The sequence below is a fragment of a genome, unplaced genomic scaffold, assembly GCF_019419815.1.
Source record: "Pyrus x bretschneideri cultivar Hongxiangsu unplaced genomic scaffold, Pyrus_bretschneideri_v1 Contig22, whole genome shotgun sequence".
Taxonomy (NCBI): Eukaryota; Viridiplantae; Streptophyta; class Magnoliopsida; order Rosales; family Rosaceae; genus Pyrus; species Pyrus x bretschneideri.
This window is the reverse complement of record NW_025999524.1, coordinates 5814847-6087640: the sequence shown is the minus strand read 5'-3', so window position 1 is coordinate 6087640 and position 272794 is coordinate 5814847. Positions and strand designations below refer to the sequence as shown.

Below are 272794 nucleotides of genomic sequence, written 5' to 3'. Positions count from 1 at the left end.
ATCCCTCCTAATCCCCGGTCCTGAACGATCCCTACTTATACTTATACTACAATTGATAAAAAGAGGGTTTAATTTGTGTGCGTATAATTCTCGCATCAGAGACCGAGAGTACGAGAAAGTGATTAAAGACCTCAATTGGGTTTGATTCTGGCGGGATTGCAGTCTCCGGCACTGTATCTGACCTGACTCGACCTCTGGTTCTGGTCGACTCACAAGAAACCGACGTCTAACTCGTCCACACACTCATGGCTTGTGTTAAGGCTGCAAAGATTATTTTTGTGATTTCTGGCTTTGGTTCGTACAGGGTTGTTCTGATCGGAGCTGAGCAGCACTTCTTACCCTTCAAACACAAATACGGCAAGTTGTGCGTGACCAAGGAAGAGAACGATTACAGGTTTGATGTGTTCAAAGCCGACATCGTGGAACATCGTCTGTACAAGCATTTTGTGTCAGTATACGTGTCGTGCTTAAGGATCACAACGTTGGTCTATCAGCTGCCGAAGATCAACGAGCAACTTGTGTAGTCATAGAGCGTGGTCGACAAGTACTCGGGAGTCGATGAGGATGTTGGAGTCATGGATGAAAAAGACCTTGATTTGCTTCATTCCTTTTAAAAAAAAAAAAAAAAAAACAATTGCGGCAACATGTTCGAGTTGACGCAATGGAAGCAGTGATGGCATGTTGAGAGCTTGATCAGTCTCTGCAAAGCTTAACAGGTGTATCCACAGTTGAAGAGAATAAGTCCGCTTCGTCCACGACGGCAGGTAGTGCAATGAGAGTCTTTTGGCTGTGCTCAGTGGCTGTGATCTGCCCTCTGCTCATCACCTAGCGCCGCTGTAATTCCTCCACTTCAGGCTTGACGCCTTGCACTACCTCGAGCTCGTCATTCTGGCCACCATGATCAAAATCAACGAAGAGCTTCATTGACCGCTGTCAAACGACTAGCCGGTCTTCAAACTCGACGCCTTACACTCTGCCTCAAGCTCTGGCTGTTTCTGCACCTCCACCATGGCTGCTGCCTTTGAATGTGATCAACAAAATCAAAGTTTGTCAACTCACACTCAAAGATCTCATCCGTCTGCTTGCCTATGCTGCTGCCTTTGAATGTGATTGACAAAATCAAAGTTTGTCAACTCACACCCAAAGATCTCTTCCGTCTTCTCTCGGACTCGCCTGGGTTTTCACCCACGAACTCAGCCTTGCAGATGGCCATATAAAGAAAAAAAAATATGATGATAAGCATCTTTCAAAAGAATAAAAAAAAAATAAAAAAAAAAGTAACAATGATGGTGCTTCTGAAACCATGTGCAAAAAGAAAAAAAAAATATATATATATATATAAAAGAAAGAAAAAAAACAATGATGGTGCTTCTGGCACCATCTGAAATATATATATAAATGAATGGTGGATCAATGCCACCGAAAGCGAAGAAAAGTAAGAAAAAAAAATAAAATAAATAAAATAAAATAAAAAGGAATGATGATGGACGGTGATGTATATGTTTTATCTGTATTTAGCACAATACACTGAATAAAATAAAGCATGTCCATTAATCTCCGAGAAATTACAAGTGCGTACAAAAAAAAAAAAAAAAAAAAAGATGGAGCTTTCACAAAGGTTGTTCACGTGAAGCCCCACTACTTGGCCAAACTCCAGGAGCGGGTGGCCAAACTCCAGGAGCGGGAGACACCGAAGATAGATCATTCGAGGCCCCAATACTTGGTGGAACGCTAGATGATGCAGGAAAAATGTGTCTCTGGAAGAAAGACGCAAGCCTTTGACGGTCACTTTGAATTCGACCTTGAGATTCTTGCAGCTCATCAAGCTTCCTCTTCATGCCCGACGAATAGTTATTTGCAAGCACATGCAAACTTCTATTCTCGTACTTAAGCTGTTTAATCTCCTGCTTAAGATCTTCCACCTCTGCCATCAATGATTCCACTTGACGAGACCGAGCAAGCAGGCGTTGGCCCATGTTGGACACAGAGCTCGCACACTGAACACTGAGAGCGAGGGACTCTTGAACGGCCAACTCATCGGACCGTCCTGAAAGCAGCCTACTATCTTTTGGTGTGAAGAGGTTCCTAGCTACTATTGTAGCTGTTGTTGTATCCTGCATCACTGAGTCTTCACCTGTAAGAGGACCGTTAGAAGATAAGAAAGAAGGGCGCCATACGTTACCTTGACCCGGCGCGCCCGTATCACTGCTGAGACTCAATTCTAAGCTAAGGTTCGATGGGTTAGCCATTTTTCAAAGGTGTTAAAAGAGATGGGTGGATGGAATTAAAACTCAAAAGGCCGGAGATGATTTTCAGGAATGAGCAACCTTCAAAGTGTGCATGTTAGAGGTGATCAATACCTCTATAAAAAGGAAGGACGCGCTTGCTAAGAAATCAAAGAGGCGTTGGTTCAGAAATCGAAGGGCCACTTATTCAAAAGTGAAGAGACATCGCTCTGCAAATCTCAAAAGCTGGATTTTCCAGCGTAAGTTAGGCGACGCTTTCTCGGCTTTTCAGAGCACGGGTGCCACTTTGTCAAAAGATCACGTGGAGGTCATCATCGCAGCTACACATCTTTAGCCGACAAGCGCAAAGTTCGGTGACGCTTTCTCTGCTTTTCAGAAAACGCGTGCAGCTTTGTCAAAATAGGCGCTCGTTCAGAAATCGAAGAGGCGTCGTTCAGAAATCAAAGAGGCGTATTCAAAGATCGAAGAGTCGTCACTATTTCAAAAAGTCGGATTTGCGGGATCAAAACGTTTGTCGACAAGGGTAAAAGAACAGTACCACCACTTGCTATTGGGAAATCCCTATATATGTCGACCTTAATCTTTTATGGCAAGGCAGACATGAAGATAATGCCCAACTCTTTCTCACCTCTGAGGGCGCACTCCCAGCAAAGCCTTTCGAAATACTCAATTTTTTTTCTTCTTCCCCAAAGATGATACCAGATGCCTGGAGTACAGATGACCCAGGAGGAAACGGTAGATGGAAGCATGTGCTGATTCATTCACCGCTTCTTCAAAAGTAAAAGTATCTCATATCATCAAGGGCGAAAGCAAAGGTATCTCATATCATGTTTTTCCCCTATCTTTTCCTTTGCCCTTGTTCTCACCGGCCAAGACAAGGACAGCGAAAGCAATATGTCGGAACCTCCACTCAAACTTGCGCTGCCACCAAGAAGTGATGGTCCATTCAAATGCAAGGTTTGCATTCAACTCCTGCATCAGGAACAAATACTACAAGAGAAGATGCTAAACCTGCATAAGGAAATACCACTTCTGCAAAGGGGAGCAAGTAAGGCAAGTGAAAATGATACATCGAAGCATGTGGAGACAAGCACAACAAATATATGTGATGATTCATTCGCTGCTTCTTCAAAAGCAAAGGTATCTCATATCATGCTTTTTTCCCTGTCCTTTCCTTTGTCCTTGTTATTACTCGCATGGCAAAGTGAAGTGAGCAATCAGCCGGCACATGGAGTCAGTCTTCCGATCTGGAACCGACTACCTGGAATCTATTCCCTGGTTGCTTACCTAGCGTTGCTCTCGAGTAGTCATCTTCAAAGGTTGATACACTTCCAGAGAAGGGACCACATCTGCTCGAAGAAAGACGAGTGACAATGAAAAATCAATCTTTCTATTTCGTACTCTTTAGTACGAATTAGAAAGATTGAACAAAGAAACAGAAAAAAAGGAGTAAGCTCAGACCTTCGGGGGAGACCAAAAGAATCCTGCTGCCCAGTTCAAGAGTAGCACAAAGGAAAATCAACGAGTGGAGGAGACCAAAAGAACCCTGCACCCAGTTCAAGATTAAGCCTGCGGAAAATCAACGATTGGGGAAAACCAGAAAATCTTCCAGTCGAACTCAAGATCAAGCCTCGATGGCCCTTGAAGAAATCACAAGTCCGATTCAAAATCAAGTGTTCACCACCCTTGAATCAAATTCAACTCCAGATAAAAGGAGTAAGTTCAGACCTTCGGAGGAGACCAAAAGAATCCTCCAGCCTAGTTCAAGATTAAGCCTGCGGAAAATCAACGATTGGAGGAAACCAGAAAATCTTCCAGTCGAACTCAAGATCAAGCCTCAACGGCCCTTGAAGAAATTTCCAGCCCAATTCAAGATCAAGCCTCGACGGCCCTTGGGTTGACATCTACATTAAGGGACTTCAAAACGCATCTTCTACACATGACAAGCACATGTCTACGACGCGCCTTGAAGTGGGGGCATTTGTAGACATCAAAATTTCGGTGAAATGAATGTTGACCAATAATTAAAATTTCAACGCTCACGTGTCACATAAATTTTACATGTAGCGTGTGACTCAACGAAAAATCGAAATAAATTGGAAAAGTCATCAAATATGACACGTGTCAATACCTGGCAGAAATGATTTATTTCATCTGATTATTTAAATCCAAAAATCAAGTTTTGGAATTCTATAAATAGGAAGCCAAGGCATTCATTTTGGGGGAGGAGAAAAGAGAAGGAAGAAAGAAAAGAGAAGGAAGAAAGAAAGAAAGGAAGAAAGGAAGAAGCCTTGAAACTCTAAAGCTCTCAAGCAAATCCCGAATGATCAAGAAAGCACTCTTCGTTCTTCGTCAAATCCTCCTTCAAGATCAAGCCCCAACGGCCCTTGAAGAACTTCCACCAACTCAAGATCAAGCCCCGACGGCCCTTAAGGAAAGTGTTCATCGTTCATCATCTGTTCATCCTAAGATCAAGCCCCAACGACCCTTTGGATCAACAACCTCAACAAATCCACACATCCAATCGTTCTTCAAGATTAAGCCCAAAAGCCCTTGAAGATCCGCTCATCCATCAACCTTCAAGATCAAGCCCCAACGGCCCTTGAAGAACTTCCACCAACTCAAGATCAAGCCCCGACGGCCCTTGAGGAAAGTGTTCATCATTCATCATCCGTTCATCCTAAGATCAAGCCCCAACGGCCCTTTGGATCAACAACCTCAACAAACTCATACACTCATTCTTCAAGATCAAGCCCAACGCCCCTTGAAGATTCATTCATCATCCGTTCATCCTTAGATCAAGCCCGGACAGCCCTTTGGATCAACAACTCATCCACAAACCTACACCCTACGAAGATAGAATCAGATGATCAAATTACAAAGAGATTGTAACCCCAAAATCATTAATACAAAAATATATTTTGTACACGTATTCTTGTCTCTTGTTTCAGGAATTTTTCATGTTTACAAGTACTATTCACTTCACCTTTTATTTTATCTTTATCGTTAAAACTCAAAGTTTTCAAGTTATTTTCATTAGTTTTCCAAATAATCTATGCAATCAATTTACTAAGGATATATTTAGAATTGTTGGAAGAAGAAAAAAGAGAGGATATATGCAGAATTATTCTGGAAATAACTTTTTTTTTTTACAATTACAAACGATTCTAAAGCGTAAATATTTGAAAGTTTTTATGAGTCCTACAAATGTTCGCAAGAGAAAACGTATGTTAAGTAGAAGCACTTGTATGTTTAATACAAATTTCAACATTTTTCATGATAAAAAGCACTCCACGCATAAGCGTTTCAGCTATATCCAACTTCCATTCACAGTTTCGTTACTTCTGATTGTGTGACTTGCATACTCTAATTTTTTAGAGTGTATTTAATTGGGGTTTTGAAATATTTTAATTTTAATTTTTATAGCTTCAGGCATTCAAACATAATTTTAAGGGATTTATATAAATTCAATATAATTTTAAAGGAGATTATAAAGTGTTATGCGTATTCAATCGAGAATTCATTTTAAATGATTTCATAGTGTATTTTAAACATTTCAAATATTACGTCTTCATTGAGATTTTAAGAAATTTCAATCAAAATTTTTCATAAAATCTTAGAAATTAATAAATGGGTGATTTTGTATAAAATTAATAAAAAGTTACAATATCAACAATATTTATGTTAATTATAAATATATAAACCATGTATTGTGATACTTAAATGCATTATTTATAAACTGGTATTAGACAGCTATGCTCTCAAAATATTATTATGCATGTATATGGGGTAGGGGACCCATTAAGTGTGGCCATTTGGGGATTTGTTGAAATAAATGTGATACATGCAGGGGTTTTGATTTGGATTTATCCCCGAATTTTGGTAGATTATATTACTGGACATTTAGGATTAGGGTGTCTCATCGCACTTTGTGAGACTTTTGATTTTTTACATTTGAATTCAACACACAATGTCTGTTTCCTCGTTCTGAATTGCAAGCAGTTGAACTCTATACTCTCTCATATTATCGTGTCTCTCTCCTGGCAAGCTCATCTACCAGCTAATTAGTATGGACCGATTAAGCTAGGCTTCAGACTTGTCTTTCTTGTCTTAAGCCAAGCCAACCCAGCCCAAAATGATTCATTGATCAGCTAGGTTGTCGACCCGCCATAACCAAATACCCGACTCGCAAGTCCATTTTCATTCGGCTGAATTCTGAGGCCATCTTCAACCGAAATAGAGTCAAATGTCTCCCTTTAGCCTATAGCTCTGCAATAAATTATATTTTAATGAACAGTGTTAAACCAAATTTTATACCATCTCCAACTGAGGAGGCCAAAGGGTCATAGGCCAAACATAATTTATTATTTTAATTGAATTAATGTGATTACTTAAATTAAACTACCATATTAAAATAAGATTTTCGGACATATTTTGAGTGTCACTTGTCGCCAAATGAATAAGCCACTGGATTTCTTATCTTTATATAATCTCAATAATTTTTTGGATATGATTTCAAGTGATACGTGTCGCTAAAGTGAGTAACTCTCCATATTTCTTATCTTTATGTAATCTTAATAATTTTTCGGATGGGATTTCGAGTGTTATGTGCCGAGATGTAATTGGCTGTGCAAATTTTAGATTGGATTCTTATCTACATGGCATTTCTTATATTCAGCTTCCAAGTTAATAAATTAGCTGGATATTGGGGTAGAATTCACACACCTCCAAACACCTTCACTTGTTTGAGAACTACCATTGACACTATCTTCCGAGATCTCATCTATAAGCCTTGCAAAGAGCTTCATCTTCTTTTCGGATCCAAGCCCTTACTTTCATTGCAGATGTGGCCAATTGAAAATTATTGACAAAATTAAAGGAAAGATTTTTAGAAAATGTAAGAGAATAGAATGTGAATAATTGAAATAAAATGAGGTAAGATAGTATGGAATGGTGAAAAGTATGCGAGAAATGGTGTAGGAATGGCTTAGGTACTTATAGATTTTTTTTTTTTTCAAATTCGTCAAAAAAAAAAAAATCAAATTCCAATAGTAACTTGACGGTAGCATGATGTCATTTAGTCGTTGTCATTCAAATGAGTTGAGCTGAAGGGCTAGTAAAATATCAAGCTTGACATTTTGGCGTTGAAGGGCTGATAAAATGTCAAGCTTGACATTTTGGCGGTGGAGGGCTGGGCTATAGGGCTGGTGGGCTACTCTTGGCCAGCCCTTTGGCCGAATCTCCCATCTTTGACCAGGTGGGGACCCCGAACCCTTTGATCTAGCTCTCGGTTGAAAATGGTTTTTGTGTCAAAACGGCTGTTTTTAGCCAATGGCGCTTTGGCGGGTGAACAAAATATCAAATGGGATGTTCTTCTTGAATTGGAGAAAGGGCTTGAGATGCTATCTGAGGCCCAGCTGGCTTTTGAAGGACCACTTATAAAGGGTAGAATGCCTTTTGTCGCATTAACTAGAAGATTTGTTAAGAATGAGTATCTGGAAGTCCTGATGGGTGTTTACTTTCTTGATCAATTAGCAACACTTGATAAAATCGAAGAGCTCAAGTTAGGAAACCAATATGTCAGCGACTACTGGTTCTTCTATGGGTATTCGAGTTGGGGATGAGATCCAACTCTTTGATGAGATTGCTCAAGGAGCTTGGGACTTGAGTGATGATGGTACGAGGCATTTCAATTGGCCATCGGCTTGACAGTTTTTCGTATCAGACTGGATAGAGTTTTCGGAGTATCGCATAAAGGAGCAAGCGCTGAAGGAGATTTTAGAGAGAGTTAGGTCAGCACACAAAACAATTTGATGTGTTTATAACATGTTATGTGCAAAAGACTGTAAATATTAGAATTTTTAGTTCATATTGTCACTAATTGAACTAGAGGCTTGACTTACTTGGATGTAACATTCATGAGAATTTATTTAGATAGAAAACCATGAGAATTTAATTGGTCGTTCTGAAATTTTGGTTTATTTCGGATCAATACAAAGATTTTTTGGTTGGGATGCCACCTCGATATTAATGGTTGCACTGAGAAAATCGCCCGATCATGTCATCTATAATCTCTCTCGCTAGAGCCGAGACTCCATGCATTTTGATTCGCTTAGAACTTAATCTTATCCGGTTTCTACTTGGAGTGAGAGTTACTTTAGTCAAGCAGTCATACCGAAATTTTCTTCATATTTGTGAGAGGGCTGCGAGTAAAATAGGTTTTATACCTTTCAATTTTTATTGACTCGTTTGATTATTTATTTTTCGTTTACCCTTCTCCCCGCATTTGCGTTTTACATGACGTCGTTTGGCAAAGAAATTATAGATGGAGTTGTCGGTGTTGAATCTCATTTGTCAAAGAAAGTGGGCCACACACTAAAAAGTGAAGAAAACTGCTCCAAAAAAAGAAATGGAATCACTTTTCTGTCCGAATAGTAGTCAACTAGATGTGAATCATGTGATCCTCTGTGTGTGCTCTATATATAAATTGCAGATCTCTTGCACTGATAACCAGTACAATTGTTGAGAGAGAGAGAAAGAGAGACGAAAATGAGCAGCAAAAGAACCACAGTGCCGAAAGCATATCCGAGGAACCGTGGAGATGGCGCATACAGCTACACCAAGAACTCTTGTTTCCAGGTTCTTTCAGTTCTACCAACTCTTATAGTTATTCATGTTTACTTTTTATTTTATTTATAAACAATACGGTAATTTACGTTAAATTTGTATACATTACGGGATAGGGAATTTAAATTTGGGTATAGATAGAAACACACTGCTCTAACCAGTTAGTTTATCTGCATTGACGTTTTGAATTTCAATTCTCATGACATAGAATACATTTTGTTGACATAGTTAAACTACGTAATATGTTGTGCAGAGAGAGGCTGCAAATGTTGCAAAGTCTCTACTTGATGATGCAATAGCAGAGAAGCTTGATGTAGAAGACTTTTCTTGCAATCCAAGCAACGCGTTTCGGATAGCATATTTGGGATGTTCAGTTGGACCAAACACTTTCTTTAGTGTCCAAAACATTCTGGAAGCAGTGAAACACAAGTACCAATCCTAGTGCATCTCCTCCCAAATGCCTGAAACGATTTCAACACCCTTTTCGCGTCTTTGCCTCCAGAAAGGCAGTACTTTGCAGCTCGTGTGCCGAGGTCTTTCCACGGCCAGTTATTCCCCGAGTCTTCACTCCATTTCGTGCATTCTTTGAATGCGGCTCACTGGCTCTCTAAGGTACCAGAGCAAGTGGTAGACAATAACTCTCCGGCTTGGAACAAGGGGAGATATACTATACGACTGCGCCTGATCAAGTAGTTGATGGTTATGCAGCACAATTTGGTAAGGACATGGCTGCATTCTTGGAAGCTAGGGCCAAAGAGCTTATGGTAGGTGGAATGATGGTGATAATCATGCAAGCCATCCCAAATGGGACCCTTCCGTCTCGGATTCCAAATGGCATCATGTTTGGTTTTATGGGCTCTACTCTCATGGAGATTGCCAAGGAAGTAAGTCAATTAGCAACTCTTATGTGTTCATTTAGAAAGATTTAACAGACGAGAATTAGGTCAATTGGTTATGGCAATGTGTCTGTCTCCTGTAACACATCTAATTCCTCTATGTTTGTTTTGTAACACTCCACCTTGTCAGGACTGATTAGCAAAGAAGAGGTGGACTCATTCAACATTCCAATATACAACACAACTCCAAAGGAGATGATGGAGCTGATCGAAAGAAATGGATGCTTCAGCATAGTGAGAACGGAGTCGACAAGCCCATGGTTAAAAATCGGTCATCTAAACAACGGACAAAGACTCGCAATGCAGCTCAGAGCTGGGTTGGGGGGAAATTTTAAAACGCATTTTGGAAGTGAGATAACGGATCAGGTGTTTGATAGGGTTTATGAAAAAAAATGAAGAACTTGTTCACCAAATAGAATCTTGTTGCAAGGAAGGAACTCAGTTGTTTCTTGCTCTCAAACGCAAATGAAGCAACACAAATATTGTGCTAACACTTTTTGTGTGGTTAGTTATACTTTTGCTTCTGTTTCTCTCTAAATGTGGAATTTGTATTTTACTTTGTGCTTTGTGCTTTATGAGTTTATGTTTTGTATATCTCTCTAAGAGCATTTCCAGTGTAGCAGTAAGGCCTTCCGGGGCAATATACAATTCAATCTCCTTAAATGAACAATAACTGCCTAAGTGCATTTTCACCCTTAAATTGAATAGCTCCGTCAATTCGTATTAAAATATTAGTATTTTTAAATGTATAAAATAAAAAATATAACTTTATTTTAAATATCGGATAATAATAAAATATTGGTTGAAAGTATTTGAAAATATTGAAATGTAGTGTAAAGTGGAGGAACATAGTTAGTTATTTATAGAAAAAAATTATAATATTTTATTATTTTTAATTTGTTTAATTTTTTTTAATAAATTTTTAATAATTTGAATTGTGGCTAACGTCTTGCATCACATAGGCAAGGCGCTAGGCCACACGATTATTCCCTGACTTCTTCATCGAGCTCGCCTTGAGTTTAATTGCCCGAGTAGGGTGAATTGTTTTGGGAGGGGCAAAAGTGGATGGGGTTGACTATCCCCAATGTAATAAGCAACAGTGAAATTGCTTTAATATGGAATTTGTATTTTACTTTATGCTTTAATTTTTTTAATAATTTGTTTTTGGTAACTTTTTAATAAATTTAAATTGTGGCTGACGTTTGCCTTGCGTCACATGGACAGGACGTTGGGTTAGGCGATTATTGCCTGACGTCTCCATCTGGCTGGCATTGAGCTTGCCCGAATGGGCTATAGTGTTTTGGGAGGGGCGAGAGTGGATTAGGTTGCCTATTCCCAAGGCAATAAGTAACGGTGAAGTTGCTTTAATGTGAAATTTGTATTTTATTTTATGCTTTATGTTTATGTTTTGTTCCTTTTGAGGACCCAACACAACTTTAAAAATATAAATGTGTTATCCACACACTCTTTTTTACTTCTCACACAACCCTCGTTAATTTTTGTCCTTTAATCTTTTTCAATTTATCCGATCCAAGGGTCAAAAACTGGAAGAGTGTGTGGATACTACACTCCTAAAAATAAAATGCTGAAACATACAAAAGTCACACAAACAATTAAGAAAAATTAACAATTTGATTGACATTCTTGTACAATAAATGTAAAATTAAACGGACAAAAGTCGTACAAACAACATTTAAAAAATGACAATTTGATTGGCCTCAAGTAACTCATTCATTAGCGGGTGGAACTCAGCTTGACCTTAGAAACTAGCTTCTAAGGAAGTGGTGCCCAATAGCTCTAAAACAATTCTTCGTATCGTTTCAATTTTATTTGGATGCTCTCAGAGGGACATTCTTAGCCACTCTAGAATATGTTGATTTTCAGGGTAAGACAATTTGACAAAGAGAGAATCACCTTTTATAAATAACCCAAATGAGTTGGGTGGACATGATTTGGGCCCAACGATTGTCGCTGCCCAAGTTTCAAAATTAAAGCCCAAATTTCAAAATCTGACCCAAAAAGGAAAATTGGGAGTCCAAAGCGGGTGATTGGGGGGTGGGTACGGCTGTCCGGTCCGGAAATTGGATCCGGTCAAACGCGACAAGAAAATGATGACGAAATTTCCAGTAAGTGTCCAGTTTCCTTCGATTTGGTACTGAACATTCTCCAACCAATCAATAAAATCTTGGTCGGTCTATGAAATGTGAAATGGTGGGGGAGCCCTTGAAATTGCAGAACTTGGATTCGATTCCGGTTCAGCTGCAATCACTTGACATTTTCATTCCCTGAATCCTCTGAAGCTGCTGCTCCAACGGCAATTCCAATCATGGCCGACTTGCCCAAGGTCAAACTCTTCTCTCGTCTCCTGTCGCTTTCTGTTCTTTTCTTTTTTAATCTTGTAAATTTTCTTCTTCTATCGGGGACGGACGGTACTTTGTGCAAAACTTTAATCAGATTTTTTGGTAGGTAAATTCATCCATTTTTTTCTTTGTAGTTTAATCAGATAGTAATTGACCAAAACCCAATTGATTGCTCTGTTTCTGTTGCATTTTTCTGTGCCTGTTCTTCATATTTATTATTTTCCTCTTTTTCCAAAAGCTAAATGATAATCGGATGCTGGAACCTGGAAGCGCTTAAGCTTAATCTATCAGTTTATTTATGTTAACTTGCTTTCTAGCCAAAAGGGTCATGAGATTGTCATACCTCCTCAATTTGGTTATTGGCGGTAAATCATTTTGGTCATTCCATGAAAAATCCTTATTAAGTGGAGGGATTGGTTTGACAAAAAGGTGGTTCACAATTCACATGACAATTTAATAAGGATATTGACATATTTTTTTACGGAATGACCAAAATGATTTACAGTGGACAAACTCATGGACCACTTCTATCGATTTTCATGTTAGGACAATTTTGGTTAAAAAGTCTAATAGCCTTTTAAATTTTGTTTTAGTTGTCTTTAGACTGAGTACAATAACAATTCCTTGCCCGATGATTTGGTAAATGTGCTTTTCTTATCCATTTGTTAAGTGTGCTTTTGCGTTTGAATGATTGACATTCATGTTACAAGAAATACGTTGTGCTAGATTATTCCGTTTTCCATAAAACGGAGAACCTAATAATGGATTGGTTGTCCGGCTGCGAATGTGTTGATGAAGAACTGGAACATGTATTACCTGATTTTAACATAACACCTGTGATGGATCTTACTGGTTGTGCAAGTTTTTCTTGTTGTCTTGGTTGCTTACTTGTGGGTTGCATCATGTAGGAGCATTTCATAGCCTCCATCAAGGAGGACTATGACGTCACGTGTTGGGGTTGTGGATTACACCTTCTTCTTCCATCAAATGCTCCAATTTTCAAGTGTGGTTGGTGTGGAGCTTTAACAAATCAAAATGCGGGGAAACGTGAATGCAAGTACTTTTGGTTGAGACGCTTGCGGGATCGCTGCTTTGTCGGTATCCTGTTCATGTTTATGCTATTTGTGATATGTACGTACTCGTTGCTTGTATAATTCTTTTTGGAATCTCTCTCCATTTTGCTTGCACATTTGTTGACATTCACCCCTCCCAAATAATTAGGTATCCTTAATTTCACTTTTCTATATTTTCTTCTGTATGAAAATTTAATTGATCCATCGGAAATGGTCAAAAGATTTCCATGAAAGAAGATTAAGAAAATTTACCTTAATTGCAGAATGTAAAACTGCAATGAGGGAGTTAATAGCTTCTTTTTGGGGATTCAGGAGCGTGTTACCAAATTTGCATTGTCTAGTATGTTCTACAGGTCGAGAAGATCGATTTTGCATATGCAAGAGCTCTTAAATCCCAAATTCTATGTATTTTGCTGTGTAGTATTTAAATTTGAAATAGGGCCAAACTACTTTGATGAGGTTTTTCTTTTGTTTTTCATGTTGACATGTTTCCTTAAGTTGCAGGTGGTGGAGTGTGGGCGGTATTCCCTGTTCTTTTCGGTATCAGCTATTTCCATGGAATTTTTCACTCCATCATTACCTTCATGTTATCTGTAGCCACTGTTTATACATTCAGTTCTGCTTCATTTGCGTGTGCTGGAACACCTCCGTGCAGAGTGTGGGGAAGCTATCCAGCTGTGGGGAAAGGTGACCTCGATAATTATACCTTCTGTCACCAATGCTTAAAACCAAAGTCGCCTAGCACTCATCATTGCCGGTCCTGTGGAAAGTGTATATTGGACATGGATCATCACTGCCCATTTGTGAGTTTTGTCATCTTCTTCCCAATTCGAAAATATGTTGGTCGTTTGTTTGACGGAATATCTTTCTGTCTATTGAATGCATTGTCTTAATCACTTGACTCTAGGTATTAGTAAGAATTGGTAGATTTGGATTTGAGATCATAACACGCATACTAATAGCAATGTCACTGCATGATTTTGATGCAGATTGGGAATTGTGTTGGTGCAGCTAACCACCGACACTTCATTGCCTTACTCATATCAGTTGTCACCAGTACGTTCTATATTTCTATCATGGCTATATATGTGTGTTATCATATCTGGCCATCCATAACCTACGAAGCTGAGGACCACTTGCATGCCCTTGACAGTTATTCAGCTATATCAGCTATCCGTGAGATTATATATGGTTTGCTAAGATCTGCTGTCCTTTTATCCCCTAGAGGGCTTCTTCTGTTATATCTGTTTGTTTCAAGTGTTTCGTTGGAGATAGGGTTGAGCATACTTCTGTGGCAGCAGCTGAGTTTTATTTACGAGGGAAAGACCTATTTGAGTCATTTAAGTTCACAGGGAACTGATGAAGTTGGAGAGAAGGATTGCCAAAACCTCGTGCGTTTCTTTGCATTCCCGTATCCCTTGTCAAGATATCTTCCCCTCTGCTCCCGCTCAAGATTTTTGCCAAGTTTGCAAAAGAAGACGCATAGACACAAGAAGTAAAAGAAGTAGTCTACATTCCTTTTCCTTTTCTTTTAGTCAAATTTTTAGGAGGGGGGCTTGATTTTACTTTCATGGTAAGCAAGAGTTTGAAGGTTCGCGGGGTGTATACACTTGTGGTTTTATCGAGTCGTGGATAATCTGTATTATAAATTTAAATTAATTGGAGAAGGTGAAACAATTTTGTTTAATTTTATTCACTGTCAGATGTAGCTTACAGCAATGAGTTAGATAATGTTTTGGAAATGTAATCAGTGAGAAACCTACAATAGACGTTGCCGGTCACATGTTTAAAAGTGGACTTCCCCACCTTTCGTTTAAAGGATAACATTTCAGTTGCTCGTCCTCTCTCTCTCTCTCTCTCTCTCTCTCTCTGTTATTCTCTCCGATGGCTACCTGTTCTTATCTCCTCAACCATGTCCAGATTAAAGGTACCAATTAAAACTGGTTTTCGTTTTTCTGATTTCGGAGTAGCTTTCTGTAAGATTTCATTTTGTGTTCTTGATTTCCAATTCGTTGTAGGATGGCCCTCCAGGATAAGGATATCCAAGCTTGGAAATCTCAGTCCTACCGTGAGTACCCCCGTTCTGTTTTTCCTTTGCAAATTTGAACTTTGCGAAATTTCTTGTAGCGAATAACTTCCGCGCACACCCATTTTCTCTTTATGCACGCTCATCGGCTCATGTTTTGTTGCAAATTTAATCCAAAGGCAAGAAGAGTGCTAAGGAGAAGAAGAGAAGTGTGCGGAAATCGCTTCCCCTCTAAAATTGGCTCTGTTCAAACTCTGTGCATATGATTTCAACAAACTCTTCAATCTTGTTAGGAAAGCTTCAAGACAAGAAGTGAAAGGCAGCCAAAGCAAGGGCTCATAATTGCACAATGTTACTTCGGTTTGGTCCAGGTCGGAGCTCCTTCTCCTACCACTCTATTGTCATTGAAGCCACCTGATGATATAGATGCGGTTTCAAACATTTTCCGCACCGGCGGCTCACCGACCACACCGCATAACGTCTCAAATCTAATGCACAAGTTGGTGGTGGCAGATTTGGACCCTGCAACCGCAAAGTTAGCAATCGGGTTTCTGGGTCCTTTTTTTTCGCTAGTTTTCGTTTCTGTTCATAATAAGGATAGTCATGTCCTGGTACCCAAAACTTCCGGTTGGGAAGTTCCCGTATGTGGTGGCTTATGCTCCCACAGAACCGATTCTCATGGCAACCAGAAAGGTGATCCCGCCGTTAGGCGGTGTGGACGTAACGCCGGTGGTGTGGTTCGGATTGATTAGCTTCCTAAATGAAATATTAGTAGGTCCTCAAGGCCTCCTTGTTCTCCTCTCTCAACAGCTTAGCAGCTAATAGTACATGCGAGATTAGTCTTGTGCGATATCTGGGAATTGTAATTTTTTGTGGAAGAGTAATAATAAACTTCATCGTTGCCCGCGTATATGGTTTCTTATAGCTTCGCTATTATCTTCATTTCAGTACTTGAAAGTAAAGTTGTGGAAAATGTTAAGGATTGAGATCCTCTTCAAATCTCACACTTTAAAGTACGTGGACCAAACAATTTAGACCGTTCAATTTAAACCCCGTGTTCCCAATTAACCCATCCTATTGACCTTCACATGTAATCTCTCTCTGACGCCAAGATTTCTCATGAACGCCGAGGGGACTCCGGAGAGGATCTCCATCCGAAAATGTCTACTCATGGACTCTCAGAAAATGTCGGAAATTCAGTATGTGAAAGAGAAGAAAAGTAGTCGTGAAGAGTGAGCTAATGCATTGCAGGCTTGCTGCAGAAGGTACACAATAAGTTACTGATTATTATCTGGAATAAGCACTGTTGCTTTGAACAGTCGAAGACAAACATAAACCTAAGAAACAAGTTTACCCGACAGTAACAAAATGGACCAAACTAATTAAGGACACAAACTGTCAAATTCTGAACCAGAATTTATGTTTTGATCCAGAGAGATGCGACCCAAAAGTTCATATATCCGAAGCGCGGTAACTTGAGCAAAGAAAACCATCAACACATAGCACCATTCAGATGCATCTGAGGAAGGCGGTTCTAGTCTAGATGTCTGCTGTAAGGAAGTTCGCTGACAATGATACCTGGAAAAGAGATGTTGAACGTTAGCCCGAGTGCCAGAGAGAGCAAGAGAGGAAGCAAGGGATTGATTTTGAATCCAAGAAAATACCTTCTCGCCGGGTTTGAATGGAGGAAGACCTTTAAAAGGACATGTAGCGCATCGAAAAGCATCCCCTAGTCCACACTGCAGATTGTAATTTTCAAAGCAAAGTAAACAAAACTGAACAGAGAAATAAAAATACATTAAAAAGCAGATGGATGAGAAACTAGAGGACATACACTGCCACATTGCGACTTGAAATTGCTCAAATCTACAGTGGAGCCCAACTTCTCTACTTTCTGCTCTTCTTCAGCTCTCCCACAAGTGCAGTTTTTACAAGCTTTCCTTGTGCTTCCAACTTCGCAATCACTCGCTGCACAAGCACATTGTTTGGTACATGGTTAAAAGAACACAAAAATTGCCCCAAAAAGATTCACGAGGCCAACAAACAATGAAAACAATTCAAAAAAGCATCATTTTGGGCCATGATGTCTTACATAGCAGCTGGGGTTTCTTTAAGTCCTCTTCTGTTAGTAAACTATCCTCGTCAATGAGATCTGAATCATCATTGATCTGAATTTTTGGTAAAGCTTTTGTGGTCTTTTTTAAGGCAAAGGATGAACCAATCTTCCAAGAAGGCTTTTTAGCCTTGACCTACAAAAAAGAACAAAACTAAGGCTCGAATGACTAATTTTTAGCCATCACAAAGCATATCCCATGATAAATGAACATTATCCAAATTACAGATTTTATTAAAAGCATCCATCCACAAATAAAATTTATTGATACAGTTATTGTGAACCAAGATATTCTTTTCATTCTTGTGAAATTATGAAATGCTAGAGTAATCGGAAAAATCAGAGATAACAATGGACACGTTCATCGAATGCAATACTCATGTGCTACCCAAAAAAAAAACACAGAAGTACTCCAGTGCAAAAGCCTTGGGCAATTCAGACAATAGGGAGATTGGTGAGGTGGGTAGAAGAGATTCAATTAAACGCCTACAAGAAATTAAATGGAGAATATAGTGCTCGACTGGATTAAATGGCAGGAGAAACTTCACAAGTAGGATCCTACCTAGATCCTGATAATGGTCCATGTAGCAACTCCAAACAGTTGGTAGTAAGGCCGAAGTGAGTTGAATCGAGATTTGTGTTATTGAATTAACATGCAAGGGGGAGAATTTAGAAATCTATGCCAATGGATACTAGTAACACTGAAACTTACCCCAAAAGATAACTCAGATGGTAAACTTGATTTCACTTGAAGAGCTTTTGCTTCTAAAAAACCAGACAATAGTAAATTGCGCTCAAGAATGGAGGTGGTCTGCAAGAGAACCCAAGTAAGAGTTCTCATTCATGCCAAAACAAAATCTACAATGTCTCAATGTCAACATTAATGACCTTATCTGTTTCCCCTGTCGAAGCATCAGATATCTTGTAAATTAGGACTGTTCCACCAGGCTTCAAGACTCTTGAGATTTCCCCTAACAACTGCTCATTGGGAAATTCAATCGATCTACAAAGAGTAAACACAATGTCCACGGCGGAAGACCCCACCGGCAGCTGATCTGTCATGTCATATATCAAAACAAAATGAGATGAACACTATATTTTTGGCTACTACGTAAACTGCGCACATGACAAACTAGTGAGAAATAAAAATAAATAGCTAATCCCAGACCGGTAGATCCAACGTAAAAACTAAGCAATTGATCTTGGGATGCTATACAATACTGCCCATGGACAATAAACTAAGCAGAACTGATACAAAACGAAATATCAGACTCCCGGACATGAATCTTGTTCATTAGCAGCGATTTAATCAAGCAACAGTTGATAAAAAAGTTTTGTAACCCATGGACACATATTGAATGGCATTGCGGGAGAATAGAGACACAACTACATTAAATCACAAAACAGAATAAGAAACTTACTTGAAGAAGACAGAGTGACAATTTGAGGTTCACACTTTTCGGTCCCGAGCTCCCTTAATGCATCAAAAACTAGACTAACAGGTAGAACCCCATCATCTGTAAATGCCAGCACAGATCCCTGCAGAAATGAAGGTCAATAAATTTTAGTGGGTTACATCCTCTTTCCCACATGAAATTTGTCAGGCAATAAGAAAAAAGCTTAGTTCTTGAAATTTTTGAGGCTGAAGAACAAATAACAACAGCTGACACAAACACAAAATAAAATTGATAAAAGGACAATTAATTGACAAATAATAACGTCAGGTTCTTCATTATTAAATTAAAAAAATAATATTATGCAATCAGATTCAAAAAGGTCGATTAAAATCTGCTTAAAAATACTCAATTTTTCACCACATGAGTTAAAAGTATTCAACTTTCGTCTTCCATTTTTCCCTTTCAGTTTTCTGAGCAGCCAAACGGTTCGCAGGAAAAAATTCGCAGTAATTGAAAAATCGCTAACGAACGCATTGCAGTAAGATCTAAGCAAGCAATTGCAGAACAAGGAAACAAATTGAGAACTGAAAAAAAAAGAAAAGACCAGAGAAACTGACCATGGCGTCGAAGGAGGAACAGATCTTCAAGCCCTAAAAGCAAAAACGCAGCGAACCGGTTCTTCTACAGTCAGCCAACAATGTCCCGTGCTTGTACTGTATTTGTGCGCTGCCGACTTCCTTTTTCTCTCTTTTGCGTTCGGCAATGTGGTGGGCTGCGTGGGAAGAATAAGGGCAGTATTTAAAAGGAATACGTGGGTGATGGAGTATGACGGTCGCACACGACGTATGCCGTGTACACCGAAGCGTGGGGATCGTGAGCTGGCCACACTTGACCGCGCGTGGAGCTGTTGTCTCGACACGTGTTAGGGTCTATAGGGGAAATTTGAGCTTTTTTCTTGTTTATTTAATTTATTGATCACACCTATTTTTATCTCTCAACTCTCTTTTAATTTCTGATCGTCAAATTAAATAAATACAATAAGATCAATGGATGAAAAATAAATTTTTGATTGTCAAATCAAATAAATTAAATAAGATCAACAGCCAAAAATAAATAAAGTTGTGGAAAATGAAAGGGGCCTATTTAATTTTGTTTTGATCTGGGGTTTCTTTCTTATTTTATGCGTAGCAGGTGATGTACTTGTTACATGTAAATTTGATTTTGGCGTTGTATAGTGCAAAGGAAACAAAAACTACATAGAAATGGGTGAACTACCAAAATTTGTCTCTGGCATTTTATCTAAAAAAAATTAGATTATAACAAAATGTCATTATAATTGTATTTCAAATAAACCCCACACCATTGATAAGTCAATAATGCGTAGATAAGTTAATAAGCCAATAATGTGGAGGGAAGTTTATTTTCTTCTCATGCACAAGTTTTATTTTCACATATTAAATTGAATAAAACAAAAGAGAGCTAAAAAAACAGAAATAAGAAAGATGCGACAAAAAAGAAAAAGAGTACGGAAATAATTTCCCTATAAAAGAGGCTATGGCCTCGATTTGTTTATAGATCGTTCACGTAAGTCCAAAGCCAGGTTTGTTCAAATTAAAATCTACAAAACCAGTCGAGTTTCTTTGTGCTTGAAAGTTGATCAGTATTACGATCGGATGATATTTCTCTTTATTTAAAAATGAGGTCTTAGGTTCAACTCTAATGAATGACAAATTCAATACCAAATGAGATTATTCATTATGTAATTTAGATGAATTCCCCCACTTCTTAATGTAAAAATATCGATATACTTAAAAAAAAAAATAATAATAATAATAATAAAAAGTTGGTCAGCACTTTATACCACAGAACTTAGAACGAAAAGAAGACGCAACATCATTAAAGTTAACGTGAGTCTCAGGTCAATAGAATCATCCCGCGAGTCTCCAGTCAATAAAAACACCCAAAGTCCCGTAATCCATACGAAAAACACTCGAACAACATCAGCGCTAAAACAGCGGTCACACGAAAGAAACTACTCAGATCAGACTGACTAGAAATCAATGGAGAAAGGAAAAGCAACAAGTCCTAACAGAATCCGCAGCTAAAAAATCAAAATCAGTAGTCCACCGGCTCATCAACCTCGGCGATAGGAGTCTCAAGGATGGCTTGCTCAGCTTCCTGCACCTCCTTCTCGGTCTTCCTTCCCTTCTTGGACTTGTAGTACACACTCATGAATGTTCCCACAGCACCATACTTCCTCCTGCAGTTCTCGTAATGCCCTGCATCAAACATCCTCCAGAAGTTCTTCTCGTTCAGCTCGGACACAGCATACTGAGGCTGGAACCCATGATTCTCAATCAGCCAATTCTCCATCCGTCGAACTGCTTCTGCACCATCAAAAACCTCACCCCTCAGGACGGGGCCCGGTGCATAGTAGACACCAACATCCGTGTACATCTGAGAGTAATGCGTGTCTCCCTGCCTGCGGTGTTGCTCAAAGCCTGGTTCGGTGTATATCATTGTCTTGATGGGATTCTTGTACATTCTGTGAGGGCAGAGCCAGATGGGGTACACCTATAGAATCAACAAAACAGGATTAACAAAATGGATTAGGGAACATGATTAAAATCAAAATGGATTTTCAAGTTTAAGTAAAACAAGACATGTTTACCTCCATCTCATGGTGAACCCATTCTAAAGCATCCCCGACCTTGTAAAGAGGAACGAGCATGTCTTGAATGACGTGATTGTCGTGGTAGTAGTTTCTAATGGCTTCACCTTGAGTAGCCTTGAGCAGAGAAATCTTGGGTGGCATCATCCAGCCCAACAAAAATCTGAACCACCACTGATCAGCAAATGGAAGGATAAGCTTTCCCTCCCAATAAATACTCCGAGTGTGCCTGTGGTAGTAGTCCCTTGTCGGGATGTATTCTACAAACTCCCCTTTCTTCAGTGCTTTCTCGGCATGCTGATAGAACCAGGGTTTAAACCACCACCCAACTTCGTTAATCACATTCCCCTTCTTCTTTGCTTCTTCTTTTGAAGCATATCTCCCCGTCATGCACACAGCTTCTGTTGGAGTATAAATCATGGTTTCAACAAAGTCTGGAACCTTTTCGGGGTTGTCCTGATCTCCATCTCTCGGAGCAAAAGAATCACTGTATGCCTGTGCAATCTCTTTCAGATTTCCCACCACGGGTTTGTATGTCAGCCTCATGTATTCCTTGATGGGTATCAGCTTGATCTCAGCAGAGACAAGAAGCCCCAATGTTCCCTGAGACCACGGAATAGCATAGAAAAGATCAGAGTACTCATTATCCCTGGTGGCTCTGACAACTCGGCCATCTGCAAGAACAATCTCATAGGCCACAACTGTATCAGAGAAAAGTCCATAGATGTGAGAGCTTCCTTCAATTCCATAGCCATTAATGAGACCACCAACAGTAAGATCATCAAACTCAGCAACCACGGCAAGGGCGAGATTCAATGGAACAGTTACCCTGGTTATCTGCCCCATGTTGACTAAGGGCTCAACTTTCGCAATCATTCTCTCTTGATCAATTTCAAGGACATTTCGGAATGCAGACAAATCAACCTCAAAATGACGAGCCCGCTTGTAATCAACATTCCTCATTCCAACAGCTATCCATGGTTTTCGTGCTGTGCAAACAAGCCCATCCTTTGATGGGTTCCTGTCTTTGAGCCGTTTTACGACCTTCTGAACATTTTCATCATGTTCCTTTTGACGCCTCTTGTAGGACTTCATCTCAGATCTTATATCCCCGAGGTACGTGAGAAAGTACATAGTGAAGGAGATGGGAAGCACAACAAAGATAACAACAATCCATCGGAATTGAACAAGAAAGTCCACCACGGCCGTCTTCCTCTTTGGACGCAGTGGGGTTTCAAGATCCGACATCTTGGAAGTGGACGCCTACTCTGCTGTACAAAAAATATAATTGTTAGGTAACACAATTGGCATAAAAAGGTATATATTTCTATACCATATTACATGGGATTAGGCATTCTTTATACATTACACTATCTGTTACATGCATGATAAACAGATCACCCTCACACTGATTGCAGCAAACTCAAAATCCTAATAAAGTGACATGGCAATGTCAATGAAAGCTACAATACAATACAAAACCAACAAATGAAGGAGAAAGATAAGTGACAATTCAAATATAACTGATACATGAATGCAACAAAGATCTTGTCCATCTTCTACCCAAAAAGGAAATACAGATAAGCAAGGATTGGTACCAAAATTAGACTGATCCGCAAGTAATGTGCGCTTCAAATTTATAATTCTCAAATTTTTCAGAGTCTTACCAGGCATGTAAACTTTCCTTTTTGAGATTACTATACCTATAGTTGGAAAATCGAGCGTGACAAGTAAAACCCTGATAAGGATATGCAATTAGAGTTCCAGAACAGATTTTGCTTCCACATAGAAATTAGCTCAATTTGCATATGGTGAGTAGTCAGATTTACAAGTTACTAGAGTTCGCAAACACAAAATGCACAACAAATCTTTGTCTTGTCGAGTAATGCTATACTTATTATATTTTTAAACACAAAATGCACAACAAATCTTTGCCTTGTGGAGTAATGCTATACTTATTATATTTTTAAACACAAAATGCACAACAAATCTTTGTCTTGTCAAGTAATGCTATACTTATTATATTTTTCATACCACATTTATACCACCTCTCTAATAGAGGTTGGCCCCACCAACACATGTCGGTCTGATCTCTTTAAGAGATGTGGTACAAATGTGGTATGAAAAATGTGGTAAAAGTAGCATTTTTGATGTCTAAATTGACAGTTACAACCTTAATGGCAATTAGTTATTGTAAACATACGTTGAAAAACCAAAACAACACATGCTACATGCTTGCCAAGAAAATAGATTTTCAAAAACTGAATCTTAAATAATATCCAGATTTAGTGGTACCACTTTCAAAGCAAGAACCTAATCCATAAACCCCAAACCCAAACCCAAACCTAAGACCTCCGACCTATAAGCTGAGAGAAATATCACTGTACCGTAGTCCGACCTTTAATATCCGCAAAGGCTTGAAGAAGAATTAGAGACTTCTAAAATTCAAGATCTACTTATCTTTACAAATAATTTTTTTTATTACAAGCGATACTACTAAAAGTAATTTTTTTTTATTAAGAACGATGTTACTATTCTAAGCTAAAGGACAGGAAGGGAGCTACAGTACTAAGGACAGTAAGGGAAGAGAGGGTGGGGGTTTAAACCGGAGGACGCTGCGCCTCAACACACTATAACAAAGTCCAACAACACTCAATAGGAGACTTCATAAGGACTCAAACCATACTCTGAAAGCTCCATGTTCTCTCGTTTTCTCGGGAAACAAACAGATCTCAGCACAAAAACACACCCAACATTCAACCCCCAAACCAAAAAGAAAACAAATTCGAACAAAAAGTAGCAAAATTTCAAACTCTAACGAACCGGCTAAAATCTAGCAGTAATCAAAACACAATGTTAGAGAGAGAGAGAGTACCTGGTGCTGAAGATGGCGAACTAATTGCAAGATAGGCCCGTAGAGGAACCGACTTTTAAGGGCAAGTCTGGAAGCGGCCAGAGTGAGTGATTGAGGGAGTGAGTGACAGAGTGACAGAGAGTGACAGAGGGACAGTGCGTGTCCGAGGCCCAATGCGTTTATTTATTTATTTTATAACTTTCTGAAAAAATTAATAAAAAACGTAATGAAAATAAGAGCATATCCGAAAATGTCAAATTTAAAATATTAAATTAATATTTAATGGTTTATGTGACAATTTGACTTATTGTAAGATTTTTCTATAGAATCAAATAATAATGTTATTTTAAATTTTTTTAAACATTTTGTGGGATATATTAATGAAGGCAACTAATCAAACTCTTAAAATACACAACCACATTTATTACATTTCCATTAAATCTGTTAAAAAAGTATTAAATAGATTTGACAGCAGAAGGTTTATCTTTAATTGAGTCAACGTCTTGTAAGAAATTGAAGGCTCACTTAGAGAAAATTTGTAGCTAATTTTTACTGTTATATACTTATATAATAATTTTGATATTTTGTTTGAAGATGTTCTAAAACAAGGGGGGCAAAAGATTGAAGAGCCCGAGACAGATCCAATCAGAAGGAAATCTCCACCAACCAAGCCAACAAGATTCGCTGGCTGTCACGTTTTGGACTCAGCCCACCACCATGTGCCACTTCCGGACTTTCCCATGCCGCGTGTCATGCCCCTCAATTTTAATATATTCTTTTTATTATTTTAATATGCTTAAAACAAGGATAATATGTCTAATGTTGTTATATCAAATGGATAGATTTTTTTTAAGTGTCTTTCTATTTATATAATGAATTTGATTTATGTATCTATATTTTTAGCATGCAGAAAAAAATCTCTTCTTATCACTGATTTATCACATGATACAATAGTTAATTTGCTTTTTAAATACATAATAAATATTAATTACTCGTGTAATTTGATTGTAATGAAAATTTTATTTGTAAATGTGCATCGTTATTAGAATATAAAAATTGATTATGCACTTCAAATTTATAAAACACAATAAGGAAATTTTTTTAATAAAATACGAGATGCAAAATAACTTTTTCTATATTGTTAATAATAACTCATGTTGTTATTCGATATTGCTTGGCTATTCATTTGTTCTTGGTGAGCGAATAATATTAATGGTAGTCTTAGCCCAAGAAATTGTTATACGTGAGTCATTAAAAAAAAACAATATTTTGAGATATAAAAATAAAGGGCACTTTTTATGGAGAATCATCGTGTCCGTGAATCGCGATGATCATGATCATTTGACCTTTGCACAAAAGGTAGGTTAAAATGTAGACGATATCCTATTCTTTTTATATGCAATGTTTTGGATCGTGATTCCATTTCTTAATCGTTTTGCATGCCTTTATATCAAATGATGCACACAACACTCGTGAGAGCTATATTCCCTTTTACATGCAACAAATCTTTTTTTGTATTATATTCGAATTTTTTTTTTTAAGTATTATGTAGCACTAAATAATATGAATCATTAAGATTGAAAATAAAAATATCAAAACGGCTAAAACACTTGTAACAACACACCCGCTACACTCATTAACATCTTTCATACAAATAGAGAAGTTTCCATTTCAACATACATATCTTGCATTCTATAGCTATTAATGCAATGAGAAATTATGTTGCACTCTCTTTTTCGCCTCAGCACGCTAAAATGTGTAGAAATCGCTTCTCTAACACAATTTTGAATAACTTGGAGATGGGCCATGTTAATATTGTGAATCCACTTCAATTATTTCACCATTGAGATAGGCCCAAATCTAAAATACAAAGTATAGCTTGAAATATGAATCCATTTCCAATATTTCATCTTTGGGCTTTCGGCCCTTATACATTTCTAACATCAAATCAATGAGTAAATCATTAGTTGCTTCCAGTCCCCAAATCTAAATTACAGAATCTTTGAAACCTCCTTGTCTCAGAAGAGAAAGAAGAAAGGCTATATGAACAGTTAGTGAAGAGAAGATACCTGGTAACTATCACACTACCTATGGAGGCCTCTTGCAAAGAAAATGAAAAATAAAAGCGAAAAATGCCGCCGATGGAATTTCCTCTGCAATAGTCACAAATATACAAAGTGTAGAGTGGACGTTGGAAATGAATTCAGTTGGTAGGTCCGTCCATCTTTAAGTTACCGGAGAGTTATCCACCCTGCCATGGACAAGGGTAGTTCTTTGTGAAATCCAAACTCAAGTGATGGGCTACCCCGAAACAGTAAGCTGGATAACGAGCTATAATACACTCAAGGAGTAATGTGGAACCAGCGAAGAAGGATTTCCAGTATTACTTTGTTATAGCTAGTTTTGAGATCTAGTTCTCAAGCTCCTTCGCATCTCAAGGATTGAAAATATTTGAGCCACCAATGTTGAGTGCAATTAGCACTGATATGCCAGCAAGTAATGAAAGCCAAAGTAAGGTGGATTCCATGGATACTCCTGCATTTCACGAGTTTGTTTTTAATCTTTTTGGTGGATGAGGAGATGACACCAGTCAAAAAATCAACAGTAAATCGCTAACTTACATAATGATGTAAGAGGTAACATAGAGATTAAATACCTTGAGAATCGTCCGAATTATTACTGGAATTTGAAGGCACAGATTCAGCATCACGTCCACGCTGCATTTTTGAAAATTTTGACCCTGTAATTGAGATATCATCCACAAGTTTGGCATTTCCTGTTTCGGATGCCACTATCCCTTGAAATTCTTCACTCACAATCAAAGCTGCTAGAACGTCCATGAAGGATTCTTTGTCTGCTTCATTTGCAGACTCTAGTTTATCCTTTTCAGAATCAGACAACTCATCATCTGAATCTGAAGCGTCGGTATCCGTAGAAGCCACCTGAGTTTTGTCATCCTCTTCATCCTCAACATATGCTTTATATGTCAGTCGAAGTAGTATTTCACCAGCAGACTTCTTTTTAAAGAGGCCCCAACCTCCTTGCAGTACCACAATCCTGTCCGTCGGTACAGTGTCTTGAAGAGATCCCAGATCAACCTAGAAATGAATGAAATATTAATGGAAAACTATTTACTTCTGAAATTCTGAAAGTAGTATTAATGGGCCAATTTGCCTCCGAAGGCAGTGAATTCAACCATTAGCTGCTATATCATGTGGCACATGCGCAATTAGGTGGGAATAAACTTTTGGGATATTTTTGTCAAATCCATCTTCATCACCTTTTATCCCTTATCTAATTTAAAATTTTTATGGAGAGGCGAAAAAGGAACATTTCTGCGCTCCTTAGAACTTTAGATGAGAAGAATCAAATAATGCAGCCATATCTCATTCTTGATATAACCCGCTACCTCAAAATCGATTTATGTTTTTAAACAAGTATTGGTTCTGAAAACACAAACATTACATGCATGCATCATCCCAATCATGTATGCTACGACCATGCCAATCCTGAAAACAAGTTCAGTATTTGAAAGGATTAGATCTTTTACCTCTCCTGTACCAATAGTTAAGTCTGCGAATCCAAGAGAATCGTTGACTTGGATGTATAATTTTTGTTTTCTAGGGTTGGCCACGAGTATATCAAAATCCTGCCAGCACAACATACAAACACATGATTCCAAATTTACATATACGAATTTTACAATATAGTAGATGAAGCAACACTAGAAGACGGTTCACCTGATTCCAGATCGGCTCACCAGGGGGTCCAATAACAGTAGTTTGACTGTTTTTTTTACTGCGTATAATTTGATCTCCCAGGCTTAGTGTAACATAGGGATCCGTTTTGCCTGAAAAATTAGATCAACAGGTTATTGAGTCTCTAAACGAAAATGGACAAGTGAATACTTATGATATTCATTTTATCATAAGCCAAAGGCAGCTTAAAAAAAATGAAAACAAAACAAATGAAATTATTTCACATTAGAAGACATTCATTACCATAGAAAACATAGGAAAGCTTCCGAGCATCTACAAGGGTCACTGATAATTCTCCAACAAAATCCTTGTTTCCTTCTTGTATGTCCCCTGACTTGAAATCATTTCCAACTGGGCCAACTGCTTTTCCTTTCTGGAAATCCAAGACAATCTTTTTTGGGCGTACAAATAATCTGGGTAAATCCTCGGTGAGAAGTTTTGTCAAAAACCTACAAAATGCATTTAGGGATCCGAGTCAAAAAGCGAAAGAAACAAACAAGCATACAATCCAGAGTGAATAATATATTATCGATTTGTTGTCTACCATTAACTTTCGCATAGACAAAAATTAACGATTGAGAGTGATGAGATTCACTTACATTGAGAGAACAGGAATTGCTGAATTTGCCCAATCCATGCAGAAATAGACGAGAGAAGAAGATAATTATCAGTATCTTCAACATAAAACGATTTAGCCTAAAAATATGCAATTAACATTAAATAAAACAACCTATCTTATCTGCCAAACATAGTGCTATAGTACCTTAGTACCTTAGTAAATAGAAACATGATTATGACTATATGACATACCCATCAAATTGAACAGGCGGAAAGGCGACAATTCAAATTTGATCTTGGGAAGTGAAACAAAAGCCCATTGAACGGCTCCCACCCAAGGCGATGTAGGTATTAGCCGTAACTTGACCCAAAGTTCCCCATCAATATCAAAATCCCGAACACCAACTGGCACGTAAATGGGAATAATGCTAAATTTTAGTGAGAGCATTAACAGCATACGAGCACCACCAGTATAACGTAGACCTATTTGGTACCTAAATGAAATAAAGGGATATAGAATCAGTGTAATGGAAAATTGAGCTAGCACAGCACAAATACGCACAAAGTATTTTGACCAAAAAAAAACATGCAAATCAGTTTCATAAAGATCTACCCTGATGAAAAAATGGTAAGGATGTCAGATCAATTATCTCAACGTTTGCTTTGATCAAACTCATCGACTAAATTCATTGTTTTATATCATTTCGTAGCATCCAATATCAAATTACATCTTAGCGGCCCAACAAATATTAAGCTTTGTCAACTTACTAAAAACGATATTCAGCAACACAGTGCATTAAGTTCGTCATTCGATTTCCACATAAACAATCAGTCTATCATGAACATTGAAACAGAGACAATAAGCAACCCAATCAAACAAAACACAAGCATAATTGAATCGAAAATTTCAACTCACTGCAGATCATTAACGCGGCGGGAAGTCCTCCGCTCGACATTCCTAACAGACAACGGCTCGTCCCCCAGCGAAAACTGCTTGATTTCAACTCTCTCAACATAGTCAGGCTTCTTCAAATCATCAATTACCGGCTGCAGCAACCCAATGAGCCAATTCTCAAGCCCGGATCGATAAACCTTCCACAGCTTCCCCAACACCATGTTCACCCACTCCACCGACTCCTTCCTCTGCAAATCCTTCTCCAGAAACAGCGAAAAGCTCGTGGGCACTTGCGGCCATGCCTCTCTGCGGCCATTGTCACCACCCAGCTTGCTCTTCTTCCTTGAATTCCACAATTTATCAAACGCGACGCCTACAAAGAAGAAGAACACAAACAACCCCCCAATGTTTCGGTTTATTGGAGGCGATGGAATGGGATGTATCACTCCCAGCTGAGTTCTGAGCTTATCCACGAAAGGGTCCTCCTGAAAGCTGGTGAAATTGTTCCCCATTTGAACCGGCGACTCTTCGGAAAACTCATCGGCTTCCAGTTCACCGGAGAAACGATTTATCACCAAGTTTTTCGCACCCTGTCTCGCTGAATTCGTTATGTTCATGGAGGAACCCGGAGCATCGGGGGGCGAAATCGCAAAGGAATTACAACCCCATTTTCTTCTGACGCTTTTTCGAGGAAAATTGACGATAAGCAGCTGCTTTCTTCTTCTTTTAGATGAAGGGATGGAGAGGAAGTTGTGGGTTTTTATTGGGCAGGGCGAAATTTCCACATGGGCAGTGAGGAGGAAGAGGCCGCGGCTGCGAGAAATGGAAGCTCGCAGAAGCTGATTGCAAAATCATTAATTAGCGGCGGAGATAAACTCAGAGCACCTGATTGAGATGTGAATGTAGGAAATTGCATTGGTAAACATGGATTCCAGCACCGGCAATTCAATCCAAATTTCCAACGGACCAATTAGCAGCAAAAGCGCAGTCGTGAGATCTTGGGGTGTTGCTGGTAATCTGTAGTGAATTGGCAAGAAGCTGAAACTTCCATGAAAGCTCAGAGATTACGAGGGGAAGACGGAGATGGAAAGAGAGAGAGAGAGTATTTGGTTTTGCTTCTTTGTTTCGTCGAGAAAGTATTTGCGTGTTAAAATTGAGGCAGGGAAGAGAAGGGAAGAGGGAACAAAACTCGTTTGAGATTCTGGAAATTCGCTTTGACATTAAAAGGCCTCAAATATGTGTAAGACGTGGATATTCCCAACCCTCCTTTTCCTAATTTCCGTCTCCCTTCTCTTCTCCTTTTTATTTTCGTGGAAAATTAAATGCACGTGGGACGGAAGCCGACGCGGTTCCCCCGCTCATTTTCTTTTTCTTCCTGGTTTGGCGCCACTCATTTTTTATATTTTTGAGTAAAGATAAAGAGACTAATCTTTTAGTCAATTATATATGTGATTGTTACTAAACATGTTAATTATCATTTAAATAATAATTTCATTATCAACAATTACTTCGTATAATTTATAAATTTTAGTTTAAATAGATAGTTTTTCTAATATTTTTTTTTAACACACAATATTATTTATGTTAAGGAAAATGTGATGAGCTTAGTCGCATAATGAGTAAAAAAATAATATGGTTCCAACTCGCATTTGACAAAAATTGAATCTAAGACATCTCACTTGCAAATGAAGAGCAATACACCTAAACTGTAATACTAAGTAGTTTCTAGTATTACTCTTTAATTATGGTTTTTTTTGTTAGAATAATATGACAGTTCAACTCCAATTCGCTTATTATCTAATTGTATCATCTCTCAATAGAGGTGGAGCTCATAAACACATGTGGGTCACATTTTTATTAGAGAGATTGTACAAATAGATCATAAAAACGTATCAATCATATGGACACATCTACTTAGTCCACATGATGAATACGTTTTATCCAACCCATTGGCCACTTAACTCAGGGCCTAAATGGCCAGGAAAATCTCAAACTCGTCCTCATACCTAGCAATATATGATGGAGGAATAAGCTCAACAAGATGGATAAGAAATGATCATGCATAAGCAATGACGGGATAAGCAATCTCAACAACAGTGACCCAATTATAGGTCAGAATATTTCATGTGGTTAAGAGACCTCCTTAAATATAATTTTTAGATACGTCTTTTATCAGACATCCAAAAGTCAATTGTCTAAATGACTGGACCAACTTGATAACATGACTTAAATTAGCCAAACACATAAAGTCATGAGTGCCTTAAGGAATCATCTCAGGTTAAGACTTACCCCTATATAAGACCCCAACCTCGAGCTGTTAAATTGGAATTGTTGAATCCATTTTCATCTTACTAACCGTAAACTAATCACCTCGAAGCCATTGTCTCACACCACACTAGTATGACAAGGTCTAGCATGTCTTTCTCTTTCTTAGTTGCATTTATTTATAAATTTGAATATTAATTTTTACTAATTAATGAAACCTTCTTTGTCAACTAAATGATGATGAAAAGACAAAATTAGTCTTCTATCACACAAAAAAAAAAAATGATGGGCAATAATGTAATTTCACAGGTCCAAATTTTACTGTTTTTTATTTAAGCCTCACCTACATGTGATGTTAAAATATCTCCAATATAAATTAAAAAAAAAAACCAAATAAAAAAAAAGCCTCCCACTCCCCCATGTTCTCTCTCTCTTCTCATTTTCTAAAAAATATATTTATACATACAAAATATGTAGACAAATGCTAGTTTATATTAAAAATAATAATTTTTGGCGAAAAAAAAGTATTATTCCTTACCAATAAAAAGAAGATAAAGCCGTTGCCTCAAAAAATAAAATAATTGATACTTCCAAAAAAATTGGAAAAATCATGTTGCAGATGGGCTGGTGGACTTGACCATCAATCTCAATGTGGGCCTTCATATTTTAGAAGCCTCCTGGGTGTGGCCTTGACGACATTGTGTTAGGACATGATTTCTGGTTGTTTCGGACCGGGTTTAATTCGGGAGGCATTATCGGGTTGATTTGATTCATGGCTTCAAAGTTCCGAGTCGAGTCGGGTTGAGTCCGGATACTTTGCAAGCCCTAATTAATTCCAATCCCTTTATATATTTTTATTTTTATTTATTTATTTTTGGTTTGAAGCTGAATTCACCTCCACCTCCGTACCTCACCCACTTGCCACCCGCGCGCTCCCTCTCACTTCTCCCTCTGCGGGGTTAAAAGTTAAAACGACGGCGAAGATATACTGAAACGCCAACTCCCACCGTCAGCTGCGGCCGAGAGACCAAACAAACTTCCGCCGTTCTCTTCTCTCCGAATCTCTATCTTCCGACGCACCGCTTCCGCCTTCGCAATCCGGTTGGTCTATCTACGGACAATTCTCCCTGCTCTCTGTTTGTTTCTTGAGAAAATATTTTCTTGATAAATTGGGGGAAATTTGTTTCGCTTGCTTAATTTGTATTCAAAGTTTTTATGTGTGGCGATGAATTAACTGGTTTGTGAAATAGAATCGAACACTGTTGATGTGCATTAGGGTTTTTGGCTTTGCTTCTGAAATAGTTTACCTAGCATTGAAGCTGATATCCGAGCAATTTCGGTACGATACGAGAAGGTCCTTTGTAGTCAGGGTGGGGTTTATTCAGACACATTATGCATATACTCGTGTTAGGGCACATTTTAGACTTAGAATAATGAAAACAGGAACCTAGGTTAAAAATAAGAAGAAAAACCTAAATCGAGGCGAGTCCATTTTGAACTTACAGGGAGTCCTAGGAACAATTAACATGCTTCTTGTTACGCTCAGAAGGATAGGATTTGGTTTCCTAAATGAAGTGTATGTTTATATATTTTGTTGACGTATCATATGCAGATCAAATAATGGCATCGCCGGCTTGGTTACCGCAGGAAGTGAAGCCATCTGCATCCGTTTCACCTGCTGGCGGTGCTTCAACACAAACTGCTGTGTCACCTGCTTCAATTGTAGGCCCAACCACGTCTAGTAGCTCAGGTGGTTCTGCGAATGATTCGATACAAGAACCTTTGCAGAATAAATTTGGCAATGCACCCAGCTTTGCTGTTCCAGCACCTTCGTTCTCTTACAATGTGCCTCCTAATGCAAACATTAGTTTTGGGACCTCTCAGCAGTCATCACCTAGTTCTGTAAGTACCAATTTATTAAAAGTTACCTCATTGTAAATCAATATTATAATTATCTCCAGTTCTAAATTTGATGTTTCTTCTAATATAGGCAATTAAGTCAAATCCGCCAGCATCTCCCATGGTTCAGGCCCCAGTTCATGGCTTGTCGTCTTCTGCCAGTCCTTTTTCTTACAACATTCCAAAATCTGGTTATTCTTTCCCTAGTAACCAGCAGTTTCAATCTGGCATGGTGAGGGTTATTTCTTTAAATAAACATGAATTCTCTTGATTAACTGAGTATAGTTGCAATCGGTAGCTAGTGAATGGTTGTTGTTTTGATATTTATATTCTTATATCCTTTTCCTAAAAGCAAAAGGCTGTCAATGAGTTATTGCTGTATTTTTTATCTGTTGTAGGCCTTTTGCGATCCAGAGGAAAGGTAACCCAAAAAGTCATTTGGTTTTATCCAAAAAATTAATGTTCTAAATCTTTTGTTGATTGCAGAATATCCCACCTGCTGTTGCACAAGAAACTGGTAATGCTTTATTGTCCTCAACTAGCACTCATTCTGGTTCCTTGCCTGCTCCTACTTCTTCAAATTCCACAATGAATATTTCATCAACTCCTAATGCGGGACCAAAAACTTTATGGGTTTCCACTGCCCCATCTTTTAACATGACTCCTGGAATGCCTGGAACTCCCAGGACACCTGGACCCCCTGGAATAGCTCACTCAGTGCAAATATCTTTTAATCCGACTGCACCATCTGCACCTATTGATTCTTCTGTAGCCAATAGACCTAGCATGCAAGCAGTACCTGTTGCTTCATCAGCAGTTCAGCCACATGTGGGTGCTCCTTACCCATCTTTATCTGCTATGGGTGCTCCCTGGCTCTCGTCCCCACAGATAGGAGGCTTAGCTAGGCCTCCGTTTTTGCCATATCCTGCTGCCTTTCCTGGTCCCTTTCCTCTGCCTGCACATGTTATGCCTCTCGCTTCTGTTCCTTTGCCTGATTCTCAGCCTCCTGGTGTCACTCCTGTGGGAAATACTGCGGCAAATTCTGTGTCTTCCGTTGGTTCTGGTCATCAATCGGCAGGGTCTTCAGCGATGCAGAAAGAATTATCTCATCCTGGCGTTGGTATGCTTTTGCTTTCATATTTGGTAAACACGATTTGACCTTATAACAATCTATTAGGGCTCTCTCTCTCTCTCTCTCTCTCTCTCTCCGTGTCCCTCTGTCCTTCCCCTTCGTCGATGATAACTTAATCAATGCTACATTGCGTATGGGCCGTTTATAGATGATAGGAACAATTCCATGATGCAGGTCCCGAGAATAGAGCTGCTGTCAATGAACAATTGGTTGCCTGGACTGCCCACAAGACAGAGACAGGAGTTGTATACTATTATAATGCTTTGACCGGTGAATCAACTTATGATAAGCCTCCTGGATTTAAGGAGGAGGTACGTGGAAGTTTTATTTATTTTTAGATTCATATGATATGAACACTTCGTGAAATTTCAGTTTGCAAGATGCCTAATCCTAAAAAATAACTACCAGATGCTGCTGCAAAATTCTTAACTGTATTTAAGATGCAGATTGAAATATTTTTGAGGTTTGTTTTATTGCTGCTGCATTTCATTCTGAGGCCTTGAAGTTATCATGTTCATTCTATTAAATGTTATCTTATTTTAACCAGAACACCTTGTTGTGTCCACATTCCAATATAAGTCGTGAGAAAGTGGACCATATTCTTCTTCATATCCCTGTAGGTATGGAGCTTTGGTCCCTTATCTTCTCATGCGTAATTTATGACTTATATGTAGGTTTTTTTTTTTTGGGTATGTTGGCATGCTAGTATATTTAGTGTGGTGTGGTATGAGGTTCCTTGTGCATTGGTGCGGAAAACAGCTGAGTTTCGGATAATACGGATACATAAGATTAAGTATGAAGCTTTTGTTCAGAAAAGAATATGTACAACTTTTGTTTTTGAACTTGGCTTTTTCATTTTTGGCCTACTGCATATGAATACTAGATCTTGCATTGTTTCCTATTGTATACCCTGTGGTAGTTTAGCTTTCTTCCCTGTTTTCCCATAAAAATTGTACAAAAATCACATCATTAGTTTTTATTGGATTAGAGATGACTTTTTAAATACTCTGATTGCTATGATTGTGAGGATTCCATTGTACAATTATTATTTTTCATCCTAATATTTTTCTTATAGAACTGTATAAGGTAAGAATAGAGAGCTATTAAAAAGATAGGATCTAAAGTTTAGTGCCCCTAAATCTGGTTTGAAGCAATTGCTTATTTTCTTTTTCTAGGCATCATGCATGACTTTACTTGACCATTGCTGTTGGGGACGTATCTGATTAATTTTTACTGCTTGTGCAGCCTGATAAGGTTTCTATGCAGCCAACTCCAGTTTCGACGTAAGTTCTAGTTTATCCTGTTGGGTTGCCCCTTTTTTCATTTATCTCTTGTATTTTGGATGTTAGAGTTGTTTCAGAATGTTTTTGTGATGTAAGAATGTTCTTTTATCCTTGCTTTGGTTCTCTTCTGTTTAGGGTGAATTTGGCTGGAACTGATTGGGTATTGGTCACAACCAGTGATGGGAAAAAGTTTTACCATAATAGCAAAACCAAGGTATACCATATAACTTGTTTATTGAAATGTCTGGGGTCCTCAGAAACACTGTTGTATGAATGGGTGTTAGTACTAGTACTATTGTTACCAACATTTTGTATCTTTTTTTTTTTTTTTTTTTTCCGATCAGGTAAGTAGCTGGCAGATCCCAAATGAAGTGATTGAATTGAAAGAGCAGCAGGATAGTGACGTGCCAAAAGAACATACACCATCAGGGCCAAATAATAATTTAATGATTGAAAAAGGACCTGCTCCAGTTAGTATGAGTGCTCCGGCCATTAACACGGGTGGTCGTGAAGCCATGCCTTTTAAACCTTCAGCTGTGCAGGGAACATCTTCTGCACTTGATCTGATTAAAAGGAAGTTGCAGGATCCTGTTACTTCTTCACCAATTCCGGCACCATCAGAATCAAATGGTGCAAGAGGAGTTGAGAGTACACCTAAGGGCCAGCAAAGCGAGAATAGCAAAGATAAGCTAAAAGAAACTAATGGAGATGGAAACTTGTCTGATTCCTCATCAGATTCAGAGGATGCAGACAGTGGGCCATCAAAGGAGGAGTGTATTATTCAATTCAAGGTATATTTGTTGCTTCTAGTCTTCTACTTTATGAGAATCTAATATGAACATTAAATTGCAGAGATACATATTGTACTGTTCTTGTGGAATTAAGTTTGAATGTTTTCTTTTTTCTTTAATATTCATGGTTTTGAGTCAATTGACTTTTGGACATGCCATGCTGGTGATCATTTTTGAAGATTTCAACTTAAGTCCTGTAGAATATAGAAAGTGTGGTTTGCTGCTTTGTACTTTTTTATCCTTGATGTAATTTCGAATGCAGCCATCCCTGAATTGGGTTAGAGGCAACTTTAGATGTGGCTGATCTACTTTAGAAAGTTGATTTTATTTCCAACTTTAAATGCAGTTGATGAGAAATGCTAATCATTTGGCAATCATATATACAGGAGATGCTTAAAGAACGGGGAGTGGCACCATTCTCGAAGTGGGAGAAGGAACTGCCAAAGATAGTGTTTGATCCACGATTTAAGGTTTGTTGAGTCCAAACGTTAGGGATTTCACTGTTTTGGAATTAAGAGGCTAACCTATAACTGAAACTGCTTGAACAAGTTTGTTGGATTCATGCATCTGCTAATTTTTGGAAGGGTGAATTTGTTCCTGCCAATATTCTAGTGTTATCAATTGATTTAGGGTGCATGTTAACCGATACCCAAATTGCTGTTCATTTTATTATTAAATTTTGTTTTAATTTTTAATTTTTAATTTATGAGTGCTGTGAAAGGCTTAAACTTTTGTTAATGATGCCTTATAATAGAATCTTCCCGTCAGTGCTGACCACCTGGGTAGATACTGCCTTAGATGTGGAATTTTCTTGTTCTCTGCAGTATTATCTATTGTTTATCTCTCTCTCTTGCTAGACTAAGAAGTTTGTGTTAAGTTTTCTTTGTGTTACACTTCTATAGTTAAAGGTCTACTGTTGCAGGCCATTCCAAGTCATGAAGCTCGTAGGTCCTTGTTTGAGCATTATGTTAAAACACGCGCAGAGGAGGAGAGAAAGGAAAAAAGAGCAGCTCAGAAGGCTGCAATAGAGGGATTTAAGCAGTTATTGGATGAAGCATCTGAGGTCGTGTAGATTGCCTTATTTTAGCTTTCTTATGTCTATTTTATTAGCTGCACTGTGGAATTGGAGATTGCTTATGTAACACTTTCAAATTTTCAGGATATTGATCGAAACACTGATTACCAGAGTTTCAGAAAGAAATGGGGCAATGATTCACGCTTTGAGGCTTTAGATCGCAAAGATCGGGAGCATTTGTTGAATGAAAGGTATCACCGAATAAGGAGACTTTTGATTGATATCGATGGTGTTCTACATATATTATTGTGTTGTTAGTCCCCTATATGTTTATTTTTATAATAGGAAATAAGATTAGTTTAATTAACTAAATTGTACAACATAGAGGACAAGATGTCCACTGAAAGAAAAATATCGACTTCTGAACTGATTTGAGGGGATAGAGTAATGGGTTATATTCCATGGCCACATCCTTGGCCATGTTCAGTGTCTTTTCAAGAATCCATATATAGTGCAGGTATCTCTGCTGAGCTATTACATTTAAATCTCCTTTGTTCTGATTTGAATTCTTATTCAAACGTATGTTGAACTGTTTCCTAGACAGAGAAATTCATATCCATTGATAACCCTTGAAAGCAACATGAGTCAGCAAGTAGTAGCCTAGTAGGCTAGTGACGAGATCCCCAAATTGGTTGGGTGTGTCCTTTAGCTCATAAATCTCTTTGGATTCACATGGTAAATCTAGTCTTGTTTCTATGTTCAGTTTATATCATAATGGTCATACATGATTTTTATTCTACTTGTAGGGTCCTTCCATTGAAGAGGGCCGCTGAAGAAAAGGCTCAAGCAGTGCGTGCTGCTGCTTCAGCTGGTTTTAAGTCCATGCTCAAAGAAAAAGGAGATGTTACTGTTAGTTCTCGTTGGTCCAGGGTAGGTGCATTTTACATCAGCTTGTGGTTTATTTGATGTGTTGATGAGTGCCTCCAGAGGATGTACTTCTCGATGCTTTTGGTAATTTACGAGTGTGCTTCCAGCTGTTTTTGTTTCAAAAATTAGAGTCAATTTTTATCCTTAAGCTATAGCTTCATTATTAATTTAGTTTGTGTAAGCATCAGCATTTTGTTCGTTATCAGTAAAAATCACTACACGTTTGAATATTCTTGAACGAATCTGATGATCCTCTACCACAGTTTCATCGGTTCCAAATTCCACCCCCCCCCCTTGTTGTTCAAAATTGTTGATTAATTTGTATGACCATCAAGGAACAACCTTTTTATTAGTGGTTTCAATTTCATTCTCCCTTATCATTACGATATGTTAGAATGACACAGATCTGCTATATTTTGTGAAATGTAAATAATACAGGTTAAGAAATTTTTTTTTGACTGTATGAGATACTTGGTGTGCTAGAAAATTTAAATGAATTTATTTTGTGTTGGGGACTTTCTTTAGGTGAAAGATAGTCTGCGGAATGACCCAAGGTACAAAAATGTTAGGCATGAGGATAGGGAAGTTTTATTCAATGAGTATATATTGGGACTAAAAGCTGTGGAAGAGGAAGCAGAACGAGAGGCAAAAGCTAAACGTGATGAGCAGGTAAAGATAGTGCATCTGCAGTTGTTAGGAACTCCCTCATCCCCTTCCTTCTCTTTCTTTCTGTCTGTCTGTCTGTCCGTGTATAAGTGAATGGGACCTATAAGAAAACCTTTATTAAAAGAAGGAAATATGTAATGATGAATGTACTTGATGAGAAAGTCTCTCTGCCCACCTATGCCGTGTTAATTTTGTTCGAAAGTATATATGTATGCATAACATATATCTGTCACTTCAGAGGGTGTGGGTGGGGATTTTGAGAATTAGTTCTTCAAAACAGTTGACAATATTCTGTAAAAAGAGAGAATAAAATGTATTGCATCTAGGAAGGAGTGTGTACTTGAAAAAAAAAAATGTTAAAGAGTTTGTCTCCCTTGGCTTTCAGGAAAAACTGAGGGAAAGGGAACGAGAACTGCGGAAGCGGAAGGAAAGAGAAGAGCAAGAAACAGAGAGGGTGCGACTGAAAGTTCGCAGGAAGGAGGCATTTGCTACTTTCCAAGCTTTACTTGTGGAAACAATTAAAGATCCGCAGGTATTATCTTTAGTTCACTTGGTTTTAGCGTCATTAGCTTAAACTCCGCATCTGTTATGAATTTCTGTACATTTACTATGGTATGGTTTGGTGTATTGTGTGTTGATAAATTATTAACTCTTTTGGCTTATCATGTACTTAGGCTTCTTGGACAGGCTCTAGGCCTAAATTGGAGAAGGATCCGCAAAGGCGTGCTGCCAACCCTGATTTAGATCCATCTGACATGGAAAAGCTCTTCCGGGAACATGTAAAGATGCTAAACGAGGTAATATATAATTTGGTGCTTCAATCCATTTCAATTTCATTTTCATTTATAAAAATTGTTGTGGCTAAAAAAATGCTGCTTTTATAATTCTTTACTCTATTGGTTTGGCTTTTCTAGCGATGTGCACATGAGTTCAGAACTCTGTTGGCCGAAGTCTTGACTGCAGAAGCAGCGTCCCAGGAGACAGAAGATGGAAAAACAGTTCTTAATTCGTGGTCAACAGCTAAACGCATTCTAAAGGTGGATACCAGATACGACAAGACGCCAAGAAAAGAGAGGGAAGTGTTGTGGAGACGATATTCTGAGGAGATGCTGCGGAAGCAAAAGTCAGCAGTTGATCAGAAGGAAGACAGGAGAACGGATGCTAAAACTAGAAGTTCTGCTGATGCTGGGAGGAATCCCTATGGATCTAGGGGTACTCACGATCGGCGATGATTTTTTGGTTAAAGCTTAGAGAGTGGGCTTTCAAGTTAATTTCTCCAAGTCCTCGTAATTTTATATCGAGTGATTAAGCTGATGTTACTAGGTTTTTAACTGAAGGAAGGACTCATATGGTTTTATAACTGATGTACGTTAGAAACCAGCGAATCGCAGACTCTTACTTTTCAAATGCATTTCTTGTGGCTCTTTCAATTTAGTCGAGTTGTTGTCCCCCTTAAATTTAAGTCCAATTCAGTTCTCACTAAACTGATCATCAGTTGCATCCGAATCGTTTACGTTTCACTCTTTTTGTAATTAATGTGTTTTGTTATAAAAGTCAAAAGTGCTTATGATTCGTAGATCACTTCTTGAAGAAGATACGCTTGGATTTGTAGCTAAAAAATACAGTTTTGCCTAAGTTGTAAGGAGAGACTTGAATTTTTGGCAAAAACGAGCAGAAGTGCTTGGCGTGAGATTTTTCGTTTTAATATCAAATTACAAAATAGTTGATATTATATGCACACGTTTATTAAAATTTGGCCTTCAATTTTTTATAGAAATTTTGACGGCTAGATGTATTAAAGTGTATTCAATCAAGATTTTAAAATAGTTTATTAAAATTTGAATGTATTTAATTAGAACTCCAAAAAAAGTTTATAACATTTCAGATGTATTCAATTAGGAATTTATTATAAAGAATTTTAAAAAGTTGAGAAATTTGAGGAAATTGGAGACATTTCGTAATGCAATTTAAGCATTCATAAATCCCTCATCTCCTCCTGAGATTTCAGAAAAATTAAATTAAAACGTTTCATAGAATTTCTACAAATTAATTAAACTCTCTTAAACCCTAAAAATTTATAAATCAATTAAAATCTCTTAAAATTCTCAATTAAAAATACCTCTTAAATATTACAAAGAGTGCAGTAGAAAGGTTCGTGGATAGCACACAAAATTTACAAAAACCGATGACAGGGTGCTAAAGTAGTGGATGAAGCTGGAATCCCAGTTTAAAAGAATTAGGGCTTCCACTCTCTCTCTCTCTCTCTGATCCTCATGGTTATCTTCTTCCACAGTTTGCGATTAATAATTAGGGTTCGTTGAAGGAGATTGCGCAATCGCACAATTGGGGTTAGGGTTTCACCTTTCAGAGGCTCGTGGCTCGCGACCCACGTCGAGGACTCAGGTAAGGTTGATTTCGTTCTGAAGATTTGTAATTTGAAAATCGAAATTTGGAAGTCCTGATATTTCAACATTTCACATTGTATAACGATTCCAAATCCATCGAAGCCTTCATTTTTGTCTTCTGCTCGTTTCGTGTCGATTAATTGATTTAAGAGGGGTTTGTGTACGAGGGTTTTTATCAAATTTTTTAGGAATTTGATTGAGTAATGCTATATTCGCAATGGATTCTATTCTTAACATTCAGTCATTTGCAAAATGAATTTGCCTCTCTATTTCCATTGCGTTTTATTTGGGAATTTTGATACAAGTAGAAAGCATGTTTTACTGAAAAATAATGTTTTTGTGAAGGACTGGATTCGAGTTTCCGCTTAATCAAGTTTCATGAAAGTGGAGCTATATGGCAACCTATACAGGAAAAGGAGCCCCTTCAAATGGGTCTGTTTATGTTTGCAACTTGCCTGAGGGGACTGATGAAAATATGTTGGCTGAACATTTTGGTACCATTGGCTTGTTAAAGGTAGCGATTTTTACCGTTTATTGTTTTATTGACCTTCTGTATAAATTTCTTTTTATATCTGGAAAACTCATCAGTTTCTCCTGTTTTTCTCTTTTCATTCTTGCTTTCTACCATTTAGAAAGACAAGCGAACAGGTCGACCAAAAATTTGGCTATACCGAGACAAATCAACCAACGAACCCAAGGGAGATGCTACTGTAACATATGAAGATCCACATGCTGCATCAGCGGCTGTTGAATGGTTTAATGACAAGGAATTCCATGGTAATACCATTGGGGTTTTTATAGCTGAGTCCAAAAGCAAAGATGATCAAACTCATAACACTGTGGTTGATCCAAGTTTTGGCGATGATTTTGATGGACCGGAGGAAGCTGCTCAGGATACAAATGGGGGTGGCGGCGGCGGTAGAGGTCGAGGTGATGCTACTGGGAAAGCATGGCAACAAGAAGGAGACTGGACGTGCCCGAATACAAGGTCTGTGCTGTGATATTGGTGAGCAGCTCTTTCTTGCACTTTCCTTGGCATTTTCATTCTTAAATGTAATATTTATTCAGTAATTAGCTACTCATACTCTTTTTTCTAGCAGCTGTGCCAATGTGAATTTTGCATTTCGTGGTGTGTGCAATCGCTGTGGAAGTGCTCGACCTACAGGTGCTTCTGGTGGCACAGGGGGTGGTGGTCGTGGCAGGGGTCGTGGCGTTGATGCTGGGGGCCGTGGTGGTCCTGTTGGTGCTCCTACAGGTGGACTCTTTGGTCCAAATGACTGGCCTTGTCCAATGTAAGACTCTTTTATTTCCACACCACCCCCCCCCCTCTTCCTTCTCCTCCCTTCTCGTTTTAAACCACTTCTATCTTTATTATAATCGTCGTTGTTGTTCTTTTAAGTTTCAGTCGAAGTTTTGTCGCGTATTTGTATATTCTGTTAATGAGGTGGAATTAGAGGAAACATGATTTCTTGGTTTTTTTAAAGGACCTTTTATTCTATTCTCTTATGATTTTGATTTTCTTCACATTTTTACGAATCTATTGTTAATGAGGTGGAATTAGTGGAAACATGATTTCTTGGTTGTTTAAAGGACCTTTTATTCTATTCTTATGATTTTGATTTTCTTCACATTCTTACATATCTATTTGCATATTTCGAGGTTGTGGAAGTTAGGTAGCATTCTGCATCAACCTTGGCTAATATGTTGCTACTTGCTAGGACACATAAATTTTATGCGTTAACTGTTTTATGTACCATTATAAGTTTCATACTTGAAGGCCAAGTTTGATGGGTATATATGCACTGCCTACTAATTGATGGTATTTGGATATAAAACTTTACATTTTGTATTCATTCCGTAAGCTAATTCTATTGTGCTTGGGTTTAGCAGTATCACAGAAATGTCATTTAAAAAGTGTATTATTGTTCACACTGCTTCGTTTTCTTCTTTTATTTCAGGTGTGCCAACATCAATTGGGCAAAGCGTACAAAATGCAATATATGCAACACAAATAAACCTGGTCACAATGAAGGGGGTGTAAGGTATTACATTATTTTTACTTCAATGTATGCTTCTGTCAGTTGCCAATCAATAACAGGCATCCATTATGTGGGAAGATGATGTCATACTGATAATACGTAAATATTAATATGTACACTGACTTCGTCTTGATTGGTTCTTATCTATTTATACAATACCTAATTGTGTTCAACCATCCTGTTCTTCTCACTTTTGAATAAAAAGGTATACGCTACTGTATTTTGTGTAAAAGATATTCATCATATTTTCGTTTCCTCCTAAAAGAAGTTAATTGGTCTTGTTTCACATGCTATAGGGATCCACTTTCTTTTCTGCCCCTTTTTATTTATAAACTCTCGTATGTCTATCTAGCTGAAGAGCTAGATACACATTGGTGGTCGTTAATGAAGAATGCAGTATGCTGGTTTTTTTCTCTTTTCTTAGGTTATTTCTAGGTTCTCTACCTTCTTTTGTGACATTTATAGAGATATACTGATTTTCCTTTAAATCTATTTGACAGGGGGGGACGTGGTGGTGGATACAAGGAACTTGATGAAGAAGAATTAGAGGAAATCAAGCGACGTAGACGGGAGGCAGAACAAGTAAGATTTATATGCATAAGCATTATTTGAAACATAAAATATTATTTTGTTCTGGTTTAGAAGTCATTTTGTGCCATTCTCAGGATGATGGAGAGATGTACGATGAGTTTGGCAACCTCAAGAAAAAATTTCGCGCTAAAACACAGCCAACTGAAACTGGACGAGCTCTTCCAGGTGCTGGACGTGCTGGATGGGAGGTGGAGGAAATAGGTACTGATGCATTTTGTGGCATGATTATTCTTACTTGGGAATATGTTGATATAGATTTGATGTTATAGATTTTAAATCCTTAATCCTAGCGGTTATGTACATAAGACCACAGTTATTATCACATTCTTCAACATGATTGTCCTTTTTCCTTCTCGTCTTGATGTTAGTTGGCATGTTTGAACATTTATATTTACTATAGCACTCGAAGAAAGTTAATTTTAGGAGTTGTTGCTGCTTTCTTAGTCAAGCAAGATCCGCATTTGGATTAGTGATCGACTTTGTTTGAAAAATGATGTGGCAGGTGCTATTGACAGAGATGGCAGAGAGAGAAATAGAGAGAGGGGAAGGGAACGCGATGATAGACCGAGCAGCAAGAATAGAGACAGAGATGATGGTTATAGGCGTCGCAGTCGAAGTAGAGAAAGGGATAGGGATAGGGATAGGGGGAGAGATAGACCTCGAGACTATGATTATGATCGAGAAAAAGAATACGGGAGGGACAGGGATCGAGACCGGGACCGGCACAGGCACCGTTATTGAAGTTTACGGGATAGTTTCCAAGTTTTGGTTCTCCGCGGAACTGCATTTGTGTTGAACTTTGTTTTACTTGGCATTTTAAGCTAGTCGAATGGAGAATACGTGTTTATTTGCACTATCAGAAACTTGCTTTCAACATTTTTATTAAGTTATGAAATATTATTAATTGTGTAATGGGAATGGGGTTATTATTTGAGGCTCTTTAAATATTTAGCTGCTTAATGTTAAATACTTTTAGTTTGATGCCATGCCAGTTCCCAATCCTGTTTAGTTTTATTTATTTATAAATACGAGGACCAAAGTAGTGGTTTTGTCATAACAGTTCACTCTCTTGGGACTAGGAAGACTTAGCTTTTCTCTGGGTGGATCCAGGATGTGTCAGGTAGAATATGGACCTAAAATTTGTCCTGAACTACTGGGCTACTGTGGTGGTTCGGTCATGTTTGGTTTTGATTTGTTTTTGTTTCTTGTTTTTATTTGGATATGTTTATTATTTTCTCATGGGCGGGCTAGTTTTCTAATTATGCTTACTGAAAATTATGCTATGCTTATTAACCTGATGCGACTAATACAAACTATAATCTCATCCATAATAATTAACAACACGATTAAAGATAAAAATAATTTCTCTCTGCGCCTGTTTATTTATTTTTGTTCTTTAATTTTTTTTCCACTCATTTTTTTTCTTTTTGTACATATGTGTTTATTTTAATTCTTTTATTACAAACAATATTGTATACTAATTTATAGTTAAAAAAAATTTAAATCCGAAATACAATTAATTAAGAAAAAACTCCAACCATCAGAACGATTTAACACCAAATAATCAATTGGTTTCACTTTCTTGTTCCTTCCCTCTCCTTTTAGGAGGAGGATTCTCTACCTTGGTAATCTCTCTCCTCTTTTCTCCCTTTCTACTTAAACGATTACGATTCAACCATATTAATATTTTATATTATTTTTTTTTGTAAAAACTATAAAACAAAAAGTAAAGTGTGAGAGCCTGAGAGGAGGAGGAGATGAAAGTAGGAGGTCTCCCGTCTCAATAAGAAGCAGCTAGATTTGTCCTTCTGGTGGGCCCCCTGTTCACATGTATGTAGGTGTTTGATTGGCAGAAAAAATCCTGAAAGTAAAGGGAACCCGCATAATATATGACAAAGGAATATGAATTTAACAATTAATTGAGAGCAACCTTTCTTGACTTGCAGAATAAGAATTTGTCATATACAAAATGACAAAAATATCCCCACGTTATCTTTTTATCTCTTTCTTGTTGTATGTGGATTTCCTTTTGTTTTATTTCGTTTCTCATCAGAAGTAGCCTTTTAATTTGATTATATTGAATTATTATTGGTTAGGCAAGAACATTACATTTATTTAAGGGAACTTTAACAAAAAAACATCGGGTACTGTTCGTTTTAACCAAAAATCACATTTTTACACTAAAAAGTTAATATTAGTACTATTCATTTTACCTTTTATTTTATTATAATCGTTAAAACTCAAAATTTTCAAATATTTTCATTAATTTTCTTTTATTTAAATCTGAATATCTTTTGTGTCTCAAAGTTTTTAAATAACGACACAATACCCGACACATTTTGATTTTCAATTGACATGTCATTGCTGGGACATCAATTCCACGTAACCAATTCCACAGATCATCGGAAGTGGTCCGCAAAATTCTTCGAACAACATAAAATTTTGCAAAAGGTAGAACCAAACAAATGATTGACCACACAAAAAGAAGAAACAACATAAAATTTTCTACTATTATCATTTAATTAATTAGTTTTTCTTAATTATTAGTTTATTAAATAATAAACTAAATTTAAAAATATGATTAATTCAAATGATGTGGATGTCTACATTAAATGTTACATAAGATAGTATAAAAATGTAATATAAAAGCATAATATTAATAATATTACTCTTAAACTCTTACACGGCCGCAAAATTGGAGAGAAAGTTCAGTTTTTAGAAAGGCCATAATAAGACAACTCTGGCACCATTAAAATCAGCATGGAGTTCAGTGAGATTAAAATACAACAAGACTTGTACTTTTGTAATAAGTAATACAGATATCGTGATGATCAGTCAATCCTGACTCAAAATTTTATCTTTGTATGGGGAAAGATTCACGGATTAATACAAGGCACATTGGTTCTGTTTGTATCTTTGTATGGGGAAAAGGTTCACGGATTAAATTAAAGCACATAAAACAATGTTGATCAGTGATGATGTTACTAAATGGTCAAAACTTGTACCCTTCTATTTATCAACGGAGTTTGGCTGTTGAAAAATTAGAAGCAACTTCTGATAACGAATCACGGATAAATACGTATTCAAGTAATTGTTTTTTTAATTACAATTTCAACACTTCGCTTGCAGCATGAGCTGCAGCCAAGCTTTCTCCTTTATTTATTAATACGAGCGACTGCACGGCAAAGGTGTGTACCAACACACACTTGCCTTTTGCCCCTTGTCTTGTGCCATCACATGCAAATCCCTTTCCTTGCCTTCTAACCATTTTCTGACGGTCCGTGTTTATGCAAATAGCAGCAGCAGCAGCAGCTGCAGCGGCCATGCCTCACCTCTCTGATTTACAAATCTACATTGGTCAGCAAACATTCTTCGTCAATGAGGTAATCAAATAACGAAAATTCTATAGCGCTCCAGAATATGAATGGAAACGATCCATTATTTCTATGTCTAAAAGTTTACGGCACACTTTTTTGCAGGAGATTTTATCAAAATATTCATCAAGGTTGAAGAAGATGATCAAGGAAGAAAGGAGAAGAACCCAGATCAAGAATTCCAGGATCAAAATCGATGACTTTCCGGGAGGCCCTGACGGGTTCGAGTTAGTTTCTCGATTCTGTTACGACAACGGCAGAATCAAACTCACGGTTTCAAACGTGTGCCTACTCCACTGCTCTGCAATCTTCCTTGGCATGACCGAAAAGCTTTCGCCCCGCAATTTGTTGCAGAAAACAAGTCATTTTCTTGAGGGACTTTTCGAGTGGTCGTTCAAAGACGTACTAGTCTGCCTCAAGAGCTGCCTCTCGTTCTTCGACCACGCAGACTCGTCCGGTCTTTTAGACAAACTCATTACTGCACTGCTTGCAAAGATCGCTCAGAATTCTGACGTGAGCAACCTCATTGACACGTCGCCTTCGTCTTCGTCTTCTCCGGAAACTGCATCTGGGTTCAGACTCTCTTCCACCCCGGAATCCATCAGGCCGAGCTCGTCCAGCAGAGCGTGGTGGTTCGATGACGTGGCCCTTCTGCCCCCAAATATCATTGAGAAACTCCTCCAGATTTTAGGTGCTTACGGACCCGAAAACAACAGCTTGATCCTCACCAGATTCCTCCTCCACTACCTGAAAATATCTGCCCAGAAAAAACCCGGGAACTCGAAATGCGAGCTCGGAGGGCTCGCCGACACGGCGGTTCACGGCGTGATCTTGGTGGGCAAAAAGGTCTTTTCGTGCAGAGCTCTGTTCTGGGTTCTGAGGATTGTGTCTGGATTTGGAATTAGCAAAGAGTACAAAGTCGGGTTGGAGAGATTGATTGGTGGGATGATCGATGAAGCCACGCTGGATGATTTGCTGGTGTCGGGCCACGACAGGGGAGTTTATGATGTTAATCTCGTGATTAGGATGTTAAAAGTGTTTGTTAATGGTGAGGGAGTTTCAGTGCAGAGGTTGAAGAAAGCTGGGAGGTTGGTTGATAAGTACTTGGGTGAAATATCACCTGATCAGAATCTCAAGATTTCTAAGTTTCTGGGAGTTGCAGAGAGCTTGCCTGATTCTGCCAGGGACTGCTTTGATTGGGTCTACAGAGCCATTGATATCTATCTTGAGGTAACACTCCATTGCCATTACCTTAATTTTTTTACTTTTTTTCTTCAAATAAAGAGTGATTTGCGAGATTAGCTTTTCGTCAATGATCGTGTGTGAGACACTTATTATTTTTCAAACGAGAGAGTTTAGGAGGACCATTACATCCATAAACCCCTCGCCTATCCATCCTCTACCGAATTTATTGATAAGAAATGATAGGTAAACGAAAAATATACAAGCAGAGGGGCTATGCCAAGCCTTATAAACACAAAATCGATCTGCTTGTATTGCGTTAATGTTTGTTGACGTTCCGTGACAATTATACCACGTCACTTATTATTTTTTTTATATATATATTTATATTATTGGTCTGCGACGCAATGTCGGTGGCAAAAGAAATTAAAGAACATAGGCTAGATGGGGGAAAGAAGGGCATGCTAAAAAGATAAAAGTGGCTCGTCTTACAATATGGGATGAGAGGGAGTGATTCAATTTACTTGAGGAAGAGGGAATATCATAATCTGTTGATGGGAAAGGAGGATTGTTTAATTTGTTTCCATTAGGCATTGATATTAAGTATTCACATGATTTATGGCCCACATGTTTTTGGCATCCACATACCGACTCATTGATGTGCTTTGCTTTTGGACTATATTTATTTTCAGGCTTTTTAGTTAAATTAGTTTTTAAGATTGTTATAATTCTTTATTTGAATTCATGAAGTTTAAAATTGATAACAGTGATCTCTAAAATTATACATCATTAATCATTTTGATTTTTTTGTAAAAAATCTTCATTAAATTAAGGGTATTTTTGTCAGATTAATCTCTCAACTTGAATTGGTGGTTTTTTCAATATAGCGGAGATTTTTTTACAGAATGACCAAAATGATTGACGATGTACAATCTCAATGATCATTTCTATTGATTTTAAATCTAAGGTTCTAAAAGTGAGAAGTTATGTCAATCTCATGGATCATTTTGACTAAAATGCCTTCATTTTCATGGCATCAGAAAATCTTTTGATCTCTCACATTTTAATTTTTTTTAGTGGAATTGATTGGTTGTTAATCGTGGATTCTGAATCGAATGTGTGGCAGGCTCATCCAAATCTTTCGTTCGAAGAGCGGTCGAGATTATGCAGATGCTTGAATTATGAGAAGCTGAGCTTAGAAACATGTAAAGAGCTTGCCAAGAATCCTAAAATCCCACCAAGGGTTGCTATTCAAGCGCTTATTTCTCAAAACTCCAAAATAACACCACCACCACCACCTACACCGCGAAAACTAGTTGTAAATCAGAGTCAGCATTTCTGTTCCGATATTGTTTTGTACAAGGACGGGGGTGCGGGAGAAGAGAGCTCGGCGGAAGAGGATTCGATGTCGTTAGACTTGCAGAGGATGCAATGGAGGGTGGTGGAGTTGGAGAAACTGTGCAGGCAAATGAAGGGGCAAATGTCAAGGATGGTAAAACACAATGTCTTGACTGCCACTCCAACTCACAGCAGAGCTCTGCCTAGACTTTGTTGAATTTTCATGTTTCAAATATTACTGAGGGTAAAATCGTACAAGTGTAATTACTTTTGGTGTATTCTCCTTTTATTTTTCATATGGAGATCAAAATGTAATTGGGGTTATTGCTTGTAATTATATCACCACCTGATAAAAATAAGGTTATTTCATATCTGGTGCAATAGAATAGGAAGGTTAACAGGATCAGTTTTTCTATTGGCTTTTGGGGCAAAGATGTACCATGGAACGACGTAGTTTACCTAATAGTGTCGAAAAGATATTTTGTCTGATCGTTTGCATACTTTAAGGAGTCCGGATTCTCGCATAATCCTCTTTGTGAGGATCTCGATGATTCGTAAATCATATATGTTCATCGTAAATCGTATAATTATAAAATATTTTAAATATTTATATTTAAAAATAAATATAAATAGTATTTGATAAAAAGTGATTGTATAATATACGATAAACGGACACGATTCACGAATTTCTAAGATTCTCACCGAAATGATTCGAAGGCACTCTGAGAACATCAGATATAATTGAGTAGGATAAAATAAGAGAGAGCTACTTGCGTGTGTACAATGTATGGCCTTATGGCCACGTAATCTGGATGCTCATCGCTAGAATTTTCCCTATGGCCTCCTAATTTAATCCAACAAAGGATGACATAAAATAATTGCAATTAAATGCACAGGCAAAGAATTTTTTTTTAGAAAAAAAGAATCAATTGGTGCTACAATAGTTCATTCTTTTAAGAGTTGAGAAGACTAACAAAGACATTTTAGCTTTCCTTTAACTACCATTGTGTGATTCAACGCGACAAGAATCAAAACCCAAACGTGCACTGAAAAAATGGACTTAGAATTCATCTCCGACCACTAGGTCATTATGCAGTGGTTAAATGCATAAGCAAAGATAAAGTTTTTAATTTGTGTTTTCGTATACATGATTGCCTAGCTGAGGAAAAAGACCAACCAAGAAATTTGAAATAGCAAGTTGTGGCTAGCGTTGTCAGGTGGTACGTAGATCAATTGATTGAAACCATTGGCTTAAAGCTGTATAGTAGCCCTGTATCATACATGTGACCTACTAATAATGCCAGTACATTGGATAATCCCGTGATTGCACAGTAATCTAACTATCGATATACATCCATTCACAATCGTGAATTTATTATTGAATTAAAGCAAACTGATCAAAATGTATGCTTTCAATTTCAGAGATTAAGCGTACTTTGTCAATTAAACGTAAGGCTGAGTTTGGTTGTTTGAGAGTAATAATATAAAAGTTGACAAATGAGTCATTTTTAATGTTATTTTACATAACCATACATTAGATTTTCACTTCATATGTCTATTAATTCAGTTTCGAATACACCCCATGAACGTTGGCAATGTTTTTGATCGGTTTCCTAATGAGTATTGTTTTACCCACTCCAACTAATCTGAGTGGCCCTATTGTTTCCTCCATGACGATAAGGGGCTAAAAGCTCTACCACTTAAATTTTTGTTTCAAAAATAGATAATTTTATTTCACTCGACGAAGAAACTCCAAGACGAATTTTCAACGTGCTTAGAGAACCAGCTGATAATTTAATTCATGTAGATACTCGTTCAACATCCCCTATTCATAGATTTGACATTGGTCAAAATGATCATATTTCAAATCTTATTTGTCACATGATCATTTTTATTAATATGTCGTCGATATTTAATTATGATCAATTAGCGTTTGTGATTTAAATTTAATTTATGAGTCATCTAATTTTCCACGAGGAAAACAAAAAGCACACATTATTCATACAACTTGTGGATATGAAATAGTTTGAACCATGAATTCAAAAGCTTCGAAGCAAGGTATTCTAAATTAAGGAATTCCTTGTTCAAAGTGAAGTGGCTTTAATTAGTCAATCGATCTTATCACATGAACATTTTAGCTCTGCGTGCGACATCATCTTACTTAACCGTTTCGATCTTCCAATACAAACGGACGAAACCTATATATCTTCTGTAAAGCGAAACATGAAAATGGTCCCTGTCTTCAGCCCCAATTTAAGCTCAAACTTTTTTCTTTTCCTTTTCCTTTAATCATGGATTATTAATTAATTAGTAAATTACTAATCATGTCCCCATGGGATTATAATGACTCTTCTATGATGAAATATTATATTAGCATGCATGTAAATTTAATTATTAAAAATAATTTAAAGGTTAGCTGGGAGCATGACAGGACAGGTTTTTTGCTTTGTCAGAGGATCAGATTGGCAAATCACACCTTAAGAGTAGATTAGAGAAGAATGAATGGTTAAGCCTACTTTCTTGATAATTAATAATTTAATAAATAACGCTATTATTTGTTAAAAAATAAATATATAATTAGGCGTTACACATTTAATACTTCATTTCCCTTGCCTTGCGTGGAAGGTGCAAAACTCAGAATTTTGTGGTTAGAACGCAGCAACCAAGAAGTATCGGGGCAATATCGTAATTAAGAACGCAGGCAGGGGTATTCTTGTCAGAACGGCTTATTAGAATGCATTTACCTTTTTATCATCAGAAATTACAAAAAAAAAAAAATTTGTACTAAAACGAATGGTATGCCATGTGTTTTTGTATAAGTGATGAGAAATTTTATTTTTTAAGTTATTAATTTTTTAACACACACATCTCACTCTTGTATAATAACACGTGATGTACCACCTTGTGTTCCGGTCATACTTAAAAAATCTCTCAACATCAGCGGTTAAACGATGTCCTAAAACAGCTGGAGAGGGCAACGGCGTCGTCGTTGTCGGATGGGTTGGAAGTTGGATAGGTTGAGTAACGGAGTGAACCAGATGTTTGATGGTATTTTGCGTAACAGGAACTATATGATGGAGAACGTTGGAGTAAGCGGAGTGGGGAAATAGCCATGAAAGCTTAAAGCAAGCTAGAAAGCAAAACCACAAATTGCAAAAGGATTAAGCGAGCGACTTGTCGTTTGCCTTGTAAATTGTAATTGTTGTTGTCCCATAATCTGAGTGTCCTAACCTCTTAATACAAATGTCAATTACAATTTAAGCCATTTTAATTGTAAGTAAAACTCACTTCCAAAAGTCCAGTGCCTTTTTAGTTCAATGAAAAAGTTGAATTGAACCCTTTTTCATCATGAATTTGTATTATGTCTAACATTCGAAAATAGTCCACGATTCATCTAATCTGATTGTCAAATACACAAGCAATTTCTCATTAAGAATGTCTTGGGGTTTTTTTTTCTTCTGTTGAAGTCTCTGTTTTAGTTTTATGAAACAAAGGAGGGTGTACCAAATTAGGGTTTATGATGGTGTATGTGTATGGAATTAGGTAACAACATAATAAATGACGACATGTTTGCATTTAGCTTTCTTTCTATCAAATCTGGAATAGTTTATAACTTTAGATTAGTCTTTTTCTATCATTAACTTATACATTATACAACAAGCGTATTGCTAATTATTTATAGTGAATCAACTAGTTATTGATCTAGTAGTATCTTCCAAATATTGAAAGATATATTAAGTTCAAATCCTCTGTCCTGTTGGTAAAAAAAATATATTTCATAGTGAAGTTTAGGGTTCAAATCTCTCATGAAATTTGGGAGGGAGAAGAGGTTTGCCCAACTATCTTTAAGGCTCAACTTTGTGACTTGTGAGAGGGATGAGAAAGATCATGAGAGAAGTGGAAAAGCAAGTCTCCCACGCCAACTGTGCAACTGCAAATTCCGCATATTGTAAATGTGCGTGTCATTAGTTCTCTTTATTTGCTACCAAACCCACCGCTGGATGACGGGATAACCCATGTGTTAGGGACCTAGGGTGATGGGTTTTATTGGGAAAGGATCCTCTCCGGATCTTTCATATAATCCTTCTCATCAAACAATTTGAATTCTTGAAATTTGATCAAACGGTTAAAGTTATTATAACTTTTAAAATGGGCATGTATTTTTAGCCGTTTGATCAAATTTCAAGGATCCAAATTGTTTGATGAGAATAATTAAGTGAAAAAAATCCAGAGATGATCCCTTTCCGTTTAATTGTGTTAGGGAGAGGCAGTAAAAAGTCTCACAAAACTTTTTTTTTTATCGAAAAAATACTTAAACAACTTACTATTCATATTAAGAACATTTTGTATATTATAAGGACAAAAAAACAAAAGGGCGTCGCACTTTCTGAAGATTTTGAATTAAAAAATATCTTAATATATAAAAAATGTGTCCGATAAAGAAAATTGTTTAAAGTTTTTGAATAAAAAAAAGTTTTACGAGGGACTTTTTATCAATTTTCTAAATAAACTAAACACGTCAAAAGCAAACAAACCTGAAAGGATAAAATGATACTGATGAGACTGCATTTTGGAAGAAGAAAAAAAAGTTATAATAATCCGTAAATTTTCAGTTACAAGCGCTCAACAGAAACTCTCGGATTCTAATACACACTACTTCTCTTTTGGTTACATAAACAATATTCGCCAGTTACAAGTTACAACAAAGCCGTACTAAATTTTCTTCTGCAAGACGTGGACAGGCGAGCAACTTCTAGTTATGCACTTTCAGAGGTTTACTGTTACAACGAATCTAACGAGTTCATGAGATGCTGCTCCGGATGGGTTGCGAGCAACAACGCTCTCAATTGCAGGTGTGTTCTACATCTTCCTCAGTGAACGGTATTGCAACCGAACATTCTCTCCAGTTGCAATAATCTTGAGCAAGTACCTGCAAGAATTCGAGGACAAGCTTGCTCATATGATCACACCCATCTTTATTGTTCCAATAATCACTAGAAAAGGCAAGCGATCCTACAGACACGTTCAAGGAGCAGCTCTCCTTGACTTAAAATTAACACACACACACACACCCCAAATCAAACAAGCGTGCTCACACCAGATATGGATGGTTATAAATTGTAGACTCGTGGGTAATAAAGCAACGTGAAAAAGTAAGCACATTACGTGACTAAAGTGCACAGGTTAGTAATGCCAACTCACCAGCCATTGAGACACTGGGATGTGATGACCGCTTCCTTGCCAACAAATTTTTCTGGAGTCCTCCTGTTCCCCTGCATAATTGAGTAGTCACTTTACAAGTCCTACTTGAACCAGAAGGACCATGATGGCCAACAGGCAATTTTGATAAGCAATGCAACAAACCCACCTTAATTACCACTTTTTCATTCACAGAAAACGGGTACTGCACCCCACGAATCCCATCTGCACCAACATCTCCATTTTCCTGCATATCACAAAATATTATTCAAAACTAATGCTTGAAACATGGGTGTTGGTACACATAATCTGTTAAACCTTTCCCATGAATTCCCCATTAACAAGATATTAAGTTAGTGATGTTTTGATGATGGCTTGCATGACTTCAATAGCGTAAATGGACTAGGTAACAGAATATCGAGTATTTTTATTACTCACCTTGTTTGGTCTTCTTGATGAATCCATTTGGTCAACTAATTCTTTCCGACGCTTTCGGACAGTCGCATTATGAAATAGCCTTCGATCATCCTCATGCTTGACTGCTGCAGCTGCAGCTCTAAGCGCTGTTGAGGAAATGGTTTTATGTCAATATACAAATCAAAACCACAAGGAATGTATTGCTCATTAAAGTAAATAGGAATGTAGGTGTAGCTAGATGATCCACAACTGAAAAATTTAATATGTGAATTTGTATGCTTTTAATTTTTCAGAAAGAGCATGAAATAAAATGGATTAAGAACTTATTTAGGAAGCACTAAAAAGAAAAATGGAATGTACCATGATTAGGAACCAAAGACCCCGTCTCAATATCTGCACCGCAGAGGGTGCATCTTGTCTGTGATGAAAAAAAAAACAACGTTATGATTCTAGTCCCTTCCAGTCCAAATCCGTGAGCGACTACAGAGCAATTATAGCAGCATTTCTAATATTCCTTCTAAGAGGATAGCCTACTTACTGTTTCAATGACTCTTCTCAATGTGAGACCACCAAATGAATGCCCACAAGAGACTAACATCGCATCTTCGAGGAATGACCCACTAAACATTTACAGATCATGCAGAAAAAGGTGAAAAAGACAAAACTTTATCACATAATCGAACTGAACATTATAAGAACAAAAACATGTAAACTTAATGAACAAGTGTACAAATTTCCAAAGAAAGGACTTCTTTCAGAAATATGAAAACAGTGAGACTCAATTTAAAAGGCAGGGTATTTGCTATGAAGGTAAGGAATTAAGTTCAGAGACAAATAACAACTTACGACAAGGGATCTGAGAGAACGCTTCTTAAAGATGGTTCCTTGTTTAAATTGTTTCGAGCTACCTGAAAATTCAAATTCCATAATACAAAAGCTATCAGCCTGGGCCATGCATGGGTTTAAAGATTAACGATTGCCTTTTTGATTAATCCTGTCAACAGTTTTCTTGAAAGACTCCATCATTATTTGCTTTTTATATGTCATTATATTCTCTTTGGATCTCTATGGGCTTGCTGTGCATCAACTACTTGAAGATAAAACTTACATAAGTGTTGTCAGAACGACTGCCCAATACATCTTCCTCAGCAGAAAGATCATCCATAAACTGGCTTACAGATATTGGGACATAGCCGTGGGGAATAACATGACCAGCTGCTGCAACTGGAGAACAATCTAATATAGCGTTACCTTGTGGCATGAGCCTAAATGCAAGCGATGTCCTATAAACATGAAATGCAATTAGGTTAATTCCATATGAATTTCTGATTAATATGATTGAAATGGTGGATAAACAAAGCACAGCATGAGAAGGCAACCAGATAATTTGTACCTCCCACCACTACTAATGCCTGAAGAGTAATCGGGAGCAGCTTTATACGGTGCAGTTGGGCGGAGGCCAGCAGTAGCATGGCTGAGTGCCTTACCTGTAAGTAGTAAAAGATCCCCAGGAGATAACCCACCATCTGCTAGGTACCAACGACCATTGGGGTCACATACCTGAACAAAAAAATAGTTTTCACAAGTAATTTTGAGCAATCACAAAGCGAATGATCTTCTTTCAGAGGGTTTAGAAGACAATTGATACAAATGACAATAAGATGTAAAGCTCATATATGCAAATAACTAACCAATCTTCTAATACCAGATAACCAAGTAAAAGAAGGGCACCTGTATACCAGGACCATCTGAGGAAACCAATGTTAATAATCCCTTCTCAACTTCAGCATTCATTCCTGGCTTCCCTCCCCCAATAGCACCTTTTCCATTTTGCAGGGAAGCATTTGAGTATGTTGCAACCAGAACTGACGACGACACCTCATTAGCAGGTAATGGAGTATCGTCAAGCAAATGGTTGAAAACACTGCAAAGCACAGGTGTTACATGAGCAGATATACACAAATGGTTAGCACGAAATCTAAAAGAAAAGTATAACAAAAGATTAAAGAGCCAACATCACCATCCTTACTCGCTTCGCAAACGAAGATGCCTAGCTACTGCACACAAAGCCACATGGGCTGCCTTGCCCATGCACCTAAAAATATCCGCCATGCACGGTGGGGATGAGTCCCAATCTTCCAAAGCCCTGCAACAAGTGAAGCTCTTTAGACTCCCAAATCTCAATTCTCCGAGGACAACGATGCCAAGACAGTTATTGTAAAGCTCAATTCAACAAGAAACGGACAGACAATTAGCAAACAAACAAAGAATCACAATTAAAGCTCATAGCTGAATGCAATGTAATTAGCAATCACAATGTGAAACTCGAAAAAGGCGAATGCTTTGGCCGAAAAAACACACATTGGAACCTGCAGTAATCACCAACACTGCAACACGCCCTAATTCTAATTTCTAACAACGAATTCAAAATTACGCAAAATACCTGCCAGCTCTGTACATGTGAACTCCACGGCTTCCTTTCCCAACACCGAGCTGAGCTCTACTCCTAAAATACAACCTCGAGGCTTCCAAGCCGCACCGCAGGAGCGCCGCGTCTTCGCTCCCCAATTCGATGACAGCCGCATTGTGCCTCGTTAAAGACCCCGAAAGCGCCTCCACCGCCCTCACATACGACCCACCGGGTGCCCCGTGGTACGGGGCAATATCTGAGAGCCGGACCCTCGCGAGCTGGCATTGAATTGTCGGCGCAGGCTCGCCGGACGGGTGGGCGGCCGCAATCGGCAGCACGTGGTCGAGAGGTGGCGGTGGGACAGGAAGAGCATGGCGGTGGAGAGGCGAGGGGTGCTGCTGGGAGTGTGTAGGGGTTGCCGTGGGTGATCTAATGGCGGTGGGGGTGGTGGTGGTGGAGGAAGGGGGAGTAATGATTGAGTGCGACGGGGGTGCTGCAGAAGTCTGCTGCTGCATCATGATCACAACCATCAATCATTCTGAAGCAGCTTGATGTTTGCTTGCTCTCAATGAAGTGGCTTCAAATTTCCTTATTTTCTAAACTTTTTGGTTAATTTCTGAAAATCATTTTTCACTTTCTAGAAAAGTTCAAAAAAATCTGAAGTGTGACTGATTTTTTATTTAATTTTTATTTATAATCAACAAAAGAACTCCATGGAAGAAAAAGCGAGTTTTAGGGTTTTTGCTGGAGAATACAACTGCAAGGACCGTGACAAGAATCTGCCAGGAAGGAGGAAGCTCTTTCTCTTGTCATTGATGCTTTAAAGGCATTGTTCGCGTTAAAAGTTAAGCAACTTACCATTGTTTATTTATTTTTTGAAATAGGGACAACTGGTGTCGAGATAGATAATCATTATTTTAAGGGCTGAAAAGATTTACAGAGCTATTTTAGTCTTCATGTGATTCATCAACGTCAAAAATTTAAGAAGATTTGCATGAAATATAGGTATTAAATTCGCCCCAACTCACGATAGTCCATTCTTTCAAAGACCGAAAAGATTCAGACGTATTTCAATTCTCTCTAACCAACATTGTCTGAATCACTAATGAGTAACTCATAATGATTTGCGTGAAATGCAAATATAAAATTCATGGTTAATCCTATAAAAAGTACTACCCTCGGTAATTATTAGTCATATAGAGAATTTGATTTTCCTTGCGAGCCAGCCAAATAATCAAATAACGCATATCTAATATCTATACTACTACTTAGTACTACGGTCTTTTATATATTCATTTACTTGTAAGTAAAAGATCTTAAGTTCGATTTTCACCAAAGACGAATTTGAACCATATTATTATGACAACCCTATTGTGAGGCTTAACCCACTCTCTCATCTCCTTAATATAGATAATATCATTTGTTAAAAAATATATATATTTATACTGAACATTTGTGTCGGTCATCAAACAAGTCTCTCTGACTGACGTATTTGTGCTATATAGCTAATTAATCTAGATGCTCTGAGCTTTCATATGCTGCATAAATATGCAAACAAGCGTTCAATTTGCTTTCAACTCCAAACTCTTGCCCAAATTTACTTGTAAATCCATTCATTTGCACGCCCTCCAGACTCGTCCATGTCTATGAAAATGCTAACTGCCTGCACAAAAATCACTCCAACAAATTACTCATAAACATTGGTTTTACTTGCAGATGATCGGATAGGACCGGATCGGATGATGTTATAGTACCTTTCCTATCCGAGGCCTCTCTTTCACCGTTGCTAGGCTATTTCGGATATGGGACACAGCTCCCCAGCATTTCAACGTGTTTGCAACATCGTCGAGCCTCAACAGATACTCTTCTTCCGTCAGTGGAAACGATCTCTGAAGGAAATTTTGGATTCGGATTAGCTCAATTCGTATCAGTTCCCATTGCAGACATGTGTCATACTAGCGAGATACGTGATTCGTGATGATATGTTGCTTGTTCCAACAAGAAGTTTTTCAAATTTGTTGAGTAAGAATTTGGATACCTGCTCCATATACTTCCACATGACATTCAAAGCAAGGAGATTTCTTCCAAGGAACTCCTACGTTGGGCAAATGCACAAGTTAAAACAGTTTTCTAATCAACCCCAATTACGATATCATCAGGATACAGAACGGAAATCATCCTTGATCAAAGTCTCAAAGGAATTCCAACTCATATGTGCAAGCTATCGCAATTAACATATTAACTTAACCAAAGTTGAATCGAACGAGGAATTCCTACTGTATAACATACCTTCTTGATGAGTTGAACGTCATAGGACCTGCCATACTTGTTCCTAATAAGAGTTGCGAGGTCTATCCCGCTAAACGCGGAATCATCTCTACCAACCAGTCTTTCAAGATTCTCTCTCAGCATTTCATTTTTATCCACCTGAAGTAATAATACACACACATTAGGCTCAAGATTAAGTCAGTAGATTGAGACGAACACATTAGACCACAACGCAATTTGTTAGCAGTGTGTTCACAAATACGGCAGCAGAAAGCTTACCCCTCCAGTTTCTTTTGCATCACTGGGATCTTCCGAGTCATCTGGATTTATGTCGTTGCCATCATCTGTTGTACTCGAAAAGATGGGCCTATGTCTCCGATTGCTTTGATGACGAATGTGGCAATTACCGGTGGAAAAACCCAATCCTCTTGAAGGGAAGTATGAACCATTACATCCCGGAAACAAAACCTTGTTGAATCCTTTTCCTACGTTAACAGTCTCCTGAACTCCAAACGACCAACTACAACGGTGGCTTGAAATTATGCTCGTCATGTCCTGAAAAATGCAGTCTCATCAGTATCAACTACAAAATTTCTCTAGCATCCCTAGAACAAGAGTTACCCTTAGTAACATACATACACATCCGAAACGCTTTCTTTGAAGAAAAAGATAATTACAAGAACAAGAATTCAGAACCATGCTTGCTGATTCAGGATTCAATAGTTTAACCTGCGGGGAGCGGGATTCAAACTTCGGGTGGAGGGACGTGCACGCTTCCTAACCAACTGGCTTAACCCGCGTCTAGCAACAATAGATTCATGATTCAATATACTGATTCTAGCTTAACCATTCATTCAAACATGCCCAGAAATTAAATTTGAAAAAAATATATGAACAAAAACAATACCGTCAACAATCAAACCGCAGAAACCGAGCATGTAATATAAAAATCCAACCTGGTAGTGAAGCAAATCAAACGGATACGATATCTGAGTCGAATGCTTCGTTTTGGATATGGCAATAATTTAGTGGTGATTCTGCAACTGATACTCTACTCATCGGCTGCTCACAACTCAGAATTGTACTTAAATTAGCCAAATTAATCAGGACCGTTGGCTTTTGCTACTTAAGAGCAGCAGTGGTCTCGTGGCTGACAAAGAAACCTTTGCTTCGCGAGTGGTGGCTTGTGTTGACCATTGGTGAGCTTGTGGCCAATCACAACTAGTCACGTGGATGACAGAAAATCCAAGTCTGTCAAGTTTTGTTGGGCATATGGGATGTGTTTCTGCAGTCACCAGAAGTGTGGATAGGGCGTGTAGAATTTGCCAACCGTGACTGCAAGGACTTAACCTATACTATGCACGCTACGTTACTGTGAAATTTTGGGCCAATAATATAAAGTCACATCACGTCGAATGATTGATTCGGGACATTATCACCTTGGCGCCACCATTTTTTATTGCAATACTAACAACTAGTTTTAAACGATAAAATATTGGGATTAGAAAATGAAATTTAGGAACGTAATTACGTAGGAGAAATGAAGGAACTGCCAATTGTTTCGTACAAGTACAACCTAATTGAAGGGAAAGGAATTCTCTGTTACCACGAAAGAGTAGACATTCAAAAGAACACAAAATAATCGACCATCTCGGACAAAATGAATAGCGTAGGGGGCAACACTACTCAGATAGTGAGTGAGAAACTTAGAACTACCAAAAGGTTTCTCTATTCTGTACAATTCGACTAATATATCAACGTCTGAAGAAGTCCCAAAGGTCGTCATGCATGAACTTCATAGATACAAAATAAGTTACAATTAAGTGCTGCTCGCTGCTGAGATGCTTTTGTAAATCAAAGTTGCCAGTCTATGGGAGGAATGCCCATCTCCTCCAGAAGCTGGTTCGTGCGAGAAAAATGCCTGTTCACATCATGATGAGCAAATTATCTGTTACCATGTAATTTTACTTGACGTCATAACATACAATTATATTTCCAGACATGTAACCATCCATGAGTATAAAAAGAAAAAACAAACCCATGGAGTTATACCCAGTATTGCGCTTGCAAGTTGCACACCAGGTGAAAATTTTGCATAAGTAGAGCAAAGAAACCCAGGATAATGCAGTACCAGTTATAACAGCCGATCCCGAACTTTTTAACAAACTAATTATAAGCATATCGCCATCCTTACTTTATTTGGATAGAAATGGCAGAGTGGGAACCAAATATTATGGAGTTAAACTGACCTGCAGCCAAAGAAGCCCCTGTTTGCTGACAAACCAGAAGGATGTGCCGCTTTGAGAATGTGATGCTTTGACTCATCAATCAACCTGCATTAGAATATATTCTCCAATCAATTTTAAAGTATAAACCCCTAAATTCTTCTCAACCCATTTAGCCAACAATATATTCCAAGTTGAAGATCCTGATCACCCAAGGTTGTGTCTTTTATTGTTTTGTTGGGGCTACAAGTGAGTACGAGTTTTGAGATTTACGACTGCTAAATTTTTTACAACTAGATGTAAATCAGAATATCTTTACAACTTGCTAAACGGAACAGCGCACAATTTAATCAGTGTCAGATATTTGCAGGATTTCACATATTATGAAATCAAGTTCATAGCCTGTAATGACTCAATGTAATTAACTGACTGATATCCCTACACAATTTTACTGTTGAACAAGTGATGAAAATTTCCCGAAAGTTGTTTTACTGATTGAAAGAATATGATGTATGACGCAACGTTAGGCCCTCTGTTAAATCCAAATAGCACACTGAAAATTGGAATAACTTAAACATGGCCGAGGATGAAATACAACTCAATGTTACAAATTAACGGACCTGATTTTCTGCTGAGCAGAGTTTCCCCACAAAAGAAAAACAACTCCGTCCCTCTTTTGTGAAATTGTTTTGATAACAGCATCAGTAAATTGCTCCCATCCTTTCTTTGCATGAGAGTTAGCCTGATGATTCCTAACTGAATATGAAATGGAAACCGGAAAGGTCACAAGATGGGTGAAAATGGTAGCGACAAGTATCAAAAGCCATTGGCATTTTCTGAACCAATATACTTTAGAACATTATAGAATAGAACTAACAAAATTACTGCTTTAGTTGTACAATGGAAGACGAGCATCATAAGAAGTATGCTGAAGAAAAGTGAGAAAAATGTTGAACATGTGAAACTCACCAGTGAGAACAGCATTGAGCAAGAGAACACCCTACAAAATAGAATCAACTTGACAAATGAATGTCGGTCAATATTCACAAATCACATAAAAGAAGCTAACTCAAGCAGAAGCCAGACATGTTTTGCACAAAAAGTGTTCCTATGTTTTGTATATGCTTCTACAACCTAAAAAACTTCATGAAGAAGCACCTCTAAGAAACAGTTCCAAGTGCTTTTATATGAAGCAATTCTAGCAAAAGTGAGTTTTAGAAATGAATAGAAGTGTACCTGAACAGCCCATTTTTCAAGATTGCCATGAGATGGAATTGAACAGCCAAGATCTTTGTTCAGTTCCTTGAATATATTAACCAGACTAGAGGGGACCTTGACACCCTCAGGAACAGAGAAAGAGAGACCCATGGCTTGACCCGGACCGTGATACGGGTCCTGACCCAGGATGACAGCCTTGACCCTGTCGAAAGAGGTGGAGTTGAGGGCGTTGAAGATCAAGTGAGTAGGCGGATATATGGGAACGCTGCCGCAGAGCTCACTCTCAACGAACTTGGAGAGGGTCTTGGCGTAGGGTTTCTGAAGCTCCGACGGCAACGCTTCCAGCCACGTCCCCTCCACCAACAGCTCCTCCAGTTTCACTCCTTCGCCTAATTAGTAATAAGCACGGACCCAAAATTAATCTGCAGAATGTAATTAATTTAGCGAAATTTAATTTAACTAATCGAATACCTTTGGACTTGGAATGGGAGACTCTGTTGGAGCAGATGGAGAGGTTGCGTCTGGCTTTGGCGAGCAGCTTTTGGAATTCGATGCGTGACTTCTGCTGGGCGGTGAGGTCTGTGGAGGCGGCGGAGGAGGAGTCATTGTTGGTGGGGGACGAGAAAGAGTGGGTGGCACTGGCGGTGGAATCGGATTTGAAGCGTTTGGAGGAGGGAGCGGTGGCAGGTGGGAAGAGATCGAATAGGGTTTTGTTTTTCTTGGTAGCGGTCTTCGGTGTTGAACCCATTTTTCTCTCCTTTTCCGACGGAATGCCGCTAGCGCTCAGACGACGAGAGTGATATGCTTTGTGTATTGGCGCCAACGCTCGTATTGTGCTTTTTGAATTGGCGGGAAAATTACAGACGCGGGGAAAATGATCGAGCTCATTCTTTTTCTCGTCAAATCTGAACCTTTCCCATTCCCATATCTCGTCCTAAACGAGGAAAGCAATAGATACTCAAAAATAGCTATTCAAACATTCATTTATACTTCGCATACGCTCTTATTAATTTTTTACTACTGATCATATTCATTTATCAAATTCAACAGTTGAAAATTGAAAAAAGCTATGATAAAAAAAATAGAAGATCTAAAGAATAACGACAATTGGTAACTGATCACGTTACGAAAGGGCAAATGTACGTTTGACTGCAGGTCGGTCCATGAAACACAAAGCTTATGGCTCCATCAAGAGGGCTTGTCTTGTGGCAAAAGGTTTCACACAAACCTATAGCATTGACTATGTCGAGAAATTTGCTAGTGCGGCCAAACTGAACTCAATTCCATACAAGTCATTCTATCAATTGCAGCCAACAGATCTTGGCCCCTGCATCAGCTCCACGTCAAAAGGCCTTTCTTGAGAGCTCCACCAAGTTTTCGAGCTTAGGGAATAAAGGAAAATCTTGCAGGTGAAATATGGGCGTGTGAAAGGTAAAAATATATGTAGATAAAACTATCATATGGAGACTGAATATCCGTAAGCGGATACTGCTTGGCTTCTTATCATTCCTCCTTTTGTTTGGCCCTTTGCACATTCCTCCTTTTGTTTCACCTTTCAAACAGCATAATCGTGAGAGTCGATATGTTGACACATGAATTGCAAAATGGTCTCCAAATCATGTACACTGCTAGGTCCATGATATCCTTATCTAGTTATTTGTCAAAAGAAAAGATTGCTCTTTGTTCCCTTCAATTTTTATACATGAGGTCACCGCCCTCGTGTTACACGAACGAAGCAACAAGCGGAACGCTATCTTCCAATCCGATGTGCTGCAACCTGGAGGTCAATCCAATACGATGATACCAGTACAACTAGAGGGGCAAATCCCCAAAACCGGAACCCAACCACAAGTCTGCACTTCCATAATCTTCATGATGTGCATGAACCCCGAACTCCCTTGTTTCTTTTTTTTGATAGTTCCCTGCAATGACCAAGCAATCTATAACGATAGAAAGCAAAATCTTCCAAGTGTGAGACAATAACATCAATTACGCAAGCCTCTCCTGCGTATGTTGGGTTGTTGAACCATGCATCGTAGCCATGACATTGGATGTGTTCTTTGCTTTAACTTTGCAAGCTCTCCCATATATTATGCAAACATTAATGCAAAAATGCGAGGGAGGAGCAGAAGCACCACCTGATACTTGGCACCATGAGAGTTCACGAAATAAGGAGACAGCACTCCATTTGCCTCCCAGATTCTCATCAGGAGACAATAACGATACCAGCCTGCAGAAGCAGATTACGGCCTCAATTATGTAAAACAAAAACTAAAGATTTTTTTAACAGTTGTCAATCATGAGAAACACGGAGATTTCTCACATCTTTCACGATAAACTTGTCTCGGAAACTAAGTGAAGGCAACAACCATTCAGACAAATAGAGGGAAGATTCTTCACGATGTCTTATCGGCAGATGATCATCTGGAAGGAGGAAATAACAAAATTCATATCTGTAGTCAATGATATTAATTAATTGGCAAGAAAAAGAATTACAAATATTTAAAGGCAAAAGCTTAGCAAAAATATTTTCCATGAAAAGAAAATTATTAACCTGAAGCTCGTACAAGTAACTTGTGTGTAACAAAGGACTGTAACATGCGAGCAAAAACAAAGTATTAGAGGTACAACAAGCAATCACAAGAACTCATGTCAACTGAGCTCGATAAACATATCTCTAGCTATCCCTCTATCCATCCATCCCTCTAAATATTAAGATTCTTGATTTTCTGAGTCATAATTTTAAAATTCCCTGCACCCTACCTCACAATATTACAACTATTGATGAATATTACCTGCCAGACGGATGGCATGTACTCGCGATATGGAAGCTGTTGAGTATTACTCGTTGAATTTCTTAAATCTGAGACCTCTGGAAAAGATGTATTTCTGAAATTCTGTATTAACAACTGAGGCCAGCATAGTATATCGCAAAGCATGCATATACAACACAGCTGAAGTTAAAGTTTTTGAGTTTTCGAATGAACTCACTGTTTGGCCTCATAAGCACCATATGCATTCCCCAAAATTATTTCTTTTGTAGCTATCACAAGCATGGGATGCACCAGCTGAAGCTTTCTGATCTCCTGAACTACAGCGTCGGACACACTCTGAAGAGAGAGGCAGTTTCCTATGCAACAGACCGTTAATTATTTATAATCAGAGTCATTCAAGAGTATAGAGATAACAAATATGCTATGAACAAAGGCAACAAACTATATTAGTTACCTCTTCTCGTCCCCAAGCGGAAAGAATGTTGAGCCACGATCTATCCAATGGAAAGATCCAATACTGTCAAAATAAGGAGGCCAGTAGAGATCAATTGTCAAATTAAACTGAATATTCTCTCAGTCAAAATGTGTATATACAGCAACATCATGATTTGAGCAAAGGAGGAAACGTGATACGACATCCCGGATTCCAATACAAACCTGTCAATCATGAGTAAATAAATGCTAACATGATGCTCTTCTTTCTCCTTTCGAAGCCGATAATGCATTGTCTAAAATACAAGGATAAATAAACCCACTGTTATACATTCTTCAACCATCTACAAAAGATAATTTTTCTCCTTTCGTTTCTTGTAATGAATACAAGCTTATATGAAAGTAAAAGAGCTTCTTCTTACCTTGAGAGTGGCAAGAAACTGACGACTATCGTAGCAACGGACATACAAGAAGCGTCTCATGCACAAATTAAACAAACCCTCGTCGTAATTCATTGACCCTAAAGCAAATTTTGCAGAACAAAAAGTTTTAGCAGCAATATCAAACGAAAATTCTTCATTCTTCTTCTTAGTAAATGAGGAACACCAACGCCAAAACTCACCATTGGGCTCCATAATTCGGAGCTTTAGCACCTCCGAAAGGCGGAGAATGTCAAAGCGGCAATCCAAGTCAAGGAACATTACCAAACGCTCCAAGCCCCCATAGTGCACCCCATTCCACTCCTTTGGGAGAATGCAGTTCACAGCAGCCTAATCAAACATAACAGAATCAACTTTTACATAAAAAAAGATATCACTCTTGTGAACGAAATAGTAAACGATGAACTAAAAATAAATTAAATAATGGAAAAAAACCGAAGACTGACTTGAATGAGGATGAGGGTTTTGGCGGAAGAAGAGGGCCCGACGAGCTCCACAACATTGCCAACGCGGAGAGGAACGCGGTGGAGAGGGGGAATGAGCAAGAAGGGTCGCTCCGCCGCAACCCGACCGAGCATCTCGGCGGCGCTCTCGTCCCCATCGATCCACCTTTTGGGCGTCATTTGCAATCGTTCCCAAGCGACGCCAAGGTTTTGGGCGGGACGAGTGGTATGGTGGGTGCGCGTACTCGCCTTTGTTTTTGACAGACTCCAAAAAGCTTAAATATAAAAAAATAATAATGTTACAGAGACGTAATTTAAAAATCAAATTTACAAAAATTAATAACGTATCAATTTTTTTTTTTTTTTTAAAAGTACGATATTCATTGAATACGTACAAATTAAGGATATGGTGCTTACAATGAGCCTCGATAAAAACCTTGTCGGGCCTTTCAACTCGATCGAAGGAAAAAAAAACGGCCCGCACCAAATTAACTACTAGTACTATCCTTTAATAATAAATGAAAAATTACATCAAGTTCTTCAAACTAAGAAACCAGGTGATCAACAGTAAGACTAAACCTCGCAAGGCGATGAGCCACCTTATTTGTCTCTCTTCGACCAAATGTGATTTTCCATTGTTTGAAGTCCTGCATAAGCCTCCTCATATTGTCGAACATATAACCATAATGACCACTAAATACTGCACCTGCATTTTGAATGGCATAAATCACCAACAATGTATCCCCTTTTACCTAAACCTGCTCCGTGGCCCATATGCGCAAGAATAAAATTGATGCCCTAGCAACTGCTGCCTTTGCATGAAGTGCTGATCTCACGGCCACCACTCTGCTCACCTGTGTTGCGAAAAACCTACCCTATAAGCTTTTCACGACCAACCCACAGCCTCCAATCGACCCCTGCACACCCCATGATGCATCAAAATTAATTTTATCCAACCATGTGCTGGCGGTTGCCATTTAGTTGTTCTTGCCGAAGAGTTATGTGGTGCCCCCTCATTCCATTTTTTAAACTCAGCCAACCATGTATGTGCCTTGATTTGGGTATCCAAAGGAGAAGGCTCAACACCATTCCAAATGAACTCATTAAGAACCTTCCAAATACTCCAAACAAGAACAAGAAGCAAGTCAAAGCTTTCCTTGGACACATTTTGCGCCATATACTCCAACCAATGACCAAAGGCCTCCTCAATTAGATGAAAAGAATGGATGCCTAATGGACTTCCAAACCACACCGCTGCCGCTCTAGGACACGTTAGAAGAGCATGTTCAACAGTATCTGCCTCTTTATCACAAAAACCACAAGTATCATTCATAATTGCTCATCTGCTCTTCAGATTAACTTTGGAAGGCAAAACATTCATATACCCACGCCACACACAAATTTTCACTTTCCCCGGGACCTTAGCTCGCCACAAAGCTTTCCATAGGAATCTTGTATCACCAGTAATCACTGATCCCATAGGCTCATCACCACTCATTCCTGGACCTGATTGAGCCAACAAAGTACGCACTCTTAGTAGTGAACAAGCCCTTAGGTTCCTTTATCCAAATCAATGAATCCGCATGGTAGAATAAACTCAAGGGTATACTCAAAATCAAATCCATCGAACACCATCATCCTCCACCATCAAAGATCTCCCCATGAGCTTTGGGTGTACCCCACGGGTATGGGGCAAATAAGGTATCATTAATAAAAAATAAACACATTAATCAATATTTAAATAATAATTTAATTTTTAATAACTATGTCTTTTAGTTTGTAAACTTAGTTTAAAATATTTATTTTCTGCATTATCCATACAATTATTATAATTCTTGCTTTATTATTCTTTTATTTATAAATTTTTATATATTAAGTTTTTTTCACGAAATGTAAATTATGTGACACTTTTATAGTTATGTGAATATTTTCGTCAGAACTTCCATTAAAGTATAACACGGTTTACTTGGAAATTAAAAAATAAAAATAAAAAAAACTAAAAATTACTTGACTTATACGAAATCCAACGGTGAAAAGTATTCGTCCATCAACATCGAAGGGCCCAAACAAGGTGAGATTATCCATACGCGCGCAAGAAGTCTTCTAATATGAAATTTTCGGGAGTCCGCGAATCGGTGGTGGGAAATTTGACCAAATAACCCCTCCGCGCGAATTCGATCTGGAAAACTCTGAGAAGTAGCTGGAGAATCGAGCGAAATACAGAATAAAGAAAGAAAGAGACAAGCAGAGATTGCGATTGGATCTCCAAATTTTGAGAGGGAAAAAAATGGCGGCCTTCATCAAGCTCGAGGATTCCCCAATGTTTCAGAAGCAGGTAATATATGTGTGTATATATGTATATATTCAGATTTCGGATTCTCGTAAAAGCTTCAATCTTTGAAATCTCATGAATTTGGAACGAGAAATTGCACTAGCTCACTGTAAATTGCAAAATTCTCTCGGCTTTTTGGTGTAATGATTGTACTATTTCAAAGAAATATTTTCGGCTGACAATTAGTTTTACTGGATTGCAAAAGAATTTTGTACTTGAATTAGTTACACACACACACACACACACACATATATATATATGCACAGTTATATTCACAGCATGTTGATTAATTGCATGGAACTTGTAAAGAAGGAGATAGGCGAGGAAAGTCAATTTCAGGAGAAAAATTAGACATCTTTTGGTGTAGTTTATATTTTTCATTTATTTTTTAATTCGAAGACTAGCTATAGTCAAATTTAACAGGTTTTATAGATGCTATGGCTAATGTTGTATGTTGTTGGCGTCTCTCGTGTTCTTAAATGGTATCGGAATGGTGAAATTTGGATTCTTTGACAGATATATTCTATGGAACAAACAACTGATGAGTTGAAAGATCGCTGCCAAAAATTATGCAAAGGGTCTAAGAAGTTTATGTAAGTGTATAACGATATTCCCAGGAAACTGTTTTATTGGTTCTACTTATGAATTGAAGAATCAAAGTTCGCTCTTTTATAATAAAGCTTAAACTCATTGGCTGAGGCAAGTTTTTATTTTTGGCTTTGTTTTGCTCACAGGGGGGCTCTGGAAGAAGCATGCAATGGAGACACCATTTTTTCAGAATCTTTGGAAGCATTTGGTGGTGGACTGGACGATCCTATTAGTGTATCCATTGGAGGTTGTTAGGATTGATAATTGTTTTTTTCTAGAAAATGTCTAGAAATCATAAAGGAGCTTCTGAAAAATGATAAGTAATGATTTTCAAAATTTCATTGGAGGGTTTTTCTAATAGGAAATGATTCTAATGGTAGTTATCAACAAATTTTGTAAAAGAGAACAGTGAAATTTTGTATATTAAGCTGTAATTATGGGGTAATTTTGGTATAACATCGAATGTGAAGGAAACCCCATGTAATAAATTAAAATAAAAAAGAAATTCAGTGCAACCGTGTTATGTTTATCAACCTACTTTTTCTGTTGAAAGGAAAGCATTCGTTTTTGGTTCTGTTTTGATTTGTTATTGTAACTTGCTATATATGTGATATTTTCTTCCAGGTCCAGTACTATCCAAATTCGTTACTGCATTTCAAGAGCTTGCCACTTATAAAGAGCTTCTTCGCTCCCAAGTGAGTCTTAGATAGCAAATCACCCTAATAATCTTTCTAAATATGTTAAATAGTGAAAGTGAGTCAAGGTTTTATGTATTATGTACGAATGGTGAATCGAAAAAGAGAAAATATATTTAAGTAACATTATGTAAACGTCTTTATCTCTTCTCTCTTTTTTTTACATTCTTAGTGGGTAAAATTATGGATTACAGGTAGAGCACGTTTTAGTTGATCGGTTGATGCACTTTATGACAGTTGATCTGCAAGATGCAAAGGTAATTTCTTTGTTTCTATGTACTGCTACTATAACGATACCAATGGAAATTGGTGCTGGCACTGTGGCAGTGGATGAAGTTCGGGCTCCTGAGATGAAGTAAAAAAAATTTGATTTCTTTTGCCTTACATGCTTTTCTATTAATTTTGCAGGAGTCACGACGTCAATTCGACAAAGCTATACATGGTTATGATCAGGTATCACTGATCACTCGAACATTTTGTACCTGTGTGGCAATAATGTTAATTCAATTTATATATTTATACTTGCTTTTCATTAGTAGCTACTGTCCCCAAAAGGTGAAGCTTCTAGTTTCTTGGACCTACCTAGTTTGCCATTGGGCTGTGTCTTATAGATTCAGAATCAGGTGGAACTTATTAATATGTTGTTTTTTTGTATGAAGGATGAGCCAATATATTATACATCTTAGATCTCCTTGGTTGCCAATATATTATAACAATGTCTTTTGATTAGTTTTCTTGTTGGTAGCTTTTAGGTATCCTTGAGTTGACATCTAATGAAGTTGCATAAAGTTTTGTTTTATTCAATTCAGGCACGGGAAAAGTTTGTGTCCTTAAAGAAGAATACACGGGAAGACATTGTTGCAGAACTAGAGGAGGTGTGTGCCTGTTAATTAAAGTATTTACTAACTAAAGTAGCTTGCCTAGACTGTAGATACCCTCTTGTTTGAAAAGTTGAGGAGCTCACCATCTTTTGTTCATGACAGGATCTACAAAATTCAAAATCAACATTTGAGAAAAGCCGCTTCAACCTAGTATGTCTTCTCTGTTTGCAGATCTCTTTGCATCTGTCACATATATTTTCCTTAAAGGTTTCTGCTTGTAATGACCTTTTTCTGTGATCTTAAGGACTGCAGGTAAACTCACTAATGAATATTGAAGCAAAAAAGAAGTATGAGTTTTTGGAATCTATTAGTGCAATCATGGATGCGCATCTGAGATACTTTAAGCTGGTCTGTTTATGCAATCATTAGATGTTTTCTTTACATCTGAATGTATTCCATTTTGACAATTGTGAAGATTTTTTTTTTTTTTTTTTGGTCATTTTTTATATTTTCCTTTTGTGATTTAGGGATACGAGTTATTCAGCCAAATGGAACCATATATTCACCAGGTATGAATGTAATTCACTTTTTATTGATAGTTACGGATATATTAAAGATGCGTGTTCTTACAAATAAGAGAGGTGATTCGTAAAGTTTATTCTGATCTCAATTGATGATTTTGTGTCATTGACATGCATGCCATGGGCAGAACCTTTTTATGGTTGTACCATTTTTACAAGTATTTTAATTTATCAGTGTCATTAACTCTGGACTATTCAACTTTTGTTGCTTCAGGGAAATATCTTTTCAATTAATAATGAACTTGTTTTCCTGAAATCAGGTGTTAACATACGCACAACAATCTAAAGAACAGGCCACTGTTGAACAAGATAAACTTCACAAAAGGATTCAGGAATATAGGACACAAGCTGAGCTGGACAGTATACGAGCTTCCAGTAATATTGAGCCTCCTGCAGTGGCTGATGGAAATCGCGCCCTTGGTTTAGCTTCTCACAAAAACATAGAAGCAATCATGCAGTCCAGTGCAAATGGGAAGGTAATAGCATTGGTTGAAGAAGCCTTTTTTCATTGTTAAACTAGTAAGTTTATTTTTTTGCCTAATTTCACATTTTCATTATGTGAGCTTCCTTTCTATTTGTAGAAAATGTTAAAATGTGTCTTCCATTTTTGGCTTATAAGTGTCTCCTATTATTTGTATTCTTAGAACTCAACTTTTAACAAGACTCTGCCACTTTATTGGTAATATTACTGTACTGCAAAGAAGGTTAATCACATAATTATTATTTTTTTGTTTCATATTTTAGGTCCAGACTATCAAGCAAGGATATCTAGTGAAACGATCTTCAAGTTTGAGGGGAGATTGGAAGAGGAGGTTTTTCGTTCTGAACAGTCATGGGGCTTTATTTTATTACAGAATTAAGGGTACCAAACCCATGGTGTGTTACATTTTCTCTGCTAAATCTTCTCTGTAACTTGTGCATTCTCTATCTTTGAATTACTTTAAATAAGTTTACCATACCACACATGTTATATTCCAGAGATGTTAGTTTTATTGCAGTAGACCATGAATTTTCTTCTCTTGTATCTGTTACCATCGTAGGGCGGCTCCCAGTCACATCATTTCACGCGCTCACCAGAACATCACAGTGGTGTGTTTAGCAGATTTCGTTCAAGACATAGGGTCGCGTCACTTAATGAAAACATTCTGGGCTGCCGTACTGTTGATCTGCGTACCTCAACAATAAAGATGGACGCAGAGGATACAGATCTTCGACTTTGCTTTAGAATAATATCCCCATTGAAAACTTACACATTGCAGGTAATTAGTTGATTGGTTGTTGGTTATTGCTTTGTGCTGCTGTACAGTAGTACTTTAATTGCATGCATGGCTTAACTCATCTGAACTCTTGAGATAACCATTGTACAAATTACATTTGTGCATATGTTATTTCGCTGAATCATTAGCTATATAATTGAAGTATTTGGGACGACATTGTGATGGGCTACTATTTACCTTCTGTTTGGTCAGGCTGAAAATGAAGCTGATAGGATGGATTGGACAAACAAAATAGCAGGAGTAATTGCATCTCTTTTGAATTTTCAGCTTCTTGACCAGGTCCCTACCTTGAAAGCCTGTGACTTTTCTGTATAACTAAATATTAAGATTTGTATGAATGAAAGCTAATACTAACAAACTTTCGTTATATTTTCTGCAGCCACATCCTGGAACTGTGAATCACGAGAGTAGTAAATCTTCTCTTGGTACTTATGATATTCGTAGAGTGAAAAGCACTGAAAGTTTAGGAAATACCAGAAAATTCAACAGAGTAGATTCTGTTTCTAGTATTCTCAGGAGAATTCCTGGAAATGATCTTTGTGCGGAGTGTGGTGCTCCTGAGCCTGACTGGGCATCTCTTAATCTTGGCGTACTGATGTGCATCGAATGTTCTGGTGTTCACCGGAATCTTGGTGTACACATTTCAAAGGTGAGCAAAGAAATGAAAAGTCGAGAACTGATTGTATTTTTTCTCTGGGATGGATGTTAGCTAGCTTCCAGTTTATATTATAGGGTAATTGGGCTTAGTAGCACTTTTACAAACCCACCAATAAAAAATAGCCCTACGTTCACAATGCAATTCTATTAGCTCTCTTTAACGAAAATACCCTCGTTATCGGCACAATATTAATAAATTCTCGACACAATATTGGTAGATTTTTGACACATTATTTGTGATATTTTCGTCAAATAGAGCTAGTGGAGATTGGATTATTTTATGTCAAAAGATAGTGCATTTTGAGAGCAGAGCTATTTTGGTTGGTGTATTTGTACAAGGGCTAGTAAGCCCAATTTCCCTATTTTGTATTATCTTTCTTTTGGTCTACCCTTCTATGCGATGAAAGATGTGGACCGTTTTTGTTATTGTGGAAAGTCCTGCATGCCAAAACATTTAAAGTGTTGAACAAATCCTGTTATTTTGAAATTATCTTTAGCAAGTATTATGCATTAAAACACTGTAGAAAAGAAAGTGGCTTAGGAATGAGATATGATTATCATGACTTCTCGGTTGACAATGAAAGAGTACTTTGTACTAATAACTGCAGGTGAGATCTCTAACATTAGATGTCAAGGTTTGGGAACCTATACTTGTGGACTTATTTCGCAACTTGGGTAATGCATATTGTAATTCTGTATGGGAGGGAACGCTTCTACTTGAGAATGAAAAGTAAGAACTCAATTTTATTTACCATGTAATCATCTAAGTAATGTGCTTTGGGGTATTTAAAGTTGTGTGTACTGCTGTGATTCTAGTTTGATTTGAAACTCTTTTGCAGACTGGATGGTTCGAAGGACGTGAGGGCTCCAGTTTTAAAACCAGGCCCCAAGGATGCAGCTCAGCATAAGGAAATATACATTCAAGCAAAGGTAATCCATTAACTTCCATTGCTCAATTCTAATATAAGAAAATGCGTATAGTTTGAAAGTTGCATTAAGTTTTCATGAAATTAGTGCACTTAAAACAACCAAAAAAAAAGAATGGTGAATCTTAAAGATCCAACTTTATGCAGAAGTTAAATTTGATAGAAAACAGGGATAACTGTATCTGTATGTCAGCTTAATAGACATTGGACACTGACATAGAAGTTACTTGTTTCAAGTCTCTTTGCCATTTGTTTGCCATTGTATTTACCGTATGAACACATCTTCCTATCAACTTCCAATTTCCGTTGTGTTCTGAATGTTTCTCCTATTATGCTATTACCGTCGACTGTCTATGACGTACTGTAATTATCTTGACTTTTATTTTTCCATAAAACTAAGAAAAAGGCTGTTATTGTTAATGTGAAGAATAATTGTTTTCCCACAAGCAGTATGTAGAGAAAGTGATGGTTATTAGAGATGTAGCTGCATCGGGCATGCCTGTTCTTGCATCAGATATATGGGAAGCAGTCAAGGCTGGTAATTTACAAGAAGTCTACCGCATTATTGTGATGTCAGATGTGAATATTGTCGACACCTGCCTTTGAGAATGTGGTTACTCATGATTTATATCACCATGCTGAAGCAATACAGTCGGAGTCAGATTTTAACACAATGGAGATGAAACTGTATGATCCAGCAGCGTGTGATAGAATCAAGGAGTCCAATGAGCCTGGGAACTGTCTTCAAGGCTGTTCATTATTGCATCTGGCTTGTCACTCTGGCAATCCGATGATGGTTGAATTGCTGCTGCAGTTTGGTGCCAACATGAATTTGCGTGATTTCCATGGAAGGACTCCTTTGCACCACTGCATCACCAGCGGGAACAACTCATTGGCAAAGTGGCTACTTAGGAGGTAATGTATCTATTTGGGTTGAAAACTGTGCTTGACAGAAACAAATTCATCCTTTTTCTCGTGTTTAAACAAAAACTTGTGATGCAGGGGTGCACGCCAGTCAATTCAAGATGGGGGAGGGCAAAGTGCATTAGAAAGAGCGATGGAGATGGGAGCAATTACGGACGAGGAGTTGTTCATACTACTTTCTGAACACGAGTGAAATGGAAAATTCGTCCGTTATGCGGGTTTCCTTCTCACTTCTGCCAACGCCGGAAACCTGTTTTGACTTCACTGACTTTTATCATGAACAAGAGCCAAATTCCTATGTCAGAAGGAGTTCCGTCGAGTTTTTGTCTGTTAATCTCTGTAGGTGTCACAAGTATTTTCTTCATCACAGTTCTTTTCATAATGTAATGTAATTTGTCTTTAAATTAAAATGTTCTTACCTCTTGGTCAGATTGGTTTATTTATGCATCTTTTAGTTATGAATTTTATTGAGATCCATTTAATATTTACATTAAATAAACCACACATCTTCATTTACTTTTCATTGATTCATTTATATTTGGAGCTGCACGATGTACAAGAAGCGAGGCATTTATGAAAATGGGAAATGGAAATCCCAAATTAAAAGTCGTTAATTATCGCACCACCGTTTTCAAAATATTTGTGCTGCTACTAAATCCCGTGGATGCGAGAAACATATGAATAAGTTGATATGTTTTCATTATCCTAGCCAAATTTAACGAATTGATATGAAAAGAAGGCTCCCGCTACAAAATAAGTTTCAAAAATACAATTCTACATATTCAACTACTTGACATCTCTCTCGTCCCCTTACAAAATTATCTCCGCACGCGTAGTGTAAATCCAAAATTAGAAGATCACTTTTACAAATGCAACTGTAAACCATTGCAAATGCCGGATCTTTTGTTGACGGCTTCACAGATTACTTGAATCCGGTTCTATTGTTGATCGTAACCCGCCACGAATCATCATCTGGGAGTAAAATTCTGCATGTTCCTGACAACCCAAATAGAGTACTGCCGTAAACACAATAATCAAGTAATTCCAACAATTTAACAAGTTATCTTCCGAACACGAAGCATAGAAAAACAAGGTGGTCGCACTGCGGTGAGCGAACAAGTAGAACCTAGTTTTTAATCTTATAGTATATACTCATTGCAGCCAACTAGATAGCATGCTTCTATAAGGTAATAAGTGGCGAAGTATGCCGGGCAGGCAGAGTACATTAAACCAGTGATAATCTCCTTAAAGATTTACATTGAAGGACTCGCTTGAAAAACAACCAACGACAACCTATCTATTTTAAATCCGATGCACACACCATTTCTAATCACAAGACTTTAACATTTATATGGGGTTTAAGAGCATCTCTTGGCTACACTCAGCGATTTTTTTCTTCCGGACAAAATACATTGCACAAGAGAAGCTCTAAGAACCCAAAAGAAACTAACAGTGGACATCAAGATTAAAACAAATTTGACCGAAGATTTCTACATGTGCAAAGCTGTATGCTAACCATAGAGAATTTACCTTCACTGTAACGATAACAACCGCGACACCATCTTCCCTCGATTTGTGAAATAATCCTCTTGCAACGTCAGGTGTAACAGATGGAACAACTTGGAGCAACACCTTTGCAACTACAAAAGATAAAACAGGAAATTTGGTTTAGTTGAACTAACAATTTCATATTTCGGCATAGCATAGGCATAGGCATAGGTTGATGGTCATTTCATTTCTAACAACGAATCGACTGCTGGCTTTCCACAAGGTAGGGTTGGCTGTATGAATCCTAGAACGTTACTGAGCCAGGTTTTTTGGATCAAGTCTTCCGTCAGATAGAGGTGTATGAACAATTTACCTAATTTTTCGGTGTGGCGAACATCATCAATCAGCAAAACTCTGTAACTATCTCCGCTACCAACACCTCTCTTGTCCTTTGATCGTCCAATATCTCCTCCTGAAATTCCAACATTACACAAATGGGAATTCAACATCAATTTTTTTTCTTCCAATTTTCATATCAAATAGCCAAATTCGCGAAACTAAAATCCCAGATGCGAAAAAGGAGGGATACATGGTAAAAGAAGGCACCGTACCTTGTTGAAGTTGGGTGGCAGGATCAAATCCGGATTGGTCAAACTTGGGGCGCTCCAAAACTCCGGCGCCACCGCTCTTGGAAGACCCAAACCTGGCCGTCACAGCCACGCGACTACCTCCCCGTCTTTCTGGGCCTTCCTTGACAGCCAAAACCTTACAACAACTGCGCGGCGGAGCTGACAGAGGAGCGAATCCGATCATCTTGGTCAGGCAACACGACGAGGCCGTAGCTGTTCCTATAACAGCCATGCTCATTTCTACTAGTCTAGTATGAGTAGTCTCCGGCGGTGGTAGCTTGAGCAAATGAGCATGGTAAGATTAGAAGAACGCACAAAAACTCAGAAGAAAGAAGGAAATCAGGGAGAGAATATTTCCAAATTCTCACAAAAAAATGATTGCAGGGTTTTGATTGCTTTTATAGGATGCAGGAACAGTAGTCGGTGACGCTTCAGGTGGATGACTAATGGACGGCTGATCTTAACCCAAATTAAACTCTCTTTTTTCTTTTTTCTTTTATATAATAATAATTGTCGTGTGGCTGATTTAATCATGGTCCTCCTTTTTTAGCTGGAAATTATTTTTGTTTTTTAAGGTCTGTAATATTATTGGAAATGAGTGTCCTGTATTCATTTGCATCGACAGATTCTTTATTTTTTTCCAGAATTCTCTAGATGCTTCCCCTTAATCCACTGTTCTGAATTCTCTCTTGATTTGCAATACGATTGCGAGGCTAAATATTATAGGTTCCGCGGATGCGATAAAAAACCATGCTCTTAATCTTTTGGAGATGTGACAATTTGCTATAAAGAATATAATTATTTAGTGAGATATGAGTTTCACATATTAATTTACCGTGACGTAAATCAATTACGTTTGGTATGATTTCATAATTTTTTTTTAAATTAACAATTTAATTATTTAATAGTATCGTTTTTTTTTTAAAGAGGGATAACTGGTGGCAAGTCACGGTTATCAATTACTTATGGGACCGGGGGGGCCTGAAAGATTTACACTTACAGAGGCATTTTAGCTTCCCATGACCACAAGTCTGGTGTCCCCTGGCCACAAATCTGGTGTGAATCCATCCTTCTAGGGGCCGGGAATATTCACATAGGCATTTAGCCTCCCCTGACCACAAGTTTGGTGTGAATCTGCTCCGGGAGCCAGTCCAATTTTTAGTTGGAACGAAGCCTCACAATCCGCCCTTTACCACTGGACTGCCTATCTCGTGGTTACATTATCGTTTGTTCACAAAATTATTTTAAAATAAAAAAGTTGGTTAGTTGGATCAAAAGTTAACTGGCATAAATTAAAAACAAAATCTTAAAGAATAAATCAAATAATTGTTCTCTTTATTCTTTAATAAGCTACTATTGTTTCACCTTCAACCCACCCAAAAAAAAAAATATATATATATAAAAGAAGAAAAAAGACATTTTTAATAGAACTTCTTTTGGATCGACCCGGGATCGGCATTAAGATAAGTCCAGTCCAAATTTCCAAGCCTGATATTACAGTCTTTCTTTTGGGCCTCGAACATAGTCTGAGTCCAGTTGAGCCCAACCCCTTAAATCTGAGCCCAATTTTAAATATCCGGCCCACAATTAATCACTGGCTATAATGCTAATCAAATTCCTCCTCGATTCGGAGGTTCGCACTTCCCGGACTCGACGGCTACTCGCAGTCGCACACGACCCCAACGTCGAACCGCCAACCCCCACCCGTCTCGATTTCTCTCTTCTCGCCGTCTTCGTCGACCTGTTAGCGGTACGTTCCTTTTCAATTTTCTTCTTTCAATTCTCCTTTTCTTACTGTTTTCTCGGCAACCAAACAGGAATCGAAGTATGCAAAATTTGTTTATCATTGTTACTATTACATAGTTAGGGTTTTTATTTATGCAAGACGCTTAGAGCTAGGTATATTAACCAAATTTACAATCAAAATTAATCGCCTCAAGAATTTTGTATTAATCAAATTTACAGTTGTTAGGGTTTAGGAAGGTGAAGACTGTTGAATGAGCTATGGCGTCTTCGAGTAAATCTTTGAAAGAGTATTTGAAACGGTATGAAGTGAATAATGAAGAGGATAAGAAGAAAAAGAAGAAGAACAAGAAGCAGAAAACCAAGGCGGAGCCAATGGGCGTTTTAGTGGTTGATGAAGATCCTGTTTGGCAGAAGCCGGTGAATGTTGAGGAAGATAATGGTGACAATTCATCGGATGAAGACAAACCCGTAGTTGATGAGGACATTGAGATTAAGAGGATGAAGCGACTTCAACAATTGAGGGCCAGACGTCCCTTTAATTCCATATCCGAAGATGGAAGCGGTTGGGTTACAGTTGGAGACTCTCCTCCTAAGCAGTCAAACTCTGATTTATCTCCACCTCGTAGGGAGAGGAGTTTGGTTCCGAGTGAACCAATGTTTCCGGAAAATAGGAGGGAAGATGCTGACTTGTCATCTCCACGGCAGAGACGGAAGCGCCACCACACCCCGTCACCCGAGCCTGAAACGAACCACGAGTACTTGCCTCCTCGTCCTGGATCAGACCTTTCACCCCCAAGGAAAAGGAGGCAGGATGTTGATGCAGATCTATCTCCACCAAGGAAGAGCAAGAAGGATAGTAATGAAGATCTGTCTCCACCAAGGAAGGGCAGGAAGTACGCTGATGCAGATCTTTCTCCACCGAGGAAAAGTAGGAACAATGTTGATGCTGATCTTTCTCCACCGAGGAAAAGTAGGAACAATGTTGATGCTGATCTTTCTCCACCAAGGAATAGCAGGAGGGATGTTGATACTGATCTTTCCCCACCAAGGAAAAGCAGGAAGGATGTTGATGGTGATCTTTCCCCACCAAGGAATAAAAAGCAAGTTACTCCGCACCCTCGGAAAGAGCAAGCAAAAGTTGGTCTGATCTCTGGCCGAGAGATTAGTGACGAGATCAATAAAACGAAGAAGGATGAGTGGTTAAGGTGTGTGCCTGTTTTAACCAATATATATATGCCAATGCATCACGATGAATAAGTAATGTGCATATCTTTCATTCAGCTAACTTGGTTTCAAAATCAAGTAGAGGGATTTCATTCTATTTTTACTTTTTGCTAGAGGTTGTTTTGTGCTTTCAATGAAACTTAACTGTCGGTTTTTCCCCTTGTGGTCTGATGGTGTCTTTTATGTGCGTGCTGTTGTACGGTGGCTATATGGATTTTCATAAATTTTGGTCACCAATGATTTGTTTATGTACTTCAGAATAGTAATTTGACTGATAAATAATGTCTGACTTACAAAATACCGTTTTCTGTAGATTTCAACGGATGGATCCTTCTGTAAGTGGGAGAGAGGCAGTACCTATATATCGTGACAAGAAAACAGGTGAGCTGAAGTTGTATTTTTTCCTCTTATAGTTATATATATGACTTTTGTGTGTTTTATCCGGGTCTCACACACCAACGTGCAGGGGAACGCATTTCGAAGGAGGAGCTTTTGAAATCGCAAAGGAAAATAGATGAAAAACCAAAGGTATGCTGGAACATAGCAAATGGGTCATATTTATAATCAATTATATGCTGTGATGATAACCGCAGTATAGAACTAAACATTTATTAGCTTCATACTCTGCGGGATGTTTTGAATTGTCTTATGGTTCTATTCTAAGTTTAGTCACCATGGAAACATGAAGTTTGTATTTTATTATTTATTGTGCTTTTTGAATAGAGTACTTATGGTCATTTTGCCTGTATTTGTATCAGGAGATAAAGTTGGAATGGGGCAAAGGCTTGGCCCAAAAGCGAGAAGCTGAAAGTAAGCTGGAGGAATTAGAACTTGAGAAGGATAAGCCTTTTGCACGGACTAGGTAAATGTTAGAGAAGTCCAAGTTATCTTTCTCTTTAATAAAGACTATCCCTTATGCTTATTGTGTTTTCACATTTTATCTTCTGTTTGCAGAGATGATCCTGAACTCGACAAAATATTGAAGGAGAGAACAAGGTGGGGCGATCCCATGGCACATTTGGTAAAGGTAATAAGTTAGGTTCGCTATGTAGTAGGGTATAGAATTATGGAAATTAGTACTGGTTTTGAGTTTGACATTTGCTTTACTGTCATGCTGTAGAAAAAGCATTCCGAGCCAGTTCTCTCTAACTTGGGGGATGATGAGAAAATGAAGGAATCTGGATTCATTATTCCCCAGGATATTCCTGTTCACAGCTGGTTAAAAAGAGGATTGGATGCTGCACCAAATCGATACGGTATAAGACCAGGAAGACATTGGGATGGAGTTGATCGCAGTAACGGTGGGTTCTCTTTTCTCATTCTGCATTTGTGTTCTTTCTTTTAGTCTATTGCATGATACACCGAGGGCAAAACATGTGGATGATTATTTCAGGATTTACTAATCAGTACCTTCTGTGTCGTGCAGGATTTGAGAAGGGAATGTTCAAAAGGAAGAACGAGAAACAAGCCACGGAGGCAGAAGCTTATCTTTGGTCTGTGGCGGATATGTGACTTGTACCAAGTAAGGAATCCATGTACTTGCATCTTTGGACAGCCATGACAGATCTGCTATCGTACTAATTGTTATCGATGAATGTTACTATATACTAGTCTGATGTTCCTCTTGCTAAGACCGCGGTGGGAATTCTGTACACTCCTGCAGCTGATATCGTTTGTGTTTTTTGCCGCTATAGACAATGTTTCTCACCAGCCATGATGGTTGGGTTTGGTTTCCCTTGCAAATAATATAAGATTGAAAAAGATAAAAAGTAGATTGATATCAGAGTAATTTTAGGCTTTAGGGTTCAGACTTTTGATGAGCGTTTTTCTTTTTTCTATTTTTTTTTTTTATCGTTCTGCTAGAGCTGTAAGATTTTTGCACTATTTCTTGAATTGGACCTGGGCCTTTTCTCGGTCGAAATTCTAGGCCCAATGTTAAGTCTTCTTTTGTCCGAATAGAACAAGGCCTGCACAGGTACTGATACAAGTCCAACTCCTGGACTCAAATCCATCAAATCCACCAAAAGGGAGGAAATTCTCAGAGAGGTGAAATAAGAACGATATAAAATCGAAGACTTCTCGCTTCTGGCGGATTCTGGAAGAATTTGGAAGGTCTGGTCCAACACGTAACTCGTTTTCGGGTGGGCCGACCAAATTCTAGGAGGCCCAATCCAATGAATGATATAAAACCAAGAATTTGAAAAGGATTGTGGGAAAATCCCAATTTATTTCTGTTCGAGTGCAACTGCCGCTGGGTCATATGGCGCACAGGCTGCTGAGAAATCCGGAGGCGGACGGTTGGGAACGATCGGACTTTCCCATCATCTGCGAATCATGCCTCGGCGACAACCCCTACATCCGGATGACAAGAGCCGAATACGACATGGAGTGCAAGATTTGCAGCCGCCCTTTCACGGTGTTCCGGTGGAGGCCCGGCCGCGACGCCCGGTACAAGAAGACGGAGATTTGCCAGACTTGCTGCAAGTTGAAAAACGTTTGCCAAGTATGCCTCTTGGATCTCGAATACGGCTTGCCGGTTCAGGTTCGAGACTCTGCTCTCGCCATTGATTCCAACGATTCCATCCCTAGAAGCGACGTCAATCGCGAGTTCTTCGCCGAGGAGCACGATCGAAGGGTATGTGTAACTTTAATTCTCTCTCTCTCTCCCCCACTGTGCCCATTTTTTATTTGATTTTGATTTAGGGGAATGTGGTGCAGGCTAGGGCTGGCATAGATTACGAGTCTTCGTACGGGAAGGTGCGGCCGAACGACACAATCCTGAAGCTTCAGAGGACGGAGCCGTATTACAAGAGGAACCGAGCTCATGTCTGCAGTTTCTACATTCGGGGTGAGTGCACGAGAGGTGCCGAGTGCCCTTACCGGCACGAGATGCCAGTTACCGGGGAATTGTCACAACAGAACATCAAAGACCGTTATTACGGGTATGTTTTTCATAACATACATGACTACATATTAAAAGTTTCTGTATATGTTTGTTGGTGATCATTGTTTCTGTTGTTTATGGCATGGTTACTTATTAGAAACGGGAAAATTGAGATTTTAGAATATGCTTCGGAGTATTCTGTACTTCGGATTTTTTGGTAGTTAGATCTGTGGTCAAACTTACAATGATGTAACGGTTAAAACCCCCGAATGTTGAATACTCAGGAGCATGATAGAATTTTTGCGGGGCAACTTGGGAAAGGGAAGTAAGGTATGGAAGTCGGATCAACTACCCGACTATTTGATCCTGTTTCTGGTTTTGAGTATTTGATTAACAGTTTTATGGCGGAAGTCATATATTTTTTATTCTTAGGGTGTTAGTAAACGTGGGAAAGTCAGTAATTCCAATGATTCTCTTTATTCTTGTACTTAATCGTGGCAAGGAAACATGTCGTTAATGTTTTTGGATCAATTGTTAGCTCATACTGAATTTCTCATTTTTGTTAGCTATGAGAGGAAATTGTTTGATGGATTTTTGAAGTTTATGTTGTGATTCTTGTGAATTATGATGCTCATTTCTTATCTTACGTACATATCTGCAGAGTCAATGATCCAGTAGCAATGAAGCTGCTTAACAAGGCTGGAGAGATGCCCTCTCTGGAACCACCAGAGGATGAGAGCATTAGAACGCTATATGTGGGCGGGATTGATGCGAGAATATCTGAGCAGGATTTGAGGGATCATTTTTACGCTCACTGGTGAAATAGAATCCATAAGGATGGTTCTCCAAAAAGCGTGTGCGTTTGTAACATACACGACGAGAGAAGGCGCAGAAAAGGCGGCTGAAGAACTCTATAGTAAACTGGTAGTAAAGGGTTTGAGATTGAAGTTACTCTGGGGAAGGCCCCAAGCACCAAGAGAGGAACCTGAGGGCGCAAATGGAGCTACGCAGCAGGCGTTAGCTCATGGTGGATTGTTGCCTCGAGCAGTCATATCTCAACAGCACAACCAATTACAACAGGACCAATATGCTCCAGTGCACTTCTACAACATCCCACCTCCACCCTCCCAGGAGAGAACATTTTATCCTTCGATGGATCCTCAAAGGATGGGTGCCCTCATCCCGTCCCAGGACAGGATCCCCAGTGTGTCCTGCAGGGTCGGGCGAGAAGAATGCCAATTTCGATAGGCAGCAGCATTATACATTTCAAACTGCGGCTCCACCGCAAGGTCAATATCATCAACAATTTTATCCTCCTCCGTATGGGTATATGCCGGCTCCACCACAACCTTACTCGCAGGATCATGATGCAGTGCCTCCGCCACCATCGTTACCGATGGACCAACAGCGCCAGCATTCTGCAACACCATCTGAGTCTGGTTCAACTGTTGAAACCTAAATCGTTTTGTTCTGTGAACTTGTTAGTTAGACTTGAGCTGGCGTTGCATACTGAATTCAGTAAAATAATCTGCCTTCTGTGGATCTTTCTTAATGGGTGACTTTGTGATATCCCAAATCTTGATGCAATTGTTGGTTGAATATTACAGCTATGAGCTACCAAATATACCTTAACAGTATGTTGATATTTAGTGATTAGCGCCGAGGAGGTGATTTTCTCTTACCTTAAAATTGAAGGGCATGGTTCTTATATTTATTATTTAACTCTTGCTGGGGAATAACGATCGCATCATTTTCTATTTGCAAAAAGAAAAAAATTCCATTTTTGACCAAAAATGTGGGTTTGCACTCAAAGTTTTTAGTAGGTTTTGCAAATTCATACATAAATTGTTGTTTAATTTATCTATTTTTCACCTTCGCCTCAACGTGAAGTTTTGAAAATTATGGTACGATTTTTCGTTGATATTTTTGTTGGTGGAACCCCCATTTTAACAATGTTTTGGACGTCCCTATTATATTTTTTTACATATTATTTTAGTTTTCAGCTTAAATAGTTTACTACATATTTATTTGTTGCTTAATAAATAATAAAATTGCTCTTAAATGCCTTATAAAGCTTTTTTTAATGTTTACAGAAAATAATTCGCGAAAATAAAAATTTCCATTTTTTTTGACAAATAAACATGCTAGCACTCATGGTTTTTAGTTGATTTGCAAATTCATATATATATTATCGTTCAATCTATTTATTTTCAACTTCGCATCACCATTAAGTTTTGAAAATTAATGTAAGACTTTCCATTGGTATTCTGAAGGGTGGGACTGGTTTTTTACAATGTTTGGAGCCTCACAACTATATTTTTCACTATTTTTGTAGTTTTCAATATTCTACTGATACATATTTGTTGCTCAATAAATCGTAAAATCGTTTCTAAATGCCTTATAAAGTTCTTTTTAATCCTCAACTGAAGTTTTACACTTAAGGGAAGAAATGTTCTGGCACCCTCAAGAATTTGAACTATTTATGTAAAAAATTTCTTTTATTTCTCTTACTACTAAAACAAACTATCGTATTCATGTTCTTCAAAATATATTTTTTCGTGCATGGAGCCCGACTTGTTTTCTGGGCACGTGGGACTTCATTCAGCTCTGCGTGCGAGGGGCCCGCCTCGTCTTGTGTGCCTTGGTTCGTCTCATTATGCATGTGAGGTGTCCGCATCGTTTTCCATGTCAAAAGCCCGCCCTTTTTGCGTCCAAGGAGCTCGCGTCATCTAACGTGCATATAGCCAACCTCGTTTTTCCTGCAGAGGACTGGTCTCAAATTGTGTGATGTATCCCTTCTGTGCGCGGAGCTCGCCTCATTTTGTATGCAAAAAGCTTGCCCTGATTTCTATGAACGGAGCCCACCTTGTTTTGGGGGCCATGATTCCTCTCATTCTGCGTGAGCTGAGTTTGCCTCATTTTGCATGTGTCAAGCCACCTAAAAGCCATGTTTTTTGACAAAAATGCAAGTTTTTTATTTTCGCAAAATGTTTTTCCTGAGCATTAATTTAAACTTTTTAAGGAACTTGGAAGAAGTTTTACAGTTTATTGAGCAACAAATGTATGTTTAGTAGAACATTTAAGCCAAAAACTTAAAAAATAAGTGAGGCAAAGGTGAAAATAAGTAGATTGAACGGTGATTTATGTACGAATTTGCAAATCTGACTGAAACTCGTGAGTGTTAATCCACATTTTTTTGTAAAAAATGCAAATTTTTTTATTTTCTTGAAATATTTTCCTTTAGCATTAAGAAAATCTTTATAATGTATTTAGAAGCGAATTTACAATTTATTCAGCAATAGATGCATATTTAGTGGAATATTTTAAGCCGAAAAGTAAATAAATAAGTGAAAAATATAGAGATGTTAAAATGAATGTTTTTTTATTTATTATTTATTTTTTAATTAGAGATGTTAAAATGTACAAAAATGGTTGAATTCACGTGACTTTCTAGTACCCTCAAGAATTTGAATCATTTTTGTTAATTTTTTTTATTTCTTTTACCACTACAACAAACTATCATATTCATGTTCTTCAAAGTATGTTTTTTCATGCAAGAAGCCCAACTCGTTTTCTAAGCACCCGAGAGTTTGCCCTGTTTTGCTGTAGGGGCCCACCTCGTCTTGTGTGCCTTGGTTCGCTTTGTTATGCATGTGAGGTGTTTGCATCATTTTGCGTGCCAGAAGCTCGCCCTTTTTAAGGAATTTGGAAGCAAATTTACGATTTATTGAGCAACAAATATATATTAAGTAGAATATTCAAGCGAAAACTAAAAAAATAAGTGAAAAATATTGTAATGAGGCCAAAAATAGTGTTCCACCCTGAAAAACAGAAATTAAAAATCTTACATGAATTCTTAAATCCCACAGTGTGGGGTAGGTGAAAGAAAATAAGTGTTATGATGAACTTTGAACAAAATTATTAACCCGACTAGAAAAAGTGAGTGAAAATTTCCCCCAAAAGCTGCCGTCGTGTTTTCTGAGTTTGTGTGATTGGAACTTGGCCTTTTGTTGCTTTCCAAATCAGCATCTCTTTACTTCGTCTTTAGCTCTGGACTCGTATGTTCTATCAAAATATCAGCTAGATTCGAATCATATTACTTGACTTGGAGAGTAAGTAAGAAGTTTCACGTTGGCACGAGTGGAGCCGAATGCAGAGCAATTTGAGAGAGATTGGGCCAAGAAAAAGGCTCACTTTCCTTACCAAATTCTTTCCCCACCGACTTGAATATTAATTTCATCTCTAAACATGAATTTGATATTGTTATAATTACGTTTGACCTTAATAATGTAATAGTTACACCGAAAAACTTTTTTAGATACTTACGTGAAAAAGTTAAAAGATACAAAACAATTATGTACCTTATATCTAAGTGGAGGAGAAATGAATATGTAATTTCTCTATGTGTACACAAGACACAATTGTATATATATTATATTAGTAATTGTACACATGCTATGTATGTATTTATTAAAATTTTGAAAAATTCACAAAGATAGGAAATATAAAATGGTCTTAACTATTTGGTGACGATTTTCAAACGATTTTTATTGTTGGATTTCATATCTTTAATGACTGTTTAAGGATAACTAGTTCATACTAAAATATTATTTTATTAGCGAGAAAGGTGTGAAAAAGAAAATAAGGCAATTGATTTGATTACCTGGTTATGAGGCTTAAAAAAATAAAATTATTTTGTGTTTACTTACTATATTGCCCATAAATTTTATTTGATCATTTTCTTTAATTTATTGACATAATTATTTTAATCTTTTCATTCTTTTTTGTTGATAATAAAATTTTATTAATAAATAATCAAATTACTATCAATAATTGTCCCATATCTCTATCTCCTCCTCCCTCCCTCCCTCCCTCCTTTTGTAGTGAAGATTAAAATGGTGCAAGTATATAACTATTATTTTATACTTGAAGTAATAAAATATGTTTGAGGATGACGACTATTAAATTACTAACAAAAGATGATGTTTTCCTTGGAGACAAGACAGCACGTGTTGACTTTCGACTATTGAATGGAATCAACTTCTTATAATATTCTTTTACAAATCCAATATAATAATATAATTGTCCTAAATATGGCGACGTCCTTGTGATGTTTGTTGCATATTTTTGCTGCTGCAGGCTGCGCCGGTTTTCTAGTATGAACCGAGTAGCATGTATCGGGATCTATCACTTGATGTATGCTATGTGCCAGTTCATTTCAAAATCTTGGTCGTTGCTATCGAAGAAGGAATCTCGAAAGGCCGACTTTGTGTCCAAGTTTCTGAACATCTTGCTGGACTTGATTTCTGTAATCTCGAAAAGTGAAGTTTCTGTAGATGGAAGATTGTGATCTGCAACTCCCGATTAAAGAATCGTAGGAAGGGCACATGAAGTATGCTACTGAGTAACGTTCCCTCTTCTCGTTTGCCATCACCTTGTGCTCCACACTTTTGTACGCATCATTGCTCCACGCCTATATTATACAGTTAGGGTTTATTAACCACAGCTTAATTATTATAAACTAATCAAATTAATGGGAGCTGAGTGATTATGTTTTTGAAGAGCTAATTTCTCACCTGAAAAAGATCTCCGATGTTAACGATAAGTACATCTTGGTTAGGTTTTACAGCAACCCATTTGGAGTCTTTCAAGAGCTGAAGTCCTCCCACTTCGTCTTGGCTTAGAATTGTGAGGAAATCGCTGTCAGTGTGAGGCACTAAGCCGAACATCTCCGATGATATCGGACAAGCCGGGTAGCGGTTCAATCGGAGAAAGCAAGTGCTCGAGTCACAAATATCTTGCAGCGCTTCCTTCCGGTGGCCCAGGTTGTTCACTAGAATCCCGGCTAGCAATTCCGCCAGGTTTGCCATTGCTCTGCAAATACTTCCATCACTTCCCTGTACAAGATTACCAAAAAAGAAAGCTTGATGAGTTATTATTGACAAAAAGATTACCAAAAAAGAAAGCTTGATGAGTTATTATTGACAAAAGGTACTGCCAATGCCATACTGCATTGGCCACTGTGATGTGTTCGGCCAGAAGCAACTTGAAAGTTCCAAGTTGCATTTAGAAGGACCACCTTGTCAGAGTCCACACATTTTCTTCCAGAACATTACATCGCACAAGTTCTTTTATTCTCGTTTATTTTATTTGATGTAAATTTAAAAAGTAAATAAATACATGTGTGCAAAGGTAAAAAATGAGCTCGTGGAAATCACTTTTCTGCGTTAATTAGATTATTGAAGTACCTGAGAGAGCTAAAACCGTCCCCATAACAAGCTTGGTCCGAGATTTTTGTGACAGGAATGTGAAAAGCTTCGGACCAGGAGTACTGAGTTGGACGAGTCGCGCTCGGCGTCCCCCACCTGTACGAATTATTGAGCAGCCCGCAAGTAGCCTTCTGCTCGAAGGGCGCTCCAAACAGGTTGAGCTGCTCCGTCTTCATGTTCTTTAGTAGCTCGGGGCTTATCCCGTGGTTCACAACTTGAAAAAATCCCCACTCCGACGACGCGCTGCAGATGGCTGCTGCGCATTCTAGCCTCTCCCTCTCATCGAGGCTGTTCAGCCCGTTGAGGTCTATCAACGGTAGCTGGCATTCTTCCGTGACCGGTCCTTGTCCGTGCTCGGTGCCGTGGCAGTGAAGGTTGCGCACGAGGGTTTTGTAATGTTGTTGGAGAGGAGGGATTGATTCTATCATATCTGTGTGTGTTTGGTAATGGGGTTTTGAAGTTTTGACTAAGAATTGATGAGAAGGAGGTTATGAAGTGTGGCAAGGTGAAAAATAAGGAGCACCAAATGTGTGTATATATATATATATATATATATATGGCAATATAAGGTTAGAGAGAGAAAGAGGAGAGAGAGAGGAGGAGGAGGAGGGCAAAAGAGAACAAGAAGAAAAGTACAAAAGTGGGAAAGGAGAGAAGGGTAAAGAGGGGAGCTCTCAAGGGGTGACAATTGTCAGAAGGAGACCATTTATTCTCTGATATTGTTCTTGAGAGAGGGTGAGTGAGGACCTGAGGGGAGACTAAGTCCATCACTCGACACACACAGAGACACGAATACTGATTATATGTTGAAAATAATTGAAAAAAAAAATGGGGAAATGATGAAGAGGATGAATCCAACCTAACTCATCTTTTTGACTTTGTGGACATTATGAAAAGCTTAACTCAATGGAATAGGACCCATTCCTCTCGATTTGGCAATGGCAAGCTAGCTAAGCTTGTCCCCAGTTGCTAATTTGACTTTTCTTTTTGGTCCTTAAGAGAGACTTAATTCCTTCAAGATACTACTTGCCTCTTTTTCAAAGGTGTTAATTTTCATTCGACCAAATCACAGTAAAATACATATGTACAAAAAAGTCAAAGTTTTACAATTATATTGTAAGTGAATATTTATTTCTACGAGGGTGATCCTTATATCAGTTCTACCCTCTCGGCCTATCTGTATATTACTACTCCTCTCAATATGATAATCATCATATATGTTCATCTCCTTTCTTTATTAGGCCTTCTGCAGTGGTTGGAAATTTTGAATTTGACTCTTATACTTTGAATTTAAACTCACAGTAGGTTGAAAAACTTGAATCAAACACGAATGAGTTCAATTATTGAGTTTAATATATAGGTCTCATGAGCTTGGTTCGTAGAATGCAGGATGCGCCCCCTTCCTTTTCCTCAACTACGTACAATAGAACATAAAAAGTACAGTCATAGGCCGAGAGCAAAATCCTACACTTTTGATAAAATTCTAATTCTGCCACTGCATATAGAATAAGTCTAGCATCTATTAAGCACTACTACAGAAACAATGTTATAGGCATCCTAAGTTTCTTAGCACTTCTTAATTTCCACTGTTAAAGAACTTCCTATAATTTGTCCACCAGTACTCAAGTTGTAAACTTCATTTATTAATTATTTGTAAAGAAACTTAGGAACCGACTAACATGAGGAATAATCATGATTTTAACTACCTCGGTTTAAATATTTTCTCCTTTGAAATTTGAATAGTTATAAATATATTAATTAGGCAGGCAGGTATAAATTGAGAGTTGAAATTTCACAATTAGAATCAATGATAGGCTCCATATGGGCAAAAGACAAATGCATGTGGTGAGAGTTAGAAGAACTCCAACTACTCTGGTTTCGGTTTTAGATAATTATAATTATAATCCTTTTAATTAAACTTATAATGATCAAGATTATGGATCCATAATCCATGACAATAATTAGATACCTCCTCTCCTTAAATCTAGCCACAGAAAGCAACTAATTAATCAAGATTATAGATCCATAATCCATGAGGGACTTTATCCATAATCCATGAGGGACTTTAACTTTCACTTTCTTCTGGGTCGCAGGAGACTCACGAGATTTATTTACTGCTGCAATATGTTGCATGTGCATGTGCATCAGCCGCCTCCCAACTTTTCAAACTTTGAATAACCACATGTTAGGGTGGGGCCCAAAAACGTAAGCAAATTAAGAAAGTTTGGTCAACGGAGGGCGCGTTGCCGCCCAGATGACTCCATCCCTCCCTGAAAGTTCGACACTATGATGTAACAATGTATCTGTGGTGCCGGTGCTGGTACACCAGCATGTCTTTGTCACAATTCAGTCCACAAATCTCTCGTCACAACAAATACAACCAACTTTGTTCGTTTGACAGGCGGGCATCTCTTAAAGCAATTTGAGTTGTTCGTGAAAGAAACAAGTCAATCTTAATTGGGTTTGATTAAGATACAAATTAAAATTTGGACATTGGTATCCTTAGTTCACAAAGCTCGTGGAAAGAAGCTTCTACTTTTTCACAAGACAACTCAAACTAGGTTTGAAATCAGCTCGAAACAGTTACTTGTTTTGGATTTAGCTCGTGAAAGTAACAAGCCAAAGTCTAATTTGTCTCGATTAAAACAAATCAAACTAAAATATTGATATGTTTGGTTTACAAAACTCACGAGAAGTTTGTATTAACTCGCTTTGGATTTAACGGGTGAAAATAACAAACCAAGTCTAATTTAGCTCGATTAAAAGACAAACCAAACTAAAATATTTATATGTTTGATTTACAAAACTTGTCAGAAACTTGTATTTTATCATGCATACTGTCACACAGCTTATTCATAAACTAAATTATAGTAACAAAGGGGATCAATTAGGCGGCTAAGTTTCTTGGTACTACTTAATTATCAGATGCACATACAAAGATTTATGGATTTATTAAACAATTAATTAAATAAATCTTTGACTAAAACCCAAAGAACATCGTGGGAAATGAGTAAACTATAACAATGTGCATGCGTGCAGGCTTTGGTCGCATTCATATGTTGTCTACGATAACCTCATAAAACGGCTTCGCCTTGGAAGAACATGTTTTTGGCATTTTTCTTCCAAGGGAATTTGGTTGTTACTTGTTAGTGAAGGCAAAAGAGACATAAGAAGCATTCATCCCATATATCATTCATTTTTAATATATATATATATATATATATATATATATATGTACACCTGAGAAAAATAAGCCATTCAAACTTGAAAGTTGATCTTCTATCTATTAGGACAAAAATAAATAAAAGTTCGTACTTTGTCCAAGAGTTGAGCACTTGATTCCAAAAGCAACAATGCAATTTGAAAGTACAAAAAAAATGTATTTGTGGGATTTGATGGATATGCAAATAGCTTTATTTGTCACTTTGATTTGGAACTTAATGATCAGCAAATCTTCATTTTCTTTGTTTGGATGTGTTTTTGCAACCTTCCCGATAATTTTTATTGATCTCTAATTTTTAGTCTAAATATTGAGTAAAAATTTTGAGCTATAACTCATAATTTTTATCACTTTTCTAAAAATCATCAAAAAACATATATCTCACAATTTTATCACTTTTGTATAAATCACCATAAAATATTTTTCTCAATATTTTCTTTGATCTTATAATTTATTTTGTTATAGTATAAATTGTGTCTTGCTAGTAATTATTATTTATTTTATGTTTTACATCATAAAAATCAAATCTCAATTTCTCTTATTAAATTTGCCTTACAACGCAAATTATCTAGCAAAAAAAATTTGTATTTAAATTTTTGCAAAAACTTGTGATGACTAACTACAATACTTACATGTATTTAATACATTCACTATTTGATGATCAGAAATAATTTATGTAAATATAAGTACTTGATACAATCATCATTGATCATCGAGATGATCATTGTTTTAAATAGATGTAAGTATTGTTGTCAAATCCAAAACTGTGAGTCATAAAACACATTTAGTGAAAATTTTCAAATGGGCACAAATTATAATGGAGTAGTTCGGGCCTCAAGTTTAGGCGCCTAATAACAACCGGGCCTATTGGGTTCGCTTAATGCAAAGTTCCAGCTTATTTTTACCATGTTGCCCCGAATTATAAAAACTCTAGTACATGTGACTGGTTTCAAATACTGTAAATTTAAGGTCTAGCTTTAACAAGGAATTTGAGCTAAGCCACTCTTTGAGTTCTAACTTTAATTTAAGGTCTAATCATTCATTTGTAAGTGAGAAATTTTGGATTCGATTTTTGCCAAAGACGAATTTGAACTACATTATTATTAGTCAATCGTAAGGCTTATCTCATCCCCTCCTCTATTAATGTAGATAACATTGGTTGTTCAAAAAATAAAAAAAAAACTTTAATTTAAGGTCCAAACCTAATTAGATAATTAAGTCTTTTATTATTTCAAAGAAGAAAGGAGAGAGAAATGCATTCGACCTTACGCTATTTTTTATTCCATAACAATTTTTTCTTGCTAGCCCAAAATTTATTTGATTATGTTGATCATCGAAGGCAAGTTCAAATTTTTAAACATTGATAAAAATATCGCTAAATTGTAGTGCTAGCTTGTACAATATTTGAAGATGGTTGCTGACGAATGCCTTCAGATCACATTGGACAACTTCATACTTTTCCCTTGAAAATTTCGAAATTGCTTGATGGAATTGTGTGAGAGCAAGAGAAGTTGACGGGTTGCCATTGATTTAATTTTTCAATAAATATTGTTGTCAATTTTTAATTTTAATATTTAATCCGAAACTCTATTTTTAGAAGAAAAAGATATTTACCACAAAACCCACAACCACCAGAGTCCCCACCTTTTATTTCTTAAAATATATATTTTATATAACATTTTTGCACGACCAAAACAAACTTTTTAGTTTTAATTTCTTGCTCAAAAAGTAGTTTTATTAAATTAATATTATTTATGCGTCTCTCTCTGTTGAAGCAGGACAGACTACAGGAGGCAAACAATATATGACATATCCTCGTTTTCACGAACACCGTTCAGGTAACTCTCTCCTCTCCTTCTTCTTCCTCTTTTTTTCCCTAATTTAATTTGTTTCTTTTTTATTTTAATTTTCATTTATTATTAATTCTCTGTTGCTTTGAATTTTGTATGTTTAATTCGTTATTTTTCTGGGTTTGGTGCTTCGAATTATGTATGATTTATGATACTCTGGGATGAGGGGTTGATTTATTTTACATATGTATGTTATTATTTTCCGACATTCTTTTTTCCTTTGAAAATTTCGAAATTGCATGATGCAATTCTATGAGAGCTTCCGAGTTCAAACTTATGAATTTCCAGCTGCTGGTTTAGCTCAAAAGTGCTTTCAACAAAACGAATTTGAACCTTTTTTATTCGATTAATAATAATAATTTTAGTATCTGATGATGTTGAATGTAGTTTTACCATTGTAGTAAAAGAATCACTTTTTTTTTCCCAGAAAGTTTTTGTGCTGTGATCAAAAGTGCTTTTTAAGACAAGTCATCGTTTTGTCACAGTCGCACCGTTTGGTTTGGGGAGTAAAAAATTTTCACACTCTCGTTTCCCGTCTGCACTCCCGACCGTTATTTATGTACTTTGATTCTCTTCTGATTTATTCAATCTAAAGTTCGGCAAAAAAAAAAATTGTGGGATCACTTCCCCTTTTCCTTCTCTTAAGCATAAAGGCTTCAACTTTCAATTGAGGCGTATGCTTTTCTTGTGACATGAGGAGAACCTTGCTCTTATTTATTCTACTTGATGCCATAATTTGTATTGTGTAGGGCATGCTAAAATGGTGGACATGCAATTAAAGGGAAGTGCTTGCAGGATTAAGAAGTGTGCTTTCGATTTACTGTCAATCGGAAACGATCTGACGAACGACGATCGCTCGTGGGAATTGATGGGAAGGGATCTCCGCCTCAAATCCACCTTCTTGTACTGTGATCTTAATCAGATGATCTCTCGTTCACCAAGGGACCAGAAGAGAGCTCTCACTGAACTTGCCAACAAACTGTTTTGCTCCATTGAAGAGGTAATTAACTTAACCACCTGTATGCAACTGCGTTTAGACCTCCCTAAACACATGCGGGGATGTTATTGTGCGGTATCTCAAACCAATTACGCACTTCTGTACGATTTAGCTTTTTTCACGTGACAGTATGCTAGTTGTTTATGTATTTGCTTTCCAGTTGGATCATGCAGTGAAAATTCGAAGCCTGGCGTTGACCCAAGATCGATACAATGAGGCTGCTGTCATTTTACAGGAGGTGATGGCTCTTGCGCCATAAAAATAATACGGTCGATGGTTACAAACACTGATCTGTATATTATCTGTACACAAAGTTCATGTCATCTTTAAAGAAATAGCTTTATCCTCGAGTCAGGTCTCGTTTTTTCGGTTTCAAACAACGCAACCCCGTTGCTATTCAGATATGGATTCACCGTAACATTCCGGCATAGAAAATCAGTAGGGTTCCTCACAGAACCGAACTTAAAAAGCATATCATCAAAGGAAAAATGAGCAAACCAACAAATCAAAAGAAGTTTTAACGAAAAGCCCACGGTACTGTTTACTTAACGAAAAACCACATTTTTACACTAAGAAGTCAATCATGGTACTATTCACTTTACCCTTTATTTTGTCATTATCATTAAAACTCAAAGTTTTCAAGTCCTTTTCATTAGTTTTCCTCAAATCAAACCGGGGTACCAAACAAAAGCGATGTGGTACAATTAGCAATTATAAATTGAAATTTACAAGAGTGAAACAATAAGTACTGGGAGCTCAAACTACATCTACATCGCTTATTTCCTGCACAAATGGAAGTAATGGTACATAATCTGTACTTTTAGACACAACAGATGAAGCCAGCCAGGGATGGAGAACTTAGATCAAAGGCCAAATTCAGGCGGGTCTGAGTATGCCTCGTCGGAGATATCCAACACTGCTTCCCAACTCGTTCGCTTTGCGCCTCAGACAACGAGGTAGTCCATCAGGATTCATGAACTTGAATTGTCTGCTTGAATTGGTCATTACAAATAAAAAATCAACTCCGTAGGTAAAAAAGTTTCATATTCGGCTCATTGGCATCAAGCGATGAGCCTAGAGAAAGCGTGCACACAAAATTAAACTCGGAGTAGGCGTTTGGGAGGGGGAAACTTGGCGATTGCTCCTCAAGAGTACTTTTATTATTTATATGCAAGTAATCAAATGCTGTTAAAAAATAAACAGAGGACAATTCTAAGTGAAGAAATGCAGAAATGACGGCTAGTACTTTCATCGAATGCGTATTAGATTACAGGCTGAAATAGTCTAGAATTAACAGTTACGAAAGGTGTAAATAAAGAGTGCACATTCATCCAGCTATACAACAATTTGGAAAACGCTTTCCAACCCCTCCCGCCTTCACAAGTGCCCGTGTCTTGCACACCAACTCACCAAGAATATATGAGTCATTTCACATGAACTTACCTAAGTCGCATTACGCAAGATACTATTAGCAAGATCCTCGTCAATGGGTGGCAGTGGCGGCATTTGGCTCATTATGCCAGGCATAGCTCTCATGCTGCGAAAAATGAAAAAGCATTCGTCAAAGTTCACCAAATCGGCATTATTTGTAATATACATTGAAACTATGCACATACTTGTTAAGGATGGCAGTTATATTGTTCCTCGTGCGGTAGAAGAGGTCAATGTTTTCCTGTAACTGTTTATGAAAGAAACAAACTTTTAAGCAAGCGATAATAAAACACATGATTCATATGTTAATGATATTATATGGTCATCAGAAATGCAGATAAAATTTCTGCCGGCAAATTAAAACTCAGAAAAGAGAGATGCTAGGGGTAGGCAGTGTCATCGTTTAGCGATAACACGTGTATGTAGCGTATTGGATTATACCATGTCAACAGCAAACAAGGTCAGCTTAACATAACTGAGTAGATCAATGTAGTGAATTATTTCATTCATCAATATATGCTCATCAATTGGAAAAGTAAAATTCCAGAAGAAGACTATCAAGCAGTAATGCTGCCACATAATGCATCAGTTGCATAAAGTAACATAACAAGAAAAGGCATATTCCCTTTTCGCTTTTGACATATGACTTCAACCGTAGCGTGTGGAACAATATGGCATGCAAATTAGATGTGCAATAATCAACATGAACTATGATGGCAGGAGGCACTGACGTTGTATGAAGAAAGATTAGATGTAATTTGACTGAAAGCTTGAGCATTTTGCTCCAATAGATGCTTGGCTGTGCCACTTAATCCTGATATTAACCAAAGAACAATTACGTCAATGAAACTATCAAATGAAATATAATAATTAAGTGTATGTGCACAACTTCAAGACGGGAAGAAGGAACAATATAGCAAGAAAAAAAAAAGAATGAAATGTGTATGATGGATTCTTTAAAGGCAATGGGAGGAAATAACGATATACAGACATATATTAACTGAGAGAGAGATGTGCGCAAATAGGAACTATACGATTAGATGAAAACAATAATGAGAGAAGAAACAAGGTAGTTTCTCGAACCTTCATACTGCAAACGCTCATTCTGGTCCATATGGTGCCCCATAAGAGAATATGCAGCCATGTCCAGTGGTGGAGCTGAATGTATGTTTGTCTTTGAAGAAGACTCCACCAGTTTATCCTGAAGAAGCATGATCTTTAGAATACTGGTTCTTCAATCAACATAAGATCCTAAAGACATTCATTGGTTCAATTAACTAAAACAAAAATCCCATTCACTGTGTTACAGCTTCGGACACCAAAAGTCACCGATACATCAAGGGATCTCAAGTTTTCATGTCTAACAATAACTGCAGTTAGAACTGAATGAATCTTCATGATACAAAAATGAAAAGTTCAAGCCAAAACCAATGTCAGACAATTCGTATAAACTTCAGAAATATACCTTCCTAATGTTCCCCTTCTTTCCCATACTATGTTCTTCAGATTTCCTACGCTTTCTCTGCAAAACATTTCAAAAGTAGTTCTAACTCAACCAAAAAATCTAAGGAACAAATCTAAAGAAATGAACAAAACTAAAAATACATCATTAGGTGAAGAGCTTACAGTCATCCACCTACACCTCAAAGCAACATCACGCACAGTTTTATCGTGTAACATTGCCGCGATCTTTATGTACCTCATAATACTTGGTTCATTGGCATATCTACATTTGGGAAATAAATGGCTCAAAAATGTTAAACTCAAAACACAGTAAATGAAACCACCATAGTAGGACAACAACTAGGCAACAGACAGTAAAGTGAAAGAAATTCAATTCACATCATAGCAAGCGGATATGTGAAACAACAAGGCTACTTAGATCATAACCACACCAATTCAAGTTTTGGAGCACGATGGAAGGGAGGCCATAGACATAAAGTAATGGTTTAAGAAGCTGACGATTTAAGTCCCAAGGAAATATATGTTATGCCTGTATTAGAATGAAGATTTGAAGTTTGCTACAGTTAGACAGTGCAAACATTACGAGACTCCATCAACAACAAAACTTAATCACATCAGAAGCTTCGTCACAACATCCAATGAATCGTAACAAAAAGTAGTTTAGCAACACGAATATCAAACTAATAGGCAATTATACATAACTGTGGCACTTAAACACACACATATATGAACGAACGAATTTAACAAGAGATAAGATTCCGAATGACCTACTTGCCAAGGCCCTCCTCCAATTTGTACTGTTCCTCCACAGACCACTCAACAGCCAAACCTGTGTCATGCTTGAGCCCGGGGACCGAATCGAGAAGCAGAGAACCAGATGAACTCCCAGCCTGACTAATTACAGGATTGTTGTTAACGATGCCCGAATGAGACGAAAACATCATGCCCCCGTCCGTACCAAAGTAATTCCCCATCGGAATCATCTCCGAGCTGCTGTTTATGGCCCCGGACTGAAACGATATCGCGTGTCGGTTCAAACCGTAGCCAAAAGCTTCGTTACGGTGAAACCCTGTGTTCGACTGCATCGCCATTACCTTGCAATTTCTGCTACTAAATCCCAGTCGAGGGAGCACACAAATCAACTACACAATCCAAATCAACGCACGATACTTTTGAAGGAATTGAAATTCCATGTCGCGTAAAGCCAACGCTTTCCTTCTCGTTACCAGAAACCACTGATTTGGGGCTGCTCAATTATCAAAACTCTAGGCTCATCGAGTTCAAAACCTTAGATTCCACGGCTCAACGACGATTGCAGCTACCCCAATTAAGCTGCAACAACCCGCCATAACTGGTGACAAAAGTCTTCAAATTTCAGCAAAAAATAGCAACTTTAATCTCCAACGGCAATACCCAAATCCCCAAAACTCGAACAAAATCCCCAAATAGAAAAATCCCTCAAATTTTCAGACCCTCGAAAGCTCCTGAAGCAAAAGAAATTCCCAAAAGATGGGGAAGGAGGAGGAGAAGAAGAAGAAGAAGAAAAAGCCGAGCACTCAATAGTAACAAAAACCCAGAAAAAATGTTGAAAGCATTTGCTTCGTGTAGCTCCGAAATGGCAGATAATGGAAAGCACTGAGAGGAGAGCACCAAGTGGGTACTACGTGTGGTGCTTAGAGAGAGAAAAGCTTGAGAGGGCGTTACCTTTTTGGGGTTCAACTTTCCGACGGACCCCTAATTGGTCCTCTCTTCCTTTCTTTTTTCATTTTTTTTTTCCTTTTTTTTTTTCTTCTGGCAGTAGTAGCAGTGCTGGCTCCCTCCCTCTCTCCTGCTCTCTGCTACTTTCTCTTTTTATTTTGATTTATTTTCCTCTTTTCGAAAAGCTTTTTTGGAATATTTAAATTAATTTTCTGGTTGGTTTGTTTGTTCTCTCCTTTTTGTACAGAGAAAGACAAAGAAGATAGCTAAGAGGCCTGGCGCTCGGCCAATGGGGAACCGAAGAATGGAGGCAACAAAAAGTTGAAGCCTTTAATTTTAATGTTTTTAATTTAATTATTTTTATTTATTCAATTCGTAAAGTTGAATAAATTAATATACGGTTGTAGATCTCGGAATTCAGCAACAGTGCGAATCCCCATAAGCATTTGATGCCAATTATTGTGGACTCTCCACCTTTCCTTTCGCACCACTTTTTTTCATCAACTTTTTTTCTTTTAATTGGTTTTTAATTCTCTTGTAACAATAGAGTTCCACTCTTGTTTTTCCTTTTTAAGTATACGGTAGTAGACATCCAACTCGAAATATGCATACGTGGATGCGGTTATGTTGATCAGTAGCGGTGTTAGATATTTTTTCGATACAGTAGATATTTTTGTGAAAATTTAAAAAAATAAATTTCATTTTATATGTAAAAATTCTTAACTTTTGATTAAAATTAATAGACTTCGTTGATATTTTTGACATACTAATTAAATGTCGACAAACTACCACATGATATTACCTAAACTTTTATTTTAAATTTCCACATTTTTAGTAAATTATCATCATTTTCATCGAATGCAACCGATGACAATATGTCCATTCGTATTCCACAAATTTCCATATTAATATTCTCACTGATACTGATATTTTAATTTTAAATACTGATTAGCAACTCCATTATACATTTTTTATATCTTCTTCACCATTTTAGATTAGTTTAAACTAAAGTAGCGTTTGTATAAACATAGTAAACCATTTTCTTACACCTTCAAACTTTAGATACAAAAAGAAAAATATAATAATGTTGGACTTTTATTTCCACTTAGATGAAAACCTTTTGCACAAAATCTGGGCAACACAAAACTAAATTGATTTTGGAATTGTTTATTTGATTGGTGGAATGTAAACCTCAGAAATCCAACGCGCTTAATCATCACAACTTTATCCACAACCTTAAATTTAATTATTTTGTAGTTGTTAATTCATCAATCTATTTTTTAAATTCCATAATGATTCAAAGTATAGAATGCCAATAATAACTGGAATGTTTTCATTTACCTTTCTAAAATAACTTATATGAAACTAATTCATGGTAACAATAGCGATTATGTAAAATAATATTATGAAACACAACTCATAAACAACAATATCAGAACACCACGTAACAATGAATGGCTAACGTCATTTTCCACAAATCCACCCAAAACACCCACAAAGTTGGTATGGTTGCACAAATATCCACCCGGATAAAGTGCGTCGGAACGGGCCTAGCAACATAGCCGATGGACCGTCAACGAATGGTTTGTGGGAACATGAAGTTAGAATCGAACACAAAAGTTGAGCAAGTCCTCACCGAAAATTAACATCGATACAAAAATGAACGTCGATTAACAATTATTTGAATTGGTTTAAACACCCTAATTAATTTACATGCATGTTAACCTTGAATACAAAAAACCTCTGGTAAATTCCAAGTAGATTTTATTATGTACAAAACAGGGTTCCTTGGGAAGCAAGAATCAGAACAAAAATTAACCGCAAGAGATGGTACGTAACACAATCAGGTAGCTGCGCTGACACCAACTGAAAGAGTTGGTGAGCCGAAAACGTTGGATCAACAGCAACAATGAGATACATATTTGGTCTCAACTGGCAGGGAGAGAGAAGAGACGAGACGAGAGATCAACCCTTAGACGAAGATTGAGACTGCAGCATGGAGGATCATGATTCATGAATGTAGTTATCCCCAGCACCACAGCTACCAAGAAAGTTAATATCGGAGATTGACAGGATAGAGAGAAAGAGAGAGCGTGCCTCGATTCGATCATATGCCCGTTCTACGCTACGCTATGCTCCATTCCGTCCACGGTTTGTCAAACTGTTCTATTAATGGCCAGTGTGAAGTATATGAGGATTAATGTACCCATACTGGACCTGATCAAGAATAAGAAGCAAACACACACAAAAGCATGTATCAACGAATAATAACATTCACACTAGTATATTATATAAACACGAAATAAGATCCTTTTCATATTTACTCGTATTTGTTTCAGAGGAGTATATATGGAATGAACAAGGTAGAGGGCTTACACTGTTGCAAATATGAAAAGGATCTTCCGAGGGTTGATGGCCCTAAAGCGATTCGTGCCTGTAAGTACAGTTGAGGTTGACCCAAACGATTTTATGGTGATCAGTGACTTCTTCAACGGTTCCAGCTGAGAGTTCGCTATCAAGGGGAACACATAAATACAGTTCAAACTGCAGTCTATGCCAAGGTGATCGATATTTTAAATGTTGACGCCTATCAATAAGATTGCAAATTGTCTTCTGAGACTTCATAGCAAGCTAGCTAGATGACTGTAACTTATACCTTTCACCAGAAGTTTCTTTGGTGGCTCATCCGTGTCTTCCTCGTCAGTATTCATCAATCGCTCTGCTCGATAAAACCATTTTCTTGAGAGTGCTCCCTACAGAAAATATAGCGTAAAATAAAAGCATGGCCAAGGTTTGCGAGATCGACATGAGGAGTACTTTCAAGATTGATAACATGGAGACAGCTACTTACTGTCATTTTGGGGCTTCCGGAGCTTCTATCAGAGGGTTGTGTAAGGCTCTCAATATCCAACACAACGGTGTGAGTTCTATCTGAAGCAGTTGTATCAGTCTATACATTAAAATCAATAAACAACATCAGTACATTGATGGATGCATAAACAATGCGACCATGAGATAGCATCAGCGACCTACTTACAAGTTACAACGCAATCGATCCAATTTTTTTTCAATAACAATATTTAACGGCAGACATTCACAATCCTATAATATGGTATCAGAATCACCTACGTGAGAGTGTTTTGGACCGTTAATTATTTGAGTTTAATAATTTGGAGCTCGGAAACTTATTCTAGATTGATAGAGCGTTTTAAAAGATTTCATCTGTCTAAACTGCCATCAGTAAACAGGATTAAAAACCCAAATCTAATAAAATCCAACAGTTCAGTAAAACATTGTTTATCAATTATTTATCTAGGCTGTAATTTCATATTTTCTTTTGTTGTTGACTGACAGTTTGGAAAGATGTAGCATTTGGCCCCCAAGGACTACAAGTACCTGAAAAACAAACCCTAAAGTAGTGGTAGTGGGCTAGCTACTGTCAGAAGAGTGACATTCATTATTTATATTCTTCCCATACCATATACGCTATAGCCAGTACCAGATAAACCTGCCCTAATTAAGTCAAACAAATTAAACAAGTTGACAGAAAACTAACTGTTAGGACTAAATCCAAACCCAAATGAAATTAGATGGGTAAAAATTCCCTACTCTTGATTGTTATCTAATTCTTGGACCACTCCCATGTGATGTGACGAAACCGAGGCAAGAAAAACTATACAAAAATTACTCACGCTAATTAAGCTTAATTATTATTCTTTTGAAATTAATACTATAAATAGGCAATCGTGGAACCACATGCACCTAAAATATCCCAAGAAAATTGCTACGAGGACTCTCTCATGGTGGGCTGTCCCCTCATGTTGTTGGTATGAGAATTAACGTTAAAAGGTGGCAACGAGTTCACGACAGTAAAATTACAATGATTTGACGAGTTAAGCACAGTGGTAAAATTAACAACCACTATTGAATCTGTGAGATGAATGAAGGTTTGTCTGTTAGCATGGTGGAAGTGGAGCCTTATGGCTTCAATAATTGCTATCTACCTCTATATAAATATATGTATATTTACAATTTGTTTCTTTATTTGGACTTTGACATCAACCAGGCATTTGTTCTATAGCTGTAGTTACCTGTATGCTGCAGATTCCTTCATTGCAGGAAGCAGGAAGGTGGGGATTGTAAATAAACCTAGTTAATTACAGATTAGATGCTAATAACGAATTTTAATTACAAACATTGAGATACTGTTTGCTAGTTAGCATAGTTTTGTCTTTTAAGTTTTATTCGAAATTCAAATTTTCAAATAACATACAGACATCCAAGAGCTATAGGGAGTATGATGAACAGCAGCAAATGCACAAAGTGACAATATATAATGTGTCACTTCAATATGGATGCTTAAACGGTCAATTTGTTCAGACTCACACGGAGGCTTAAACCATCTGTAAATCAAATTAGTAATTAGTATTTCTAGGAATATCATTAGATGATATGAAGAGAATGAACAATTTCGAATTTCAATTATGACACGCCACATTAGAAGAAAGGAGGACTTAAATTAAGTACAAATTATTATTCTTCATGCAAAATATTGGAGTACAACAACTTAATTATGAAATAAGCAGAGAGAACATGAAAACTAACAAATTATAAAAAAAAAAAATTAAACATGGAGATTATCAGTTCATCTTAATTGTATATGTAATTTAAAGAAAACTGGTAATAAATGAAAACAATTTGAAAATTAAAGCAGAGGAAAAATTCAACGATATATATGTAAACTGAGATTTAAGTCCCAGAACAATAAGTTCCACGTACTAACGTAAACACTGAGTCATTACGAATTACCAGTTTTACAAAGTGTATAATCTAGAAGAAGAGTACCTGTCCGGTCTGTTCCTCCCTCTCAAAATCTCTCTCCATTGATTTCTCAGAGAAATTAAGCATAGCATCCCAGAGAGAAAGTCGTCGTCCTCCTCCTCCTCCTTGATCAATATTCCTCAATGTTTGCCGCCTCTAACTTAGAACAAGTTATCAACAGAGCAGCTCACCGCTGATCGCCGTCGGAAACCTCTCTCTCTATCTGCCTCTCTTCTGAGGTTGAAATTTGAAGATGTTAGCGTCAGAAGGCAGAGAAGAGAGGAGAAGACTGCCTCCTACAGCTCCTTACTGGCTGACTGGGCATAGCAATTAGCTAGTGTATCGCCAGATCGCTCTTGCTTTCTCTCTCCGATGAGTCTCTCTCCAAACATACACATATGTTGGTAAGTTATCAATTACGCCATCATATACATGAGGTTATAATTGAATTATTAGTTAAATATTGATTAATGTGTTCATTTAGTATTGACACATATCGTTTGATTTGTAAATTTAATTTAGAAATTTGATCCCCATAACATTATCTATGCTCTATTGGTCTTTGTTTAATTTTTTAAAAGTCAAACTTAAAATTTTCCACATAAAAAGGTACTCCAATAAAAAACAAAACCATAAATATTTCGCAATTTAAGAAAATTCTTGTTATATCGGAAATACGACTATATATATATATCAAGTGTCATAATATAATTAGATAGAAATTTTATTTTTTTAAGTTTTCACCCAATTGTATTAAGGTAATGCTAGGGAGACCGAACTTCTAAACTAAATTATGTAGATGTTGATTGTTAAATTATTAACGTGCTTATTTTTTTTATTAGTAATACATCATTTGGTTTAAAATTTTATTCTTCTTAACAATATCTATTGTATTATGACTTTATTACAATTTGTTTACCTAACTGTATTGTTGGCACATTTAAAAATCTCTTGTAACACATAACAAGCATATCAATCCAAGTTCTAATTTAGTGAATTAATCAAGGGGTGTGATATCTACATACCTCATTTTACTTCTCACACACATTTTGAATTTTCGAGCATCAGATCAGATGAATTAAAGAAGATCAACGAACATAAATAATCAAAAGGTGTGTGTGAAGTAAAATAAGATGTGAGGATAACACGTCCCTTAATCAAATGTATAATGTTTTCGGTAATTGTGTGTAATTGTGATTTGTGTGTACTTCCCAATCCATCACGTATTCATTATTTTATGTGAAATCGGGTACCTCTTCATCCATATTTCTAGCAAGTGGACTACCACATAACGTAATTTGGTACAAGTAATTTAAGTTACATATTGTAGCACACATACAGTGGTACATGAATGTACGCACGCCGTTCCTATTTAAATTTGAATGCTCTCACCAACTTTTGCTCGCTTTGTTTAGTATTATGTAACAAATCATTTACTTGTAGAATTGACATAATTGAAAATGAAGAGATTTTGTGCAAGTCATTTAGTACTATGGTATGGTGTAGTGATATTCTTTTTAGTTGTAAGTGAGAGGTTTTAGGTTCGGTTATCATCAAACGCGAATTTGAACCGCATTACTACTAGTCTATTATGAGGATAAGCACATCCTCTCCCCTTAGTGTAAATTATATCGTTTGTTAAAAGTAAAAAATTAAAATAAAATAAAATTGTGCAAGACTGTTTGAACGGGTTAGATTAAAACTTTCAATTAATATATGTAAATTAAGTTATTTATAGCAATTATTTTTAGAAAGAAAACTGAAAACTTTTAATTTTTAACAGATTATGATTATTAAATAGTTCAAAAAATAAAATGGCGGAAGATTAAACTTAAAAAAAAAAATCCTCGAAATTTTTTATAGAATCAAACTACTTAGTTAGCTGTAAGTGGTATTTTACCATAGCAGTGGAAATATATTGAACCTTGTATGTATTCAAAACCTTTTAGAAGCTGCTCTGACAAAATATATCGTTTGATTAAAAAAAAAAAAAAAACTACTTTAAACTACTGAAAACAAATTCCGGGAAGAAAGCATGGTAAGCACAACGACGGCCTATTGGGTTTAAATGTTTACAGCAGTAAATGAAGTGGCTTTGCCATGCACACGTGGCATACAATGCAAAGGAATTGGATCTCATTCAGATCTACTTTGTGGGGATCTTCATATTTTAATCATTCATCATATATCGTGCAATCAGAAATTATTTAACTTTTTTATTTAAAATTAAATATAAATAATATCTAATGAAAACAGACCGCTCGATATACGATAAACAGTTAAAATATAGAGATTTCTAGAATCTCTATAAAATGGATCCGAAGAGGATGCCCTTCCCAATGCAAAACATCCTCTAACGTATATGCTTTTTTTATTCCTTTTTTGCCCTTTCTACTTTCTTTTGTTGATCCAATTAATTTTCCTCCTTTTTAATTTTGTGCTACCGCATGTGAATCTCTGTTTATTTATCCATTAATTAATGTGGGTATCTAAGGGGCCAAGCCCAAGGCCCAATCAAAAGGCCCATTTCAGAAGCCTATCCAATTTAGCCCACCTACTTTATACTCAACCCTCGTGCAATCACCACTGTTTTTGGATTCTGTTAAGATAAACTAGTAATAATGCGGTTCAAATTTGTTTGAGTCAAACTTAATACTTCTTACTTACAAAGAAAGATGAATACTACTAAACCGTTACTAAGTGGCTGGATTCTAGTAAGATTGAATTGGAATTTTAAGTGAAGTTGTTTTATTAAACAATTTAGAATCGAATATGTCATACAAGTTGTTTATTAGATTATCTTAATTAAAATTGGATTACTGAAATTCCCTATAAGCTACTGGTTAAAGGAAAATCTTCATTTTTTTACTAAATAAATGTTTTCTCTGATCACCTGACATTGGTAATAAACGTGTTACATGTAAATGTTTCTTCAATACGTAAAACAAGAAACAAGAATTAAATCGCAAAACCTTTACACAAAGTACTGCACTCTACAATGCGTAGTACAAGAATCTCGGTTCAATCCCTAAAGAATCAGAATACATGATTAATTTAATCCGCCGCGTTAATTACTTTACTAATCACTCACAATCAAATGCTCAAGTGTTCTTCCCTTGGCAGACTCTGAACGGTATCCGACCATCTCCCCGGCGAGTGATCACTGCTGTTGGAAGACACTTGGCCCTCCGCCCTAGCATCCCTTATCATCCTTAGAACATCTCTCATCGCCGGTCGGTTCTCCGGTGAAAGCGAAACACAAGCCATTGCAATGTTAAGAAGTGCCTGCAGCTTCTCCTCTGATACCTCATTTCCCGAGACAGGGTCATCCCCTGACTCAGTCTCTTCTTCGCGCACTGAGCGGACCCAGCTAGGGATGTCCGAACCATGTTCCTGGACAAGGTCTTGGAAGGGAGTCTTTCCGGTTAGGAGCTCCAAGAGGAGGACGCCGAAGCTATACACATCAGCTGGTTGGGTTGATGGTTTTCTGATGTCGCGACATTCTGGTGCTCTATAAAAGAGAGTGGTTGCGCTAGGTTCTTCGAGTGAATTAGGATCTCCGAACAATGTGAGACCATAATCCGTCAAGCAGGATTCAAAATCGGAACCTAACAAGACGTTTGAGGATTTCAAGTTTCCATGAGTTAAGCCGGGGTTCTGGTGGATATAAACAACTCCACTCGCCAAGTCCTCAGCTATTTTAAGACATGACGTCCAGTGAAGCGGCTTACCGCCTCCTGAAGTTCTTGAACCTGTAAAATCAATTGGAATATATCACAACTAGAATTCGACTAATGACACTTTCAAGAAAACTGCAACAAGTTTAATCAATCTCAATTTCACCAGTTCAGTAACTTCTGGACGAAAAAAAAACTCCGGTGAGTTCTGGAAAATATTCAATGAAATTATACGCAAATTTGACTTGAAATCAATAATGTTAATGTGCAGGATCCTACCCTTCATAAGAATAAGAGTTTGGTGCTTTATGAAAATCCAGAAACTGGTAAAAAAGTGTTCTGTTCATACAAAATTACTGGCTATTGACGAAAAGACATGAGCTTTGAACGAGCTACCAAAACCAGCTAAAAGCCAAGTATATAATGATATGATTAGAATAGCGAACGCACAACGCACACAGTTATATGACAAGAGAGATAGACATAGACAGATGGAATATATCTCTGGCTACACGGTTGATATCTCCAAATAATAGTCAAATGTGCAACGTGCAAACACGAAAAACGAAGGATTTGAGCCAGTGAGACATCACTAACAAGCTGAGGTCACACTCAAAATTTGAATTGTTGATTAGCAAGCCAACTCCTTTCCAAAGATTGCGATTAATTACTGTAAAATTACCCTGTAAAAGCCTACATGCAGGGAACACATTTGATCTAATCTTGTCTTTATTTACCTGAACTTCTTGAAGAATGTACTGATAAAGAGAGATTGACAGTAACTCATGCCACACGAGCCTCATGAACAAAAGAAAAAAAAACTTTTCAGACAATTTGCATGCCAAAGAACAGCACTTTCGGAATATTTTGCTTACCCAAGAAAAAACTACCCCTATGCTTACTGATACGTTACTTTCCTTTCAAATCACAATCCCACAAGTCCGTTGAGAATTCTTTTTGGTATATGTGTAAATACCACCATCCCAAGCCAACAAGGTCTCTATTTTATCCTTGCTTTGCAGAAATACTGTTTCCACGACTCGAACCCATAACATTTTGATCACAAAACAGCAACCTACCTAATGGTTGCGCCAAGGCTCTCCCTTATATGTGTAAATACCACGAGTAATACCACAATACTCATTTTTTATTCAAGCATTATTCTCATCCAATCTAAATCACAAAGTAAAATATTCAAATTTAAATGCAGGAAAGCACTTGATCTCGAAGTCTGACGAGCAAGAACATGCATTATAAAATATACAGAATGTACATGGAATTCAGTCACTGAATCATTGATCACATGAGTGATGAAATCCTATGAGATCTAAGAGGACATTTCCAAAATTTGAACCCTTTGAATGGAAAGGGTTCAAATTTCCTCCATCAGAGAACAACCCAAGCACCAAATTTATTAGGCTCGTGAATATGTCCTGCTATAAAGATGGGCAACATGGTTTCCAGCCCAGGAACCTGCATGGGGTGGACCCTACAGGCGCCTACATATGCACGTGACCCCACGACACTGATTAGATCATAGTGTCACCGTCATATTTTCACTACATCAATATGGCAAATCCAACATGACCCCACCATTAAATCAATAATCAATGACCTCTAAGATTAATTAGTTAGAAAGTTTACATCACTAAATATGTCTGGTCAGAAAGCTTCGTACTTGGATTCAAAAGATAAAAGATAGATTAATAAGTGATAATACAATGATATAATAGGCTTCCTCACTAAGTTCACTCAAGATAAACATGAGAATTCTTTAATCAATGAGATAAGTTTAGGAAGGGTTTTCCGACTTCACATTGGATAGGCCCGTCGTGGTTGGACAATCCTATGATTTTATGAAAAGTGTTTTATAAAAAACGTGATCAGACAACTTTACTTAAATTTTCTTGTAATTTGGTCTCATCAACTTCACGCTAAATACAATCTAAGTAGAAATTTTATGTTGTTAACCAGAAGTTAATTTTAAACTTGTGTACGTACAACTGTACAAGCTAAACACAACCATAGTGATTATTAAACGAAAAAAATAAATAAATAAGCAGATAAATATGGGGAGTAGATGAGATGAGAGTACCGACAGGTCATACCATGAATAAGTGAAAAGAGGCTGCCATTGGGGAAATAATCGTATACGAGCAGGCGTTCCTCCTTAGCCTGGAAGTACGCCCTCAGTGGGACCAAGTGTGGGTGCCTCAGCTTCCCTAGCAAGTCCACGTGTCTCCTAAACTCCTCCATCCTCGGGTACCTCGCGTCCTTCAGCCGCTTCACCGTCACGATAAACCCGGATTCCATCACCGCCTTGTACGTACTTCCCAACGTGCCCCTCCCCAGCGTCTCCGCCGACGCCTTCAGCAGATCCTCCAGGCTGTAACTCATCTGCTGATCCCCTGCTCCGCAGAACACCAAACTCCCCAGCCCCTCACCTTCCCACGAAAAACCCCCTTGTTTCCCACCATTATTACCATCACTGCCACTGGGCGGACCTGCGGGCCCCTCCCCTGATCCTCCTCCTCCTCTCCCTGTTGTCGGCTCAGCACCCCCAACAACCCCGCCTTTGCTCCTGCTTACCTCCCAACCACCGCTGCGACTCCTCCGGCAAACCATCCACAGCACGACTAAGCAGATTACGACCACCATGAACCCGCCCACGCTCCCTGCGATTATCTTTATCAGTTTCCCGCGCTTGGACTTTGACTTTGAACCCGGTTGACTGGTGGGACTGATCGACGGCGGAAACCCGATAATGCCCCCGCACGGTTTGTCAATTTGCACCCCGCAGACACCGACGTTCCCTAAAAACGACGACGCATTAAACAGAATCAAGGGTGGGGTTACCGGAATTTCCCCGGATAGCTGGTTATTCGACACGTTTAAGAACCGGAGGGAGGTCTGGTTGAGCGGCGGAATGGGACCGGTGAACCTGTTGTCCTGCAAGTACAGGACGTAGAGGCGGCGGAGCCTGAGCAGCGACATTGGGATTTCGCCGGAGATTTTGTTTCCGGCGAGGACGACGACTTTGAGGCGGTGGAGGTCGGAAATGGAAGAGGGGAAAACGCCGGTGAAGTTGTTGTCGTTTAGGAAGAGAGATTTGAGGTTGAGGAGGCCGGAGAGGTCGGGGATTTGGCCGGAGAGGGAGTTGCCTTTGAAGCTGAGGACTCGGAGCTGGTCCAGCCGGTTCAAGATCTTGGGATCCAGAACTCCGGTGAGGTTCGAATACTCCAGCACAAGCTTCGTAACTCTCCCTCTCAGGCATTCCTTCACGCCTTCCCACTCGCACACGTTGCTTCCCTGCCGCCACGGCAGCGCGTTTTGAGGGTCGATTGTAGATTTCAGAGTCAACAGAACATCCGCATCCCCTGCTTTTGCCGAACCCAGAAAAACCCAAAACAGCAATGGCAGCAATAAGAAAAAAATTTCACCTTTTTGAGAAACCATTTTTGAAAATCTGCGGATTGGATCGATTTTTCAGACCGCCAACATCTTGAAAATGCAATATTTGAACTTGGATTTTGCTGACTGAGAAAACACAACTCGGAAATCAGAATCTGAAATGTGTGTATGTATATGGAACTTTTTTGAATCTCAAAAGCGAAAAGATTTTGAACTGTTTGAGTTCACTTTCCTTTCTCAGTCTCTGCCCAATCGCTTTGCAAATCTTCAAGATCTAACACCATATTGTCAAATTTGAGTGAGCTATGTTACTATGTATGTAGCAATAGCATTATTAGCAGAAGCTGCTTTCTTTGACTCAATCGATCGCTGTGCTGCGGCTGCTGCAACTGCACCATTGATTGATTCGACAGCTTGAACCCAAAGAAATGGTTCTCTACTTTTGCTCTGAGAAAAGCACTTCTAAACTACTCTACTCCGAGCTGCGGAGGAGAAGCAATTAAGGTGCAAAAAGCCCCATTGGCGAGCTCTGCGTACTGATCAATGGGGAGACACCAAAACAGTGGGGCTTGGCAATTCGACATGGTTTCCCGGACATTTTCTCTGTAATTGTTATTTTTTTGCAGCGTAAGCTTCACGTGAAGGAAGCTCAGAACTCTGCTCTCCTCTCCATGATTTGTATATTGTTAATCTGCAGGCATTATTGAACCCGATAGAATTAAATAAAATTAAATAAATAACATTGGGCGGCTCAAAGGCTCAAACTTTTTTACCAGAGAGCGGTGAAACCTCAAGGGGAATGGGATCCAAAATTTACTCACCCCCCGAGTCGTCGAATTCATCAACTTTCAACAGGTAGCTACACCCTCCCTGAAATTAACAAGCGTCCGAAAAATGCAGATGAAAAAATGTTGAAATTGTGAAGGGCTTTGTTTGTCTTGGGCAGAAGGAGTTGATTGAGTCGACCCAGATAAATGCTGAAACTTGAAAAGGAAAATTATACATCAAAATCTGGAAAACGAATGACACATGTCTTCTGCACAGATCTATCAACAAAAAAGGGTCGACAAAAAATTTAAAAAATAATTACAAAAATAGGATAAACGAGAAGAAAATTAATTAAGCAGGAAATTAAAAGTACCTGATCGAGTCGGGCAGCAGCAGCAGCTACAAGTAGGTGTAATCGGTTAAGTGAAGGAACAAAGACTGGATGTTAAATAATAATGCGGCATCCATGTCCATGTGTGTCTCTCTGTACTCTGCATGCATAGTCTGATGGGATAGTAATGCCAAGGCCCTCCCAAAAGACAGAGAGGGGAGAGAGAGAGAGAGAGAGAGTATTGACCAAGGACAACAGATGGTCAGTGTCTTTTAACTCGGGAAATAGGTGAAAGAATTGAAAGCAAAAGATAACGCATTTAATTATTTAACACCAGGGAATAAGTATTTACTTATTATATAGTTTCACAGCCACTCGAGATACTGTTTTGATTCCAATTAATCATATGATAAGTAATTACCAGACGAGAGATTTTTTTTTTTAACAGGTAATAAGTATTTATCAGACAGGTGACGTCATTAAAATTATATTTAAGTTGTCTGCTCATAGTCCATGCTAGGCCACGAGGGGTTGAACTTACCGGCCACCTTTCTCCATCATTGCGAATTTGCGAAGAACTTACCCATGCTAAAGGTTACATGATATTCCGTATGACTTTGGTGACTTGTTCAAGAGAAACGTCGAGAAGACTATCAAAAGTGAAACTTTTCATATACTTTATATCATTTCATGTTTTTCATAATATTTTGCAATATTAACATAAAGAAAAAAACCGTTAAATTGTGAACTCATAAAAAATTCATAAAGAATCATAGTTTAAAAAGTCTTCTTAGCATTTTTGTTTGTCAAATAGGTCATGGTAACATCCCTAGGCAATTCTGTTTCCTCACTACACGTAAAAAGATTAGTATTGTACACGTGGCAAAAAGCTGGAACAAGTAATTGAGCTCACGTTATATTCCCGGCCCAGCAAAAAATGAAAAGAGAGGGGTGAGCTGATCACGTTATTTCAATGCTAATTGGTTTTGAGAATACTTCAAAGATTCAGATCACTTAATTCGATGATCTTATTAGAAAAGATGCAAACAAGATCTCTTCTCATTGGTTTTGGGCTCCAACAACTCATGCCAGTTGGCGTGGACTGGATCAATACGGTGGTTGCCGGCGGTCTTAGCCTGACGACATACCCGACTTTGTCGCCGGAGATCTAGGAGGACCCGAAAGAGATCGAATCTCCTTCAAACAAGCAATCAGTGACTAGCATCCAGCTTTTATTAGGGACAATTATAATAATACATTGGTTTGAAAAGACTAATAAAAACAAATGGTTAGAAAATCAAAATCAAAAGTCATGTCACTAAAAAGATTTATAAAAAATGAGTTTCCCATAATTGTGACGACTTAATTCAATGTCACATGGCATCCACTGAATCCGACTTTACCATTACTATTTTCATTTTTGAGGCATAACTAGAAATAATCTCATAACTGCTATAAACTTCATCGTACAAAGAACATGATGCCTATAACCACATCCATAACCAGAATTTAGAGCAAGATAGAACAGAAACGGAAACTCAATCTGCCTGCAATTGGCGGCGGGCTGCGGCTTTCTCAAGTGCCTTCAATCTATTAGCTTCCATTCGCGCTTTCTGTTCATCTGTCATATGATTTTCACTGGATTCCTTAGCCTCATTGTTTTGAACTTGATTGGTTATTTCTTTCTGGAAACTTTCTGATGCAGGTATACCAGCACTAGGAGCAACCATCTCACCATGGAACGTCTGAGACGGTTCCTACAATTAGCAAAACAAGGCACATCAAGCTCTCTACTTATCAACAAATGGAGCTTTAATCTGAACACCAAGAAAACTTTGAGTATACTAAATTGAACAAAATAGCACATACCTGAGTGGCCTTCTCGTAGATTTCGTGAAGCATCTCTTCCTGCGTATCATCCACATCATCGTTCCCTGAAGACGAACCTCCCTGGTGATCACTTGGTCCCTCAGGGTTCAAGGTTTCTGCAGGAAAATAACAAGATCAGAATTCAAAATGGAAACATAGAGAGCAATGGTTGTTCCGAATCAAATATTTCAAATACCATGATGAATAGAAAGGTACGTCAAATATCAAACAAAATCCAAAAACTTCTCATAAGAATATTTTATAGAGAACATAAGAACTCCCTACTTAATTATTAAAAAAGAAACAAAGTAACATAAAATCAACACAAGTAGATTTCCACTTATCAGTATTATTCTTGCCCACTAGTCTCGGGTAGTCCGGCAGTGATGTTGTCCCTCAACAATACTCATATTCCACTCAGCAGCCAATCCATTATCCTAACATCATATTCCTAATCGTGTTATAAACTCAACCTCTAGGCTCAATGGATCCCGTTTCCAAATCTTCTTGACAGGTCTTCTGTTAAATAGTTAGAGCAATTGCACCATTCAATCCTTCCAATTAATACCTCAACCTTTAATGATATTTCACTTCTTAAAACATCTCATTACGTGCTAAAGTAGAGCAATTATGCAAAAATGGCAGAGCATAATACCCTCTTGATCATTTGGAACGCCTTCCTCGACCGCTGTTTCACACAACTTTGTCGGGTCTCCTCCACTTGCAACTCTTTCTCTCAAATCCCTAAGAGTCATCTGCTCAACATTTGGGCAGAAAAAGAATTAGAATTTGAGGCAGACCCCAAAGACATTGAAAATAAAGAGTAAGATATCATCAGTACCTTCACTCGTCTGGTGGCGGCAACTTGTTCGACCTTATGAACAAACTGATCAAATGAGTAATATGGTAGCAATCGCGAATGCCATTGTGTGTACAAACCAATTAGATTCCCCAAATCTCTAACCTGCAAAAATTGACAAAAACAATGGCATTTTACTACAATCCTTCAGTAACCTCACACTTCAGAGAAAAACGCTTCAAAAACAATGGCATTTTACGTATAATTTAGAAAAGAAACCCATGCCGACCTTGTAATGGAAGAAGCACACCAACAAAATTTCACAAGAATCAATTAAAGCAACACGTCTGGATAACTGAGGGATTTTCTTCTGAAATTGAGCTCAAACTTGCAATTATAGAGGTTACTTTTTACTAATTTACTAACAAAAAATTAACATAGTGTTATGAATTTTCTTGCACACAGAAATGAAGCAAGAGCAGAAGTGAGATATCAGACCTCGTGTCCGCGGCCGCGATACTTGAAGGCGCGAGGGAAGTGGCGGAGGACGTAGCCGAGCCCATCGTCTGAGAGAAGCAGCTCCGGCGTCAGCTTCGGCCGAGTCTTCGGAACCGATACCTTCTTCGCCTTCCCTTCGATCCCAGTACCGGTACCGCTTTTGAAAGGATAAGAAGAGGAATTGAGATTTGTGGGGTTAGGGTTAGGGTTGGAATTAGGGTCGGGGATAGAATTGGGGGTAGGGGCGGAGGAAGGGCAGTCACGTGACCAGTGGCCTGGTCGGCCGCACTTGTAACAGCCGGTTGCTGCTGGTGCCTTGTCCATTTTCTTCTGGTTTTTGCTTTCTGCAACCGACGATCGCTGTTTTCATTTTTTAAATTTAATTTTCTGGATTTATTTTCCATTTTCAAGGTTTAGTGGCGGGAAAAATTGGAGGGAATTATGGTAGGCCATTTAAGAAAATCTGATTCTGGGCCCCTTTTAGTCAAGCCCATTTTAAATATCTCAAAATCTAGGCGTTTTTTATAGTATGACACTAACACGCGCTTAAAATTTGTCACGTGATAGGTTTCAAGGTGTTATTTCATAATCATTCACCGTTGGCATAAGCTTTGCTTGAATTATGTGTAAAAACATGAACACCTTTTGAATCGATTTGAAAGAGCTTCAGAACAAATGAATATTTCTATTGGATCTGGTTGAAAAGTATGATTATGAGACAGATGATTAAGTTAAAAAGGGTCAATGAAGATCTCAGAAGACTTGAAAAAAAGACTTTAAGAAAAGATAGAGTACTTAGAGCTAACAGAAAACTTAACGTATAACCGAGCACAACGAAGTTCTTGGATTCATATATTCGAACTCAATTAGTACGATAACGCTTTGTTGTTGTTGTTTTATCTAAAACTAGCTTTTCATTGCATCCAAAAAAACTGAACTTTAACAGAAGAAGAAATTTACAAGGGAAATCTCGTTACATACTTCCATTCCTTCCCCCCTCTCCCTCTCTCTCTTGCCATTTCTTCACAACGAATTCAAATCAACAAATCCTCTAATTCTCTTTATCAAAAATTGAGGTAAGCAAGTATCTATATCTATATATGTATCACCTGTGATAAGTTTCAGTTCTTAAACAACGGCAGCAAACGGGTTTCGCAGGCTCAAGAGCTCATGGACCAATCGTAGTTCTGGTACACAATACTTATATGCCCTCCGTCACCCAAAAGATGTGTCAAAAGACCTGCTCTGGTTGCATCCAAGTAATTCAGGATCCACTTTAGAATTTCCTTCTCTTGTCCAAAGTCGCCATCGAACCTGCACAAATGAACACACACGCACAATATTTGTTCATCCTCGGCATTGTCTAACCATCACAGTTGCTTTTGGAAATGAACAACGAAAAAGGTAGACTTGATCAATGATTACACACCATTTAATAATTTGGGTGAGGTACACGGTCCTCTTCTCCAAGTTCACTTCCATGCCGCCGCTCTTGAAGAAGTCTCTAGCTGCACATCTCAATTCAGCTTCAACTCCTTGGGGTGAGAAGAATCTTACCGTTGGGCTTGACCTTGTACCGTTACAAAGTCCGAAGTGAATTAATGGATTCACTCTAGCACAGGCAAGCTGGATTGAAGGATGAAATGAAACTTAGTACTCTCATCAGAGGTTGAGAAAGAATTTGTATGCAAACAAAATAACATGTATGAAGTTAGACTTTAGAGGGGGATAAGACAGAAGAATCGAAGATTGTTGTTCACCTCTGTACGTTTGTCTCCTGCCCCAAAGGGCTTGCCCAAGGAATAAGGAGGTCTACGGTTGTTTCTGAGGATCCCATTCTCGATACTACTGAGTGAATAAGGATGGCCTCCAACTAAATACTGGAAGTCGGAAAAGAATGATCTCCTTTCGATTACACCTTGTGGACGTCCTACCCTGATAACTGCATGGATGACCATTGCATTGTAGAGGTTCAAAAAGAAAGCTAGCCTCTCATCTTTTGAGAGCTCAAAAAGGTTTACTCGGTGAAGTTCTTGAACCAAGTTTATGTACCTGCATTTAAAGAAGGGAGGAAATTGGTGAAGCAAATTTAACATAAACAAGTAGAAATATACCCAAATTACTTCAGTTTAACAAAATAAATCCAGGAAAATGATCGACTGATCCTACCTTCGGAACTCCTCACTGTTGCTAATGCCAATGTAATCGAGATGGCGCCTGTCATCTGAGGCATAGGACTCAAGTATGGCAGACATGATCTTGGTGAGCCTTTGGCCAACTTTCGCTGCAGGCTTGGGTTCACTGTCACTTACGGATCCCCGGAAATTAAAGCATTTGGGAATAAAGGGTTCGTGCTCAAGGAAACGATAAAAATGGTTTCCATCCTCGAAATCGTTTTCCCTGCACAAACACAAAAGGGTTCTTATCGATAAAACTAAATCAGTGTCTCTGGTTTTCAATTGGTTCAACAGATTTTTTCTTACCCAAAGACATGATGAATGAAGTGCTTCCTGGCAAGCTGCCTTCCAATCTCAACTGCCTGCAGTTGTCATATGTTGTAAACACAAATCATTAAACTCCACACTCAACGGACAAACTTTTTGCTTTTTAAGATAAAAGAAACATCTATGTAATGTCTCACGTGTAATCTAAAGTACAGACTGAAAACACTCAAGGACCGAGCAATATAAAAACTAAAAAATTTCAACAAAAGACGATTAAAGAGGGACTAAATAATAATTATACGTCATAATTAAAACAAGAGGTTGAAAACTCATTATGAAACAAGGTTGGCAGATTCAACTTTTGAAATTCCTACATACGCAAAATTGGAAAAAGGACGACATATTGGGGGCCATGTCAAAAACGTTACGTCTACGCTTTCATGAATCATGCCATGAGTCGTGGCCTGGGGTGGGAAGGAGCCAAATTATATATGACTGAGTGCGTTATGCATGATATGATATGATATGCAATGGGATCCCGTCAAAGTTCAAACATATATTGATGGCTGCACCAACACAACCTTTCTTGTTTCATAAGTGATCATTTCAAGGAGGACTTATATGACACGTGTTCACCTCCGTTATGACATTTTCTAATAATAATAGAAGGACATGTCTTAATTTCTCTTTGCATGTCCTTATATTATTAACATAAAACGCTACTTTAACTGTGTACCCCTATCATACAAATTGTTCTCTATTTCAAGCCGTTGGTTACAAAACCAGTCATTCAAAAGGTATATAAAACTTCCATCAAAAACATGGTCCACCAAAAATTTATGACCTAATTTTCCACTACTTTCTCACTAGGAAAAATTCTAAGCTGCAACCCAAATTTACTCTCACATTAGTATGTCTTTCGGTTACCTGAACAATAAAATTCCTTCTTACAGGGGTCGAATTGAATGCAAAGGAGGAGCGCCAGAAAATTACCCAAAGAGAGTGGACCTAGTGAAAAGCTCCTTATAATAATAGCACTCACCCAATAATACTGTGGATGGTGGACGCCATTATTGTTTTCTGGAAATCTAACATAGTAACATGTGAAGCAAGCTTTTCACACAAATTAGGCTAAAACTTACAAAATCCAATGAAAATTTTAGCTAGTTTAGGTTGCACGATCCGTTAATTCAACACAAAACAACAAGAAAAAAAAAAAAAAAAGGTTTCGAGCCAATCAGTTAAGAATTCGAATCGTTTAAGAACTCGTTAAAGAGTCAAATAGTTATCGGGTCACTTTTAAAATATCATTTTTTCAGATCATGACTTTAGACATGATAATTTGTTTCATGACTCGTTAACCCGAAATAAAACGATACGACATGTTAACGAATTGAGTTGTTATTGAGTTGCCTAATAATAACCCGCTAAAATAACATGATTGACATGACATGATATATTAATACAACGAATATAACACGAAAACAGTTCAAACACGACAAACACGATATGTTTGCAAAAACTAAGCTAGGTACAACTAAACACTAAAATATATCAAGTAGGTTTGGATCGGTAACCCATACTATTCCTAAGCAAATCGAATAACAATTAACTTAAATCAATTATTTTTATTGTAATTTTGTATTTTAATAATCATACATCAACATGGTCGTCATGATTATGTTGGCCATGGTTGAGTGAGAAAGACGCCAAGCGAAGCCCACGGGTTTATCCGAAAGGACAACGGCCAGAACTCGCTGAATCTTTTAACGGTTACTAATTTTTTATTAGCGCGTAATCAGTAAACTGCGGCTAGTCAGCGGTTCGATACGCAGCAGGCCAGCAATTAGATTTTACTGCTGCGCGGCACAGTGTAACCAACTGGTCCCGCGGGATTTAATTTAACGATAGGATAAGAACCTGCGAGTCCAGTGGTTACGGTGGTCCGCGACACAGAGAATAACAGTGGAAAAAAAAACAGATTTGGAAATTGGTGGGAGGGTCCGTACCTTTCGACGTCCGCAGTCCAAGTGCTGAATGAGGACCTCCACCATCTCGCTCCCGGCGAAGCAGTTCTTGACGATCTTCATCTTCATCAGACGGTCCTGAATCGGCAACTTCAGCCGCAACACCCTAACTATCCCCATCACCTGGTCCGTCAACTCCTCCTCATCCAGATCGTCGAATCCGTAAACCGGCGGCGGAGGCGCATCGTCGGGACATTTCGAGCTGAGCATCTCCTTCAACCGCTGTTCAAATCCGCCGCTGTTCCTCAGCGAGTTGAGTGCCACCAGTCCTCCGAACTGCTTCTCGTTGAAGAAAATCTGAGGTACAGACGAGCTACCCGTCCTCTCCACCAGCTCCTTCTCGCGATTCGGATACACGTCGATGTTGATCTCCACGAATTTCAGCCCCTTCTCTCTCAGAAACCTTCGCACCGCCGTGCAGTCCCTGCAGTTCGACCGGGAGAAGAAGCTGATTCGACCTTTCAGCGCCGCTTGTCCCTGTGGCTGCTGGTGGTCGTCAGACTCGCTCTTGAGCTTGACCGTCACCTTGAGGCCGGAGAGATGAAACTCCGTCACGTCTTTCGATTTCAGATTTTCTTCTCCGTTGCTACTGAGGTGCTGGTCCTTCAGCGACGACAGCCTCCTCACGAACGCCGCCGAGAAATTGCTGCTTCGCTCCCGGATGAGCTTCCCAATCGCCGGCACGTCGACGCCGAATTTCTGGTTATTCGAAGCCTCGTCAGTTGGAGAATCGGGAGGCGATGAGCACAACCCGGGCGGCGCCTCTGGCTTCGGCAGGTGCGCGTGAGGACGGAGGATCCCTTCCCGTGCTGTATCGGGCGTCTCAACGGCTAATTTCACGTGCTTGGCTTTTTCGGGAGAAACCGTTTGAAACTCGTCCGACTTTTCGGTCATCGAGGTGGGCGAAACGTCGTCGTCCCGTTCTTTCAGGTAACCATTTCCATTTGCATGTGCAACTTCAATTTCCGAAAAGCCATCTCCCTCTTCCTCCTCGTAATCTTTCTGTTTCGGTATGCCGTTGGGGATAGAATTTGAACGCTTTATTGTTTTCTCGGGCTTTCTCGCCGGCACGCCGTTTAACTTTCCGGTGGGTCTACAAAATCTGACCTCAACGACATTGTTCCCGATTCCATTGGTGGAAACATCCATTGATTTCCTTTTTCGCAAGGAAATGCAAGATTTTTCTGTTTTAGGAAAAGGAAAACTGGAAACCCTAAGAGGGGGAGGAGGGGAGAGAGAGAGATAGAAACGAGGAGGGAGAAGGAGAGTGGACGAAAAGGGAAGCGAAGAAAGCAAAGGAAAAATGGGTTAGAGGGAGTTTTGTTTGTTGGAGAGGGAACGATGAAATCGGAGAGGTTTTATGGAGGAAATGCCCTGAGGTTTATCATTTATGGAATCCCCATTTTATTTTATTTATTTGTTTTATAAAAACAAGAAGAGGTCAAACACGTTGAGACAATTGAACTCTTTTGGGCCACATCCAATTGGGTCGCCGGCCCAACCTAAAAAATATCACCGACCCCACTTGAACCGTACTATATGGTTTTCAATTGGTTTTCATTTACTATAATACCCCTAGAACCTAGGGATGGCAGAAATCTCATGGATAATGAGACGTTTTTCGGTGTGTTCGGAACACGTCATATGTCGTTTTACAAGTAGAGAGGCGCTTGAAGAAGAATTCTCTGTACTTGTATAATAAGATATGGCGTATTGCTCCACATTCTGTAAACATTAAAATATACTTCCACTTACAAGGACGAATGTGGTATTAGAAACTTCTGACGCAAAACGATATCGTATTGTATGGAGGGAGCCCTATACACGATGTGGGCGGTTAGGTATTGGCATCCTATTCAAAACCGAACAGTTGACATCCCTACTTGAACCGTGATCAACTAAGGGTTTTTGGTAAATAAAAGGATTCGTTAGGAATGCCGTTAGTTTGGGTACCGGTGACTAGTCTAGATAAAAAAAAAAAAACAATTAGAATTTAGGAAGGTAGTTCCATTGACACGGCAAGAGTCCAAGTGGCAGCATAAGACCCGGCCAAATTTAGTTGATTACCTTAACAATAACGGAGATACTTAACAAGTGCAGTAGTCCTTGGATTTTTGACTTTGATTTTTTTTCAAAACATGGTCTACATAGAAATAGTCTCAAGTAGTAGGTAACAGAACATTCTTTTTTTGTTAGAAGGGTGAATACATTTATTCTTGATGTGCTCTCCACGTATTCATTTTTACTTCTCGTACATTTATTAGAATAATATTTTACACATATTTTATACCTCTTTTACTCATTATTTAGTCATAATTTTGTATTTAATTGTTGGCTTTAGTACGCTTTGTATGAGTTGGGTTGGAATTACGGTTTGAGAACAAAACATGGAATTGAACGCCTAAATACATCAAAACCCGAAGATTGTCAAATTGGACCGTGTTTAATTTTTTGGGCTGGATAAATAAGATACAAATGATGAATACGACCGGTCAAAGCTTCAAATGGTTGGTCCATTGGAATGGACTTATGCATGATAGTCCTCTCGGCGCAAGTTCCGTATTAGCAGAAAGAAGAAAGGAGACCTACAAAATTCACACTGCGCGCATACGGAAGGCGAGAGAGAAGAAAGAATTGGAGAATTCTAACTTTGCTGCGGAGTGGAGAATGGAATTTCAGTTGTTTCTTTCTTTGTTTTGAATTTCAACGTTGCGTATTCTAATTCCATCATGAAATAAATCTTTTTATTAGTTTAGGGTGTATTCTTATTATCAACTAATTCTCGTTATTTTATACCAATCTCGATTATTTTTCATGTTAAGTAACTGTTATTGTGCTTTGTCGTTATCAAATAACTGTCCATTATTTGTGTGAACAATTAAATTGTGACTAACATATTGAGTTTAATAGATTGCTTCTCATAATTGACAATTACCATGAATAATTTGACGTTAATACGAAGAACGTGGTTAGATGGGATTGAATAGGAACCTCATGTCCTAGTGTTTCCATTTTTTAATCTTTCTTAATTCATTCACTCTTGCTCTATGTTTGATCAATTGTTTTTTTTATTTGCATTTCATCTCTTTGCATATTTAAATTTGTCAGTTTAAGTCTTGTTTTATTTCATCTTAGTTTGAAGGTTATCACAATAGTAACTTTAGGTTAATCTGATTTTTGTTAGAACAACACTCTACTTATTACTATATTACTTTGATGATATTGTACACTTGAAAATTTTCACAACAACAACCCTCTCTATTTCCAGCCGTCAGATCAAATAAATAAATAAAAAAAATCAATCGGCAATAACTATGTAGTGTGATCTTTCATGTCCGTTTGAAAGTGACTAGGAGAGGACCATCCAAGTCTTCTCCGATTTTCATGGCGCAAGGTTTGTACACGGCAAATAAATAGACAATAACTTTTAAGATATCTTTAGTGGTTGTTTGGTAATGATTATGAAGGAACAAACAAATTCCTTTGGTTTGGTGAGAATCCATAATCTCTCTTTTATAAAATAGTAAAGTCCACAAACTATGAATTATAGTCCAGAAACTAATTCCAAATGTGAGTTTAGTCAAAAAAGCGCGTTTGACATCAAAGTCAAGTATTCAGGAACCTCTCTGATCTTTGTATGAGAATCTTCATGATCAACAAGTATGGACCGTTGGATAAAAATTTAATGGCTACAAATAAGAGATCCCTTTAAAGTTATAATAATTATAATCGTTGGATTTTCATCCAACGGTCATACTTGTTGGTCATGAGGATCCTCATACAAAGATCAGGAGAGGATCCTCATCCTTTTTATTCCCCTATCACTCTCTTTTATTACTATTGCTGTTCTTCGTCCTACTAATTGGTTCTCTCCCTCTCTCTAGACTCTCGTGGGTGTGTTGAGAACTTGACTGTGTGTTGCTGTGATATGGGTGCTCAAGATTTCTGGGTGGTGATTGTTATTGGCTTTTGCTTCCATGCTCAAATCTTGAGCTCCCAGAACTTGACATGCAATCCCAACGATTTGAAAGCATTGGAGGATTTCATGAACGGTATAGATTCTGCGATTGAAGAGTGGGGCAGCAATTTTTCACCTGATTGCTGTAAATGGGCAGGCATCACTTGCAATTCTTCGTCCTCTCTCGGATTGAACCATTCCATTGATACTTATAGAGTGGTTAAACTGGAGCTTCCAAAGAGAAGGCTACTGGGAAATCTCTCTGCATCTTTAGGGACCATGGACCAGCTCAGAACCCTCAATCTCTCTCACAATTTCCTCAAGCACTCGCTTCCAGTTTCGCTCTTCCATTTGCCAAATTTAGAGGTCTTAGACATGAGTTTTAATGACTTTTCCAGCCCCATTCCTGTCGATATCGATTTGCCTTCAATCCAGTACCTTGACATTTCTCAGAACTTTTTGAATGGTTCCCTTCCTGGCAGCATCTGTGACAACAATTCTACTAAACTTCGGGTACTCAACGTGGCCGCTAACTGCTTCTCTGGCAATCTTCCACCAGGTTTTGGCAATTGTACTTCCTTGGAGGACCTTGACCTGAGAGCTAATGACCTTACAGGCACAGGTGATGGTATATTTCGTCTGCGAAAGCTAACCCAGTTGAACATTCAAGATAACAAGCTGTCAGGGGCCCTCAGCGAAGAATTCGGTAACCTCATTAACCTTGTTCGTTTGGATATCTCAACTAATGGGTTTTCAGGAACTATCCCAGATGTTTTCCACAGCCTTGGAAGATTACAGAATTTTGTAGCTCATTCAAATCGTTTTGGTGGTCGGATACCCCCTTCTTTGTCGAGTTCATCGACTATCACTTTGCTTAATTTGAAAAACAATTCGTTGCAGGGCACAATTGATCTTAATTGTTCAGCAATGACTAGTTTGACCTCTCTTGATCTCGGTTCCAATCGGTTTGATGGGCCTATTCCCTCCAATCTTCCCTCCTGTCAACATTTGAATACTGTCAATCTTGCCCGTAACAACTTCACTGGCGAAATCCCAGAAAGCTTCAAGAGTTTCCATAGCCTCTCTTACATCTCGCTGTCAAATTGCAGCCTTTCCAATATCTCTTCTGCCCTTCAAATTTTACAGCAGTGTCAGAACCTGACTACTTTGGTTCTCACCTTGAACTTCTGTGGCGAACAATTTCCTGCTGATCCAACCCTTCAGTTTGAAAAGCTGAAGGTTCTTATTATTGCAAACTGTAGGCTCACAGGTGTAATACCCCAATGGTTGAGTGCTAGCAGCAGATTGCAGTTGTTGGATATATCGTGGAACCATTTGGAAGGAACAATTCCAGCCTGGTTTGGCAATTTTAGCAGTCTTTTCTACTTGGACGTGTCTAATAATTCCTTTACGGGGGAAATCCCGAGAAGCTTAACTGGACTCCCGAGCCTCATTAGTGGGAGGATCTCCATTGAGGAACCTTCCTATGATTTCCCTCTTTTCATGAAGTTGAACGTAAGTGCACGTGGGTTGCAGTACAATCAAGTTTGGAGCTTTCGGCCTACATTGGACTTTAGCAACAACAATCTCAGTGGACCAATCTGGCCGGACTTCAGAAAGCTGAGGTTGCTTCATGTTTTGGATTTGAAGTACAACGGATTATCAGGACCGATTCCGAGTAGTTTATCTGAGATGGTGAGCTTGGAAACCCTGGATTTGTCTCATAACGAGCTTTCGGGGATAATCCCGCCTTCGTTGGTTAAGCTTAGCTTCCTGTCTAAGTTTAGTGTTGCTGACAATCAATTGTATGGGGTGATCCCTACAGGAGGTCAATTTTTGACCTTCTCAAGTTCAAGTTTTGAAGAGAACAATCTTTGCCGCTACGATGTTGCGCCTTGTCCATCCGGACAGGATGATCCTTTGGGAACATGGTTCGGCAAATCAAGCAAGGATTATACCGGAGTTATTGCTGGAGTGTGTATCGGATTCGTATTTGGAATAGCATGTTTCATTGGAATAGATAGGTACGTCTGGACTTTTTAAGGAGAGTAGATCCTTCTGTTTTATGTTTTCTTTTGTATGCTCGTGACCTAATGTATAAAGAGTAGTATTTCAAAAAAAAAAAAAAAAGTATAAAGATTTGTAACTAGTAAGCTTTTGGTTAATTCTAGCATCAGATTATCTGTATGTAGCAACACTCACACACAAATGATGAGCACCACACTTGTACATAAACAGTGAGAGGTGCCACATACGAGTGTTTGTATGCAAGAACTTAAGTAATGGGAAGTGGATTCCCTTGAATGTAACAAAACAAGGTTAATTGTAAGGGATACGGTCCATACGAATTGGAAATTACTTGGGTGGAAGCATGTCCTGTGGAGCTCCTCAATTCCCCCTCTCTTACATATGCTTGACGGGTTAGATGAATTATTTAATAAGTTTGAGAAGTTAAAAAAATGAACACACTTCTTTTTTGTGATGTTATATTATTAGTACGTGACATTGTTGACAATGTTTCAATATAACTTAAAAGTATTGATGAGGTTCGACTGTCAAACCAATTGATGGAAACACACACACACACAAAAAAACCACCTAGCTCCACCCCTACATTCAGGCCCCATCCACCCACAATTTTTGCGGCTTGGGCCGCCGTAAGACTAACCACTGAGCCTAATGGAGGTTCTTACTTGTGCTTTCTAAGTTATGATTATTCTCTGGTGCTCATAGGCAACACCAAAAAACCACCTAAAAGCTCCACTTCTGCATTCAGGTCCCACCCACCTAAAATTTGAGTGTCTTGGGCAGGCTTAAGACTACCTCCCCTGAGCCTAATGGAGGTCCTTACTTGTGCTTTCAAAGTTATGATTTCACTTGTGCTCATTCCTATTTACACATTTAACCTTCTTTGCAGACTTTTACATGTGGTGAGAGGTCTTTTTTTTAATCACGGATGCTACACATCCTTAAAGATGTCATGCGTTAATTATTTTTTATTGTAATTGTTAAGATATATTTTAATATATTGTGCATGCAAGAAGTATTTTTGTAATCACGGATGTTACGCGCTCTTAAAGATTAATTGCTTTAGTCCTTTAACATTGTTATTTAGTAAGAAATTGTTTTATAAATTATGCATGTGAAAGATTATTTCTTTATCATATATGCGTGTGAAAGTCTTTTTCTTTAGTTGCTAATCATCATTTTATTCGTGCAAAATGTGAAAGTATTTTTCTTTAGTTGCTAATCATCATTTTATTCGTGCAAAATGTCTATCACATATATCTTTCATACTTTTTGCAGCATTAAACGGGATCCCCACGCATTGAAAGGAGAGACAAAACATAACCATATGAGCTTCTTCGACCAACATTTAATTTACTTGATAAAGACAAATAATTAGACGACATTCAAAGTTGATCCCTTTTATCACTAAAAAAGAAGTAATAAAAGCATGGTTTCTTCTCCTCGAGCATTAAAGTTCGACGAAATGAATCAAATTCTTTGTAATCTCAACGGCCAATGAACCTGTAAAGATCATGTGAAAGAAAGCATTAACATGTTGAGTTCATCAATTGGATGCAGACATACAAAGATAAAACATGACCCAAATAAATTGATATGCATTTCTGTTACCACATATCACCAAATGGCTTTCTCTCACTAACTCGAATTGCAAACTGGAAAAGCTGAAGACCCAGAGAATGTCGAAAATGCAATTTAGGGTGGGTGGGGGTTTAATTTTGCGATTAGGTAAGGTATGGAGATGGGAAGATCATCGACATGACAACAGATTCGAAGGCACAGCCCCGGAGACGGCCAAGAAGGCGGAGAACCTCCATGGAAGCGACGACTGAAGAAGCCGTTGAGCCTGCCAAAAGCATAAAGTGGTCCAAACCCAAATCAACAATGGCAGACCTAGAAGCCCATTCTCTTGAACATGGGCTACCCAGAAACCTTCAGAACCTAAAGCCGAAGATACAAATTTTCCATTTAATATGAATTTTTTTTTTTCAGCATTTTAAAACCAACTTGGGAACTTAGAACCCGGAATTTAATTTTTTTTCTTAATTTTATTCGATTATTTTTGTATTTTCTAACACCCAGAACCCAGAAAATTGCAGAGAAGGATAGAGATGAGCGTTGTCTTTGCACTACTAACATCATGGCTAAACCCTAGTCATTTTCATAAGTGATTTTCCTAAAAACTGTTGGAAAAAAAAATAAAAAAAATTAGGGCCAAGTCTTCTCTAATTTCTATGGAGCAGGTTTATGTAGTTGATCTTTCGTATCCATTTGAAAGTCATTAACAGAATCACTCATAGATTCCGTTTAGGATTTTAAGTGACTTTTGCAAAAGAACGTGAAAGGAGTTTTTCCATAAATTTGTGTTTGGTGTGCTTCTCCCTGTAAGTGAATATGAACCTTCCAAACAAAATTCCTTTGGTTTGGTAAAGAATCCGTAAATTTCGGTGATTGGTGATTTTAGTAGTCCATGATTTATAAGATTAAAGTCCACAAGATCCAGTCCACAGACTAATTCAAATTTGAGGTTAGTGAAAGAAAGCGTGTATTTTTTTTGTCAAAAAAAGAGAGCGTGTTTGAACTATCACTCTCTTTTATTAATATTGCTGTTCTTCTTCCTGCTAATTGGTTCTCTCTCTCTCTCTCTAGACTCTTGTGGGTGTGTTGAGAACTTGCCTGCGTGTTGCTGCGATATGGATGCTCAGGATTTCTGGGTGGTGATTGTTATTGGCTTTTGCTTCCAAGCTCAAATCTTGAGCTCTCAGAACTTGACATGCAATCCAAATGATGTGAAAGCATTGGAGGATTTCACGTCAACTTTAAAAACTGTGATCCACGGGTGGGGAAGCAGTTTCTCATCTGATTGCTGTAAATGGGAAGGCATCACTTGCAACTCTTCATCCTCTCTCGGAATTGGATTGAACAATTCAATCGATACCTTTCGAGTGGTTAAGTTGGAGCTTCCAAGTAAAAGACTAGCAGGCAATCTCTCTGCATCTTTAGGCACCTTGGACCAGCTTAGAACCCTCAATCTCTCTCAAAATTACCTCATAGGCACGCTTCCAACTGCTCTTTTCCGTTTGCGAAATTTAGAACTCTTAGACTTGAGCTTTAATGATTTTTCCGGTCCCATTCCTTTCGGTATTGATTTACCTTCAATCAAGTTCCTTGATATTTCTCAAAACCTTTTGAATGGTTCCCTTCCTGGCAGCATTTGTGACCACAATTCTACTCAACTTCGGGTACTCAACGTGGCCGCTAACTACTTCTCTGGCAATCTTCCACCAGGTTTTGGCAATTGTACTTCCTTGGAGGACCTTGACCTGAGTACAAATTATCTTACAGGCACAGATGATGGTATATCCAAAGGTTTATTTCGGCTGCCAAAGCTAACCCAATTGAGCATTCAAGACAACAATCTAGCCGGGCCACTCAGCGAAGAAATCGGGAACCTCGTTAACCTTGTTCGTTTGGATATCTCAAGGAATGGGTTTTCAGGAACAATCCCGGATGTTTTCTACAGCCTTGAGAAATTAGATTATTTTGTAGCTCATTCGAATAGGTTTGGTGGTCAGATACCTCCTTCCTTGTCGAGTTCATCGACTCTTTCTTTGCTTAATTTGAGAAACAATTCATTGCAGGGCTCAATCGCTCTAAATTGTTCAGCAATGATTAGTTTGACCTCTCTTGATCTCGGTTCCAATAAGTTTGATGGGCCTATTCCCTCCAATCTTCCTTCTTGTCGACATTTGAGTGATGTCAATCTTGCCCGTAACAACTTCACTGGCGAAATGCCAGAAAGCTTCAAGAATTTCCATAGCCTCTCTTACCTCTCCCTGTCAAATTCCAGCCTTTCCAATATCTCTTATGTACTTCAAATTTTACAGCAGTGTCAGAACCTGACTGCTTTGGTTCTCACCTTGAACTTCCGTGGCGAACAATTTCCTGCTGATCCAACCCTTCATTTTGAAAAGTTGAAGGTTCTTGTTATTGCAAACTGTAGGCTCACAGGTGTAATAACCCAATGGTTGAGTACTAGCAGCAGATTGCAGTTGTTGGATATATCATGGAACCAATTGGAAGGAATAATTCCAGTCTGGTTTGGCAATTTTAGCAATCTCTTCTACTTGGACATATCTAACAATTCTCTCAGCGGCGAAATCCCAAGAAGCATAACAGGGCTTCAGTGCCTCATTGCGGGTAGGATCTCAATTGAAGAACCTTCCCCTGATTTCCCTCTTTTCATGTGGATGAATGTGAGTGGGCGAGGCTTGCACTTGCAGTACAATAAAGTTTGGAGCCTTCGGCCTACATTGGACTTTAGCAACAACAATCTCAGTGGAGCAATCTGGCCAGACTTCAGGAAGTTGAGGTTGCTTCATGTTTTGGATTTGAACAACAACAGATTATCAGGACCGATTCCGAGTAGTTTATCTGAGATGGTGAACTTGGAGATTCTGGATTTGTCACATAACGAGCTTTCGGGGATAATCCCGCCTTCGTTGGTTGACCTTAGCTTCTTGTCCAAGTTTAGTGTTGCTGACAACGAATTGTATGGGGTGATCCCTACAGGAGGTCAATTTTTGACCTTCTCAAGTTCAAGCTTTGAAGGGAACAGTCTTTGCGGTTACGGTGCTTCCCCTTGTCCATCAGGAGAGGATGGTGCTCCGGGAACATGGTACGGCAAATCAAGCAAGGATTATACCGGAGTTATTGCAGGAGTGTGTTTCGGATTCGTATTTGGAATAGCATGTTTTATTGGAATAGATAGGTACATCTGGACTTTTTAAGGAGAGTACATCCTTCTTTTTAATTATTATTTTGCATGTTCGCGACGGAATGAATAAACAGTAGTATTACCCAAAAAAATAAGTATTTTTGTTGTAAAGTGAGGAATTTCAGCACCAGGCACCACACTAACACTTAAATGGTGAGAGGTGGGAGTTTGTATCCAAGAAGTTATTTTAAATGATGGAGGTGGATGCTTTTGAATGTAACAAAAAAAAAAAAAGTTAATCTTAGTTTAAAATTTCTTGATTTTCAACATTTGATACATGAAATTTTTTTCATCCTAAAGTGGAACCTGAAGTCGTAATTTTGGGACATCTTCATACATCCGTTAAAATTGCTGTTAAATCAACCGTTAACTAATGACGTGACGTCCACATGGACAATGACTGGATGTTACGTGTCAATATGGGCCCACATGAATATTAAAAAACTATAAAAAAATAAAAATTATTTTAAAAAAATAACTTAGGTTATCTCCTACCTCCCCCGACCCTCATTCCCTTCTCCCTCTCTTCTCTCCTCTGCACCCTCACTCCCTCACTCCTTTGATCCCTCCCTCCACCTCCACGTCAGAATTTCAGGGTCATCCAGGAGAAAGATCGTCAAAACCCGTGGACGACACTAATGTCGAAGGTTTAAAGTAGCAGGAACTGGAAAAGCAGCCATGGCTGTAGATTTGCGTTTCTAGCGGCGCACGACATCCTCGTGGTTGCCCAACAACTCATCAATTTCTCTGGCGATCAAGCCCAGCAACCCTTCCGCCTTCCAAGCCTTCAAAGTGATAATTTGGGCGTCGGGTTGGGGTTTTTTCTTTTAGGTTTTTAAATTTTAAATTTTAAGTTGGATTGATCTGAGGAGAGAGAAAGGAGGGGAGGTGAAGAGGGTGGAGGATAAGGAAGATGTGGGTCGGGGAGGTGGAGGGAGGGATCAGGGGAGTGAGGGATTGAAAGTGCAGAAGAGAGAAGGGAGGGAGGGTCGGGAAGGTAGGAGATGACCCAAGGTTTATTTATTATTTATTATTATTATTATTATTATTTATATATAAATAAATTTTATTGTTTTATATTTTTTTTTAATATTCATGTGGGCCCATATTGACACATGGCGCCCAGTCATTGTCCACGTGGACGCCACGTCACTAGTTAACAACTAATTTAATAGCAACCTTAACGGATGTATGAAAATGTGCCAAAATTATGACTTCAAGTACCATTCTGGGATAAAAAACAAAAACTTCATGTATCAAATGTTAAAAACTAAGAAACTTCAAAGTAGTAAACTGAGATTAACCAAAAAAAAATAAAAAAAATACTGTAAGGGATACGAATTGGCAAAATACTTGGCTGGGAGCATGTCCTAAGGAGCTCCTCAATTTCCCCTTGTTTACATATGCTTCTCTTTGGCAGTACACCGGTGCCATAAGTTCTCCAAATTCTAGCTTATGAGGACCAACTGACCAATACGTATACATATGCTTCTCTTGGGATTTCCCCTGAATTCAGCCTCCCACCCACGCAAAATTTTAGTGTCTAGGGCCGTATACAAAATGAATGTGGTCTCTCTGTGGCTTCAAGTAATGACTGACATGTATTATTGTCATAAATTTAATATGTGTAAAGCAATGATCGAGGCACAGAGAAACCACACCCATTTTAGGTGCAGAAAATTGAGTCTAGTGGTTATTAAAGCATGTAGTGCAAGCCACTAATTCTTAAAAGTTAAAAACCTAATCATTCTTTTCTATAGATGCGATTAATTTAGCCACTAATTCTTAAAAGTTAAAAACTTAATCATTATTTCTATCTTTTTTTAATAAACGATATTATCTACACTAGAGGGGAAGGCATGTGCTTAGACTCAAAATAGATTAGCAATAATGTGATTCAACTTCGCTTTTGACGAGAATCAAACCTAAGATCTCTCACTTATAAGTGAATAGACTACTAGACCACTAACTACTAAGTGACTAATCCTTATTTCTATAAATACAATTAAATAACAGATCATCTAGGAAAACTAAATTTTAAACCAAATCTTAAGACTTAATGAAACATAAGATTAATTTTCTCTTTTATTATTTCTATAGCACGTAATTATGTGGATGATGAGTGACAGACGACATGGATCACATTTTCTACATATAAGCATCGTTTGGTACATTGATTGGCAATCTTGACTCAAAACCGCACTGTTGAGGCCATCTCTGATGGAGTGGCTAATGGTCCAAAAACTAAACATTGGTTTGATTTATCAAAAAATTCATCTTTAACTGAAGATTGGGCCGTGACATTATTTGGCCAAAGAGATATCATGCTGGCCAAATGTAGCCAGCCTCTTAGCCTATTTTTTGAGAGTCAACTCCTCAGTTGCAATAATTGATTTAAATTCAACAGTTAGATTTGAAACCATCCAAAGGTTGTTTAATTAAATTAATTAATAAAATTTAAAATACAAACTTAAAACTAATAAATTATTGAGGCGATTATGTTTAGCATTTTCGGTTAGAGATGATATATGAATATGGTCTAACACTATTGTTGACCCTAAAAATTACAAAGCCTACATGGCGCGCATGCTGAATAATTAATAAGCTAACTACGTCATTCGGTTGAATGCGGGGCGTGCCAACTCGTCGGCTAAGCTCAGCCGAGGAGTAAAATCTATTGATATTGCGTTAAGCGCGTTGCTGACTTCTTTATCTTGCGACTGTGGCCGAGGAAGTAACAAATCTCAGCCTTTGGATTCTCGAGCCTAAAGACAAAGTTGCTAATTATGTGAAGTTCACAAATCGTCGGTGCCCGATTTGGTCACAGTGATTATATTCGTAAGTATATAAGCACGTCGAATCGACACCAGACTGTACGGACACAAGTATTCAAAGGTGATGTATGTCTTGATGGTGAATATGGTTCAGCCGTCGGAATGCCGAACTTTGAAACTCACTTGTGAGTATCCAATCGTAAAATCACTCGGCGTCTAGTACGCCGAATGCCGTAACTCGTAACACCTTACTTCACCGAGAAGGCTAATAAGATGACCTCTGCCAATAAGGATTCGAAAACCTTTCTCGACCGAGACTTAGATAGGTAACCAGTCGGCCTCGACGCAGTGCTGTTTATCCAAACTGAAGGTGCTCCTCGGTCGGCTAATTCTACAACAACAGTGCTGTTTATCCAAACTGAATGTGTTCGCCAATTGCCTTCACAATGCTTTTTATCCTAACTGAAGATGTGTTGGCGAGAAAAAGAAAATAAAAAATCTCAAGATGTTTGAGAGGTTTTGTGCAGGGTAATTTTGGGTTGAATTAGAGGTCTCGAATTGTTGCATGATGTCTTGTATTTATAGCATCAACTCCTTCTTAAGATCAAATTAAACTCCTATCTGGATTGGAAGTTCTTGTTTCGTTCCAACTTTGCTTCGAACAACCCTACTCCCATTAGGACTTTGAACTCACCCCTTTTTGGAGCTTTATTCATTGTTGGTCGAGAATCTTAATTGCACTAGGACTTCCTCAACCCCTTTACTTATTTGAACTACTCATTCTTGTAATAAGACTCGACCATCCCTGCTGAATGGCCTGGAATCACCAGACAGCCCATAGTAATTTACACGGCTTTGGGCTGAGCGCAAACCAACACTCGGCCCAACAATATTATTTTGGGCCCAAATAACTATTCATTTAGAAAATAATATTTTGCAGAGCTATAATTATGAACGAGGCTATATTTAACGTTTTTGATTGAAGATGGCCTGACAATCCTTACTTGAACCTTGATCGAGTAGGGGTTTTTGGTAAGTGAAAGGATTCATTAGGAATGCCGTTTAGTTTAGATTCCCGTGACTAGCATGGAAAGAAAGCAATTAGTATTTGGAAGGTTGCTCCATTGACACGGCAAGAGTCCAGGTGGCAGTATAAGACCAGGCCAAATTTTGTTTGATTACCTTAACAGTATCAGAGGTGCAGTAATCCTTGGATTTGATTTTTTGAAATCATAGATATGGTGTCAAGTAGTAAGTAAAAAGGTGACATAGATAAATTAGGGCAAAGTCTTGTCTAATTTTGTATGGAGTAAGTTTTGTACACGTCGAGGGACAATGACTATATAGTTAATTTTTAGCGTTTGTTTGAAAGTAATTATAAAAAGACCAGCCAAGTCTTCCTTGATTTTTGTTGAGCAAGGTTTGTTGTACACGACAAATAGATAGACAATAACTATAAATGTTGATCTTTAGTTGATGAAGAACCATAAATTTCAATGATTTGTGATTTTCGTAGTCCATGATTTATATAGGATTAAGGTCCCCAAATAATGAACTGTAGTCCACAAACGAATCCCAAGTTTGAAGTTAAAGAAAGAAAGCGTGTTTGACTTCTATGTCAAGTAATTTCATTCGATCTTTCCCTATCACCCTCTTTTATTAATATTGCTGTTCTTCTTCCAGCTAATTGGTTCTGTCTCTCTCACTCTCTCTCGACTCTCGTGGGTGTGTTGAGAACTTGACTGTGTGTTGCTGTGATATGGGTGTTCAGGATTTCTTGGTGGTGACTGTCATTGGCTTTTGCTTCCAAGCTCAAATCTTGAGCTCTCAGAACTTGACATGCAATCCAAATGATATGAAAGCATTGGAGGATTTCACGTCAAGTTTAAAAACTGTGGTCGACGGGTGGGGAAGCAGTTTCTCATCTGATTGCTGTAAATGGGAAGGCATCACTTGCAACTCTTCATCCTCTCTCGGAATTGGATTGAACAATTCAATCGATACCTTTCGAGTGGTCAAGTTGGAGCTTCCAAGTAAAAGACTAGCAGGCAACCTCTCTGCATCTTTAGGCACTTTGGACCAGCTCAGAACCCTCAATCTCTCTCACAATTTACTCATGCACTCGCTTCCGACTTCGCTCTTCCATTTGTCGAATTTAGAGCTCTTAGACTTGAGTTCTAATGACTTTTCCGGCCCCATTCCAGTCGATATCGAGTTACCTTCAATCCAGTTCCTTGATATTTCTCAAAACCTTTTGAATGGTTCCCTTCCTGGCAGCATCTGTGACAAAAATTCTACTCAACTTCGGGTACTCAACATGGCCACTAACTACTTCTCTGGCAATCTTCCACAAGGTTTTGGCAATTGTACTTCCTTGGAGGACCTTGACCTGAGCACAAATTATCTTACAGGCACAAGTGATGGTATATCCAAAGGTATATTTCGTCTGCGAAAGCTAACTCGGTTGAACATTCAAGATAACATGCTGTCAGGGGCGCTCAGTGAAGAAATCGGTAACCTCATTAACCTTGTTCGTTTGGATATCTCAACTAATGGGTTTTCAGGAACAATTCCAGATGTTTTCCACAGCCTTGGAAGATTACAGAATTTTATAGCTCATTCAAATCGTTTTGGTGGTCAGATTCCCCCTTCCTTGTCGAGTTCATCGACTATTTCTTTGCTTAATTTGAGAAACAATTCATTGGAGGGCTCAATCGCTCTTAATTGTTCAGCAATGATTAGCTTGACCTCTCTTAATCTCGGTTCCAATCTATTTGATGGGCCTATTCCCTCCAATCTTCCCTCTTGTCGACATTTGAGTGATGTCAGTCTCGCCCACAACAACTTCCCTGGCGAAATACCAAAAAGCTTCGAGAATTTCCATAGCCTCTCTTACCTTTCGTTGTCAAATTCCAGCATATCCAATGTCTCTTCTGCCCTTCAAATTTTACAGCGGTGTCGGAACCTGACTACTTTGGTTCTCACTTTGAACTTTCCTGGCGAACAATTTCCCGCTGATCCAATCCTTCATTTTGAAAAGTTGAAGGTTTTGATCATTGCATATTGTAGGCTCACAGGTTCAATCCCCCAATGGTTGCGTACTAGCAGCAGATTGCAGTTGTTGGATATATCGTGGAACCAATTGGAAGGAGCAATTCCAATCTGGTTTGGCAATTTTAGCAATCTCTTCTACTTGGACATATCTAACAATTCTCTCAACGGGGAAATCCCAAGAAGCTTAACTGGACTACCGAGCCTCATTAATTGGAGGTGCCCAACTGAAGAACCTTCCCCTGATTTCCCTCTTTTTGCGTTGAGGGTGAGTGGACGAGGATTGCAGTACAAACGAGTTTGGAGCTTTCGGCCTACATTGGACTTTAGCAACAACAATCTCAGTGGAGCAATCTGGCCAGACTTCAGGAAGCTGAGGTCGCTTCATGTTTTGGATTTGAGGTACAACAGATTATCAGGACCGATTCCAAGTAGTTTATCTGAGATGGTGAGCTTGGAGACTCTGGATTTGTCTCATAACGAGCTTTCAGGGGTAATCCCCCCTTCGTTGGTTAAGCTTAGCTTCTTGTCCAAGTTTAGTGTTGCAGACAATGAATTGTATGGGGTGATCCCTACAGGAGGTCAATTTTTGACCTTCTCAAGTTCAAGCTTTGAAGGGAACAGTCTTTGTGGCCACGATGCTTCCCCTTGTCCTTCAGGAGAGGATGGTCCTCTGGGAAAATGGTACGGCAAATCAGACAAGGATTATACCGGAGTCATTGCCGGAGTGTGTGTCGGATTCGTATTTGGAATAGCATGTTTCATTGGGATAGATAGGTATATCTGGACTTTTTAAGGAAAGTACATCCTTCTTTTCTTTTTTTTCTTTTTTTTTTTAATTTTTTATTTTTTATTTTGTATGCTCGTAACGTAATGTATAAATAGTAGTATTACCCCAAAAAAAAGTGTTTTGGTTGTGAAGTGAGAGAAATTACAGCCCCATGTTGCCCGTATGTAACAACACTCGTACATAAATGATGAGAGGTGCCTTATACAGGCGTTTGTATGCAAGAACTTATCTTAAGTGATGGGGGTGGATGCCTTTGAATGTAACAAAAATAAAAGGATGTATTGTAAGTGAGACGGATTGAAAAATACTTGGCTAGGAGCATGTACTGAGGAGCTCCTCAATTCCCCCCCTTTACATGTGCTTGATTGGGTTAAATGAACTATTTAATAAGTTTGAGAAGGAAAAAAATAATGAACACATGTCTCTTTGTGAGTGTGTGATGTTGTATTATTAATAGATGACGTCGCTAGTAATGTCAGAAATTGTTCCCCAAATCTTAATTTAAAGTATTATAAAGTTCGACTGTTACCAAATAACCCAACGCATAAAATAAAAATCCACATAAAAGCTTTACCCCCTGCATTCAGCACCGACTCACCCAAAACTTTGTGTCTTAGGCCGTATACCTTAGGGCCGACATGAGACTACCTCTACTGATCCTAATAGCGGTCCTCACTTTGCTTTCTAAGTTATGATTTTTCTCTAGCCCACATGCCCGTTTACACATTTATATACACGTGAGTAAAATGGACGAACAAGATAAATCCTTTAATATACGTTACAACCGGGTGAAAGAAACCCGAATTGCAAACTCGAAAAGCTGAAGACCCGATTAACGTCACTCCTTTGCTCTCTCTCTGTTTCCTCTCTCTGGCGTCTGTCTGCTCCACTCCTCTTATGCAATTTTTCTTTTTCGAGAAGTAATATTTTTATTGTTTATTTTTTGTCCAGCTTTGTTGTATTTCCTACTTTTTAATCCGGATTATTAAAATTTGATCTAACTGTTAAAATTATTATAACGTTTAAAAAGAGCCCATCTTTTTAGCCATTAGATCAAATTTCAAAGATCCAAATTGATGAATTTAATAGAAGGAATCCAAAGAGAATCCCTTTCCGTATTATAAATCTAGCCGTCCAGATTAATTAATGGCTCAGAAAAAAAAAATGTGCAAATAAGATGTGCATTTACCTATATATGTGCACTACTAGGCTAAGAGGCCTTGGGCTAATAACAACTTAGTGCTTACACGCTGAGGCCCATTTAATACTTGATCAGGACAAAAAACCCCAGCCGAAGACAGTGCTCGGGAAAGTTTGTTAGGGATGTCTCGTTCTAATGGGGTCGCATCCGCAATCTGTAGCGAGTGGTTGATTACATCGTTAGTTTTGATTCTTAATTAATAGGATGCAAATTTATCCACTTAATACTACGATTTAACGATATTTCCTTTGATTTATAAGTGAGATGTTTTAGGGTCAAATTTCGTGGATAGCGAGTTCGATAACAATTTATTTTCTCACCCTTAGTGTAAGTATATTTTTGCATACAAATGTATGAGATTCTAATTGATTATATCTTTCGTGTTGGAAAATCAAATTAGACATTTGGAGAATGTATTGAATTGGGAATTTGAGAGATTTTAATAGACTTATAAATCCATGAATTTTTATGGATTTTAATTGATTTGTAGAGATTCTATGTAAATTTTTAATTCAATTCCTTCAAAATCTCATACGGAGATGTGAAATTTGTGGATACTTAAAATAAATTATGAAATATCTCCAATTCTCTCTAATTTAACAACTTTTTCAAATTCTTTAAAATAAATTCACAATTGAATACAATTGGAACATTATAAACTTATTTAAAATCCTAATTGAATACACCAGATTTCTAAGGATGTTAATAGTCTATCTTAAAATCCTAATTGAACACACTTTGAATTTCATAGAATCACTTAAAATTCTGATTGAATACCCATAAACTCATTAAAAAAATTAAAATCTCTCAAAATCCTAATTGTATACACCCTCTACTTTTGGCACAAGAAAAGTAAGCATATAATTTGCAGGGTCTGTTACTTGAGTACTAGTTATGACGAAAATCCATAGAGTAAATATACCATGCTTGACATTGAAGCATGTAGTGTAAACCACTAATTCCTAAAAGTAAAATATTAAGTCATTATTTCTCTAAATACGATTAACATTGATCATTCGATCAATCTTAAACTTAGATTTCACGAAACATAGGATTAATTTTCTCTTTTATTATTTCCCTAGTTCATATGTGGATGATGAGTGACGCAGGGCTTGGCTCACATCTTCTGCATATAGGTCTTGTCTGATACGTCAGACTGGACTGACTAATCTTTGCATCAGATGGTACACTCTAACCGCCTCAAATGTAAGAGAATCCAATGAATTAGGAATTTAGGATATTTCTGGTGGGCGGCTGGTTGTACGTATTAAATTAGTGGTAGCTCCAACATGAGGATTGAGGACTGAGGAGGAGGAATGGAGGATCATACAGATAAAGGTGCATGAAACTTTTCATATAAATATACAATATCCAGTACAGATAGTTGGGATAGTCTTGACTACTTCTACTTTGGAGGTGGATGTCGCTATTAGGGTCCGTCAAACTTTTCTTAATTGTTAATGGAGGAAGTTTAATTCAAGACAAACACGTACACTTTACTTACCAAAAAAAAATCGTGCACAAGTGGGGATGGATGAATATACACAAATTGTGCGTATGGATGACTTCTTATTTTCTTTTTTCTTTTTTCTTTTTCTTTTTTTTTTAAGATACAAGCTGTGTTATACACTAAATTTATCTAAATAATGAAAAAATAATTTTGAATGTGAGTACATAAAAAGAGATGTATCGTTCTAGCTAACTTGATTGAGCTGAAGCTATGAGAATATGGACGCCTATCAATCTATCATTTTGCCTATTTTTGAGCAATTTTTTTAACTGAAGTGACCCCAAGTTCTTGGATAGTACATCCTGATGAAGTATTTGATCATGGTTGAAGATTTTGAAGAAAGTTAGAAGTTTCATCATAAAATCAATTAATCATATAGAGAGTAATTCAATCTTTTCTAAGCCCTTGTATGGTTTATCTCTCATTGATGTAGGACTGTCCTCACATTCTCACACGTCTTTCGCGTGTGACGAATTTTCAAACTTAACATGTGAACAATACAAATGGGATGACGTGGAGTATGTGTGGCCATTTGGGTTTCACACGTGAGCTAACCTACTCTGATGTTATCAAAAAAGTTGGAGTTTCAACATAAAATCAATTGACAATACGAAGAATAGCCCAATCTCTATAATCCCTTGCATAATTTAGTTCCTCACTAACATAGGACTTTGTCCTCACATTCTTATACGTTTCTTAATATCTCTATGTAAAGGCTGAGTTTGCATGTTTGGTTAAAAGTTTGCCCTAGTACGTACGTACTCTACATGCATGCATGCATGTATGATCTCTCTGCCCGTATATATAGTTTTCGCATCAGTCGATTTATTTTTCTTACTTTTTGTGTGTGGATTGAAAGGTTAAGCTTTAGGTGACAAATAGAAGAAAGGTTAACCCTTTACGACAAAGATTATATATGAAACACAGGTGAACAGTTGTGGACATTAGACATATATCATACATGTGACATCTTCATTCTTCACAAGATCGATCATGTATCCCCCGATGGATAAAAAGGTTTTGAATTTTCTTTTTTTAAAGAGATAATTTCCTTGTATTTTACGTGATTACTTATTTGGTTATTTATAATTTTCTTTTATTATGCTAAGAAAATGGCAATAAACTACTAATTTTTATACGAGCTATATTGATGAGAAAATAGACAATCTCATAACTAAGCACGTCGCGCGCTTGGTTGGGCTGGCGAGCGAAGTTATCTACCGGTCAATTGTCCACACACCCAAAGCTTATCGCCATCTCCGTCGACGTCGAGACTACCTTTACGTTTGATTTGTGTAAAGATAAATGAGATTAACTAATTGAATTATAAATCCTTTTAAATAAAATGAATTACACATTACACGGTATACACACACGTACACACACAAATGTCCCACGAGATCTGTACAACTTGGACCTGCTTACTTACCCAAAACGTTTTAATCCCAAACCTTCTTCTGTATATATGTGGTCCAAACCTGTTGTTTATATTTGACCCTTGAGTTGTGACGTTGTTTGTTTCTTTGATTATAGACATGTGTTTGAGATTTGAGACATTCATATTTGACTATTCTGATTAATACAGTCTACGGACAGTATGTTACTTGTAAGCATTAATATTATTGAATAATAAAGACCACAAATTCATTGAAAAATCAAAACATTTAATCTAAAATATTGGGGAAAGCAGAAGAAGCAAAGTCTTCAACTGCGTTCTGTACACGGCGATTTGATTTTTTTAACCAACGTTGGATCATGCACGCATGGTTGATCCATGGAGTTCAATCTCTAGTATATAGAAATCAAATAACTAAATTATTCACCTAACCTTGAAAATTAAGAAATGACGACTCTTATTTAGACAAAAAATAAATAACTTTTATTTTACAATATATATATATATATATATATATATATATATATATATATATACTTATTTGAAAATTGAACCCCATATGATCATACCATTCTTTAATTCAAGTCAAGGATGGTTTCACTTCTCGAATGTCAAACTCTATATAAGGTGATACGTTGTCCTCCATTGTTTAAAATCCCTTTTTAAATTTTGACAGAAAATCATTTTCCGAGTCTCCATCTCTGACTTCGGTTTCGTTTACCATCTTGAAAATGGCATTCTAGTTCTTAGTTAATAAAAAAAAAAACACATTTGTTAATATACTTTTTATATAAGCGCGTCTCATATGGAATTGTAATGTCCCACTCTATTTGAAAATGTGGTGGATTTGTATGTCCAAATAAAATCGTGGTAAAGTTTGATTTTTTTATTATTTATTTTTAAAATGGACTAACTGGTGGCAATCGCCACAACAGTCCACCTCTTCGGGGGCCGGACAGAGACATTTCAGTATTCTCATGTCACTATCGTGTGATTTATCTGCATCAGAAATCAAACATTACCACATTATAATTTCATATATATATATATATATATATATAGCAGGTTTATGTGATATGGATGAGAAAGATTTTGAGTAAATTAGCAAGAGTAGTGCGTCTTTTCTTCTACCTGGTTAGAATCGTCTCACAATAATTAAAGTTAAAATTACATAATTAAAATAAAAAATAAAAAAAATAAAAAAGACTAAATGCACTTGTCGCGCCACCCATTCGTTGACTCTCAGCCCTTCGGGCCTCACCCGTCGCTGTCCGTAACCGAACCTTCATGCAACTGACCGGCTTTTGCCGGTCGCCGCTTACAGTGTCCGCGGTCACCACTTTACTAGTTGTCTTTCATATAAAGATTACAAATCACAGTATGACAAATAGAAGAAGCCTCCCTCGCTAGCAGCCCAAAATTTAACAGAGAAAATCGGCGAGGAGGAGAAGAACTGCAAACTGAAACGAAAAACAAAAGATGAATACTTTCGTCCATTCATTCAATTGATTCATAGCAGAAGCCGTGTTCTTTTGAAGTCAAAACTCTCTCTCTATCTGTCAGGTTTCTCTTTCTTTTCTCTCTCTTCTTATTACGTTTCTGCTTTATTTCTTCACATACAACAAAACCCATTCTCGAATTTTGATTCATTTTTGGTTTTATTTTCTTTCCATTTTTTGCTTCATTTCGCAGACATTATGTTTGATACAAGAAAACCCACCTCAGAAAGTTTGGTTCTTGGCAAGGATTTTGCTGCTGCTGCTTGATTGTACATTCTCTCTCTCTCTCTTCTAGAGGGTTTGTTTCTGTGAAATGGGGGTCCCAGATTTCTGGGTTTTCATTTTTGTTATTGGGTTTTGCTTCCAAGCTCGGATTTTAAGCTCTCAAAACCTGACATGCAATCCCAACGATTTGAAAGCATTGGAGGATTTCAGGAACGGTATAGATTCTGTGATTGATGGGTGGGGCAGCAAATTTTCACCTGATTGCTGTAAATGGGTAGGCATCACTTGCAATTCTTCGTCGTCTCTCGGATTGAACTATTCCATTGATACTTATCGAGTGGTAAAACTGGAGCTTCCAAAGAGAAGGCTACTGGGAAATCTCTCTGCATCTTTAGGGACATTAGACCAGCTCAGAACCCTCAATCTCTCTCACAATTTCCTCAAGCACTCGCTTCCGATTTCGCTCTTCCATTTGCCAAATTTAGAGCTCTTAGACTTGAGTTCTAATTACTTTTCCGGCCCCATTCCTGTCGATATCGATTTGCCTTCAGTCCAGTTCATTGAAATTTCTCAAAACTTTTTGAATGGTTCCCTTCCAGCTAGCATCTGTGACAGTTCTACTCGGCTTCGAACTCTGAAGTTGGCTGTGAACTACTTCTCTGGTAACCTCCCACCAGGTCTTGGCAATTGTATTTCCTTGGAGCACCTCTGTCTAGCCATGAATAATTTCAATGGCATTGTACCCGAAGGTATATTTCGTCTGCGAAAGCTAACCCAGTTGAACATGCAAGATAACAAGCTGTCAGGGGCCCTCAGCGAAGAATTCGGTAACCTCATTAACCTTGTTCGTTTGGATATCTCAACTAATGAGTTTTCAGGAACTATCCCAGATGTTTTCCACAGCCTGGGAAGATTACAGAATTTTGTAGCTCATTCAAATCGTTTTGGTGGTCGGATACCCCCTTCTTTGTCGAGTTCATCGACTATCACTTTGCTTAATATGAAAAACAATTCGTTGCAGGGCACAATTGATCTTAATTGTTCAGCAATGACTAGTTTGACCTCTCTTGATCTTGGTTCCAATCGGTTTGATGGGCCTATTCCCTCCAATCTTCCCTCCTGTCAACATTTGAATACTGTCAATCTTGCCCGTAACAACTTCACTGGCGAAATCCCAGAAAGCTTCAAGATTTTCCATAGCCTCTGTTACATCTCGCTGTCAAATTGCAGCCTTTCCAATATCTCTTCCGCCCTTCAAATTTTACAGCAGTGTCAGAACCTGACTACCTTGGTTCTCACCTTGAACTTCCGTGGCGAACAATTTCCTGCTGATCCAACCCTTCATTTTGAAAAGTTGAAGGTTCTTGTTATTGCAAACTGTAGGCTCACGGGTGTAATACCCCAATGGTTGAGTACTAGCAGCAGATTGCAGTTGTTGGATATATCGTGGAACCAATTGGAAGGAACAATTCCAGTCTGGTTTGGTAATTTTAGCAGTCTTTTCTACTTGGACATGTCTAATAATTCCTTTACGGGGGAAATCCCAAGAAGCCTAACTGGACTCCCGAGCCTCATTCATGGGAGGATCTCCGTTGAGGAACCTTCCTATGATTTCCCTCTTTTCATGAAGAAGAATGCAAGTGCACGTGGGTTGCAGTACAATCAAGTTTGGAGCTTTCGGCCTACATTGGACTTTAGCAACAACAATCTTAGTGGACCAATCTGGCCAGAGTTTGGGAAACTGAAATTGCTTCATGTTTTGGATCTGAAGTGCAACAATCTATCAGGACCGATTCCAAGTAATTTATCTGGGATGGCCAGCTTAGAGACTCTGGATTTGTCTCATAACAAGCTTTCAGGGAACATACCGCCTTCGTTGGTCAACCTCAACTTCTTGTCCAAGTTTAATGTTGCAGACAATCAGTTATACGGGGTGATCCCTACAGGACCTCAGTTTTGGACCTTCCCAAATTCAAGCTTTGAAGGGAATAATCTTTGTGGCGACCATGCGCCCCCATGTCCATCAAATGTGCATTATCCCCTTGGGAAGCCCAGCAAAACAAGGAAAAGTAGAGGAGTTGTTATTGGTATTGCTGTTGGAATTGTATTTGGAACAGCATTTGTTCTTGCTCTCATGTTCATAATTGTGGTGCGGGCACATAGCCGGAGAGAGGTTGATCCTGAAAGAGAGGACCACGATACCAACGAGAAGGATGTGGAAGAACTCGGGTCGAAACTAGTAGTTCTGTTCCAAAACAAGGATGCTAATAAAGAGCTCTCTCTTGATGACCTTCTACAATCTACCAACAATTTTGACCAAGCAAATATCATCGGTTGCGGGGGTTTTGGTCTGGTTTACAAGGCCAGCCTTCCTGATGGTAAGAAGGTTGCTATCAAGCGGCTTTCTGGTGACTGTGGCCAGATGGACAGAGAATTCTACGCTGAAGTTGAAACCTTGTCAAGAGCTCAACATCCAAATCTTGTACATCTTCAGGGTTATTGCACGTATAAAAGTGACAGGCTCTTGATATATTCTTACATGGAGAACGGTAGTCTGGATTACTGGTTACATGAGAAAACCGACGGTCCAACCTCTCTAGATTGGAATGTGAGGCTTAAGATTGCTCAAGGGGCGGCGAGAGGGCTTGCTTATTTGCACCAGTCATGCGAGCCCCACATCCTTCATCGGGATATAAAGTCAAGCAACATCCTTTTGGATGAGAATTTTAAAGCGCACTTGGCTGATTTTGGTCTTGCAAGGCTCATACACCCGTATGCTACTCATGTAACAACTGATCTTGTTGGGACATTAGGCTACATCCCTCCTGAGTACAGCCAAGCCTCTGTCGCTACTTACAAGGGTGATGTGTACAGTTTCGGGGTTGTTCTTTTGGAGCTGCTCACCAGAAAAAGGCCAATGGATATGTGCAAGCCAAAAGAATGTCGGGATTTGATCTCATGGGCATTTCAGATGAAGAGGGAAAAGAGGGAAAGCGAGGTTTTTGATCCGTTCATTTGTGACAAGCAGCACGATGAGGAACTGTTGTGTGTTTTTGAGATTGCATGCCTTTGCTTAAGCGGAAGCCCGAAGGTGAGGCCTTCAACTCAGCAGCTAGTTACTTGGCTCGACAACATTAACACCAAGAAAGTCTAGCTTTGTTTTTTAGATAATGAAGCCAGGTAAACCCTGGTTGTACAGCAACGTATCTTACTTGTATAAGAAGTTATATTTCCTGATCTATAAATTGTTATATTTGCATTCTCAACGTTGGTTTTTGTTGTAAATATTTATCCTTGACGGAATTGGTTTCGTATTGTCGCTGTGCGGCATATCAGCAACGACAACGGTTGTAAGAACGTGCTTCTTTTTCGTGTAGAAATCACTTCTACTTATAAGCACCTTTAACATAAACACTTTTATATAAACCTGTCCAAAGGTGCTTCTCCATAAAGGCGATTCCACAACTGCAAATCGCTTTTAAGTTTTTCTACCAGACGTTGCAGAAGCAAATCCCAAACAGGCACTCTGTTATCTTTCTTTGCTTTAGAGTTCAAACATCTTGAAAACAATAGGCGACCGTTGAAATTTTGGACGTAGCCAATTGACAATTGCAATGTCGTGCAGTCTCCCAAACCCATTCACATCGACATCAATTTATGAAAGAAAAGTCTACAAAACCGAATTTGTTCTCTCTTTAGACCTTACTGTCCGGAGCTTAAGAACCATTGAATCAGGACCTCAGTTTGTTTGAAACAGAGATCAAAGTCCTTGATTTGTGTGAGATGACCGTTGAAATTTGGACGTAGCAATTGACAATTGCAATGTCGTGCATTCACCCAAACCCACTCACATCGACACCAATTTCTGAAAGAAAAGGCTACAAAACCGAATTTGGTTTCTCTATGTACCATATTGTCTGGAACCTAAGGACCATGAAATTTGGACCCTTGGTTTGTTTGGAAGAGAGATCGAAGTCCTTGGTTTGTGTGAAGCGAGCTAGTATAATGAGTTAAATGGTAACCGTCATATTCAATTTGAGTGGTTCTTAGACTCCGAAAAGTGAAATCCCAGAAGATATGTTCTACAAAACCACAAATGTGGTCATATATTTTTTTTATTTGTTCGTTTGACATTTAATTAATTAACTAAAATTGTGGTGTTAGTCAGAAAGGACGACGTGATGGACCAACTCTTGCATCTCTCTCGGGATTTCTTTGACGGCCGGTGGTCTAAAAGAAAAAAGAAACCCGCAAACTACACAGGACGGAAATTTCCACTCGTATTTTTGCACCCACCCTTGCTCCTTGAGCCGACTCCGACGACTTTGCAAACCAATACCTTATACAAACCATTTATCCACTCGTATCTTTCCACCCACCCTTATACGCTTTGAAATTGACGAGCAAGTTTGATTCGAGAAATTTTTTGATATGAACATTCACAGGGCTGTAGATAAACTCGAAAACAATATCGGGGCACACGATTTGGTGGCCTGCGAATTGCGATTGCCAAACAATAAGATATGACATGACAGTTCTACTACAGTTCTAATGCCAGCTTATATGCAGAGAGAGAGAGAGAGAGAGAAAGAGGACGGCATAGAATGAGCAGAAGTACACAACACATTGAAATCTGATTTCGTAAATACATGTTAAAGAACAACAAAAGAAAAGAAGAACAGATTGAATCACTCGTGTTTGTTTAAAAAAAAAGAAAGAAATATTTGGCAGTTGAATTGATAATATCTGTTCTGAATAATTTCTAAGCATCCACAAACAACCAGAAATCTTGCAAACAATGGGCACACATATTATGAGATGGTCACTTCTTTGAACAAAAATGTCACATTGTACGAGGAGGAGGAGGAGAACGAGGATATTATTATCTATCGGCGTATCAAGCATTGGATTCCATGTCATCTTCCATCTCATGCACAGCTTGAAGTGGAACACTTCCAGACATAAACCCACTCTCCGATAGATTATTCAAAGGACTGTTTCCAAACAAGCATACCTGGGGCTCGATCTGGTTCAAGCGGTTCCACTCATCATCTGATAGAGACCAACTGAAGATGTCTATGTTTTTTCTTATCCTATCAGGCTTCAGGCTGCAAGGCAGCACACTGGTTCCTCTTTGCAGCCCCCAACGCAAAATCACCTGAAACAGATAACCAAATGTTACTAAAATCACAAGCACTGCCTTTATTTCTGGTACTGATTGAGGACAGAATCATCTGGGAATAAGTTTTGGTCTCCTATGCTTAGTAGCGCATTCATGTTTTAGCAGCCAAAAATCCAGTGGCGGTTTTGATATTTAATGGAAACACAACTGGTTCCACCTCAGGTGCTTAGTCTGAAAAGTTCCATTGCATGAAGGGCTGTAAATGTTTTATGGCCAAAACCGATACAGAAAAATCTGATACTAGCACGATCGGGACCCTAAAATATGTAATGAAGCAAAATACCATTGCAATCAGAGCATCCACATATTGAATTCATGCAATTGCTTTTTCAAATTTCTGACTGCCTGAATTGCTTTGCATTAAAAAGCACAAATGAAGAAGAACGGTGGTTTCCATCCCTAAGATAACCATGCTTGCAGAATTTAATGATGAAAAGTAAAATGTTGAAAAACACCAATTACAAATTTCCGGCTCATGTGTAGTACAAATCACTAGCGAAACTATAACCTCCAAACACGTACCAACCCCATCTCATTTCTAAACATAAATGTGCCACACCTAGCTTAGATAGCATGGTCACTGGCGGACCAAGCATACCAAGTTACCAACACCAGGTATAACCCCTCTCTTTAAATAAGTATTATTGTGTAGTTTCTGTTTTAAGTATAACATTCCTTGGGACATTACCAATAGCAAAAATAGCATAGAGTTATTGGTGGGGCAAAGAAGAATGAAGGGAAACTAATGTTGATTCAGCATATAATTGAGGTCCCAAGTCAATGAGGGATCCACTCCAGACCTTTCGGTTTATAATCTAGTTATCTCCAGTCTTGGTTTATATCTTCCCAAAGTCAATCTTGCAAGTTCGACCTATCTATAGCAAGGGGATAATAGCACAAACTTCAGACTTCGGGAAATTTTATAGAAGCCTACTCTGATATGGGTCTTGAAATCAAAAGGATATTCAAATTGTGTAATATGAATGGTACCTCCATTTCCGGTACATAGCTTGAATGACATGAGTAGTAAGGAGAAAAAGAAAGGACTTGAATCTAAATTACCTGCTCAGGTGTTTTTCTGTGTCGGTCTGCTATCTCTGAAACTGTTGATATTTTCAGCATAGGCCCATGCACAGACCTTGACCTCCTGAATGATATGCGAGGAGTACCAGGTTCATCTTCCCCACCTGAACTGCTATCAGATGGTCCAGGAGTAGAAGTTGGGACTCCTAAGGGTGTGTGAGCAGACACATGGATACCTTTCAATTGACAGAACTTTACAAGTTCATCTTGCCTCCAAAATGGGTGCAACTCCACCTAAAAATCATAAATCAAATAAGCAACCTGAATTATGTGATAATATCATAGATTGAGCAACTTCAAGACCAGACCCTAACAATCTAGATTGAAACAATGATGATTGGATACTAATTAAAATCTAGCAAAGATGAACGTAAAAATGCAGCCACTGTACCAGAAAAGAGTTGGGTTTCCAGTGTCAACATTGAGTCAGAAAGAAAGTCATGAGAGGTTTTACTCCTACAAATCAGTCTCTTTTCAATAAAATTAGATTCAAGTTTCAACTAGTTTTGGAGCACAAATGCAGTGACGTTGGCAATATTTATTAAAAAATCAAAGAAAGTTCAAAGATCGGTGAAGAGGAAAAATTCAGTCTTTAAGTTCATTTTCCAGCCAGACTGTGCTAGTAGGCCAATTCTTACCAACTCAAATGGTGGTTTTCAGCATTTCACATAACATATGTATATCCAATTACCCATTTACCCAAGCAGAACCTAAATGAGCTGCTTCAATACAGGTTATGTTACGCAATATTGTTATATAAATGCAGGTTCCTTCATGTTGCACTGAATCCCACCGTTCAACACTTACAATTACTAGGACCTTCAACCAAATAATGGAGAAAGTGTAGGACATGCTTTGTTCATGTGAGTAGATTGTAGCAAAATAGTTGCTGAAACACCTACTTATCTAACGAGATTTTCTCGTCAAATGTTACTAGATTAAGTCACTTGTCTACTCTAACATATTAGACCCATGGATCGACATTGTAATCAAACAAGAAGCAGAAAAGGAAAAATAAAGATATGGAAACACATTGCATCATTCAAACAATAATAAATACTTATAAAAATGCTGAAATGTTAAAAAATTGCAAGAATGATCTACCGAATCCAACCTGATTGACAGCAGGTACAATCTTTGCAAATTTAAGCAATTGTTTGATTTGCGAAACACTGAAATTGCTGACCCCAATAGCTCTCACCAGACCCATCTCAACCAGACCTTCCATAGCTTTCCATGCTTTCTTCAACCGATTCAAGAATTGCCTATACTCACTCCCAGACTTTGAAGGAGGATCAGTAGCATCACCAAACGCCGAGCTGTCAGGCCAATGCATCAAATATAGATCCAAATATGAAACTCCAAGATTCTTAAGAGAAACTCGAACATAGTTCTCGATTTTATTGAGAGAATTCATCGTGCAGTAGAGCTTAGAAGTCAAGAAAACGTCTTCCCTCTTCAGTGAACCCTTAAATGCTTCAGCTAATGCTTCCCCAACTTCAATCTCATTACCATAAAGATGTGCACAATCTATATGGCGGTAACCAACTGATAACGCCGTTTTTACGGCTTGAACACAAAGGTCTCCACCACTCTGCCATGTCCCAAGTCCAATGGCAGGAATTCTATCCCCTGTGTTTAACACAAAGTAACTTCCTGGTGTTCCAAACTTTCCCTTCATCCTCGAGTTTCAGAGCCAAACGGGTAGATTGTAAAAAACCAAGCAATCCTAAATCCCCAGAGTGCAACAATCAAATCGAAATTCCAATAATTCAGCTATATTAACAGGTGAAATATGAGCTCCAAGCAAACTATTAAGAACCCAAAATCTCAGAAACGGGACAAAGTATGCAAATCAAGCAAATACCCAAATAATCAAACACCAAAAACTGAGAAACCCAAGTCGCAGAAAATCAAAAGAAGACTTCCAGACCAAAAAAGACTGCAACTTTGACTACAAAATTGCCCGCAATCTGTATGTCAAAATGTCAGAAAGAGAGCTCACCACGACAAGAAGCGAAAGAAAAGGCCAATGCTGAATCAAACAATCAAGCCTTTTTTCTTTGGAAACCAATACAAGCGTATCACATCTGATGAAGTGTGTACGAACATATTCAATCAAGGGGTCCTGGTCAACAACGGCAGCGCAGAGAGAGAGAGAGAGAGGAAAGGGAAGCCCCCAAAACACAAAACAAAAGGCTTAGCTGTGATATCAATCTCTTCCATGAGGAAAATGCAATGGACAAACGCTGCTATGCTCTGTGTCTAATTTTATTTATATATATATATATATTATTACTAAATAAATTGTCATTTTCTAATAAAATTCAATGTTTAACCCACCTAACTTAGAAGACTCGTCCAAATCCACCCACCACCCACCCCCCACCCAACCTAAAACGACATTCATTGACGATTTGATGTCTTTCGTCTCCATACAAGAACGTATGTACAAATCAATCAATAAATAAACATGCAATGTCTTTGTTTCGACGTGACAATCTTTTTCTAATCATGTTTGTGAAAGTCGTAGCAAATGAGGAAAAAAGGAAAGCTTTTGCCACAACGTAACGGTAAAAGCAAACTGCTTTTTATTTCACTTTTGGGTTCGGATTCTTGTACTCCAACTTTGACTCTACGTCGCCGGTCCGTATTATTCATCATTCATTAATGTAATCATATATAGACCAGTGATGAAAGTACACTTTACCAATTTTTCCGGAGCTAATAGATCCAGCAGTTCCGATCATTCAATTTAAGTTATGCGGTCTCCACTGGCTCATCCCACTAACTCACATGTCACACAAAATCACGCCCTCATCTCTCTCTTGAGCGCTCCAAATAGCTAGGTTCGTTGGCCCCACCATATGAAATTTGGATAGGATATAATCGAAATAAGATGGAGTCGGAGTAGACTTCACTAACTCGGAACATAAATAAGATGAAATGACAATAAGCTTATCCACAAGGCTAACTTAATGATTAAGCACTCGTAGGGTGAAATTTTCCAACTCGAGGTGACACTCAAAATTTCCGGCCAACATTCAAACTTAAAAGCATGGGAAGAACAACCAAGTCTAATAGAATAGACTTATAACTAAATAGGAGCATTAAAGTGATTGGTTGTTCGATTGATCAATCAAGTGGGTGGTGATTCATTATCACCTCATGTTGAGTCAAATAAAACACACATTAAGCTTTCAGGTTAGTAGGGTATCCCACCCATTGAAAGCGGTTAGCAAATCACCTTATGTAGTTGTTGACCATAAAAACTACCAGACCTACATGGCGTGCAGGCCGAGTAATTAATAAACTAACTATGTCCTTCAGTTGTGTGCGGGGCATGCCAACTTGTCGGCCGAACTTGGCCGGGGAGTATAATGTATTGATGTCGCATTAGGAGCAATGTTGACTTCTCAATCTTGCAACTGCAGCCGAGGAAGGAACACATCTCGCCCTTTGGGTTCTAGAGCCTGAAGACAAGACTCCTAGTTCTACAAAGTTCAAAAATCGTAAATCGTCAACGCCAGGTTCGGTCATATTGATTATATTCGTGAGAGTATAAGCACGCGCGAACTTGTACCAAACTATATGGACACAAGTACTCAAAGGAGATATACGTCTTGATTGTAAATGTGGTTCAGCCGTCGGAATACCGAACCCTAAAAGATACTTGTGAATATCCAATCATAAAACAACTCGGCGTTCAACGTGCCGAGCCTAGTAACTTGTAACACTTCACTTCGTTGAGAAGGCTAATGAGATGACCTCCACTAACAAGGACTCGAAAATCTTTGTCGATCGAGACTTGGATAAATAACCCATCAGTCTCGAAGCAGTGTTGTTTATCCAAACTGAAGGTGCTCCTTGATCGGCTAATTCTACAGCTCTAGTGTTGTTCATCCAAACTGAAGATGTTGCCGGTTGCCTTCACAGTGTTGTTTATCCAAACTTTAGATGTGTTGGTAAGAAGAAAGGGGAAGAGGATAAAATCTCAAAGGTTGTTGAGAAGCTTTGCGCAGGGCAATTTGTGTGTTGAATTGGAGGGGCTTGAATAATGCACTCTCTTCTCTATTTATAGCAGCGAATCCCTTCATTGCCGAACTAAAAATGGACTAGGATTAAAACTCCTCAACCCATTCTGATAAGGTTTCGGCCAATCCTAATTCCTATAGGACTTTGAACTAAGCTCTTTAACAAACCAAATTCATCCCCTAATTCTCAGCAGTCCTTAGCCTTAAGACTCCTAGTTGCACTAGGATTCGACTAACTCACCCCTATCCAAACCAAACCTCTTCTTAATAGGATTCGACTGATCTTAACTGGATGCCCATAATAAAAAATAAAAAAAAAACGTGGGAAGAACACAGGTGTGTGAGAAAACAAAGCGCAATGGAATAACTGCAGAGGTAGCATCCTAATTACACTCCGACATATACCAGTCAGGGTAAAGGTAAAGCACCTCCCCGAAAGCAAACCAACATAAAAGGGACAACAAAGGGAACAAAGGGAACAAAGAAAAAAGAAAAGGCAATGAAAGTCCTCCCAAATCAGCGCCTTTATTCAACTACCACCCATCTGCTTTATTCACTGATCCAACTTTCGAGCTCTCCCAATTTCACCTTCACCATCTCAGCTTTGCAGGAAAGTACTGCAACACAATAGTCAAATTTTAAGAACACAGAGAACCGGTGGGAAAAAAGAACGAAATCAAAATGATCCGATTCACAGAAACGTAAGGAGATGAGAACTCATGATCTTGAATCTCTACCTTCTCAATCAGAGAGATATAGTAGGGCTTGACTTTCTCAACACCGATGCGAACTTTGCTCTTGCTGTAAAGGTCATACTTGCTGCATACAGAAAAGCAAAGTTAGTTCGTCTTTATTGTTTTATCAAAATTTGTAAACCAGTATGTCGAACATATGTTTGGAAGGATATCGCGTCTATCTTTGGTTACACAGTCTTATATTGAGAAGTGAATATTCTTACTTGAATACTTTGAGCCACTTCAAGTTCTCAATGTCCTCTTCATTCATCAAGTGCTTATATGCTCCTGCCTTGTGTAAAGCTGCAAAGTAAATTTGATCCATAAATACTAAATATTAACTTGAAACCAGAGAGAGAGAGAGAGAGAGACAGTGAGTGAGTGTGTGTGTGTGTGTCTACTACATGTTGTGTCAAGTAGCGCAATTGAAGGAAAGGGGGCCAACAGGGCTCTCCGCTTTGCGAGGGTAAGGAAATGTACCATAAAATGAATGGTATCTGATAATGAAAAGACCAGCCGAAGGGAGAGTGCTTTTGTTCTCCTTGGCCACCTGTACACACAAAACCGAAGTAAGATTACCATTGTAAGACTGAAAACATTATTAAAAAATGGTGACTCCAAGCCAACAAGGCTCTCCGCCTTGCAGTGGTTGGAAGAGCGTTTGCTAAACGTACCAAGTACATGTAGTCATCGTGGCCCCATGACATTAGTATATTGTCAAGTCCGCAGCCCTCGGAATAGATTCCGTACTTAGTATTATAAGCAGGATTGTTGTAGTCAGGATTTTCCTTGAAATGCTGCAAGGCCAACCCGATTCAATATTAGAGACTATCGACAAATGAACATAATGTTAGTGAACTGAATCATTTCATACTTTGACGATGGAACATGGTACAAAATTTGTGAGAGAAAGACCTTGTGATGAACAATTGACTCATCGAAGGCACACCCGACAGGAAATGTGTCACCTGTAATTAACAAACAGTCTCAGTTAGTTTCATAATAACAAAATGAAACAGACGACGGATTCAATGACCAAAGGTTAAACAAGAAGATGGTCCTCACCTACAACAGCCCACTGAGGAAGCTCCCCGAAAGCAGGAAGATTAAGAACCTTGCCAAGATCTAAATGTCATGAAGAACAAAGTTAATTTAAGCAAATGGTCCTCATGATAAGCTAAATTTACAACAGATACGACTCAGATTAGAGAAGCACGTAATTAATTAATAACGATTGTACAAGTATAGTATACCATGGATCAAGGCAGTCAAGTGCAGCCATCCTTCATTAGGATAGTCCTTTCTGATAGCTTCCGCGGTCTGCAAGAGATGCTCGATCTGGGGCTCATCCAAGTCCGGATCACTCTCATCCACAACTTGGTTGAGATGTTCACAGCATTCCCATATGCTCATTTCCACCTTATCCAGTTTTCCATATTCTTCCCTCATCCGCTTCACCTGCAATCAATTGTTAAACATCCAACCAATCAATACATAAAGCAATGACCTAATTAGGAAATCAAAGAAAAACCAAATTAGCAGCTGATTGTTTACAAAGTCGACGCTCTGGTAAATGTGATTGATTCTGTAGAACTCCTCGACCCCATCTCGCCGCTCGCTGCTAACATCATAATCCCTGCATTTGCATGATATAATTTCATATATTCTACGAATGGAAACATTAAAACCAATGACTTGCATCTGTAATTTGCACATTTCTTAGAAATGGCAAGAACAATACCTGAAAGTGTGGCCGAATGCGTTCGTCGGAGGCTCCACAAACCCACCATCCAACACCAACTCATTTTCCTCGCCAGATTCAGAGACCTTCTCCTCGGCCTCAACCGCTCCTAAAATTCAATTAGTAATAATTCAAGAAAATTATCAGCACCCCTACATGCATGTGTGTGTGTGTGTACATATATATAAATATATAAGATGGGGGAGAAATATACCAAAGTCGGGCTGCTGAACGAGGATGGTCATCCTGCGGAGTCGACGAGCAATCTAAAAGACCGATTGGGGAGAAACGTCGGAGGCGGTGGCGATTGTAATAGCATGGTGAGGGTGTGGGGGAAAATGTGAAAGTATTTATAGCTAGCCGGAGAGTCCTTCCGTGAGAATTCCCAGTAACCGAGTCCTTCCGTGAGAATTCCCGCTCACCGAGTCCTTCACTGAAAATATTTCCAAGAATCTGTGAATGTGAGAGATAAACAGCAAACAAACAACGGTAACGTACGCAAGCCCACCATTTCACCTGGACATGCAGACATGCTATAATATTAGCTGTCATCCTCTCTCTCCATTTTTTTTATTTAGGAAAACAGATGAATTAAAAACTTTGAGTTTTAATGATAAAAACAAAATAAAGGGTAAAATAAATAGTATCAGGATTGACTTTTTAATGTAAAAATATGATTTTTCGTTAAAATGAACAGTACCGTGAGCTTTTCGTTAAAATTCTCTTTTTATTTTTCTAAATACGTTTAAGGATAAATATGTTTTTATGACGTCAGGGAGCTCGTTGTGGATTTTACCTCCATGTGGATGCTGACTCAGCTACAGCTGTGGTGGACGGTTTAGAAGGAAGGAGGGTGGCATAGTGGGGCCCGCATGACGCCGTATTGACTAGACGACTAAACCTTACCGCTCTTCACTTGTTGGGCCTGTTTGAAGGCCCTGAGTCCTGAGTCCTTAAACGCTCCGCTTATGGCTCTTTCCTTTTGGGTTTTCTTTGCTTCTAGAATTATTTTGGTAATTTTAATTTTCACTAACCATATTATTTGGTAGATTTTCAATATAATATTTACATTTTTTTTCCTATTTTTTTTTTTTTGAATATGGATTATTGAAAAGGGCAATCCTTGGCATAAGGAAAAGTTGTTTCTTTGTAAACAAAATATCATAGGTTCAAGTCGTGAAAACAAAGCAATGAAGTTTTTTGCTTGGGGTTGCACTAGGAGTGCCTTGAATAAAAAAACAAAAAAAGTCAGGCTGGCAAACTTTGCTTAAATTTTTATTGACAAGCATATCATTTGAGATAGCACCAATTATAAAACAAAAATATTGATAAAATCAATAATATGAACATGTCGGCAAGTCATTTGGATTATTGATTTTGAATGGTCGGACAAGCGTAGCGTATAGCCAATGTGATCAAGTCCACGCTTGCCAAGTAATCCGAGTTTTACAAGTTTCAGTAATCTCATTATGCGCCTTTAATCAGACTCTAAATTGGAAACTAAACCTCTAATTTTCTCCGTGGACATTAACTACCATTCAAAACCTACTTAAAAAAATGAGAGGGAAGACCTACCATTCAATTCATACACCAGGTCAGTAGGACTAGTAGAGGGCGAAACCAATTCCTTATATCGTATCGTCAACCATCTACCTTCACAATCCTAATCACTCCAATCCACCATCTCAAACGCCTTCATCTCCATTCGTGTTCAACCAGATGATTAAACCGATCTCGTCTGCCACCGTGGAGCTTCCGGTGCAACCCCCGAAGGACATAAACCATTGACGACGACCAAGGAAGCTTGCAGTCCCGGAACAAGGTATGCTTCTTCTGCCGAATCAAATTACTTCCTACATATAAACCTTTCCATGCAATCTCAGCAACAATCATCATATCCAAAGTATATAAAACTAACACAGATTGCACATTTCCGCATGTCATTCAAAAATACAAATGTCCGAAAATACTGATCGATCCCGAGTTCGTGAAATAGAACAAACTAACACACTTTACCTTCCAATCATACATAAAACACTGTTTTTTTCAGCCCCCTTTCCAATCAACAAAGCAACACCAGTCAGTCTGATTCAAGACAATCAAAATAAAAGATCACGATTCTTACATATTTGACAATCCTTTAAAGGGCGTTTCTTTTCAACAAAGCTACCATCCCCTGCTAAGAACCAACACTCAGTATCCAATAAAGCTGCTTCTCAAAGCCCATAGTGGTCACCTTTTCCGCCTCTTTCCAATACTTCGTTCTCCCCATTCGGTAGATAAGCATTTCAAAGTTGTGTACTGTAAGTCTGTTCTTCGTTTTCTATCATCGGATGTTTCTCCATCATCTCAGCGAATCGGGTGATATTGTGTGATCCCACGCTTTGGAGGCAACTTCCTCAAAATGAAAAGGACCAAAGAAGAGGGCAATATCTCCACCAACTGCAAAGCACGTGCAAGGCCACAAGAAATTTTAAAGGCAAAGAATTGAAGATCCAATGAAGTTTATGGGGGCAAAAAAAGATGGTTAGCCAACAAAAATTATAAACCAGATGCTTACCAGGTAATATATAAAGTTTAGAACCGGGTGATTCAAAACATCAAGGTCAGCAGCTTGATCGAATGCGTTGAAGCACATCTGTAGCACAAGAGAAGAATAATGGATGCTTAAGTGAGGAAACAATAAAGCAGATGCAACAATTCAGCTGTGGCTTCAACATTCAATCCAAATTTGGTCGTATACTTGTGCACACACATGATATGTACCATTTATGTGATTTTGATTGTTTAAACTTCGACCTACTTAAAAACATCAAACTTCCTCAAGTTCAAGGATTAGTAGGTGGAATCCAAAAAAATTCAAGCACTTACCATTATACATCTGACAAGGAAACATGCAAAACATATGGTTGTCACATAGCCAACCTGTCAAAGTCAAAAGACACAAAACTAAAGGAAAGTGAGTACATTTGTGATGAGAACTTAAGGGTCCTCAAAACAATCTTGTTCAAGTCTTTACCTCCTGCAGCTTCTTCCGTCGTCCTTTTGATTCTACAGGAAATCTCTGCAACATCAAGAAAAGTCTGCCAGCAACAACAGCATTAGAACATTGCCCAAATAATCAGTGGATAGGTAAAATTAACTATAGCCTGCACAAGATACTAATCTTCTGAAAGTAATGACATTCCATCACATTAAGGGGATGGTGCAACACAGACGTTTCATCCCTCACCCATCTTACAGGATCCCAAAAAAAATCATTCAAACATCATGAGAGCCATACCTCCCTAAACGACAAAAACCTTGAAGACTAACAAAGTATAGAGGGAGTGAGGGAGAAGTAGAACCGTTTTTTCTAGTATAGAGGGAGTGAGGGACAAAGAATTCAGTGGCAGCTGCACATAAGTAACACAAAAGGCAAAATGACAACTTTCTATGGATCCATCAAGTATGATGCATTTATGAAACTATAATTGTTCAAGAAGCCTCGGTATAGTGCTTATTTGTTTCAATTATTTGCTCTTCTGGGCAAGACAACATTGGCAGGAACATCATATCTATTGAACTTAGGCCGCAGCTTCCATGCATCTTAAATGTCCTGATGTGTGATGTTGGTCATGTAGAGTCAAACACGGTACAAATTTGATTCAAACAAGTAAAGTTATGCGGAGGTAAGTGAATTCCAGTTTTTCCTTTTTGTTACAATTTTGCAAGTTAGATGTTTCATATGTCCAAAAAACAGCAGCAAACAACCAAATGCAGAGCAATTACCTTCCACCATATAGAAGAAACCCAAGGGCTGCGAATAAGGACACACCTGCAAGAATGTGTCTTAGAATAACAGATTATCAAGATAAACTACATATCTTCAAAACCTATACGTGCTCATTGAAAAAATACCTGCAAAGAACATCTTAGATAAGGTGAGCAGAACTGGGATAGGCTTCCACCATAATATCAACCACATAGCAATCTGTAACAAGTAAACCAAAACAAAAATACTATTAGATGATATCAGTAGCATTCCCAACATGTAAACAAGCAACTCCCAGGTACTTCACGCTACAAACCATCAATATACATAGAAGTATAGAACTATGCAGAAGCATACTACATAGGTGTACTACAATAAGCATAATCAGTACCATATCAACTATAATGAATATCCAAAAATTAGTCAATGGTCCTACTTCAGACTGGTACCCCTAACCACTCTGAAACAATCCCCAAATTATTACTATAATTTCTGAAATTTTGAATTCAAGTAGTCAATGTTCCTACTTCAAACAGGTACCCCAAAACGCTCCCTCCACTGTTCAGTGAAACAATCCCCAAACTATTTACTATAAATTCTGAAATTTTGAATTCATCAAGACCAATATTTTGATGTATTTTCAGAGTTTCAACTCAACTCATACATAGGTGGAAATGAGCAGAAACTGTTTTTGACATAATGGGTGGCAAACATGAAAGCTTAACCTAGCAAGACTTTGCAAGAGTGAGAACATGATAGGGTGGAATGACAGTAATTCTCTACATATTGAGGTTTGGATATCAGTGGTTAAGCATAGATTTCATGCAAACGGGTGAGTAGGAGCTTAAAATGATATACGTGTGCGCATGGGTGTGTGTCCACAAAGAGAGTGAGGAAGATGATCATCATTTGCATGATGTCACAGAGAGAGAGAGAGAGAGAGAGAGAGAGAGAGAGAGAGGAATGATTCCGTGATAGAATATGCAAGTATAGAAAAAGGGAAGGAATGGAAAGTGCTTCAACTTTAATTTTCTTTCCCTTTAAGGAAAATAAAAATACAGCATGATTTAGTTCACCTTTCCATCTTCCAAAATAATCTTAAAGTTAGGTGGAATAATATTAGTATAATGTGAAGACACTTAGTTAATGAGTTCATTAGCAAGGACCTTGAGCAAAGGTCAATTCCAAATAATATGCACGTACACATAGTAGCAGTTTTCTTGCTTTTATAACATTATATAACATGTCAAATGAGAAGGAGACGGCAGGGAAAAGGGAACACACCCTATTGATGCTATATCTAAATCATCCCATTCTTTTCCCTCCCATGCAAAAAAAAGCATATAACGGAAAGATATGGATCTGATTGTAAACCTAATTATCCAGCATAAATGAGTTATATATTCCGAGCCAGCATGATATTTAACAAAACCACACCCTTGGGGTACTTCCAGTCAACTGTAGGTCAAAGCATAAACTGTGCACACACCTAATAAAACCATTACCCTGCTACCTTTTACTTACTTTCTTGCATTTTACAATATCTAATAAAAAACTCTAAGACCCTAACATGCCACTCCTGTTGAATATCGTTTATCCTTCAAAACTTAGTAACTTTATCTAAATTACTTTACTTTCTCTGAGCCCTTAGAACCCATTGAACATATCTATCAGTTTTAATTGCTAGATTGTCATCTGGTTGCCCTTATATTTCATCAATATACACTAACAAAAAGTTCTTAGGAATCATTTTCATGAAGGGGATCTTGTGTAAATATAAAGAAGGTTTCTTCAGAAACTCTTCAACAGCACCGTTTACAGGGCCAGGGTCCTACATATAATAAAAAAATTATATATACACGTGAATAAAAGAAATAAACAAACAAATATGGCAAAAAGAAAGATTAAGATGAACGTAATGCTCTATTCAGAACCATGACTTGCTTCCATTTTGAAGAATCCAACTCCAAAAGCTCCCTTTTGTGGGGACTTAAAGTGAAACAGTTGAGTAGAAGTTTCACCTGAATCACATAAACCACAGCATTGACAGTCAAGAAGCTTGGCCTCAGTCCATCTGTAGAAACAGCGCGTGCCTGTTTTACACATAAGAGTTGTAATCAAACCACTTTAATCCAAAACCACCCGCACAAAAGAAATCATATACATGGAGCACTTGAAATAAAATATAACCTGATAGTAAATTTCAGCCCAGAAAAGAACCAAGAGCGCATAGGTAGTGAAGAAGGCAAGACTCGGCATATCGAGCAAGATATGTTGGACAATCTGCCAAACAGAAAAAAAAAAAAAAAAATTAACTTAGCAGCTATTAAGAACAACTAAAATTAAGAAAATGGCACCGACGATAGAATTCAACCTTTGGATGCAGCTTCTGCACTTGCCGGCGGAACACAAACACTGCTGATCGAACTACAAGAATATCAAAAAGATATAAATAAGTAAACACTTGCACACAACGCATAATCATGAATGCAATTAAAATCCCGAAACTGAACCAGCCACGATAAATAAGATACAAACCTCCATTGACAACAAAATTAAGAAAGTGGAATACTTTCTGCGTGGTCCAACCGTACTCCGGCACTCTCAATTGTATCCGAATCAATTGAACCTGGTATTGAATAAATACACCAAATTAACATATAAATCTTCACCAAATTTCTACATTAATCTTGAAATTAACAACAGTACACGATAGAATTAAACATAAACACACACACAACTCTAAGGTGCTCGTATATTTTCCTTCAATTCGAAGCAACCAAATGAAAACTACAAATCCTAGCATTCAAGATTCAGAATTCAGCTCGACAAATTAAAATCGTCACTTACAGATAACAGATGTATAAATATATACATACATATATACAGATAGATAAAGATATACATAGAGATTGAGATAAATACCAGGGCAACGATAGCGACGAGACCGTAGAGAATAGCAAGGGCATGAAATATGCGGTCTTGCCAAATAGGGGAGGCATTGATGTCGTGCCACCAACTCGATGCGTCTCTCAGGTTGTAAGCTATCACCGCCGACTCCACCACCCCGACTCCGCCGCCGCCGCTACGCGCCATTCAAACCTCCACCAATTCCTACTTTTTTATTTAGTTTTTTTTACCAATTTATTGCTAATATTAATACGTAATTATACAATTATTACTCACTTTTCTGAATCCTAAAACCGAAGAGGTTGTCTGAGAATTGAGAAACGATACTGCAATCGCCCCGCGAGAAAGCGAAGAAGAAAGAGAGAAGGAACCAATCAAAATCCAAACCAATTTAAATTCAATCGCCAACTCTTTTTTCTTCTTTATTTTCCTTTTCTTTTATTCTCCTCACGTGAAACTGAAAATCACAAAACGGCCGGCAAAAATAGGAGAATCCGAGCCCGAAGCGGAGGTGTGGGTTGTTGGGCTTTTTACATTTATGGGCTTGGTGCTGTTGCTTCTCCAACTTCGATTTATTAGGCCCTTATCTATCTTTTCAATCGTATTACACGCGTGACGCGTACGCTCGTCCTGCGGAAACGCCAGATTGTAGACGCTTGCGGGATTGCCACCTCCATCCTAAACGGCCATTTAATATCTTATGATACCTATCCAATGCTATTTTACAGAGCATCCTCTTCGAATCTACTTTACGAGGATTCTCTCCGGATCTAGGATTTTATCCATCTCTACATTTTAACTGTTCATCATATTTTGTGCAATTAATTTTCGTCAGATATTATTTGTGTTTAATTTTAAATAAAAAAATCAAATGATTTCCTATCGTATGGTACACGATGAATGACTAAGATATGAAGATCCACACAAAAGTACATCCGGCTAAGATCCAATCCATATTATAGCATCTTTAGATTTCAAAATGTTTATGCTAGCATTAACAATATAAAAAATGTAATAATATTTCAACTGATAAATGAAATTTAATATGAATTGACAGCGTTCACCTTTTTGCCAGATTTACAGCACTTCATAACTTCATCTTTTATAATTAATTATTGAATGTTATATCCTTTTAATTCTATTATTATTTTTGTTTTAAAACATTTATTATGACTGCTTTATGTAATAGTAATTAAATATACGCATTGAAGAACAAAATATTTAAAGATATTAAAATGTCATTGTCTAATTTCAATTTTATGTTTAAGATTTTACATTTATTTTAAACTACTTTAAAATAACCAAAACGAATACACAGTTTTCTTTCTCATTTCGTTCCTTCTCATCCTCGTACCAAGCAAGTTTAAGTTAAGCGCCCCTACATGGGTACATTTAGGCTACTTCGGTAGAATTGGACGATAGGACCAAATATGTATTAAAGTATGATAGTCGCGTTTAAGCTTTATGTCACGCACATTTTGGAAGAAATTGACACTAAAATTAAAGTTTATACCTCAAATAATGATAAAAATGGTCAAACCCAACATTCTAAGTTTGACCGTCCAGGTAGTACCAAATGAGTAAATGAAGTTTTGGGGGCATGTGGCCAACTGACGGATTTTGAACGGTCAAAAGAGTAGAAGAAGCCCAATTGGTGTTATTGTCACACTAAATTTCAGCTTGTCATCTAAAGTATGTTTGCATATCATCAATTCAATGCATACACAACTCACCAAGTGAAAACCTTTCTGTTGTTTCATGTCTTGAAAACTTCGTTTCGGGCACATTATTGCATATACTATATAACTTTTAAATGGTTTTACTCATTGCAAGATCATTTGGCTCGACGAATAAGGTGACACACATGTTGGCTAGATTGGGTTTACCTCTCAATACTCCGATAGCTTGATTCGAGGAATCTCCTAATGTAATAATAGACCTTTTAATTGAAGATAGTAATCATAAGTAATCTCTCATGGTGCGGAATACTTTTTTTCCCTTCGTCCATGTTAAATCCTTGACAAAGTTTTTGTTAAGAACCACTGTATGCACCTATTTTGTTTTTACGTATTTCAATCTTCTATCCATGAGTATCGTACATTTACTAAAAAAATCTTATTTTTCTTGAAAATGTAGTGTTTCTTATTTAAATGCATTCAAAAATTGTAGAAAGGGTTGATCTGACACACAACTAATCAATATTGATACTATCTGGAATCTAATTTAATTCGGTGCGATGTGAACTTTTACATTCTTTAACAAAAAAAAAATCATGAATTGATAAATTGTAAGTCCATTAAAGACCCGTCATCCGCACAACATTTCTCACAAAGTAACGAGGACCGTATGTATTTGGAGGCCGATCATCTAACTGTAAACACCAACAGTTGTGCAAAGTAAAACTTGTTCTAATCAATTAACTCTACCGAGCATCTTTTGCTTGCGACGGTGTCTATCAAGCCATAAAAAAAAACAAGATCTCTTCTGCATTGGGATCCTGGGGGAGACACAAGGCCCATCCCACGCCCAAATTATAATAAATAAAAAATAGAGCATCCAATGTCTCTTGGTCCCTAAATTAGTGAGAGTTCTTCTTCTATTTTCGCTACAGTAGTTTTTATGGAATTTTAACGAAAAACTCTCTGTACTATTTATTTTAACAAAAAAAAATCATATTTTTACATTAAAAAGTCAATCTTGATACTATTTATTTTACCTTTTATTTTATCCTTATCATTAAAATCTAAAGTTTTCAACTTTTTTTTTTTTTTTTTATTACTTTTGCTTAGTTTTTATTCCTTGTGTTGTGTCAAAAACCAAATAAAGCAGCAGAGGGTAGAGAAGCTAAAAGTGGACTATTTTCAGCGGGTCCAAAGCCTTTACGTTGTCTGCAAGAATCAATAGTTTCCTGAAAAAGTGAAAGACCGACTGACCGCGACCTGACTTTCCTTCCTTCCCTCCCCCACTCACTGCAGTCTGTGTACGACCCTCAGTCACTCTCTGCAACTCGCAAGGTCCTCAAAACAGGCAAAAGCAAGCTCACCCACCCACGCATTCATTCATTCATTCATTCTAGATAGAGAGAGAGAGAGAGAACGATTGAGTGAAATTCTACATCAACACATTGAGTTGCATGATATTATCACCCCCAATTTCCATGGATTACGAAAGGATCCAAAAACCTCAGGTGCCTCTCTCTCCTTTTTTTTTTTTTTCAGCACAATCAATGTGTTCGTTTTTTTTCAACTTTTTACTTCTCACATTCCATCGTTTTCAAATTTATTGTGCAAAATCCAACATTTCATTATCTTATCTCAAAAACCCATCATTTTTCTCGAATTTGCTTCAAAGATTTTAGCTTTCTCATTTCTTGGGTTTAAAAACAAAGACCCATTTTTGGGTTTATCGGATTGCTTATTGGGGATTTGAAAGTGCAGGTGGGAGGTGGGGGATTTTCACCAGGGAAGCTGAGGAGTATGCTACTGGGAGTGGAGAAGAAGAGGAAGGAAAAGGAGGATTCTGAATCTGCTTTCACTCTGAGATCTCAGCCTCCTGACTTTGATGATCAAGCTGGTTAGCTCTTAATTTTTCCCTTTTTTAATTAATCAGTGATTATTTGAATCTTAGATTTCTTAGTCTCTGAATTAAGCTACTGGGTCAGTGGCGATTCCGGTTTAGTAGAAAGTAGTCAAATTTCGTATTTTATCGGGAAACAAACAGAAAGTAGTCAACGATTGCTTGATGTATTTGTACCAACCTAACTAAACTTAAAACTTTGTCATTTCAGTTGGGTTGCTGCGGAAAAAAAAAAAACTTTGATGTTCTTACCCTTTTGACTGGATTCTTGCAGGGGGTGGTGGTTCTGATGACTGTAAAGATGTAGATGTTGTGAGTGTTCTTCCCAAATGCTCGACTTCGAATGCTGCCGACTCATTAGGCCCGAAGATGGCTGGTGACCGGCGATTGAAGGATAGCACATTAGTCAATTCAAGAATTAGGAACCAAGAAGACCCTTCATTAGATTATGATAGTGGGCATGATGCAATGGGTGTGTCCTCATCCATATTTGAGTTTCAGAAGGCAGAGCGTGCCCCACAAAGGGTGCCTCTTGCGCCGTTCTCCAAACCAGCACCGTCCAAATGGGATGATGCTCAGAAATGGATAGCAAGCCCAACTTCGAACCGGCCAAAGATGGGGCAGGCTCAAATGCAGGTTGGGCAAGGAGTTGGATCGCGAAAGGCTGGTAGCTTTGGTTATGGGAGTAAACAATTGAGCACAAAGGTTGTTGTTGAAGTTCCAGATCAAAAAGTAGATATTTTTGAAGAACCAGATACGAAGCGAATTGACACAAATCAATCTAAGATGGAAAGTGGAGGGCAGAAGTGTGTAAGTTGGGAGCCTGATCCATACCCCATTGCCGATTCATATGGCAAATCAGTGCTCATGGTTGAGAACTCTGTCGGAGAGTCAGCAAGTAAGAATTTGGTTTTCTTGTTTTGTTCAGTTGAGATTCTTGTTTCATGACTGCATCATTATTTATAGAATAAGATTTTCAGCACTATAAATCAAGCTAATCCTAGCGGGAATTTCACTTGGTTCAGTGTTCTAGAATGTTTTTTTACACTTTCGGTCGCACAGATCTTCGATACAACTTTTTGATACATTACCATTTTTTTATTGAAATCCATGCTTACTAGGAACTGAGTCGGTTTCCACCATGTCCTTACTGGCGTCTGGTGTGGGAAATTATTTGAAGAACGATGGGTTTGTTCTTGTGTTATATCATATCGTTAAGTGAGGCCTACCAGAAAGTAACTGCTTTTATAATTGTTTATAACACTCACCGATCTTCCTGCCTTCTCGTAAATTAACTTTACAAAGTGAGCTTTATGCTACAATTTGGAACTAACTAGCGGCACAATTTGCATATGATTTTCGCAGTCAATCTTAGCCAGCATGATTCTTCTACAGCGTTTCATGGAACAACAACATTTATTCCTCCTCCTTCAACCGCAAGATCTGTCTCAATGAGAGATATGGGTACAGAGATGACGCCTATTGCTAGCCAGGAACCCTCCAGGACTGGAACTCCAGTGGGGGCAACAACACCGATTCGCAGTCCTACTAATTCAAGGCCATCAACTCCTAGCAGAGCTGCACAAGCTTCATCTCCAATCAACCAGAATCCTAACAAGGAGTTGTCTGAAAAGGAGTTACAAATGAAAACCAGGAGAGAGATAATGGTTCTTGGGACACAGTTGGGTAAGATGAACATCGCTGCTTGGGCTAGCAAAGAGGAGGATAAGGGTGCATCCACGTCACAGAAAACTACACCAGAAGAACAACCGGGGAAAAGCATTGTTGAGACACGTGCAGCAGCATGGGAAGAAGCTGAGAAAGCCAAGTATATGGCTAGGTTAATTCACATCCCCTTCTTTTGTTTCTTTTTTGTACAGTATCCATCTCTTACCACTGTAACTGGATTGTTAGATAATGACACTCGATTTTTAGGGACAATTGTTATTTATGCTGCATTTTCAAATTGTGGAATGATCATGTGTCCATGACTGCAATTATCCAGGTTCAAGCGTGAAGAGATGAAAATACAAGCTTGGGAAAATCATCAGAAAGCAAAAACAGAAGCTGAGATGAGGAAAATCGAGGTACTTATAGTAGCTTTCTGTTGGAAATCTTCTTGTTGTGGCAGCCATTCTCTATTTCTAATCTTGTATTATATTTTCTCTTTTCATTATGTTTAAGAAAATATTATCAAGTAATATCCAAACTTCCGTTAGACAACAAGATAATAGCCAAATTAGGTCACCCGTGTTGGATTAATCTCTAAAATTGTAAGATTATAGCCAACCTGGAACATTAAGACTGACCATGCTAAACTGCAAGACATTGGCTCCTGATGAAGAGTTCCACTCTCTAGGGCTTCTTCGGTTCTTCCCCTAAATTCCTTGAGTACTTGCTTATTGTGACATAATGCAATGTGGACGTGTTGTGTGAGAACTTTAGGTCTTTCTTTTCATAACTAAAAAATGTGAACAGTAGGCCAGCCTTCTATCTGGTTGAGTATCGAAAACATAGAAAACCCTCAACTTCAGATACTTATAAGCAAAACTTTGAACTTCTAATCTATGAATTCCCTTGGAACCTATGCAGTTTATTGAAAGTAACATTTGTTGCTTCCAGGTAGAGGTTGAAAGGATAAGAGGACGCGCTAATGGCAAGCTTATGAATAAGTTGGCAGCTGCAAGACATAAGGCTCAAGAAAAGCGAGCAGCAGCGGAGGCCAGGAGAAACCGGCAAGCAGCGAAAACAGAACATCAAGCAGAGTACATTCGCAAAACCGGTCGCATCCCGTCCTCGTTTTGGTGTTGGGGTTGGTGCTCTTGATATTGGAACCACATTCTGCAAATGTATGTCCATGTTAATGTAAAAACCTAAAAACTTGATTTGGCTTAACCTATGAAAGTCGGAAAGTAAAGTACTCAAGTGTAATTATCGTCAACATGGCGAAGGGGTAATGCTTGCTTAAAATATTTTGTTTGTTCTTTCCACCTAAGAAGAGTAATATTGGTCTTTCACATTCTGTTTTACGAATGTGGATTCTGATTAAAAAAGGACTTTCCACCAATTCACCGAGTTCGGAATCCTGATCGTTCAAATTTGATCTAACGATTACAAACATGAAATCTTTTTAAAGTTGTTGGATCAAAATTGCACGGTCTGCATTGCGAACTTGATGGATTTGGTGGAAAGGAATCCGGTCATTATAAAAATGGTTTTCACAGTGGTTGTGGGACCCAGGAAGGGATAAAAAGGTAAACAGCCAGTTTACGATTTATTACTTGCCTTCCGAAGTGAACCAAACACAAACGAAACCACTTTGCCAAACAAAAACTTAAGTATCTATGTCACAAAATAACAAACACGGATGTCACCTAAGGTACTTACCAAAATAATTACAATGACATGAGTGTCTCCTTGGCTTGGCTGGAATTAAAATTATTTCGATTTTTAATTTTTTATGCGTTTGCAAAATATGAGTATTAGGGTTGTTTTGATTTTTGACTTACCTTAGAATATGCGGGATAAAAAAAATATGTAGATTTCACATGAAGTTTAGTGATCCAATAAGTAAAACGATCATAAACTGCATTATTTAACTATCACGGGGTAACCAGTACTTGGGAACGAATTCTATATCCATATTTTGCGTGACACATCCTGATTTAATTTTTGGCGCTGATGAATCACATGATGATGTCTAGGAGGAGGCTGAAGTGCCTCTATGAGTCCTCCATGCCCCTTCAGGATGGACTGTCATGGTGATGTTACTAGCTGGTTCATTTTTTGAAGGAAAAAAAAATTGCATTGTTTAAGGAGAGTATTTGAATTATGATTACTTGGCATACACGTAACACATTTAAATTTACTCCATAATATGAGTATTCGAATTATCTCTTTCATTATTTTGGACCTTCCATTTGCTTACATATGAGTATGACATTCTACACATTTACCTATGGAATAAAAAAATAATTGTGGCTATCACGTTAGGGTTTAAAATCGATAACTTATTTGCACTTAGACTAATATTAGAAGACTAATGAATTCGATTCTCATTTTCACTTGACAATTAATAATTTTTTTCTTTCTAAATAAGTAAACACGTTACTCTTTATGTACACAATTTCTATTCATAACTTCAACTATTTCAAATACATAAACATATGCAAACGAAATCGGAAAGTGTCCTCTTAGGTCTAGAAAAAATAGAGTGGGTGTGGTGAGAAATATGTCCAATATAAAGGACCCCAGTATAAACACCCTATTGCAAATTTTATCATACTATCAAATTTTTATTTCTTTTAAATAAATAAAAAAAACCAGGGCTTAGCTTACATCCTCATCATCATATCATACCCCCAAACACTTCCTCGTTCTCTCAATCTCTCTCTCTTTCTCAGATCTTTGTGGCGGCTCTTCTTCAAGATTGGATCGGCCTCTCCCTTTCTCTCTCTCTCCCTATCTTGGAATCGATCGGATTCCGTCACGGTCCGCCGGCGTCTCAACCCAATAGTCGCCATGGTAGTCGGCGCACAACCGCAGCCGCAACCACAACAGCAGCAGCAGCAGCAGCTACAACAGAAGCCGCCGCAGCAACCGGAAACTTCGGCTGAAGAGGAGGCCTTGAAGAGGAACACCGATTGCGTCTACTTTCTCGCCTCGCCTCTTACCTGCAAAAAGGTTTGCCCTTTGTCTTGATTTGAGTTTTGTTCTGGGTATCCTCGCTTTCAATTTTAGGGTTTTAGGTTTTCGTTTCTGGTAAGATCTTTTTGGGATGGGCCGAAATTGTGGTGTAATTTCGGCTATAAGTTTCAGATTTACGTTTTTTCATGCATTGGAATTAGGGTTTCTGGATATGTTTGATGCAATGAATTTCTTTAGGTTAAAGTATGTTCCTTTGGGTAATCTTGATTTTCCTATAGTCTTAAAGAAAATGATAAAACGATTGTCTCAAATTTATTTGTATAGCGCAAGGCCTTATATGTTAAATTGCTGCTAGAATATGTATGTGATAAGTTTCAATGTTAGAATCAATCATGGTTTCGAGACCTTGAAATCTCGATGAGCTTGCTTTAAGGGCTGATTTAATTAATCTATGAGAAGCCTGATTTCGAGCGAATTTATGTTAGAACATGGTTCTTGCAGCTCAAAATTTATCCCCTTTTAAATAGTTTGGCGCGTGTTACATTTTTTCATTAGCCTGCTTGATTGCATCGTCTCTGTTACTTTTGATTCTGAGCTGGGAAAAGTTAGTTTGTTACATAATATGGAGTGTACTTCAGTCTCTTTATGTCACAGGGTATGCTGTCTTTTTTATTTATTTGTTTTTTTTTTCACTTTAGTTTTTGGTGGTTATCATTCGTTACATGGCTTAGTGGATTCCTTTGTTTGTTATTTGAAGTGTCTTATGTAAAGTCAAAAAGCATGTTTCTGTACTAACATACCATCAGTACCAGTACTGGTTTGATTTCCATCGTGCTAACTTCATTGATGCCCTATTGACAGGGAAGTGAATGTGAATACAGACACAGTGAGTATGCCCGGGTCAACCCCAGGGATTGCTGGTACTGGTTGAATGGCAGTTGCTTGAATTTGAAATGCGCGTTTCGGCATCCAGTAAGTCTCTTCTCTCTCTTATTTTATTTCATGTTTAAACCTGTATAAGAACGTTCCTTCTTGCCTGTTACCCACCACTACTTTTATCTGACATTGTTTCTGACCATCTATTTTTCCTGTACAGCCGCTTGATGGCTTGTTAGGAAGCCCGGCAGCAAATTCTGCTGGACCTTCTTTGCCTCTATCACATCCTGTGGCTACGCCTACAACGCCTGCAACTCATGCTGCTTTTAACCCAAGTAAACAAGCAGTCCCCTGTATTTTCTTCCAAAAGGGACAATGTTTAAAGGGTGACAGATGTGCCTTCTCTCATGGACCAAATCCTATGGCTAGTAGTAAAGTTCTACAGACACCAGCTGCTGCCCACGGTACTGAGCCTTCAGGCCTTAAGAAGGCTTTCGGTGGCCTTCAAAAGTGCACTCAAGAGTTGAAGGTTCCCAAGGTAAGTGCCACGAAGTCTGTTGGAGTGCCTCCTGAAGCCAAACCTGCTCCAAAATTTCCGACTGCTCCAATTAGAAATGGAGTTAGCATTGAGAGGAATGTACCATCAACTAAAGCATTGGATGATGAGGCTCTCAGATACAAGGCAACTAGTGTTCCGCCTGTTATCAACGGAGGCTCTACAAGTCAGGCCAATCATTTGCTTCAGGCTCATGTTTCAGACTATCATGGTTTTCAAAATGGGAAGGATGCTGATGAGCATTTGAGGGAGTCTTCTCCTGGATTTGATGTTCTTGTAGATGATGAGCACGGAGATTCTGATTACTACCACGGCGAAGAACGGTTTGGCAGAACAAGAGGTCATGAGGGAAGGAACTTGAATTCTGTGAACGAATATGATTTGGACCGTCCCGTTGATTACACTTCAATGGCTGATGTCGATCAAGAAAGGTTTTGTGACCCATATGACCCTTATGATCGCATGCAAGGGCAGTACGCATGGGACCAGCATAGGGTTTCATCTGAGAGACAATTAGTGGGTCCTGCTCGTCTTGAGAGGAGGGGTTATCGCAAATCTGAGAGTCCGGAGAACATTGATGAGTTAGATCTGAGACATCGTTTATCCAAGCATAGGAGGGTAAACGGTCTGAGATCCATTGTCAGCCATGATTATGCAGTAGACGGCCATGTTGAGGAGCGGAACAACCGTCCTCGTAGGGATTCACAGCAGTTGCCCCCACACGAGGGCTCCCGTAGTAGTCGTCTTCATGGTAGAATAAAGATTCCAGACGGGTCTTCTCCCGTCAATGGTAGTGACTTGCGCCAAGAAAGGGAAGTTGACAGAGCTAGAAGTAGAGGCAGATTGTCACCAGGGAGGCCACAGATATCCTCCCACCAAAGAAGGCTTCGAGACAGAATAAAGGGAAGGGTGGAAGAGGACTACGCTAATGAGAGGAGAAATTTTGGCGCTTCTCGTGTTAGGGGAGATATAATGGATGATCGAGGTGATGACTTTTCTCGTCCAAAGCGTCTTCCAGAGCTGAAAGTTGTGAAAGATGCAGAAAATAAGGAGCAATCTTACCTTGGAAAACGGAAAAGTGTGATGGATAATTATCAACAAGCGGAAGGTGATCTTTCATTTGAAGGGCCAAAGCCTCTCAGTGAAATTCTGAAGAGGAAAAGAGAAGCTGAAGCAGCAGCTTCTGGAAGCAGGAAATCATCTGCCCACAATAAACGAGGCAATAATCAGAGAGAAAGCAGGGAGAGCGATCAAGGCGACTCCCAGACTGCGGTTACAGAGGTGAATAACAGTCTGCCCACTGCGGCGAAGGAAGAGCCCAAGTTTGCAACGGCTGATGCGGTTGGAACTGAAGATGAGAAAATTGACGTGGTTCATGGTCAGTCTTCAGAAGGACATGAGGCTGGAGAGGTCGAGGCTGAAGAGGGTATGATTTATGAGGAGGAAAACGAAATCGAAGGTGAAGATCAGAGGGAAGGAGAGTATGATTACGAGCAGGGGGACGAGGGTGACTATAATTATGAAGGTGAAAATGCAGAGGGCGAAGAGGAATACCTGGAAGAAGATGAAGACGGTGATGACTTTGCTAAGAAGATTGGTGTCGTGTTTTCGTGATTGGGCGAAGGGAAAGATGGAAAAGCAACGGAACGAGGATGACGGCTCTTCCATAAATAGTGTGGAGGACTTTCCAAACCTAATTTAGCAGAATTAGGGATTAGCAGGCCTTTTTGCCCTCTGTTATGACAATCCAAACATTTTCGTTCTACTTACATTCTGATTTAATGGGATTTTTTCCCTTTGTGCTTGAGGCATTTTGCTGTGCTTGTTTGTTGCCTTGCGTGGGTTGACAACTTTTTTTTTTTTGGGTGAACGGGGATTACAACCCAGTGAGAGCTGATCTAATTCAAATGGAAGGTTCATCAAATACAAGAACACCGATATCCATATTATAACTCCAGTTAGCCAACTGATCCGTAAATTTTGAGATTACAAGGGATCGAGCAAATTTTGACCTATTTTAGCAAATATAAACCAGGTGGTGTTATGCAGCACTTGAATTGCTTCTTCAACATTGTTACACACATACTTAAACAGAGCAATTTGACTCGCTCTGAGATCCTGAACCTCATCAATGTAAACAAAATCCATTTGATCACGCACAAATTTTCCATGCCTCAGACGATGACGATGAAGATCAATTACAAAATCAGCCATATCAAATTCACCATTTTCCATCTTCATTTTTTTAATAAGCCTGAAAAACATCGTAGGTTACTTCTCTCGTCTGCAATGCAATGGATCTTGAGCCTCTAAAATCTCAATTGACCGGGACTAAGTGTTCCAGCATCCACGAATCGATCAAGCCTCAAGGCATGAATTACTGAGTGTTCCATCAAGCATCATCAAGAACTTATGAAATGTTATTACAAGAGGGTAAGATTTGGGAGAAATATCCTGAAATGAATCCTTGATATCCTTGAATTGAGATTCCTCCTCATCAAAATCAGCCATATCAATCAAACTTTTCTCGGTTGAATCGCTTCCACCACATGCAAAACTGTAGACAACCAAAAGTTCAGTAGCATCGCTATTCCATGTTATGCTTCAAGAATAATGGTTGTCGTGTGATTGACATATAATCAGCTAGAGTCACAAAAAAGATATAAAAAGCAGTATATTTTTTTGTTGAATAATCCACAAACCTTTTCAAGTGTAGAACATGTTGCTTCACGGTCACAAGAATCTGGCGTAGATTTCTTTCCTGAGTAGCTGAAGAACTCTGCTCAACAGTGCTATTTTTACTACCAAGGCATCCTTGCTCTGCCAACTGAAAACATTGTTCTTTTTGAAATCATTTCATGGTTAAAACTTAAAACTGTGGTTTTCCCTGTTCCCAACCGTCCCAAGTATAAAGGTACTTCTCTGGTAAAGGATAATCTCCATTCCCTGGTCAGTAACTTCAAATGGAAGATCCAACTCTCTACCCTCGTGGTCAGACAACAAGTGATTCACAACACCAGATGACAAGGAGTACAACTTCATGAGCAACAAACTCTCGCTGACCTGTGAATTCTCAACATATCTTCTACCAAATCACTAATAAGTATATGACATGAATCTAATAACTTACTCGAAACTCCACGTTGATGTCCACTGGGTATTGTTTGACTTGGAAAACTACTTCGAAAAGGACATGTAAGAACCCAGGGTAAGCCTGACTGAAGGCTACGTCAAGTTCAACGTCAGTCAAAGACAATTAAAAAAACAAAAGGAAAAATATTAAACAAAATTTAAAAGTTTAAAGTTCAACAACAAACAACACATGTAAAATTCGTCGCAGGTGTGGAACACCAAAATTCGACTAAATCTTCGGAAATCTCAGGCACTGTCTTCCTTGAAGTTGCAAAATTTGATTACCATGCTGGTCCAATCATTATATTTAGATTGTCCAATAGCTAGTTGTAAACTAATTTTCCAATTGTGAGTTGGGCTAACCCCTTGAGCAATCAATTGGACCGCTGCCAATGAACTTAGAATAAGTTCACTGACAGTAACGGTTTCTCATTTTAGAAAATGAAAGAGTGGGAGAATATAGTAAGATCTGCAAGAATTATATATCGTAAGTCTTAATGAAAACAAGTGTTGAAACTCTTGATATTCATAATCCTCTAACTTAATGTCTTGAGAAATCCAAAAGACCATAGCTCCAAGTGTAGCAAAATCTATTCGGATGTCATAATTTGAAGTATCAGTGCAAGTCAATTCAAAAGCTTTGTTGTTGTATATGATGGAATCAACAGAAATATCAATAGAATAGTAGTGCTTGAATAGGCCTCTATACAAATAAATAAACAATTCACAATTTACACAAAACTACACAAACAAACCATCAAACAGAGAAAAAAAATTACCTAAGTATGGATTTAATAGAATGCATTCCATTGTGCCTACGGCTTAATTCGTGCATGCAATCTCGCAACGACCGAATAACTAGTCCAATGAAAAAAATTGCAGTGAAATATTCTTTTTTCAATAAATAAATAAATAAACCCACAAAAGAACAAATATAGAAAAGAATACCTCCTGTGGAAAAGAGGTCTCGGTGATGCTGGGAAGTTGGTTCGAACGCGGGTATCTCAGTGGAAGGAGTTGGTGGTGAAAACGGTGAGGACCGGTAGAACTTAGGGTTTGGGTTTGGATAAAATTACAAGGACGAAGCTTCAGATGATCGAGAAGAACTCGGCAGCGACCGCGGCAGGGATTGCTGCGATTGTTAAGCAATCGTACTATCATCGCCATTTTCTTTCCGATTGCTTCGATTTTTTTTTTCTTTTCAGATTTTCTATCTTTACGTAATCTTAATAATTTTTTAGATAGGATTTTGAGTAACACGTGTTGTCAAAGTGAGTAACTTTCCAGATTTCTTATCTTTATGTAATCTCAATAATTTTTTAAATAGGATTTTGAGTGACACATGTCGCTAAAGTGAGTAACTCTCCAGATTTCTTATCTTTATTTAATCTTTATAATTTTTCGAATAGGATTTCAAGTGCCACGTATTGAGATGTAATTGATTCTGCAAATTTTATATAAAATTTTTATCTACATGACACTTCTTATCTTCAGCTTTCAATGTTGTAGGAATAGTGTAGGTATTTATAGGAAAAAAAAATTAGAAATTTTTTTAAAATTTGTCTAAAAAAAAAATTCAAATTCCAACGATAACATGACAGAAGCATGACGTTAATTAGCTGTTGCTAGTTGGCATCATGCTGACACCAGGTAGCCGTTGACATTCAAATGGGCTGAGCTGGAGGATTGCAAAATGTCAAGCTTGACATTCTGGCGTTGGAAGGCTAGTTGGTTGGTTGGAAATGGCCAAGCCGCTGGCTTGATTTGGGGTTTGGGCCTGATGGGGCCCACAAATTCTTTGGCTTAATTCTTAGTTGAAGATGATTTTCGTGGCATTTCGAATTATTTTTAATCCTATAATCCTTTAGCCAGATTGCTTGATGATGATCTTCTAGCATATAGATGGTGCCGACCTCGAGTAGCTCCATCTATTTGCAATCCTTTGCCTTTTTAACTTTATTATTTAATATTGTAACTCTGGCTGGAAGATGGAAGATGACTTTGGCTGGCCATCGTCAGATTGTTATAAATCATTGCAATCAAGCAGATTACTTGTTTGTTTGGTTCAAAACAGAAAATTACAGTGACGAAATGAAGAAAATATTACATGTCATATCATACTTCCATCCTCTCAACGCCACATTCTGAGCAAAACTTGGAGGTTTGTATTTAGAACCACACATTCGTCGCATAACTTGACTGGATGGTATAATGGCATGAAAACACACACCACACTACAAAATTGTATAATTGTAAAATACAAAACCGCTTATAAACGAAATAATTTAAAATTAGCATTAGTTAAAAATACAAATTAATTTTGAAAAAAACACTTAAAACGCTTTCGACGCTAAGTAAGTAACTATTATCAGACACTCATTAGTTCACATAACAGGAACATTTCATTTTCCCACATCAAATGATATACTCGTAATCCCATAGCGATTTTCAGAAGGTCAGGCTAAGCCAGCCCGACCCAAAATTCTTGGGCTTGAGCATTCCGGATAATGTTGTTAAAATATTTGTATTGCTACTAAATCGCACGAGTTGGATGCGAGAAACTTATGAATACATTGATATATTTATGAATAGTATGTGATGGGTTCTATATATATATATATATGTATATATATATATATATATATATGCAAACTAAAATTCAGGTTTCAATCGAAAGAAAGAAATCCTAATGTTGTAACGTAGCAGACTACTTGAAACAGAGCATTTGCTCCCAAACGCTGAAATTAAATTTTGATCTGTACAGTTATACAACAGAAAACTTTGAAGTCGAATCAAGTTCAAGAGGCCGGTAATATTCTACGTAACCTTAAAGCTACCTTGCAGCCATTTGACCTGCATTTCCAGCCCGGAATCTGACAAAGCTTTCAAGGCTGACCGATATAACCTCCCATCCAACTCTGTCCCTTCCGCTTTCATATCTCTCAAAAGCTTCACCAGCTCATCAATCCGGCCCGTCTTGGAAAAAATTCCAACCATCATTCCAGCCAAAGCCTTGTCCAAAACACCCCCATGAACCCTAAACTCATGGTAATATTTCATACACATTTCATACTCCCCTGCCTTGTTGTAAGCACCTATAATCGTTGTGTAGCTTACCTTATCAGGCACTATCTTCCTTCGCTTCATTTCCGTCCAAATCCTCGAAACTTGCCTCAAATTCTTGTCCCTTCCATGCATATCCATCAAAGAATTGTATATCCATACGTTTGGCTTACACCCTCTTTCTTTCATTTTCGCCACGAGCCTCATTGCGTCTCTTGGCCTCCCCGTTTTCCCATACATCACAACCATGCTAGAATAAGCCACAACACATTTACCAAACCCCTTTTCCTCCATCTCCTCAAAAACCTTTTCTGCTTTCGAGTGAAGCCCTAGGCTGCAATAGACATTGATAATTGACGCATATGTCACTTGCCCTGGCTGGCAGCCCATCGACACCAACTCTTCGAAAACTTTAACTGCAGTCAGGAGCCGGTTTTTCCTAGAGAAGCCACTGACAACCGCACAACATATATTGTCCGAAACCCTGATATTCGCACCCTTCATCGCCTTAACTACCCCGAGAGTCTTCTCCGTCAACCCTTCTTCCACATACATTGATATCATTCTTAAAAACGGATTCGGATCCTTCAACATTTTCTTGCTCTCTCCTTCTTCAAAAAGCTCTTCAGCCACCTCCACTTCTCGAATGCTCGCAAAGGAACAAATCAGCACAGAGTAAATCTTCGAAGAGTCTAAAGGAACTCCACTCTTCGTCACATTTCGAAAAGTTTCAAGAGCTTCAAAAGGCCGTCCCAATTTGCACAGCGACTCGCATAAAATTCCGTATATTTGAGTTGAAAATGGTGCCAAATCTAATTCCCTACTTTTCAGCTCTTCAAACAATTCAACAACTTTTCTACAATCACCCTTTTTCAAATAAGCTTCCATGATCCGGCAATAACATCCAGAATTCGCAGCAACTCCATCGGATTCCATCCGTTCAAACACGGAAATCGTGCTCCTAAACATATGAAGCTCATTATATCCTCGCATCGCTGAATCAAAAGCCGGGACAGCGACGTCATTTCCATGCTCACTAAACACATCAAGCAAAGTCCTAACAATTTTGAACTTCCTAGCTCTAATGCAGCTAGTGACCAATCTAGAGCAAGTATAACCATCAGGCACTACATTATAATTCTTAAAATCCTCACAAACCAAAGTAAACAAACCCCATTTCTTGGAACGAATCAAATGCCTTATCAGCTGCTCCAATGTTGATTTGTTTGGTCTGAATTCGGCCTTCTTTCGCGCTTTCTCGTACTCTTCGTATGCGTAATCTTCGGTTTGAGGGTTTTGAAACAATCGACAGAGTAAGTTGTTTAAGTCATCGGCATCCGGCGACGGAGCTGGACATTTTTCTTGGGATTTTTGTAATTTTATGTCCAATTCAACGACTGGAAAATTGGTGGAGTTTACATTGAAAACTCTGTGATTACTGTAGCTGCTGGTGGGAAGATTGGAAGAGAATAAATTGGTTTTGAATGATGCAATGAAGTTGAATTTGTGGGGATTTTTGGATGAAATTACGCGAGCAGAAGACCAGTCTGCTGAAGTTGCAGCAGAGCTGGCGAGGGACATTGGAGGAGATAAGGCCGTTGAAGGCTTGAATGAAATGAGTGGGGCGGAGACTGTGCATCTGTAAATAAATAAATATATATATTATCCCAAACTGGATTTTTTGCCATGCGTGTAAATCATATGAGCCACTCGTAATGCGACACTTGGAAAATTCAAGGACGTAGAGATATATCTGTTAAAACAAAGGCCACGTAACGTCCAGTGACACAGGGATAGAATCCTCTTCGGATTTCTTCTAGAACACGTGTCTTCTTTTTATTTCTTTCATACGGATCCTCCGGACCTTTCAATCATGTCCATTCAACTGAAATCCAGTTCATTCAACCGAAAAGCGAACAGTAAAAATAAAAATAAAAATAAAAAAACCATCTGATGACCTTAACGTCATCGGAATGAGAAGAAGCTGCAATGGTATCAGCGGCCTTGGATCCTCCGCCTCGAGATCTGCAGAGATGGTGTTGGCCGTGAGAGGGTTGAGAGGGGCGCGGATGTTGGAGGAGACGACGACGTGATGTTGTCAGAATTGTATTTGGGATTGATGAAGCAAAACCGCAGAGAAAAATTGAAGAAGAAGAAGAAGCAACCAAACCGCCGAGAAGAAAGAAGAAGAAGATACATGTTGTGGGAGGAACCAAGTGGAAGAGATCCGAAGAGGATCCTATTTCCATAACACAACCATAGAGTACAAAAATTATTTTATATTTAATCAAAATGAATCCCGTGTCACACATTTTAATGTGGCGTTTTTGTTACTACTAATGGGAGATTCGTAATGAGTGTTCTGGTTTTGGGTGTAAAGGTGAATATTTTTTAAGTTAAAAGTCATTTGTCACACTAATGCATATAAACAAATTATATGAATCAAATGACGATTTTCAAAGAAAAACATACACATTTATCTTTTATACACCATATCTGTAGTCACATTTGGTCTTCGATCTTTCTGATTCAGAAGGAGAGGCAGCTGAGGATCGACCCCGTAAAAAATCGAAGATATACTTTGGTAGTGATGATGAAGGCGAGAGAGAAGAAAGTAAGAAGAAACTGGCAAGAAAGAAAGGCAAGAAGGAAAGGAGGCAAAAAATAGCCATCAAATGTTAATGTATATGTAAGTGCTTAAGCGCTAATTAGCAGCTACTTAATCCGAAGCTAATCACCCGTAAGAACTTGACGCTTCTTTTTATATAAATTCACAAATGATAAAGTAGAATTGCAAAGGTTCAAAATTTATTAATTGGATTGAAATGTAACAACGATGTGTTAACTTGCACAACAAGTTATTTTCTTCTTTCAAAAACGTCTCAAATTCAAAACAACAGATGAACAAAGTGAGCCTTTGAACAGAGTCAGAGCCTCAAAAACTCAATTCTCGTCGCTCCCGAATAGCTTGACCCTCGACAAAGGCTTCCTCAAGTAGCCATCCACCTCGAACTTCTTCGGTGAAAGCTGCCGGTACCTCTCAAACTGCTCCGTCGCCTCTGCATTCCGATCAAGCAAACTGTAAATCATCCCACGGCAAAAGTACGGCCGGAAGTCTTTTGGGTCTTCCTTTACCAATTCATTGTAGCTATTCAATGCGCCCTCCACGTTCTTCTGCAAGAACTGAACCTGCGCCATTATCAATTTAACGTCCCGAGCCTCCTTGGCCTTGTTCTCCTCCTCCGCAACCTGCAATGCGTCCTCCAACCGCTTGATCACGGCCTCGCCTTCGCCACAGCGGTCCATCAGCAGGGCGTTCTCGAACAACGCCTCGAAGGACAAGGGGTTCGCGGCGAGTATTTCCTCGAACACTTGGCGGGCGCTTTCGTTTTCGCCCATTTCGCTGAGAACCCTGGCCATCATGAACTTCCACTCGGTATTGGAGGGCTGCGCCTCGACCAAGCGCTGCAGGATCTTGAGCGCCTCGTCGTCCTCGCTGTTTTCGAGCTTCTGCTGCAGAAGCGATTTCAGGGCACCGATGGCTTCCGAATTCGAACCCAGGAAGTCGGACAATGGCGATGAGGATTGGTTGTTCTCGTTATCTGTGACCTGGGTCGGCGCTTCTTCGGTCAATGTCGGCGGAGGTTCGGCTATGGCGAGCAAAGTCGATGACTTGGTGGTGAACACGGCGGCGGTGACTCCGATGAGAATGGCGGTTTTGGCGTAATGTTTAAGAGTTTGAAGAATCGGGCTTGGGTTGTTGTGGGTGTTACCTGGGAGGAGGGGTCGGTGGTGGTGGGCGGCGGAGGAGGCTGTGACTTTGAGGGCAGGGACATTGTGGGAATTGTGGGAATGGGAAGGGTCAAAACGGAGAAGGGAAGGTTGGGTTGGTTTACTGGGAATGAGTTTGTATTGGAAGAGAGATGAGGATGTAAAGAAGGAGGAGGAAGCGAGAGTGGAGGAGGAGTTCATGGTTGAGCCGGCGGGTGAGGAGTGGCGGAGATGACAAGGTTTGGGAGGTTTTGTTTGGGGTTTCCGTGGTAGGTGGGGGAGGAGTCAGAATGCGACTTTTACTCTTAGTGACGGTTGGTGTGGTTAATCTTGGATGTGTCACTTTTTAATTGTTTTTGAATAACGTGTTGAATTTTTTTTTTTTTTTTTTATAGTTCAAAATTTAGGTCTCGTTCTTTTTTTGTTTGATTATAAATTACACCGACTTTTAAAAGTAGTCATCGGTTTGTTAATTTCAAATTTCATTTGATACTAATTTATTCGATCATTTACAATTTTTTCACATTGCATTGTGAAATTTTAAAATTATATTAACTTATGTCTGTTGTAATCTTATAAGCTATTTAATGTGTGGATGGTCAACCCACTATAACTCTACATGTTTGTTTACTAATTCACTTGCTGCCTCATCCTTCCATATAAAATCACACACAAAAACACAAAGCCTTACAGCTGAAAAGAAAGAAGGAAAAAGAGAGAAACCACAAGGCTCACAGCAAAGAGAAGAAAAAGAGAGGAGAGAATAGAGATAATTAATTTTATTATTTCAGATTATAAATAAAAGCATCACTGCTGATCCGAGGATGTACTTCAGTCACACTAATTGTAGAGAAACCTCGTAAATTTTGTGTCTTATTTATTAATTTATTCCATTGCACACACCGTCGATTTTACAACAATGTCTTCTATTTATTTAATTGTATGATTATCTGCCAAATTGATGATGGGGGACTCATTTCGGGGTTGCATGGAAGCCACATTTAGCACTGACTGAGACTAAAGCATGAGGGCGGTTGTCGTTTTGGCACTATGGCTTTCGCATTAATTCAGAAGTAGGTCTTGGGTCAAAAGCAAAGCCTACTTTTGAATAATGCCATGGGGGCAATCCTGAGCTTGAACAAATGTCTAGTATTGTTGGATCGTCTGGGCCGTATATGTTCCTCCGGTCTATGGCACCTTGCAGAACAAAAGGAACAATGTTTTCTTAGGGTGTTCGAGGGAGAGAAGGGTTGGTGGTGGTTAAGGTAATGAAGAAGGAGACCGAGAAGAACATGTCGTTATCATTGTGTTCTTTGAACAATGTAGGCATGAAAGACTAGTAATGATCGATGCTTTAGTTTTGCAACTCCCCTGCGTTAATCTTGTAGATTTTTGCTAGTTTTTTCAATACAAATCGATCATCATTCAGTACTACATTATTGCAATGCATTTTTTCTTTGCTGAATATCTACGATTTAAGGGCCTTTCTCTGACCTAGTCATCTGCAATAAACTGCTCCTTCTCAACTTATTTTTGCTGTGCTCTTGTTGTGCGGTAAAGAAGGCTGTAGCTCCAGTCCTTGTAGATTTGAGTGTGTAAATGGTATTATATCTTGCTATGTTACAAAAGACAGAAGCGGGTTATACAATTATGATATTACTTCTTGCTATGGATCAAAAGATAGTAGACACTAACGAAGCATTGTTCATTTTTGTCCGTAGGAAGACCTTGTTCATTCCTGTCTATATATTTTGAAATGATTTTTTTTTTCTCAATTCAAAGTAGGGTAATCAACAAAAGTTGATAAAAAGATAATAATACAGAGGGATATGAGGAAATTAATTGCTATCTCTATAAATATTTTCTGTTTTTCTGATGACTTGGGTGTGGAATCAAGCTGGCTTCCATTCGTTAAAATAAAAAAAAATTACTTGTATCTCCAAATTTTGACTCATTAAAGTAATAGAATGTGAAGTCCCGTCCTCCGAATTCACTATACAATCATTGTATCTCGTAATTCGATAATTTATTATTATTTTTGTTTTTTTAGTTAGTTAGTTACAATTTGATTTTCCGTAGTTTGCCAATGAAAATCCGTAGACCCTTCCGAGTCACTCTTGGACTTAATGGATAGAGCTCGGTTTCATAAGCGCGTAAGCAAAAACCGTTCACAAAACAAAGTTGTAACGAAGGAGGTATAAGCAAAGCAAAAACATGAGCAAAATAGTAATTTGGACTCCAAAATTCTCATTATACTTGCAACCTCTTATCCCGCATTCAAAGCAGAACTTGGACGTTTGTCTCAAGTATGGCCCTACACATTCATCGCAAAACTTGGCAAGACTGGAAGGCTGAAATAAAGTTTGGTCAGTAAGGAACATTGATTTCTTACGTGTTTCGTCAATATATGCTTCCTCAGACAATGTCTCTCGTATTCTAAACATAGCAAAAACACCCAGAGAGGAAGGTGAATTTGAAACACATGCGAAATAGAACTCACCAATACATACAAGCGTCCCCCTACCTGGTCTCCGGTGAGGGTTTGCAAGCAAACCATGCATTGCGACATGGTCGGGGAATGGAGAGCATGGCCGGAAACGAAAGAGAAAGACTTCTTCGTGGAGCTTAATTGGAAATCAATACAAGTAAGAAGCCACTAAGTGAAATTAACTCCCAAAGCAAGTAGCGAAAATATTTGAACTGATGGACTAAATAAAGAATGATAATGAATTGATGGAGAGTAAGGTTGTGGGTCACATAATGAATTAAACCCCAAAGCAAGTTGCAAAAAAATTAATTCGTCGCGCAAAGAAAATAATTTAATTTAATAATTTCAAATTAAAAATTAAATAAAAAATTAAGTCAAAAGGGATGTAGGCGACGAAATATTAATATTCGCCACTTAAAGTTTTTCAAAAATAATAAAAACTATGAACATATCTAAATTTTAAAATTTATAATATAAAATTAAATCAAAAAAGAAAAAAAAAATAGTTTAGGAGACGAAATATTTGGATTTCTTAGCACAAAGGTTTTAAAAAATAATTTTTTATTTCATTTATTTTTTCAAAGACTTTGCACGATGAAGTTTAAAATTTGTGGCGACGATGCATGTTTCGTCGTGCAAAATTTTGTTACGCAAGGAGGTCTTTTTTTACTAATGCATACTACACCACCATACATGAGATTCATGCATAAATACACCATCACACATAACAACTTCACCCATATGAATGACATAATGTAATTATTCAGATTCAAACCAAACGCAAAGGACTCATAGCTCCCAAATATCGTCTAGTTTCCAGTCTTCTTGTCATCGCAACCTTACTGTGCTGGTGCAGACGGTACATTACTATCACTAGACTTCTTCTTCTTTAGTGGGACGTTCGCTACATGAGAAAATTCAAACAGATGATTTAGCAAATATGCATAACGGTTAATTTGGTAAACCGCTTTATAAAAGACGGCAAAACAGCAAAAGAAAAAACATGCTAAAATTAAAAACAAAATATAAATCAAAGCACACCCCCAATCCAGAAGAGAAGAGATTTACCCGTAGACAGTTTCAAAAGTACGCTTCAATAGTGCAACATTAACACCAACAGCGTAAGATACCCATTTCTTATCTTTAATGAAGACCACCGCTGGCTGCAGAAAAATGGTACACATTTTTTTATAATTATATATACATATACATACATACATACATATATATATATATATATGTATAATATTATATTACTATGTTCTAAGGACATGCACTTACCACAGCACGGACACAGGACATACGCATTGCATAGTCAGAGTCTTCCTATAGGTAGAATAAACCACGTCAGGACCATTTTCATTTTTGAGGCATAACAGGTAATAATATCATAACTGCTATAAGCAGCTGCATAGCTTTGGTCAATGCAATGCTAACTAAACTGCACAAAACCTAGAGTATTAATCCTAAAGGTCTTACCACAAAATTACTGCACAGAACTTCCTTCATAATCTTCAGATTTCCGAACATGTTCAATGATTTCCATATCCTGCAATTAGGGATTATATTCACCAGGAAAACCAAAAACAAAAACAAAAAAGCTGATTTCCGAGCACTACTTTCATCTTCAAAATCCTTTCCTCGTTCTCATTTTCTGAGACATTAGTGACTGATACAAAAGCCCGTGATCTCCCAAACTCTGTAAATCAGACAGTAATCAACCTTGACATCATGAAATTTTTTTTCCCATACGGTTTCGTTTCCTCAATAGCGACTACCTCCGCAAATGGTGCTCTGTAAATAGTTTCCATACTAGAATACACGTGTGCTCTAGTTTCCTCCAACAAAGGGAATAAATAAGACCCGAAATAATGCTGGACCGATTGAAATGATTTCGGAATCTCTTCCACCGAAAACAGTTAAAAGTTCAAAATAATGCAGTGGAAATTAGAAAAACTAAAGAAAATAAGAATATATCTTCTACATTAAAAAACAATCCTCGTCTTGCAGTAGGCTTTAAGATTCAAGGCCAAATCTATCAACTTTACGAATCATGTATTAAGGTGTTACAAAGTTTTCAAGTTTTTGTGGGTCTTTGCAAGTAAGCAATCAAAAAAAACCGGTGAACCAAACAGGAAGCTGGAGAACCAAATAAAAGGGAAAACTATAAGAGAATTAGCATGGGACCATGAAGAAGTTAAAGAAGATAGATTGATAAAAATAAAATAAAAAAAGCACTTAGATAGGTACTGACTACTGAGGGATTGAAGAGAGGGGGCTTACTCAGGACGATGAGGCTCTGCAACCCGTTTGGAAGAGATTGGGGAGAAACAGCAGCATCCCTGAGAAGAAGATAACTTGACTTGGCATCTCGCCAAAAACTTGACTCGTCTGATCAAACTCTTTAGTTAATATTGCTATGAAGCAGAAAATACAGTACGAACTGGTGCAAGAGCTCACACATTCTCAAACATCACTTATGGCTCTCACGCCACACAGTAGTAGTAATTGAACTCGATGAAACCTATTATGAGGCTCAATATAAAAATAATACATGATGCAACTATCTGAGGATGGTGGAATTTAGGGTCTAACGTTTAGGATTTCATGTCATCGGACAAAATTGATACACAAAATCTTACGTTCTAGGTAGTGGTATTGAGAGAAGTCCAAACTGAAAAATCAATGATGTGATTTTTGCTGCATGCATGCACGTAATGCATTGACGCCCTACCAAACCCTTAGCCCCTAACCCTATTAATTAGTTTTTACACCAATACAATCTTGAAACAAAAATACAACACGTTCTTGTGTGGTTTGAATCTGAATAATTGCATGAGTTTGAACTTACGTATTTGTGTCCCTTATATATATGCCATAGCAATCTTTTTGGTTAGCTTAAATTGTACATACCATTCTAGTTAAGGAATGAATGGACTGTGGAGGAAGCCTTCTGCGGGAATAAAGATTTGCACGAGTGCATGATATCTTGAAGACAGACATGCTAGACTACAAAGTAAATAAAAGAAATAAAGGAACCTTGCGTGCGTACCCAAGCATGACGCATGGCATGCTGCTTTCGTATCTCTCTGTACATTTCTTTGCTAACTTTTGTCGATTACCCTACCTTGAATTTAGAACAAGAATCATTTCAAAATATATAACACCTCAAACGAACACATTGGAATCGAGAGTGTGATGGGTGGCAGATGACAATAGTATGCAAGTTTCAATTGCTTTACGTATAATTCGGTTCAATACCTGACTATTTTTTGAGAGATTTTACAGATGTTTTAATTGAAATCTTGATAATTAGCAAATTGCGGTTATAGAATTCTTTACAGTTGCTTGTTAATATAAACAATGTAATTCGAATTCAGATTTCTTATTAGCTTGTGTAGCACTGTGCTTAGTTAATTTTTCCACATTGCTTGTAACATTTCATTAAAAACAAATGATTTCACAAAGTTTACATATTACGTACATTTTCTGAGAGGGTACCATTGGTCATTCATTCGAAAAAGGAAAAAATAACAGAGATTCATTTAATTGAAATGAAACACTATGTAAAACACTGTTTTTTCAATGCCTAATATTATAAGGTTCATTCACTTAATAATATTCTTAATGTGTCAATCCGTACCTTACCTTATACGATAGAATTTTAATATAAGATTAAAAAAAAAAACTATTGAAAAAAGCAACAGTAAAACATGAGTATGCCAAAATAATGGCGATATTTTAAAAGAACCGTGGAAACTCAAACAAATTTGATAGCCTCTTTTTCTCTTTCTAGGGGTGGAGATTTTGGACATAGGCCGTAACCAGCCACTAAATAAAAGTAATGTAACCATATAATTTTAAAACAATATATCGCACGTATATGATTCATAAATCAATTGGAAACAATATAAAAAGTACGGAAACAATACGTACTAACATCGTTATGGATGATAAAATGTGCCAATAAGAAAAATATTTAAACACGTAGCTTCAAGAAAAATGTTTCAATACGTAACCCATAAGAAAAATATATTAATGTGACCCATAAATTTTTTTTATAGGCTTTGCACGACGAAGTATTTTCACAAAGCAAGAGTATATTCATCAGGCAACATTTTGGTGCCCGGGAAAAAAACTGGCGCATATCGTGTGTGAAGGTTTGCTCGACGAACCATCCATGTTTCGTCGAATAAAGGTGTAATTTAGGGTTTAGTGTTTAGGATTTCATTTCATCAGACACAATTGATACACAAAATCTTACGTTCTAGGTAATGGTATTGAGGGAAGTCCTAACTGAAAAATCAATAATGTGACTTTTGCTGCATGCATGCACGTAATGCATTGATGCCCATAGGCTAAGCTACATAAGGGCGAGGAGAGGCGGCCGCCCCTCCCAAGCTGAAAATCAAGCCCATGACCGGTGGTTCTGCCCCTTTAGTCCCATCTAGTTTTCTGGTGTTCTGGGTTTCCTACACGCAGACTTTTTTTTTTTTTTTTTTTTAAATACCCAAGCTTTGCATTTTCAGCTATTGAAAAGTAACGAAGAAGAAGAGAGAGAGAGGAAGAAATAGACTTTCTCTCTCACCCACCCCACCCCACGTGCTGTTTCAAAGTTACACATTTTGATTTGGTTTTTCAACTATTGTACCCAATCAGTTTGGGCCAGATAGCTAGCTATTTAATGTGCTGATTATATTGAGATTTGTTTTGTTTTTTAATTATTGTTTAATTAATTTGCCACTTTTTCAATATTTTTTAGCCACTTTTTTGATACTATTATTTATCTTCAAATTTACTCTAAATTCATACGAACTTCCAAAAATATTTTGTAAAGTATTGCGAACTTGTAATCATTTGAATTTTCATCTCTTACTGTCAAATACAACAAAGTAATAAAAAAAATTGTCGATATTTTTATATATTATATGTTTTATAGTCAATTTTCTTAGATATTTCATGTATATAATAAATAGACACTTACTTATACAATATATAATAAATTTTTTCAAATTCGTCTAGTCCACCTAGGTTAGGTCATGTCCAATTCCTACTTCGAATATTTTGGATAGTGTAAATTCTCCTACAAATATTCTGGGTAGTTCACATATTCTTCATGTAAACCCTAGACTTAGGCCTCGAATGGGTGTCCACATTTTTTGGGGACCTTAAAGTACCGTTTAAATTTCACCTCTTCTCCTGACAATTCTTGACTTCGCCACTGAGACTCATTGAGTAGGTAATCGAAGACAATGATGGAATTTTGGATGCTATAGAGCGTTGTGGTTCACATCAGGGATAAGTGAGCGAAGATATTACAATCATCAACTGCGGGGAAGTTAAGGATGGCAATAATGGAGGGGCTTCGACGTCGGCATGAGGGTTTCTGTGAGTTTTTTTAATTGCTACTTTCTCTGCTTTCTTTCGGTGCTTGATTCCTGTGTTTTTTTTTTCTTTCCTTCCTATGCCGTTGGAAGGTATAATGTTGTTTGAATTTTATGCAATAAAATGATCAGTTAATAATTTATTTTAATAAATGCATTTACTCTGAATAATAACTCTTCACCGCCTCCCACTTATTTCTCTCATCCCCAGCCCCCGGCGGACCTCCCCCACTGCCCTCTCTTTCTAATCTCCCTCCCGCCGGTGACTAACTGTTAATTTGAAGAAGAAAAAAAAAATATAGGAAAACTAATGAAAATGGCTTGAAAACTTTGAGTTTTAATGATAAAGACAAAATAAAGAGTAAAGTGAATAGTCCATGATTGACTTTTTAGTGTAAAAATGTGGTTTTTCGTTAAAGTGAACAGTATTATGGGTTTTTCGTTAAAACTCCCAAAATATATACTTCATTTAATATCTACAATATTTGGTGAACATTTTACAGCCTAAAGAAAACCGACCTCATCTCAATCTCATTCTCAGTTGGTCGATCCCTTTTTTTGATAAAAAAAAATTATAAGCAAATAATTTATTACTTTTATTTCTTAGAAGAAGATTAAGGCAAAAATACGAATGGGAGATTGATGTAAGCCATAACACACAAGCACATGGACTACCTTGACTCAGATGTTCTGCTTAATTTTTTATCAGTGGTCGTTCAATATCTCCCTTGTTGGAGATATTTGGTCAGCTATCTCCCTTGTTGGAGATATTATGATTCTGCCTACCCCTATCCTGGGGTTCCCATCTCTCCTCTCCCTATACAATTTTCCGACTAGCTGAAATAAAGGGTATTTTGTTGTAACCATTGAAAAATGCCTACAGACTATCACTGATAAAAGAAAGGAACGTTTGTTTTACCAAAAAAAAAAAAAAAAAACAAGGAAGGAAAGTTTGCACAAATATAGGTATGCATGTAGAAATGTCTCGATCTTTTGCGTGCTTAAGTGTGTAAACAGATACAGATAAACTCAACCTAAGCATATAACAACTCAGTTTCTAATGGCATATTTGGTTTCAAATTTAACAAATTGAGGCAGAAAAAAGAGATACACCCTTAAGTGTTGGTGGTGAGATTGCATTTTTATTTGATGTAGTACTTACTGCATTCCATATTTGTAGGAATTAACTGCTGTTCTACTTCAACTCGAGCCCAAAGAATGGGCACATTGCCCTAGCCTAACGTGTAATCAAGCAATGCTTATTAATTATAAAGGAATTTCACTATTGTTTTCGATGTTGGTTTGCTGAAATATTTTCAGGATAATTGCTTTAATTACCTTTTGTAACTTTTCAAGTTACCGTGATTGCGATCCCAATCCGGTAAATGCGCAATATTTAGTGAGTTGTATTTAATAATCATTCGAAAATAATAAATAACTGCTCATGCACATTACATGTTCAAAGGATGCACATGCCCTGCACACTAAATGCTCAATACATGCATATGATATGCACACTGCATACTGAAACATGCACATGGCAAGACAAACACTGATCCTCTAAGTACTAAAATTACGATAACACTTAACTGAATAAACCGCAAATTGTACAAAACTTAAAACAAACTTACTTGCAAAAGTTAACCAAAAAAATGCAGTCAAAAATGTTGTCCAAATTTGGTTCGGACAATTACCAAACGATAAGCTCAAGACCAAATATGTTTCCATACAAATCAACTAATGCAATAGCAACTACTAATAGTTGTAAGAGTAAAAATATGGCACGAAAGGACTCATGCCGGCACATCCTTGTGCTGGTATCATATTCCATAGGCCTGATTAAACCTGCCTTTCTAACTCCTTCAGTCTTCCTCCACTTCATCCTCAAATTCAAGAGTTCGCTGTAGTGCCTATAGACAGCTGTCAAAGCATTAAAAACGCCAACAAATGAGAAAGATTTGAAGGCCATGAGAATGGATATCAAATGACAACTACAGTGAAGATTTAAAAGCATCCGTTGGCTGATTGCTCAATGCCCTGTACGGAATAGGATCATCTCCTAAGCAAATGCTCGGAATTCTCATGACCAACCAACACGGGCTGTTGGATTTTGATCCAACAGCTACAATTATTATAACTTTTAGAGGGACCCCCTGTTTGTAGCCGTTGGATCAAAATCTAACGGCCCGTGTTCGTTGGTCATGAAGATCCCGAGCATTTGCTCAGGAGAGGATCCTATTCCGCCCTGTACCTCACCTTGTCCTTGTAGTACATTGTACATATATACAGTCGTAAGAGAGAGAGAGAGGTGATTGAGTGATGATTCGATTAAGGGTGAGAGATGGTAGCTGGTACTGGTGCTTCGGCTTTCTTAGAGCAGTTCCACCGGGGGTGGGAAAGGCCAGCACCCAGCCAAAAAACCAGCCCGGCACCCAGTGAAACCACTCCAGCCCAGCATTTTGACCAACACCCAATCTAAGCTGGTCTCCAGGCCAGCCCAAAATCGACAGAGGTGTGAGCCAGCCCGTATGACGCCATGCTGACGCTAGCATGACGTCGTGGGCCTTTTTTTTTTTTTTTTTTCCTGCAATCTCCACCTGCACCCTCACCGCAATCTCCACCTCCATCACTCTCTGTCGGGCCTCCAATGCCTCCCGATCCCTGGAACCCCATCTGATACACCCGTACGCCTTCTTCATCTACACCCCATCTCAAATCCCTCATTCCTCTTCCCGATTTCCACTCTGCCAATCCTGGGGCTCCGGTTGCTCAGCGCAGGGATCGCTCAGAGATAGCTCTCTCTGATTCGAGGAACAAGAAGAAAGACTTGCTAGTCTTTCGATCCAAATGAAATCAGGTGCATAATCCGCTTCCTCATTTGAAGAAGAAAACGTGGAGAAAAAGGGAAGGAAAAAAGAGTGGGGAGAGAGACGGTTGGTTGGAGAAATAAGGGGAGAAAGGACCGGAGAAGGAATGGAAGCAGTGGGAAGGAAACAAAAATGGTAGATCTTTCGAGAGAAATGAAGAAAAAAGAACAAATAAATTAAATGATAAAATATTAATTGATATGAATAAAATAATATAATATTAGATGGGCTGGGTGCTAGCGGATTTTTAGGGGTGGAAATGCTTTAGCCTATTACTGTACACTGGAGTCTATTACTGTTCATTTGAGTGGATAAATGAGCTGGGTGTTGGCACAAAGTCTTTAGAGATGGAATTGCTCTTAGAGAGAGAGAGAGAGAACCTAACACATTCAGTCTTGGACTTATTGACATAGATCAACCCTAGACTAGTATCACTAGTAACTACTATGAGAGGGTTTGCTCCATGTGTAGTCATTTCTACACAGAGACCCATCAACTCAACTCAAATCTTAAACAAAAAATGTATGTACAATTTAAGCCCAATTAAAAAGATAGTCATGCCACATGGGAAATTTAATGGACTTGGATTGTCTACCCTCCTCCCCGTCTCATACCCTTCTCATTTCCTCCTATTTCTGTGATCACGGTTAAGCCACGTTAATATTTTATATTCCCATTACTTTTTGTCTTATTATTTCTAAAAAAAAATCAATATAAAATCTTAACGTGGCTTAACTGTGACCACAGAATATAGGAGGGGATGGGAAGGGTATGGGATGGGGAGGGCAGACAATCCAGGTCCAAATTTAACATCTATACATAGATATTTTCTGTATGACTAGTGAAGTGGGTTGGGAACCAAGCAAGCTTCCACTGGTTTAACGAGTGAATTCTTGAACTTGAATCTAATATTGCATTTCAACTGAATCTAAAATTACATCATCTCAAACACATGTAATTAGTCAGGTTCAAACCACACAAGAACGTGAGGTATTTTTTCTTTCAAGATTGTCTAGGTGCTAAAACTAAAAGGGTTTGGTAGGGCATTAATGCAGTTGGGTCATGCATGCAGCAAAATCATGTTATTGATCTTTCAATTCATAAACAAGCCCTTCACGTTTCCAAAAAAAACAAAAACAAAAAACAAGCCCTTCCCTTTCTGTGCCACACAAAAGTTGTACAACATACAAACTCATACAATTCAAATTTTTTCCCATCATCATCTCTCTTTCTCTTTGCTACCTTTAAAGTACCTGAAAATTAATATGAAATAACACCATGCATGCTATAGACTCATAAAAAAGGGATAGAAGAAGGAGAAAGGAGAGGATTTTTGGAAGGTAGCGAGTAAAATAATATGTAGAAATTGTTTAACTGGAATGCTCATTCATTAACCCAACGTATAAGTAGTTTCAAGTGTAAAATGATGTTCAGAATACAAATAATATCACAATTCTCCAAAATATATCAACTAATATTTAACACGTCAACAAAAGTTTACGATTTCGCCTCAAATGACATTTTCGTAAATTCACACTTAAAATTATAAAAACCGTGAAATTTTGAGACGGATTGTTACATCAAGAATAGAGAAGAAAAGAACGGTGAGTATGAAATTAACTAACTTCTCAATTAACATGATTTTTTTATCTTTTAGGTATTTTGATGTCTAGCAAATGCAAAGAAGTTAAAAATTAGAATAATTTTGACTGGAAAACGATTTCCACACTCCTTTTATCACCATGCACTTCTTTAATTTGTTTCTATCTCTTAATTCACTACTGATTGATTCAATTAAAAGAGAGTGCGGAGATAGAACGAGAGTACAAAAATCATTTTTCGTTTTGAATTCTAAATTTTATTACACAGAAAGTCAAATCAAATGTGCTACATCCACATGCAACCAATGATCACGAGACACACTGTCACGGTGGCTAGCGGCGGCTCCTATTATTAACTCGCACAATAATTATTCGTATTATTGGAAGAAAATGTGCATTAAGATTAAAAGAATAAAATACATTGACAAAACTAAAGGAAATAATTCAAGTTCTTCACTACATTGGCCACGAACGATAGTACAAATCCCCAAATTTTTGTAGCAAAAACCATTTCAATTGGCAAAGCAGAAGAACCAAGAAGAACTGATCCATTCATTCTCTCTGTGGTTGCTTGCTGTTAGTTCCAGTAACGGCGTCCACAGGAGGCAGCGTCTGCACAAAACGCACAGCGAGGTGAGTGAAACATTTCGTCGAACACCTTGCGTGCAAATATTCAGAGTCAAATTAAGAACATATATTAAAGGCATATATCACTGGTTTCGTGTGTGAGAGAGTGACAGAGAATGAGAAAGTGAAAGAGGACAGAGGAGAGAGGTCGTACTAGATCAGGCTTGTAGAGATTGTGGACGACGGAGGCACCTGCAAGAAGAGAAGCCACAACGACGACGGAGGACCAAGCCAGAGATGGAGTGCCCATTGGCGGCCTCCCTCCCCCAAATTTCCGATTCATTCCTAACCTAACACAACACAACACAATCGGCGGCGGCGCCTCAATTGAGATTCCGGCCCCGTTTTTTTTTTCTCTCCTTCTCTTTTTATTTTTTCTGTAATTCCCGCCCGCGGTTTTTTTGTTTCCCTAGCACGAACGCCGTGTTCTCTTAACGGGCTTCGAGCGAACTTCATTTTCCTTGGTGTAATTAGGGCCTTGTAACATTTGTTTGTATGGCCCATGTAACAAAAAGAAGAAATTTTTTTGTTGGTTTACTTTCTTCTCCACTTCCGGATTAGTATCGAACAGTAAGTGGCCATAATTTTTTTGGATCATAGGGCATCGGAGAAAGAGACTGATATTGGAGAAAATTTAGATTAATTGGTGACCTAGAAATAGACAATTTTGAACTTTCAATTATCAAGAAACCTTGCAGAATCATTAAAAAAATTGAGAAAATAGATGGAGAACGTTTAAATGAGAAGGTTGCTCACCTTTTCGAAAATGAAAAGGAATCTGTTTTTTTACTAGCATCCCAATTTAATTTTATGCTTATGCAACTAGCTTCAAAGGTGCAATGCAACATTTTCGAAATTTCATATAACTTTTCATCCGTATATTCTAATTCATGATTTCTTAAGTGTTTACCAATACACAAAATAAAGAAACATGTGAGTTTTACATGACAATTTGTAATTCGATACATGAAAACCCATGATTTAGATTCATTAGGGGCCACTTGATGTCATACACGTTCATTTTTTCTCTTATTTTCAAATTTCCCAATATGTAGACACGCATAACTCACTATATTATCGAACCCACTTAGTTTTGTGTATCTAAAATGAATAAAAACATCTATAAGCACAACAGAAGAATGTCAAGAAACACGAGGAGCAATAAAGACTGAAACCATGTCGGAACAGGGTGATTTAATTAATTAATTAGCATAAGCGAACCCAATTTATAGAGGGTTCAATAAATCTCTCTCATTACACAAGCACAGCCCACAGGCTCATCTCTTCCACACAGATTAAAAAATATTATACAAGAAATTAGCATTGTTTGGTGCAAATGCATATACGGCGGAAGCCACGGCATTGTCCTCCACTGGAGCCCTCTAATTTGCAGGTGTCTACGCAGTTGTTTGTGAAGAAGCACACTCCCTTGAACTTGCTACTCGGATGAGAATCGCACGTCTTTTTCTCAGCTGCTCCCTTGCTAGTCATGCCACTCCTTCCCTCAACGGCCATTGGCCCCATCTCTGTCAAATTCCAACTCATTAAAATGACATCAATCTTTAGTTTAAGATCATATTAAATAAGAAAAGAGATAAGTTTGAGATTGTTTATGGAAGGCTAAAAGTACCTTCTGACAATAAAATACGCTTCTAATTATGTCTAATAGAAAAATTTATAAAACACTTTTAAGTTGTGAAAGTGGAAGTACTTCATTTTCAATAAAAAAAATTGTACGTATTTAAAGTAAAAGGCAAAAGCTTATATAAGCACAATTGATTCTTTCATACCAGTAGTGGCTAAAAGTAGGATGAGAATGAAGGCAGCTGAAACAAAACGCATTGAGGGCTCCATCTTTGATCTGTGTGTACGTGTATATGTGAGTGTGTGCTTGATCTGTGTGTGTGTGCTTGTGTATGAAATAAACAGCAGATTTTGCTAATGCAAAGAACTATAACCATGCATGGCTTATATAGGGAAAGAAGATCCATCTCCGAAAACGAAGCTTAGCTCCATAGCCAAAATAAGCAGTCGAAAATTTCCAACTTAAAGAGGCACCACAAACCAACTTCCTATTTTTGTGAACTAACTTTCAGCTTCATAATTTAGGTTACTATAACCTACGTACATTTTTGCATTTGGATGGTGTTATTCACACATTTTTACATCTCACATTTTCCTCTTAATTTTTAGTCTTCGGATCGAATGTCATTAAAAAAGATTAATAGACAATAATTAATAAATATGTAACATAAGTAAAAAGTGACGTGTGGATAACACTACCCTTTTCATATACATAAGACCTTTTTAACAAAACCATAATATAGTACACTTCCCCTTGATCAATTTCATTCTTTCTTTCTTGGTCCCCATTAATGAAAGGTACACCAAAAAAATAAAAACCTATATAAAAAGGTTAATGCGAGTGCTGTATATATGATTTAATTTCCATCTACAAATTCCATTCCACTTTTTTGGTTACATATACATAACACCTTTTTAACAAGCTTATAACAGTTAAGATTTCAAACTTAGGGTTAGAAACTTGGAATGATATTATTAATAAATATAATTTCTTAAAAATGCATACTATAGCAATACCACACAGAAGTGGGAGAAAATATGAAAGTGTTTATAAAAAAATATGTGGAATAGTCTTTTAAAATATGACTAAAAGGTCACGAGTTCGAGTTGTGAAAGCATTCTCTTTGCAAAGTAAGGGTAAGACTATGTACGATAGACTTTCTCGTCCCTCTGACTTTCGCAAATCGGAGAGCCTTATTATTGGCTTAAGGTCGCCCTTTTTCGTCATTTAAAATATGAAAGTGTTTTAAAATGTTATCAAGAAAATATTATCTTAAAGAACTATTTCTTCTAAAATAAAATAAAAATATTAAGTCTTTCCTTAAAAGATGCTTAAGCAACTTCGAACCTTTTTCCTAATATTTTCTGGCGCATCAATCTCCCCTTGTCCTACATATTATTACTGGTTGAAGAGTCGAAAGAACTTAATACAACCGAAGCTTTGAACAAAAAGTTCCATCTCACATCGACAATGTGACTTAACAATCATGGTGATACAAACTAAAGTAATGTGTTGAATTCACACTTACTGGATTTCTTTTTCAACAAATTCCTTGTCAAAACAGAGAAAAATAAGTTTCGCTATGAGCATTCCACAATAATTATCTTACACTTTTTCTTGATCAAAAGTCAATAATCGAAAGAGGAGTTTGTGATTATGTCTGGAATATTAATAACAACCCCGTAGAAAAGGATATGAGATAATAGGTGATTAAAAGTATCTAAGGTGCTGTGAAAACACTACACAAGATATAAGAATAATGATCCATGCGTGATCATTCAATTTATTCGCAAAAGTGAATACAGGATCATATCAATCGATCTCATTACTCAAGTATGATCCATATACAGCTTACATTTCTTTTAACAAATCAATTAGCACTTTTTGGTGCACATGCATCTACGGCGGAAGCCCTTGCATTTGCCTCCATCGAATTTCTCTCTTGCGCAGGTGTTTGCACAGTTGTTAGACGAAAAGCACATCCCCTTGAACTTGCCGCTCGCAGCCTCACAGGTCCTTTTCTCAACTTCCTTGCTTGACTTGGACTTTGCCTCAACACCCATTGGCCCCATCTCTATCAAATCCAATTTCATCAAGCATAAAGATCATTTTTTGTTGTTGTTGAATAAGATGCTTTATTCAAAACACCATAAGAAATTAATTAATAAAAAGAGATATAATTACCTGTAGTGGCCAACAGCAAGACAAGAACGAAGGCGGCAGAAACAAGACGCATTGAAGGCTCCATTTTTATTTGTGTGTATGTGAATGTGTGCTTGATTTATGTGTTTGCGTATGACTTGTTATATAGGGATCAAGGGCAGATTAAAAAGGATTCTTCTCCGCAAAGAGAGGTGGCTTCATACTCAAAATAAAAAGTTGAAATTTTCAGCTTATGAAGCACCATAAACCAAATTCCTATTTTTGATGACAAAGTTCTCCGCCTTCCATTTTTCTGTGCATATTATGGTCTCTTTTTCAAGCACACTTAACTTTTACTTTTAAATGAATATTTGGATTTTAGGCACATTTTGACTTATTATTCACATTTTTATATGTAAATGAAGCGACATATATCACACTTAAAAGGACCATTTAACAAAACGATTTTTTTACACAAGTTTTAGTATGTGTATACCAAATTAACATAAATTATAGAACATGATTTGAACATTAGGAATAGAGGAAGATTAAGTTGCTTTAGCTAATTTAGCTAAGCCTAATAAAATGAATCTTAAAGCAGAACTCTTGAGAAAATGATGATTAATTGCATTTCAAAAGTAGGGCATTAGAAATACTCAAATTCGTTGACAAATATAGAAGTTACATAATACGACGTTACGAAATAACTCACGACGGTGGTTCTTAACAAACAAGAACATTAAGAACCACAACAGGGATACGATGTTAACAACCCAACTGTGAATTGGGCCATTAACTTATTCTAGCTAGTTCCACACTCGTACCAAAGTACCTACGTCCATGCACCCACTGATAATTAAGTGATAAGTGATCAGCTCATCACTAGCTTAATTAATTAGCTAATTAACAATGTCTAGTGCAAAAGCATCTACGGCGTAAGCCACGGCAATTGCCCCCGGGGAAGCCCTCAGTTTGGCAAACAGAAGCACAGTTACTTTTACTCACGCAGGTTCCTTTGAAACGGTTACTCTGAGACTCGCAGGTCCTACCTTCAGCAACCATCGTCCCTTTAAACAATTATTCCAAACAATAAATAGTTAATATGCATGCTTAAAATCGTAATATTATATATTAGCGACGAAGTTATTAACAACATCAAGGGAACAGAAATATTACCGGTGGCCACCAAAAGCAGCAGTAAGACGAAGGCGGTTGGAAATAAACGCATGGAACGCTCCATCTTTATATAATTTGTATGTGCCTAGAGTCGGAACCTAGCAGCCCTTATATAGACCGGAGATTGAGAAGATGGGAAGAGATCATCTCCGGATCTCTTCTACCAAATCCTATGAATTTGGAGATTCAGACTCTTAAAATTTGATCCAACGATTACAAACATGAAAACATTTAAAAATTATAATAATTGTAACCGTGTGATCAAATTTAAAATATTCGGATCTCCCAATCCCTCTCCCAGAGAAGATAAGATATGTGCATGTGCTAAAGCAATATTACTGATGTGATTGGGCCATACCGTTCACAAATAAACGACGATAAAGAAAGAGGGAAATAATAGGAGCCATGCATATTTCTGTGCTCAAATGAATGAGTGAGTCAGTACTTGCAGCAGTGACATGTCTTTCTCTGCCCTTTTTTTCTCCAATCTCTCCTGTCAAAATCACACAATCAATTAATTAGAATCTTTAAAATTTAATCTAGTAGGTAAAATTACTATAACTTTTAAAATGACTTCTCATTCGTAACCGTTGGATCACAAGGATCCGACATAATTAATTGTTATTTTGGTGGGAGAGGTCAGGAGGGGACCTCTTCTCCTTTTTCCCCACATGACGACAATTAATCCCTGTTTTAGTGCTGTGAAAAATGCTTCTTTTCTTTGCTGCTCCAATGGTAGTCATCAGACTCATCACTTAACTTGATCATGAACATGTTATAAACTTATAGCTAGTTAGGCTTTATAGTTTAGGGTTTAGCCATCTCCAAAATCATAACCAGCAAGATTGTTGGAGAATCGAAAAGCTTGAATTTAATTCATTATTTAGTACGAGAGAGAAGGAGATCAGTCTAATAGTATTCCAATAAACATAGATATGAAGTTTTTTTTTCTTTTCTTTTTACAAGAATCAATTAATAGTAAGAAAAACTAATGAAAAGAGTTTGAAAATTTTGAGTTTTAACAATAAGGATAAAATAAAGGGTAAAATAAATAGTATCATATTTGACTTTTTAGTATAAAAATATGATTTTTCGTTAAAATGAACAGTACCGTGAATTTTTAGTTAAAACTCCCATTTTTGAATTGATTACCACAAACACTACCGGTAGTAGCACAAGTGCCAGAAGTTTAGATCCGTCAATCTTGTTGTTAGATACTGCCAATGTGACACCAATCTTGATGTTATACTCTTATTAAGGCTGGCTAGGTCATTACAAAAAATTGTCTCGAAAGTAATTTCTAACCAAAGGTCATAATTAAAATAAGTGTGCAAAATTAAAAAAAAAAAATGAGCCAGACTAGCAATCATTGTTATAAAAGTTATGCAAATCCTAAATTATTTCAAGGAAATCTTAATGAAACATTCATAATACTGTTCAGTTTTAACGAAAATTTACCTTTTTTCTAACCTCATCTCTTAGAGACGTGGCAGGCCAATGACCTTTGGCTCATTCTTATATAATAAGGTCAAACTAATGTTTTGCATCTACATAAGAGTAATTCCACCCCTAAAGACTTTGCGCCAATATCTAACGCATTTATCTACTTAAGTGAACAGTAATAGACTCCAGTGAACAATAATAGGCCAAAGCATCTCCATCTCTAAAAAAAATGCGATAGCACCCAGTCTAAAAATGTGATGGCACAAATGATCTCTATCCCTACAAAATGAGCTGGCATCCAGCTCATTTAAAATATTATATATATTTTTTAAAAGAATAAATAAAAAAATAGTTTTATTTTCGGATAAGATTTTTAACCAATTTCGGATAAAATTTTAAATAAACTTAAAAAAAAAACACACTAAAATAAAATTACATACTCATCAAATAAACTTAAAAAAAACAAACTAAAATAAAATTACATAAAATGAACATATCCACAAGAGATTACAAATTAACTCATGCGGTGATAGTTTTACTTAATAAACAAGAACAAAAGAACAATTAATGATAACCCAACCGTGAAAGATTGGGTTATAAATTTATTCTAGTAGCACACGAGCATGCACGGAATGATAATTAAGCGATTATTTAGTCTTAATACCCCGACATGCCACACATATATATCATACATGTATGATTAATGGTGATCATCTCATCATTAATTAATAGCTAATTAACAATGTTTAGTGCAGAAGCATCTGCGGCGAATGCCATGACAATGGCCTCCCTGGAAGCCCTCAGTCTGGCAAACAGTTGCACAGTTGCTTTTACTATGGCAGTGTCCCTTGAACTTGCGGCTGTGAGCCTCACAGGTCCTACCCTCCGCAAGCATTGGTCCCATCATCCCTGCCAATTATGGTTATTAAACAGTCCGAAATTAATATGTTAACAAGAGGCAATTTAGCTGGAGAAGAATATGCATATATTTAGGTTACCTGTAGCCACCAAAAGAAGAACAAAGACGAAGGCAGTCGAAAACAAACGCACGGAACGCTCCATCTTTCTATATATGAAATATACTATATGAGTTAGATCGATGTGAAGATTAGTGACCTTGCAAGCCCTGTTATATACACTTGTTGTGGAGCTGCCGGATCGGTGATGTGCCATTCAGAACTATCGAGAAAATTCAACGTTACTAATTAAAAAAATAATTTTTATAATAATTTACCCTATTTAAATAAATAAAAAAAAAAACTAACTAACCAAGAAACTCACCCCATCCCACCCCACTCCCACCTCCCCCGCAACCCTCCCACCCCACCCCCACCTCCCCCGCAACACCCCCACCTCCACCGGAAGCCCCCCACACACCTATGTCTTACCTTCTCCCTCTCTTCCACTCTCTGTTTGAAATGGTACCAGGCATGGTATTTGATTAATAACTTTGTTAAAGATTGAATCTTGAATAATAGTTTTTAGAAAAAAACTGAAGTTCTTCGAGAGAGAGAGTTGAGAAGTCAAGAGTCTGTGTTTTTTTCATTACCACCGAAAACATTAAGCTTTACAAGGACTATATCAGACCTTTTCAGATAAAAAACCAGAACCTACACTCTAGAGACCTAGGAACTCTTCTCCAGTCATTAATTGACATTGGAGGATATCATCCATCCACTTGGAAGAAGATGGGAAACACAGTACAATTAAAAAACCAGATAAGAACCCAGCTGTAGGAGTTCTAAAAACAGAAACTTAGCCGTTGCACATTTTGAACCAAACGGCTACTTGCTAAAAATAGCAAGTTCTTCACTTCTTCGAATTCAGAGTTCTCTTCACTTCTTTCTGCAGGATTGTCATCTGCAGTCCGACACTAAGCTTGTATGCAGCTTACATCTCAACAGCCTCTCCTAAGCTGCTTACTGGCTTCACTCCAAGTCTCAATCTCAACTGATTAAATCTATCTTTTGGCAACGCTTTTGTAAATATGTCTGCAAGTTGATCTTCACTTCTGCAGAACTGCACATTGATCATCCCTTCTTGCAGAGCTTCCCTTATGAAATGATATCTCCTGTTTATGTGTCTAGTTCTCTGATGAAATACAGGGGTTTTAACCATAGAAATTGCTGACATATTGTCACATAATAGAGGTGTTGCCTCAGTTTGCATTTCCCCAAAGTCATCAAGAACAAATCTCAACCAAATTGACTGTGCAGTTGCCTCAGCTGTTGAAACATACTCAGCTTCAGCTGTTAACAGTGCAACTGTGTTCTGTTTCACAGAGGCCCAAGAAAATACCCCACTGCCAAAACTGAAAGCATAGCCAGAAGTGCTTCTGCTATCATTTTCACTGCCTGCCCAATCTGCATCACAGAAACCAATAAGGATTGCAGACTTGTCTTTCACATATTCAATGCCATAGTTTAGGGTCCCTTGCACATATCTCAGTACCCTTTTTGCAACTCCCAGATGCTTCTTAGTTGGTCCATTCATAAACCTTGATAACAGACTTGCAGCATACATAAGGTCAGGTCTAGTTGCTGTTAAGTACAGCAAGCTTCCAACTATTTTCTTGTAAAGCCCTTCATCTGCCAACTCACTCCTATCCACCTTTTTAAGTTTTTCACCAGTAGATAAGGGAATGGACACAGGTTTGCAGTCTTCAAGCCCAAATTTCTCAAGTAGAGATTTGGCATACTTACTTTGGTGAATAAATACACCTTGATCAGTTTGTAATATCCTCATACCAAGGAAGTGATGCAGGAGACCAAGGTCTGACATTTCATATTTTTGCATCATCTCCTTTTTGAACTCACAAATCATCTTGTCACTGCTGCCAGTATAGATAATGTCATCAACATATATTGAGACAATTATCAACCCTCCTTCATCATCAGATCTTGTGTATAGGGTGGCTTCACTTGTACTTCTTTTGAATTTACACAGAGAAAGATAAGCATCAATTTCACTGTACCAGGCTCTAGGTGCCTGTTTAAGTCCATATAAGGCATTCCTTAACTTGTAGACTTTTTGACTTGCATTTCTCACCTCAAAACCTTCAGGCTGCTCAACATACACTTCTTCATCAATCACACCATTCAGAAACGCAGATTTAACATCCAGTTGAAACAGTTTCCATCCCTTTTGTGCTGCTAAGGCAATGAGAGTTCGAATTGTGTCTAATCTTGCCACAGGTGCAAAAGTTTCATTGTAGTCAATCCCTGGTTTCTGTGCATACCCCTTTGCTACAAGTCTGGCTTTGTGTTTTTGAACTGTTCCATCCAGATTTAATTTTGTTTTAAACACCCATTTCACACCTATAACAGGTTTATCAACAGGTCTCTCAACAAGTTCCCAAGTGTTGTTCTTCTCAATCATCTCCAATTCTGCATTCATAGCTTCTTGCCAAGCTAGATCACTTGCTGCTTCTGAATAAGTCTCAGGTTCTATAATGCACATATGACACCTTGCATATATATCTTCTAGAGTTTTCAATTTCACTGGAGTGGAGCTTGGTGTGGAGCCTTGACTGTGAATTTCACCATTGTCCTCAACTGACTCATGAACAACAGTGTTTGAATGAGAACTTCCAGCACTGTTATACTGGAAATCATCAGTTTGTTCCTCTCTACCTTCTTCTTCATAGTCAAATCCTTCAAGATTGAAATGAGTTGAAGTAGGCTCCACTTGATCATTTTTTCAATTCCATGACTGTTTTTCACTGAAAATTACACTTCTTGAGAGTACTATCTTTTTAGATTGCAGATCATATACTCTATATCCTTTTTCACAGCTCCCATATCCCATGAATACTCCTTTCCTGGACTTTTCATCAAACTTGTGTCTCAGATGTGAAGAAACATGAGTATAGCATACACAACCAAAAACTTTCAGGTGCTTGATTCCAGGCTTTCTACCTGTGAATGCTTCAAATGGAGTTTTGTCTAGAACAGATGTTGTAAAACATCTATTTTGAAGGTACACTGCTGTGCTTACAGCTTCTGCCCAGAATTCTATAGGCATTCATTTCTCAACCATCATAGACCTTGCCATTTCACCAATCGATCTATTATTCCTCTCAGCAACTCCATTCTGCTGAGGAGAGTAGGCAATAGTCAGTTGCCTCTCCATTCCCATGCTTGCACAGTAATCTAGAAACTCATTTGAGGTGTATTCACCACCTCTATCACTCCTTAGCTTCTTTAAATTGTATCCACTTTGCAGTTCAACAAACACTTTGAATTTCCTAAACATATTGAAGGTATCAGATTTGTTTCTTAGAAAGTATACCCAACACATTCTTGAAAAATCATCAATGAATGTGATGAAGTATCTATTTCCTCCAATGGACTCATTTTGCATAGGTCCACACAAATCTGTATGCACCAATTCAAGTGGGCAGCTTGCTCTCCATGCTTTTCCTTTGTCAAAGGATTCTCTGTGATGCTTGCCTGATACACAACCTTCACACACATCTTCTATTTCTGTCAAAACAGGTAGTCCAAACACCATTTTCTTCTGCTGCATCCTTTTCATACTGTTAAAGTTCAAATGTCCAAGTCTTCTATGCCATATCCATGAATCTTTAACTATAGAGGCTTTCCTTGCTGCAGGAGTTATGGACTCTAGTGAGAGAGGAAAACATCGATTTCCTGCCATGATCATGTTGGAAATGTGCCCTAAAACCAATCATATGATGATACTTTACGGACATTTCAAACTAATGTAGTTCATTTCAAACTAATGTAGTTTAAATGTAAAGGGCAAAGATTATTGTTTGAGCCGTCTAATATAAATGTTATATGCTTAAACGATAAGTCCAAGGAATATGTGATTGGAAGAATGCGATCTAAAGAAGTTAGATTCATGAGACCATTCTTTCGTTGACACATCCTAAACGTTCCTGATCATAGGATTGTCAATTGGGCATTGACAGTCCGTTAAGATCAGTACGTGCTATGTCTTCTCTCAGGGAGAGTGACTAGTCTCGAGTCATTGGTGTGTGTGACATCAAGACAAGTACGTAGGTGCTCAATAGAGAATGAGTTCACTGAACACGATCAACGAAGAGTTCTCATATTCATGTCACATGAGAACTCATGGTTGGGATAATGCAAATTAGTCTTTTGACCTGAGGCATCACAGTTGTCTTGTGGTTAGGTCCTTAATCTTTGATTATGTCAACGTCACTCTATCAGGGTGTCCACGGCATCGTTGGGGTTAAGCCACTTAGCCATGGAGGCAAGTGAATGCGCAACAAGGGATCTCTAACCTTCAAACTGTTTGAGGGAGAATACTCTATGATATGATTTAGAATCTCTGGCCAGAGTATGAATGAGATGTTGGAATACGTTCCAGATCACATTCAAGGTAATCATATAAGTACAAGATTCACATTGGATAGTAGACATGAATAAACTATCAAACCAAACAATGTGGTCAAGAGTATTGTATTAGAGAAAGACCGTATTGCATTTGTAATCCTAAACTGAATAGGTTCTCCACCTCTTCTGATTAGCTTGGGTAACCATGATATGCTGCTAGGTGTCACTCATGGTTTGTGGAAGCCCTAAAAGTGTATTATCACTAACGGGAGAATTGAAAGTAAGTTTCAATTCACAATCGATTTGAAAGAGTTTGAATCGCCCACTGCCTCGCTAAAAGGAACCTAATGGATCGTACACCGTGTAAGGTAGAGTTTGAAGAAACAACGGAGATGAGTAAGAATAATTAAATGGTTTAATTATTTATCTAAGGCTAGGATTAATTAATATGTTAATTAATCAAACGAATAAGTTCGTTAAAGACCTCGGGTTAGTTTTGGGCCGCAAGGCCCAATGGGATTTGAATGTCAAGCCCATTAACTCAAGTTGTATGACAACTTGAATAAAACAAAGGGCTTGAAAGCCCAATAAACCTATAGGCTAGCCATGTGTAAAAGAATAGGGCTTTTGGTCCATTAGGTCACTTATTTGAAGGGACTATATAAAGGACTTTATAGCCTAAAATTTACTAAGGGTTATTTTTGGGGAAAAGATGAGAACACAAGCTCTCCTTTCTCTCTAAAATTTTGGCCAATCTAGAGGGGAAAATCTAGCAATCTTACTTCCTCTAGGTCACTCATTTCTTCTTCAATATACCTTGGTGTGGAGACTTAGAGGTTCTCAATTTTGGGAACTTGGAGAAACCTTTTCATCCATCCAAATCCATGGATCCAAGATGCAAGGAATGAAGGCCCTCTCTTTGGGTGATTAGCCTTTGCTTATGCAAAGAGGAATCTACAAAGGTATTGATTTCTCAACTCACTTTGTTTTGAGTTGAGTCTTGATTCACCTATCTACTAGGCTTTGAATTTCATGGGTAAATGTTTTGTTTTAAGTGCATACAAGCATGATTCCGCCTTTAATTGTTAATTGCATGCTATTGATGTTGCTTAAATGAACATGTTTTTCACAAATTTTCCTTCAAGTGGTATCAAGAGCCTAAGTCTAGTAGTTGGTGAATCCTTTTGGGTTTTGTAGTTCATAGTTTGTGATTTGAATGTTGTAATTGTTACAAGCTTTATTCTTGCTTCTTTGAATGTAAATTTTGTTAGAAAATTTGCCATCTCAAATGTTGTAGATGTAGTTCATATGAGCATGAATAATGGAACTAAAAGTTGGTGCCAAGTGTTTTGGGAAATTCGGCCAAATCCAAAGGGTGATTTTTTGGGTTCATGTTAGGCTTGTTAAAATGGTTTTAAAGTGCTTTTTGGAACCCCTAAGTACCCTAGGATATTAACCCTCTTTTGAGTTGTGAAAATTTGAGTTTTTGATGAAAGAAAACATCCATGGAGCTATTATGAGTTTTCATGTATGTTCTTCATATTTCTTGAAGTTCTTATCAAGAACAAAAAGTTTTGAAGTTTTGATTCAAAAGTTTTATGTTTTACATAAAGTTTTGATTATTAGTTGATGGGTGATGATTATGTCAAAGATATAATTTTGATTATTAGTTAATGGGTGATGATTATGTCAAAGATATAATTTTGAATATTAGTTGATGGATGATGTTTGTTGGTAAGAAATAATTAAATGTTTTTAATTATATCAAAGGTATATTTTCTTTTCAAACCATCCCCACCATCTTTAATCTCACCCACCAAAATCCACTTACAAAATTCTTTTTATCAAAAATCTCTATGTTACTATCCTATGGCCGGCCACCCCTATAGTGGGGTGCTTTTGTGCAATTAAATAAAGTTTTGATACTTTTGTGTATTTGTATTTTGACCCAAAAGTTTGTGTTTTTGCAAAATGGCCCAAATAGAATGAGAACAAAAATTGTTTTGTCTCTTTAATGAGAATTGGATTTTCATTATATTTAGTTCCATTTAAATCAATTCTATGGATACAAAAACCAAATGAAAATGTTGCATTCAAGTTTAATTAGTTAAAGCGTTAATTAATTAAAGAAAGGGTGATTATGAACCTTAGCCTACGATAATTGAGCTATGTGAAAGGCCGTTTCAAATTTGTTTGAACCATGGGAATGTGTAGATTAAATTTTGGTTGTAATTTGATATGATCAATTGTTGTAAAAGAGCATAAGCTCTTCTTTACTTTAAAGTAATTTGATTTGATCAATTGTTGTAAAAGAGCATAAGCTCTTATTTACTTTGAAGTACTCCTTTCTTGTTTTATTCGATATGCATGAAAATGGAGTAGTTGGGTCCAACGCCCAATAAGACAACACGCCTTAATGTGATTAAACGCGTAACTAAAATCAATCACCATCCCTAGACCGAGATTCAACACTAGGCTCGTGTTTGAATCGAATCAAAGGTTCATAGTCATCCTAAGGCCCTAAGGCAACTATATAGTCCATCAATGAATGCAAACCTTATGTTAGTAGTATCATATACTCTTGCTTTAAAAACCGTTTTAAAAGCTTAGTGGGAGTATTATATACAACTAAATCAATCAAATGGACCAATAGTTGTAATAGGATCAAAATGTTTTAATTGGATTAAAATGTATGTTTATATGTGATGAGACCTAAAACCCTCAACAAATCAATATTAAGTTGATAAGCGAGAGATGCTTTGAATATCTCTTCGTGGCCTTCCACCGTGGTAGGCTCCAATCGTTTGTGACTTGTACACCGGCTTCACCCTATCATGGGGGAGTACAAAGTGCATGCTTACATTCAGGAGGAGTCTATACGCATATGATGAGGTGAGTGTAGGCAACGAGGATGGCCAACATCGTATCATCGTGAGGTTATTCTTGAACCCCTACACGAACTAAGCATGGTGGGAATAACTTAACTAAGTGCAATAGTGCCAACATCGTATCATCGTGAGGCAACATTCTCTAGAGGCCAAACAAGATGGGTAATTACAAACGTTGTAAATGAGTAAAGCGTTATTCTCTCATCATTATTTTTGCTAACCAACATCGTATCATCGTGAGGTGGGCTTGGTAATGGTGAGCCTCCCATACCCTACTAAGAGTTTCCTCCAAAACTCTCGAATTCCGATGAGGGATATGGAATTTGCCAAAAATAGTGGGTGGTGCTATTTGATTTAAAGACCCGAATCAAATGGCTTAAAATCAATCAATTTATATTCGTTATGTATTTGTTTACCAATATATTTGCAAACGCTATCCAAAACTTGACAAAGAAAAAAAAACCAAACGCTTTAATTTCCGGACTTAGTTCTACAATCCCATAGATTGTCTTTAATGGCTTGTAGATGTAACTAAGTAGTCTCATCCTCACAATCTTCCTATTGATAATGTATCAATGGAAGAACATGTTAGATAAGTTTACCATGAAGAGGACAATGCAAACTCTAGTGCTTGTCTCTTTGTTACACGAACAAGGAACTTGAGAAGTAAGCACAAGGGCATGGACACTTTATGTGCCATGATTCTTCACTTACAAAATGTTGTATGAAGAAATGAGAGTTGCCTTGAACAACTCTTGAAAGTTTGTTATTATGTTTAGAACATAATGGTTGGTTGACAAAAATAGTCCATTTATATGGACTTATGATGATTTTGAATCATTGAGTGTTGAAGTGTTAAACCACTTAACGAGACGGAAACTAGGCAAGGACTTCACCTTTGTGTCCCTATCCTAATGGTTCACTAAGTTTATTGTAAACTATATAGTGAACAATAACCGCACGCTCTCCAAATCGTTTGATGTGTATAACACATTTGAAATGAGTTTCAAGAGAGATAGTGGGAGTTTAGGGACCATGACTATTGTAGTCAAAAGGGAAGTCAAATGAAGAAAGCAAAGTAACTCCAAGGGAACAAACTTTCTTTATGAAAGGATGGACATTGGAAGGGGTATTTGCAAGAAATGTCTTGCAAGTATCAAGAACACACCTTTCGAAGGTGTTGTAAAATGTTCTTGAAAAGTTCACAACAGTTGGTTCTTCTACTTGAATGCATGATTCCGTATTAGTAACTATGTTTTACAATTGTTGTAAAAGTGTGTTAATAAGAAGTAGAAGATTAAATGAGAGAAGAGAAAGTACTTCACATTCGGAAAGTGAATAAAATATAGATCTCTGCGAAAGCGGATTGTACTTACTTCCTCATATGAACTACCAAAGAAATTGGAAAATACTAAAGATTGTCTTTACATTCCAATTTTAAGGAACTTAAATCCGTCACTATAGTAGAGATGGATAAATGTTTTGTTTGACAAAAACATTGTTCTTTATTAATCAATAAATTAGATTATTATAATTTAATTGGTTGTCTCTATAGTAGAGATGATGTGGTAGTTTAACTGTTTAGAATACGATGATGCTTAAAACCCAAAAGGTTGCAAGGTAGTGACTAATCCCAACTGAGTTGTGATACCTCTAAAACATAAGTTACGAGTTGGTCATAGATGGATGCTTTGGATCGTTAGATCCGGATCCAAGACCTTCTTGTTAAAAATTGCATAGAGGCGAAATGTTCGAATCTTTATTCTTTTGGAAAGAAGAAAGAATCACAAAATTGTTGAGGTTAATTCACTTAGATGTTAGTGGCACTTGTCCACAACATAATACTACTCATGTTGTATGACATTCACCGAAGATCACTCTCGGTTGGACTATAGTTTATTTTGAATAAACATAAGTCCGAATACTTTGCAAAAGGTTTCAAAGAATTCAAGAAATGTAAGTAGATGAGTAAGACGTCTAAAGTATTTACATCCTTAGATTTGATCCAAGGAAAAAGTAACACTTTAGATTAATTTCCTTGAAAAATATCAAGGAAAGTAGCATCATAAGATAATGAATTTCTCCATTAGGAAGAGAATGAACATAAATAAGATTTAGTTCGTTGGACATTATCAATTACCCATATATATATGATATATACTTCTAAGACATGTTAGTTGTAAGAAGATCCATCCATCATGGATCTTAGCAAGCTAGTGGGAGCTATAAGCGTCTTATGAGAAAAGATCAATTGTTTGATTTCTCATAAAGATGTAAATGAATCTTTTGTTTACTAGGTTTACAAAAGATTAGTGGGAGTTGATCATATTCCTAAATTAGAATATATATATACATGATATATATTAATTTTGAAAATGAAAGGAATTCTTCATCGTTAAAGTTATGACTTTAACATTCTATAATGATAGAATGTATATGGGAGACATAGTCTATATACATGGGATGGAAATCTATAATGATAGATTTCAAGATATAATTGGATTATATCAATCCCTAAAATAGACAAGAGATGCTAGGAAGTTTCTCATATGATGATAAACTTCAATTAGAATGACAATTCTAGTGAGACTAGGAAGTTGTTCTTCTTAAAGGGAATGTACCCTTTGACTCCCAAAGAAATAATGCGTAAATAGAATCCTTTATGCATACGCAGAAAGGTGATTTATGTATTTCATATTGTATGAAAACATTGATATAAGTCGTACCTAGAACGGTACAAGATGATATCAGTGCAAGCCCAGGATCAGAACCATGGCAACTGTCAAGTGAATCCTTAGGTATTTAAGAAATACTAAGGATGGATTCCTCAAGAATGAGGAAGAATTAGAGTAACGTAATGGAAGCGTAAATGTATTAGATTATGAATCTAATCCATCATAGAATATCTCTTCATTATGAATGAAGTGATAATGAGATATCTCTTTATTATGACTAAAGAGATATTTGGGTGGAAACGTTAAAAGTAAATGACTTTAATGTGTTCCATCATGTATGCAAAATATAATGCCATATAGAAGCTTACAACATTGTTGTTTGGATGGGAAAGTTCATTCATGAACTCTTCATTCGGTTCCAACCAGAAAGTGTATGACACTAATGGGGCGATAGCTCAAGCCAGGGAATCAAGGTCTCATCAAGGTCCGAACTCAAATGAGAGACTGAACCACATGATTGAGAATCATGTATAATGGTGACGTCGTTATTCTCAAGGTTGCTTCTATGGATAACATATAGATATCCATTGTTTAGGCCTACTACTCAGCCATTTATGAAATGAATTATAGAAGAGGTATCATCAATGATGACTAAGCTGATTGGCTCTAGTGCAAGTGGGAGATTGTTGGAAATGTGCCCTAAAACCAATCATATGATGATACTTTACGGACATTTCAAACTAATGTAGTTCATTTCAAACTAATGTAGTTTAAATGTAAAGGGCAAAGATTATTGTTTGAGCCGTCTAATATAAATGTTATATGCTTAAACGATAAGTCCAAGGAATATGTGATTGGAAGAATGCGATCTAAAGAAGTTAGATTCATGAGACCATTCTTTCGTTGACACATCCTAAACGTTCCTGATCATAGGATTGTCAATTGGGCATTGACAGTCCGTTAAGATCAGTACGTGCTATGTCTTCTCTCAGGGAGAGTGACTAGTCTCGAGTCATTGGTGTGTGTGACATCAAGACAAGTACGTAGGTGCTCAATAGAGAATGAGTTCACTGAACACGATCAACGAAGAGTTCTCATATTCATGTCACATGAGAACTCATGGTTGGGATAATGCAAATTAGTCTTTTGACCTGAGGCATCACAGTTGTCTTGTGGTTAGGTCCTTAATCTTTGATTATGTCAACGTCACTCTATCAGGGTGTCCACGGCATCGTTGGGGTTAAGCCACTTAGCCATGGAGGCAAGTGAATGCGCAACAAGGGATCTCTAACCTTCAAACTGTTTGAGGGAGAATACTCTATGATATGATTTAGAATCTCTGGCCAGAGTATGAATGAGATGTTGGAATACGTTCCAGATCACATTCAAGGTAATCATATAAGTACAAGATTCACATTGGATAGTAGACATGAATAAACTATCAAACCAAACAATGTGGTCAAGAGTATTGTATTAGAGAAAGACCGTATTGCATTTGTAATCCTAAACTGAATAGGTTCTCCACCTCTTCTGATTAGCTTGGGTAACCATGATATGCTGCTAGGTGTCACTCATGGTTTGTGGAAGCCCTAAAAGTGTATTATCACTAACGGGAGAATTGAAAGTAAGTTTCAATTCACAATCGATTTGAAAGAGTTTGAATCGCCCACTGCCTCGCTAAAAGGAACCTAATGGATCGTACACCGTGTAAGGTAGAGTTTGAAGAAACAACGGAGATGAGTAAGAATAATTAAATGGTTTAATTATTTATCTAAGGCTAGGATTAATTAATATGTTAATTAATCAAACGAATAAGTTCGTTAAAGACCTCGGGTTAGTTTTGGGCCGCAAGGCCCAATGGGATTTGAATGTCAAGCCCATTAACTCAAGTTGTATGACAACTTGAATAAAACAAAGGGCTTGAAAGCCCAATAAACCTATAGGCTAGCCATGTGTAAAAGAATAGGGCTTTTGGTCCATTAGGTCACTTATTTGAAGGGACTATATAAAGGACTTTATAGCCTAAAATTTACTAAGGGTTATTTTTGGGGAAAAGATGAGAACACAAGCTCTCCTTTCTCTCTAAAATTTTGGCCAATCTAGAGGGGAAAATCTAGCAATCTTACTTCCTCTAGGTCACTCATTTCTTCTTCAATATACCTTGGTGTGGAGACTTAGAGGTTCTCAATTTTGGGAACTTGGAGAAACCTTTTCATCCATCCAAATCCATGGATCCAAGATGCAAGGAATGAAGGCCCTCTCTTTGGGTGATTAGCCTTTGCTTATGCAAAGAGGAATCTACAAAGGTATTGATTTCTCAACTCACTTTGTTTTGAGTTGAGTCTTGATTCACCTATCTACTAGGCTTTGAATTTCATGGGTAAATGTTTTGTTTTAAGTGCATACAAGCATGATTCCGCCTTTAATTGTTAATTGCATGCTATTGATGTTGCTTAAATGAACATGTTTTTCACAAATTTTCCTTCAGATCACCTTTGCCACAACATTTTTAAGACTGTTATCATCAAAGATCACTGCCATATTACCCCCAAATAGGACATAATAGCCATGCTCCATCATTTGACCTACACTTAGTAAATTTTCATCCAAGCCAGGAACCAGCAATACTTCATTTATATATCTTTTCCCACGTTGAGTTTCAACCACCAAAGTGCCTTTTCCAGTTGCTTGTACAAGATCACCTGTGCCCATTTTAACTTTACAAGTCACAGATCTGTCCAGATTTATTAAGGTAGACTCATTTGATGTCATGTGATTGCTGCAAGCACTGTCCACAAACCACACACTTCTATCTTGCACAGTTGATGAGTGCCAGGCATAAAACATGGTTCCTGTAGTTACTTCTTCTTCCTTTGCACAGTGAGCAGCTTGCTTGTGACCATCACAGTCCTTTGCAATATGACCAAAACGATTGCACTTTCCACATTTTGGTTTTCCTTTGTATCTGCACACACCAAAATGAAATTTCTGGCACACTTGACACTGTGGTTTCACAGGACTTTGACTACTGCTTCCTTGCTTGTTCTGTGAATTGAATCTGTTGTTCCAATTACCTCCTGGATTGTTGCTCCAGCTTCCACTCGGAGACCAGTTTGATCCCTTCTTGTTTTGTCCCTGCCACTTTTGATTTGGCCTACCCTGAGAACCTTTGTAAGTGTCTGTGACCTGATTGTTTCCAACTCTGAGACTACTAAAAGCCCTCTTAGTTCTTGTCAGTCTATCCCTTTCATCATGTAAGTCTTCTCTTTTATCATATACCTTGACAGATGCAATAACTTCTTCCACTCTAATAGCATCCAGATCTCGAGTTTCCTCAATAATAGACACAATGGATTTATACCTCCTACTTAGATTCATCAATAATTTCTGCACAATTCTTTGTTCAGTTACATCTTCACCAAGAGACTTCAGGTTATTCACAATTCCAAAAAACCTACCCAAATAGTCATCTAGGTTTTCACTATCTGTCATTCTCATATATTCAAAATCAGCCCTAACAGCTTGAAGTTTCACAGCTCTTACCTTTTTATCTCCTCTGAACTCTCTTCTCAGAATGTCCCAAGCCCCTTTTGCAGTCTTCTCATTTCTTATACGAGGAAAAAGCTCATCTGTTATAGCTCCTTGTATAAGACTCAACGCCTTAGCGTTTTTGATTCTGTCTTCTCTGGAGATGGTTAGTGGTTCCACTGGAATTTGCTCAGCCTCGCTACCCTCCTCTCCAGAACCTTCTTTCTCTTCCGAAATCTGCTGGACTTGTACACCAAGTTCTACTACATCCCATAGATCATGCGCTATGAGGATAGTTTCCATCTTGACAGCCCAAAAATCATAGTTTGCACCATCGAACTGTGGAGTTCGTAAGTCTCCACTGGAAGAACCTGATCCCACCATTTTCTTAGTGAGTATCAGTGAATCAACCAATAAAGGAACCACCTTTATCCCTTCTGGGATTTTTAAGGAGGAACCTCTCTCACAGCTTTACTCCCTTCTTCGGAATCAGACCAGAAGCTCTGATACCATGTTTGAAATGGTACCAGGCATGGTATTTGATTAATAACTTTGTTAAAGATTGAATCTTGAATAATAGTTTTTAGAAAAAAACTGAAGTTCTTCGAGAGAGAGAGTTGAGAAGTCAAGAGTCTGTGTTTTTTTCATTACCACCGAAAACCTTAAAAGGACTATATCAGACCTTTTCAGATCAAAAACCAGAACCTACACTCTAGAGACCTAGGAACTCTTCTCCAGTCATTAATTGACATTGGAGGATATCATCCATCCACTTGGAAGAAGATGGGAAACACAGTACAATTAAAAAACCAGATAAGAACCCAGCTGTAGGAGTTCTAAAAACAGAAACTTAGCCGTTGCACATTTTGAACCAAACGGCTACTTGCTAAAAATAGCAAGTTCTTCACTTCTTCGAATTCAGAGTTCTCTTCACTTCTTTCTGCAGGATTGTCATCTGCAGTCCGACACTAAGCTTGTATGCAGCTTACATCTTAACACTCTCTTCACCTCCCCTCCCCTCCCTTCTCTCTCTCCCCACATCAACCTGCACCCAACCCAACCCAACCCAACTTCAATCCCAAAAATTAAAAATATCAAAAATCAAAAAATGGAGGCCGGCGAAGGTAAGAGTCCAAATCAAAGTCATATCAAAAACCCCAATTCAAACAATCCCAAATAAAAAACCCAATTCTGCGGAAACCCAACCAAAAAAATAATAAAAAACTGGAAATATAAACCAGATTCAAGAACAATGGGCGCGGACAGCCTGAAGAGGTGGAGCAACAGTTGTTTGGCTGTGAGATTAGGATTATCCTCGTTGTGAGCGGGTCGAATAGGACCAGAGAGGTGAAGGTGGAGAGGTGAGGGATGAGTTGAAATGGGTCGGATCGGGGTGGCGGTGGGGGAGTGGGTTGTGGTTTTGGTTGGGAAGGGAGGGGAACAAACGGAGGAGAAAAAGGGAACAGACGACGAACGAGGGTCCCCGGGGGGGGAATGGGTTTCCTGGTTGGTTTTTTTTTTTTTTTTTTTTTTTTTTTTTTAGGGTCAATATTATAATATTTTTAATGTATAAAAAATTATTTTGTTTGTTACGTAGCACAAATTTGGCCCCACAGGATATTAATGTGTCAGTTATGTTAGTTCTTAACAGATTAATGGATAAAAAATATAACGAATGTATTATATTAAAAATAAAATAGTACATGATATATAAAAGTGAAATTTTAAAAAAATCTTGTATAAGATTATAATAATTTTCAAATTTAAGTCGGGTAATTTACTCTATTTTATGTGTTGGTACGATAGTTGAGGTTAAATATTAAGGTGTCAAAATATCTCAAAAAGGTTTCACTTTTAGAGAATCCCTTAACTTGTTCTTTTCTGCTCTCTGTCCACGTATCATGTCAGCAATCCCTGCTCCATTGAGCTGTCAAGCGTCTTCTTTTCTTCGCCACTCCAGTGGCAGTGATCACTTTACTTCATTCATGAATATCCTGCGCCACGTTGTATGTCGCCTCGTTCGGTCTCGATGATTTGAACAAAATAGACAACCTTCTAAGTTCCATGAATATTGAAGTTAGAAGAGAATAACTTTTCTTTTGAGAGGAGTTTTGACAGAACTGAAACTCTTTCTTCTAGATTCCGATTATTTTAAGAAGAATTGGAATACATGAGGGTTTTTTTTTTTTTTTTTTCAATCTATCTTCTATTTTAAAGTTGATTACAATTTTTTCATTTTTTTTTCAACATATTTTAAAGTGATTCACTCATTCCAATTTATGATTTTTTTTTTCATTTCTTTGATAATTAAATGCATAAAGAGACTTCTCCGTACCTCTCTCATCAAAATCACATAATTAATTAATCTGGATCTTTAAAATTTGATGTAATGAATAAAATTATTATAACTTTTAAGAGGATATTCTGTTTATAATCGTTGAATCAAAATTCAAGAATTCAGCTTAATTAATTGTGTGGTTTTTGATAAAAGAGATCAGGAGGAACCTCTTTCCCTTTTTCCCTGCGTGACGACAATTAATCCAAGTTTTACAGTACTGTGAAAAATGCTTCTTTTCTTCGCTGCTCCAATGTTAGTCTTCAGACTCTTCACTTAACTTGATCATGAACATGTTATAAACTTATAGCTAGTTAGGCTTCATAGTTTAGGGTTTAGCCATCTCCAAAATCATAACCAGTAAGGTTGTTGGAGAATCGAAAAGCTTGAATTTAATTCATTATTTAGTACGGGAGAGATGGAGATAAGTCTAAAAGTATTCCAATAAATAGAATTGAAGCCTTTTTTTTTTCCTTTTCTTTTTACAAGAATCAATTAATAGTAATCTCAAAATTGATTACCACAAAAACACTACCGGTACTAGCACAAGTGCCCGAAGTTTAGATCCGCCAATCTTCTTGTTACAGACTGCTAACGTCACACCAATCTTGATGTTAACACTCTTATTAAGGTTGGCTAGGTCATTACAAAAAATTATCTCGAAAGTATTTTCTGACCAAAAGCCATACTTAAAATAGGTGTGCAAAATTAAAAAAAATGAGTCAAACTAGCAACCATTGTCATAAAATTATGCAAATCCTAAATTATTTCAAGAGAATCTTAATTAAATATTTCTAGTACTATTTATTTTTAACAAAAACTGAACTCTTTTCCAACCTCATCTCTGTTTTTTTATTTTTTTGTTCAAATCTAACCTCATCTCTTAGAGACGTGGCAGGGCAGTGACCTTTGCCTCATTCTTATATAATAAGGTCAAACTAATGTCCTCATTTCTACGTTGGAAAAAAATTTCAGTGTGTCAAGAACAAGATTCAGTTTACTAAATTTCTTAATACAATTGACTTATTTCATTTTTTTTTTTTTTTTTTTTTTTGAGATATCTAACCAGTTGTATTATTTCATTTAGTATAATAAACCGTGATCGTGGCACAGAAAGCTTTCTCTAGATACAGCACCATATCTCAGTTAGAAAGACCGAGAAACTCATCATTTATTGCATTGCAAACGGTAGGGTATTACGAAGACGTTGTTCTGAAATATGGAAGTTACATAAAATGAACATATCCATAAGAGATTACAAAGTAACTCACGCGGAGATAGTTTTACTTAATAAACAAGAACAAAAGAACAATTAATGATAACCCAACTGTGAAAGATTGGGTTATTAATTTATTCTAGTAGCACACAAGCATGCACATACGTAGGTATCCATGCACGGAATGATAATTAAGCGATTATTTAATCTTAATACCCCCACATGTCACACATATACATCACACATGTATGATTAATGATGATCATCTCGTCATTAATTAATAGCTAATTAACAATGTTTAGTGCAGAAGCATCTGCGGCGAAAGCCACGACAATGGCCTCCAGGAAAGCCCTCAGTCTGGCAAACAGATGCACAGTTGCTTCTACTCAGGCAGGCTCCCTTGAACTTGCGGCTCTGAGACTCACAGGTCCTACCCTCCGCAAGCATTGGTCCCATCATCCCTGCCAATTATGGTTATTAAACAGTCCGAAATTAATATGTTAACAAGAGGCAATTCAGCTGGAGAAGAATACGCATATATTTAGGTTACCTGTAGCCACCAAAAGAAGAACAAAGACGAAGGCAGTCGAAAACAAACGCATGGAACGCTCCATCTTTTTACATATGAATATATGCTTGTATGCGAGAGGGAAGAGAGACAGAGAGAGAGAGACCTGCAGTTAAATCGATGTGAAGATTAGTAACCTTGCAAGGCCTGTTATATAGAGGTGTTGTGGAGCTACCAGATCGGTGCTGTGCCATTCAGAATTATCGAGAAAATTAAAAGTTACTAATTAAAAAATCTAAAAAAGATAATCAAGATTATTTGACTATATCCAAGTCATTCCCAGTCAGGACGCACTAGGGTTGAAACAGTGATATCATATGAGAAAACATTATCTCTTATCTTATGATTTTATACAATATCTTGATACAGTAATTAACAATAAATTTTGAAATGTAAAAATATCTATAAAAGTACCCTTACCATACCTCATGAGTCGTTTCTGCTCTCTGTCCACATAATATGTCGGCAATCCATGCTCCATTGCTGTCAAACGTCTTCTTTTTTACGTCATTCCAGTGGCAGTGATCACTTTACTTCACTCGTGTATATCCTGCGCCACGTTTATGTCGCCTCGTTCGGTCTCGATGATTTGAACAAAATAGACAACCGTCCAAAACTGGTTTGGTATTACTGTATTTTAGAAAAAAATTATTTTTATTGCAATGTAAAAATAAGCAATTATGAAATAAAGCAGTAAATTATTTGTTAAACTTTTTTGTAAAAGTGTTTTTGAAAAAAAAAAAAACAGTATTATAGTGTTTGATAAACTTTTATGTAAAACAGATGTGAAAAAAACTGGTTCTCAAAGTTAGGTTTTGCAGCTTTATGTTTTTGTCTTTTTTTTTTCATCCAAAACTGTGAAAAAAAGGTTAAAGCTGGATGTTTATCAAACATAAAAAAAACTCTCAACTTTTTTTTTTTATAGCCATTTTTTTTTAAATCATCTTAGTACCAAATTAGGACTAACTTCCATGAGCATTGAAATTAGAAGAGAATAACCTTTCTTTTGAGAGGAGATTTGACACAACTGAAACTCTCTCTTCTAATCTTTTTATTTTAAGAAGAATTGGAATACATGAGGTTTTCTAAGTAATCTATCTTTTATCTCAAAGTCGATTAAATTTTTTTCCATTTTTTCTTTTAACTTATTTTAAGTGTTTCAGTCATTTTAATTTATGATTTTTTTATTCATTTCTTCTTTCAACATATTTTGAAGATAGCGTTTCATTCATCTCAATTATGAATTTTTTCATTTTTTTTCTTCAACATACTTTAGAAATAATGTTTCATTCTAGTTCATAAATTTGATATTAAAGTTGGAGAATACAAAAGTAATGTGAAGGGGACTTTCGACAAGCAACACCGAATCTAGCTTTTGAAAAGAAAAGATATCGTAGCATGCATATAAGATAAAGTAACCCAAAAGGAAATACATATATATATATATATATATATATCTGTCTGTCTCACTGGGTCACTCCCAGGATACAAGAAAAAAAAATATCGGAGCTTTTGTTTTTTCTCGTTGATGTGATGGAACCCTCTACCCTTATTACACGAAAAATGTTTTGCAAGTGTCGGTACCGACCTCTCAAACTGTTAGAATTACTCGCATCAGTTACCGTTGAAATAGACCCTTTTTCCTTTTTATCTGAATTTGTTTCCTTTGTGTTTTTAAACCACAAAATTAATGAATTCGTCGTAATTAACTATTAAACATGCCCATTGTATGAGAATAGTGTGAGCATTCTCACATGTAAGTACTATAATGGTTGTGGTCCTGATTAAGGGCTAGTTTCAAAATACTTTTAAAATAAAAACGCTTTTGAAATTAATTTATAATGAAAATGTAGGTCATTCCTAAAAAAACAAAAACATTTTAATACTTTATGTAAGAAGCAGATAGCTGGTACTTTTTACAATAAACACTTTAAATGCTTTTAAAATTTAAAAATATTTTTCTTTAAGACACTTTTAATCATTTTAAAAAGTTAAAAGGTCTCCACAGTTCAGTTTCATTTCTTATAAAAAAAATTCCATCAAGTGTTTCATCTGAATCTGATTCCATCACGACCGAGCCTATATGCGGTTTGGACCGTTGGGTCGGATGGGGCTGGGATCTTATTTTGGGTTTGCATTAAAATCAAAGGAATGTATGGGGAATTGATCGCAGTCCACGGTCCATTCCGTGAGAAAAGAGTTTATAGCGTTTGGTTAAAGTTACCAGTGCTTTTGGGTAGGAATCCGGATCTTCTCCGGATCCTAATAATATGAGCCCAAGAATCAACAATTCGGACCGTTGAAATTTAATCTAATGACTACAATTATTATAACTTTAAGAGGAGTTACATGTTTGTAACTGTTAGATCAAATTTCAACGGTCTGAATCGTTGGATCCCTAGGCTCAGATTACAAGGATCTGGGTTCTTTGGGTAGCACTTCAACTAGTAATAAAAAGTGATTCTCATAAATGCGCTTACGAGCACAAGTGTTTTGTAGAGAAGCGCTAAGCACAAACAAGTGTGGAATGTAGATAGATAGCATGCTCTTGCATGAGTATATACATAACAAATCGTACACAAAGAAATCTGTATCCCTAACTCCCCCATCCACGAAACAAGACCTACCCAGTAAGTCCTGAAAACAAAAGTATAAACAAAATGACAACCCTAAAATTCTCCATCAGGCACATCGTAATAGTTGGGGACGCGTAAAGCAGTCTACCGAGCATGAATTCGTCCATTCATTCCCAAGTAACCGAGACCATAGAGTTGGCCAGACCCGATTCTTCAAAAGTAGATTGACAATCATAATCCAGATTCTTTGAAGCTCCTGGGATTGCCTGCGTCAAGTGAAATGGCCTTGCCTCAGCTTCCTTTAGTTGGGAATAGCAGAACGACCACAACAGCTGCAAAACAAACAGTTCAAAATTACCGACAACCATAGGAAGGGGAGCTCAAGCATAAGCATGAACTTTCTGCATACAAATATAAAACTTCCCTCTTTACCTGAATTGGATCAACGCGGAGGAAGTTCCGCTGGACCCTGCGACCGTCTGGAAGACGGACTCCAACTCTGCAAAGGAGGCTCCTGTCACCCTTGGGTTCTTCGGGCAAAGGAGGGTATGTAGGCATCTTGATTGAGCTAGTTTCTTCCTCCTTCTCGGTGATGCTTTCATCTTTGTCTTTGGATGTTGTTCTGCTTGTCTCCTTCATGCCTTCCATGGAAGCTGCCAATGCGCGCTGCACTTCCTCATCTTCTTCATTAGTTCCGTCTGCAACTGAAGCATCTATAGTCATACACGCAGTTCGTTTAAGAAAAGAAAAGGGGAAAGGAAAACATATCCAAAACACAACTTGTAAGAACAGATCCAGAACAAATCACTCTGCTGCTACCAAAGCCAATATGGTATGGCCAGCAATTACCGAACTCACTTCCATTACAGGATTAAAAGCACATTAAACATACGGATCTTGGTTTCTTCTGTATGTATTTCCATTTTGAGTTCGTATCACACTTCACATGAGGATTTTTTTCCCTTTCGTCTCCCACATACCCACACCCACTTTGTTAAGTTGGAACAAGGAAATTGATCAACTCAAAAGGTTCAACCAACTGAGAATACATGAACAATAATTTGCAAAATGAAATGCAACAGACTCAAGGAGTAAAAAGGTTCACTGCAATGTAATAGAGCAGAAGTTATTAAGATTCCCGAACATACCTTTAGTTTTTTGTGGCTGAGCAGTTTCTCTCGGGCGTTTATTGGACAAAGTTACATGATGATCCCTGGGGCCACTATCCAAGAAGAGTAGTAGATCCTACAGTGGCAAGGATGATTTCATACCAAAATTTAACTTCAAAGCAAAAGTGTAATCACAGTATGAAACGCTCTCTTAGGCACTCTAACAAGAGAAAACTTAATGCTCAACTGTGAAAATACAGTGTACACCATGACTATACCTCTAGCAAACGATCCGGGTGAACCATTCCATTCCATGAACGCATTTTTTGTCCAGTAATAGGGTCAATAAGGAGCACTACAGGCATAGATTCCAACTTGTAGTATGTGCAAACCTTCTTGCCTTCAGTTGTATCATCATATGTCTATATTGTTGAACCAATATCACACGCGTGAAGCACAAAAATTAAACAATTACTTTTGTCAGAATCATAAAGATGATGCAAAAGTTCGTGTCCATATCTGTTATACAATTAGGAGGCAAAACACTCACAAGACAATTAATAAAACTTCTGACACAATTAACAGTCTCTCAAATGCATGGCAAGAAAAGACACAAACAAACACAAACAAATTTATACAATCTCCGTAATTCTAAGTTCCAATAAGAGATCCTAAGACTATTGTTTTAAAGGTCAACCTTTGTCAAACTTTTGGTTCATAGACAACAACATAATATAATCCTAACAAAAAATGAAACCATCATGGCTGCCTTGGGCAAAACTTACTGTTACCACCAAGGGAGCATGGTAATATATATGTAATATCATCCAGTCACATACATGTTGAATTTTTTTCTTGTATAAGCAAAATCACACTAATGTATATCATTATATCTTAATGAGTGAATGTGCATATGTATATCAACAGCCTCCCATTATGACCAAATAATAAAGTATGTAAAAAAAAATTAAGTACAAAGAATTTCTTAAAAATAAAAACCATCAGTCGTGCACTCGCTAATGTAAATATCATACATAGTACAGCCTGAAAAAAATATTTATTTAATTTTAATACAAAAAAGCATGGTACTGACCTGCCAGAAGATAAAATTAGTAATAATGGTTTGAGAGACAGCTTCGTTGGCCCAGGTGTCTCGATTAAGCTTCACAAAGAAACATATATGCACACCAAAAGTGAACCCACACACCGAGAACAACGAAACCAACAAACCAAAATAAAATAAACCAGAGAGCAAACAGTACCATATGCGAGCTGAACTCTTTAGTGGATTGCAAGTTCACCAGTAGCCATTTGTCCTGGACAGAAGCAGCACTTTTTGCCTGATTACATATAAAAAAAAAAAAAAAAATTACATGAAAACATGTTCCCTCAACAAGTATGAAATGCTAAATGATAATAATTCACTCAACATGTCCCTGTATGAACTAGGATTCTTGGTATGCTTATAATTTGGTAGAACAAACCAGAAAGGTTTTCAGTTGATAGTTACAGCTGTAAGGTTATGCTCATATCTGATACATGTATTTATTCAACTATGACCAAAGGAAGAGCCTAAAAAAGTAAGGAATACTCCAGCAAAGCCCTTCCCAGCTACCTGCAACACCATTAATACTGAATATCCCATTCAAGTTCAACTTCTAAAATAAATACACTACGAAGAAATGAAATTAACATCAGAAGACCATACCTTTTCAAAGGAGCCCTGGAACAGTAGCTTAAAGGGAGGACGATATAAGGATGCAAGATTATCTTGAACAGCATTTGCTGAGGATGTAGCACCTTGGTCCGATTCCCATACCCCAGGATGCTTCATTTCCTCCTCAAAGTTACGGAAGGCAATTACAGAACCATGTTGTGAAAATCTAGCCCTTGGTGCTCTATATGAGAATGACAAAAAGTTAGACGTCACCATGTAATAGAAAAATTACAATTAGAGGCCAAGTACACAGTAATAATGAATAGATAGACATAAGTCACATAACAATTCATAATGGCTCGCAACTACTTGATAGGGTGGCTTAATTGCCAAAGATGCACCAGAACAAAGTAAATATTATGCACATCTGCTATGCTAAAACTATTAACTAACAAAAATAACACCAGATGCTCTTCTCTGCGGCAAGCACCTACCATCTGACTTGAGTACACAGATGAAAAATGAATCAAGAAATGATAAAGAAACTAAAATATATTCCACCATCTACAGTACCTTATAGGTTATCAAGAAAATACAAAGGAGAGACTATTTCCAAAAGTAATAGTAAAGTTCTGAAAATATCAGAACCATGGTAAACAAAGCTCTTCAATTAAAATGAAGTGAATAATTAGTAACATTGCTGGCCACATTTCATCTCCCAATCTCCATTTTCGAACATGGCATGGCAGTCGCTAAAGGAAAGAATGAAGGAAGAACAATGAAATACCATGTAACTTCCCATAAATCATAATGCAATGCATCAAGTAGAACCATAATACATTAATACAGTGTTGAGTTGATGCAAAACCCAGTTCAAAAATCTTGACTTTACTGAAGAAAGAGCTCTTCCACAATAAAATCAATTATATCACCTACTTTAGAAGTAGTGCAACAAAAGAATAAAAATGCAACTACAACCAACCACAATTAAGTGAAAAGCTTGATAGTTCACAAGACAAAGCGAGAAATGGAGTGATAAAACATACCCATAGAGCGACATATCGTCATAAAGAACGTCCCTTATAACAGGCATAGGAGCGCGCACCTCATCATCAGCGAATTGTTCCACATTCTCATTCACACCAGGAAGTGCCACATTTTCATTTACGCTGTCACAAACCCAATGTCAAACAAGAAAAACAAAAACACACACCAATAAAACATAAACAAGTAAAGAATATGAAATACCCAGAAGCTTGTTCGGCCAACTGATCAATATTTTCAGTCGGTAACGGCGCCGCCTCGGTCATTATCCCAGCTTCATTACCCACATAAAAGAGCTGAATTGCTTCCTCAAGCTTCCACCCAGTGGCCTGATTATATAAAATTGAAGTTTTCAACATCCACACATTCTACAAAGTCTAAATTCATCACCTTTAGATCAAAAGAACACCCAAATCTACTAATCCAACTCACTTTCCATCTCCCAAAAGCAAAACCACAAAAACAAAAACCCCAAAAACACAAAGAGATCAATGCGATGCGTTTCGGGTACTAAATGAGAGACTGGGAGTTACCTGCAGAAACTGCCGCGCCGTATCGGCGGTCTGGCCGACGGCGATCTCCAAAAACGAAGAGACCAGAGTCTGCTGGTCATTGGCTGACATCACACCCTCCATCTCTCTACAAACAACAACAACGATATTCAAATATCCATCTTTGTTTGCTTCGAAAGCTACTGGATTTTAAATTTTCATCTGAAATTGTAGGGTTTTCGAGGAACGCCAAACGTACCGATTGGCAATGAGTTCTGTTCTTCTGAGATTTTGTTTCTATATTTCTTTATTTTTTTTTAGTTTTTCATAAATAGGCAGCTTTTATTTTTATGATTCGAAAAAGATTTTAACCTTTTATAATTATAAATAACGAAATATCACGAGTTTGAGCGAGAGAGAGATCAGAGATGGCAGACTGGTGGTGGTATTTGTGTAGATATCGGCGAACTTGAAGGGTGTTCTTTGAGCAGTTCAGAGAAGCGTGGGCTTATCGGTTAGGCCAGTCAGTGGCAATTGAGAGGAGCCCAAAAGTTGGATATTGACGAATAACCCTGAAAGGGCCCATATGAAAAGGGATGGGCCACATACCCATCCTAAACCGATTTCCAAAATTAAGATTTTCCTTCCCACTTTATTATGTAGAGGCTTTTTCCACTGTGCGTGTGTGTGTGTGTGTGTTTTTTTTTTTTTTTTGAACAAATGCTATATCTACACTAAAAGAGTGGGGAATGGTTTAACTTCACAATGGATTAGTAATAATGTGTTTCACATTCGCCTTTGGCGAAATTGAACTTAAGACTTTTCACTTACAAGTAAAGAGGAATATCATTAGACCGTAGTACTAAGTGGCTTTTGTAGTGCACATTTAAGTACACATTTGAATAAAAGTCGTTAGATCGTTTAATTTAATGGGATCTAACGGCTCTTGTTCAGATGTGTAACTAAAATGCAATTTTGATGTGCACTTGAGAAATTAAAGGGTTGGTGTTATCCACACATGCTTTTTACCTTTCACACATCCCTTTAAATTTCTAACCGTTGGATCAAAGTACAAGAGTTAAAAGGATGCGTGTAGAAGGTAAAAGGGGTGTGTGGATAGCACTCTTGAGTCTTAACAAAGCTGAATTACAAACTTGATATTGCAGAAATGAAGATTGAAGAATAAAAAAACTGAGAAATCAAGATGATTTAGTTACATTTGGTTATTAAGCAACACCCTAGAGAAAATTCATTATTCCATATTACCCTTATTTAGAGAACCAAAAAGTGGTGATATGCATATGCACAGTACTATTATTCTTTGAACTACAATTTTTCTCTAGTACAAGATATTCTACACTAATTTAGATTTAGAGGAAATGAAGAGTTTAAACCTAAATTGTACATGAATATACAACATGCATGTTTACTAGTAATCAGAGTCAAAATGAAGTGTTGTAATTTGATTACATATTACTTTAATATTTAAAAGTTATATGAGAGTGAAAACAGAAGAATGACACACCATATCATGACTTCGAAGTTCTTATTTTGGGACAAACTGGACACTAAGTAGGGGTGATATTTTGATTCCTGCAATCAACCCATCAAGGTTTTTTTTTTTTTTTTCTTCTTCTTTTTTTTTTTTTAATACCCTGACGCTGTTTATAAAATTTTATATTTGCTTATCCACATAAATTCACTTTTTTTATCACACTTTTTCAAAAACAGTTCAACTTCTCTTATCTATTACATGTCATGCATCAGTTCTAGAGTGCAAAACAAAAAGTTTAGGCTATATGTATGGGAGCAAGCAACGAAAAAGAATGAGCTTATTGGGTGTTTGATATCCTGCATCCCTTCTATTTTTTATATTGCCAGTATTACTTATTCCGTACTCGAGAGAGGTCAAGTACTAGTAGGTATGTAGATTTACTCCAACCCAATCTTATGTGTCTGTATTAGTGTGCTACGTGCTTGTCAATGCCTAATTCATCCTTTTGCTTTTAACTACAACCACATGTTTCAAGGTGCATGCTTAGTAGTTTTTATCGGGTGATCGAGGACAGTTATAAAGATATTATTATATGGTTTCATTTTTTTAAGACGACCAACATTGATATGAAGATAATTTATAAATAAACATTTTAGAGAAACTCCTACGCGGTTGCTACAAACACAACCACAACCAGTACACATTTATAACAAAGGCGGTAGTTAAAGAAGTTTGGAAATCATATACACCAAGTAAAATGACTTTTGAATGTAATCTATGTTTAGTGTGTGATAAGTCCTAAACAAATTAATTAAAGAGGTCAACATGTATTATTTAATCTTATGTGAGGTTTGCTGGCTAGGGCTACCTACATCTAGTAAAGAAAAGGAGCAGCACCACTAAATCAAACAATTAATACTTAAGCACACATTATTCAATCTTTTGCTGCTTTGCAAATTCTTTAATTAATCACAGATTATATATATAAAAAATTAATCTAGCTCCATTTTATTTCATTTTATTAAAGGTCGCGTGCTATTTAACGAATTTAGTTTTTGTCCCGTCCGATCTATTTTTTTTTTTTCAAAAGTAGGACTCGTGCTCTTCAAGAATGCGTGTTGAACAACCCTTGCCATGGATGGAGCTTTCTCAGAGGACAGTAATTGAAACATGTCTTAAGAAAGTTAGAAAAACGACAATGGCTGCCACTATAAATATATATATATATATATATATATATATATGTGCTTAATGGACCTCTTATCTATAATTATTTGGGATTTGGGCACTCTCTTTGGCCATAGAACTTACCTAACTTTAGAGTGCTTGTTTTATACACAGTTTATGTTTTATATATTTACAGTTTGGTCATATGATTCACCTAAGTTTATGTTTTTCTTATGGAGTATTTGGACCTAACGAAAGATATGACGCAATTAAAAACAAGAGCAGTGATGCTATAAGATTTATACAATTGACTCTACTTAGTAATGGTTGTTAATAATTTGTTGATCAAAAAGTAACAAAGTTGCTTTTTACTCACTCATCTAATCTTTAAAGGTTCAATCTATTAGCTCAATTTCCATCACCAACAGTGTATGGTCCTACGCATACGCTGCTTAAATTTATGAATGCTCTCGTAAGACAGCTTATTATTTTTTTCCCTCATTCCTATTAAGTGGCCATTTTTGTTTGGAGGTTTTGCCATCTGGTCTAAAGCCACCAAGGCTTTATTTACTCACTATACAAAAAGCTAGCCAACTTTCGTATTCCACTAAAGCAAAATTCAAATATTTAATTGCGTGCACGTAGCTTTTTTTTAGGGGAGATGCCGAGCAGATTACCCATGGAAAAAAAATGTGGATGAAATCTTGATGATTGGCCTGAAACTAGAGGCGTCAATCTGTTCCAATTAAATTAACATCAAATGAAACGATTGAGTAAGTTCACGATGAATATGGTGGAACTGTAGCACATGCACGTTCACTTTTAATTAATTTGTGTTTCTTTTTCTTTCCCTTATTCCTTTATGTGTTAATTAGTACATGTATGAACATTCCAAGGAATCGATCGGTGTGTTAGAATTTTCAGAGGCAAAAGATAATCATTCCCATAGTTTGTGTCGTTTCACAAAAAAATCCATTGGAAGTAAACATTTTTGTGTTAGCAATACTTAATCTCATGGTTTGTGGTGCATGTAAGTTCAAGGACTAATAACAAAATATCGTGAGAGAGTTCAGGGACATGGAGGGATATCTTTGATATGGCACTTCGATTGTGTGAAATAGATAGAACATAGAGGAGCCAAAGTTGGAGATGGCTATGTGCAAGAAAAATATCCACTAGCTATTGATTTGTAGTTGGCTCTATTTGTAATTCTGAAGAAGGAAGACTCTGGTCACACTCTACATAAATAATGCAGCTACAGTTTAGTCATCTACCTGTTTCATTGGTGGTGATATTGATGTTTAGGGACGTAAACAAGTTGTTTTTTTTTTTTTAAATGAGACTAGCTAGCTGGTGGCTTCGCTACGATAGTCTATCATTCCAGGAGTTGAAAACACTCACAGTCATAGAGGCATAAACAAGTTGTTAAATGCAGACACATGGTAAACTGGCCTATATCTTTTTACCAGAAAGACGGTGATTCAAAGCCAATTTGGCATGGTTGATGGTTATGATCCTCATTTAGGTGGCTAGAATTTATCCATGTATCTTTTTCCTATAAATGAGAAAGCAATTGACACTACTAGTTATTATATAAAAGAACATGAACTTTTCAAAATGCCATTATTGTCGAAATAGGAATCAAATTAAATAATTTAAATGTAACGCCGCCTAACCTATGATATGTATTCAGTCTCCACCTAATCAAACTTTCCACTCCAAACCTAGAGATTAGAAATAAAAGATACATTGGGTGGATGAGATTGAAGCTAAAGCTAGCTAATAAGAACATTTTAATTTATACTATAAAAGTAAATACACACGGATCAAATATATGGCCATGTATTAATTCATGTGACAATGTCTAATGAAGAAATTAAAAAATGCTTCCCTCCTTCCGCAGCCAATGACCCTTAATGGTGGTAGAAGAACGAAATTATACGGATGGGAAAAAAAATTCTCAAAGTGGAACTTGATGTAGAGTGATGCAGATTGCCACTCAATAAAAACAACCACCAACTAGACCATGTTCACTGACCTATATGCAAAGGCCAAGCAACTATACCCTTCGTTAAAAGGAATGGATTTGTTAATTATACAATAAAGTAAAAGATACCACACATATGAATTAATTATTAAGCAAAAGCAATTTTAATTTCTGACCATTTTATCATCAAGGTCTAATTAGGTCCATTATTCAATCTTAGTGGACCATGGTCGTCTCACACACACATTGTGTTGACCTCTAATAGTAAAACACATAGCTTCTTGTGATATATAGAGAAATAAAATATATAAGTTCCAATGACCTAAAAATTGAGTTCTAACCTTTAATTGTATAGCGCAAATTTGGAACTTACGTGATTAATCCAATTACTGTGCTGGTACAATATGTTTGGAATGTCTTGTGTAGAACAAATGTTGGTGACTATTATGATTTTTTTATTTATTTTTTAATGTAAACTAATTTGCATTTGGGACCATGTATGTATAATTAAGTTGATTAATTGTATTAAAGAAAAGTATTGAACGTATTCCGTTTTGCTTACGGATCAATAGTGTCTTGTCATGCACCTTGTCCATATGAAAGAAGATTTTTTTTTTTTTTTTGTTTGAAGGGGCCAAAAGTTGAAACAAAATTATTCATTTATAAATCTAAATTGGGACATTCCCAATTGATCTTAACAAACAAAACTCATTAAACAAGAATGAGGATTATTAAAATAAAAATTGCATAAATCTCAAAAACAAGACTAGAATTCGCTAAACAATCCGGCTTATCCATGAAAGAAGTTTTTCTTAGCGAAGAATAAAGAACCGATCGAGAGGCATTAGGAAACCCTAACCCTAAAACCGTACTCTTGGTCTTGGGCATCTGGAAACCCTAAACCTAAATACCAAACACTTGGTAATTTGGTATTGGCTGGGCCAGGTTACATGTGTCCGTATATAAATTAATAATTGCCCACAAACTTTAGTGGAAAAATTCAGGCCATATTTTATTGTCTGCCCCTATTATTGAACGATAAAACCTACAAACCCCGTACGTCATCACCACCCAACGGATATTCATTTATATCCCAATACCTTCCAAACCCTCCACCACAACAATCTATTACAGAGAGAAAGAGGGGGGGGAGAGAGAGAGAGAGAGAGAGACCGAACAAAGTTAAGAACAAATGGCCGAAGAATGCAGTGTTGCAATCTCTTCTTCCTCTGCGCGGCTAACGCAACAAAATTGGTGGGATCTTGTCAGCTCTACCAACCCATGGCAGCAGCAGCTAAACCAGAAGTACTCCAACTCTAATAATAATTGTGATGATCTTGATCAGGATGTTTCAAACTCCAGTACTTCCTTTACCAATGCCTCCAACCACTCAAGCCTCAGCGTCGACTCCTCTCGCATAATGCTTGCTGATCAGCGTTCTGCTTCCTCCAACGACGACCTAATTAAAGGCGAACAGGTTTCTGAGAATCATATTTGGAACCATGTTCTATTGTAAGTAACTCTAATTTTTCCCTAACATATTTTATTACTAATTAGCTAGTAATTAGAAGAGTTATATAATCTCAGATAAAACTTGAACCATCCATTTTTTTTTCTTACATATATAGCAGGGTTTCGACCCTTGAGCCTAGCCTATCCTCCCTATCACCTTACCTACCCTCACAACTGGGCTAATCCCAGTAAAACTTGAGCCGTGTCTATATATATATGTGCATCTTTATACATTTAGGCATATATATGGTAATTAATTTAAGTTTTGAATGAACCATGAATGCAGAAACGCTAATGCAAACCATGATTTAAGCGACGATGATCATGGTGTTGGAGAGAACTTCCTAGATGCACTATCATCCAAGAGCTTGTCAACTCATCATGTTATGTACAATGACCCTGCTTGTGAGGACTTGAAGAAGTTGGACAACAATAGTACTTGGGAGTTCATAAACTCAGCTGCCTCCAATTTCAACAATTTTGAAAAGCAAATAAATGGAGGATTCATGGACAACAACATGAATATTAGTATTGAGAAAGAAAGGTTAATCAAGATGTCTAATCAAGTCAGCACCTGGTCCATTGCAACCCCAGAACCACAACTAGTACTCAACAATATGCCTCCTCATCAAATAATGGATCAAGATAATAAACTTTGCTCTACTATCTTTCATCATGATCGTCAGTACTCACAACCAAATCTCTGTCATTTAGAGCCACAACCGTTTTTTAATGATTCCACATCGTCATGCAATCCTCAGATGGGAATTACAAATAGAAACTCCGGATCCAGTTTATTTTCGTGTTACAGCGGTCAAATTATGAAGGTAGATGATCAGAATCATGGACACCATAATGGCATTGAACATCAGATTGGCCTCAACAACGCAATGGCTGCATATAATCATACTAGCAAGTACTTCGATGGAAATGGATCACTACTGTCGGATTCTTATTATTCTTCATCTACTAGTACTACTACTGCCAGAAATTTAGCAGATGTTGGATCTTTTACGAGTCAATTAGGAAATAAACCCTTGATTGACCTTCATGCTTCTAAGTCTTGTTTCAAATCTTTCAACTCTTCTGATCATTCTAAGAAGCAAACCCTGCAAACTTCTTCGTCGGTAAGCTCAATATTTAGCTAATTTAATTTTTTTGTTGAGCGATATCTTAACTGAAGCTCATCGTATATTATATATGTATTTATAATTGAATGAGTAGTGAAAGAGGACAGGTTCTAATTACATGTGTATTTATAATACACGCAGGCAAGAATGAGTAGTGGAAGAGGACAGGGAATTGCAAATGAAGGAAAGAAGAAAAGAACGGACGAAACATCATCAGAAACAGTCGTGAAAAAGCCTAAGCAAGAAACTTCTACAGGATCATCTACAAAGGTACTCTAACGTACAAAATAAAAAAGGCAAAAGACAAGAAATCATGCTTGATCGTTAATTGATAAAATAACCTTTTCTTATGAAATTATTAATTAATGTCTCTGATCAGCAGATTCAGGCACCAAAAGTCAAGCTTACGGACAGAATCACGGCCCTTCAACCAATCGTGTCTCCGTTTGGAAAGGTGAGCGGAAAGCAGCCACACAAGAAAACCTGCTAATTAATTCATTTCAACTGGATTAATTTAGATGTTTCATTCCTTTAACTGATCATCTTATTTGGCATATTTTAAATTATCATAATTTGGTTACATTTCAGACCGATACAGCATCAGTACTATATGAAGCGATTCAGTACATTAAGTTCATGCAAGACCAAGTGCACATGGTATATATACTATCATATCTCTTTTTAACTCTGTCCATTATAAACAATTTTATTTTCTAACTAATAAGAAGTTAATAATACCAGCATAGAATTAATCTACATTTCCATAATTTTTTTGCAGCTATTGAATAGCCCTTATTTGAAGACAAATTCACCAAAGGTATATACACATGCTTATACACACACACACACACACACACACACACACACACACACACACATATATATATATAGACACACACACACACACACACACACACACACACCTTCTTTTGCTAATTATTTAATGCTATTTTATTTAGGATCCATGGACGATGGATAGAAAAGATTACAAGGGGGACACAAAGGTTGATCTCAAGAGCAAAGGCCTATGTTTGGTGCCTGTTTCATGTACCCCTCAAGTTTATCGTGAAAATACAGGATCAGACCATTGGACACCAACATATAGAGGATGTTTGTATAGATAATTAACAAAGTGCATATATGATACTTTTAATTAAATATATATGTTTCATATTTTCTTATGGTCAATGTAATAATTTTAATCTAGAAAAAATGTGGTCAGTGCATGTTTATATCTTCTAAAAAGAATGGGAATTATATGTATATTTCTTTTGTATTATGGCTTTGGCCTAATTAAAGTGCCATGCAGCTGCTGGAAGTCAACGGTTCATTCTTTCCGATCACACATTCTTCTTCTTTTCACTCTCTTCATGATCATCAGTTTTTGTAAAATTCTAATATCACATGCAAAAGGACCAATGAAAGTTTATAACCATAGCTGCTTCAACTGTTCAACACTGAGTTACTCTAAGTCGACCGTAATTGATACATACACATTACAAATGAGCGTTTCGAATCCCAAGTTTCTAGTTGTTCTACTCCCACCCATTATCCTACTCATCCTCACCACCATTATTAGGCTAAACCTAATTATTTATGTGTGTATATATATTATCTTTGGAGAATGAATGTACGTGAAATACATTTCTATATTGCATGTTTTAATGGAGAAGAGATTCATAAAGATTCATGATGCATGAGCAAACCTTATATTATATATTCTCCTTTTCTTGAAATGATCAACTGAGTGAAAAAGAGAACGTAGCTCAGTATACTAAGTGTCATAATACAATTGGTTGAAAATTGTTTTATTACCTTCTCAAAAAAAAAAAAAAAAAAAAAAAATTTATTACACGTGATGTACTATATCGTGTTCCTGACATATTGAAAATTTTCTCGAGGAGTATTAGTACTTACAAATTGAAATGCTTGCAAGGTGGTCGCTCACTTTGCTTTTGTCCTCAGCGCATCTCATGAAATTATGTACAAGCTATGTAAATAGTGCTTTCCAAAACCATAATTTCATAAATTTGAATCCCGACAAATTTTAATTCCAGAAGCAAAGTTGACAAGGGGAAAAAGTGAATCCAACGAAGCAAAATTGGTTTAGGGAAAGATGAGCATACAGTGCAGAACTCGTAGTGGTAGTGGTGCACTTAAACATGCTATTTTGGTGCTCCTCTCAATCAAAACGATGGTAGACTATATTTATGGTCTACTTTAGAAAGAAAGAAACTAATATGCATGATGTGCTTCCTTCCCAGTTTCTCCTCAAACCACTCAAAACCTCATCATACTTTATTAACAAAATCGCAGAAAACACTGTTTTTAGTAGTATTCCAATCATTATCGACTTTGACGAGTCATTTTTGAAGACCCAAGTGGAATACTTCGATGAGGTTCAACGGATTGTAATATCATGAAGAATATGTAGTTTAATTAGTTAAAAGCGTTTGTTGTACATGAGGTAATTTTCTTAAATTCCCTTTCTCATGTCATGTGCTTGTATTCCCATCCCAAAACTGCATGTATCAAAAGAGTGTAATACTAACTCGTAGTTAACTAAATCATGGACGCAGAAAAAGGAGTATAGATCCTTTCCGGATGTAAAAAAATTGAGCTAATGATCAAATGATACAAACCGTTGAAATTTGATCAAACGGCTATAAACAAGAACCGTTCTAAAAGTTATAATAATTGTAACCGTTGAATTAAATTTCAACGATCTAGATCATTTCATCCTTAAGCTCAATTTTTTTTATCCGAAGAGCATTTGTACTCCGGAAAAAGAATGTTGCGACTAAAACTTATACTAAGGCGCTATTGTAAAATTTGACCGCATGATGATATACTTAAAACACTATAGATCAATGTTCTTTTTTCTCAAGGACAAGCCCAAACTGACTTTGATTCATAGATGAATGCCCTAAGTCATGTCCAAATTTCTGAACTATGGTAGGCCCATCAATTAGTATCTGGCTTTGAAGTTAGCCCAATGAATTACACTTTGTTATAACTTATTTGAATTTTACACAATCGAAGCACTCTCGAGCTACATGATCATTTTTTGTTCCAACTAAAACATGAGATGATGTTTAGTTATAAAAAAGTTAAAGTTTTATCATAAAATCTATTAATAATTTGTGAAGTAGTTTAACTTTTCATAAACTCTTATATGGTTTGGTTCTCACTAGTGTAGAGCCAAATAATGAAAAATCTTATAAAATATTGAGCTATTTCCGTATTACTAATTAGTTTTATAATAAAATCTTAACTTTTTTCGTAGTAACGTGCTTAATTAAAAAAATCAGTCAAATTAGTTTTATGTGTAGCCCCATAACAACACATCACCTAATTTATATTGTTCACTTGCTTAATTCAGTCAAACCTATACTGAAACAGAGTCCATTTAAAAACCTAAACTTTGGAACCAAATCCCCTCCAGATCCATATATGTTGTGCCTGTTGAGCAGGGGATTCAAACCGTTGAAATTTGATTAAACAAATACAATTATTATAATTTTAGAAGATCATATTTGTAGCTGTTATATCGAATTTTAATTATCGAATCGTCTGAGTTTATTAGATCCGGAGACGATCCAGTTCCTAAACTTTAACTCGTTTATCACTTGACGAACCCTTAAATTAAATTACTCTTAATTAACCAAGCATCCCGAAAATTGTGGCGGTCTTTGGCTTCCTTTCTTCCCGTTTGCACTCCCAAAGTAGAGGAAGCTCCCAATCCCAAAGATCGTCCTTCCTTTCCTCTTCAGTGACTCACCGCCGACCTTCTCTTGTACTGCTACTTAATTAGTAACGCTACAACTCACTCCCTCCTAATTTGCAATTAGGGTTTTCCATTGCCCCCCTTTCCGTCATTTTTTTTACACCGCTTACATGAAGCGCGGGTTCGACGATTTCGAAATCTCCGACGAGGACTGGGAGGAGCACTCCTCCGCCTTCAAGCCCTCCCGCGTCCTCAAGAAGCCTCGCACCCCGACGCCGCGCCCAATCGAGTCCTTCGCCTTCCGATCATCCCCCAAGCCCCAACAACTCTACGACGAAGATGAAGACTCCGATTGCGTCGAGATTAAACCCGAACCGGAGGACGACGATTCCGATTGTGTCGTGATTAAGGACGAATTGGAGGACGACGACGCCGACGAGGTCCCGGAGGCTAGGACGGTCAATCGTGGCCGTCGGTTCGTAGTCGAGGACGAGGATAGCGATGGGGATTGGGCTAATATTGAGTCAACGAGTGAGGAAGAGGAGGATGCGGTAGAGGAGTTGGAGGACGACGACGTGGTTGGGAAAGCTTTGCAGAAGTGTGCCAAAATATCGGCGGATTTGAGAAAGGAGCTCCACGGGTCGTCGGCTCCGGCGGTGTCTGATAGGTACGCCGAAGTGGAAGCTGCCTCTGTGAGGATTGTCAATCAGGTGCCTTTTCTTACTTTTACTGAGCTTCTTGTGGTATGAATCTCATGGAGTTGGAGAGCCCTTTTACTCGTTCTTAATTGGGTTTAAAAAAATTTGGTATGCCTTTGTTTCCAATTTATTTTAAAAATGAGGAAAATTTACAGGTGAATAGAATGTGGCTGTATAAAAGTTTGGTTCTTGTGTGAAGGTTTTGTTTTGTTTTTTGTTGTGTGTTGCGAGGTCCTCATAAGCAAAAAGTTGGCTTCTTGTTGCTGGTGTCGTTATCAACTTTCAATTGGATTGGCAAGTGATGGTTACTGATTTATTGTTGTAGGATGACATTATTGAGGCATGTAGGTCTGAGGATTCCAATTTTCAACCGATTCTCAAGCCATACCAGTTGGTTGGTGTTAACTTTCTTCTTCTGCTGTATCAGAAGGGTATTGGCGGAGGTACTTTTTTTTTTTTTGTTATCAGTCAGCATAATTTTGATTTTACTTCTACATTAGACAGTACATAAATGAATTTGGTTCCCTCTGTGAAAATGTATGACCGTAATGAATTTTGATTCTCTAAATTCTGATTAGTACAAGATCTTAAAATGTGTGACTAATATTTTAGGGAATTGATATTAGTACTCCAAAAATCTCATTTGGCACTCCTCACAAGTGTATTTTTCTTTCTAAATATAGAAAGTTTGGAGTGCCAAATGAGATTTTTGGAGTGCCATTAACAATTCCCATATTTTGTTGCCGAATGGAATTTCATTAGTCATTGTATGATTCTGAAATGTCAATATTAAATGCTCTTAGATGACAATGACAATGAAGAAGAGGAAGAATCGATTTTTGAATTAATTCTCATCTACTTGTATGCTAAATTGCATGATTCTGAAATGTTAAGATTGATATTCTTAGATAATAATAGAGCAATGAAGAAGAAGAATTGCTTTTTGAACTGATTCTCATCTACTTGTATGATGCTCAAAGAATATATACATGCTAGAATGGTACAAAACAACTTGACTTTCAGGTTAAGATTTTCACGCTGTGAGAGCAGAGAATAACTTAAACCATAGTAAGCTTAAGCCCACTTGATGTAAATTGAAATAGGGCATTCAGTAACTGGGAAACGGCTTTGAGATTGAAGTTCCTATAAGAAGTTTTATATTTAAGTGACTTCGTTTAAGTAGATAAAAATTGTTTTTAAATTGAAATAGGGCGTTCATTAAGGGTAACTGGGAAACGGCTGTGAGATTGAAGTTTCTATAAGAAGTTTTATATTTAAGTGGCTTCATGTAACAACAACAACAAAGCTTTATCCCACTTAGTGATTTAGGTTAAGTAGATGAAAATTGTTTCAATCTTCTTGTGAACAATTAATCCTCAGTTTCTTTTGACTCATTGTTATGAAATTTTTCTTGTTTATGGTTTCTTGATATTTGGTGGTTTGCATCTATCATTATGATTTCAAAGTCCTTGTGATGAAAATGTGGTATAGATAACTTTAGCATGATGTTGTTCAGAGAGACCTTGAATTTGGGAATTTTTTTAATGCCATTACTTCAGTAGAGTCAAAATTTGGAGCAGTGGCATGTAATCTTATTAGTGGCCTGGTTGGTCAATGGAGCGATGATAATGCGGTACTTTCTAGTATTTCAAGTGTGAATGTCTGGAAAGTTAAAAGAAGATGTTTTTGATAGGGTCACAAAATTTGTTTGTTTCACAACTGACTTCAAGGCCATGTCAATAGAGAAGAAATTTAAGCAGTGAAGGATATGCATTTTGTTGTCGTTATTATGCTCAAAATTTTCCAATTGTAGTTATGAAGCTGTGTATAAGCGTATATGCATCTGTGGCTTGGTTTAATATCAATTCTCAATCATTACAGTTTAATATCCTTTATATTTTGTGCAGCCATTTTGGCGGACGAGATGGGTCTCGGGAAGACCATTCAGGTACCTACGTGTCCTTCCCTTTGCCTATTCAATAATATTTGTAACTTTGGTTTGTAATATTTGTCCTTGTTGAACAGGCTATAACTTACTTGATGTTATTGAAACATTTAAATGATGACCCGGGTCCACATTTGATTGTATGCCCTGCTTCTGTTTTGGAAAATTGGGAAAGAGAACTTAAAAAGTGGTGCCCGTCATTCACTGTTCTCCAGTATCATGGTGCTGCAAGATCGGCTTATTCAAAAGAGTTGAACTCTTTGTCCAAAGCTGGATTACCACCTCCTTTTAATGTTATTCTCGTGTGCTACTCACTATTTGAAAGACACAGGTTTGCTTTGGTGTTGCATATGGACAATGGATAGTGATTATGATTTTATGCTATCTTAATTCCTTAACTTCTGGTCTTCCAGTGCACAGCAGAAAGATGATCGTAAAATTCTGAAACGGTGGCAATGGAGTTGTGTGCTTATGGACGAGGCTCATGCTTTGAAGGACAAAAATAGCTACAGGTGGAAAAACCTAATGTCTGTTGCACGAAGTGCAAACCAGCGTTTAATGCTGACAGGGACACCTCTACAAAATGATTTACATGTATGACTTTTTTACCCCTTGAAATCTTATGGGATATTACTTAGGGAAGACTGGAATATGATAAAGTGTAACTGTGGTTTTGATGGTCATGATCTACTGTGTGGAACTGAATTTTGGGGTTTTGTTCGAGGATGTTGTGGGAACTCTGTGTTACATGAAAGTACTATCTTTGAGTCTCAGAGAAACAATTAAGAATTGAAATCATTTAATAATTTCATGTTTCTTGATTAAGTTCCTTGAATTAATATTGATTTGCAATGGGACCTGTGCGTCTGTTTTAATTTTTAGATTTTTTTAGTTGTTAAATGACTCATTAACTTATGGGTTTCTGTTGCAGGAGCTTTGGTCTATGCTGGAGTTTATGATGCCAGATCTTTTCACTACAGATGATGTGGACTTGAAAAAGCTGTTAAGTGGTGAAGATAGAGATTTGATTGGCCGCATGAAATCCATATTAGGACCCTTTATTTTGAGACGCTTAAAATCTGATGTTATGCAACAACTTGTTCCAAAAATACAGCGGGTATGTTTTATGACTTTATGCCTAGTCATTTTCGGGGCTTTGGTTCTTGATTTTTCATATTGTCATGTTTTCATTCTCTTTTGGTTATTTCTTTTGTTTTTTTAGAAAGAAGCTGAGAAATGTAGTGCAGGTTGAGTATGTTGTCATGGAAAAGAAGCAAGATGACGCCTATAAAGAAGCCATCGAGGAGTATCGGGTAGCTTCACGAACTCGTATTGCAAAAACCACAGAGGTTAACTCGAACAGTATACTTAAGGTTCTTCCTCGGCGGCAGATCTCTAACTATTTCGTTCAGTTTCGTAAGGTGCATCTTTCTCGACTTTCATGTTTTTGATATCCCAGTTCTTTTGTTGTGATTGCATATATGTTGTGCTTATGGTTTTTTTTTTTTTTTTTTTTTTTTTTCTTTCCTCAATTCTCTAGATTGCAAATCATCCTTTACTAGTAAGGCGTATTTACAGTGATGAGGATGTGGTTCGTTTTGCCAGAAAGTTACATCCAATGGGTGCATTTGGCTATGAATGTACCTTAGACAAAGTAATTGGGGAACTTAAGAGTTATAGTGACTTCTCTATCCATCGGGTATATTCTTAACTTCTTGAAAATGATTTTGTATTTTTTTCTAAATTTTGTGCGTTAAACTAACTATTGATGTTTTGGAGTACTTAGATAATCTAGTTTTGTACATTCCTTGTGCGTGTGTAGCAGATTACATATTGTATGTTGACATTATGTACTCTCTCTCTCTCTCTCTCTCTCTCTCTCTGCAGCTTTTGCTGTGTTATGGTGTCACTGATAAGAAAGGATTGCTTCCGGACAAATATGCATTGCGTTCTGCAAAATCTCAGGTATAATGGTACTTTAGTAAGTTCACTAACCAATTGGTCAGAATCAAAATTTGGAGAGAGTTGTTATATAATACTCTCCTCGAAATTGAGAAGAGTTTTCTTGTTGATACTAGGCATTGGCTGAACTTCTTCCTTCACTGAAGCAAGCTGGGCATCGTGTGTTGATTTTCAGCCAGTGGACGTCAATGCTTGATATTTTGGAGTGGACTTTGGATGTGATAGGTGTTACATACAGACGACTTGATGGAAGGTACTGGTGTACTTTGTCACATTTGTAGATTTTTTTTATCTTAACAAAATGTGCTCTGCCATATGGTATATCTGTTTTATTATTTGGCTTGCTCGGTTCCACTGATTGATTGCGGTATATTTGAATTGTTACCTCGTCTATTATACGTTGTATTTTTGTCTGTTAACCTGTATCTCCAAATTTCAGCACTCAGGTGACGGAAAGACAGACGATAGTTGATACATTCAATAATGATACTTCTATATTTGCATGCTTGCTGTCCACAAGAGCTGGAGGCCAGGGCTTGAACTTAGTTGGAGCTGATACCGTAGTCATACATGATATGGATTTCAACCCGCAAATTGACCGACAGGCTGAAGATCGTTGTCATCGCATTGGCCAAGTGAAGCCTGTTACCATATACAGGTTTGCCCCTTCAATTTCCCAATGTCTCCCTCGCTTCTACCTATCAACCTGAGAGAAGCACCTTCCCTGCTTTTATAATGCGGTATTTGTTTATGGGTCGTAAACTTGAATAAGAAATTGTAGGATTATAACCTGTCACGTCCTTTACAGGCTTGTGACTAAGGGTACAGTTGATGAAAATGTCTACGAGATTGCGAAAAGGAAGTTAGTGCTAGATGCTGCAGTCCTGGAATCTGGCGTGGAGATGGATAATGAAGGTGACACATCCACCATGGGAGAGATATTATCCAAACTTTTGCTCGGTTAAGATTTTAGAAAACTTAACAGTCGATCTGCGGATTGAGAAACTGCAACAGAAACCTTTTGTAATTTAGTTTTTGTATTTTTCTATTCACATTGTAACATTGTAAGAGGTCCATTGTTGTATTGGATAGGGATTTGAAGAAAAACCATACGTAGTTGTAGGCCGGTATGCTATACGGGTGTAAGGCTCAAATATTATTCTGGCAGTTAAAGTTATCGTCAATAAAACGACGATGGTTACCAAGTTTTAACTTGGAATTTCGTTGAGTGTGCTCATCCGTTTATTGAATCTGGTCATTCGGTCCGGTTAAAGGGTCATAGGGTTGAAAATAGCTAAGAATGACAAGAAAACCGTTTTCAACCGAGAGTTGGGTCAAAAGGTTTGTGGGCCTCATTGGGCCCAAACTGCCAAATCAGGTTAGCGGGTTGGCCATTTCCAGCCTACCATTTTGCCAGCCTTACAATTTCAGAATATCAAGCTTGACATTTTGCCAGCCCTCCAGCTCAACCCATTTGAATGCCAACGGCTAGCTAACGTCATAAGAAATCTGAAGAGTTACTCACTTTAGCAACACATGTCACTTGAAAATCATATCTAAAAAATTATGAAATTACATAAAGATAAGAAATCTGGAGAGTTACTCACGTTAACGACATATGTCACTCGAAATCCTATCCGAAAAATTATTGAGATTATCTAAACATATGAAATCCGGAGGCTTATTCATTTTGTGACAAGTGACACTCAAAATATGTTTGAAAATCTTATTTTAATATGGTAGTTTAATTTAATTAACCATATTAATTTAATTAAAATAATAAATTATGTTTGTTCTATAGCCCTTTGGCCCCCTCGGTTGAAGATGATTTTTTGTCAAAGGGTTGTGTTTGGCCTATGGTCCTTTGACCCCCTCAGTTGGAGATAGTATAAAATATGGTCTAATACGGTTTATTAAAATCTTTACTAATTAATAAAACACTCATTGTCAACCAAAACTCTATGAAATTACCAGTTTAACTTTCTAATTAAAACAGAACATGAATAAGACATGTGGGGCATAAATGTAATTTCACACAACCAAAAGTCTCACCTACATGTAATCCTAACATATCTCTAATTAAAAAAAAATAAAATAAATTAAAAAAAACCTCCCACTCCCACATTCTCTATTACTCTCTTCCTCTCTCCTTTTATTTCAAAAACAAAAATAAAAATTTTTCTCACACACATTTTGTGTGTGCCTATATGCTAGTATAATTTATCGCAGGACTATAGGGCTAAAGGAAGTCCTTTGGCCCTCCTTCAGTTGGAGATGACCTTACAGTCGATATGTCGATAGAGAAACTGCAACAGAAACCTTTTGTAATTTAGTTTTTGTGTTTTTCTATTCACATTGTAACGTTGTAAGATGTCCACTGTTGTATTGGATAGGGATTTGAAGAAAAACCATACGTAGTTGTAGGCCGGTATGCTATACGGGTGTAAATAGGCTCAAATATTATTCTGGCAGTTAAAGTTATCGTCGATAAAACGACGATGATTAGCAAGTTTTCACTTGGAATTTCGTTGAGTGTGTTCATCCATTTATTGAATCTGGTCATTCGGACCTTTGTTCTAAATTATCCTTTTGCTTTCGGTATTTTAACTTGGGAATGAAAGTATGTTGGCTTCTGGATCAAACAAATAATCGATTTACTTAAGACAATCCCTTAATTGTTGTCCAAACTCAAATTAATTAATTATATTCTCATTTATAGTTATCTAGGACTTAAGTAGATTGAGAAGGGTTGGGTTAAATGAATGAGTTGAACAAGGTTAATTTCTGAGGTTCACTGAGCTGCATGAATGATAGCAGGGTTATCCATCATAAGAGGACATTCAGAGTTTCCATGAAAGCACATAAATAAATTAAAAAGTTAAAAACAATATTCCGCGTTATGTTGGAAATAGGGTCCCATGTCGGGTCGGAAACTTCCCTGGATAAACTACACCTATAAATGGTTTTGCTCATAATTGTATTGGAGCTTTTGTGATAAAATTCAACACGTGCCGATTATGCAACTCGTTAAGTTTGAACAATATCAGTATGGGTAGAAGTAGACTGCTGATCCGACTCTGAATCTTAACAAGTTATGTGTAATTGAGTAGATGTTTAAACTCAAACTTTCAAACACATAATTATGTAGTGTCTATGAATGATGTAAGTGTGGACAATGAAAGGAAACCAAGAGGAAGCTAGACAGCAAAAGTTGTTGGTATGTCTTTTTGATGAAAATTCCCTTTTTACAAGATACTGTTTCTTTCTTGCATCAACACTACCACTCCTAGCTAGGCTGCTGTTGCCGCCTAGTACTATGTATATATGGAATTAGATTCCCTCCAAGCAAACCCTAGAGATCATCCTGACCTAATAACACGGGCTGTTAGATTTTGATTAAATGGTTACAATTATTAAAATTTTAGAGACGCCCCTTATTTGTAGCTGTTGGATCAAAATCCAACGGTCCTTGTTAGTAGATCAGGAGGATCCCAATGGTTTGCCTTAGAAAGGATCCAATTCATGTATATATTACCCTCATCATCCATATCTCTCTCTCTCTCTCTCTCGTAGTTGCAGGTGAATCTTTCTTTTGGTTCCTTCCTTTCAAGTGGGTAGTTAATTTGTAGCCGGTGAATTCGCTTTTTGTAGCTCCAGGGAAGCTTACCATCCCGTTCCCAATTTCCCACCAGAACAACAACAACACGCAAGTGCAGTACTCCTTCCAACCCTACAAACTACACGTTGGATTTTTGTTATCTTGCCCTTTACAACATAAATGCTGGCTAGCAGCTTAATTGAGGGAATGCGTTCACCAAAAAAAAAAAAAAATTGAGGGAATGCATGATTTCCTTCAATAATATATTATAATTAAATTAGATATTCATGCATAGGGCAGGGCAGAGGCCCCTCCCTCCCACAACCCCTGTACCACAGTAGCAGTAGCAGTAGCAGTAACAGCATGTCTCTACTTTATGCTCCATCCAAAAGAAAGAGTCTGGATCTTCACCGGACTCTGTTTATGAGAATTTTAAAAATCGGTGAATTATGTTTATATATTGTATATCGTGTAGTTAGAAATTATTTAAAATATTTTTATTTAAAATTAAACATAAACAGTATTTGATAAATACTGACTACATAATTTACGATAAACGAATACGATTCACGGATCTTCAAAATCTTTCCCAAAATACCGAGAGAGGATCCTGTTGGCAAAAAAAGCCACAAAGGGATAGGACCTACCAATGACCCGGCACCCCGTGTCCCTCTCATTGTCACCATCACTCACATGCATCGAGCTGCAGGCAAATCACATGTTTCTGTGTGTTGTCTGTCTATCTCGATCGACGTCCCACTTTCTCGCTATTTCAATATTTCCAACCATTCGTTTCCCATGCATGTAAATTTCTAAACGTTAATCTTGTGCTGCTCGATCATATATTTACAGTCATAGAGAGGAGATAGACTCATACGATAAGGAAACCTAAACATAACATTGCATATGCGGCAGTAAATCAATGTGTTTATATTTATAGTCATAGTGGAGATAGACTCAATAGACTCATCTTAGGGTTATAAAAAAAATAAAAAAAAACCCATACATATTGAGTAACATGGCTCGTGTGTTCACTTATCGCACTATAAATGAATCAAATTTGCCAAATTAAAGAAAAGAAATAGATAAAAGGACAAAATTAGCTAGAAGTAATATGTGAGTTTTGAACTTAAGCTTTGTAAACCTTTATCTTCTTAATTTCTTCACGCATGTAAATTAAGATATACAGTTAAATAAATAACACAATACGTGTGGTTGTAGAACTAGTATAGTGATGGGAAAGGAAAGGAATAATATTGATTGGATTAAGGGGGGATGGGAAGGAGAGGGGCATGTCTTATATGATATCCATATACTCCATTGTGGTGCCGGCAACGATTCCTGACGGTACGGCTGGACCCACACGGAAGAAGACTTTCAACCAGTGCTAGTACTACCACCACCACCAGCAGTCTCCACTCTCGTGTCTAACCTCCAGAAGAAGAAGCAGCAGCAACTAGGGTTGTGGCTCTCTGAGGTCCCACTAGGTTCGTAACTTCGTCACTTTCATGTCACTCCACTGTAGGCCACCGAAAATCCCCACAAACCGCAAAATTTCCTTCTCTAAAGATAGACATGACCCACAACACAATTTGTTCCTCCAATCTACCTCCAGTAATTCATTTCAAATTTTAATTTGGCTACTATGTTTTACGAGTTTCTAATTATTTTTACTGAAAATATGAGTTTAACCTCTCAAATTCAATTTTTTTCATATAAAACCCGACATAATTTTTTTACTAAAAAAAAACCCAGTGATTAGGATCCACCTAAGTGAATTCATTAATTACATATTACTTTACACATTTTACATTTTTAGATGCCTAAAATACCCCTATTGCATATTTGATGTGCACAATTAATTTTATGCAGATTGTAAGGAGAGAGTTAATGATTTTACAAAAAGAAAAATAAGACATTAATGTTAAAAAATTCATTGCATATTAATATCAAATATGAGAATTGTTGGCTTAATTCTATGTACCTGGCATTATGAGTTCATATATATATTTTTACAAAAAAAAAAAAAAAACCCTAATATATGTAATAATACATAAAAAAAAAGGTAATTTACCTACCTTGTACAAAAATGTTATTTGATTCAAAATGTGTATATATATATATATGTGTGTGTGTGTGTGTGTGTACGGATTTATATAATTAGACCATATTAATTTACCTACCTACTATTTGAAATTTTCATTTCCAATTATGCAAAATATTGTATACCAACAACAAAATATTGCTTAAACTTAGGAATTGGATCATGCTTTTGATTTTATCTTTTACCTACAAACAATCATATACATATTACTTTATATATTTTTACCAAAAAAACATCCCTAATATATGTAATAATACATGAAAAATAATTTACCTACCATGTATACAAAAATGTTATTTGATTCAAAATATATAATCTAGGTTTTCTCAAAAAAAAAACAAATATATATATATATATATATATAATCTAGGTGTAGTATATATATTTTTTTATATAATTGGAGCAAATTAATTTCCAATTATTTACCTACAAAAAATTATACCCCACGTGTAATATAATTTCTTTTTTTCACTAATACATGGAGAATACTTTACCCGTAACAAGAAGAAATATAATTTGATGTATTATATTGAAAAATATTATGTCATACCTATATTTATACAACAATAAAACGTGCCTAATATATGTAACAATACATGAAAAATAATTTACCTACAAGTTAGATGTTAGATCTCACATCGCCCAGGGGAGAGGATCCTCTATGCCTTATATGTACATGCCCACCTCCATATAGCACGAGGCCTTTTGGGAGCTCACTGGCTTCGAGTTCCGTAGGAACTCCGAAATTAAGCGAGTTCGTGTGAGAGCAATAACAGGATGAGTGACCCATTGGGAAGTTCTCGTGTGAGTTCCCAGAAACAAAACTGTGAGGGCGTGGTTGGGACCCAAAACAGACACTATCGTGCTATGGTGGAGTCAAGCCCAGGATGTGGTGGGGGCCCAGGCCAGGATGTGACAATTTGGTATCAGAGCCAATCCGTGGCCGAAAGTGTGTCGATGAGGACGTCAGTGCCTCTAAGGGGGCTGGATTGTTAGATCCCACATCGCCCAAGGAAGAGGATCCTTTATGCTTTATATGTACATGCCCACCTCCATATAGCACGAGGCCTTTTGGGAGCTCACTGGCTTCGGGTTCCATAGGAACTTCGAAATTAAGCGAGTTTGCGCGAGAGCAATCCCAGGATGAGTGACCCACTGGGAAGTTCTCATGTGAGTTCCCAAAAACAAAACCGTGAGGGCGTGGTCGTGGCCCAAATTAGATAATATCATGCTACGGTGGAGTCGAGTCAGGGATGTGGAGAGGGCCTGGGCCGGGATGTGACATTAGAGAAGTGTTATTTGATTCAAAATATATAATACGGATTTAGTATATTGTTTTTTAATAATTGGAACAAATTAATTTACTTCCCAATTAATGCATGATATATATATATATCACAAAAAAGATAAATTTTTGGTATGATATGGATACAATTAATGCAATACAACAGTTTATATATTTTATTTCACTTTTCTACAACTTTTAATTTGGAATAAATTTAGGGATTTGAGAAAGTGGCATGGGTGTAAATAAATTGTATTAGTAGGTCAATAGTGTTCCAATGTGGCTGCAGATTTTAAATTTGGACTTTTATTGGACGTTTATATGTAGATGAGTTTTTATCTAGGAATCATGAATTGTAAGGGCCAAAATCTAAAGCATACATTCACTGAAGGTGAAACCGCTTTTTCTTTGTTTTTTTTTTTTTGAATTAATCTAAATTATGATGGAGTACTATATCGACATGGAAAATTGAATATTAGTTTTGAATGAAAAAGAATATTGATTATGAGTCAGACAATCAAGGAAAATCTTGTTTAGCTCTATTTAATTGCAACTGTACATTTTAAACATGAAGATATATATTATACGCAGCTTAAAATTATTAAAAGAAGAATGATAGGAGACTTTCTTAAAAATAAAAACAAAGTCTCTGTCATCTCATATTTTATCGTCAATCATGTTGATTATTGAAAACTGGATTTTATATTAATAGTTAGGAATGTGGGTTGTTGTCATTACGTCGATTATTGAGAATTTGGTGTGTACTGTGGTCCTTTTGTGTTCTAACAAATTGAATATATGTATGATCATGTGAATACAGCAATATAATATCCTAAATGAAGTTACTATCAAATAATATTATATATTCATAAGAATATATATATATATATATATATATATATATATATTAGGTACAAAAATACGTGATGTGATGCTAACGTAGAGAATGTGTCTCACGGGACTGCAGCTGGTTTAGGGTTGAAAGGAAAAGACGAACAGTTTTTTTTCTTTTATTACCCAAAAAGTATTTGATTTTAAATTCACCGAGGAAAAGGATTTTTCCTTTATACAAGGAATTTGTGGAAAATTTTCAAACTGTCCCTACGCAGTTAGCTCATATAACTGGTTAATGTCTTACTATTGTTAAACAAAGGAAACTTAATTAATCAAAGATTCCAAATACTTTTTTGTTACATCAAAGATTAGAGGGTTTCAAATCTTGTACTTAGGCTGTTACTCCTTATTCAAATATTTGTTGCCCCGCAAAAAACTCAAAGTATTCACGCAATATTGACCTTAATTCAACGCCGTAAGCACTAGATTGGGATTGCTTAAATTAGTTCAAAAACAACTTATTAAAAAATTTAGGACATCAAATATGTTTAGCAAATAAAAAAAAGTATTTTTTTTAAATTGCTATCAATGACAGTAAAAATTGGTAGAAAAAATTAGCCTTTTTTTCTTCAAAGAGGAGGTCGTAGGAATCTGACATAAAAAGAAAAATAAAGATTATTAAAAAAATATTATGTCATATTTAATGTTATACTCTTTTTAGTCATTTAACATAACCACATCAATTTTATATAAAAATTTACTAAACATTCGAACATTGTTTTTTCTATTAAAAGCACTTTTACTAAAAAAAAAAAAAAAAAAAAAGAAGGAAATTTACTAAACACTCAACTGTTTTATTTCACAATTGTTTTATGCTAGTGAGGCCATCGATATAAACCGTATTTAGAAAACCATATTAGGTGGTTGTTGATGATTGAATTATTAAACATTGAGTAACGTGCTTATTTGTTATTGGTGATACATCACAGTGTTTACAAATATGGTCTAAAAACTTGGTCTATCTAGCATCACTCTTTTTTTTTATTATATATATATATATTTATAATGGACTAGTTTTCTCAACAAACCCAATATATATTACCTTTGATTACGGGAGGAGCGTGTTAATCTTTGTGAATGAGGACTCATTGTACATGCAGCCAAACAAATGACGCTCATCGACAGCCATTTTTAATTCTGAATGATCAGCTTGAACAATGATATTCTATATAGTACTTCACTATCGATATTTCAACGCAGAATATATTTACGCTAGACGATAAATTTTGCAGAAAAGGTATAACGTTTGGCTAAACCTCAAGGAGTTGATAATTCCATTAACGTTTTTCTATATATGGAAATCATACATAGTATAAAATATAGACACAGCCAAACCAAGCCCTGCAACAAAACACTAGAAATTGGAGAATATCACACAAGATCAAACCTTAAAATCAGTACTGGACACCACCTGCTTACAATCACAACCGAATAATTGTCAAGTTAGAATTCTTTCACATTCCCGACCATAAGCATCCGGTTCTATATCCATAATTGCCCAAACCACATGAGGCAACTACATATTTACAAAGTTGTAAGTGTTGTTTTATTATTTTAACCTTCTTGCTTTTTTTGTTTCGTGACCTGTTTTGCAGGTATATATTTTTTAAGTTTTGTTTAAGAGGGGTTAGAACTTAGGTACTTTGTCTTCCCTCTCTTGGTCTTGTATCATTCCTTTTTCTGAGAGGTAAAGTTCATCGTCTAGAATAAATATTCCCATTGAAATATTGAGAAAAACGTGAACGAAATCATCAACTCTCTTGAGGTTTTAAGAAGGGTTAAGTTTAATGTGTTCTGAGATGTAAAGTTTGTCTCTAAAATTAGATATTCAATTTCTGTTCTCACTAAAATTTCATCGTACAGCTAAGGGTTTTGAAAGAAAAAAAATTGTATTTAAGGTAAATTATTATGAACCACTGGTAGTCTACTACTCATGTGTCTATGACCAGAAATGACCTGGGAGTACTCCGTCTACTAACTTGACCAATTTTGGAAATTTTTTTAGTCAAGCAAATCAGGTCAGTTCATTCGGTTGCATATTTCATGATAGCCCATGCCATGTCTAAGTGGTGGGTCTATATATGATGCTACCCCCTAAAAGGGTCTTTAAGGAGAGAAACCCCCTTCCCTGACTCTACTCCTGAGGAAATTTTCTCTTTTTTCCTTTACATATATATATAGACGTAAATAATGTAATGGATGTATTCCTTTGGTCCCATGTATTGCTGAACATGTATATTATTGCATAAAGGGAACAAAGAGGTTCATTATATTACATGACTACTAGTTAAGTCATGCAGCACTGAGATTGACAGAGGAAATACCAAAGAGTTTGGCTCTATACCTCACAAGCCAACAAAGATTGTCCACTTCCCGGAGAAATATCAAGGGTAAAAAAAGAGAGTAAAGACGGTCACCTTTGTTTGATGGGCAACTGAATGAAGCTTCCTTTGCAGGCAGGTCACAACAATTCTACTCTCAAATGAAAATGCAACCAACCAAATTAGGAGAAAAGTGCTCGTTTGAAACATTTCAGCATGCAGCTTTAACCTTTCCACCCTTATTTTTTTTAACTATTTTAGATTATCTTTTTCATAAGTCTTTTCCACGTAGTGTCGAAGTAGTCGAATGGCATGTTTACAAATTCATAATCGAAATTAGAGGAATTAATTTGAAAAAGAATTGAATTTGTTGTATCAGACGCCATTCTTTTAGGCCACAAGAGATGTCTCTGTCAACCAAATCACTCCTTGCAACGCTAAAATGCATGGATTAGTTGTATATGTTTGCTCTTTATAAGAATGGGGAAAAGGGCTTGTTATAGGCCATGAATATTCTAGCGATCTTTTACCATTAATAAATAATTAGCGTCATAAATTAAGAACGCAACAAAATGCAGTCACAAGACGTTCCACTTTTCAGTGGCTGCTTTCCTAGTTTAAGTATATAATGTCGTCGCGTTTAACATAGTGGGTAGATATATATTCAATTTCGTCTCATTAATTTGAAACAGATCGATCTTCTTCATTTTTACGGAAGAAATTCTTTTGATGTTGGTTCAATCATGCTATAGTCAATTTCGTCAGATTGCGACATTGACAGATCGATGCCAGTACATGCTTCATTAACCACCGTGGAATGTCACTTAAGAAATTTCTCTGTAAATATCAGTCCGCTGATGAAATGTCCCATTGTGAATTTTTACTGCAAAGTCAATTTTTGTTAGAAAAGTAGCAAGTTAGTAATCTGTTTTATTTTTATGTTATGCAATTTTTTTGATATTTTATGTCGTAAGTTTACTAGTGTGATAAGGATTAAGATTGTTTTCCTATTTCTTTATTGCTTTCTTGTTTCTACAAATAAGGATTAAGATTATTTTCCTATTTGTCATAAGCTTATTTCTTGCAATCAGTTTATCTTCTTTCGTCGGATTGTTAACAATTTTAACTCTTAAAATGCTATAACCACAACAAGTGGCCCATGAAAAAGTGTGAACAGCAGCTCCCTATAAAGAAAGAAAGAAACAAAGAAAGAAAGAAAAAAAAAAAGAAAAAAAAAAGAAGAAAGGCTCTGGGTTTGATACTTTGTAAGCTGTGAATCTGTTTGATCATGGTCATAGTAGAGTGAATTCCCAATGGCTGTGGATAGGCTATAATTCCTTACTAACTTACTTCGGACCCGAAATAGATGGATACCCGTGATTCGCCACCATTTGTCCCCATTAAAAAATCTTAAAATGCTACATCTAATTGTATTTGAACTTTTCATACTAGCCAACCTGCCAGGTATGAAATGGCTGACCTGCCCTGAGATAAAATGTAAAACTACCTATTAGGCCTCTTCAACATACTTGGCCTCTATGGCCTTCCAATAGTTGTCAAAGTACATCCCAAATCTCGTAATTATCTCAACTTGGCTTTGGGATATTTTACTCCAATAAAATCGTTCATTGGGAAAATTTAACTGTTCAAAATTCTCTTAGTTTATCATACATGTTTATCCTAAAAGTGAAACAATCAATAAGATTACATAGATGCATGCAGAAGGAAGAGGAACTTGTAAAATTACAGGAAATTAATGTTTATATAACTATTGGCGACAGATGGAAATGGCAGTTTCTTTCCTGACGTTGCATATTAATGATCAAAATTGAAACCAGTGAGTCTCATATCTGTGTTCAAAGAGATAAATTCAAAACTCTCAAAGCTTAACGTTCTTTTTTTTTCGTCAAAAAATAAAAATCTTGAACAATGTTGAAAGGTGTCACGCATTTGTATTGAACAGAACAGGAACAACAGAGAGAGACGGGCGGGGCTGCCGGGGGGTTTGGCCGGGGGGGGGTGGGGGGGGGGGGTGACATATGATGGGTGCAGAATGACGAAAGGGTTGTCTGAATGCAAAGGGTAGAAGATACGAAACAAGAGGGGGGAGAGAGAAAAAAATGAGAGGGGAAGAGGGTAAGACCTACAGAGACCAAAGGTGGCCCCCATTTTTACAGTCCCAGCATAAAACGACATACATTAGGCTGCGTGACCTGCATGAACAGCGACCCCACCGCCCCTCCCTTCCCTCCCTCTCAATTCATCCCCGATATTTTTATTTTCTTTTTCAATTTTTTAATATTGGTAATATTTTTAATTTACAGTGAGAGAGAGACAGATAGAGAAAGAGAGAGAGACAGAGACAGAGAGTGCATGTATGTGTTGTGTATGTATGTGCATGACATTAAATGATTGAGATATGAGAGGAACACAATAGTGCGTTTTGTTAGATGAGTTTTATTTTTTTATATCGTCATTTATAAAAAACAAGATAAATCTCTCTCTAGCTAAAGAGAGGAAGAAGAAGCTGGACAAAGGCCGCCCTTGACTCTCTGCGTCTTCTCTCTCCATCTTCATATTTTCCAGATTTTAGCTGTCGTCCCAGCAGTTGCTTATTAATTTTTTCTTCATAATTATTTGTTCTCTGCATCTATGAAGCTGTAGCTACCTAGAAAAAGGACGTTTGATTCGGAGAATTTTTATTTTACTTAATTGGCTATAAAGCTAGGTTTACTATGTCTCTAGTATTCTAGGAGCTAAGAGCGTCTAAATATTTTCCTTGTGTTGTCGATTATATAATACCTTGAGTCCTTGATCATTTTGAGTGCGTAGCTCAAAACAACAGCTGAATAAGTAATAATATTAATTGTTTTCTTTACCACACACACACACACACACACATATATATGGCGGCTGCTTCTTCATCGATGCCGTTCTTTGGAAGTAGTAGTAGCAGAGAAGAAAACCAAAGCCAGATGACTTCGTCGATCCTTCCGCCTTCCTCAAATGCTACCGCCGCAGCCACAGGCACAGCCCCACCACCTCAGAAGAAAAGGAGAAATCAACCTGGAAATCCAAGCAAGTACCTCTTTTCTTTTCTTGAATCCTCATCAATTCTTTATTCATATTTATCGATTTATAGATTTCAAAAAAGAAACTTTAAACGAGTTGAATCTTTATAAATTCTTTGGTTTGATGAATTAATGGTTGCTAGTTTCTTTGAACTTACTCCTCTATTTGGCTTTGAATTCTAAATCTTTTCGTTAGAAATGATGTGTCATTTTTTGTTATAATTTGAATAATTTTAAATTTTCAAAAAATAAAAATTGTTACTCTTGTTTGGCATTTTTCCCTAACAGATCCAGATGCGGAGGTCATCGCACTATCTCCCAAGACGCTAATGGCAACAAACAGGTTCATATGTGAGGTCTGCAACAAAGGGTTTCAAAGGGAGCAAAACCTACAGCTCCACAGAAGAGGACACAACCTGCCTTGGAAGCTCAAGCAGAAGACTAATAAAGAACCCAGGCGCAAGGTCTATCTATGCCCTGAACCATCATGCGTTCACCATGACCCCTCTCGAGCTCTCGGAGACCTCACCGGCATCAAAAAACACTACTCAAGAAAACACGGCGAGAAGAAATGGAAGTGCGACAAGTGCTCCAAGAGGTACGCCGTTCAATCGGATTGGAAGGCTCATTCTAAGACATGCGGAACTAGGGAATACAGATGCGACTGTGGCACTCTCTTCTCAAGGTAAATTAATTAGTAGTTGCTCTTGATTTAGTATCTGGATCCTATTTTTTGTTAATTCTCATTCATTCATTCATTCATCCATACATTCATTTTGGAGATGTTCTCAAAATCGGTCGAGAGACGAACGCAAGGCGGTTTCTGGGTGTACGTAATAGTTCTCTTTTGGCTAAGAATATATGGATGCCGCGCGCGACTATAACTGAAGTGTTAATCTAGCCTGATCATTTTCTATTATCAATTTTAAAGACTTGGAATTTTATTGGAATTAATTAAACCAAATTTTTGTCTTTCTCCATGAGTGTGTCTGTATGCGTATGAGTTAATATGGCAGGACTGTTTCCACGTGATAACTAGTAATCTGTGACAAACTGGCATGGCAAGGTTATATATGTATATGGGGGTTTCAATCACAATTTCAAAAGGAAAATTAAGAGGACAGGGGGAGAAAGAAAAACAAGAAAGATCATCTTTTTATCGATCCTCGAAAACAACGCCCTTTTTTTCTTTCATCATTTGGATACTCACGTGTGTAGTAGTAAAAATGATGAGTTGGATTATACAGACTTTCAACAGAACATATATGTGGAATGGAAGTGGAAGTAATGTATGTAGTGGAACTGTGGAAGGGGGAGAAAGAGCATAATATTAATGTTACTGGAGTTGAGTGGAGTGGAGGTGGAGAAAATAAGCTAGCTAGGCTTTATCTTCGTTGTCTCATATAATGAGTTGGATGTATATGTCACTCATGAGTTTTGTTCTCTTCCTCTTTGGATTCATGTAACAGAGCTACAGCTCTTCCCTTCCAGTCCAGATACTCCTTCCCATGAAATTAAAACGTATACTCATGGGACCAACACCATATTTCCCTCTCTCTCTCTCTCTCTCCCCCCCAAGTAGAACCGGTCCAACACCATATTTCTAGCTAGATAATAGATTGACAGTCCTTATTCTGATATGAAAATTTACAAGTCACGTCAGACTGTTCAATGATTAGGGTGATGAGGTTTGTGTGAACTTGTGACTATCTAATGGAAATATTCTCTGTGAAAAATTAATTGAACAATGGACCGTTCATGGTTTCCTGTTTTTTTTTCAAATTTACTTTCAAGCACTAGCTAGTGACTTTTTTTTCTCAAGTACTAACATTTAACATAAATGGGTAATAATGATTGGTACTTTTTTTTTTTTTTATCTGGATGCATCATATATATTCATGTCACCCCCACATATATGACATATGTCTTGTTCTTCTATGCATACATACATTTTACTGTATATATACATATATGTTCATGAGCATATGATGATATGATGAGGATTTTCCTGTTCATTTTTTTGTGTGATATACAGGCGGGACAGTTTTATCACTCATAGGGCTTTCTGTGATGCACTGGCTCAGGAGAGTGCAAGGCATCCTTCAAGCTTAAGCACAATGGGCGGCAACCTCTATGGAAACAACCACATGAGCTTAGGGCTACCCCAAATCCCCTCACTCCAAAACTCAACCCACCTCCCTAACAACATGTTGAGGTTAGGTAGTGGCGGCAGCGCAAAGTTTGAGCACCTCATCCCACCATCAAATCCGTCTTCGTTCGGATCACAAGCCATGCCTAATTCCCCCAATTTCTTCATGAGAGACATTGCTAACCAGCAAGGGTTTCAAGATCAGCACCAATTTCCAAGCAAGGCATTACATGGACTAATGCAACTTCCTGATCTCCAAAGCAACCCTAACAACAACTCACCCTCATCGAATAGTGCTGCGAATCTCTTTAACCTGAGCTTCTTTTCCAACAACAGTACCAGTAACAGCATTGCTCCTCCAGATCATCAATTTAGTGATGGTAACGGCAGTGGCCAAGGGTTTAGCATGGGTAATGATCATCAAATTGGGTCGGGTTCTGTACCATCTCTCTATGGGAATTCGATGCAACACGAAGGTGGCGTGGCTCCACACATGTCTGCCACTGCATTGCTTCAGAAAGCTGCTCAAATGGGTTCAACTACAAGCACCGAAAGCTCGTCTTTGCTTAGGGGATTAGGCAATTCGTCAACAAGAGCAGCTAAATCCGGAAGGCAACTAGTGTCTGCGCCCTCAAGCGTTGGAGTCAGTTTTATTGGTGATCATCATCACAGTACTAATGGGGGTGAACAACACTTGAGATCATCACAGCAGGTGGAAAATGAAAACCATCTTCAAGGACTAATGAACTCTCTTGCAAATGGCAACTCTTCGATTTTCGGAGGTGGGGAACAGGATCATAATAACAACTTTGGCGGGTTTAGTAGCGGCAGTACTGCTAATAGGGTTAGTGCAATGGACCAACAGCATAATAACCCTAATTATGATGAGGCCAAGATGCACCAAAACTTGGGTGTGAATTTTGGAGGATCTGATAAATTGACCTTGGATTTTCTTGGTGTTGGAGGGATGGTAAGAAATATGAGTGGTGGCCATGGATACTCACAGAGAGATAATCTACAACAACAACATCATGGCATCAATATGATCAGCTCTTTGGACCCAGAGTTGGAGTCAGCACAGGCAAGTCAACCCTTTGGAGGCACTACACTACAATGAGCCTGCTAGATCGAGGAATTCCAATTAAGTTCATGATATAGGTGAGAGAGTCGATCTTTTTTATATGTAGGGAAAAAGGAAAGGCATCGATTAATTATCCATTAGTTATCTTGAACCCCAAGCAATAGGGTTTCTTGAATTTTATTTCTATATGTGCATGCCTTAAGGCCTACACTAATTTATGATGTCCCGTACTTTCATCGGTTACTATATTATGTATAATGTAGTACCTTAATTAATTTCTTGCTTATATATTTGGCGATAAAGGAATCCTAAATTAATATCACTCCTCTCTCTTTTGTGGACCAATTAAAGAATATAATTTGGTGCATTCTTAATTTTCATATAACAAAATAAAAATATCTATTAACTATTTAATTAGTAATGAGATCGATGCTCATAATTTAACCTGTATTAATTAATTAAATATTGTATGTATGAGGTAAGCCATGTTTGAGTATATATGTGGAATCAGAATGTCACAGCAGCAGACATGCATGGGCGCTAGCAGCTGAGCAGGTATTGTTTGCCCAGAATCTTCAAAATGGATACATTCCAACATAATGGACAAGTGAATTTATTTTCTTATTTGACTGGTTACGAGATATCCCTAACTAATAATTTAATATTGCCATATGCATCAAGAACAAATTAAGAAATCATATAAATTAATTTTAATCATAAGATTTAGAGGAGAGGCTCCGGGCGACGAATAATGTATGCCCAGTTGCCAGTACCCATATAAACTATGCACAAGAATTTGTTCGGCTACCTAATACGTACCTAACCCTAATGCCCACTGCTAAAACTAAGTACAAACATTGCTTGGTTTGATAATATTTAATTAGTTAAATAATTAATTAATCGTCCCTCCCTGGCGCTTTCCAACAATATATTCTTAATTTACATTCTAATTCGTTCCTTAAGGTCCACGTACGGTGATATTTAAATGTTATTCAACTTCACTGCTCCTGATGATAGATATATAATTAGATATTTTACTTCGAATGTAGAAATTTAATTAATTTAATTTTATGAGCATATGCATGTGTGTTGCCATTGGGTTTAGGGCCGACTGAAAGACTGAAGAATATATACCTGCTGACCATGTACACACACACACACACACACACACTACTCAACCAGATGCAGCATATGATGAAATATTCGAGTATATAATAACCTTCATTGTAATTATTAGGAAATTGATGGATGATGATAGGGCTGTCTACTATTGTCGTAATTGTTGTCTCTTCTATCTTATAAGGAATCAATCATATATCATCCCGTGACTACCAACTTGTGGATGCCTTTTTTCTTCTTTTTTTCTTTTCAAAATTTGAATTTATGCCCTATAGTTTGACTAAAAAAAAAATGTTTTGAAGAAAAAATAAACAAAATTGTTTAGTTCATGAATATTCATTAACTCATTCAACAAAGAATTAGTTTATATATATATATATATATAGGGTTTTGAGAATGAATCTCACATTAATGGGAGAAATGATCTTACATGAACTTCTAAGTAAGTTTGAACAACTTCTTATATTACTAATTGATTTCATGGTGTAACTTCAACTACCTTCATAATGAACTTAAAAAAATAAAAAAAATAAAAAAATAAAAATTTCCTGAAGAGGAACTCTGCCTTAGACTTTATATATATCCAAAATGCCCAATGGTATCTTTTGAGGGATTGAAAGAGTTCTCTTTTGTCAAATGGAACCATACTAATTAACCACTTCCAAAGTCACTCTCCGAAAGATATCTTTATATATCCTATAAAAATGATAAGTTTGGATTTTTTTTCTCCTACATATATGGCACAAGTAACATTATAATAAAGATAATACTTGTATCATATTATGTGGAGAACGACATATATGGCACAAGTAAACAGCTATGATGGTGTCTCGTGTCAAACGAAATGAAGATATATTTAAGCTTTTGTCTACATGTATTTGTTTCAATAGCACGAGATGTCACGTGTTAGTGTATCCAGCCTGATGGGGTTGTTGGCCACCAATGTGCAATCCCAATTGCTCCATTTTGATCGGATGCCATGTAGAAGAAAACTTTAACCCATCAAGGTTGGAGAAGAAAACTTGTGTGTGGATTAAAAAAAATTTAGTTTTAATCTAAGGGTTGGAGATGACCTAATCCTACTCTTTTATTTTATTTTATTTCTATATTTATAGTTGCCCTCATTATCATACTTTCTGTTCTATTTAGTCTAGATATTCTCAATAAGCGCTAATTTTTTGGCATTTATACTCACTTTTTTAAGTCGGTCCTGTTATAAAAGTTACTCTCCGCAACCTTTTCTATGTACTTATGTATTTTATTTGAGTGTCCATCAACAATTGAACACCAAAATTTCAAATTAGGAATCGGGAGAGAAATGAATGAAGAAAAATTGTTCATATACATGGGGTTTTTAATAATTTCCTAGAGATAAAACCTGAAATTGAATAGGTTCATTGAGCCTACGTCATCTTAATATATTAGACACAGTGTAGTTATGTTGATAACAATATTAATACTAATTCGTGTTTAATAATAGTGCAAAAATTGTTCCTCTCGAAGGAAAGACGCATTGAAAGTGTGGGAAAAAACATAATCACATAATTCCCGGCCCTTCCCATTGGTAAGAGATAATTGTATACAACTTTGGACACTCTCATGGAACTTATGCCATATATTTTAAGACTTGATCAGAGTGTCAACCAAATGAAAATGAGAGAGAAGGTCAGATGAGAAACGTATACATGTTTCAACGAGATGTCAGCAAAGTTCCGTGGATTTATGTTTTAATGTGTAAATATATGCTAAGGTCTTAGTAGAATACAAATAAAAAAAAAAAGAAATAATACAATCTTGTCGATCTCCGTATTTCTTCCAACCGTACTTTGAGTCCGTGATGGTGGATTTTGGCTTCAAAAGTTCTCTCTTATTAATACAAAGAATTGACTGCATATTCTCTCTCTCATCTCCAAATATATATATAGACATCAAGCGCTAATTAATTAATAATTTAATAACTATTAGTTTGGGTTGGTTCTACAAAGTAATTTCATAATTTGAATTGTTCATTTTTTAAGTCACAGTTCATACTTGTGTTCCTCCAGTTATCAATTCACAGTTGGATAACTAAGTGATTTTCAATTGGGAAATTTTGAAATAGGTCCAATTTTATAGACTACCTTTTGAAATAAGTCCAATTTTTAGTGACTTTTAACTTTTAAAATAGGTCCAATTTTTAGTTACTTTGAACCCATTTCAAAAAATCCCTTTTCAATTTCAATAAACTTTTGCAGATTTGATTTGTCAATGATATTTAAACCAAAAGTAGTCGGTTTTAATTATAAAAAATATTAATTGTCACTAGTTAATGCTTGAGTGGTCTTATATTTGCAGTAGTACTACTGCCCCAGTCACTTGTGTAAGATATTTATAGTTGGTATTTAATTTGTACAAATAATAGTGTGAACTTTATTTGTGACCACGTGCAAAATTTTGCTGAGACGTACCTTTCACAGGGCACACGTCAAATCCAATATTATGAACAATAATATGTTAATCTTTGGTTCTATACAAATCATGCATTTTTTCTGTACTTGTCCAGAACGCAGCTACTGAAGTAATTCTTAGACTATAACAGAATGTACAAACACATTGTCCTCTTCCCTTAAACAAAAATAATTGTCATCATCTTTCAGTCTTAACTTGTGCTGGTCATGATTTTTCCCAGTGGCGCGCGCGCGCACATACATACATACATACATAGATATATATATATATATATATATGTACTTTTTGTTAAAAAAAAATGTTATTCACACATTCATTTTTATTTTTCACACATTCTTGTTAGTTTTTTGGGCATTGATCTTCTTTAATTCATTCAATCTAACGGTCAAAAATTGAGAAGGGCCATATATGATACAAATTTATAAAATTAAACAATAAAGGCTTTTCTTTTTACTTATTAGGTAAAACAATCATATTTTTAATGCCATTGGAACAAAGAAATGACAATAAGTATATGAGAAATAGTAAGGAGACTTTCTCAAAAGTAGGACTCTTTGCCACTTTATGTTTTTGGCACATAAATTGACTTTTATACATTGTGATGTGGTAAAGAGTCCATAGAGAGTCCATAGAGAGTCTCACGTTGAGAGAGTCTGTTTGACATTTCTCTAAGTATAAATATGTTTTAACGGCTCTTAAAACATGAATTATGACATGGTTGCATGCATGTCTAGTCAAAATACTTCACTAAAGTTTTTAAGGATTTCAATTTTGTTGAAATGCTAATACATAAAGGAGTACATCAGTTTAACATGAAACAGAACAAACTGTCCACTAGCTAGTCATTTAAATTTGAACTACGAAAAAGTTCTAGCCTTCATTGACTTTGAAAATTAAACCCCCGGTCCCCAAAACACCTTTTGAGGCTTGAGAAAAAAAAAAGGAAAAAAATATACAGCTAGCTCGAACAACCTTAAGTAATCTGCACTAATCTCCTTGGTGTCATGTCGAGCTTCATGCATATGGCTTTAGTCCGGAACAAGTAATTATATTCCCTGCAAACAAACCCAAATTTATATAATAATTGTAAAAGCTCTATTTTCTTATAAGCATAGTGGTCATCGATAAATGTGAACGAGAAGAGTCCCATAGACACAGACTTAACCATGCATCTTAATTAGTATAATCACTTCAATTCCACTGAGTTGTTATTTAAAATGTTAAGTTAAAAACATTTTACTTGTAGTTCTTAGTATAAACTTAGGGATAACAGAACTTTTGAGTACTCGATGAAAAGACATAAACAAAGGAACGACTTAAGTTATTTTTCCAAGAATATAATATTCAACACATAGGAAAGAGGTCAATCTCATAATGTATAAAAATGTTCTTAAGAATCTTAACAAAAAGGAAAATTTTAAAATATGTACAAAGGTAAGTTAAATAGTGAAATAGTTTAACAGTAAACAAATAATTCCTGCATGCGACAAGTAAAAATCGAAGACAATTTGGAAAATGCATCTTTTTATTGAGAGGATAGTTATTTTATCTCATTCATGCAAATTGCAATGCAGTGCACCCACTCTACATGTCCAGCGCTCGTGACTCTCCGCCATCCAAAATAAAAGTTAAAAAGGAGTAGAGGTATCATGTTTATATAAAAACAAAAAGACGAGACACCCAATATGTACACCTGGTCATCACTCATGACTGCCTCAATTTTGTGTAACCATGCAAAGACATTGTGTCAGGATTTCAGTTTTCATTTTACTTTTCTTTTGTTATATTATTTAAAAGTACAAAAAAGGCAGTGAAAAGTAGTAGCAGTGTACAGAAATTACACAATTACCAAAGAAAAGTAACTCCTTTAATAAAATATATTCATTTTTAACCTGGGTCAATCGTCACTAATTTTCACGTACCTCTATCTCTCTCATCATCTCTGTACTTTTTTGTTCACTGAAAATTCCCGCCTCCTCCAAAAGATTGGGTTGACGGCGCAGCTGCTGCAGCATTGCTCTCGGAATCCAATGAGCTCATCATCTCCATGCCGCCATGCTGCTGCTCTGATTTCTGATGAGAAAATCCACCGCTCATGCTCCTCACCACTTGTCCAACCCCAAGAAAGTCCCTCGTTAGCCTATCCGACCCTCCGCCAATATTGCGCAACCCTAGATTCTGCTGCTGCAACTTTGTATCTTCCATGTTAATTGCCCTATTTGCCGAAGCGTCATATCCACCAAAGGCCGCGTTTCCGAAAATCGATGAGCCGCCTCCTCCGCTAGCAAAGGAGTCCATTAGGTCTTGGAGGTGGCTCTGGTCGGTTTGGTCACTTCCGAACATCCCACCTAAGCTGGAAGGAACTAGGGTTCCGAGCCTATCTGGTTTTGTAGTGGTCGAGGAGGAGCTTCCGAAGCTACGGAGGAGCGAGGCGGTGGTGGTGTTGTTTGAAGTGGTGGATCCCATTTGAGCAGCCTTCTGAAGCAGCGCGGTTGCGGACATGTGCGATGACATAGCCTGCTGCTGACTATTACCATTGTTGCTATAGAGAGAAGGGACTCCGGAACTCATGTTATTGCCGCCACCCATAATGTGTCCCGTAAAGAGATTATTCGAGACGTCGCTTCCACCTCCCGTGGTGCTTCCGTTTGGGTTGGTGTTGAAATGGTCGGGACTAATTAGTAAGTTGTTGTTGTTGGCACTGTAGCTATTAGTATTGTTGGTGGTGCTGTTGGAAAGGAAAGGTAGGTTAAAAATATTGGCTCCTCCTCCGGAGTGATGCTGATGTGGTGATTGAAACTGCATGAGTCCATGAAATGACTTGTCCTGGTCATGGTATTGTTGTTGGTTGGATTGATCATGATCAGAGGCTCCAGTCATGAAGAAAGATGCAGCTGACGACTGAGCTGATCGGAAAGATGACCCCATTGAAGGGGATGAGAGGAGGTGATCGAATTGTCCGGTCCGAGCGGCAGCGTCAGCGCCTGAAGATCCGCCAAGTCTAAGGAGACTGGATTGATTGTTGTGGTCGAGTGAGGACAGTTGATGAGGAGGGCCCACAACTTGATGAGATAAGCCGAGGCCAGTGTTGCTAAGGCTTCCTCCTCCGTATAAGCTGCTGCCAATGGTGCTCAAACTGGGTGGATGCCTTGCACTTTCCTGAGCCAGTGCGTCGCAGAATGCCCTATGCGTGATAAAACTGTCCCGCCTGCACTCACAATACATCATTTTTAATTTCATGGTGAACAGAAAAAAAAATACAATTAAGTAGCTAGGTTGAAACATTTCCTGATGACAGTAGTCATATGACTGTTGCATACATTAACTTAGAAATGTACAAAAAACATTGCATTGCATTCATATACATAATTGGAAAAGGTAGAATTGAATTGAATTGGACAAAAAATGAAAGACACAACCTCCATATATATGTAGATAGGCCATGTAAAACTAAATGGCTGTGTAAAGTCTTTGTAGCTCAATAGGTTAAAAGCGTTCACCTTTGAAATCGAGGTCCCAAAGTTCGATTCCCTCTCTTTCAATACCGCTTGTTTCTTTAAAAAATCTCAATGTCCCCACTAGGCTTCAGAAAATTAAAATTGTGTACAATTCTATCCTTAAAATGAAACCATATTGTTCGTGTCCATAAGTGAGTTCCCCAATTTTAGTAGTATGATTGTTCTGATTTTAATTGGAAATTGATGGTCTAATTAATCACACCAATTATTAATTAACAAGGAATCATTTCGAGTTGCAGTTCTATTAATAGATGAAATGAAGGTAGACATCAAATCTCAAAACCCTAATGTGTGAACTCTGAAGGATTCAAAATACAAAGACTAAGTAAGAACTTGTGGCAATCTAAAATGCACTATAATTACATTTTTTAGGGGGAGGACACCTTTAATGACTTTCACAATTGCACGCACTAATCTGCGATAACATAAATAATTGCACAAGGAAAATGAGCTACTATTTCCCAAGAAGATATAGAGAATTAAAAGGGGATGTAAGTGTGAATTTTTCTGAAAAATGGAAAAGAAATTCCATTTCAAGGACTGGCACTTCAATAAATGCAGCATGAGAATGTATTCGAAGTGATGAAAGTAAATCTATCAAAAACCCCATTTGAGGACTTATGCTCAATTAGTAGACAACTCATGATCCAAATGTCTATTTTTCCAGTTGAGAATTTTTCCCCAAAGCCATATCAATATCATCAATTACTGCTCCTCTCTAGTCTCATCATCCCCAAATTATGGCACTGCAATTCTATAAACCCTAAATTTTGACCAAAAACCCCTTAATTTTGACACAATTTCAAACTCCTGCAAGGTCATGACCTGAAGCCAACCCAAAACCAATTTTGAGAGAGAGAGAGAGAGAGAGAGAGAGAGAAGCGTTGTGATGAAAGCGAACAGTAGCAGTACAAGTACCGTCTTTCTCTTCTCTTCTCTTACATTACATAACAACTGGCATAGCAACACGTGAATACGAAAAAGCTTTTGCTAAACACCGAAATCGGGGTTGTTTCCGAGGTGAAACAAAGTAAAAGAAATTAAATCAAGTACTAATTTGACGACCATATATGGCCTTTTTTTTCTTGAAAAAAAAAAAAAAAAAAACTCTGGCTTCCCAACTGGGGATAAAATCATATATAAGTATCCGGAAACCACCACGACCATGGCAGTTTCCACAGATTATTCACGTGGGAGCATGTTTTTCTGCCATTTTCCTCTTCCCCCAACGGAAATTTTTAAAAATTAATTAAAACACATTTGACAGGAAAAAAAAATAAAATTAACTCATACTAAAAGCGTGAAAACTTTTTTCTTCTCTTGTCTTGTCACTGAGGACTCGAGGAATCTAAATAGCTTAAACAAAAGAAAAAGGTCAAGTTTCGACTCAAGAAATTTTTGTGTGCTCCGAGACCACCGACCTCATGAATTAAAGTAACTTGTTGTGATTATGCGTATGTTCGATTAATGGGAAAACGAGCTAGATAAAAAGTTGATTTTGATTTGGTGAATAATTTACCTTGAGAAAAGAGTGCCACAGTCACATCTGTATTCCCGAGTGCCGCAAGTCTTAGAATGTGCCTTCCAATCGGACTGGACGGCGTACCTCTTGGAGCACTTCTCGCACTTCCATTTTTTTTCGCCGTGTTTTCTAGAGTAGTGCTTTTTTATGCCGGTGAGGTCGCCGAGAGCCCGAGAGGGGTCGTGGTGGACGCATGTGGGCTCCGGGCAGAGATAGACTTTGCGTTTGGGTTCTTTTGTAGTCTTCTGCTTGAGCTTCCAAGGCAGGTTGTGTCCTCTTCTGTGGAGCTGTAGGTTCTGCTCCCTTTGGAATCCTTTGTTGCATACCTCACATATGAACCTGTTTGTTGCCATTAGGGTCTTGGGAGATAGTGCTATGACTTCTGCTTCTGGATCTGTTCTCTCATGAAAAATGCCAAACCACAACAAATTAGAAAATTCATATCTTTATTAATCACAACAACAAAATTGTATATATCTTACAAGACACATCATATTTTGTAAACTTGCGCAATCAGTTTTCAATCCAACCGATCATAAACTTTTATATCTATCTATATATATATATATATATGTGTGTGTGTGTGTGTTTTCCCATTTCAATTAGTTTCTCTGCCAATTTAGGGTTCCTTATCCGTGAGAGAAAAAAAAAGGGATGGAATACGAGCCAGAATTCAATTCAGAAAATTAAACCATATATATTCTTAATCTACTTTGCTTTTGTGTGTTGAGTAGCTAGTTAGGTAGATCCTAGCCAATGTCAAGATTTCAGAGGTCGGGCCAACAAGTAACTAGTAAAAGAGAAAGAAAATCAATTGTTGGATACTTGCTTGGTGTTCCAGGTTGGTTTCTCCTTTTCTTCTGAGTTGGAGCAGCTGGTGCAGCTGTGGATGAGGTTGGTGTTGCGGAGGAATGTTGTTGCTTATTCATCTGCTGATTTTGATCTTCTTCTCTAATTCCAAAAAGCGGTGCGCCTGACGAAGAAGACGCAGCCATCTCTTTCTGATCAATCTTCTTCTTCTCTTTCTGCCCTTTCAATAACCCTCCCAGAGCAATCTGAGATGTTCTCTAGCTAGAAACCAGCAAACCCCACAACCAATTTATAAGTCCTCAAATCTTATCCCAAAGAACAAATGAAGAGAAAGGAAAAAACTTGAAAGGAAGAAAATATTAATCAAGGGAGTTGAAGAGAGAGTAAAAGGAATCAACTCCATAACTAAGCATTTGATGCTTTCTCTCTTCTTCTGCTAGTTTTTTTTCTCTTGTTTTAAATGAAAATTTCTGAGGAAAGTGATGCTGTTACGGTTTTATGATTTGGTGTCATGCACATACAGTAACACATATACACGTAATCTTTTCTTTTTTCTTTTAAATCTTTTGATTTTTTTTTTTCATAGTTTTTTTTCCAGAATTTCTCAGTATTTTTTCCTCCCGTAAATAAAATACAAAAAATTGAAAATTACTTGACAGGGGGAAGAGAGAGAACGAAGTAGAGAGAGAAGGTGAGGCCTACAGGTCGGTGGACCCAATCCATACCCACATCACGACATGGTATGGTGCGTGAGAGGAGCATGAAGCAGCTAGCTACTCTCTCTCTCTCCTTTTCGTATCTTCTTACTCACTTCCAGACAAGCTATCCTTCATCACCCCTGTCCCAAGTGGACCTCACTGTAAAAAATTTAAAATCAAGAAAAAACAGAGAAAATAAACCTAAACCCTATGTATACACATTTTCAAGAGAATTAGTGTGAGAAATGATAATAATATACACAATAGTCATCTAAACTGCAAAAAGAAGAAGTTTTGATCTCGGAATGCAATGAGATGAAATTGAAGAACCTATTCATCTCCACCACTTTCTTCTCAAGAGAAGTACGTAGTTGAATAATAAACAAAATTTCAAACGCAAAAGAAAGAATTACCAGAAAGAAAAGTAGATATATACCTGATGAAGGTAGTTTGAGATGGGGCTGTGTTGCTGAAATCCAGCATAAGCTAGCAGACTAATGTTGTCATTTGAGAGCTCTCTCTCTCTCTCCCTCTCTGGTCACGGACATGTAAAGAGCAACGCCTACTAGGTCCAGTTTCAGTTACATGAAATTGATTCTCCTCCTACGGGCAGACATATTATGGGAAGCCATGAAAGGTTGTTTTAGTCCCTTTATAATTACATCCGAAAATCATACCTAAAAGACTAAGATCAATTAAGAAAAGACCTAATCCAACTACTATATATCGAAACACAATTACCTGGGAAAATTAGTTTATTTAGATAAATAAACATTTACACCACCACTAAGTATAATTGCTATCATCATCAACAACCCTATCATTTCCCAAGGCCTAGCTGTAATTAAATAACAGTAAAAAAATTATGAGGTAATTATTAAATTAAAGTGATTTGATTTGAGTCACTTCTCTGATTTTCAAGGTTGATATATATGTAATACTAATAGAGTGCAAATTTTGCTTTATTTGTAGAATTTGATAAGTGATTGGGACACCTTTTCTTTTAAT

General features: G+C 37.5%; 45 protein-coding genes, 2 long non-coding RNA genes and 1 pseudogene across 71 annotated transcripts; 19 read left to right on the top strand and 29 right to left on the bottom strand.

Annotated features, from left to right (window-relative positions):
* The first annotated feature begins 8795 nt into the window (after window positions 1–8795).
* Window positions 8796–10399, top strand: LOC125477589 (annotated as a pseudogene).
* A 1546-nt stretch (window positions 10400–11945) lies between these two features.
* Window positions 11946–14889, top strand: LOC103943193 (protein S-acyltransferase 11). 2 transcript variants are annotated; one of them, XM_009353425.3, is made up of 4 exons: window positions 11946–12113; window positions 13038–13227; window positions 13707–14005; window positions 14192–14889. In XM_009353425.3, the coding sequence occupies exons 1-4, from the start codon at window positions 12096–12098 to the stop codon at window positions 14699–14701; spliced, it is 1017 nt and encodes a 338-aa protein (XP_009351700.2). In that variant the 5' UTR covers window positions 11946–12095; the 3' UTR covers window positions 14702–14889. The 2 variants fall into 2 exon arrangements, with proteins under 2 accessions (XP_009351700.2, XP_009351699.2); XM_009353424.3 differs by having other exon boundaries at window positions 11947–12113; window positions 13038–13260.
* A 143-nt stretch (window positions 14890–15032) lies between these two features.
* Window positions 15033–16138, top strand: LOC103943194 (protein COFACTOR ASSEMBLY OF COMPLEX C SUBUNIT B CCB3, chloroplastic). Its single transcript, XM_009353428.2, is given in 4 exon segments — window positions 15033–15129; window positions 15221–15270; window positions 15522–15800; window positions 15802–16138. Coding segments are annotated over 4 exon segments (621 nt in total). The 5' UTR covers window positions 15033–15086; the 3' UTR covers window positions 16051–16138.
* A 356-nt stretch (window positions 16139–16494) lies between these two features.
* LOC103943195 (anamorsin homolog) lies at window positions 16495–19515 on the bottom strand. Of its 2 annotated transcripts, XM_009353429.3 has the most exons (8): window positions 19356–19515; window positions 18763–18880; window positions 18230–18396; window positions 18054–18152; window positions 17321–17477; window positions 17063–17196; window positions 16893–16967; window positions 16495–16806 (listed from the first exon to the last, which is right to left on the bottom strand). In XM_009353429.3, the coding sequence occupies exons 1-8, from the start codon at window positions 19356–19358 to the stop codon at window positions 16768–16770; spliced, it is 792 nt and encodes a 263-aa protein (XP_009351704.1). In that variant the 5' UTR covers window positions 19359–19515; the 3' UTR covers window positions 16495–16767. The 2 variants fall into 2 exon arrangements, with proteins under 2 accessions (XP_009351704.1, XP_048440835.1); XM_048584878.1 differs by lacking the exon at window positions 18054–18152.
* Window positions 19516–20571: 1056 nt separating this feature from the next.
* Window positions 20572–24439, bottom strand: LOC103943196 (delta(24)-sterol reductase). 2 transcript variants are annotated; one of them, XM_048585026.1, is made up of 3 exons: window positions 24285–24439; window positions 21410–22680; window positions 20572–21312 (listed from the first exon to the last, which is right to left on the bottom strand). In XM_048585026.1, the coding sequence occupies exons 2-3, from the start codon at window positions 22655–22657 to the stop codon at window positions 20854–20856; spliced, it is 1707 nt and encodes a 568-aa protein (XP_048440983.1). In that variant the 5' UTR covers window positions 22658–22680; window positions 24285–24439; the 3' UTR covers window positions 20572–20853. The 2 variants fall into 2 exon arrangements, with proteins under 2 accessions (XP_048440983.1, XP_009351705.1); XM_009353430.3 differs by having other exon boundaries at window positions 21410–22677; window positions 24285–24435.
* A 1699-nt stretch (window positions 24440–26138) lies between these two features.
* Window positions 26139–30440, bottom strand: LOC125477637 (synaptotagmin-2). 2 transcript variants are annotated; one of them, XM_048584990.1, is made up of 9 exons: window positions 29496–30440; window positions 28832–29073; window positions 28621–28639; window positions 28265–28470; window positions 28004–28113; window positions 27814–27912; window positions 26920–27361; window positions 26651–26798; window positions 26139–26514 (listed from the first exon to the last, which is right to left on the bottom strand). In XM_048584990.1, exons 1-8 carry the CDS (start codon window positions 30089–30091, stop codon window positions 26698–26700), a joined length of 1815 nt encoding a protein of 604 aa, XP_048440947.1. In that variant the 5' UTR covers window positions 30092–30440; the 3' UTR covers window positions 26139–26514; window positions 26651–26697. The 2 variants fall into 2 exon arrangements, with proteins under 2 accessions (XP_048440947.1, XP_048440946.1); XM_048584989.1 differs by having other exon boundaries at window positions 26139–26798.
* Window positions 30441–32681: 2241 nt separating this feature from the next.
* LOC103943191 (pre-mRNA-processing protein 40C) lies at window positions 32682–40886 on the top strand. 2 transcript variants are annotated; one of them, XM_048584974.1, is made up of 16 exons: window positions 32682–32840; window positions 33352–33641; window positions 33730–33870; window positions 34125–34758; window positions 34945–35081; window positions 36016–36053; window positions 36189–36267; window positions 36398–36844; window positions 37231–37314; window positions 37767–37907; window positions 38004–38110; window positions 38666–38789; window positions 39312–39455; window positions 39838–39984; window positions 40127–40249; window positions 40367–40886. In XM_048584974.1, exons 2-16 carry the CDS (start codon window positions 33360–33362, stop codon window positions 40682–40684), a joined length of 2946 nt encoding a protein of 981 aa, XP_048440931.1. In that variant the 5' UTR covers window positions 32682–32840; window positions 33352–33359; the 3' UTR covers window positions 40685–40886. The 2 variants fall into 2 exon arrangements, with proteins under 2 accessions (XP_048440931.1, XP_048440932.1); XM_048584975.1 differs by having other exon boundaries at window positions 32696–32840; window positions 33387–33641.
* Window positions 40887–41601: 715 nt separating this feature from the next.
* On the top strand, window positions 41602–45416 carry LOC103943190 (transcription initiation factor TFIID subunit 15). 3 transcript variants are annotated; one of them, XM_048585378.1, is made up of 8 exons: window positions 41602–41855; window positions 42203–42371; window positions 42490–42845; window positions 42955–43149; window positions 43816–43899; window positions 44397–44478; window positions 44562–44688; window positions 44990–45416. In XM_048585378.1, the coding sequence occupies exons 2-8, from the start codon at window positions 42252–42254 to the stop codon at window positions 45226–45228; spliced, it is 1203 nt and encodes a 400-aa protein (XP_048441335.1). In that variant the 5' UTR covers window positions 41602–41855; window positions 42203–42251; the 3' UTR covers window positions 45229–45416. The 3 variants fall into 3 exon arrangements, with proteins under 3 accessions (XP_048441335.1, XP_048441336.1, XP_018501973.1); XM_048585379.1 differs by having other exon boundaries at window positions 41602–41860; XM_018646457.2 differs by having other exon boundaries at window positions 41603–41855; window positions 42958–43149.
* A 2166-nt stretch (window positions 45417–47582) lies between these two features.
* Window positions 47583–50750, top strand: LOC103943189 (BTB/POZ domain-containing protein At3g19850). The gene is made up of 3 exons (XM_009353421.3): window positions 47583–47870; window positions 47967–49091; window positions 50170–50750. The coding sequence occupies exons 1-3, from the start codon at window positions 47775–47777 to the stop codon at window positions 50596–50598; spliced, it is 1650 nt and encodes a 549-aa protein (XP_009351696.1). The 5' UTR covers window positions 47583–47774; the 3' UTR covers window positions 50599–50750.
* Window positions 50751–54949: 4199 nt separating this feature from the next.
* On the bottom strand, window positions 54950–59212 carry LOC103943186. Its single transcript, XM_009353412.3, has 12 exons — window positions 58441–59212; window positions 58027–58143; window positions 57729–57921; window positions 57391–57557; window positions 57106–57280; window positions 56844–56905; window positions 56536–56617; window positions 56358–56415; window positions 56019–56143; window positions 55750–55827; window positions 55584–55654; window positions 54950–55311 (listed from the first exon to the last, which is right to left on the bottom strand). The coding sequence occupies exons 1-12, from the start codon at window positions 58935–58937 to the stop codon at window positions 55242–55244; spliced, it is 1695 nt and encodes a 564-aa protein (XP_009351687.2). The 5' UTR covers window positions 58938–59212; the 3' UTR covers window positions 54950–55241.
* Window positions 59213–59805: 593 nt separating this feature from the next.
* LOC103943187 lies at window positions 59806–61790 on the bottom strand. Of its 5 annotated transcripts, none has more exons than XM_009353416.3 (7): window positions 61632–61790; window positions 61353–61476; window positions 60955–61230; window positions 60697–60834; window positions 60446–60502; window positions 60162–60296; window positions 59806–60070 (listed from the first exon to the last, which is right to left on the bottom strand). In XM_009353416.3, the coding sequence occupies exons 3-7, from the start codon at window positions 61225–61227 to the stop codon at window positions 60005–60007; spliced, it is 669 nt and encodes a 222-aa protein (XP_009351691.1). In that variant the 5' UTR covers window positions 61228–61230; window positions 61353–61476; window positions 61632–61790; the 3' UTR covers window positions 59806–60004. The 5 variants fall into 5 exon arrangements, with proteins under 5 accessions (XP_009351691.1, XP_009351692.1, XP_048441146.1 ...); XM_009353417.3 differs by having other exon boundaries at window positions 61405–61476; XM_048585189.1 differs by having other exon boundaries at window positions 61583–61741.
* Window positions 61791–62207: 417 nt separating this feature from the next.
* LOC103943185 (uracil-DNA glycosylase, mitochondrial) lies at window positions 62208–65021 on the bottom strand. The gene is given in 7 exon segments (XM_009353410.3): window positions 62208–62596; window positions 62925–63008; window positions 63521–63656; window positions 63870–63900; window positions 64137–64507; window positions 64590–64985; window positions 64988–65021. Coding segments are annotated over 7 exon segments (1104 nt in total). The 5' UTR covers window positions 65007–65021; the 3' UTR covers window positions 62208–62529.
* Window positions 65022–65664: 643 nt separating this feature from the next.
* LOC103943184 (DNA repair protein XRCC2 homolog) lies at window positions 65665–68461 on the bottom strand. Of its 5 annotated transcripts, XM_048585188.1 has the most exons (10): window positions 68211–68461; window positions 67747–68094; window positions 67550–67620; window positions 67348–67409; window positions 67110–67248; window positions 66914–67007; window positions 66673–66709; window positions 66442–66542; window positions 66257–66348; window positions 65665–66040 (listed from the first exon to the last, which is right to left on the bottom strand). In XM_048585188.1, exons 1-9 carry the CDS (start codon window positions 68385–68387, stop codon window positions 66325–66327), a joined length of 1053 nt encoding a protein of 350 aa, XP_048441145.1. In that variant the 5' UTR covers window positions 68388–68461; the 3' UTR covers window positions 65665–66040; window positions 66257–66324. The 5 variants fall into 5 exon arrangements, with proteins under 5 accessions (XP_048441145.1, XP_048441144.1, XP_048441142.1 ...); XM_048585187.1 differs by lacking the exons at window positions 65665–66040; window positions 66257–66348 and having other exon boundaries at window positions 66525–66542; window positions 66914–67027; window positions 67110–67228; window positions 67347–67409; XM_048585185.1 differs by lacking the exons at window positions 65665–66040; window positions 66257–66348 and having other exon boundaries at window positions 66525–66542; window positions 66914–67228; window positions 67347–67409.
* Window positions 68462–70317: 1856 nt separating this feature from the next.
* LOC103943183 (ADP-ribosylation factor GTPase-activating protein AGD4) lies at window positions 70318–77475 on the top strand. Its single transcript, XM_009353406.3, is given in 20 exon segments — window positions 70318–70542; window positions 71056–71132; window positions 71274–71374; window positions 71752–71822; window positions 72017–72079; window positions 72231–72275; window positions 72632–72697; window positions 72806–72853; window positions 72956–73051; window positions 73171–73212; window positions 73485–73700; window positions 73969–74100; window positions 74265–74483; window positions 74694–74780; window positions 74881–75150; window positions 75767–75888; window positions 75998–76088; window positions 76535–76681; window positions 76683–76999; window positions 77087–77475. Coding segments are annotated over 20 exon segments (2373 nt in total). The 5' UTR covers window positions 70318–70494; the 3' UTR covers window positions 77202–77475.
* Window positions 77476–77685: 210 nt separating this feature from the next.
* LOC103943182 (ATP-dependent Clp protease adapter protein CLPS2, chloroplastic) lies at window positions 77686–79500 on the bottom strand. Its single transcript, XM_009353404.3, has 4 exons — window positions 79108–79500; window positions 78870–78968; window positions 78539–78648; window positions 77686–78004 (listed from the first exon to the last, which is right to left on the bottom strand). The coding sequence occupies exons 1-4, from the start codon at window positions 79361–79363 to the stop codon at window positions 77924–77926; spliced, it is 546 nt and encodes a 181-aa protein (XP_009351679.2). The 5' UTR covers window positions 79364–79500; the 3' UTR covers window positions 77686–77923.
* Window positions 79501–80726: 1226 nt separating this feature from the next.
* Window positions 80727–83867, top strand: LOC103933132 (BUD13 homolog). 3 transcript variants are annotated; one of them, XM_009342785.3, is made up of 8 exons: window positions 80727–80875; window positions 81098–82076; window positions 82409–82476; window positions 82562–82623; window positions 82854–82957; window positions 83050–83122; window positions 83216–83396; window positions 83522–83867. In XM_009342785.3, exons 2-8 carry the CDS (start codon window positions 81130–81132, stop codon window positions 83605–83607), a joined length of 1521 nt encoding a protein of 506 aa, XP_009341060.2. In that variant the 5' UTR covers window positions 80727–80875; window positions 81098–81129; the 3' UTR covers window positions 83608–83867. The 3 variants fall into 3 exon arrangements, with proteins under 3 accessions (XP_009341060.2, XP_009341061.2, XP_009341062.2); XM_009342786.3 differs by having other exon boundaries at window positions 81091–82076; XM_009342787.3 differs by having other exon boundaries at window positions 80738–80875; window positions 81105–82076.
* An 86-nt stretch (window positions 83868–83953) lies between these two features.
* Window positions 83954–86660, top strand: LOC103943179 (zinc finger CCCH domain-containing protein 40-like). The gene is given in 5 exon segments (XM_009353400.3): window positions 83954–84730; window positions 84814–85037; window positions 85641–85794; window positions 85796–86172; window positions 86174–86660. Coding segments are annotated over 5 exon segments (1395 nt in total). The 5' UTR covers window positions 83954–84355; the 3' UTR covers window positions 86439–86660.
* Window positions 86661–89884: 3224 nt separating this feature from the next.
* On the bottom strand, window positions 89885–92022 carry LOC103943178 (gibberellin 2-beta-dioxygenase 8-like). Its single transcript, XM_009353399.2, is given in 4 exon segments — window positions 89885–90452; window positions 90556–90854; window positions 90857–90876; window positions 91228–92022. Coding segments are annotated over 4 exon segments (1005 nt in total). The 5' UTR covers window positions 91677–92022; the 3' UTR covers window positions 89885–90215.
* A 4126-nt stretch (window positions 92023–96148) lies between these two features.
* LOC103943177 (photosynthetic NDH subunit of lumenal location 3, chloroplastic-like) lies at window positions 96149–97665 on the top strand. Of its 2 annotated transcripts, none has more exons than XM_048585326.1 (3): window positions 96149–96306; window positions 97068–97318; window positions 97489–97665. In XM_048585326.1, exons 1-3 carry the CDS (start codon window positions 96273–96275, stop codon window positions 97489–97491), a joined length of 288 nt encoding a protein of 95 aa, XP_048441283.1. In that variant the 5' UTR covers window positions 96149–96272; the 3' UTR covers window positions 97492–97665. The 2 variants fall into 2 exon arrangements, with proteins under 2 accessions (XP_048441283.1, XP_009351673.1); XM_009353398.3 differs by having other exon boundaries at window positions 96157–96306; window positions 97476–97665.
* A 327-nt stretch (window positions 97666–97992) lies between these two features.
* Window positions 97993–102059, bottom strand: LOC103933128. Its single transcript, XM_018643958.2, has 8 exons — window positions 100982–102059; window positions 100373–100472; window positions 100212–100268; window positions 99830–99947; window positions 99478–99560; window positions 98932–98993; window positions 98759–98852; window positions 97993–98303 (listed from the first exon to the last, which is right to left on the bottom strand). The coding sequence occupies exons 1-7, from the start codon at window positions 101299–101301 to the stop codon at window positions 98759–98761; spliced, it is 834 nt and encodes a 277-aa protein (XP_018499474.1). The 5' UTR covers window positions 101302–102059; the 3' UTR covers window positions 97993–98303.
* Window positions 102060–103540: 1481 nt separating this feature from the next.
* LOC103943175 lies at window positions 103541–107132 on the bottom strand. Its single transcript, XM_009353394.3, has 5 exons — window positions 106754–107132; window positions 104760–104858; window positions 104565–104661; window positions 104285–104420; window positions 103541–104125 (listed from the first exon to the last, which is right to left on the bottom strand). The coding sequence occupies exons 1-5, from the start codon at window positions 106814–106816 to the stop codon at window positions 104065–104067; spliced, it is 456 nt and encodes a 151-aa protein (XP_009351669.1). The 5' UTR covers window positions 106817–107132; the 3' UTR covers window positions 103541–104064.
* A 2533-nt stretch (window positions 107133–109665) lies between these two features.
* Window positions 109666–115162, bottom strand: LOC103933126 (inactive leucine-rich repeat receptor-like serine/threonine-protein kinase At1g60630). Of its 2 annotated transcripts, none has more exons than XM_009342776.3 (4): window positions 114959–115162; window positions 114639–114800; window positions 112515–114508; window positions 109666–110481 (listed from the first exon to the last, which is right to left on the bottom strand). In XM_009342776.3, the coding sequence occupies exons 3-4, from the start codon at window positions 113860–113862 to the stop codon at window positions 109823–109825; spliced, it is 2007 nt and encodes a 668-aa protein (XP_009341051.2). In that variant the 5' UTR covers window positions 113863–114508; window positions 114639–114800; window positions 114959–115162; the 3' UTR covers window positions 109666–109822. The 2 variants fall into 2 exon arrangements, with proteins under 2 accessions (XP_009341051.2, XP_018501970.2); XM_018646454.2 differs by having other exon boundaries at window positions 114639–114794.
* Window positions 115163–116229: 1067 nt separating this feature from the next.
* LOC103943173 (chromosome segregation in meiosis protein 3-like) lies at window positions 116230–118472 on the bottom strand. Of its 2 annotated transcripts, XM_048585278.1 has the most exons (6): window positions 118083–118472; window positions 117874–117954; window positions 117627–117749; window positions 117441–117540; window positions 116786–116901; window positions 116230–116673 (listed from the first exon to the last, which is right to left on the bottom strand). In XM_048585278.1, the coding sequence occupies exons 1-6, from the start codon at window positions 118404–118406 to the stop codon at window positions 116455–116457; spliced, it is 963 nt and encodes a 320-aa protein (XP_048441235.1). In that variant the 5' UTR covers window positions 118407–118472; the 3' UTR covers window positions 116230–116454. The 2 variants fall into 2 exon arrangements, with proteins under 2 accessions (XP_048441235.1, XP_009351666.2); XM_009353391.3 differs by lacking the exon at window positions 117874–117954 and having other exon boundaries at window positions 118083–118465.
* Window positions 118473–118903: 431 nt separating this feature from the next.
* LOC103933123 lies at window positions 118904–123948 on the bottom strand. Its single transcript, XM_009342774.3, has 6 exons — window positions 122536–123948; window positions 120566–120621; window positions 120252–120482; window positions 119843–120134; window positions 119512–119708; window positions 118904–119396 (listed from the first exon to the last, which is right to left on the bottom strand). Exons 1-6 carry the CDS (start codon window positions 123700–123702, stop codon window positions 119243–119245), a joined length of 2097 nt encoding a protein of 698 aa, XP_009341049.2. The 5' UTR covers window positions 123703–123948; the 3' UTR covers window positions 118904–119242.
* A 2469-nt stretch (window positions 123949–126417) lies between these two features.
* On the top strand, window positions 126418–128880 carry LOC103943167 (phytosulfokine receptor 1-like). Its single transcript, XM_009353386.3, has one exon. The coding sequence runs from the start codon at window positions 126482–126484 to the stop codon at window positions 128552–128554; it is 2073 nt and encodes a 690-aa protein (XP_009351661.2). The 5' UTR covers window positions 126418–126481; the 3' UTR covers window positions 128555–128880.
* A 2295-nt stretch (window positions 128881–131175) lies between these two features.
* On the top strand, window positions 131176–133531 carry LOC103943168 (phytosulfokine receptor 1-like). Its single transcript, XM_048584846.1, has one exon. It carries the CDS (start codon window positions 131233–131235, stop codon window positions 133327–133329), a length of 2097 nt encoding a protein of 698 aa, XP_048440803.1. The 5' UTR covers window positions 131176–131232; the 3' UTR covers window positions 133330–133531.
* Window positions 133532–137786: 4255 nt separating this feature from the next.
* On the top strand, window positions 137787–140152 carry LOC103943169 (phytosulfokine receptor 1-like). Its single transcript, XM_009353388.3, has one exon. It carries the CDS (start codon window positions 137850–137852, stop codon window positions 139935–139937), a length of 2088 nt encoding a protein of 695 aa, XP_009351663.1. The 5' UTR covers window positions 137787–137849; the 3' UTR covers window positions 139938–140152.
* Window positions 140153–145404: 5252 nt separating this feature from the next.
* LOC103943170 (phytosulfokine receptor 1) lies at window positions 145405–149028 on the top strand. Its single transcript, XM_048584995.1, has 2 exons — window positions 145405–145601; window positions 145731–149028. The coding sequence occupies exon 2, from the start codon at window positions 145851–145853 to the stop codon at window positions 148914–148916; it is 3066 nt and encodes a 1021-aa protein (XP_048440952.1). The 5' UTR covers window positions 145405–145601; window positions 145731–145850; the 3' UTR covers window positions 148917–149028.
* A 1339-nt stretch (window positions 149029–150367) lies between these two features.
* LOC103943162 (aldo-keto reductase family 4 member C10) lies at window positions 150368–154296 on the bottom strand. Its single transcript, XM_009353381.3, has 4 exons — window positions 154033–154296; window positions 153142–153756; window positions 152007–152261; window positions 150368–150920 (listed from the first exon to the last, which is right to left on the bottom strand). The coding sequence occupies exons 2-4, from the start codon at window positions 153706–153708 to the stop codon at window positions 150660–150662; spliced, it is 1083 nt and encodes a 360-aa protein (XP_009351656.1). The 5' UTR covers window positions 153709–153756; window positions 154033–154296; the 3' UTR covers window positions 150368–150659.
* A 2106-nt stretch (window positions 154297–156402) lies between these two features.
* Window positions 156403–159007, bottom strand: LOC103943163 (inositol oxygenase 1). The gene is made up of 11 exons (XM_009353382.3): window positions 158751–159007; window positions 158537–158645; window positions 158350–158431; window positions 158049–158253; window positions 157861–157920; window positions 157711–157763; window positions 157470–157592; window positions 157276–157345; window positions 157020–157098; window positions 156799–156880; window positions 156403–156678 (listed from the first exon to the last, which is right to left on the bottom strand). The coding sequence occupies exons 1-11, from the start codon at window positions 158779–158781 to the stop codon at window positions 156652–156654; spliced, it is 921 nt and encodes a 306-aa protein (XP_009351657.2). The 5' UTR covers window positions 158782–159007; the 3' UTR covers window positions 156403–156651.
* Window positions 159008–159922: 915 nt separating this feature from the next.
* On the top strand, window positions 159923–171766 carry LOC103943161. 2 transcript variants are annotated; one of them, XM_048585380.1, is made up of 6 exons: window positions 159923–160358; window positions 168638–168773; window positions 169051–169674; window positions 170142–170616; window positions 170782–170863; window positions 171399–171766. In XM_048585380.1, exons 2-6 carry the CDS (start codon window positions 168677–168679, stop codon window positions 171600–171602), a joined length of 1482 nt encoding a protein of 493 aa, XP_048441337.1. In that variant the 5' UTR covers window positions 159923–160358; window positions 168638–168676; the 3' UTR covers window positions 171603–171766. The 2 variants fall into 2 exon arrangements, with proteins under 2 accessions (XP_048441337.1, XP_009351653.1); XM_009353378.2 differs by lacking the exon at window positions 159923–160358 and adding an exon at window positions 168176–168387.
* Window positions 160817–166160, bottom strand: LOC103943166 (protein TOM THREE HOMOLOG 1). The gene is made up of 12 exons (XM_009353384.3): window positions 165477–166160; window positions 165216–165404; window positions 164829–164919; window positions 164665–164717; window positions 164481–164573; window positions 164312–164383; window positions 162437–162509; window positions 162308–162353; window positions 161556–161619; window positions 161408–161461; window positions 161097–161174; window positions 160817–160978 (listed from the first exon to the last, which is right to left on the bottom strand). Exons 2-12 carry the CDS (start codon window positions 165384–165386, stop codon window positions 160886–160888), a joined length of 888 nt encoding a protein of 295 aa, XP_009351659.1. The 5' UTR covers window positions 165387–165404; window positions 165477–166160; the 3' UTR covers window positions 160817–160885.
* A 1350-nt stretch (window positions 171767–173116) lies between the features above and the next one.
* Window positions 173117–176666, top strand: LOC125477569 (zinc finger CCCH domain-containing protein 17-like). Its single transcript, XM_048584802.1, has 3 exons — window positions 173117–173459; window positions 174285–174395; window positions 174520–176666. Exons 1-3 carry the CDS (start codon window positions 173298–173300, stop codon window positions 176467–176469), a joined length of 2223 nt encoding a protein of 740 aa, XP_048440759.1. The 5' UTR covers window positions 173117–173297; the 3' UTR covers window positions 176470–176666.
* Window positions 176667–176850: 184 nt separating this feature from the next.
* LOC125477570 lies at window positions 176851–179248 on the bottom strand. 2 transcript variants are annotated; one of them, XR_007258602.1, is made up of 4 exons: window positions 178936–179227; window positions 178767–178845; window positions 177558–178080; window positions 176851–177412 (listed from the first exon to the last, which is right to left on the bottom strand). It is a non-coding gene; the product is annotated as an uncharacterized LOC125477570 (long non-coding RNA). The 2 variants fall into 2 exon arrangements; XR_007258601.1 differs by having other exon boundaries at window positions 177558–178845; window positions 178936–179248.
* Window positions 179249–180695: 1447 nt separating this feature from the next.
* On the bottom strand, window positions 180696–182692 carry LOC103943158 (pentatricopeptide repeat-containing protein At5g13770, chloroplastic). The gene has a single exon (XM_009353375.3). The coding sequence runs from the start codon at window positions 182629–182631 to the stop codon at window positions 180805–180807; it is 1827 nt and encodes a 608-aa protein (XP_009351650.1). The 5' UTR covers window positions 182632–182692; the 3' UTR covers window positions 180696–180804.
* A 1144-nt stretch (window positions 182693–183836) lies between these two features.
* Window positions 183837–185389, bottom strand: LOC103943159 (protein SLOW GREEN 1, chloroplastic). Its single transcript, XM_048584654.1, has one exon. It carries the CDS (start codon window positions 185020–185022, stop codon window positions 183994–183996), a length of 1029 nt encoding a protein of 342 aa, XP_048440611.1. The 5' UTR covers window positions 185023–185389; the 3' UTR covers window positions 183837–183993.
* An 8877-nt stretch (window positions 185390–194266) lies between these two features.
* LOC125477819 lies at window positions 194267–195758 on the bottom strand. Its single transcript, XM_048585299.1, has 2 exons — window positions 194950–195758; window positions 194267–194613 (listed from the first exon to the last, which is right to left on the bottom strand). Exons 1-2 carry the CDS (start codon window positions 195390–195392, stop codon window positions 194604–194606), a joined length of 453 nt encoding a protein of 150 aa, XP_048441256.1. The 5' UTR covers window positions 195393–195758; the 3' UTR covers window positions 194267–194603.
* Window positions 195759–197538: 1780 nt separating this feature from the next.
* On the bottom strand, window positions 197539–198337 carry LOC108866967. The gene is made up of 2 exons (XR_007258714.1): window positions 197943–198337; window positions 197539–197773 (listed from the first exon to the last, which is right to left on the bottom strand). It is a non-coding gene; the product is annotated as an uncharacterized LOC108866967 (long non-coding RNA).
* A 613-nt stretch (window positions 198338–198950) lies between these two features.
* Window positions 198951–199845, bottom strand: LOC103943157 (defensin-like protein 1). Its single transcript, XM_009353373.3, has 2 exons — window positions 199579–199845; window positions 198951–199314 (listed from the first exon to the last, which is right to left on the bottom strand). The coding sequence occupies exons 1-2, from the start codon at window positions 199640–199642 to the stop codon at window positions 199106–199108; spliced, it is 273 nt and encodes a 90-aa protein (XP_009351648.1). The 5' UTR covers window positions 199643–199845; the 3' UTR covers window positions 198951–199105.
* A 1279-nt stretch (window positions 199846–201124) lies between these two features.
* Window positions 201125–201982, bottom strand: LOC125468288 (defensin-like protein 1). Its single transcript, XM_048584998.1, has 2 exons — window positions 201558–201982; window positions 201125–201447 (listed from the first exon to the last, which is right to left on the bottom strand). Exons 1-2 carry the CDS (start codon window positions 201619–201621, stop codon window positions 201248–201250), a joined length of 264 nt encoding a protein of 87 aa, XP_048440955.1. The 5' UTR covers window positions 201622–201982; the 3' UTR covers window positions 201125–201247.
* Window positions 201983–202121: 139 nt separating this feature from the next.
* On the bottom strand, window positions 202122–202975 carry LOC103943156 (defensin Ec-AMP-D2). Its single transcript, XM_018646451.2, has 2 exons — window positions 202692–202975; window positions 202122–202582 (listed from the first exon to the last, which is right to left on the bottom strand). The coding sequence occupies exons 1-2, from the start codon at window positions 202753–202755 to the stop codon at window positions 202419–202421; spliced, it is 228 nt and encodes a 75-aa protein (XP_018501967.1). The 5' UTR covers window positions 202756–202975; the 3' UTR covers window positions 202122–202418.
* A 1623-nt stretch (window positions 202976–204598) lies between these two features.
* Window positions 204599–205349, bottom strand: LOC103943153 (defensin-like protein). The gene is made up of 2 exons (XM_018646449.2): window positions 205133–205349; window positions 204599–205043 (listed from the first exon to the last, which is right to left on the bottom strand). Exons 1-2 carry the CDS (start codon window positions 205305–205307, stop codon window positions 204871–204873), a joined length of 348 nt encoding a protein of 115 aa, XP_018501965.1. The 5' UTR covers window positions 205308–205349; the 3' UTR covers window positions 204599–204870.
* A 16790-nt stretch (window positions 205350–222139) lies between these two features.
* LOC103943155 (defensin Ec-AMP-D2) lies at window positions 222140–222816 on the bottom strand. The gene is made up of 2 exons (XM_009353371.3): window positions 222651–222816; window positions 222140–222561 (listed from the first exon to the last, which is right to left on the bottom strand). The coding sequence occupies exons 1-2, from the start codon at window positions 222712–222714 to the stop codon at window positions 222389–222391; spliced, it is 237 nt and encodes a 78-aa protein (XP_009351646.1). The 5' UTR covers window positions 222715–222816; the 3' UTR covers window positions 222140–222388.
* A 2579-nt stretch (window positions 222817–225395) lies between these two features.
* Window positions 225396–229953, bottom strand: LOC125467898 (plant UBX domain-containing protein 7-like). Of its 3 annotated transcripts, none has more exons than XM_048584688.1 (11): window positions 229805–229953; window positions 229588–229693; window positions 229259–229383; window positions 229057–229179; window positions 228062–228251; window positions 227616–227693; window positions 227447–227515; window positions 226632–226775; window positions 226393–226489; window positions 225677–225957; window positions 225396–225576 (listed from the first exon to the last, which is right to left on the bottom strand). In XM_048584688.1, the coding sequence occupies exons 2-11, from the start codon at window positions 229687–229689 to the stop codon at window positions 225412–225414; spliced, it is 1374 nt and encodes a 457-aa protein (XP_048440645.1). In that variant the 5' UTR covers window positions 229690–229693; window positions 229805–229953; the 3' UTR covers window positions 225396–225411. The 3 variants fall into 3 exon arrangements, with proteins under 3 accessions (XP_048440645.1, XP_048440647.1, XP_048440646.1); XM_048584690.1 differs by having other exon boundaries at window positions 225677–225942; XM_048584689.1 differs by having other exon boundaries at window positions 225677–225948; window positions 229805–229952.
* A 5380-nt stretch (window positions 229954–235333) lies between these two features.
* Window positions 235334–238134, top strand: LOC103943151 (transcription factor bHLH68). Its single transcript, XM_009353366.3, has 7 exons — window positions 235334–235706; window positions 235993–236833; window positions 236978–237106; window positions 237219–237290; window positions 237425–237493; window positions 237615–237653; window positions 237796–238134. Exons 1-7 carry the CDS (start codon window positions 235387–235389, stop codon window positions 237958–237960), a joined length of 1635 nt encoding a protein of 544 aa, XP_009351641.1. The 5' UTR covers window positions 235334–235386; the 3' UTR covers window positions 237961–238134.
* Window positions 238135–240608: 2474 nt separating this feature from the next.
* Window positions 240609–246387, top strand: LOC103943150 (protein CHROMATIN REMODELING 19). The gene is made up of 12 exons (XM_009353364.3): window positions 240609–241273; window positions 241587–241704; window positions 243169–243209; window positions 243287–243537; window positions 243620–243800; window positions 244138–244323; window positions 244454–244627; window positions 244747–244905; window positions 245094–245171; window positions 245285–245421; window positions 245608–245826; window positions 245977–246387. Exons 1-12 carry the CDS (start codon window positions 240734–240736, stop codon window positions 246131–246133), a joined length of 2241 nt encoding a protein of 746 aa, XP_009351639.1. The 5' UTR covers window positions 240609–240733; the 3' UTR covers window positions 246134–246387.
* An 11689-nt stretch (window positions 246388–258076) lies between these two features.
* On the top strand, window positions 258077–261993 carry LOC125477641 (protein indeterminate-domain 5, chloroplastic-like). Its single transcript, XM_048585001.1, has 3 exons — window positions 258077–258448; window positions 258730–259126; window positions 260477–261993. The coding sequence occupies exons 1-3, from the start codon at window positions 258277–258279 to the stop codon at window positions 261705–261707; spliced, it is 1800 nt and encodes a 599-aa protein (XP_048440958.1). The 5' UTR covers window positions 258077–258276; the 3' UTR covers window positions 261708–261993.
* Window positions 261994–265986: 3993 nt separating this feature from the next.
* LOC103943147 (protein indeterminate-domain 5, chloroplastic) lies at window positions 265987–271669 on the bottom strand. The gene is made up of 4 exons (XM_009353357.3): window positions 271108–271669; window positions 270276–270672; window positions 267161–268446; window positions 265987–266293 (listed from the first exon to the last, which is right to left on the bottom strand). Exons 1-3 carry the CDS (start codon window positions 271271–271273, stop codon window positions 267195–267197), a joined length of 1815 nt encoding a protein of 604 aa, XP_009351632.1. The 5' UTR covers window positions 271274–271669; the 3' UTR covers window positions 265987–266293; window positions 267161–267194.
* Window positions 271670–272794: the final 1125 nt, after the last annotated feature.

What these genes read in the sequence shown, in the direction of transcription:
- LOC103943155 (XM_009353371.3), bottom strand. Translation starts at nt 222,714, where the DNA reads ATGGAGCGTTCCATGCGTTTGTTTTCGACTGCCTTCGTCTTTGTTCTT. An exon ending in TCTTCTTTTGGTGGCTACAG is followed by an intron (nt 222,562 to 222,650) that starts GTAACCTAAATA and finishes CATAATTGGCAG; the next exon opens with GGATGATGGGACCAATGCTT.
- LOC103933123 (XM_009342774.3), bottom strand. Translation starts at nt 123,702, where the DNA reads ATGGATGTTTCCACCAATGGAATCGGGAACAATGTCGTTGAGGTCAGA. An exon ending in TTCATTCATCATGTCTTTGG is followed by an intron (nt 120,483 to 120,565) that starts GTAAGAAAAAAT and finishes GTGTTTGTGCAG; the next exon opens with GGAAAACGATTTCGAGGATG. An exon ending in CTCACCCAAATTATTAAATG is followed by an intron (nt 119,397 to 119,511) that starts GTGTGTAATCAT and finishes TCATTTGTGCAG; the next exon opens with GTTCGATGGCGACTTTGGAC.
- LOC103943175 (XM_009353394.3), bottom strand. Translation starts at nt 106,816, where the DNA reads ATGCTTAATTTCTCTGAGAAATCAATGGAGAGAGATTTTGAGAGGGAG. An exon ending in GGGAGGAACAGACCGGACAG is followed by an intron (nt 104,859 to 106,753) that starts GTACTCTTCTTC and finishes TTTAATGTATAG; the next exon opens with ACTGATACAACTGCTTCAGA. An exon ending in CTTTTCATATTTGCAACAGT is followed by an intron (nt 104,126 to 104,284) that starts GTAAGCCCTCTA and finishes ATTCTTGATCAG; the next exon opens with GTCCAGTATGGGTACATTAA.
- LOC103943184 (XM_048585188.1), bottom strand. Translation starts at nt 68,387, where the DNA reads ATGACGCCCAAAAGGTGGATCGATGGGGACGAGAGCGCCGCCGAGATG. An exon ending in AAACCCTCATCCTCATTCAA is followed by an intron (nt 68,095 to 68,210) that starts GTCAGTCTTCGG and finishes ATGTTTGATTAG; the next exon opens with GCTGCTGTGAACTGCATTCT. An exon ending in TATTTACTCATGATTGACAG is followed by an intron (nt 67,410 to 67,549) that starts GTTTGTATTGGA and finishes TTATTTTGACAG; the next exon opens with TATTGGATCTTTCCATTGGA.
- LOC103943187 (XM_009353416.3), bottom strand. Translation starts at nt 61,227, where the DNA reads ATGACGAGCATAATTTCAAGCCACCGTTGTAGTTGGTCGTTTGGAGTT. An exon ending in ACGTTCAACTCATCAAGAAG is followed by an intron (nt 60,503 to 60,696) that starts GTATGTTATACA and finishes TGCCCAACGTAG; the next exon opens with GAGTTCCTTGGAAGAAATCT. An exon ending in TGTGGAAGTATATGGAGCAG is followed by an intron (nt 60,297 to 60,445) that starts GTATCCAAATTC and finishes AATTTCCTTCAG; the next exon opens with AGATCGTTTCCACTGACGGA.
- LOC125477641 (XM_048585001.1), top strand. Translation starts at nt 258,277, where the DNA reads ATGGCGGCTGCTTCTTCATCGATGCCGTTCTTTGGAAGTAGTAGTAGC. An exon ending in AAATCAACCTGGAAATCCAA is followed by an intron (nt 258,449 to 258,729) that starts GCAAGTACCTCT and finishes TTTCCCTAACAG; the next exon opens with ATCCAGATGCGGAGGTCATC. An exon ending in TGTGGCACTCTCTTCTCAAG is followed by an intron (nt 259,127 to 260,476) that starts GTAAATTAATTA and finishes TGTGATATACAG; the next exon opens with GCGGGACAGTTTTATCACTC.
- LOC103943147 (XM_009353357.3), bottom strand. Translation starts at nt 271,273, where the DNA reads ATGGCTGCGTCTTCTTCGTCAGGCGCACCGCTTTTTGGAATTAGAGAA. An exon ending in AAACCAACCTGGAACACCAA is followed by an intron (nt 270,673 to 271,107) that starts GCAAGTATCCAA and finishes ATGAGAGAACAG; the next exon opens with ATCCAGAAGCAGAAGTCATA. An exon ending in TGTGGCACTCTTTTCTCAAG is followed by an intron (nt 268,447 to 270,275) that starts GTAAATTATTCA and finishes TTGTGAGTGCAG; the next exon opens with GCGGGACAGTTTTATCACGC.
- LOC103943189 (XM_009353421.3), top strand. Translation starts at nt 47,775, where the DNA reads ATGCAAATAGCAGCAGCAGCAGCAGCTGCAGCGGCCATGCCTCACCTC. An exon ending in AAACATTCTTCGTCAATGAG is followed by an intron (nt 47,871 to 47,966) that starts GTAATCAAATAA and finishes ACTTTTTTGCAG; the next exon opens with GAGATTTTATCAAAATATTC. An exon ending in CCATTGATATCTATCTTGAG is followed by an intron (nt 49,092 to 50,169) that starts GTAACACTCCAT and finishes AATGTGTGGCAG; the next exon opens with GCTCATCCAAATCTTTCGTT.
- LOC103943157 (XM_009353373.3), bottom strand. Translation starts at nt 199,642, where the DNA reads ATGGAGCCCTCAATGCGTTTTGTTTCAGCTGCCTTCATTCTCATCCTA. An exon ending in CCTACTTTTAGCCACTACTG is followed by an intron (nt 199,315 to 199,578) that starts GTATGAAAGAAT and finishes GGAATTTGACAG; the next exon opens with AGATGGGGCCAATGGCCGTT.
- LOC103943196 (XM_048585026.1), bottom strand. Translation starts at nt 22,657, where the DNA reads ATGTCGGATCTTGAAACCCCACTGCGTCCAAAGAGGAAGACGGCCGTG. An exon ending in GGGTTCACCATGAGATGGAG is followed by an intron (nt 21,313 to 21,409) that starts GTAAACATGTCT and finishes TTGATTCTATAG; the next exon opens with GTGTACCCCATCTGGCTCTG.
- LOC103943168 (XM_048584846.1), top strand. Translation starts at nt 131,233, where the DNA reads ATGGATGCTCAGGATTTCTGGGTGGTGATTGTTATTGGCTTTTGCTTC.
- LOC125477569 (XM_048584802.1), top strand. Translation starts at nt 173,298, where the DNA reads ATGGTAGTCGGCGCACAACCGCAGCCGCAACCACAACAGCAGCAGCAG. An exon ending in CGCCTCTTACCTGCAAAAAG is followed by an intron (nt 173,460 to 174,284) that starts GTTTGCCCTTTG and finishes CCCTATTGACAG; the next exon opens with GGAAGTGAATGTGAATACAG. An exon ending in AATGCGCGTTTCGGCATCCA is followed by an intron (nt 174,396 to 174,519) that starts GTAAGTCTCTTC and finishes TTTCCTGTACAG; the next exon opens with CCGCTTGATGGCTTGTTAGG.
- LOC125477819 (XM_048585299.1), bottom strand. Translation starts at nt 195,392, where the DNA reads ATGAAGAAGGCGTACGGGTGTATCAGATGGGGTTCCAGGGATCGGGAG.
- LOC103943167 (XM_009353386.3), top strand. Translation starts at nt 126,482, where the DNA reads ATGGGTGCTCAAGATTTCTGGGTGGTGATTGTTATTGGCTTTTGCTTC.
- LOC103943190 (XM_048585378.1), top strand. Translation starts at nt 42,252, where the DNA reads ATGGCAACCTATACAGGAAAAGGAGCCCCTTCAAATGGGTCTGTTTAT. An exon ending in GTAGACGGGAGGCAGAACAA is followed by an intron (nt 44,479 to 44,561) that starts GTAAGATTTATA and finishes TGCCATTCTCAG; the next exon opens with GATGATGGAGAGATGTACGA. An exon ending in ATGGGAGGTGGAGGAAATAG is followed by an intron (nt 44,689 to 44,989) that starts GTACTGATGCAT and finishes ATGATGTGGCAG; the next exon opens with GTGCTATTGACAGAGATGGC.
- LOC103943173 (XM_048585278.1), bottom strand. Translation starts at nt 118,406, where the DNA reads ATGGACAAGGCACCAGCAGCAACCGGCTGTTACAAGTGCGGCCGACCA. An exon ending in ATCGCGGCCGCGGACACGAG is followed by an intron (nt 117,955 to 118,082) that starts GTCTGATATCTC and finishes GCTCAATTTCAG; the next exon opens with AAGAAAATCCCTCAGTTATC. An exon ending in CCGCCACCAGACGAGTGAAG is followed by an intron (nt 117,541 to 117,626) that starts GTACTGATGATA and finishes AATGTTGAGCAG; the next exon opens with ATGACTCTTAGGGATTTGAG.
- LOC103943150 (XM_009353364.3), top strand. Translation starts at nt 240,734, where the DNA reads ATGAAGCGCGGGTTCGACGATTTCGAAATCTCCGACGAGGACTGGGAG. An exon ending in CTGTGAGGATTGTCAATCAG is followed by an intron (nt 241,274 to 241,586) that starts GTGCCTTTTCTT and finishes TTATTGTTGTAG; the next exon opens with GATGACATTATTGAGGCATG. An exon ending in TCAGAAGGGTATTGGCGGAG is followed by an intron (nt 241,705 to 243,168) that starts GTACTTTTTTTT and finishes TATTTTGTGCAG; the next exon opens with CCATTTTGGCGGACGAGATG.
- LOC103943170 (XM_048584995.1), top strand. Translation starts at nt 145,851, where the DNA reads ATGGGGGTCCCAGATTTCTGGGTTTTCATTTTTGTTATTGGGTTTTGC.
- LOC103943195 (XM_009353429.3), bottom strand. An exon ending in TCAAGTCGCAATGTGGCAGT is followed by an intron (nt 16,968 to 17,062) that starts GTATGTCCTCTA and finishes TACAATCTGCAG; the next exon opens with TGTGGACTAGGGGATGCTTT. An exon ending in CATTCAAACCCGGCGAGAAG is followed by an intron (nt 16,807 to 16,892) that starts GTATTTTCTTGG and finishes TCTCTTTTCCAG; the next exon opens with GTATCATTGTCAGCGAACTT.
- LOC103943182 (XM_009353404.3), bottom strand. Translation starts at nt 79,363, where the DNA reads ATGAGCATGGCTGTTATAGGAACAGCTACGGCCTCGTCGTGTTGCCTG. An exon ending in TGCCACCCAACTTCAACAAG is followed by an intron (nt 78,969 to 79,107) that starts GTACGGTGCCTT and finishes TTGGAATTTCAG; the next exon opens with GAGGAGATATTGGACGATCA. An exon ending in TCGCCACACCGAAAAATTAG is followed by an intron (nt 78,649 to 78,869) that starts GTAAATTGTTCA and finishes TATCTTTTGTAG; the next exon opens with TTGCAAAGGTGTTGCTCCAA.
- LOC103943186 (XM_009353412.3), bottom strand. Translation starts at nt 58,937, where the DNA reads ATGGTTGTGATCATGATGCAGCAGCAGACTTCTGCAGCACCCCCGTCG. An exon ending in GTCGTTCTGACAACACTTAT is followed by an intron (nt 56,906 to 57,105) that starts GTAAGTTTTATC and finishes TTGAATTTTCAG; the next exon opens with GTAGCTCGAAACAATTTAAA. An exon ending in CATCAAGAAGACCAAACAAG is followed by an intron (nt 55,828 to 56,018) that starts GTGAGTAATAAA and finishes TGTGATATGCAG; the next exon opens with GAAAATGGAGATGTTGGTGC.
- LOC103943162 (XM_009353381.3), bottom strand. Translation starts at nt 153,708, where the DNA reads ATGAAGGGAAAGTTTGGAACACCAGGAAGTTACTTTGTGTTAAACACA. An exon ending in TTGTACCTGCTGTCAATCAG is followed by an intron (nt 152,262 to 153,141) that starts GTTGGATTCGGT and finishes TATGATTTTTAG; the next exon opens with GTGGAGTTGCACCCATTTTG. An exon ending in ACAGAAAAACACCTGAGCAG is followed by an intron (nt 150,921 to 152,006) that starts GTAATTTAGATT and finishes TATCTGTTTCAG; the next exon opens with GTGATTTTGCGTTGGGGGCT.
- LOC103943169 (XM_009353388.3), top strand. Translation starts at nt 137,850, where the DNA reads ATGGGTGTTCAGGATTTCTTGGTGGTGACTGTCATTGGCTTTTGCTTC.
- LOC125468288 (XM_048584998.1), bottom strand. Translation starts at nt 201,621, where the DNA reads ATGGAGCCTTCAATGCGTCTTGTTTCTGCCGCCTTCGTTCTTGTCTTG. An exon ending in CTTGCTGTTGGCCACTACAG is followed by an intron (nt 201,448 to 201,557) that starts GTAATTATATCT and finishes TGGATTTGATAG; the next exon opens with AGATGGGGCCAATGGGTGTT.
- LOC103943161 (XM_009353378.2), top strand. Translation starts at nt 168,334, where the DNA reads ATGATATTATCACCCCCAATTTCCATGGATTACGAAAGGATCCAAAAA. An exon ending in CTCTGTCGGAGAGTCAGCAA is followed by an intron (nt 169,675 to 170,141) that starts GTAAGAATTTGG and finishes TGATTTTCGCAG; the next exon opens with TCAATCTTAGCCAGCATGAT. An exon ending in AAAGCCAAGTATATGGCTAG is followed by an intron (nt 170,617 to 170,781) that starts GTTAATTCACAT and finishes GCAATTATCCAG; the next exon opens with GTTCAAGCGTGAAGAGATGA.
- LOC103943156 (XM_018646451.2), bottom strand. Translation starts at nt 202,755, where the DNA reads ATGGAGCGTTCCATGCGTTTATTTCCAACCGCCTTCGTCTTACTGCTG. An exon ending in GCTGCTTTTGGTGGCCACCG is followed by an intron (nt 202,583 to 202,691) that starts GTAATATTTCTG and finishes AATTGTTTAAAG; the next exon opens with GGACGATGGTTGCTGAAGGT.
- LOC103943191 (XM_048584974.1), top strand. Translation starts at nt 33,360, where the DNA reads ATGGCATCGCCGGCTTGGTTACCGCAGGAAGTGAAGCCATCTGCATCC. An exon ending in AAGCTAAACGTGATGAGCAG is followed by an intron (nt 39,456 to 39,837) that starts GTAAAGATAGTG and finishes CTTGGCTTTCAG; the next exon opens with GAAAAACTGAGGGAAAGGGA. An exon ending in ATGTAAAGATGCTAAACGAG is followed by an intron (nt 40,250 to 40,366) that starts GTAATATATAAT and finishes TGGCTTTTCTAG; the next exon opens with CGATGTGCACATGAGTTCAG.
- LOC103943177 (XM_009353398.3), top strand. Translation starts at nt 96,273, where the DNA reads ATGACATATCCTCGTTTTCACGAACACCGTTCAG. An exon ending in TTTTCACGAACACCGTTCAG is followed by an intron (nt 96,307 to 97,067) that starts GTAACTCTCTCC and finishes TGTATTGTGTAG; the next exon opens with GGCATGCTAAAATGGTGGAC. An exon ending in TGTTTTGCTCCATTGAAGAG is followed by an intron (nt 97,319 to 97,475) that starts GTAATTAACTTA and finishes TTTGCTTTCCAG; the next exon opens with TTGGATCATGCAGTGAAAAT.
- LOC103943151 (XM_009353366.3), top strand. Translation starts at nt 235,387, where the DNA reads ATGGCCGAAGAATGCAGTGTTGCAATCTCTTCTTCCTCTGCGCGGCTA. An exon ending in TCGTGTCTCCGTTTGGAAAG is followed by an intron (nt 237,291 to 237,424) that starts GTGAGCGGAAAG and finishes GTTACATTTCAG; the next exon opens with ACCGATACAGCATCAGTACT. An exon ending in TGAAGACAAATTCACCAAAG is followed by an intron (nt 237,654 to 237,795) that starts GTATATACACAT and finishes TATTTTATTTAG; the next exon opens with GATCCATGGACGATGGATAG.
- LOC125477637 (XM_048584989.1), bottom strand. Translation starts at nt 30,091, where the DNA reads ATGAACATAACGAATTCAGCGAGACAGGGTGCGAAAAACTTGGTGATA. An exon ending in CGCCGCGTTAATGATCTGCA is followed by an intron (nt 29,074 to 29,495) that starts GTGAGTTGAAAT and finishes TATTTCATTTAG; the next exon opens with GTACCAAATAGGTCTACGTT. An exon ending in TAATTCGGACGATTCTCAAG is followed by an intron (nt 26,799 to 26,919) that starts GTATTTAATCTC and finishes CGTGAAATGCAG; the next exon opens with GAGTATCCATGGAATCCACC.
- LOC103943166 (XM_009353384.3), bottom strand. Translation starts at nt 165,386, where the DNA reads ATGGCGCGTAGCGGCGGCGGCGGAGTCGGGGTGGTGGAGTCGGCGGTG. An exon ending in TTTCTTCTATATGGTGGAAG is followed by an intron (nt 161,620 to 162,307) that starts GTAATTGCTCTG and finishes TGTTGCTGGCAG; the next exon opens with ACTTTTCTTGATGTTGCAGA. An exon ending in TAAACTTTATATATTACCTG is followed by an intron (nt 160,979 to 161,096) that starts GTAAGCATCTGG and finishes CGTGCTTTGCAG; the next exon opens with TTGGTGGAGATATTGCCCTC.
- LOC103943158 (XM_009353375.3), bottom strand. Translation starts at nt 182,631, where the DNA reads ATGTCCCTCGCCAGCTCTGCTGCAACTTCAGCAGACTGGTCTTCTGCT.
- LOC103933126 (XM_009342776.3), bottom strand. Translation starts at nt 113,862, where the DNA reads ATGGTTTCTCAAAAAGGTGAAATTTTTTTCTTATTGCTGCCATTGCTG. An exon ending in CCTCTTTTCACTTATTCATG is followed by an intron (nt 110,482 to 112,514) that starts GTATGACCTGTC and finishes TTGATTTTACAG; the next exon opens with GTTCAAGAACTTCAGGAGGC.
- LOC103943193 (XM_009353424.3), top strand. An exon ending in GTTTATGCTATTTGTGATAT is followed by an intron (nt 13,261 to 13,706) that starts GTACGTACTCGT and finishes CTTAAGTTGCAG; the next exon opens with GTGGTGGAGTGTGGGCGGTA. An exon ending in TGGATCATCACTGCCCATTT is followed by an intron (nt 14,006 to 14,191) that starts GTGAGTTTTGTC and finishes ATTTTGATGCAG; the next exon opens with ATTGGGAATTGTGTTGGTGC.
- LOC103943159 (XM_048584654.1), bottom strand. Translation starts at nt 185,022, where the DNA reads ATGAACTCCTCCTCCACTCTCGCTTCCTCCTCCTTCTTTACATCCTCA.
- LOC103933128 (XM_018643958.2), bottom strand. Translation starts at nt 101,301, where the DNA reads ATGGCGATGCAGTCGAACACAGGGTTTCACCGTAACGAAGCTTTTGGC. An exon ending in TTGGAGGAGGGCCTTGGCAA is followed by an intron (nt 100,473 to 100,981) that starts GTAGGTCATTCG and finishes TCCCAAATGTAG; the next exon opens with ATATGCCAATGAACCAAGTA. An exon ending in CTAATCTTTCTTCATACAAC is followed by an intron (nt 98,994 to 99,477) that starts GTCAGTGCCTCC and finishes TTTCATAAACAG; the next exon opens with TTACAGGAAAACATTGACCT.
- LOC103943153 (XM_018646449.2), bottom strand. Translation starts at nt 205,307, where the DNA reads ATGGCACATCACCGATCCGGCAGCTCCACAACAAGTGTATATAACAGG. An exon ending in TCTTCTTTTGGTGGCTACAG is followed by an intron (nt 205,044 to 205,132) that starts GTAACCTAAATA and finishes CATAATTGGCAG; the next exon opens with GGATGATGGGACCAATGCTT.
- LOC103933132 (XM_009342785.3), top strand. Translation starts at nt 81,130, where the DNA reads ATGGCGTCTTCGAGTAAATCTTTGAAAGAGTATTTGAAACGGTATGAA. An exon ending in AAGAAGGATGAGTGGTTAAG is followed by an intron (nt 82,077 to 82,408) that starts GTGTGTGCCTGT and finishes CGTTTTCTGTAG; the next exon opens with ATTTCAACGGATGGATCCTT. An exon ending in ATATCGTGACAAGAAAACAG is followed by an intron (nt 82,477 to 82,561) that starts GTGAGCTGAAGT and finishes ACCAACGTGCAG; the next exon opens with GGGAACGCATTTCGAAGGAG.
- LOC125467898 (XM_048584688.1), bottom strand. Translation starts at nt 229,689, where the DNA reads ATGGAGGGTGTGATGTCAGCCAATGACCAGCAGACTCTGGTCTCTTCG. An exon ending in CTAATTTTATCTTCTGGCAG is followed by an intron (nt 226,776 to 227,446) that starts GTCAGTACCATG and finishes TCAACAATATAG; the next exon opens with ACATATGATGATACAACTGA. An exon ending in TCCGCGTTGATCCAATTCAG is followed by an intron (nt 225,577 to 225,676) that starts GTAAAGAGGGAA and finishes TTTGTTTTGCAG; the next exon opens with CTGTTGTGGTCGTTCTGCTA.
- LOC103943163 (XM_009353382.3), bottom strand. Translation starts at nt 158,781, where the DNA reads ATGACCATCCTCGTTCAGCAGCCCGACTTTG. An exon ending in TTTACCAGAGCGTCGACTTT is followed by an intron (nt 158,254 to 158,349) that starts GTAAACAATCAG and finishes AATTGATTGCAG; the next exon opens with GTGAAGCGGATGAGGGAAGA. An exon ending in CTTGACTGCCTTGATCCATG is followed by an intron (nt 157,921 to 158,048) that starts GTATACTATACT and finishes CATGACATTTAG; the next exon opens with ATCTTGGCAAGGTTCTTAAT.